The sequence below is a fragment of the Biomphalaria glabrata genome, chromosome 3, assembly GCF_947242115.1.
Source record: "Biomphalaria glabrata chromosome 3, xgBioGlab47.1, whole genome shotgun sequence".
In the NCBI taxonomy this organism is placed as follows: Eukaryota; Metazoa; Mollusca; class Gastropoda; family Planorbidae; genus Biomphalaria; species Biomphalaria glabrata.
Window position 1 is genome coordinate 41857145 of NC_074713.1, and position 221663 is coordinate 42078807.

At 34.0% G+C, this 221663-nt stretch overlaps 9 protein-coding genes, 2 long non-coding RNA genes and 2 other non-coding genes across 24 annotated transcripts; 9 read left to right on the plus strand and 4 right to left on the minus strand.

Moving 5' to 3' along the window:
• The first annotated feature begins 13461 nt into the window (after positions 1–13461).
• LOC106055399 (DNA polymerase alpha subunit B-like) lies at positions 13462–25956 on the plus strand. Its single transcript, XM_013211640.2, has 18 exons — positions 13462–13695; positions 17034–17155; positions 18173–18258; positions 18368–18422; positions 18782–18912; positions 19702–19889; positions 20743–20831; positions 21049–21204; positions 21488–21550; positions 21782–21827; positions 22256–22374; positions 22473–22511; positions 22608–22681; positions 22766–22877; positions 23969–24105; positions 24678–24740; positions 24867–24993; positions 25464–25956. The coding sequence occupies exons 1-18, from the start codon at positions 13614–13616 to the stop codon at positions 25611–25613; spliced, it is 1839 nt and encodes a 612-aa protein (XP_013067094.2). The 5' UTR covers positions 13462–13613; the 3' UTR covers positions 25614–25956.
• A 1531-nt stretch (positions 25957–27487) lies between these two features.
• LOC106055398 (signal recognition particle subunit SRP54) lies at positions 27488–38353 on the plus strand. 2 transcript variants are annotated; one of them, XM_013211639.2, is made up of 16 exons: positions 27488–27592; positions 30335–30447; positions 30820–30911; positions 32030–32114; positions 32399–32503; positions 32745–32869; positions 33000–33150; positions 33260–33319; positions 33724–33812; positions 34137–34237; positions 34357–34443; positions 35568–35641; positions 35859–35967; positions 36789–36959; positions 37165–37260; positions 37700–38353. In XM_013211639.2, the coding sequence occupies exons 2-16, from the start codon at positions 30370–30372 to the stop codon at positions 37789–37791; spliced, it is 1515 nt and encodes a 504-aa protein (XP_013067093.1). In that variant the 5' UTR covers positions 27488–27592; positions 30335–30369; the 3' UTR covers positions 37792–38353. The 2 variants fall into 2 exon arrangements, with proteins under 2 accessions (XP_013067093.1, XP_055881128.1); XM_056025153.1 differs by having other exon boundaries at positions 27491–27509.
• A 175-nt stretch (positions 38354–38528) lies between these two features.
• LOC106055397 (BTB/POZ domain-containing protein KCTD3-like) lies at positions 38529–56911 on the minus strand. 4 transcript variants are annotated; one of them, XM_013211636.2, is made up of 22 exons: positions 56625–56911; positions 51447–51492; positions 50340–50489; positions 50028–50081; positions 49848–49893; positions 49102–49175; positions 48195–48253; positions 47958–48038; positions 47553–47640; positions 47125–47243; positions 46483–46573; positions 46113–46306; positions 44959–45074; positions 44470–44557; positions 44092–44208; positions 43614–43784; positions 43331–43486; positions 43060–43156; positions 42832–42964; positions 41823–41871; positions 39534–39751; positions 38529–38855 (listed from the first exon to the last, which is right to left on the minus strand). In XM_013211636.2, the coding sequence occupies exons 3-22, from the start codon at positions 50378–50380 to the stop codon at positions 38772–38774; spliced, it is 2076 nt and encodes a 691-aa protein (XP_013067090.2). In that variant the 5' UTR covers positions 50381–50489; positions 51447–51492; positions 56625–56911; the 3' UTR covers positions 38529–38771. The 4 variants fall into 4 exon arrangements, with proteins under 4 accessions (XP_013067090.2, XP_013067089.2, XP_013067091.2 ...); XM_013211635.2 differs by lacking the exon at positions 51447–51492; XM_013211637.2 differs by lacking the exon at positions 51447–51492 and having other exon boundaries at positions 56499–56911.
• Positions 56912–57179: 268 nt separating this feature from the next.
• Positions 57180–70199, plus strand: LOC106055396 (uncharacterized). Of its 5 annotated transcripts, none has more exons than XM_056025149.1 (13): positions 57180–57262; positions 60992–61201; positions 62567–62616; positions 62945–63202; positions 64004–65049; positions 65286–65379; positions 65545–65671; positions 66248–66290; positions 66483–66638; positions 66746–66820; positions 67194–67288; positions 67880–68077; positions 68477–70199. In XM_056025149.1, the coding sequence occupies exons 1-13, from the start codon at positions 57258–57260 to the stop codon at positions 68547–68549; spliced, it is 2430 nt and encodes an 809-aa protein (XP_055881124.1). In that variant the 5' UTR covers positions 57180–57257; the 3' UTR covers positions 68550–70199. The 5 variants fall into 5 exon arrangements, with proteins under 5 accessions (XP_055881124.1, XP_013067085.2, XP_013067086.2 ...); XM_013211631.2 differs by having other exon boundaries at positions 57197–57420; XM_013211632.2 differs by having other exon boundaries at positions 57197–57420; positions 62951–63202.
• A 2702-nt stretch (positions 70200–72901) lies between these two features.
• LOC106055371 (zinc finger FYVE domain-containing protein 26-like) lies at positions 72902–122349 on the minus strand. The gene is made up of 47 exons (XM_056025148.1): positions 121976–122349; positions 119766–119850; positions 119419–119505; positions 118911–119112; positions 117651–117919; positions 117170–117334; positions 116655–116822; positions 114718–114806; positions 114049–114215; positions 112129–113415; positions 111396–111553; positions 109928–110783; positions 108854–109007; positions 108290–108387; positions 107766–107856; positions 106960–107066; positions 105981–106115; positions 104990–105213; positions 104434–104540; positions 104207–104292; positions 103433–103533; positions 103124–103216; positions 101990–102158; positions 100991–101553; positions 100398–100607; positions 99227–99433; positions 97805–98032; positions 92744–92995; positions 92560–92655; positions 91047–91197; positions 89152–89241; positions 88664–88851; positions 84855–84979; positions 84408–84657; positions 83066–83226; positions 82792–82968; positions 82510–82675; positions 82025–82123; positions 81729–81788; positions 81185–81331; positions 80183–80380; positions 79809–79925; positions 78165–78307; positions 76043–76193; positions 75887–75946; positions 74408–74644; positions 72902–73586 (listed from the first exon to the last, which is right to left on the minus strand). The coding sequence occupies exons 1-47, from the start codon at positions 122200–122202 to the stop codon at positions 73422–73424; spliced, it is 9366 nt and encodes a 3121-aa protein (XP_055881123.1). The 5' UTR covers positions 122203–122349; the 3' UTR covers positions 72902–73421.
• Positions 119636–136663, plus strand: LOC106055394 (serine/threonine-protein kinase Nek2-like). Of its 3 annotated transcripts, none has more exons than XM_056025155.1 (9): positions 119636–119684; positions 126466–126568; positions 127238–127455; positions 127628–127865; positions 128690–128899; positions 129375–129576; positions 130621–130675; positions 134624–134706; positions 135649–136663. In XM_056025155.1, exons 1-9 carry the CDS (start codon positions 119659–119661, stop codon positions 135858–135860), a joined length of 1347 nt encoding a protein of 448 aa, XP_055881130.1. In that variant the 5' UTR covers positions 119636–119658; the 3' UTR covers positions 135861–136663. The 3 variants fall into 3 exon arrangements, with proteins under 3 accessions (XP_055881130.1, XP_013067084.2, XP_013067083.2); XM_013211630.2 differs by lacking the exon at positions 119636–119684 and adding an exon at positions 125650–125674; XM_013211629.2 differs by lacking the exon at positions 119636–119684 and adding an exon at positions 125690–126043.
• On the minus strand, positions 136541–144802 carry LOC106055395 (uncharacterized). Its single transcript, XR_008777148.1, has 3 exons — positions 144648–144802; positions 140587–140737; positions 136541–136845 (listed from the first exon to the last, which is right to left on the minus strand). It is a non-coding gene; the product is annotated as an uncharacterized LOC106055395 (long non-coding RNA).
• A 9881-nt stretch (positions 144803–154683) lies between these two features.
• Positions 154684–169115, plus strand: LOC106059256 (neo-calmodulin-like). Its single transcript, XM_056025156.1, has 6 exons — positions 154684–158115; positions 160493–160523; positions 161798–161941; positions 166762–166855; positions 167588–167736; positions 168937–169115. The coding sequence occupies exons 1-6, from the start codon at positions 158113–158115 to the stop codon at positions 168984–168986; spliced, it is 471 nt and encodes a 156-aa protein (XP_055881131.1). The 5' UTR covers positions 154684–158112; the 3' UTR covers positions 168987–169115.
• A 7117-nt stretch (positions 169116–176232) lies between these two features.
• On the plus strand, positions 176233–176305 carry Trnaa-agc (transfer RNA alanine (anticodon AGC)). Its single transcript has one exon. It is a non-coding gene; the product is annotated as a tRNA-Ala (tRNA).
• Positions 176306–179870: 3565 nt separating this feature from the next.
• On the plus strand, positions 179871–194094 carry LOC106052902 (transcriptional adapter 2-beta-like). Of its 2 annotated transcripts, XM_013208363.2 has the most exons (15): positions 179871–180130; positions 180333–180392; positions 181792–181892; positions 182064–182155; positions 182308–182364; positions 184907–185019; positions 185116–185188; positions 185340–185502; positions 185619–185698; positions 185890–185961; positions 186531–186595; positions 188084–188133; positions 188803–188947; positions 192033–192095; positions 192375–194094. In XM_013208363.2, exons 1-15 carry the CDS (start codon positions 180038–180040, stop codon positions 192498–192500), a joined length of 1353 nt encoding a protein of 450 aa, XP_013063817.1. In that variant the 5' UTR covers positions 179871–180037; the 3' UTR covers positions 192501–194094. The 2 variants fall into 2 exon arrangements, 1 of the variants encoding a protein (XP_013063817.1); XR_008777149.1 differs by lacking the exon at positions 192375–194094 and having other exon boundaries at positions 186531–186638.
• A 1506-nt stretch (positions 194095–195600) lies between these two features.
• LOC106052904 (uncharacterized) lies at positions 195601–197727 on the minus strand. Its single transcript, XR_008777150.1, has 3 exons — positions 196946–197727; positions 196215–196272; positions 195601–195734 (listed from the first exon to the last, which is right to left on the minus strand). It is a non-coding gene; the product is annotated as an uncharacterized LOC106052904 (long non-coding RNA).
• Positions 197728–197845: 118 nt separating this feature from the next.
• Positions 197846–207180, plus strand: LOC106052903 (dihydrofolate reductase-like). The gene is made up of 2 exons (XM_013208365.2): positions 197846–198194; positions 206170–207180. The coding sequence occupies exons 1-2, from the start codon at positions 198087–198089 to the stop codon at positions 206605–206607; spliced, it is 546 nt and encodes a 181-aa protein (XP_013063819.2). The 5' UTR covers positions 197846–198086; the 3' UTR covers positions 206608–207180.
• Positions 207181–214437: 7257 nt separating this feature from the next.
• On the plus strand, positions 214438–214519 carry Trnas-uga (transfer RNA serine (anticodon UGA)). The gene has a single exon. It is a non-coding gene; the product is annotated as a tRNA-Ser (tRNA).
• The last annotated feature ends 7144 nt before the right edge of the window (positions 214520–221663 follow it).

Consider the following 221663-nt stretch of genomic DNA (forward strand, 5'->3'; position numbering starts at 1 on the left):
CGGTTAATCCCAATTTAAAATGGCAGCAACACATATATTTTAAAATCTCTATGTATAATAAAGCCTAAATGTTTAATCGTGATTTAATACAGGGGTGGGCAACCTTTTTCTTTCGAGGGCCGCATTAATAAAGTTTTGGGAATGGATGGCCTGTTGCTGAGGGACGTTTGCGTGTTGAAAGTTGCCTACGAAGGTTGGACAATACAGACGTTTGCCCCGATGCCAAAGACGAGCGAGAGAAGCCCTGGTGATGATCATAAACAACCAACGAAACATGAAGCAGTTGAAAGACATGTGCAAGTTGAGGGATACCAGCAAGGTCTGAAGCAAACAGACGATTGGTCCGCTGCTGATACTAGAGAAGGAAGTCCTGATGGTGGTCAGAAGAGTCCAACAGAGCTTGACGCAGAAGATGAAGTGGAGTGTTACCAACCTGCCCCACAAGCATGCCCTCCAGACAAGGCTGATGATGTTGACGTGTCCCACAATTTCCCCTCCTGTGGAACTGAAACTCAATCTCAAAGTACTTCTCCACAAAGCCTTACGAAGAAACCTGTTAGACCGACCATCTTGGTAACCCCGTCCCTGAAACCCTATACCTCTCCTTGCGATAAGTGGCTGTCCTCAGTACTGAATGACTAGAGAGCAAGGACACCACAACGTCAATGCAACAAGATGAAGATCAACTGGAGAAAAAGAAGAAGGCGGCGTTTGTAGAGTCCAACGTGCATGGCGGTAAAACCACGACATCAATGCAACCAGATGAAGACCAACTGGAGAAGACGAAGAAAACGACAATTGCTGAGTGCAATGTGGATGGCTTGCGAGCTCAAGAGGCAAGCCCACTGCAACCGATCGACCCCCACCAGCAGTGATGAGACTTTACAGCCAACGTTATGACGTGGATTCTGTCCGGGACGGACAGATCTAAAGAGGTGGCAGTGTAATAAAACTGGTGGTGACACAGATGGGGGTAGTGGTGTGTGTAGACAGCCGACGTAAATTGCCCAAGGCCAGCACTAGACGAGCGGTCAACCGTGACGAGTTACGAGGGTCAGCCAAGACAGTTCGGGAAGGATCTGTTGTGTGAATAGTGCTCAGGAGCGTCACGATGGATGTCGTCATGTGATTACCAGAAGGGTCAAGCGATGTTCCGCCCGACGGTTCGGTGCGGAGTACTGTCATGGACAGTCAAGACGAACGGCGTCTTGATCTTGGTCTGCAATCGAGTCGGACACAACGAGCCCAGTGCGTGAAGTCAGTCCTGAACAGATGAACCCAATGCAAGCCCGGAACGAGACGGAGAGGCCAGTGCAACAGTTGATATGTCGGTACGGTTGTCCACGAAGAAATATTTGTGCAGACTGTGTTACGTGTTGGTGTTACGTACAGTATTGCCTGTGATTTATTGGACATTAAACCTTTACGTTACTTCGGAGCCCTGAGTTGTCAAGTTCTTTACGTTGGTGGTGTGTGGTGCAGTTTGCAGAGAGCATGGATAGTGAGATTCGTTACAATATGTTTAATATTCAATGCAGTTTAGAGTTTATGATTTAGATATTGTTCTTTAATTTAATTTATTGTTCTCAGTCAAAGCACGGACTCCATCAGTTGTTACACTTGCCGTTTTGTTCCATGCCAACTTAACACTTTCAACACAGTTCTTCATAGTATTGAATAAATACTTTCTTGAATTTGTGTCTTTGAATGAATGTTTTGAAATAAGAATAATCTTCGTTTACTTTAAACTTTTTAGAATGACTTGTAGCGAAAATGTTTCTTTAGCCTCTTCATCATAAATGATAAGAGTCAGAAGTCTCAATAATTTATATAGATATTTATAATTACTTACAGGACCGCCGCTACATATTGTGCAATGTGTGCATTGCACGCAGGCGGCCGAATTTAGGGGGCGGCCAAATCATTATTCCAAGTTATCTTTATTTTTTAAATTTTTAGTTTAATTTTAAAAAATTACTTAAATATTTTAATGTTTTATATAAATCCTAATTATTCCATTATCCTTTAAAAACAAAAACAAAAAAAAGATATTCGTACATGGAAGTTATTTTGGAAACTTGAGCGGCGCGCGAAAGATTACCACGGGTTTTTCTATAGGCGCCTACCCCTTTCTGACATTGAATTTTCGCGGATTGTTTGTAATATTTGTTTTGAATGACGCTTACAGAAGCAGATAAGTCAACACATTTGTTTCTTTTTTTCTTATTAGTATCTATTTACTACATATGAATATTATTGTTTAGTAGAATATCCCACCTTGCAAGCAGATCTAGTCATTATAAAGTCAGTTCACTTGTATGTTAAGAAATAGCCGTTAGTTAAGCGTAGAAAAGTTTTGGGTGATTATAGATGTAGATCTACATTGAGTTGTAAGCTACAAGCCAACGGTCGACCACCAGCTAGGGGGGAGAGGGGGACGACAAAAAAGGCTTTATTTTCATTGTAGTTTTTAATATTTTAGTAATATTAGTAAAATGACATTATTACCAATATTTAAAAATTAAAGTATCTTAAGTAAGAAACGTCGTTCATCTTCTAATAAGACTTTGTCAAATGTAGAGTGTTTTCGCGAGAGGCGTATGCAACAATATGGGTAAACACTTTTAAAAGAGAACCTGTCTAAACGTCTCCGCTAGTCTGATTCTTCTGGGTTTTCTTATCTCAGAATGGTCGAATTTCTTCCGACTATTACACTTCATTATAGTGACGATTTTTGTGTGAAATAAAGGTCCGCGACAGAGACGTCTTACTTTCCACGAAGATGATCATAAAAAAACCCACGCCCATTACAGACGTCCGTAATTTGCCCACCCCTGGTTTAATAGAACAAAATGATACTTCCTTCCTTTTTAAAACAGTGTTTCGTAACTTGCATAAAAAAAACAATATGATATTTATTTTTCCCCGAAATAGCTTCATTAATGTCTGTGTATGTGTTAACAAAGTTATTAAACGAAATCCTGTAGGACTATTTAATTGTTGCTGGTGGAGGTAAAGGATACCGGTACTAGAATGAACGGGCAAGAAGTATATGTAGCCTACATGAGCGTTAAGGTGCCTCGGATGGGTGCCGGCTTATCAAATAGATCTACTGCCTACTTCGACGTTTAGGATATTAGAATTCACGGCCTAAATTGTGGGGAAATCATCGGAAGTGCACAAGTAAACAAAGTGTGGTTCAGGGCACTAGCGGATCCAGAACTTTGGAGTGGGGGTGGGCGATTTTTTTTCAAACCCTAACCCTAACGCCCAGTAAACCCTAACCCTACGCATAAACGTGCATACAGCGCGCGCGCACACACACATATATATATGTATATATATATATATATATATATATATATATATATATATATATATATATATATATATATATATATATATATATATATATATATATATATATATATATATATATATATGAGAATAAAAAAAGCAGCATTTCTCAACCTTCGGCGAAAAACAAAACAACTGGGGCAGCGCTATAAGGTTCCCTGGTGAAGTTTGGGGCGAAGCCCCGACGCCATAAGCGTTTTCTTGCTTTTTTCACTGCAGAAACGCATTCTCCTGACAAGTACAGCTCATTATTCATCAATGGAGTTCGGGGCGAAGCCCCGACGCCAAAAGCGTTTTCTTGCATTCTTCACTGCAGAAACGCATTCTCCTGACCTGAAGCTCATAATTCATACTATTAAAAAACGACCTTTCGAATAATGTCGTACTTGAAAAATATTCTAATTTGAATTTATAGACCCATAATACATTGCAAATAAAACCAATTTGTTCCTTGAAAAGATAGGATACCCCACGTATTTAGATTTTTGCTTTGAGGATCGCCGCCGAAAAAAAACTTATTCGATAAATAGTATTCAAGAAAACTCTAGCATAAATTGTGAGTTATAGTCCCAAATTTATTTAGCTAGAAAAATATCAGATTGAGTAAAGGTTGGGAAAAGGCGACTATGAAAACGTTATTTGAGTTTAGAACTCATCTCAATCATGACTCTTATACTGAAAAATTTGTTTGAATTCTAACTTTTCCAATGCAAAGTCTTTCTTAAAATACTGTTACGAATCTCACTATCCAGGCTCTCTGCAAACTGCACCATACACCACCAACTTAAAGAACTTGACAAGTCAGGGCTCCAAAATAACGTAAAGGTTTAATGTCCATAAATAACAGCCAATACTGTACAATTGGCAGCACGTAGAACAGTACAAATAGCTCTGCGATAACAAATATCTCTCCGATAACACCGTTCCGCCGTATCAAGTCTTGCACTGGCCTCTCCGTCTCGTTCCGGGCTTGCACTGGATTCAACAGTTCAGGACTGACTTCACACACTTGGGTTCGTTGTGTCGGACTCGATCACAGACCAAGATCAAGACGCCAGCCGTCTCAACTGTACTTGACAGTACTCCGCACCGAACCGTCGTAATGCTCCGTACAGAACCACACCGCTGAACTGTGCTGTAGTCGACCGGACTGTAGTGGACCTTCTGTCGTAAACCTCCTTTCTGAACCTTCTGTCGTGAACCTTGCTGTATTGAGCCCCTTTTCTCAACCGTCTTGACTGCGTCGCCTCCGCTCTTATATAGGGTCCCTACTGGCCTTCTCGAACCGGACAGAACGCCGCTCGACGTTTCTAGGTGGTCAGATGACTACAACTCTCGTGACGCTCCTGAGCTCTGTTCACGACGTCGATCCTTCCCGGACCGCCGTCGATCCTTCCCGAACCGCCGTGTTGACACTCGTCTCGGCTGACAGTCGTAACTCGTCACGGTTGACCGCTCGTCTAGCGCTGGCCTGGGGCGATTTGCGTAGGCTGACTACACACACACCACTACCCCTATCTGTGCCACCACCAGGTTTATAACACTGCCCCCTCCTTAGATCTGTCCGTCCCGGACAGAATCAACATCATGGCATTGGCTGTGAAGTTTCATCGCTGTAGGTGGGGGTCGATCGGTGGCGGTTGGCTTGCCTCTTGAGCTTGACGGAGTCATCCATGTTGCAGTCAGCAATGGTCGCTTCCTTCTTCTTCGCCAGTTTGCCTTGACCTGGTTGCCCCGCCGTCGTGCTTTCATTGCCATCCACGTGGAATTCAGAAGACGTTTTCTTCTCCTCCAGTTAGCCTTCATCTGGGTGTATCGACGTCGTGATCGCATCGTCATCCATACTGCACTCAGCAAAAGTCGCCTTCTTCTTCTTCTTCTCCGCCAGTTGGTTTTCATGTGGCTGCAGTGATGTCGTGGTTGCATCGTCATCCATGTTGCATTCAATAAAAGTAGCCTTTTTCTTCTCCGCCAGTTGGTCTTCATGTGGCTGCAGTGATGTCGTGGTCGCATTGCTCTCTTGTCCTTCGGTACTGAGGGCAGCCGCTTGGCACATCGAGAGGTATAGGATGTAAGGGCTGGGGATACCAAGATCGATGGCCAAAGAGGTGACTTCATAGGGCTTTGCGAAGAAGGACTAGGATGGGCTCCAAATCCACAGGGCAGGGGATTGTGGGACAGGTCATCATCTTCAGCCTTGTCTAGAGGGCATGCTCGTGGGGCAGGTTGGCAACACTCCTCGTGCAAAGGTCCCTCGACATCGGCTTCAGGCTCCATTCGGCTTTCTTCACCACCATCAGGACTTTCCTCTCCAGTCTTGGCAGCTGGACCAACGTCTGTTAGGTTCGGACCTGACTGGTATCTCTCGAATCGTATATGTCTCTCAACTGTTTCATCAGGTTTCAATGGGTTCTCATGATCACCACCACGGCTCCTCTCACTGGTCTGAGAATCTTGATAAACGTCAGTAGGGTCCAACCTTTGTAGGTGACTTTCGATTTGCAAAAGTCCGTCAGCAGCAGGCATGGACGTGGGCACAACGTTCACTTGATCTGTCTTGCTGTTTGAGGTGCTCATATCAGGTACAGCTGCACCACAAGCTTCTGTTGGACTATGGGCAGCTTCCATTGTCTCTTCATCTGTCTCTTTCGGCTCCACAGGTCTGTACTCCCTGTTTTCAGATTGACAGGCAGCACCACATTCATCAGCATTGCCGTTGTCACTGCATATTTCTTCAAAGCTTTGGGTGGCTAGTAGTTCATTGTTTAACGATGGCGCAGCTCCTTTATCTTTCAAGTCTCTTTGGTCGTGCAGGGTTTCTTCCAACACGTCCATCGTTTTCACCACGGGGCTCGTCACTTTTTTCACTGAGGTATACATCTTTTCAAGCTTGGTACAGGTCTCTTCGTTGGACTTCTTCCATGTCGTATTCATAGCCCGCAACTCTTCCGTCCAGTCATCTAGCTGTTGGTGCAAGAACTCTCTTAAATTTGGTGCGACTTCAAACAGATACGTGTCTGGATCTTCCTCTTCTTCAACTATACATTCTCGGAGGCGTGCTTGTAAGGTTTCTTTATTTCCGCTCGTTTTCAGATCTCGATCACGGAGTTCTTCCTTCAGTTCTCTAAATTCAAGTTCGTACAGCAGTTTCAGACGAGCCATAGTAGATCCGATTCAATCCGTTCCGATCCGATCCCACTTCTGACACCAGTGTTACGAATCTCACTATCCAGGCTCTCTGCAAACTGCACCATACACCACCAACTTAAAGAACTTGACAAGTCAGGGCTCCAAAATAACGTAAAGGTTTAATGTCCATAAATAACAGCCAATACTGTACAATTGGCAGCACGTAGAACAGTACAAATAGCTCTGCGATAACAAATATCTCTCCGATAACACCGTTCCGCCGTATCAAGTCTTGCACTGGCCTCTCCGTCTCGTTCCGGGCTTGCACTGGATTCAACAGTTCAGGACTGACTTCACACACTTGGGTTCGTTGTGTCGGACTCGATCACAGACCAAGATCAAGACGCCAGCCGTCTCAACTGTACTTGACAGTACTCCGCACCGAACCGTCGTAATGCTCCGTACAGAACCACACCGCTGAACTGTGCTGTAGTCGACCGGACTGTAGTGGACCTTCTGTCGTAAACCTCCTTTCTGAACCTTCTGTCGTGAACCTTGCTGTATTGAGCCCCTTTTCTCAACCGTCTTGACTGCGTCGCCTCCGCTCTTATATAGGGTCCCTACTGGCCTTCTCGAACCGGACAGAACGCCGCTCGACGTTTCTAGGTGGTCAGATGACTACAACTCTCGTGACGCTCCTGAGCTCTGTTCACGACGTCGATCCTTCCCGGACCGCCGTCGATCCTTCCCGAACCGCCGTGTTGACACTCGTCTCGGCTGACAGTCGTAACTCGTCACGGTTGACCGCTCGTCTAGCGCTGGCCTGGGGCGATTTGCGTAGGCTGACTACACACACACCACTACCCCTATCTGTGCCACCACCAGGTTTATAACAATACTTATGATAACTTCATGTGAAATTACAAAAACTCTGTCTGGAAATGGGAATGGCGGTAGAGTGAAAACGATTAATCCTCGCTCCTTTACTAATTTCTGCTAAAGATTGCATTTGGCATTAAAGAATAGGTATGGGGCGACTTGATATAAGAATTTAATTTATAGTATATATAAATTATATTAGTGACAGATTTGTTTAATTTTGTAATTTCTTAACTATAATACAAAAAGAAAAAGTATTGATTTGTCCGATGGGGGAAATGCGATTGCATGTATCGCCCCTCCCACCTGGTACAACCCTTTTTCATTTAAATTTACTAATGATACAATTTGAGATTAGAGTGTGGTACGACATATTTACAATGGGTCACATATAGTTTATATTATATAGATATTCAACTAATTTTATTCACAAACTATGATTCTCCACAAAAATAGGACCGCCCCCCTCCAGCACTCAGAGGGCTAGAGTGGGGAGGGCAGTACATGCAATCGCCACCCCCCTCACACCACCGAATCGGCCAAAATACCAGAAAGGGAGCGACATAATATAAAATTTATATATTAATTCAACTAATTTTGTTCACAAACTATGATTTCTCAATAAAAACGGACCGCCCCCCCCCCACTCAAAGGGTTTAGGTGGGAAGGGCAGAAGAGGTTTTCGTCCCCTCCCCCCACCAATCGGCAAACAGGGAACGACATAATATAAAGATCGGTTAAAATATCAATAACAAGTTACAAGGATATAGATATTTAATTGATTTTGTTAGCAGGCTGTGATTTCTACCAATAAATTGGACCGCCCCCCCACTCGAAAGTTAAGGGGGGGGGGGCGGGATTGATACCATCGCCACCTCCCGACCCCAACAAATCGGCCAACATACTAGAGGGGGAAGGCGAAATAATCTAAAAAAAGGTTGAAATATAAATAATTAGTATATATTTTTAACATAAGTAATAAATTCGTATACAAATTGTGTGAATCCTATACTAAAGTTCGTCCGCCCCCCCCCTGGGGGGGGGTCGGCGGAGTGGGGGGGGGCGATCGCCCCTACCGCCCCCCCCCCTGGATCCGCCAGTGGTTCAGGGCCACAAACATTATAAATATATAGGCCTAGCCCATCTTTTGCCAGGGCTGGAGAAAGATTGGATGATGTTTGGATATTAAAATAATTGTTTTTTTTTTAGAATATATTGATTTTTTTTTAAAGCGTGTAGTGTAAAAGTGGTCATCTATAAAGCTAGTAGGCCTATTCGTAAAATTAAAAATTTTGTGGTCTCAAGACCGCTTGGAAATATTTTTTATTCGTTTTTCCTAAATAATTATTTATAGGCTGTAAAGCTGTCTAATTCTTAAATTGGGGAAAAAAAAACAAAGATATATTATGTAAGCGAACAAATAGTAGGCCTTTGTTTACAAATCAAACAAGAATATAAAACTTTGTAACCTTGGTTAAACCAATATTGGAATAGGCTTTCTCTATTTGGAATTCCTTAACTCAAGAAAATATAAAGAAACTAGAACAGGCACAACATAGAGCCCTGAGATTTATAACAAATGAATATTCACACTTTAATAGAGTAGCTGAAGAAGCTACCACAAATGGAAGAGCTGGAATACTCAACAAATGGCATAATACAAATAAATTGAAAAATCCATTGCAACCGGAGAGCTCTCTGACAGCCACAGAGCAGAAGGGGGAGCACTAGAACTAAAGCTATCATGCTAGTAAATAACACAAGTACGCCAACCTTGATGTCTCCTATGTGAAACCACTTAGGACAGCCCTTGTAAAGCTCAACAACAACAGCAAGAAAACTTTTCTCCGATGTATACCAGTACATATTTTAAAAGAATAAAATGTGAAGGCGGACACATTAACGCTTAGTTACGCGTAGGACGTAATTTATCTTCTCTTTTGAAGGGACGTCTGTAATTTATTGACATTTCTAAGATAAAATTATATTTCATTCATCAGTTCTACAAAAAGTTTGATACTATTTAGGTCTACAAGCCCGGGCATGCTACCTTGCCTCATAGTGGCTCCCGGGTGGAGACGATCGTAGGAGGAAACGATTAGGCTAAAGGGTAGCAAAACAAGACTCCCGTGGGGGTGCCTAACGGGGTGCGAGAGCATCCTCATTACACTGCGCGGAGTTGTAAAAAAGCTCCCACAACCTTGTTACAATCCAGGCGCTGTTCCTCAAGGGGCCGTTATATAAATGGCGTGTCCCGCATGGTTAGCCTGGTATAGAAAAGGAAAATGGCGGGGGTCTTAGTGTACGCGGTCTCTTGCCGCGAGTCTGACCCACCCAACAGACAGAACAGTGTACACTGTTCTCATTCAGGCCGGTGAGAGAGAGCTCTTGTTCATTTTTGCTGGCCTAGAGTTCCAAGAGCCGAAGGCTCAACTCTACTTGACAGTTTCAAGAAGAAGAAGAGGTCTACTCCATAACTTAGAATCTTAGATGATTCGAAGAGATAGAAAAAAAAAACACAATAATTTCTTAGAGAAAATAAAAAAGATTAGAATTATTTACTAACTAATTAATACTACGGATGGCTGCCTGGTAGTGTGGTATGCGCTCTGGATTGTCATCTCAATGGTTTAGGGTACGAACCCTGCCCACTGCCATTCCCCGTCGTCCTGCGGGAGGTTTGGGCTAGTATGTAGGCCTAACACTCTTTAACTCTGAAGGAACATCTGAAACATGTGAAACAAAACAAAACATTTTTTTACAGAAAAGAAATATTAGGATTATTATGCAAATATGAGACTTCATACTTAAGTAATTACATTCCAAAACGCAAACTATAAGTAGGCTACTAAGTAGCGACTAGCGCTAACTAAAAAAAAGTGACAAGATAGATAATCCATGCATGACTATCGTTTGGATTTATCGATGGTCCCGGGTTCAAACCCTGCCCGCTCCCAAACCCTGCCCGCTCCCATCCCCGTCGTCCTTCGGGAGGTTTGGACTAGGAAGTAAACTATCTTCAACTCTGAAGGAAAATCCGAAACATGTAAAACATTTTACAAACATGTATAATGCATAGGCATAATGTTTTCTTTGACATTCTTTGAAATATTTCCCTTTGTTTGCTATTTTTTTAAAAATATAAATTAATAATTAATACTAATTTTTGTGATATCTTATCTTATAAAATACAGACGTTACTTCAAAAAAAAAAAAAAAAAAGAAGATTACGTTCTACGGGTCATGCATCTATATGCATGTTAACCAATGACCATAATTCTGCCATATACCATCGTTTGGGCAATTCAGGGAGAACTTCAACATACGATGCCGCCATTGCACAGAGAACGAAGAAACAATAGATCACATTTTATCAGTATGTCGCGTCTTGCACGTTACGAGCTAAGGAGTTGAGAGAGGAAGAGATGGTCCATGTTTGGGTACGAGGACGGGTAGACCTTAAAACACACTTCCCAATTTCTTTCGGGTACTCTAAGGGAATGCATCTCAGCACGTTAGGCCTACTCGTCACAAAAGGGGTTTTGGATATGAAATAGGTCCTCTTTTAGGAATGGTATGGCGTTTTTTCATGCTCGTTAAGTGCTTGGTTCTAACTTCCATATAGAAACCACCAGGAGTCAATGTGTAATTTTTGCTGTTCCTCTGTTAGCATATACGTTTCCATCCGGTCGCCACTAGTGATGGGCAAAGTTAACTAAAAAGTTAAAAACTTTTAGTTTAACTAAAAAAAAAATTAGTTAAGGCCATTGTTTAACTAGAAAAAAAAAGTTTAGTTAAAATCGTAGCTAAATTATTATTTTTTAGTTACTAACTAAAAAGTTTATTTAAAATTTGTACAACTTTCCAACATGTGGTAAGGGTTGAAACAAACATCCCTGTTTTCAGGTCATGTGATATCAATAACTTTGATTATCAAAAAGAAAATGATGCAGTTAACAACTATTTAGTCAGTCTGCATTTGAAGAGGGTAAAGTAAGATGCTGGTAGAAGTCATGTGATTAAATATTTGCAACTGAAAGTAGCAGTATAATAAAATGTTGTTAAACATTTGTTTCTAAAAGTTTCTTTGCAATATTTTTAATGGGATTGTTCAGAATTTTTGTTTTTGTGAGCCACGTGGTGGTGTTTAAATTCTGTTTCTAGTGGTAATCTGATTAGTGCGTTAGGTCAATATTTAGTGGTTTTGATCACTTCATTTGCGGCAAACAATAATTTATGAACTGCAGGAACATCAAGTACACTCTTTTTATAGTCTTAAGGCTTATTATTGAGATCTAAGAATCGACAGTTAGGCCTATATAGATCTTAAAGCATTAGGATAACCAACTCTATAAAAAAAATTCTTAATCCACACCCTCTCTTGACCATAAAGTAAATAGACTGTGTCCAACTGATTTTAACGTCTGGTCAGCTAGACATACACACGTAGGCCTATTATATAGTGTACTGTACGTGTGTAATTGATGATACTACAAGACTAACTTACATTTTTTTTCATTACGCGTTATGCAATAGTGTTTTTGCTTAATGTGTAGTGGTCAGACGAGGCATGGCTAGTCAAGCATGATCTTTACACTAAAATAGTTATACACACCCTCCCAGCCCAGAAAGTAAATAGACTGTACGGTGTGCCCAACTGATTTTAACAACCTGGCCAGATAGACGTACACATGTAGGCCTATATAGTGTACTGAGTGTGCAGTTCATAATGACAAGACCACCTTTTTTTTCCCTTGCGCGGTTAACGGTTATGCAATAGTGTTAGTTGTATTTTTAGTGGTCAGACAAAAAATAGCACATCGGTATATGGTTAGTCAAGCATGTATTTTACACTATGAAATAGTTATACGGTCAAATGTTTCTTAAAACTCCAACAATTTCGTTTCTATTTCATTGGTTATTAGATCTAACTTTTAAACTCTAATTGCATGTTATCTAATGAGATTTTAAACTTTACCGGTATAAGTAGCCTAATTAAAATTTTCCGTTATATAATAAGTTAATATAATTTAAAAAAAAGAGTACCATTCTTTTCTAAAGGTTTTAATTGAAGGCAAAAATACAAGCACACATATATATATTTATTTAGACATCTTTTTTAAAAAAATTATTGTGCATTAACGTTTATGTAAGAAACATATTACTTATTACTGATTTTATTATGGATAAATATTTCTAGGTCAACCCCGCCCCCACCCCCCCCCCAAAAAAAGTGTTACAGTTTAATTATTTTTTTTTAGTTTAGTTTAACTATATTTTGAAATTCGTGATAAACTAATAGTTTAACTACTTTATTTTAGTTGATAACTAGTTTTTAACTTTTGAAAGTTAGTTTAGTTCCCATCACTAGTCGCCACGACGAGAATGAGAAAGGTGTCAAAGTAATTTAAATCCCCAACAGCTGAGTTTTAGTTGACGGATAGGGGATCGAAAATGTGTGGGACGATTCTAAGCAATAAGCACAGGCCGGTCTGATAATTCTGATTAGCTTTCAAATTGCTTTATTTTTAATGCGACTTTTATTTTATAATCTTATCTTATAATTTACAAACGTTAGTTCAAAAGAAAAGATAATTACGTCATACGCGTATCTTTATGTCAATCTAGTCATTCAGTTAATCTGCCAAGGCGTTGGTTTTCCTGGTTGATTCCGTCAACCCATTCATGTTCTAATAACACTAGGAAGCACTTATAATTTAACGAATAAAGCCAATATGAAAAATTGTTATTATTAGATTTTTAAAAAAGAGTACATTATTATGTCCATGGAAGTGTTCTAATAACTCTGAAAGACACAAAGATAAAGGCACATTCCTCGTCCCATATGCTAGGACAAATTTGTACAAATACTCCTTCTTCCCTAGTGCTATTAGAGCATGGAATGGGTTGCCTGAGCTAGCCAGGAAAACCAGTGACTTGGCAGAATTTAAGTCATTGGTTAATATGCATGACTAAATGCATGACGCGTAGGACGTAATCATCTTCTTTTTTGAAGTAACGTCTGTATTATATAAGATAAGAAGATAAGAATAAAAAATTATACTTACACCGTTTCATGACCCGGAAACGACATCTAATTTTGCGCGAAAACAATTACAAAGTTTCCTAGATAAACAATAGAATCTTCAGATCTAAGAATATTTATTATATTGTGTGGTCAGCATTCAGAGTTTATAACATTACATTTAGAATCTAGAATAATCTAGATCTAGTCTAAATCAGTAAAAATGGCAGGTGTTACTTGCGAGGAAATTTCGGATGCCTTTGATATTTTCGGAGAGGATGTGGACAATGATCAGCTGTCGAAATGTTCGTAATTATCTGTTAATCTGTGTATTACTGTATTTGTATAGTGTATAATTAATAATACTTTAATAGTGTATAGACTCTAGTGTCTCTAGTTGTATAGTCTATAAACTCTATAAAGTCTATACTCTATAGATCTAGATTCTAGATCTATATAATTGTAACTGTTTAATTTTTTTTACATAGATTTCATAGATCAATTATAATCAATAGAGTTATACTCTGGTATAGAGATCTACGTGGGCGTCTAAACTAATAATAATAACTTAATAAGTCTAAATAAGTAAATAACTCACTGATGAATCCACCAGACTCTAAATTTAAAATTTATCTACTAATCTTTTTTAAATCTAGATCTAGATCATAGAAAACTAAGAAATAGAATGATAGATCTAGATTATTCTAGATCTAGATTTATATAAATTCTAGATCTATATATAGTAATATTATATAGATCTAGATCTAAATTCTAAATCTACCCCAGTTGAGTAACAATAGTAATACCAATATTAGATCTATATAGAATTACATCTTATATTATACTTATAGACTTAGATCTATATAATTAATACAGACGTTACTTCAAAAAAGAAGATGATTACGTCCTACGCGTCATGCATTTACTATTTAGTCATGCATTTGAATTATCATTTATGTCTACACTCTACACTACTATTTAATAATACTAATAGAGTTGTAAATTGTAACTATAAGTATAAGTATTATAGAATAGATAGTCTAGTGACCTAGTCTCTATTATTTATAGACTATAACTATAAGTATAGTATAGATCTAGAAATCTAGAGTCTAGATTTAATAGATCTAGATATATTACTTAAAATTAAATCTATGGAAATGGGAATCTAAATGAATGGACCTCATTCACCAATCGTCGATACACACATTTAGCTACATCAGAATATTGATAAAATAATGAAAAATATGTATCACGTGACAGCCACTATGGATTACATAATTTGTATAGAAGATATATAGAATCACTTGGCTAAATGTTGTTTGTGTACGATTGGTGAATGAGGTCCATTGGAGCACAAGCCATGAAAAAGCCTAAAAGTAGTAAAAGGGCTTTAGACTTTAGTATCTAGGTACTTTGATAAAAAAATTCAACTTTAATGAAGCCAAATGAAACTAGTATAGTTAAATAGATCTTTTTGAATGGAGTTCATTGATACCTCATTTATGCTTCTAGTCCGACTCAACCATAAAGGCTAAAGACAGAGTCCTGTTTAACCATCATTGCATTTAACATTTACATTTAAATAAACCAAGTCCAATAACAGAATTCAGAACATTAGTACAACAGGTTTAACCATCACAGTCACTTAGTCGGCTCTAAGTCTAAGAGATGCTGCTGACTACGGCCCGCGGGCCACGTGTGGCCCGCTGAAGTGTTTTATGCGGCCAGCCGACACCTATAGAAATTAGGTGTGCCCACAGTATATACATATGAAAATGCAAATATTAAAAATAATATTTGTATAAATTATTGAAACTGTCTCTTTATAAAAGTTTTAAGTAAACAAAGATTATGCTTATTGGCTATACATCAATACACTCAATTCAAGACACAATCTCTGAGTGTTGGGTTGGCTTGGAACAAGATGGCAAGTGTAACAACTAATGTAGCTCGATCTTTGACTGAGAAAAAAAAAATTTAATAAAAAATATCCCAACCATAAACTCTAAACAGGAAAGTTTGCACAAAGCTGCATACAAATTTCGACATTATATCTACAAAACCATCGTAGTAATCAAACTTAGTAAAGCTAGGGGGTGTTAACCACAGGCAGTTCCGATTTATGAACAAAATAATGCAATGTATCCGCTATCCTAGCACGGGCAAGGCGAATAAGAAGAATATAAAATCTCAAGGAAGAAATTGTTATGTTACTTGAAGGACATTGACTGTGGCTTTGTTACCAGTATTTCTAATGAAGAGTGGAAGACAGATTTCATGTTTCTTATTAATACTATTGCGATTGGTTGTTTACATTTGAAATATAAATGCATGTTAAATCTTTTCAAACAAGGCTTTCCCATTTCTACAGGCAAGCAAAAGAAAATAGTTTTTGTCATTTTCCTTTGCTAAAAGGTGAAACTATTAGTGAAATAATTAAAAGTACAAAACTTATTAAGATTCCTTAATTGAACAATTTATAAAAGCAAATTTTAAGACGTCAAGAACCAGCTTTCAAAACCATCAGCTCACCATTTAGCGCAGAAGCTGATTCAGCTTCAGAGGACATAACTGCAAGCAAAGAGAAGTTCCAGTCAGTACTTCGTTCTGTGGAAGTCGTATGGGTGGCAGAAGCTGTATTTCCACACTTAAAAAAACTTTGCTGCTGTTCACACTATTTAGGTACACATACATCAGTTCTTCTTCTTCATCGTTCTCATTTTACATGTTGGAGGGTTCAGATCAGTAATTCTACATCTGAGATGAACTGCGCAGTGGTTTCCGGATCAGGTAGTTCTCCGAATAGTCTTTGGAGAGTCTTTTTCGGGTCTCTTGATTTAGTATGCACCATTGAAGTACATGGTCAGCATTCTCTGGTGATGCTCCAAAAGGGCAGGTTTCGCTCGTCCAGACATTCAACTTCCAGAACATATATTATTGTCTCATTCAGTGAGCAAACATTTGTTTGTGGAAACTAAACAAGTATAATCACTGGTCAATTTTAACTGACTGTAATTTGACAGCATTCACAGGGGTAACCACTAGTAAGCTTGCTTCACAGCTCCAGAACATTATGCATGAGTGTAAAAAGTAAAATACTGCACAATAAGTACAACTGTATATTTGTGGGGATATTGTGATATAAAAAGAAAACAGCAATTTTAAAAAATCGTAAAATTGTTTTAAAAAATTGCTAACTGTTGTAATTTTTTAACGCGTGGAGTGTGAAAAAAAGAAAAAGACATTCTACACATTTAGCTAGTGTATCTTTCTAAGATATATATATATATATATATACATATATGTGGCCTGCCATTCCCAAACTTTTTTAAGATGCGGCCCTCGATATAAAAAGGTTGCTCACCCCTGCTATAGACCATTAGATCTCTATAATATAGAATTATATAGATTTAGATGTAGATATCTAGATCTATATTCAGATTTAAGCTGCCTGTGTGAAATCATCAGCTAATATAGAATCTAATAGATAATGACTTGGATAAGCTGAAGAGAAATTATAGGAGATTGGTGACTGGTGACTACTTGATATGTTAGAGGTTAAAGTAAGTAAACATTTTGTAAGACTAAAAATACTCTTCTATACTAATTAACTAATTTTTTGAGTGATGTTTTTTTTTTTCAGTAAGAGAACTATGCCTGTCTTATGATATTGATGCTAATGGATTAGTAAATAATTGGATGGCTTTTTCTTCAACTCGTAAAGTAGATCTAACTATTGAAAATATTCTTATTTTTGATAGAGAGGTAAATAAAGAATTCTGTTTACATTTACAGTTACTCTCAAAAGATACATTAATTTTTTTAAATAAATTATTTTGCACGAAACAAATTGACAAAATTCTATAATCTAAGTTTGTAGGATTATGTGTGATGGGCATATGATGTAAGAAATATTTTTCCATGTAATAAAATAATCGCAATGCATTATTAAATTTTGATACTCATCTTGATGCTTAAAAATTACATATATATATATTTTTTTAACAAACAGAAGCATTTATACAGCACAATAGCAGTATAATATGGGCAATAACTGCAGCCCAATCCAGATCAGTTTTCTCAACCATGATCTGCTACAGGGTCCCAACAACACTCTAATGAGGCAACAGTCACAAGACTCATAATATATTTCACTCATTGGCTTAAATGTTAAACTCTGGTCCTTCATAGCCCTCATTCATTTAGGCCATATATATGGAACTTTATTTGTTATTAAAATACTAAATATCTGATGGATTTCTTTGTTGTTGACCAAATATTTTTTTAATTCCATGACTGATCCAAACTAATTGATACAATTACACTTCCTATAAGCTTTTTTTTTTTTGTATTTCTTGTTAAAAAAATTTGTTTGTAGGTTATGCTTATACTTTTATAAATACATTTTACTTGTGTCTAATCAATCTCAATTTACTTTTTTAATACTGTTGATCTTGGTTCTTCAGAATAGTTCATTTGCTTTGTTTAGATGAGCTGGGCCAAAACTTAGGTTGTTGAAATATTTAAATTCAGCCATGAGCCCTGAGTATATTAAAAGGGCTTGTGAAGTCTTGTCCGGTTAAATATTTATATACAGATTAGTTGTTTCTATTAGCTCTAACTTTCTCCTGGTGACAATGTCTACTACATAAATAATTTCTCAGCTAGTAACAACTTTCAATATTCATTTAGTCTTTTTTTTAAACTTCATCTCTATTATATAAAAAGTTTAAGTTTTTAGAAGATTATACATTTTTAATAAATTTTCTTCCTTTTTTTCAGTGGCTACAGAAAAAATTATCAGGACTTCATAAAAAAAATCAAAAGCCTAAAAATAATGTATCACTGAATAATGGTTCTGTAGACAGGTTGGTATGCTTAATTATGAAATAAAAATAGATAACCTCATAGCAAATTAATAGTACTTAAGTTACTTTAAATTTTATCTAGTTCTATTTATCCTTTTTTTTTTAACAGTATTTCAGATGACCAAATAGAAATCATTGGAACTTATGCCACACCAGAGCAAAAAGTAAGAAGAAAATTTTAATAGCAGGGTAATTTTTTTGCACATGGTAACTTCAGATGATATAATTTATGTAAATTTTTCAAGTTGTTCAGCCAGTGACTATCACTATGTTAATAAACAGATATTAACCTTGGACTAATAATGTCATATTAGCTAGTAATTTTTATTAGTTAATTTTCCATATTGGCATTGGTAAAATTTCTTTAAAATATATGCCTTGGTAATACCTAGAATTTTAAAAGGTATTTATTTAAAATGGTATACATTATACATTTTATTAAGAAAGGTATGAAAAGATACATATGTTTGCTAATAACATGTTTCAGCTATGTTAAATTTATAATTCTATCTCTTTGTTGTAGAAACATCTACTTCAGGTCAAAAGGCAACTTACACCAGAGGATGTGACTAATTCCAACAAGAGATTTGTGGGGCTGAACAGAAGCCCCACAGTTACTGCAGCATATTCACCTAAAGTTATGACTCCTGCTGGGTAAATAATAATTTTTTTTTTACAACTTTGTGTCTCTCAATTTTTTATCCATGCTTAACCCAATAGCTCCTATTTCCGGTTAAGAAAAACCCTGCCCAGGCCCTAAGCAAAGAGGGATAACTCCGAATTAAAAAAATCCTAAACAATATTTTTTTTTTAAACATAATCAAATTTAAGATCTAATACATATAAACAAACAACTTTAAAAAATAAAACAATATGACTAGTTTAATAAAATATATACTTTTAATACTATTAGAATATTTAAAAAGCTTCAAAAATACCCATTTTCCCACGTGGGGCCTTATACACTGGAGCTATGGGGGCCTGTTCGTTTGAAAAATTACATAAACAATAAAATAAACAATAAAAATCTTCCAGATTTTATTAAAAATAGAATCAGTAATCTCCAAAATGATTTGTAATCACGCTTGCAACGAGACAAGAAGAAATCTTCTTTTTAAAGAGTTTAAAGCAAGTGTATTGAATAGGGGATTTAAGAAACGTTCCACAACGTTGAGGACAAAAATGGGAAAACGTTTCCAACTGCAGAAGGAGCTAATGGGTTAAACATTTCTAAGTTCAAAATATAAATATTTTCTGGCCCAAAATTTAATATGAATAATTTTCTTTTTCATTGGTGATGATATTAGGATTTTTAAATTTATATATTTTACCTTTAATTAAAAAAAAAACAGTTATAAAAAGATTTATCAATAGAGTCATTTCATTTTTATTTGTATTTCAATTTATTGCTAACAGAAAATCTTTTACAAAACATTTTTTTAGGTCGACCCCATCTTCCAAGTTTTCCTCCAGGTCTAACTCTGGTGATGTTGTTCAGACTTTTGGCTCCATGAATGATTTCTCCTGGCAAGGAGAAGTTCAGATGGTAAAGATAACACCATTTTCATCCGAAGTTACATTGGACTCTAATACAAAGTATATGTTTCAAAAGATGCATGAAAAAGCCAGTGGTAAGATGAAATATATGTAGACTATATTATTATTACTACAGTGTCTTTCATGCTACTAAAGCATGTTTAGGGTGCTTAGAAGCTCTTTTTTGAAGTTGGGGGTATCAGGAAGTTTTCTGTGGTGACATGTGACATGAATGAGGTGCTCATTAAACACAATTCATAGTCACATTGGGTTCAAACTCAAGTCTTCTTGATAATCAAGAGGTTTATGCCACTCGGCCATATATATATTTTTTATTTATTCATACACATATATATATATATATATATATATATATATATATATATATATATATATATATATATATATATATATATATATATTTATATATCATGCAGCTAATTGAAGCATTTAGATCATAACTACATCTTCATCCCTGTTTTTCCTCAAATTCGATTCTTTATTTGTTTAAATGGTTATTAACACATATCAGTAAGTTATTTAAAAGTAGAATTAAAAATGAAATGTTGAAAAATTCTGTGAAATAATAAAAATAGGGAGAAGTGATATTTGCATCCCAAGTCCTTTTGAAATAAAATGCTTAATAATTCCAAGTTAATAGTAAGGAAACCATTAGCTAAGTTTCATATTATTGATATAGTAAGTGGAAAGATGATGGGTTAATGAGAATAATTATAAAGCTGTTGGTGTCATGTAGCTTTTGTGTTCTGTAGAGACAGTGCTTTGGAATCACCATATTGTTTGAAGAGTACTAAGGCAAACTTAGCTTTATTAATGCAATTTTGTATATGGTCATCAGTTTCACCATCTTTGCTAACCCTACTGCCCAAATAAGTGAAGTGGTCTAGGGTGTTCTCCTTGTAAGTTGTTTCTTGGCTTTTTTTTTAGTTTTAAATGACATCATTCAAGATATGTCTACATTACTACAAAATGCTCATGGAATTGAAGAATTGAGCCATGTTGCTCTTCCTTCTCAGGTAAAGCTTTTGTTTGTGTGTGTGTGTGTTATGTAATGCATTGCCAACTTTTTTTTTTTTTTTTTTTATACAAACCTGATGAAATGTTAGATAAGTTGGAATACAATTAAGCTACTTCATTTCAGAATTATTTTCACAACTTCAATCTATTTATTTGGTTCATATTAACATATATATTAGATAATAATGTAAATTTATGTCTGAATTCCTTCTACAGGAGAGTGTTACAGTTGCTGGTAGAATTTGTTGTGACAGTATCGGCCGTCTAAATAATCAATCTGTTTTACTGGAAGGTTCTCATGAAACGTCATCAGGGAAGTGTATTAGTCTAGATCTTTCAGAAGTGACAAATTATAGTCTTTTCCCAGGTCAGGTAAGATAACTGTTTTAATGTATCAGCAAACATCTTATAAATTTATAAGATTTTTATTTTCTTTCTAAATATTACAAATAATAAAAAAAAAACATGTGAACTAAATATAGAATCTTTATTGTCTAATTAGTTTGTTTTTGTTTTATTTTGTGTAAATTGAGATAGAAATTTACTTGAACAATGTTTTAATAATAATGAGTAGTTTTAGTATCCCGAAGGAACTATGTGCATTATCCAGATCAATTTCACCATTGTAAAAGTCACCCATTGACATTTTTTTCAGATTCTGACTTGTGAAGGTGTTAATAATACTGGTAAAAAACTTGTGGTACAAAAAATATATCCAGTAAGTATCTTTTTTTTAATTCAGTGGAATAATATTTTGTAATTAGGGATATAGCTTTGACTTAGATCACTTGGAAACCCCATTGGCCAGTGTAATTATATTATAACCTTTTGTTATTTATTAAAATATACAGTAACAATTTGTTGACTTTTTCATTTTCAGACTAGTTCTATGCTCATCATTGAATTGAACAATGTGCCTCTCACTTTTAATTTGTTTATTTATTTCCAGACTGTGCCGTTACCTTTCTCAGAATTTACAAACAAACATTGCTCTGGTTAGTAAATAAATATGTTATAAATATTATAAGGATAATTGGAATTTTTTTTTTTTACTTGTTTAGAAACATATTTTAGTCCTGAATAAGATAGGAAATTACATTTCATCTGGTGCTTTAGGGTTCCTAAATCTCTACCTCTTTTTTGTTCCTTTCTGGCACAACTCTACCTTCACATCACATACTACTAAATTTAAAGGGTCTTTCAGAACAATGTGGGATAAATTAATAAAATGAGTTTAAACCAACTTTCAATAAGGTAGAATAATATGGGCCTACTGTTTTATTTTGGCTATAATATGGGCCTACTGTTTTATTTTGGCTATAATATGGGCCTACTGTTTTATTTTGGCTATGTCTGATGAATTTTAAAATGTTCTTTATCTTGTCATTTTTGTGAAAGTGTTTTTACCATCCATCACTTACAGGTAAACTTAGGATATACATAGCTGTTGGTCCTTACACACCAAGTGATGTCTTAGATTACTCTCCCCTGTCTGAATTAATGAAAAAGATTGTCCAAGACAAACCAGACTTGTGTATTCTGGTAAATTTTATTTCATGTTATTTTTGCAATTTAAAATGTATGCTTTGTTAGTTATTATAAAAGTTGAATTTAATATTAATTTTGTTTTTTATTTCCAGATGGGTCCTTTTGTTGATATCAAGCATGTATTAATTAATGTAAGTATTAAAAAACTGCTAACATTTCTGAAAACCTTATAAGAAATATTTTTAACCCTTAGTCAACAAACAAATGTTGTTTTTAAATTTTCTCAGAGTGGAGAGTTATTAGACACATTTCAAGAGCTTTTCATCAAACAAATGGAAGAAATAGGAAGAGCTACTCAGGGGTAAAACACATAAAATAGGGAATTTTATTTTTTTGGATAGTCTCAGTTTTATATCAACTGATTTTTGTTTCTTTTCTGTTCCAGTTTGGGCACTAAGATTGTGATAGTGCCTTCATGTCGTGATGCACATCATTTTTTTAGTGTATATCCTCAACCTGGTTTCAGTATCCCTGAATATAATGCAAACGGTTCAAAGGTAAATTCAAACTTGTACTTGTTAAATGTTTAAATATTGTAGTTGTCTGATGGCTCACATCTACTTATAAGTGTTTCAGAAATGTTAAAAGAAAGATTGGGAGGGATATTTCATTTTGAAAGGTGGTATAGGGTTAAAAGCTTATAGAAATGAAGTCTAAAAGAGATTGAGGCTTAGATAGATGACATGATTAAAAATCCTTTGACAACTTGGAATGGAGACAAAAGAAAAATGTACAGGTCTAAATGGATGGAAGTGAGGGTCAAATCCTTCTTTAGACTTTAAAGTCACATGGATGGTTGTTGCCACTGCTATTGCTTTATAAAAAAATCTTTTTCAGAAATTTTTCAAGGAAGGACCATTTGAAATCATTATAATTACCCGACTAAATTTCCTTTTTGTGCATCTTTCTTTTTGTGCTTTACATTTACCTTGGCTGACATAGAAGAGAGCGGCTGCGGGATACACATTTGAGACCAAAAGAAAATCTGCTGCTCAGGACAAACGCAGATGGCGAAAAGAAAATCTAAATCGACCACCTGCGGACAATGGTTATACTTGCCCTGGATGTGGCAAAATATGCAGGTCACAGCTGGGGCTGCGTAGCCACAGGAAATACAGCATTTCTCACTAATCTTCGGACTTGAAGACAAGCCTTATTATTATTATTTGCACAGCCATTAAGTCACAAGACTTCTTAGCCTTTTTTTTTAAAGACGTATAAAAAAATTATTTTTATTTATTTGTAAGTACCATTTAGCATCTTATTGCTGTTTGTTTCTTTTGCACAAATTTTGTCTTAACATAATTCTTGGAAAATGTGCTGTTACATCAATTGAAAAAAATAAATTTTCATTTCAAAGTATTTGGGACTGGAGGAACAGGTTGTTAGTTATGCATCTATTTGAAAATCTTACATGTAGCTCAAGATTGTTCAACAGTAGTGATGTAGTCAAAACGGATTCTAATATTGATAAGCATTCTCTATTTCCTTCGATCTGTGAACTGTTTTCTTTTTTTTTTTTTTTTTGCCTATTTATTTGCATTGTTGTTTTGTTTTCTTAATTGGTTATTATTTTTATTGTCCGCAGAGAAGTCATGCGGAGTTAGAGCTAACAAAACATTTGAACTTTGTCTCAGACCCGTGTACACTGTCGGTCAACAACATTGTCATAGGATTGACCTCGACTGATATTCTCATGCATCTTACCAAGTCAGAAATATCACTGTGAGTCTACGAAATTTTTTATGGTCACTAAAGACACTTTTTTTGAGTACCAAAAGTAGTGGCTCTCTGTAATTTATCATGTATTGATGTATTAATTGTACAACACACCTTGGCAAATATTGAATCTTGACTTTTTGGGGCAACTTTTAAAGAAAAAAAAACAACTAATTTTCAATACAAATTTCAAATGCCAAAATATTAGTAGTGGTAGTAGTTACGGTTGACGGAACATTCATTTTAAATTGGACATTGACTATTTGTTTTTACACTTTTAACTTAGCTTAACCCTTAAAGTAAGGCACACATATCTTATACATTCTTTTTCTTTGAAAAGAGAACTTTCACAGTAATGTGCATGTCATGATGGAGACACTAACTCACAGCCCTTAAAATACGGCGCATGTATCTTATATACATTCCTTTTCTTCTTATACTCAGCTCTTTTCAGAATATTAAGAAAGAATGTTTTAATGTCACCAGCTTAGTGGCATTGTTTCATAGTGATAACTCTGAAAAAGCATATAGAATCTACTGATTTTTATCATGATTGTTGCAAAAACTTTCTTCTCCAGTGGGCAAATGGGAAAAATGGACAGAATTGGCCGCTTAACTCAACATGTACTTCATCAGCACAGGTGATCAAAGTTCTATTTATAAATAGGTCAACTTTTACCTTGGTCAAAGTTAGGTCTTTATATATATAAAAAAAGCAGCATTTAGTTTTAGTATTTTATGGCTAATATTTTCACTTCTAATCTCAGTTATTATCCACTGTATCCCCCATTGGAAGATGTCAATCTGGATTATGAATTATATGATGCCCATGGAAAGCTTCCAATAACTCCTCATCTATTGATATTGCCTTCAGATCTTAAGGCATTTATAAAGGTTTGGCTGCATTTACTTATTGTTTTGGTTTTGTTTTTACATTCAATAAATAAATGATGTTTACCAATATTTTTTTTAAAGTGTATTTTTAGTATGCATAGTTATGTTATTTTGAATGTTAAAAAAATATGGCTTTAAAGCAGAGCCATTTATTGTCCTGAGAGCAAATTTTTTAAGCAACATTTTAAAAAAGTGGTAGGGACAGAAAATAATTGTAGTCCATATAAAAGGTGAATTAGATTTTAATCTGTTTTGTCTTTTTACCATTGGTCAATTGTCTTTACTTTTACCGAATCATCCATCAGAGCTGAGAGGGCTGCTCAAAACCTAGCCTCTGCTGCTATTCAAATTTTAGACCATCAATCATAGTTTATAGCCACACTGCCCCTTAATGTTTGCTTTTTAATATAACTTTTATCCCCACATTAATAATATAGTAATCTTTTGTCTTTTTTTTTTGTTTTCACCAGAATATAGATGGATGTTGCTGCGTTAATCCTGGCAGGCTGACAACAGGAACTGTTGGTGGGACATTTGCACAGATTTGCATCAATACTGATATGTTGCCAGATAAGATCCAACCAGCTGAGGCTTGTTCTGGGCAAATTGTTCGTGTCTAAAATATTGCACTAAACCTGTTATTTGTTCCAATCAGCCTAAAAATCATTTAACTGCCATAATCATTTTTTTGTTTTTCAATTTCTTATCTGAATAACTTGAAAAATATAGTAGCATACCATCATTTTTTTTCTTTCTTAAGACAACAAAAGTATGTCAACTCGGGCAGCCAAAAAATAGATGTTCTTTTAATTCTTGTTATCTTTGTGCAATACCCATTCCTTCAGTTCAGTAAAATCTGGTATGAATCAGAAAAATTGTATATATATATAAATATATATATTGAATTGTTCATGTTGAATTTTTAAAATATATCTTAATAAATATACTAATAAATATACTTCACGGCTATGAGTTATGTACATTGTTTTGTTATTACAATGAATGACTTATTTGTTCCAAACCCTAACCATAATAAAATTAATATTATTTGGACAGAAGAACCTTTATGTTGGAACACTGCTTAACTCACAAATTCCTGTCCCCCTTAATATTGAGTAATGTTTATCCATCCATTCCAAGTGGCGCTACATACAGCCCATGGAGGGCCTCAGCACATCCCCTCTATTGAGATCTCTCCTGAGCCTTTTGTCTCAAATCCCCAAGATGTTGTAGGTGTCTGATCATCAATCCATCGTATTCGTGGTCTACCTTTGGGCTTTTGCCAGTTTACAATTTTTACTCCTGGTAATGTGTATGCTTCTGTTTATTTTCTTTAATAAAGGCATATAGCTTCAGAGCTGATAATTTATTTATCACTTGTAAACATTAGGTAACAATTAAAAGTTATCCTTGGAACAGCAGTGTCAACTTTTTAAGAATAATGCTGCATCCTGCAATTTGAAATAAATGATGATGCCAAAGAAATAATTTATTACCCCACAACCCAATCAGATTGACATGTATTAACTAATCAAGGCTCTACACAGCCACATCATTCCAATAGTTTTCAGTGCTTCCTCTTTTGGGTTATTTACACTACAACTGGAGCCTTTTAAGATCTGCCTGCCGTTATGAAGAATCGCTAGAAATAGGTGCCTGTACACAAATACGGCTTTGACGCTCTATGTTACATATTTCTATTCATTTTTTTTTCTACATTATCTACACGGATGCATGTCTGTAGAAAGAAGGGGAAAGTTAAAGACATTTCAGTCTGCAACTGCGCAACTTAAAAAACAAAGTACAAAAAAACAAATTCATCTCTTTTTTTGGTTTAGCGCTATTTCATGCTTTTAGCTTTCTCAAAACTCTATGATCCTATCATTTGTCTAGACCAGTTGGAAAGGAGTAGAGGTGAGAAAGAATGGGTTATCTTAAAACCTTTCTTTCTACAAACAACAAAGGGGACTAATTCAGCTTATACTACCACTTCAGTGAAGTTTGAGATACCAAACAATATAAGTAATTTCCTAGTTAAGTAACTAAAATTGATTCTTGTGTTGTCAGGTAAAAGAAATAATTGTGCAAAATTTCAGCTTAATCCAAGATAGGGTGTGGGAGAAAGAATGTGTACACACTTTAAACCAGAGTTGATATAAGTTTTATAAAAAAGGGGAGGATCAAGCCAATATAAACAATTTATGCTATAGCATTGGAACACTGCAACAGACGTAGCCGGTGTGTAATGTTAGTATTTTGACGGCAAAGTACGAAAAAAATACTGGAAAATGGAAAAAAAAAGGGGGGGGGCTAATTAAGTTACTAGTGTTAGTTAAGAACAAGAATATATATATATATATACATATTATGACATATATATATAGAAAGAGAAGAGACATCTAGCAGCCTAATTAGAAAGATATCTAGACCTCTCTCTCTATATATAATATATAGATCTAGATCTATGTATTTTTATTAGCAACACCGGCTACGTGTTGCAGAAAGTGGGACAGGAAGTAAGTTTGTTTATAATCAGATGGGCAACTTGAACTTGTAACATATTTTACAGTTTGATAAATTGAAACAATTTTATTTTAAGGTTATTATTCTAGACTAGAATAAGAATTACTATTAGATCTAATCTATATATAGATTCTAGTACTATTAGAATTAAAGAATTAGAAGTTTAGATTACTCTAGTCAGTCTCTAGACTCTAATTATAAGAAAATTTATTAAGAATACTAAGACCTAAGGCTAAGACTAAGATTTAAGATACTAGATTAGTAGATAGTCAAGTGAGGGAGTATCATACTAATCGTAGTATTCATAGTAATCATAGTCATAGAATAGATCTAGTTCTAGATCTAGAACTATAGATTCTAGACTAGATAGAATCTAGATCTAGATAGATCTAGGTTATTAATACTATAGAAACTGTCTAGAATCTACTATCTAGATCTAGGTAGGTATGTAGAGCTTGCTGAGAGGTTTACAATGATCATTTTCAATGATACCATATTTATCTTTCTATTCTAATTCTATGTTATAATTTTACTTAGATCTAGATCTATATTTTAAAATATTTAGATCTATATTAATATATAGACACTAGGAGCAAAGTTATGCCGTTTTAGGCGTTTTATGTGTAGAAAAATTGATTATATATTACTATATAGAAAGTATAGGATCTATATAGAAAATCATCAAAATGTCCAAAAAACTGTGATCGAAAAAAATTAATTTTCATCTTTATCTCATCAGAACTTTATAGCCATATAGATAGAAGCTTGAAATTTGGAACACAGCTACCCCATTGTATGATTTTTAATTTGATTGTTTCATCTCACAGGCAACTAACATTCATTCACAGCTAATCCAATTGTCTGTAAATTGACTTTGATCCTTTTTCTAGAATGCCGTTTGGTAGAAACTTCCTCAGCTTTATAATATTTATAAATATAATGTAAAATAACACCTTGATAGCATTCTCTCCGCTAGGTTGATCAAAGATAAGCCATTAAACAATGCATAAATCATTTGTACTTCATATTATCAACGAGAATTGCTAATGTCTGGCGCCACATGTCGCTACATCATGGAGTGACTTCATTTAACATCATCAAAATGGGCCCAAACTTGCCTTAATAAGCTGATTTCCTCCTAGAATCTAGGTCTCGAATAGTTTAGATTAGATAAAAAAAATTAGGTATGGGTAGATCTATGAGTAGTATAAGTATGATTATACTCTTCTCTAGATCTAGATCTGAATTGAATAAGACTCAAGACTTGAAAACTAATCTGAAATAAGTCTACTAAAGTCTTATGTTATTCATTTACGACTTAATTAAAAGCAATAAAAGTTAGTTTTAGAAAGATTCTCTGTTAGTTGTGTTTGACTTTAATTTTTTATTAGAATATCAATTATATATATCTATCATGATTATAAAATATCTTATGTCTGAATCTCTGATAATTTAATTTCTATGCACATGTCTCATTCAGACATATTGATGGACTAGAATTAGCCTCTAGATCTAGAGTAATTTATTTATTCTGGACATTACATGAATCCGAACAACTCTCTGTTTTTGTGGTCATTACATCTTTATTTTGATATTTAATATGAAACTAGCGCGCTGTATAATGTCTTGTCCATTTTCCAATGATTGTGACCTAATTTCCTTCCGTTTAGCTGTCTTTTTATGTAAGAAAAAAGAATGTCAAATTTGTAAGTCAGGTTTTTTTTTTCCCTATGTTACCAGGATGACTTTACCTCTTCCTAGGGTTCAGACTATATTTTTTGGTAGGCTACGTTTATACTAATGGGCCTGCCAACATTTATTCTGTTTTTGGAGCTGATTTATTTGATTCATAAGCCAAGTTGTTTGATTTCCTAAAAAAAAAATTAATAGGGTGTTTGTATTAAATTAAGATTTTCTTACCAAAATGTATTCTGAACAACCAGTGCTAATGATACATTTAACACACATCTTATCATGCAAACATAAAAAAAAGTCTAAAAGTCAGTGTAGAAGTCACTATCCCTGTGACCTAAGTTTGGTAGAATAAGTGTGTTAAAATTTTTATTTTTTTTGAGTTCGTATTTATGCATAATTTGAAAACACCTTTTATGATTTCATGTGAGGGGCTATGCCTGGGGATCTTAAACCTTCTCCTTGCAACTTAGGTCATACAAAGGCTCTCCCACCACTAGTTTTACTTGTATACTACTACTAGCATAGTCTACAGTACAGAGCCTCTCAAGCCCTCACTCCAATTTAGTTTGATGATGATGACAGTACTAGTCATTCAATATTTGGTGGACTCATCCTCCTTTGGACTAAATAATTCTCCTCTTCCTCTCTTGTAATGCATCCCTATTCATAACTAAAATTAAATCTGATTTTATGGAGGGATGGGGTAGGTATGCTATTATGCTATAAGTTGTGATGTGTACATTTTAGAGAATTCAGTTTTAGTTCACTTTATTAAACAATTAAACAATTTGTAAATCTTTTACAATACTTTTACTTTCCTTCTTTTGAGCTCCGATATTTTCTTTTTACACAAGCTTAAAATACTCAAGTTTTTATCACCCTGCAACATAGTTCCCATGTAAATGCATCCTTTTGTGTTCAATAGCTAGGAAATTATTTACAACATAAAGTTGAAAGTAAAACCTAAATCTACATTTAAAAACTGTTGTTCTTTTTTTATAGTCTATTCCACTTATAATTCTACTAACATTTCAATTTCTGACTTCAAATTAAATATTCTGCATTGACTAATTAATACCTCCAAAATTTTTTTATTTTATTATCAACTCTGTCCTATCAACAGATAATTTATAAAGATTACCAGATCTTTCTACAAAAATGGTATTAGCAGACTTGGGCAGAAAGATTACATCTGCTCTGAAATCTCTTAGCAATGCAACAATCATAAATGAAGAGGTAAATATAGATATTGCCATTATAAAATTTTATTATTTTGTAGTCAATGTGTAGGTAAAATATGTTTTCCAGAGCTAGCAGCCCAAGTGACAGATAGTCATCATTTTTTGTGGCCTCGTTGTTAACCAAGGTGTTACAAAACCAGAAAAACAAAATGCCTTATTTTCTTAAAACAAATTTCAGGCACCCATTAAACCTGGGTGGGCCTACATTTATTTATTATCTAAGCTTTCATTGGAGTTAAAACAGTTTGGAAACAGATTATTTTTCTTTGTTTACTTGTATCATTATACTATGCTTAAATCTTAGAATATCAGGAATATTTTGTGTGTATACATATTTGACAATATATTTATTATTTCTAATGAATAGGTTCTCAATGGTATGCTCAAAGAGATCTGTGCAGCATTGCTGGAAGCTGATGTCAATATACGTTTAGTCAAACAACTAAGAGAGAATGTGAGGTAATAGCACAGACATTGAGCAAGAATAAAATTGTCTCTAGTCAGTTAAATGCTATAAACTATTTCTATTATTATTGGTACAGGAAAATACACAGATTTAAACACCTTACTTCTACTGCAGTCAAGCCTTATTGACAAGTTTACTATCTTATTAACCTAAAGTTTAATTAATAATTATGATGTTTTACTAAAGAGTTGCATGAAAAAAAAAAGAACAAATGTTAAAATGTTTTAGCTATCTAAACGTTCAGCATAGTCTTGTGATATTAAAACAAATGTATCACAATTAAATAGTTTTTAGATTAGTTTAAATTGCAAGAAATATAATGAAAAATTGCTTTTTAATATTAACATCACTTTCATAGCTCTATGATTGTCAATGTAACTAATAGTAATAATCTGATTATTTTTTTATCATAATAATCACATATGCAGAGTTGAACCAAACCTGAACTACTGACCCGAATAGCACAGTCCACAGCAGCCCTTGAAAAACTCAAAACAAAATGGATAGACAAAGGCATATCCCTTGACACTAAAATCAGACTGATGCGCTCATTGGTCATGGCTACATTCTTATATGCTTGCGAGTCTTGGACACTTACTGCAGAACTAGAGAGGAGGATTCTAGCAATGGAATTGAGATGCTACAGAAAGATCCTAGTTATCACATTTAAAGATTGCATCACAAACAAAGAGATTGGTGACAGGATTATTACAGTCATTGGACCCCACAATGACTTGCTAACTACTGTAAAAAAGGAAAACTAAAAACTCTATAGCCGTATTACAAGGTCTTCTTGGCTTGCAAAGAACTTCCTTCAGGGAAAAGTTCCAGGAAAAAGAAGAAGAGGCAGACAGAGAAAGCGATGGGAAGATAACATAAAAGAATGGATAGGTCTGCCCTTGAAAGAGGTTCTTCCTACGGCAAAGGACAGAGAGGAATGGAGAAAGATGTTTGACAAATCTTGTGTGGTGCCCCAATCGTCTAACAGACTAAGGGATAGGTGAAGGTGAAGGGTTGAATATAGCTGTGATTGTTTTTAAACCATGGTTACATTAGTCTTTTATATACAATATTATTTTATTGAAATTCATTGTTTCATGTCATTGAACAGATCTGTGATAGACTTTGATGAGATGGCTGGAGGTCTAAACAAGAGAAGAATGATTCAGTCAGCAGTTTTCAAAGAGCTTGTCAAGGTTAGCATCTAATCAGAAATAGTTTGAATAGTTTCATTCAGTTTGTATTTTGACCATTTCTGTGTGCTTTTTTTATTGAATGATCATTTCACGTTTGCTTTTGTAAGTTGTTGTAAGTTGGAACAGTTTATCAATAAAAAAAAACTTATTTTTGTTCATATATTTTCATTTTTTTTAATTACTCAAATATTTATAAACTTATTTTTAAAAACAATATTGAAAAAAATCTATATTTCCTCCTGCAATTTCGTTATATTTTTGCTTGACTAATTCTTTCTTACTAGCTTATTGATCCAGGAGTGAAAGCATGGCAGCCTAGTAAAGGAAGAAACAATGTCATTATGTTTGTTGGTCTCCAAGGCAGTGGCAAAACCACAACATGTACCAAAGTAGGTTAACGTTGTTCTAATTCTTATAAAGCTTGGGTACAATTATTATCTTTTCAACTAATTGTAATGATATTTCTCATTTCATATTTTGTCATAAAACGTAGGAGATGATGATAGTGTTGAAAGTTTACATTGCACCATCAAGAAACTCCATTCACAGCCAAAATAATGTATTAGCCAAATGTTCTGTGAGCTGACTTTTGACTACAAGTTAATGATAATTTGTCTTATCCACTTTTAGCTAGCTTATTACTATCAACGCAAAGGATGGAAGACATGTTTGATCTGTGCTGATACTTTTCGTGCAGGAGCCTTTGACCAGTTAAAACAAAATGCCACAAAAGCTCGTATACCTTTTTATGGCAGGTACATTGGATTATAAGCCAATTCATAGCATACTTTATTTATTTGATGTTTCTTTCAATTTTACTTTAGAAATTGTGTGTGTGTCTAAATTGTTTTGTTTATTTATAAAAGTTTTCTTTTGAACATTCAGCTACACAGAAATAGACCCTGTGGTCATTGCTCAGGAAGGTGTTGAGAAGTTTAAAGCCGAAAACTTTGAAATCATCATTGTTGATACCAGTGGTCGACACAAACAGCAAGATTCATTGTTTGAAGAAATGTTGCAAGTGGAGCAAGCTATTGTAAGTCTGTTCGTTTAACATTTTTATTACCAATAATATTAATAAGCTTTTCTTTAACTTGTAGTTATAGCTCCAGCTAACAGCTGTGATAACTATTTTATCCTTTCAGAAACCTGATAATATTATTTTTGTTATGGATGCCACAATTGGTCAAGCTTGCGAATCTCAGGTACAATTTCTTAATATAAATATATACGTTTGATGTAATCCTGTACAAAGAAAAAATTTAAACAAAAAATAAAAAAAATAATGGTACCAAAAAATAAAATCTAATGTAAACAAAGCCTTATAATAACGTTGGCCTTGTGCATTAATTTTCAACACTTTAATTAAAAAAATAATAGAGTAACTAAACAAAAATCGCTATAGACATTTCATTACTTCTAAAAAGTTTATTCACAGAGAGCTCTTATACAAAAATAAACAAAAACTCTTGTTAATACCTAGCAAATTATACTGCATTAGAAGTTAACAGAAAAATACCACAATCGCAATAGAAATCTATTTGTTAATATGCTAACATGGCTTTTGATTTTTTTATCATGATTGTAAACTATTCCATTTTATTTTAAGGCCAAAGCATTCAAAGATAAAGTAGATGTTGCCTCTGTAATCATTACCAAGTTAGATGGCCATGCTAAGGGTGGTGGAGCACTTAGTGCGTAAGTACCAACATGATGTGAAAGTAAAATATTTGTCAAAAAAACATTTTAAAAGTCCTTGAATGCACATCGTGTAAGTGTCACCTTTATCTCTGGCCCTTGGTTGGATGAAAGTGTCTTACAGCCAAACAAATGACCTACATTCTCTAACTAGGGTCAGTTGGCTGTATTAGGTATTGACTGAAAATGCATGCCAAGATTTAAACTATGACTCCTTGCCCACTACACTTGGTGTTTGAAATTATTCTACAAAACAGTTAAATGCTAAAATGTCCTAATAGAAGAGTTCTAGTTTTACTGTTGCACTATATTTTATTCTTCTAGTGTTGCTGCAACAAAAAGTCCAGTCATATTCATTGGTACAGGAGAACACACAGATGACTTTGAACCTTTCAAAGTACAGCCTTTTGTCAGCAAATTGTTAGGTAAATGCATTTAAATTGCTGCAGTAATGGTAATATTGTCTGATGAAATAGACTAGTGATAGAAAGAAGTTGTTATTGCTAGATATGAAGATATATTTCTATTCTAAATATATTTCTAGGAATGGGAGATATAGAAGGTCTCATAGACAAGGTGAATGAGTTGAAATTGGATGATAATGAAGAGTTGATGAAGAAACTCAAACATGGTGAGCCTCCCACAAATAAATAGATTTAATGTGTTAATGTTTTTTTTTTATAAAAACACCCCTCTGTCCAACAAGGACCAAAAATAAAAAAGAAACATAAAAAATCTTTTTCAAAAACAAAAAGGTAAGAAAACTTAAAACTATATCTACCAATAATGTGCAAGCTCTCCCTTATTCAATATCAAACAAAATAATTAATTGAATAATTATATTTATTGATGTTTTCTTTGGTACAATAAATAATTGTTTACAGTATCAACTTGGTCGGAGATTGGGAGATTGCATGAAGGAGAAATAGCCTTAACAATTATTTAAAACCCAACAAATTTAGCCATATATGTAAATACTGAAGTTTAAATTGGTAATTTTAAAAAAAATTGATTCATGTCTTGTCTATGAATAATTGTGCGAAGTGAGAATAATTTTTGAGAAATAAGGTGTACATACAGAAAGAATAAGTTGAAATAAGCTTTGTATAAATTTGACAAAAAGAGAACTTCTTTGCTAAGCCCCATTGAGTGAGAGCCATGAAGGCACCACCTACATGACTGTAGCTTTGACTATAGACAGCCTACACCACCAGCTCGGTCCTAGGGACCTCCCAGCTTTGGCTAGTGGCCTTATGTAGGGCTAGTGACTCCATTACTGGATTGGTATCTCTACCTCTGGTCTGGGGACTTTTCCATGGGCAGTTGAAGAACAAGTCTTCAGTTTGTGGCCCCTAGAGTAGGTTCCTGAAGTTCTCGGACGGTTGCTAAACCTTATCCCCGGCACTATATAGGGTGGGCATTTTAAAATGTACTATCAATGGTTTTGATTAATTTGTTTTATTTCAAGTAAAACAGTTATTGAATATTTGTATATTGTATTTAAATCAGTATAGCCCTTGACTACTTCTGTTCAGGTGCAAGTTTATTAATTTATTATTTAATCCTATGATAACTTATTTAAAAAACAGAACTTGTTAGCACAATGATGAATTGTGTAGAACCTATGTTGCCTCCCCTTAATTTACATTTTGCTATTATGTGATTACTTCCCTTAACATAATTAATTTCAATTTAAGTCTGCTTCCTATTTTATGTTGTTCACTTCTAAATAGAATATTTGTGCTACATTGGCAGGTCAGTTTACACTTAGAGACATGTATGAACAGTTTCAAAATATTATGAAAATGGGTCCATTTAGCCAGATAATGGTATGTGTATTAATATGTGTATTAAAACTATTATAGTTATTAGTTCATTATTGTCTCCTTAATGTCAGTCACTTGACTTGACAAGAACTACTGTGAAACAGTGCAACTACAAACATAAAACTGGCATGCTTTACATTAATGTTCATATCAGCTGTAAGTTTACATTGAGATGTTTAATATACAATAGAATCTTTTAAAATGTTGTTTTGTGTGCTAGGGAATGATTCCAGGTTTTAGTTCTGACTTTATGACAAAAGGAAGTGAACAAGAATCAATGGCCAGACTCAAAAAGCTGATGACTATTATGGATAGCATGAATGATCAAGGTTGGAATAAATTTAAAGATTAACATTCTCTAGTGTCATAAATCTTTGGGTTTTTAAATTATTGTAAAGGAAAAACACAGAAAACACTTGGTACACTTTGTATTGGTAATCTGGCCTGTTAAGCTAATTTGGTTGTACCAAAAATTTAGCTTGAATATATGTACATCCATACAAATCTCATAAATAAACAAGGCTTTGTTCCTTATAACTTGGAGTGTCATCTAGGTCTAAAATTTCGGTGTTGTTATGATCAACATTTATGCCATCATTTTGGGAAAGGGGATAAATAGAATTGAGAGAATCTTATTAGATGAATTTCACTTTGGGAAATGAGAAGATGTCTTGCACAATTAAAATTTATTAAAGTGAGGACAATTTGGGATGCATCAGCCTCACTCTCTCACCCCTCCCCTGCCAGCTAATTTAGATTGATCTAATACTAGTGTAAATATTCTTACAACTTGAACTTGAAAGGAGGAATTGTCTAGTGGGTGACATCGATTTAAGAAAAGCAAAAAACTTTTATTTTCAGACTTACTGATAGTACAAAGTAATGGTTTGGTAAATGTGACAAAAGTCCTTTCTTTTTTCTTTACTAAATATTGTATTTTTGTTCAAATTTTATTTTAACTACAGAAATTACCTGTATTTGATTAAAGTGACCTGTATTTGATTAAAGTGACCTGTATTTGATTAAAACACATAAGTGAACTTAATTCTATAATCAAAATAAATTTTCAACCTATGAACTAATTTTTGCTCAATGTTTTTCTTTATCTTTAAATATTTTGATTTCCCTTTACTGTGTATACTGTGTTTAGAATTAGACAGCCTTGAAGGAGAGAAACTTTTCTCTCGGTGTCCTGGTAGAGCGACCCGAGTTGCTAGAGGTGCTGGTGTCTCCATCAGAGAGGTCAATGAACTATTGACACAGTATAAGAAGTTTGCTCAAATGGTCAAGAAAATGGGTGGCATTAAAGGACTGTTTAAAGGTAGGAATATCTTTATGTTTATATTAATTAAATAACTTTAAATCTGTCAACATCTATGATATTTCACAATTTAAAAAAAAAATATTTTTTTTTAAATTTTCTTTATAGTTAGAAATGTAAAAAAAAAAATTTACTTTATATATTAAGTATTTATTGTATACATTGTTTGAGCTCATATAACTTGTTTTTTTTTTCTCATCTGTAGGTGGTGACATGAACAGAAATGTAAATCAGGGGCAGATCACTAAACTCAACCAACAGATGGCTAAAATGATGGATCCAAGAGTTTTACAACAAATGGGTGGGTAGACATTTTTAATTTGACCATTTCTTATGAACAAGAAAGATGACAGAACTGAGACTTGTAGGCTTTTGGCTTACATTATATAATTTGATATTATCCTTTGTAGCTTGTACACTTCAATATTAATAGACCAATTTAATAAAAGACTAAAATCTCATTTGAATAGTCTTATCAAAAACTACCTGACAGAGATATAATTCCAATAACATGCAGTAGGGAATGTATTGTAAAATTATGTTTAATATATATATGTATCATCATTTAAAAAAATCAGCATTGATTTTGGGTATAGATTTGTACTATGTTGAGGAAAATCAGAGTATTCAGGTTTTAAATGTTAAAAATAGGAATACTTGGCAAACCCCAAAAAAAATAAAAAAATTTTAAAGTATATTTGGCCTCGTGATATTCTATTTATATCGTTGTATTTCTTTAGGTGGCATGCAAGGATTACAAAGTATGATGCGACAGTTCCAACAAGGTGCTACAGGCAAGTTTGGAAACATGTTTAATTTTACAGACAGATAGTTGAAAATATTGTTTCACACTTGGTTTCTATTTATGGAAGTAAACTTCTGCAATCAATTATTTCTTGTTTTATTCATTTGGTTTGGGAGTACCTATTTTGAAAGACCTGATAGCTTTAAGTTCAGAATATCTTTTTTTTTTTTATATAAACATTATATTGGAGAAGAAACAATGAACTAGGTAAATATGAAGATTTGCAATATTTAACATAATGTAGCTAATGTAAAATGTGGTCTAGCGCTACCTTCTACATAGTGGAGCTTATGTTCTGATATATATAGAGTTCTTGAACTTGTCAGCAACTGTTTAAGTGTGACCAACTATTGAGTTCTTACAATTTGTAATAGTGTTTATTGTGAATGTGGCAAAAATTATTATTATTTTCAAATTGTAATATTATGTACAGTTGAAATAGTTCTAATTTTCCAATTCTAAAGAATTCAAATGGCTGTGTTTATAGTTACCAGTAATGGGGTGTAACATTTGAAAGATTAGTTGTTAAAACACAAATTTCAAAGCATCCAAAATATTCAACACATTGCAATAAAAAAATCTAAACTTTTTTTTGACTTGATTTTTTTAAACATTTCTATTAAGAGTTGTCCTCCTACTAACAGTCACTGTCCATAATTAAATATCTTCATATGTGCTTTGTATTTATTCTAATAATATATATACGCATCTTCTTGCTTAACTAGGGAATCAAAAAAAAAAAAAAAAAAGCAGCAGTCCAACAATGTATTCAAAATAAAATTTATTCTATAAAATCATCAAATAAATAAAAATCTGCTAAACTTGAAGTAACACAAATGCCAAAATGTGGACATGGCATGTAGCAAATCTAATAATAGAGTCAAGGTCTAGTCCTGAACAAAGATCAATCTATAAAGGTGATCTAGGACTAGTAAACAAAGATCAGTGTAAATACCAATAGCATTTGTACAGATAAATAAATCAGTGTCAGTGACCATGTATAGAAATTAACTGGCTTTATTAGTGGCTGCAGTGGCTATGTCCCGCTGGTCACCTGAGGATGACATTGCCTGTACACATTCATCTGACATCTGCCAGGAAAGAAAACATGATTTGCTATTAGAATATATTAATTTGTTACACACAAAAATACACAATGAAGCAATAAAATGCAACTTTTTACATGGCAAAGCCATAGCATGGTTATGTGATCTTGACGATTGCTAGATTCTTTCATTTCTATTGAGTGCCTCAGTGACCAACCTGACTATATGACATTGCAAAATTCTTTCAGTTTCAGTGACCAACCTGACTGACATTGCAAAATTTTTTCCATTCTAGTTAGTGCCCCAGTGACCAACCTGACTATATGACATTGCAAAATTCTTTCAGTTCTAGTTAGTGCCCCAGTGACCAACCTGACTATATGACATTGCAAAATTCTTTCAGTTCTAGTTAGTGCCCCAGTGACCAACCTGACTATATGACATAGTAAATTTCTTTCAGTTCTAGTTAGTGCCCCAGTGACGTACCTGAAGACTATATGAAAGTAATGATTTAAATAAAAGAAAAAAAAAGAGTAATCTAACAAGTCAACATGGTATCAGTTATAACTTTGGTAGTTCACTAATGACCTTGTGAAATGGTGATCTCTAAAATGAGTTTACTTTCTGACCTTTATGGACTTTGTGTGTACATTACTGGCCTCTAATGGGTCTTGTGGATACATCTAAAAAGCTCACTTGCTTCCAAGTTCATACTAACAATACCTTGTTGGTAGTATGCTCAGCATCAGCCTGTCCAACATATGACACCACAGGTGACAATCTACTGGATGGAGCTGTCAGCTTGGCACCAAGGGGTAAGTTATTGGGACCAATGAGAAGTGATGGAGATGGACTGACACAGGGACTGGAGCAGCGCGAGGAGCTTAGGTCAACTTGTTCCAGCAATTTCACAAGCTCTGTAGCTGATGGTCCAGACTCATCTGAAGTGGAAGCAAATTCTTAACTTATGAGCAACTTCTATAAACAAAACTAATTCTGTACATATTTTATATACAAGACAGGTTTGTTTTAGTTTTGGGATAGAAAAATTAATGCAGCATAAAGTAAAATATGTTTTATATTAAACCACTTATTTTACCAGTAGCTTATATTATATCTGTTGTAATAGACCACATACATTCTTCAATAATTGCATCACTTCATTATGATACAGTTTCCCCAGTTAATGCCAGTGAGACACATGCCCAGGCACACAAACACTGATGCTGACTCTGGAATATGCTGACTCTGGAATATCCAGACTGTACAACTGGGACAAGAAACATATCTCCCTCATCAGCTACATTTACTTTTAGAATACATTGTTGCATAATTTCTGTAGAAGCTGTTCGAACCCTAGTCAGCATTGAGTATGCTTAGTGTCAATGTGGGATAAGCCAAATACAGATTCAATTTAGAAACCAGCCTAAGAGCTAACTAGACAATGATCATAAACTGATCAACATTTTCAACTTATATTAGCCATGGTGCTGTATTGTTGAAAAAAGATCTGGATTAAATAACACTACCAATTACAAAATTTCAGGAATTTATTTCTATTGGTCTATAAAAAAAAGGTATTTTGACAATCATTAGAACAGCAGTTCTCAACCTTTCATGCTCGTCGACCCCTTTTTACAATCCCCCACTCTGCTGCGACCACCCCCCCCTGCCCTCCACACACAGCAATAGAAGAATAGACAATAACAATCCATATTTTCGATGGTCTTAGGCGACCCCTGGCAAATCGTCAATCGCAAATGGGGTCGTGACCCACAGGTTGAGAACCCCTGCATTAGAAGCTCAAAACTATAGGTCTAATACGCAAGAGTATCACAATCCTCAAATAGAATCTCAGTCCTCAAAGAGTATCACAGTCCACTATGAGTATCCCAATCCTTAAAGAGTTTCACAGTCCTCAAAGAGTATCCCAATCCTCAAAGAGTAGCACAGTCCACTATGAGTATCCCAATCCTTAAAGAGTATCACAGTCCTCAGAGAGTATCCCAATCCTCAAAGAGTAGCACAGTCCACTATGAGTATCCCAATCCTTAAAGAGTATTACAGTCCTCAAAGAGTATCACAATCCTCAAAGAGTATTGCAATCCTCAAAGAGTATCAGTCCTCAAAGAGTATTGCAGTCCTCAAAGAGTATCACAATCCACTATGAGTATCCCAATCCTCAAAGAGTATTGCTGTCCTCAAAGAGTATTGCTGTCCTCAAAGAGTATCACAATCCTCAAAGAGTATCACAATCCTCAAAGAGTATCCCAGTCCTCATAAAGTCTATGGCATAATCAATAGTCATTGCGATGAAAACATTACCTTTCTGAGACAAGAGATGTGACAGAAAGAGAGTGCACATCTCAATGCCTGACTACTAGTTTTTGAGTGTATGGGAAACAGGAAAGTGATTTTTGTTTTATTACATATTTCATTTTATTTTCGATTGCGAAGAGCAAACTTCTTTTTCATTCTCACTTTTCATGTTGGAGGGTTCAGATCAGCAATCCTCTAACTGAAATGAACCGCGCAGTTCTCCTTATAGTTTTAAGAGCAAAGAAGTTTTAAGAAAAATTGATTGTCCCACTTTTGCTATATTTTGTAGACATGTTATGAGTTTCATTGTCTGTTACTGGCAAATATTTTAAACACATATTATTTGTGTAACTCTACTCTAACAAATGTTAGTTACTTCAAGTAATTTGTAACAAACCTGAATGATACAATAGAGGCTTGCTGACATACAAATTATTGTTTAATTAATTATTATTTCATTATTAATGTAAGACAATGCTTTATAGTTGACCCATACATACACAATGTCCCACTCCTTTCAACAAAACTTTAACAAAATAAATATGCATTTAACACTTTTTTTTCTAATTCTATTGAAAACTGAATAAATCAATAAAATGTAGCATTTTGTTAAGAAGCTGATCTCAAATATAATAAAGAAGTAAAACAAGATTTGAGTTTTTGAAACACATTCACTTTAAAAAAACATTTTACCTTTATTGCCTTGTTTGTACAAATCTAAAGCTGTGGTCAGATCCCACATCTTTAAGATAGAATACAAAAAGAAAGCTTGTTGTTTATAAATATATATATATTATAATAATAATAATTATAGCTTTTATATAGCGCTACTTTCATGCTTATAGCATGCTCAGAGCGCTATGGTCCAATCTCATTTGTGGACCAGTGGGAGGGGGTATCTGGGTGAAGGTTTTCCCTGCTGCCTGTAGGCACTCAGTAAACAACTCTGCTCGAGTCGAGTGTCGAACCTCGAGCCCCTTCATAGGTACCCAAGACAAGCCAAGTTCAAGCATACTTAGCCTCTCGATTACGCTTCCCAATCATGCCTATAAATGTTGAGTAGATATAACAAAACAATGGTTTTACATCCTTTACTTTGTATACCTCAAGACTAGTGTACAGTTTCATTCAATAGGTTCAAACCCTGCATGTTTCCACTCATACAATTAAGGTTATTAAAACTAATATTTCTATGTATTTTCATTCTAGCACTGGCTAACAATGTATACAACTGTGCTATAAACATCTGTCATTTAAATACATCCCTCTAGACTGCCCAATACACATATAGAGATAGAAAATCTAAAATGGTTTAACTATCAATCTCTTTAAACTGTACTTAGCAAATCTGGTAGTAGTAAAGAGCAGTGAGAATGATTCATGACAAGCTGATTACTAAACATGTGCCAAGACAATTACAATTAACAACCCAGCTAAGGCTGAGGAACCCACTAGACTATACTTGTGTTGTATTAGCAAGAAGCAGGAGTTTCGAAATAGAAGTGGGTGCTTAGATTATGCCTTCTTATAAATTTAGGATTTTTGGATCTTTCCATCAGCTAATAAAAGTAAGATATGTTAGTACATTTGTTTGTTTTTGGTTAAAATGAGAAATAAATTTCATTCAAACAAATTGTAACTTCCTTTTACTAGACTACTTGCCATAAATGAACATCTTGCTTCAGTCCTATATTTTGTTTACCTGCACACTGCCATTATTATGTCCTGTAAACAGATAACGTCGTGGGCACGAACCCATTCTGTTGGAGCCCTCACATTCATGGACGCAAAAGGAACTGATGGTACTGCCATCTACAGCCTTTATCAAGCAGATCCTGTTCAAAATTGAAATTCCAATATTTTAATTCTAACATTCCAAGTATAAAAGGCTTAATAAACTGCAACCCAGATATGTCTCTGATTGACCAACCTTTTGCCAGTGGCACTCTGTCTGATAAACAACTGGTCTGTATTGGAAACAACTTTCTGTACAAACAACTGCTGGTCATCTTGTTCACCAAATGGACCTTTGAAGTTTGGAAAAATGAAATACCAAAGTGTTAGAAACCAAAAACTGATTTTTCCTCAAATGTTAACATGCAATGTAAAAAAAAAAATATCATATGATTAAAACAAATATGCAGAAATAAAGTATAGGAAACTTTTATCATTTACTATATACCACACAAAAAAAAACTTACCAAAATCATTTCCAGCAGAATAACTAACCAAGGAATCCAAATCATCGAGAGAAACAATTTTAAAAGATGCTAGCGGCGTAGACCCTGGTTGTGTAGAGATCATTCCACGGAATCTTGTGACATTCCAAGTCCTGACATGATTGTATTCTGAACACACTGGTTAAAGAGAAACATTAATAAACATTGAATCACTTAGATCTATGTTGACCAGGAAGAAATTCATACAATTGTTAGTGCCTCCATACTTTTTACACAAAGACTTCAACAAAAAAAAAAAACTTACCTGAAACTAAATGTTTCTCAGACAACATTACTTTAGTGACAGGACTGCGGTGCACTGTGAAAGTCTGGAACAGCTGAGGTCCATGTCCCACTGTCTCTGGATGTTGGACTATAACTCTTACTGTCCCAGAACTTGTGCCATATGCTATTTCTATCCAGTTTCCGCTTAAACCTAGAAAATATTTTTTATTACTGAACACTAAACCAAAATAGGAATCAAAGCAGTCTTAAGCACAATTTTTTTTATAACAGGAGCAAAAACTAAAATGTCCATTTTTGAAATTCTGAAACTCTCCACTTAAAAAGTATTCTATGCATTCCTGTTTTAGTATTTCACAAAATCATGCACAGAGAAAATGGATTCAATGATATAAAGTAATGAATAATGGAAAAGTTAAGATAATTTTACTAATAGTTACTATACAAAAACAAGATTTATGCCTAATGAAGAAACTACTGTACATTTTATTGTCACTTACTAGTCTTGGGAGTCAGATAAACACTGAGAGCCGTCACCATGTCACAGGCTGGATCACTGTATAACTGGGTCACTAACAAATCATTATCTTTCATCCTCAAAGGAAATTTTTGCATATCTAAGTAAAAAAGCATGTTTTGTGTGTGTTACAAATGACCTCATGATATAATTTTTTTGTTAGAAGTTTATCCAAAATCCCTAAATAAATCATGCTGCTGCAATATGAGAATAATCAAATGCAAATAGTTATAAAATCAAATAGGCAGACATTGAGAAGGCTTTAAAAAAATAAAAAAGCTTCTAAAAGATGTAGCTCTTCTTTTTAAGAAAAAATAATTAATTTAAAAGTCATTTTGATCTAAAAAATTGAACTACTTGCCTATATAATAAATAGAGCCATCCTCACAGCCAAGTAAAAGAAAAGACCCTGCAGTGTCATAACTTGTTATGGGCACAACATCTTGAATCTGTAACAAGAAATATTAAACAGTTTATACATATATACAAACAAGTATATTCCGGTACATAGAAAAAAAGCCAGTAATAATAACCCACAAAACTAATTGCACTTTGTCATCTCATTAAAAGAACCTTTCTAATTGTAAAGTAAACTGTGGCTATTTAACAGCTAATACTAGTGCATTTACACTGTACTGGCATCATAAAAATAGCTCTTAATAAAACGTTGTGAATGTATTAAGATGCTGAATACAAAATGTATACTTTTGAAATAGTTTAAAATAATTTAAATCTATAAACTATATTATATATAATAATATTTGAGAGTTGTTAATATTTTTTAAAATTTAATTGTTATTTTCATTTGAACCAAATAATTAGATCTATTATATAAAGTGACAAATAATACCTGCCAATGTTGAGTCATGGAGTGCCAGACACCAACTTTGCCAGTTCTACTCAGGGCAACCAACTGACTTCCAATAAAGAACAAGTTATCAACTGACACATGGAGGTCAAATATACCTGATGATAAAATAGGTTGAATAATAAAGAATTCGTCTATGATATTCATCAGTATCACAGTCTCAGTTGACATTGCTTGTTATATCTTCACCTCGGGTCATGAGGGTGAAAGACATGTGAATCATCAGACATAGAAAGAGGAAGTAAGAATGACTAAATTGACTTTTATTCAGTAGTATCTTTTTGGGCAGTCGAACAGAGAAGTCACTTGGAGATGGTAGTAACTTGAGTAAAGTTGAAAGTAGTAACTTAAAGTCCATAGAGACAGTTCATGTATTTCTTACAGCTATTTTTCTGTACTTAGAGCTGGATACACATTAATGAAATTTATTGTTACCCGCTGTGATGGGGATGTATTTTAGTAGTGAAGTTTTATTCTAAGGAACTTGTATATTTGATACCGTTATTATGCGGATGTAATTATGTTTCATATTGGATATCTTGATGTAATGACCAAGAAGTTGCAGTACATTATTATTGAATATTAAACGTCACATTTGTCTGCTGAAGATTGACTTGTCTTTGAATACTATTCATGTCTGTCATGTGTTAAGTGGACACACGAACAAGCACTCTACAGCATTCGTGACACATTGATAGTAATACACGTTTCTACACCTTAGTGACCAGTCCTATGTGTAATATTAATACACATCAAACATAACTTTCACATTTGGTAACCTTTACAATCAGTCAACTGAATAGAGGAAGAGTTCATTCAGATACTACCTCAGCTTCTACTGAGATAGAGAAATGTGAAATAACTGATATGATATCTGAAAGGGGCAAGATTACTGAGGCCTTCAGAGAACATACCTGTGGACAATGGTTTTATCTAATGCCAGGTCTTTATTACCCCATAAAAAAATATTCTTCATCATCTTCCAGAATACAAAAATGGACATCACAACATACCATAATAAATAAATACTTTCAAAGAGGAAAAATTCGGACATTCAATTTTTTTTCTTTTAACTAAAAAATTCAATTCTTAGACACATTTTGTTCTCAGTTCTTACATACCAAATAGTGACTAACCTATTTGTCTGCTATCACCATCATCCCAGACTGCCCACAACCAAACAGTGGACCCAGAGGATGCTGCAATCATTTTACTATTGGAATTTTCCTGACTAGAACTGATGACTTTGGCATTGAGAGCAACCCTTTCAACTTGGTACTCCATATGCTGGCTCATCCACAACAAGTGCCAGCCAGTTGAGTCTTTCATTCTAAAACAGTCAAGACAAATATCATTTAAACAAATTTAAAGACATTATGCATTGTATCATTATTAAGCCTCATTTTATTTTCTAAGGAGAGATTATTGCAATTTCTACAACTAATTCATGAAACTGAGTTCAAATATTTCAGATCCAGAAACCAAGAAGTAAGTTATGGAACTTACTTGTAGCAGCAAACAAAGTGAGGGTAGGCTGCACATATCCAGTTCTGGTGACCTCGTAACATGGTGACTCTCATGGGATCAACATACCCTCCTGCGCATTGGACAAACCACAAGACTTAATGATTAAAAGTGATTCCCACAAAGAAGTGATCATAAAAAAATCTCTCACCACTCAATGCTTTAGTTTTTGTAGTTTCACTTTTCCAGTGGTTCTTATAAGAAAAAATTAATGGAAAAATAATTTGAGGATCTACTTTTTTTTTTTCACTAATTTTCTGCCTAATTCCATTGGTGTGAAAAAAAATAATTTTATGAAGTTTTACATGAAAAACTCCTAAATGTTTAAAAAATATATAAAAATAAAACAAACAGGTGCCTCAAGAAGTCCAGTAAGGTCTCCATTCATCATTATTATCAGCAACTGCCATCTTCATCATGTGCATAATGTAAATATTCATAATCTTCGATCTACAATGCTCATGTGCAAAGGTAAAATCATAAGAGTAAACCACTCCAGAGGTTCCAGGTTCATATCTTGCCAAAGACATGGATAATTAGAGGACTTAATTAAAACCACCCAAGGAAGATGTTGAAAGAAAGTAGTTTGCTTCACTAAAGGTCTAAAAAAAAAAACAACTTTACCATGAGCACTGACTGTCTCAACTGACTTTCGACTATTGTGTCCAATATCATTTTTCAAGTGTCCTGCTGTGACTGCCCCTGCTCTTCCAGCAATACTTTGCCTTTCTCTGGATGTACTTCTAGCATGATGACAAACATTTGTTTTTCATGAATAAATAAATATAATAAAATAGAATATTTCATGAATAAATAATTCTATAATAAAATAAAATTTTTCATTAATTAATAATTCTAGAATAAAATAGAACTAACATATGAGAGAAAATAAAATGTTTATTTTGTTGATTGGCTAAAAAAAAAAAAAGGAGGTAATTTTTAGCAAGAATACAAAAGTTTAGAATAATTTTTAAGTATGGACAAATTACTACATAAAAATGAAATATCATTTTGAAATAAACAAGTTTCTTAAATAGATGAGCTTTAGTTACCTCGGCAATGAGCTGCCTCTGTTGCTGTCACCACTATCAACACTCACAACAGACTGCCTCAAGTTGGACACACTTCTAAGGGGAGGGGCTTGAGAGGAAATAAAAGTAATATAAATTTTTTTAATCTATTATGTAGCACAATTAAAAATAAATCCCATTTGCATTAAGTGTTTTAAATATATAAATACGAAATGATAATAATTTCAAATTTGATTTCAAATGCTAATTTCCTATGACAGTTTTAATGACCTTTGGTAGTTTATTACCCAACAGTAATTAAAAATGCTAATCAAGTGTACCTCCAAAGTTTATTCTTAAAGAAATATTTTATACTATCAAAAAAAAAGAGAAATAAATAATTCTAATTCTTAAGTATATATATCAACTCTTATCTATCATACTTACTAGGAGGCTGAAAGTATCCATGAAATAAAACATCCCCACAAGAAGAATGTTCCAGATCTTCACACAGTGCCAGCCTCCCGACTTCATAATATGACAACAATTATTATAGGCTTAAAGTTACTTAACATGAGCATGATTTCAATAAACAAATTATGTGACAATAAAAAGGTAAACTTTTATATATTTAAATAATTAGAATTCATATTTTACACAATTAAAAACAAGAAAACTATTTACCTAGGGCATTAATACCATAAAACTCTGCTTCATGGCGCAAAGCAGACAAATCAACCTTTCTGCAATTAAAATTGTAAACATTTTTGGTTCCAACAGTTCTTTCCATAATACAAAGGTTTGCAACAAGTTCAAACAAATAAATTAAGTATTAATTAATCATTCAAATAAAATTCATGAATATTATCTCAATAATTTGTTACTAGTTTTGTCATGCTGTCTATTCTTAATTGATTGGCTCAATAAGTTCTGCAATAACATGAAGTTCAATATTTCACATCACAAACTGTATTAAAGTAATTTTATATGAAATGGAATTGTGTCTACTAGTTTGGATCAGTCATGTTATTAAATTTGAAATAGATCTAGACTAATAACAATAAATCTGTGCAATTAATAATATTTTTACCTTTTACCAATTGTTTTTGCTTAGCGCTATTTCATGCGTGGATTTTATCTTAATTGGTTTTTTAAAGCATTAAAAAAAAAAGGTACGGCCTAAATTAGAACTCGTGGCACATGCCTCCTTGGGCCGATATGCTGAGGTGCTAACCACTCTGGTAGTGAGGTACTTATGACTAGAGAATATTGTATAGTTATATATTTTTTGTTTCAATTCAGAGTGGCAACTTAAAAGGGCACTAATTCAGCATATACCACCAAGTACAATTTCTTTTCCTTGTTCGAGATCCCAATAGTTAATTAGCTAATTGGTTAATCATTTTTCCTTGATTCTTGTGTTGTCAGGTAGAAGGAATAATTATGCGAATTTCAACTTGATCTGAGATTGGGTGTCAGAGAAATAATGTGTATAAACTTTTTACCAGACAGACATAAAGACAGAGTGAGTTGATATAAACTTTGTAAAAAGTATTTTTATTAGCATACATGAACTAACACTTTTATTTACCTTAATTGTATTTCTTTTGTGCGGAGATAATTTAAAATCACAGAAAAAAGTTTTGGATCTCTGTCAATAAATATCTGATGAATAAACAAACATTTCTTTTCAAAATTAACACATAATGCAAGTGCTAGAGGCATAGACAAGATTGGCAGGGCACATAATCATGACTCATTCAATGTTTACACTCATGGAATACATGGTAATTGGTAAATAAAGAAATTATGTGTTTTTTTTTCATCTCTTGTATTTTTTTTATAACTTATGATGTAGAAAACTGTTTGAATTACTTTCTTTTTAAACTTTTATCAAAATGGTTGTTTAAGTCAAATACAGGTAACATGTAAATGTTACATCTAGCAATACTGAATTGCACTGTAGCTTTTTATAAGTACAATATAGCATGCATCTTGAAATTTGAGATGGCTTTCTATATGTACAATATAACGAGTGTCCTGAAATTTCATCACTATATATAAATACAATATAGCATATTTCCTGAGGTTTCATGACTTTCAATAAGTACAATATAGCGTGTATCTTGAGATTTCATGTCTTTCAGTAAGTATAATGTATCTCGAGTCATTGAGAAGTTCATGGTGGCTTTCTAAAAGTACAATATAGCATGTATTCCTATATAAACCAGCATTGAAGATTTAAAAAAAAAACAACAACATTTTATTTTATATAAAGGATAGTATGCAAACTCTGTTAAATATGAGTGTGTGATAATATAAAAACACTGTACTTACAGCACCAGTTTCATCTTTATCAGAAGAGATTCTGCCACTCAGTAAACTACAATGAATCAATAAGTAGTACAATAGGAATTAAAATAATGAATGTTGTTGATTAATTAAGATCTTTTCTTTTTTTTTAATGTATGTCTAATTATACTTGAATTTTTTTTTTTAAAATCTGGTTTGTATTACCTTGTAAAGAAAGTCTCTGGGTTCCAAGTCAATGTCTGACGTGATGTGGAAAACCTGTGTAAGTGTTATTGTAAAGAGAATACAAGTAACTGAACATATATATGATTTATTTCAATAACATGAGATCAACAGGAAAATGATATTCATTTGATATATATTGATATATATATATATCAAAAACCATAAGGCTCTATTTATCTAAATGCCATGCAATGACTGCAAAAAAAAAATTTAAAAAATTGACTGTTAAAAATATAAAAAATTGAATGTAACACAATTTTTCTACTGTTTCATTCTTTGACTTTAAATTACCTAGTTCCTCCCACGTTCAGGTGAACTATTTCACTAGACATTATTGTAGAATAATATCTTTGAATTTTGAGTTTTGGTCTTTAAGTCTTAGTATGTAGATGACTACAAGGATGACAAAGATGATAGTAGATCTGTTAACTCAATCCCAGCCTATAGTAGAAAAAAGAAATAGTTACTATTTCAGTATTATTCAATATTGAAGTACTGTTTTGAGTTATTACTAACATACTAACAGTTTTAATTTTAATCATTATTAATTTATCAAAAGTATATCCACTGTACTGTTTTTTAAAGATAAATAAGTAACCTTATCATTTATAATTTGAATTTTATCATTAACTAAGATAAAAATGAATTAAAAAGATCTAGCTATTTGATACATCTAATAGTATTTTATCCAATAGTCTACATTTTCAGATGTAAATCATGACTGAAGTTGAATATTAATCTTAAAATATAAATATATATATATAATTCCATATGATAGAATATAATAGCAATAGTTTAATTTAATCAGTATGTCATGACAATGTAATCTAATTATCTTGATCTATGTGAACTAGGCATAGAGCAAATAACCAGTATTGAACATAAGCATAAAATTTTGTATTATCTTTTAGCAACAATTTAACTTTGGGTCAAGATGACAGGTACGAAAATGTCCTTTTTACATCCCCTAGAAGAAGAAGAGTATGCCAGGTTTTAGTGCATATAGAAAGGGAAATGTGTATTTCATCACATATGCAGTCTAATGAGTTTCAATGGCATTTAGAAATGTTTTTTATTCCTTTGTGTTAGTTATCAAATACCATTTCTTTTTTTGTTGTATATCTATATGGAAATGTAAAGTTCATAAGAGACAATCGTTATAGAAGGCCTAAACACTGACTTGTGATGTTGCCTCCTGTTTAGACCAATAGCTTGCTGCCATGATTCATGAGACTGGTCTGATGTTAGGACCTGTAGCATGGTTGTGATGTTGCAGGCCTGTGTTCAGGCCTTCATTAATAACTGGTCTTGTATGAACCATACATTACATTTCCATTGATAAGATATACAACATTCAACAACAACAAAAAAAAAAAGAAATGGTATTTGATAACTTACACAAACTGACAAGTGTTAATACTGTTACCCTGATCTGTCACTGTGCCTGTGAATAATTATAATCTATTTATTTATACTAGAATTCTACTTCTAGGCTAGATCTACTTACTAGACTCAGACTCAGAGTCAATGTGAATGTCACTCAAGACTAGGGGTGCACCGGATAGTCCCTCCGGCTCCGGCTTCTGCCGAATATCCGGCATTTTTTACTATCCGGTGCTATTCGGCTCCGGTCGGATATCACTACCGGATAGTAAACCGGATAGTAAAAATACACCTATTTAATATGCATAAAGTGGACCTCGTTCCATTAATGCCTGTTGTAGAATGTATTAATGCTTATATGAAAACAAAATAATGTGCTTAAAAATAGAGCCATTATGAATATGCACCAAACTTCGTTTATTATAAAGACAAGGCGTGTTAATAACTTAATATAAATAGAGATGAAACTTTACATCATAAATGCGCTTTACATACAGAGCAGCAATGGCTGGCACTTTTTTCAATTTGTCTTGACCTTTGAGTAAGTTAGTTAACATGTTAAAATGCTACATTCCTTGACTACGTCATGCTGACCAGATGTCTGTCTAGCTGTGCGGGTATATCTCCAGAGGTAGAGATGAACAACTCCCACCCCCTTTTATTTGTTTAGTCCATCACATTGAGTTTTTTATGGGTGTGTAACCACAAGTTAAATACGATGGACGTAGGTTTAATGTCAGCGTATTGACACTCTCTAGTGGTCACACCTTTCGAGGGAACTGAGTTTGTTTACTTAGTAGTTAATCTTTATTAGGGGGAGGGGCTGGACTACAAGAGCCACACATCTAATGTAACCAGATATATTTCTAGATGAACAACTTCCTTCCCCTTTTATTTGTTTAGCCCATCACATTGAGTTCATTGATTGACAGGTGACCCCAAGTCAGATACGATGGACGTAAGCACTCTCTAGAGGTCACACGAGGGAACTAGGTTTGTTATTGGGGGGGGGGGGGTGGACTAGACTTTACATTATAAATTCGTATTACATACGTAGCAGCGATGGCACATTTTAAAAGCTTGTCTTGACCTTTGAGTGGTCTTGTAAACACGTAATATTCCTTAACTACGTCACGCTGATAATCTGTCTAGATGTGCGAGTATATCTCCAGAGGTAGAGATGAGCACCCCCACCTCCTTTTGTTTGTTTAGTCCATAACATTGAGTTCACAGATAGGCAGCTGACCACATTAAGCCAGATGTCAACGTGTTGACACTTTCTAGAGGTCACATCTTATGAGGGAACTGAGTTTGTTTACTTGGAGTAGAATTTTATTTAGGGGCGGGACTACAAGCCAAATCTCTATAAGGTTAATCTGGTATGAGTTTGTTTATTATGAGATAGGTTTTCAATCAAGGGTCTGGTCCACAAACCAAATTGTTAAGACATATTGACACTGTCTAGAGGTCACTAGATGATGACACTAAGTTTGTTTACTTGAAGAGAAATGTAAATTAGAGCGCTGAACTACAGGACACACCCCTACAAGTATTTTGTTAGACAAGCCACGGGTATAAAAGTGGCTTGCAAGGGCATTTAGTAAATTAAATAGTAATAATAATGGCTGATAAAAAGTCATCACTTATATGGCCTTACTTTAATGTCAAAACAATGGACAACTCTAAAGCAGTTTGCAATGCTTGTAAAATAGTAATGTCACGTGGTAAACCAGGCAAACCTAAAGACTTCTCAACCACCACTATGATTAGTCATCTACGCTCGAAACACCCAGACTTATTCAACGAAATGACTGCATTGAAATCAGCATCAAGTAATATCACTGCCTGTGCCAGTACGTCTACGAGCTCCAGTGATTCGTCAAGCCTCACACACAAGCAGCAACCAGGGATTAAAGAGGTCTTAGACTAAGCTAAATTGTGGGATATTAATAGTGATAATGCTAAACGCATTCACTTGGCCATAGCAAAGATGATTGCAACTGACATGGAACCTTACCAAGTAGTTGAGAAGCCTGGATTTATTGGACTTTTAAAAGTACTGGAGAAAAGATACACTGTGCCTAGTCGCAAATATTTTACAGAACGTGTTATTCCAGATATCTACGACAATATTTCCTCAAAGCTTCGTGAAATGCTATCCGATGCTAAAAGCATCGTTTTCTCAACGGTCACTTCATCATCATCATTCCTTTGAGTTCCTCATGGAACATAGGGCCTCGACATAAACACGCCACTCTCCACGGTCTCTTGCTAGCTTTTTGATGGTGTCCCAGCTCTTCCCGGTCTTCTCTGCTTCTTCAAGTACACTGCGTCGCCATGTTCTTTTTGGTCTTCCTCTGCGTCTTGTTCCCTGGGGGTTCCACTCTATGGCCTGCCTAGCTCTGTTGCTGGTATCTTTTCTAAGGGTGTGACCAATCCATCTCCACTTCCTCTCTAAGATCTGCACTTCTATATTTTTCTGTCCACTCATCTCCCACAGTTTGGTGTTTTCTACTTTGTCATACCAGTGTATTTTTAGGATATTTCTCAGGCATCTGTTGATGAAGGTCTGTATTTTTTTTGTTGTGGCTTCAGTTGTTCTCCATGTTTCAGAACCATACAGTAGGACAGCCTTGACATTAGAATTAAAGATTCTTAGTTTAGTCTTGTTTGAGATGTAAGGAGATTTCCAGGTTGGTTTTAGCTGTGTAAATGTCTGACGTGCTAGATTTATACGGCGTTTAATGTCTTCATCTGTTCCACCTGATATACTGACTACACTCCCAAGGTATATAAAATTTTCTACTTGGTCTATTGTCTGAGAATCCAATACTATGTCTCCACTTTGTTTATTGTTTACTTTAAGTCCTTTAGTTTTTTGGTGGTTTATTTTGAGGCCTACTCTTTTTCCTACTTCGCTTAAAGCTGTGACCTTTTCTTGCATATCCTGTAGTCTGTGTGATAATAGGGCTATGTCATCAGCGAATTCCAGATCTTCCAGCTTTTGTGTGAGAGTCCATTGGATTCCTTTCCCTGCGTTAGAGTAGGCTTCTTTTGTGACCCAATCCAGTACTAGAAGGAACAGGAGTGGTGAAAGAAGACATCCCTGTTTGACTCCTGTTGTGACTGGAAATTCCTCTGACAGCTTGCCACAGTGGGTTACTTGGCAGGTGAAACCATCATAAAGGTTCTTGATTATGGTTATTATTTTATTGGGGATCCCATAATGTCTCATTACTGTCCAGATAGATTCTCTGTCGACACTATCAAAAGCTTTTTCAAAGTCAACAAAAGTTGCATAGAGAGGAGATTGCCATTCGACACATTGTTCTACAATTATCCTGAGTGTAGCTATTTGGTCAGCACAAGATCTCCCTTTTCTGAATCCGGCCTGTTCTTCCCTTAGGTGTTCATCACATGCTCCCTTTATTCTGTTTAGTAGGATTCTGCTAAAAATCTTGCTTGGTACTGACAGCAAAGTGATGCCTCGCCATTTCTCACATTGAGATAGATCTCCACTCTTTGGTATTTTAATTAGCAAGCCCTTTTTCCACTCACCCGGAGGTGTTTCTGTTAACCAAATTTTGTTGAATAGTTTGTGCATTTGGTCAACTATTTCACTTCCTCCTTCTTTTAGGACTTCGGGTGGTATGTTGTCAATTCCAGCTGCTTTACCGTCTTCATTTGTTTGAGTGCATTCCTTATTTCTTCTTTTGTTATTTCTTCCATGTTTATGTCTAGTGTTGGTCCTGCATTTAGATCTGGTGGATTTCGTGATTTAGGTCTATTGAGCACTTCTTGAAAATATTCTTTCCATCTTTCAAGTTGTTCATTTATTGAAGAAAGTAGTTTTCCGTATTTGTTTCGGACTGGAACATTGCAATTAGCCTTTTTGGTACTGAGAAGTTTGGTGATTTTGTATAGTTGTTTTATATCTCCTTTACCTGCTGCTTCTTCTGCCTGTTCTGCCAGATTATTGTAAAATGATCGTTTGTCTTGTCTAAGCATTTTGGTGACTTTCTGTGAAACTGCTTGGTAGTCTTGTTTTGATTGTTGCTTGTGGTTTCTTGTTTTTGCTAGGTTAACTGCCTGTTTAGCGCATTTCCTTTCTTCGATTAATTAATTAATTAATACATGAACACAAACATCTACCCACTATACAACTTAGATTGTACTTAAGAAAGATTTACGCTATAAAACCAAGAGTGAACTTTACCTTTGAAAGATTTACATTAGTTACATATATGTTTATATATTCTGCATGAGTTATCCCACATTCTACTTTACAATACATACGCACACACCATCTCATGTTACAAAGATTAGTTTATGATAAGCATATCTGTAAAAAAAAATGCTGTTCATTTTAATTTATCAATCAGTGATAGAGTTTAAAGAAAGAAAGTAAATAACAAAATAATATGAATATAGGTATGTTATATAGAAGATTTGCGAAAACTTCAGTAAAACGAGCTGTTTGAGTCATGTAGGTATCCGCTCCGGCTCCGGCCGAATATCTAATTGGACTATCCGGTTATATCCGGCCGGATATCAAAAAGTACTATCCGGTGCACCCCTACTCAAGACTCTTTCAGATTTAGTGCTAACTCTGGACTCTAGACAGTGACACTATCAGGATGGGGGGGGGGGGGGGGGGGAAACTAACCAATCTAATCTAAATTGAGACTAAATAAATACAAATAAGACACATATGATCTAGACCTAGATCTAACTCTAATTCTAACTCAAGTGTCAATATTACTTTAATAAAATAGTGTCAAGAAACTCTAACTCCAGAGTCGTCTAAGTTAGTACTGAGTGTAACTGTAAGTCAAGTTTTTGTTTGGTGTAATGCACAAATTGTAAGACAAATTTCCTTACGGATAATAAAGATTATTATTATTATTAAGTAAGTGTCTTTAGACTTTAGTTTAAAAGCACAGTTAACATTAATAATAATATTACACTCTAATTAACAGTAGACATGTAGATCTATCATATCTTTGTCATGAGTACTTTATTAAAGTCTCTTTAACTTAGACGACTTAGTCTTACTCTTAGTCATACTCATGAGTCATAGTGGTAGTCTGACTTGGTTGACTTAGTCACTTTTTTTTAGTGTAAGTTGAGTCAGTAGAATGATGAGTAGTAGAATCTAGATCTAGATGTATATAAATTTTAAAATATGGGCACCTCTGGCTCTACTGCTCCAGAAATAGATACTAAGTTAACTAATAACTAAGACAGATGATGGGTCTTCTAGATCAGATAATAATTATAACTAAACTTCTAAGTCTTCTAGAGACTCTTGATGTCTAGATTAAATAAAGTACTCTAGATCTAGACCTAATACTTGAGTAATACTAGATAGATCTAGTAGATAGAATATATCTATAGAATCTAGATAGAATCTAGACCTAGATCTAGTAGAGTAGAGAATCTAGACTAGAATAATTTATTGATATCTAACGAATTTCAGAACATCTGTAAATTGTAGTTCGTGGAAGTATAAAATAAAAAGTATAGATTGTCTAAGTACCTAAAGTAAGCTAATTTATTTATTTTTTTAAAATCCTTTTCAAGAATTCTTTTTAAGCTTTGAAATATAGAGTCTATATAGATCTAAATATATAGATTATGTTTTTTTATAATGCTAACATTTTTCTGTTTAAGCGGCTGATAACATAGATCAAGTATGATAGCAATGTGCGATACAATCTACATTCTTGTTACTTTACATTTTCAGAATATTTTTTCTACACTGGGTTTTGACTATTGGAGGAACCCAAATTACTAAGAAAAAAATGGACGACGTAAACAGTGACTATGATGTAAACAAATTTACCTATAAGAGAAGATTAGACCGAGCTCCTGACAAACAGTTCAAGAAGTTACAAATTAATGATAAAGTAGCTGTTGGTTCGTTAAGAAAAGCATTGGAAGAAGCCAAATTTCGTATTATAAAATTGAGAGACGAAAACGATGAAAAGTAAAAAAAAATGAATTTGATGAATTACTACTAGTAGTCTGAGTACTAGTAACTAGAATCTATTATTACTAGAATTAGTACTTAGTAATAGTAGAATTTACTAGAAAATTATAATCTATATTAATTATTATACTCAGACGTCTCAGTCTATAATAGTCTATATAATTATATAATAATTAATATAATTATTTTATAAATATAATATATTAAATAATAATATATATTATATATAAAAAACTAGACATATGTTACCCGCGACCCGCAGGTCTTTATTTGCGCATTACTGTTGATATAGTCACTGAGAGTGTTTTGTAAACAATGGACCTCATTCACCAATCGTAAACAAACAACATTTAGCCACGTGGTGCTCTATCTCTTCTATATAATTTACGATCTCATGTTTAATTCATGATGGTTGTCACGTGACAGTTTTTTCATCTTTTTATCAATAAGATCACGTGACTAAATGTTGTTTGTTTACGATTGGTGAATGAGGTCCATTAAACGAAATAATAATGTAATAAGTAAAGCGAATGTGTCAATATAAAAATAGCGTGAATGAAGCTATCAAATCAAAATAGCTAATAGGCTTAAATCCATTTTTTTTCAAATTAAAACATTTGCTTGTATGCCTACATATATTTGATTAAAATTTGAGATGAATAGACTTCATTTTGTATGTTCATGTGTTAAAGTATAAAGTAGATCTTGAGGTAGACATAGATATAAATCTACACTAATCTAGAGTTAAAAATTGGCTTTTATAGAGTTCATTCTGTGCTGCGCATGCGTGACCTTTTTTCATGAATGAATATAGGCCTATCTCAACACGGCTACACAACTTTAGCGAACAGGGAATGAATGTATTAAAAATGCTTTAGAAAAACAAATTTGAATGTTAAATTGATTAAAATATCGAATGAATGGACAATAATTAGTATGTTTATGTGTTAAAGCATAAAACTATCTGTGCGAAAAGAAGTTTTATCATCTTAGAGCTCAATAAGAGTTTTAGACCTAGGCCTAGGAATAGACTCAGTAGAGAGATGTGTTAATGTGTAACCATTTGGTAATGTCTAATGAAAGAATGTTCGCCAGGAAATCTGTAGTCACAGATATCAGGAACTAATTTATGTAAAAAATGCTTTTGAAACACAAAATTGAAGGTTAATTTTATTATATAATGAAATCAATGAATCTTCTTTTGTATTTTCATGTGTCAAAGTAAAAAACTATCTGCGCAAAGTGTATTTCTTAAAATTAGATCTAGGTCTAAATCCTTCGATCTTTTCTCATGTCAACATTGTTAACCATGGCCTAGATCCATAAATACTATAGCTTTAATAGAGTCGGACAACTTTATTTTTTTTGAGGGTCTTAAGTTTGTTTTAGGGCTACAATACATACACTACGGTCTAAGTTAGTACCCAAGGAACAGTCCTGCCTAGTTTTATCAAGATTGGTCAAGTGGTTTTGATGTCTATAAGTAACATACATACATACACCACACATTCTACTTTATAATATAGATATATATGAAATAATGAATAATGGATGGAATAATCATATAAATAATGAATTAGATCTAGATCTAGAATCTAGTTATTACTAGATCTATTGTATTAGTTATAATAGTTATAGTTATAATATTATATTATTATATTTAGAGTTTAGAGTAGACATATTATTATTATATGATTTAAATACTATACTGTGAGTTATACTTTGTCATTATACTGAACTTATTTTATAGTTATACTATTAGTATTAAGTATTACTTATACTGAGTTAATAATAATAATAATAATAATAATCTTTATTATCCGTAAGGAAATTTGTCTTACAATTTGTGCATTACACCAAACAAAAAACATTATAACTATAAGAAACCAAAGTGTACATTCACACCAGACGCACTCATAATTTACATGTGACAAAGTTTATACCAGATTGTTCTTATTTAATGATTTGATTGCCAGGGGAACAAAAGAGTGTTTGTGTCTGTTTGTCTTTGCTATCGGTGTCTTGTATCTCTTTTGTGATGGTAAAATCACAAAATCCTGACACAAAGGGTGATTCTTTATTTCGAGGATCTTGTTAGCTTTTTTATAGATGTTAGTCTCAAACAACTGCCCGAATGGGGTTTGTTTTTTGCCAATGATTTTGCCAGCAGCATTTAGGATTCTATTAAGTTTATTTTTATTTTTAATGCTCAGATTGCCATACCAGGCAGTGATATTGAAACTTAAAATATTGCAGATGTGAGCGTGATAAAACATAGCCAAGGCCTTTTCGCTAACATTAAACGAGGACAGTTTTCTTAGTAGTCGTAATCTTTGCTGCCCTTTTTTGCTGATATAATCAGTATTTGCAGTAAAATTTAGTTTATTGTCTAGGATAGTACCAAGGTATTTAAAGGTTTGCACAATTTCAATAGTCTCTCCAGCTACAGAAACAATATCATTTCCCTTCTTGTCCCTACGAAAATCGATTATCATTTCTTTGGTTTTTTTTACATTTAATAATAAAAAATTATCTTTACAGTATTCCTCAATGTGTTCTAGTTCTTTGAAATACTCATTTACGTCTGAGCTCTCTGAGAGCAGGGCAAGAAGAGCCGCATCATCAGCGAATTTTGTGAAGGAGCAACAATAACTATCGGATTGAAAATCATTGGTGTACAAAATGAACCACAATGGCGATGTTACAGCCCCCTGGGGCGCCCCTGTGTTAACTATGCGTTCATTAGATATAACATTGTTTACCCTAACCCTCTGAGCTCTCTGGGTCAAAAACTCATTAGCCCATAGTATTATGTATGGACTAATCTGAAATACTGCCTTCCTCATTAATCTTCTGACTCAAAGACAAGCCTTATTATTATTATTATAGATATTTATGTAACATATTCTTAACTATAAACTTATTATTAATAATCTTATTTTATATGATATATATATTATACTTATTATAACTTAATACATTACACTTATAATAAGTTACACTTATGACTTACACTTACAGAACAGAACAACAGATGTTCCTTCAAAGAAGATTTAATTCGATCCAAATGGCTAAATACATATCCATGATGATGACCCCTTTGATTGACTAACTCTATAATAATCATAATGTCATTAATGATTAATTTTTTAACAAATTCATTAAATGTCTAATTTTAAGTGACTGTAAAGTGTGTTTGTGAGTCAGATAAATTCAACATTAATATTACTTTTTATCTTCCCTTTTATATTTTAAAAATCAAGCATCAAATTGGAAGGGTTGGCTAATGACAGTACTGGGTGAAGAAAAATTGAGCATGCGATTACCAGCTAGGGATAGCAACATCTTGACTAAGCCAATGTCTCAGGATTTCCCAGTCTATCCCAATCTAACAGAAAATCTGCTTCTAGGGGTGCAGGTCGACCAAAATTAACTTATTACTGCTTTTTATTTTATTTTATTTGCCATTATATTTGCAACTAACAAGATAGTAAAAAGTGAAAAAAAAGCAAATGAACTATTGTTTTTAATTAAATACCGGTACAAAAAAAGTTTTTTAAATCTTCAGAGAGTGTATAATTGATGAAGAAAAAATGCTTAGGAAAGCTGCGGAAGAAAAATTGCAAACAATTCTTGTAGATCTGTACAACAATCCAGAAGTGAACTTAGAACTGCAAAATCGTCTACCAAAAGCTAAAAAGCATATGAATCATGAATTTCAGAATCCTAGTTTGATCATAGCTAGTAATGAGAACATTCAAGTGAAGGATGCATCAAGGTATAAATTTAAACATTTTTTTTCTTTTTTAATGTTTTTTAAATGTTAGAAAGTAGTAATAAACTAATATGAATGTACTATGTAGCTATATATATATATCTTATATTTCTTAGTGTCATAATAGCTAGTCAGCATTTCTCTTTACTAACATATAGTTCTCCTGTATCATTCAGCACATTTTATTTATTTTTGAGGATTTGTGTGTGAGCTCACACTTAATAATCCTATTTAATCAACATACTAACTTTGCTAACAATCTACCTTCCCACCTTGACCTTATTAGTAATTTCAATAGACCACTTCATAGACCACACAAGCATCTGAGAGCCTAGGGAACCTGGATGCATAGGCAGCCAGGTTGTGTGGTATGTGCTTTGGACTGTTCTCAAAATGGTCCTTAGTTCAAACCCTGACAATTGCATTCCTTGCCATCCTGCAGGAGCTCTGGGCTATAATGTAATAATCTTAATTTCAGAAGTAACATCCAAGTCATATAAAATAAATCAAAAACTTATTGATAGTTGTTCAGAACATGGCCATTCATTGTCTTATTTTAACCTTATGAACTCCCCAATCACAGCAGACTCTAAACTGCATTCTTTTTATCAAATAAACATTATTATTTATTCTTGCCTCATTTTTGTACATTCATGTCAAGAACAATAACTCAGAAAATGAAATACTTACATGCTTTGTCTATATGAGAAAACAAACCAGTGGAAGTCTTGGCTAAAATAGAAACTATTATATTGATGATTTTCATCTAAGGCAGATAACTCTAAATAGCTAGCTTTTGGTGTATCTGGTGTACTGACCATGGAGTGCTGATTAGCTTTGTAATTTAGATGGAATGTACATTTATCTACCTTTTAGAAATGTAAAATCAAATTTCGTTGCTCTTTTGCTTGAGACACAAACTAATTTTTATTATGTAGTTGGCAATAGTGATCTTTTAACATTGCTAGAAGAAAAAAAAATATCCTCCCCAAATATATTATGAAAAAAACAATATCCTGAAAATCCCCAATATATTATGAAAAAAAACACAATATCTTTAGTTTTAGATGAAAACGAAAAATGTCAATCTGTAGCGTAAATTTAATTAAAAAAAGGAAATATTTATTTCTTTATGATTTTATAGAAGTTTCATTAACAAAAAAAAACTATAGTCAACATTTAGTTTAAATGATTTATTGCTAAAACTGTGCTTTTAAAAAAGTAAAAAAATTGCTTTAAACCTACAGCTACTAATAAAAAACAATTGTCTCTTTGTACTTAGCATGTTAAAGTAGATTCTATTTCCATATTTGTTCTGTGCCCTCTTTGCTTGTATGAAACATGTCAATCTAACCTGCTGCTTTCCAGACCTAAAGTCAGTGCTGCTTTCTCTGATCCTAACATTCACTCTTCTGGTGGTAAGTTACTAACTGACTATATTGCTGATGTATTAGTGTATACTGCCCTTTGTAGTCACCTTTTTTTAAAAAAAAAATATTTCTCTCATTGTTAAACTTATTTTTTTGTTTATAAACATTAATTTATTTTTACAAATTTATGTTGTGCTAAATATTTATGTATTAAACATTATAATTATTATAGCATTAATTAGTTGTTTATGAAATAAATTATAGCTATGTATGGAATTTTATATGGATAGTAGTATTTTTAGATATTTCTTTTACAACCTGGCCCAGGTAAACCAAAATAAATTTGTTTATAAAATTTTAATTATCATTTTTGAAGTTGCAGAATTTAGTGATGATTTCAAGAAGCCTGTTGAGATATACAGAGAGGAGTTCTCTCCCTCACATGGCAATTTGATAGTTCATTCCAGAGAAATGTCTAATGATAGCTCACACCAATTACAGTCAAGTTCTGAGAGCTTGGTGTCACCTCAGATGACACCTGGCATGCCACTAACTCATAGCTACGGCAGTATTTTGTCAACCAGTCTTAGCAGTATGGAATCTTCATCTTATCAAGCACTTCCTTCATATGGGGGTAATCATTTAATTATTACATAAGTGTAACTAAGTCAAACATAATTATATTGTCCTTTTCTTTGTATATCTTTTCTAAAACTTTTACGTCAAGATACATAAGGACTCTTACAATAAGTGTCTATCTACAACATATATTTACCAAGCTTAAGATGAGTCACATTTCCCATTATTAGGGTGATGCTAGCGAACCATTGACATGGTGTCAATTTCCATATCTTTCGAGTCATTATGGGTCATTACCAAGAAGACTAAAGAATTCAAAAGGAAATATGTTTTGTTGTACTGCAAATTGTGGAAGGTTTGCTCAGACTGGGTGTTTCTTGAATTAAACATATAAGAATATTCAAAAAAAAGAAGAATTTTGATTCCACTTCAGTCCAGTTCAGTCTAGTAGTTCAGTAGTTAATCCGTTATTGACTTCACTGTCTTAATTTCATTGAGAAGTTTAATATTTCAATTCATTGATACTTTATGTCTATTTCAATTCTGTGATTCAAATATTAAGTTATACAAATATATCACATGGACTACTGTTGTTAGATTTCTTCAAAGAACCCCCAGCAGTTACTTGGATATTCTGTCATTGGGTTTAAAACCTAGAAGTACAAGTTTGTATTAACCATGCTTTTCCAGCATCCCACCATTTCATTTTCTACCTTACACTCTTCTGAAGTATCTCTTCTCCATACTTATAAGTATTTCACACAAAAAATTCATTTCAAAATAAAGTGGTAATAATATTGTAGTCAAAACTAGTTTCTATAGTACTGATAAAGTTTGTTTCATTCATATGTTTTAGGTGTTGTATCTGAAAGAAACTCAAGGGACACAAATCCATACTTAAATATACCACTAGCGACATCAAGAGATACATATACATATCCATCAATGATGTCTAAAGATACAAAGGCTAACCAACCAGGAAATGAAAACAGAATTCATCCTAACTCAGTTCAGAGCCAGACATCTGTACATTCCCCATTGAATCCAGACATGCAACACAACAGTCAGCCCTATGTCCATTCTAATGTCACAGATGGGCAAACAATTAGGGTCCAAAGTCTTTTATCCCCAGCTCACGCTGGTCAGTCTTACAATCCTGTTACACCAAATCCCACTGGTCATTCTCTCAATCAAGTAATGCCCACTATTGTTCAGCCATCTTATCAAGCAGCTTCAGCTGCGGTAGAACAGTATTCCACTGTTCCATCTGTCCCTAATTATCTTGGTCATTCCCAGACATACAATTATAATGAACCAGCTTTGCAAAACATCAGCCAGTCATCTTATAAACCAACTTCTTTATCTGGTGTAGAACAGTACTCAGCAGTTCATCCATCAGTGTTTCCCATCTCCTCATCATTGGCCAGCAATACAGGTCCATATTCTGTGAACCAAACTTTCTTTTCAAGTCACATTGCTCCAGGTACTAACAACCCCCTCTCTGTTTACAAGTCTAATCCTGCTAACTCCTTGCCTCCTCACAATACTACTGCTAAGGACTGTACTCCACCTTTTTTCCCTGTTTCTAATTCCTTTTTAACTTCCTCTGCCATCCCTGTCCATAACACCTTTTTAACTTCCTCTGCCATCCCTGTCCATAACACCTTTTTAACTTCCTCTGCCATCCCTGTCCATAACACCTTTTTAACTGGTCAGAATTTGAAAGGTCAAAATGACTACAGTACTGCTTTCATACCTGTCACTAGTTCATTACTATCATCCATTCCTGCCCACCCTACTGCCTCCGCATCTCAGAATTTAAGAACTTGGGAAGCTGTTCAAGTGAGCAACATGACAAGACTTCTGGCAGAACTGAGCACTTTGAAAAAAGAAAATAATGAGGTGAGTGAAATACAAATATGTAACAGACGTTTAACATGAGTGTATTGAAATACAAATATGTAACAGACTTTTAACATGAGTGTATTGAAATACAAATATGTAACAGACTTTTAACATGAGTGTATTGAAATACAAATATGTAACTGACTTTTAACATTTACATTGCTTTACAAATATACTGTGTAAGTTTGTTCTTTCAAAATGTGCATTTCTTTCCAAATCATTGATCTGATTAGCTGAGAGAGGAGTTAAAGAAAGTCAAACAAGAAAATGAATTGTTGACTAAAGGACCAAAAACTGACAAAATAGACAGCTTTGAAACTGTAGGGGGTAAGTTTCTACTTTAGCAACTTTATACTTAATACAAAACAAAAACTTTCTTCTTTTTAGAAGTAGGAAATTTATAGTTCATAACATCTATTTACAAAAGTTATTTTACAGCATATTTAATAACATTTAGTTTTAATTAGTTTTCATGAATTTTTTTTTCTGAAGCCTTAATAGAAGATGTGCGTGCAGCAGAAAAGAAGCACAGTGATGCAGCCAAGTTGTTAGTCCAAGCAGCTGATGATGACAAGTTGGCAGCATTGAAAGAGCTGGAAATAATAAAATCTGCTAAAAAGTTAATACAGTTCAAATTTTTAAGTAAAATATGGTGAAGAATTGTTTCCCTTTTTGTATGCTGCCACAAAAGAAATTTGTTATATCATCACTTGGATAGAAATGCCCACAATGGAGATGTATATCTAAAGATTTTCTTTCTTAACAATAATTCATAGGAATGTATATTATGTCTGTTCTGAACAGAAAATTATATTTCACAAATTATATAATTATTGAGATCTTTAAATTTTATGCCTGTAATTGGACAAGAAAATTTTAATTTGATGTAGGTCTACTTAGAATGAACAGTGCATTATTTTTTTTTATGTAGAAATATTTATGTACTTAAATTCAATGCCATTTATAGACATTCTCATAAAATAATCAATATTGGACTTTCTTTCCTTTTTGTAAAAGAATTGTGTAGACAACTGGGTCATTTCTAGTAACATTTGGTGAAGTAAAACATTTTAAGCTTTTTTGTTTGATGCACCAATGGAGACAAATTCTCTTAAAACACATACATAATAAAACCCTTAGTGTTACTTTAATGTAGCATCTTTTAGATGTTCTGATTACAAATTGTATCTCACAGTTTGAGGAGAACTTTGTCAGAAAGTGATATCTCTGAAGCTGATGTAAGTAGAAACATAGAAACTGGAATCTTTTAGAATTTCTTTCCTTTCCCTCTTTCTCTTTCTCCCTTTTTTTTTTTTTTTTTTTTTTTGGTTTTGTTTTGTTAAATGCTGTTCTTAGTTTTGGTTTTTAAAATTGATTTTGAATAAATTGTATGAGAACAGTTACATTCAGATTTGTATGTCAACCCATAGAGCTATACAACAATGAGGAGTGAATCCAAGGGAAGACAATCTAAGAGCTCTGCTTCATCACAAGTGCCTATAGAACATTTGATCCGAAGACAAAGGGAGATAATGAAAGAAGAAATGCAAAGAGTTATAGACCAAAGAAATGAAGCCAGACAAAAGGTAACATGATATTACAAAAAATTAAAGAGCATTCAAATCATACTATAGTCCTTACATGTTATGAATGACAATGTTGAATATTCACTATTATAGTTATATTATTACAGGTTCTGAAACTGGAAAAGAAATTATGTAGTCTAGAGATGGTTAAATCTTCAGAGAACAACAATGATATGCTGATGGTAGGTAGTCAGTTTTACATTGCCCAACTACAGAAAGTCATTATAGTTGCCTATCAGAATTGTCTAACTTTGTTATAATTCTTGATTTTTACCAAGTGCTAGGAGGTTTGATTCTAGGTCATGATTCTACCCATCTTTTGGTTTTGGTTTCAATTGGGAAAATTGAAGATGGTATTTCATTGTGTTAGACACACATTGCTGACACAGTCACTTTATTTCAAATACCTAACAGCTCTCAAAATCTTCAGCATTGTCTCTCCAATGTTTTTGAATTTAAAATAAAATTAAGCCACCCACATCCCCAACATACTGTATGAAAATGTGTGGTGGGGACCCAAAGAGAAACTGAATTGATTTGACATTGTACCCACAGGCCAAGTTGAAGGTGATAGAAGAAGAAAGAGATCTTCTGTTGGCCAAGTTTCAGTTCTTGATGCAAGACATTGGTGAGACCAAGTTGGTATACAAGTAAGTACAAACAATGCAGGGTCACTTTGAGAGATTTACACTGAGTTGATAATTATAGGAATTTCTGGGCTATCAAGAAGTCAGGATCAAAATTTCTAGTGTAGTTCATAGAAGTTAGTATGCAAAACATTGAAATATGCTTAACATCATATTGATTTGTAACTTTATTTGGTTATCATTAATTTTTCTTTCATCAAAACTCAAAATAAACTTCCCATTTAGAGATCTAAAATCCCTACAGCTAGGGCTAGCAACATGACAATCAAACTAAGGTCAGGTATTCTTTTGAAGTTTGATCAATTCCAATTCTCCAGATGCCTAATCCTTTATAACAATAAATCTCTCTTAGACTGAAGTTTGAATTAGAATATGTTGGTTTAGTGACTAACCAAACCCTCTCATTTGTATTTGAAATGTCTTGCTTAATGATTCTGTGAGACATGTGAATGAAATGACTCATACTAGTTTCAGTTACTTAATGAAAGAAAATTGCTATTTTTAATAGAGCTAGACGCCACAGCCAAACTTTAATTGTATTATTCACATTGGTACACCAATAAATAACTGAATAATGTATGGCACCTTCAACAGTCTCCACAAAGCACTGGTGTCTGATGAAGCAGCCAATGACATCAATACTTACCAGTCTTACAAGGAAGCAGATACCAATGTTGTTAACAATAAAGTGAAAGCTCAGCTGGCCAAGGAATCAGAAGGTAAAAACTATCTCGAGACCAAATTAACCAGTATGCAGAAAGAAAATTTGGCCCAAGCTGAATGCATTGAAAAGTAAGAGATTTTTAGATAAAAAATTATTAAAAAAAAAATGAATAATAATAATGTGGTTGATTTTGAGAGTTAGTTTTGACATAGAATAAGTAAATATGACATAAGATTTGAGATATTTTTTTAATTTATCCATAGAATTTAATCCTCTTTACAGAGTATGCTTTCTTGAGTTTAAAATTATGGCATGTATTAGAGTTAATAGAATTATAAATAATACTTGAATAAATAGGTCTCATATTAGTTTATTCTGTCCCTACATCTCTTGTGAAGAAACCAAAACTTTGCCCACGTCATGATTTCTAAAACTGAAGAGTTATTTAAATGGTTCAAATACAGTTATTTAATTTGTAAAATTTCTTGAACCCAAAAGTCTTTAAAAAAACCTGCTATTATTTTCAGGTTGCAGCAGGTCATTCAACGTCAACGTCACAAGCTAAACACTCTCTGTGCTGGACCAATGTTAATCGAGTAACAAATCCAAATAATATTAACGGAGTATTAAAGGGATAATGTATCCAAATGATATCACAAACCGTACATTAAGTGACGTTTCTACTTTTAGTTCTCAATAGATTGACTTGCAGCATAGTTGCCTGAGATTGATTTACAGCATTTTTGCCTGTTTAAATCAGATCATTTTGATTTGCTGATTTTGGTAATGAGAAGTTGTAAAAAAATTTTGTTATGTTTTGCCTTTTAATTGTTTTTTTCACCAGAGGTTGTCAGTGAATTTTGTTTTTTTAATTTAAATTTCAAACTTTCAAACACTTTTTTTTTGGGTTCTGTAATTTGTTGTAGATTTATTTTGTTTAAATATTTATTAACAAATAACATGATAACACTAAGTAGTGCTTGTAATGAAAGTGATATAGAAGATGCAAAATTATTATGTGGCAAGATTTAATGAAGAGATTTCTTTAGTTATGTAAGGAATATGCAATTGATGTAAGGTGTATTCAACTGAATCTTTAAAGTAATCATATATTTCATCTTAGTCCAAACCTCCAGGACTACAAAAGTGTTGTTGTTTTTTCTGATGTTATGCAACTTTTTAATTTTGATAAATTGTATAATAAAAAAAAAAAGAAATATTTATTACCATTAGTTAAGAGTAAACTTCCTTTTGTAAGATTAGAGATAGCTTTTATCTGTGATGAATTTATGAATTCATTTACTATTGTGCAATATCTTCCCCTGTTTTCTTTCTGTCACATGAACTATATTTTTTTTTTCAATGAGGTGTTCACTTGATTTATATTTTAAATGTTCATATCTACACACATTGTGATAAAAATGTGACATTGATTTTTACCACCTGCTGAACATGTCCAACATTCCACATCTCTCTCTATTTTTTATATACTTTGTATCTTTATAAACCTTAATATTACCTGCCACACTTAAGTTCAGCTTTATTTATTATTTAAATAATCATAAGTTTAAGTTAAAATACATCAGTTGGCCTTGTAATATTTGCTTAATTATTTTATTATATAAATACAGATCTATGATCAGACTCCACGGCCTTACTTTTGTTAGGAAATGAGATTTTTTTTAAGATGTCATAAAAATTCTGTGATCACATTTTATTATTTAAATTATTTGGTGGTGACCAGATGACTTACTGTGATTTGATGGTTTCCTAAGAATGTTTTCTGCTTGTACAGTGTGTCTGTGATTTGTAGAAACTTGTGTATTAATTCAAGGTTTGACTTTTGTTGTCATGAAAATGTTAAAACTTGAAAAAGTCCTACTTCCCTTACATTTTCTTAAATATGTTTGACTTGACAAAGAGTGTAAAAAAAATAGTCAATTGGTTTAGTCCAGGGGTGGGCAAATTATGGCCTGCGGGCCACATATGGCCCACCAGAGTGTTTCTGTGGCCTGCAGACACCTACAGAAATAAGGTGTGCCCACAGTATATACACATAAAAATGCGAATATATTAAAAATGATTATAAATAAATGATTATAAATTATTGAAACTGTCTCATTATAAAAAGTTGTCAAGTAAAGGAAGATTAAGCTAATTGGCTATACTTCAATATTCTCACTTTAAGACACAATCTCAGGCCAGTATTTATTCAATGCTATGAAGAACTGTGTTGAGTGTTGGGTATGCTTAGTATAAGATGGCTAGTGTAACAGCTAATGGAGCTCGATCTTTGACTGAGAAAAACTGTTTGTATGTTTGTTGTTGTTTTAAAGAATATCCCAACCATTAACTCTAAACAGGAAAGTCTGCATAAAGCTGCATAAAATAACATATTATTGACCCGTATATGAATGTGACCACAGTTATCAGAGCTTAGAGTCTAAACCATAGGAAATTCCAACAAGTAGGCTACTTGAAGATTTAGAAACAAAATATTCTGATGCATCCGTTGGCTAAGCATGAGCAAGGTAATGAGAAGAATATAAAATCTCAAGGAAGAAATTTTGATGTTCCTTGAAGGACATTGATTGTGACTTTGTTACTAATATTTCTAATGAAGAGTGGAATACAGTGTTGATGTTTTTCATGGTGGCTTTTGCAATGAGTTGCTTGCACATGCAATGTAAGTGCATGTTAAATCCTTTCAAACAAGGCTTTCCAATTTCTCCAGGCAAGAAAGTGAAAACAGGTTTTGTCATTTTCCTTTGCTGAAAGGTGAAAGTATTTCTAGTGAAATGGTTAAAAGTACAAACTTATTTAGATTCCTTAATTATGGAATTTATTAAAGCAAATTTTAAGACGCCAAGAACCAGTTTTCAATACCATCCGCCATATTGGAGATACTGATTCAGTTCCAAAGAACATAACTCCATACAAATTATGACCTGAAAGAGAAGTTCCTGTCAGTTCTTCCACGGAAGTTTAATGGGTGCCAGAAGCTGCATTTCCACACTTTAAAAAATTTGCTTCTAAACTTTCACATTATTTGGGTAAACATAATTTGTGAACAAACATTTTTTTGTGGAAACTAAACAAGTGTAATCAAAGGTTGATGTTGACTGACTGTAATTTGACAGCAGTCACATGGATAACAACTAGTAAACTAGTTCCACAGCTCTGGAACATTACAAACGAGTATAAACAGTCATATACTTCACATTAAGAACAACTGTACATTTGGGGTTAAAGGTTGTGATGTAAAATGACAATAGCAATTTTTTTTTACAAAATCGTTAAATTGGTTTCAGAAATTGCTAACTCTTATTGTAATTCCTTAATTAGGAGTGTGAAAAAAAGAATGTATAATGCAGTATAAATATGAATTAAATGATTTTATACACATATAGCAAACATATTTTTCAGTTCTTTTTAATGCGGCCCTCAATACAAAAAAGTTGTTCACCCCTGGTTTAGTCTGTTCTAAAACAGTAACATCCTGCAATATTTTTGTAAAAAAAATTAAGTCTTCATTTTATGTATCAAACTCCTTTTGAATGAAGATTTGGGAGACTAAAATACTCCCTTTTAGAAGTTCTGGATTACAGTTGTATTAAAAAAAAAGTTCCCCTTTCAGACCTTCTGATCTGTAGGGCAGATGATGTAAAGGTTATCTGTATCTATGGATGACAGTTAACTAGGGTGAAGGGTTAAAAGCTAAAACTTGAAATTCCCATTGCTATTATACATATCTGAAATAGTTAAATTTAGCTTTTGCTAATTGCAATTTATCAAAGAATGTGTTTGAAGTTACACACTAGAGAAATAGACTTGGTGTATATTCAATTTTTTTTTAAAGGTTAAGTTTGTGAAACATATCATGTTCAAAACTAGTAAAAGCTATTAGAATAATTAATTAAATCGCATGCCAACCATCCTCTTTACCTATCTCTACTTAGTGCAATATAAAGTAAAAAAAGTAAGTTACCCCTTAACATTGCAGTCAATGGGGCAGTTGATGTAAAGTTTATCTGATTTTGATGGCTTACGGTTATCAAAGAATGTTTGCCCAGCACAATGATCACTGCCTTACTTTCCCAAACAAATGTCAGATACCTATTATAGTTGGATCTCAGGGACAGGAATCGAAATGCATAAAGCCAAGTGCTTTACCATACAGCTACCACACCCCTTCTAGTGCAATATGAGTGTTTAATTGATTGATCTGGATTCTCTATTAGTTGTAATTACATTTTAGGCATTTAGATTGATATGAATTGCTTTTACCTACTCTGAAATAATTTGTTTAATTCTACAAATTTGTTTGGTATTTCTTGTACATAATTTTTACATTTAAATTTCAGAAAAAGTTTTTTATTTGTATATGAATCTGGTGCCCAAAATTATTAATAAGTTATGTTCTTATGCATTTCATTTTGTGTACACTTTTTAGCACTGCATAAACAAAGGCATCCACTAGCACAAAGTTGTTTTTTTTTTAACATTTCATTAGCAAGGTAGACCCTTTACGACATCATCCATGACATTATTTTGCCTTTTTAGTTTACAATCTGTCCCAACTTCCTTTTCTTTATATTATGTTAAACAATGGTTGAAGCCACTAGAATGTTGAGTGAAAGCCCATGCTAATCACTACAGTTCTCCATATCATGGTCTATTCTACTCTGTATATTATTACTAAATAAAATGCCTTTTGAATGGGTACCAGATCTTCAAACTCAAATGTAAACAAAGAGAAAATTACTGTAATTTAACTTGACTTTAGAAAATCTCCTAAAGAGATAAATAATAAATGGCATTAAAACAATATACTCATTACAGTGGTATGCAAGGCAGTAGACTATGTCACATGATCTAGTTCTTATATTCTAGTTCTTCTATTAAAACTAAAACTTCCTTAGCATGTTCAATAAAAAGAAAACAATTTTATGTTCAAGTACACAATATATTTTGTTGTTCATCTGTTTTACAATATTACTTTATGTTACAGGATTAGGGCCAATGTTTATTAAAAATCAAATACACAGTGAAAGTATCACAAGTTGAGACATATGTTTGGTTTTACATACAAATAATGAATTATCAAGCTCACCATTCTACAAAAAATTATTAACAAGATTATAATTGAAACAGAAAATGTCAGAGCTCTGACAAACACAACCGCTAAGAAATTCTGTTTTTTTTTTTTTAAAGCTGGTTCCTAATGTAACAATGAAAAAAAAAAAGGCATACCGGTAATATACATTATGATATACAACACTATTTTCTTGTAATACTCCACAATAAATAGAAAGAGCTCAGTTGAGGTTTCTTTGAAAATATTGACTAGATCATAATATTTGTCATTCAACTATGAAATAAATAAAGTTTTTCCTATGAAAAATGTCCTTGCTATAATTGCAAATGAATGTTGATCACAGTGGAATGTTGGTTCAAAGGTTTAGCTGGAGATCACTTCTGATGCTGTTCCAGCCACTTCATGCAAATGTTTTTCACAGCAGACTGTCCAAGTCTTTGAGCTGCTCCAGCTATCCTCTGCACATCCTCCACACTCTCTCTCTTCACAGCCAGCAAGTAAGCTGACCTGAGTTTCCCACACAAAATGAGAGCATTGATCTAGATGGAAATAAGAGTTTCATTTTAAACTGAAGGGCATCAAATCTTATTATAGTAAATTATTTATGGCCTAACTGCCTATAACCTAGCTTAGGGACTGATAGCTCCTCATGACATTAAGTGTTGGTGAGAGAAATGAAAAAAAAACAACTATCCATGAAACTCTAAGCAAATGAAGACTAGACAACTTTCACATGCCCTGAATTACATGGTGCCTTCTTGATCATAGAATGAGATGTTTCTTTTTTACCTCAAAGGAAAGGCTTGATTGAGGCAGATAGTCATAACCAGATTAACCAGACTGGCATCAAGTTAAATGGAATGATGACTAATCCAAAAATGTTTTAAATATTATCTTTGACTTTTTAAGGTGGAGGAAAAGTTATATTTTTTAAGATTTCCTGAATAACCATAAAAATAATTTGCAATTTGATTTAGGAACTCTCTTAAATTTAATTGAAAACATTCAAGCTAAGTTAAACATAAAAATCTGGCAATAGAAACACAATTGATGCTAATAAAAAAATAATCTTCAAATGCAGAATGAATTTTTAAAGTTCAAAGTTAAAATGAAACAATATATGAAACTTATATAAAAAAATGGAACAGTATTGAATAAAACACATACGTAAGTTACATATAGGATAAATATTCAGAAATTAAAACATATATAGTAAAGGTAATTAGATTAGAAAAATTCTAAAGGCAAGTGACAATATGACCTATTTAATTTCCTAATTCCCTCAACACTCAGATGACAACATTTAGCCTGCAACATTTAGTTTCTTCTAAGTGGAGAAAGTCTACTTGCGCAGCCTTACCTTATTACTGTCACTCCTTAACATCTGAATTAAAGCCTCACTTTGGTCTCTGTCCTCTGCATGGCTGTCAGCAAGGACTAAAAGTGAGGCTCCAATGATTTCATCAATGCCCTCATCATCCACCATGCCCTCATGCACAAGAGCCTGTGTTAAGTTTGTGATTTCACTAAAGCGGCTTTGTTTGGCCAGCTCCCTTGAGCATTGTGTGAACAAAAGGGTGGGGTTCAGTCGGCACTCCTGGAAGAACAGTAAAAGAAAGATAAGTTGATTCTGTGTACTCTACATCTCTTGCATATAACAATGCCCATGGCAACTTTTCCAATTCCTTTGCTGCATACTGATATTGCTGAGCCAATCAAAAACCCGAAGCTACAACTTTCTGCTTTAATAAGGTAACTTAAAGAAACAAGGCATGATAACAAATAGACAAAATACTTCACATTATTTTGAGTCCAAATGAAGACTGGAATTTGTATACTTTATATTGTTATCTTTGTTTTTCATGTTGGGATTCAATTTTTCTCTTTTTTTTTTTTTTAATTTGGTGTTTAATTTTGTTTGATGCTAAATTAGTATTATCCTTTAATAACTCAATATCCTCTTGATATTTAGCTTCTATACAATGATGGTGGAGGTGCAGTGGCTAAGAGGTAAAGCGCGTGACTTTCGAACCAGGGGTCTTGGGTTCAAATCCTGGTGAAGACTCGAATTTAATTTCAGGATCTTTGGGTGCCTCTGAGTCCACCCAGCTCTACTGGGTACCTGACATTAGTTGGGGAAAAGTAAAGGCAGTTGGTCATTGTGCTGGCCACATGACACCCTCGATAACCGTGGGCCACAGAAACAGACAACTTTACATCATCTGCCCCATAGATTGCAAGGTCTGAAAGGGATATTTACTTTTTATTTACTATACAATGATAGAGACTATTTTTAAGTTAATTTAAAACAACAACTGTCTCGCAAAGGCAACTGTGCTTTTGGTCACCTCAGACTGAGAGTATGGTGGAATAGATCTCTTCACCTGACAACAAAAATCAATGTTTATTAAGCAGTGGTTCTCACCACTTTTTTGTATGGCTCTGAGACCTGGGTGCTCTATCAAATGCATTTAAGACTCCTCGAACGCTTCCATAAAAGACTGCAGGACAAACATTTGAGACTCAAAGAAAAGCCATTATTGAAGACAGGTGCAGAAGACGGAAAGAAAACTTAAATAGACCGCCAGCAGACAATGGCTTTGTCTGCATGACATGCGGGAAAATATGCATGCAATCTTAATCTTCGGAATCGAAGACATTGCCATTATTAAAGAAATTTAAAACAGCTTTATTTACTATTTACTTCCTGAATACACAAAGGATTTTATAACAGTCTCTCATGTGATTTCATAATATTAATGACCAAAAGACTATTAAACAAATGAAAATAAATTAATTGAAAAAAATGTTGAAATAGCTGACAAATTTAAAAACATACCCTCACTATTTTAACTGCCAAGTTAAATCTCACTCTGAAGTCCATGCCACTAAGAATTATCTGTGAACAGAATAAAGTTTGTTGGAGGGAAAGCACTGATGTCATTGACTTCCAAATAAAATGCATATTTGAGTCTTCTAAACCAGTTCTACTTACCAAGCTAACTAGATCTGTCCTAGCAGAACTCTGACCAAACAAAGTGGGCACCTGGGATTTGGCAGAAAATACAGCAGCAGATGTACCTAGTGTCAGGCTTTGCTCAAGAAATTTTGTAACTTCAATTTGTAGATTTATTGTACGGATGTGTCTAAATAAAAAAAAAATAGGTATTAGTTATTTGAAAATAAATTAGAATTAACTGTGTGTTAACATCCAGAGATTAATATCACATATACTAATCCAGGTCGCACGAGAAGTGTAAACAGAAAGTTTATTTATACATTGGCTTCTAGTAGTTTCCAGTTTCTACACAGAAGAGTAAATATATAAAGGTACATAATGAGAAATGTAAAGTTTTTATCTTAATTTTTGCCATGAAAACTTTTGATTGGAAAAAAACTATAAACAGAAAAGAAGAGCTTATATCAGGATCCAAAAATTAATCCGTTCAATCTATACATTTCTAGCTTGATGATTATAATGTGTATCATTGCTTGCTCTATAGTGTGTGCTCAATGTTCTCATCTTGTCTACATGATGGATTCAATTGTTTGATTTTTTAAAGAGGAAATCTACAACTAAACCAAGATCTCTGGCAGATACTTGAACATAATGTCACCAGATTGAACTTTGAAAACTATCAAGATATAGTCATCAAGCCATTTCATTGTAATAATTAACAAGTGATAAAATTTTTTTTTGTAAAAATAGAGCTTATCTAAGGGAAAGAATTACTATTTACTGGCATTTATCTGACAATTACAGGGTTTAGCTCCTTTTCTCCTATATAAAACACAAATAATTAATTAGTACTAAATGATTTTAAAAATATAAAGTTCCCCTTTCAGACCTTGTGATCTATAGGGCAGATGATGTAAAGCTCATCTGTTTCTGTGGCCAGCACAACAGCCAACTGCCATTACTTTTTCCCAACTAATGTCAGGTACCTCTTTTAGAGCTGGGTGGACTCAGAGGCGCCCAAGGATCCCAAAATTAAAAATCCCAGACTTCACCGGGATTCAAACCCAGGACCCCCAGTTCAGAAGCTAAGCACTTTACCGCTCAGCCACCATGCCTATCTAAACGATTAACTAATTGGTTAATTTATTTTTGGATTGATTTGTATATTGACATCGATTTTGAATAATTATTCAAAAATTCAACTTGATCGGAGAATTGGAGGTAGGAGAAAAAACATGTCAAAATGTAACAAGGGGATTAAATCAATATATACATCCACATCTCACATTAATAAGCATTTATTCCCCTTATTTCGATATCAAACAAATATTTAATCATCAACAATTAATTAGCTAATTGATTAATTTTCGTTATTGATTCATGTTTTGTCAGGTTCAATGAATAATAGTGCAAAGTTTTAACTTGATCCGAGAATGTGAAATAGGAGAAAAAACATGTTCAAGCTTTTTACCAGACAGACAGATAGACAGACACAGTGAGTTGATATGTGCTTTGTAAAAAGAAACAAGCCTAAGAAAACTTTTCTAAAGTATAAGCAAATCAAGATTAAAGTTATTATTTTTGTTTGTTAAGCTAAGTTAATAAAAATTAAAACAAAAAAAAAAATTAAAATTCTATACAAAAAATAGCATTAACACTTAGAAGTAAATTTTCTTTGTAATAAAAATATTTGTTTTATTTTATTTTTTTAAATAAAAAGAGCTATAGCATACAACATGGGGATATTTTTACATTAAGATGTGATGCATAGATATTCTAATATTGTTTCATGTTCTTCAACTTTAAAGAACTTGTAGAAAGTTCACTTTAAAACTGAGCAGTCCATCAAGGAGTGAAGACAAGCTCACAAGATTCTGTGGCCATTATCTAAACCTGCAATCTTAACCATTCCCAGTGAAGCCATGAAATTCTGAAGGCATGAAATTCTGTGGCATTTTACGTCTGGAAAGATAATTCTAAGACTTTAGTCAAGTGCTTACTCTCATTCTCTCCTAACATGCTAGTTTTCCCCCTTTAAAAATCTTGGTAGAAGTTTGATAAAATGTATAATATATAAAGCAGCAAAAAAAAAAGTAAAATTTCAGTAAATATATATTGTATGTTAAGTTTACTTCCTTTACTGAATTGTAATTTGTACCTGTTTACTTGATCAGGTGTCAAAGTCATTCTGGCAGCAGACTCTGGGTTAAACTTATCCCAGCTTGGACTCTGAACTTTGGAAGGAGTTCTTGGGGCTAGTGGGTGAGGTACACTTCCCCACTGACTTGGATCTAAGTAGGCCTTTAGAATAAAACAGTGTATAGGCAACAAGTTATATTTCTATAAAGTGATGACAAGATCATGCTAACAATGTTTGACTAATTGGTGCCCAATGCTCATCGAGAAGAGTTATCTCAATAAAATAAAACATTTAGTTGTAGGTCAAACTACCAATATATTAGCCAGTGGTGGACAGAGGTGCGAAGAGGTAGGTCATGCTCATTGTAGAGTAAGTAGTCAAACTGTATACATTATAATATGGTGTTGAAGTGTTTATAATTAGTGACTCATACAGAGGTAAAAAGAAACCATACATTTTTTGTGTTCTTTTATCTGAAAAAAAAACAACCTAGTTTCATGAACAAGAACACCTGCTTTAAGTTAATTGCTAAATTCTTTAAAAATTTAAAAGTTTATTTTTTACTGTGATACTCTAAGAGACAGCTACTTTCAAAGCACTACTAGCCATGAAGACAGCTACTTTCAAAGCACTACTAGCCATGAAGACAGCTACTTTCAAAGCACTACTGGCCATGAAGACAGCTACTTTCAAAGCACTACTGGACAAAATATTAGTTTAAAATATATATATATAGGTTAACTCAGAGAGTAAGTTCTAATTTCTTTCAATGGCTTCATAAAAGAAGATATATATATATTACAATAGCTGCATTTCTAATACCAATTGAAACTTTATGTGCTCAATTATAGAACTCTTGCCTAAACAAAGCTGAATGAAATGTTATTGTCATAATTTTATTTGAGAATGGTGTTGTTTACACAATCAATTAGATTTGAGTCTCTCAAAGTAAGGTAACATCAGCAGGTTTGAAAGTGCCTATATGGTAACACACTGAAGAAACACTTTAGAAATTGATCCCATTAGAGTTTACTAGCTTCAAAATACTCCAATGATGAAAAAAAATCTAAATCAAACATAAATCACTTTTATAAATCATATAAGCATTAAGGTAGCTTGACTGACAAAAAAGCTATATGTAGTAAATAAACCACAATGAACAATGACTGATAAATATTGTTTAACTACTATTCAGTGACTACTTATTAAATTTATGACCTCAATATTTTTCTTTTACAGTCTCCTAAAAAAAACACTTTTCCTAGCTCTACACATTACAGCTGTCCAGCTCTACACATTACAGCTGTCCAGCTCTACACATTAAAGCTGTCCAGCTCTACACATTACAGCTGTCCTACCAGAGGAGAGAAACAAAAAATGAGAGGAGAGACAAAAAAAAATGATCTTCAGAATATAAAAGCCTGGATATGTCAGTTCATTGTTAAAAACCTGTGCCCCCCCCCCCTCCCACATTCAAGAGTCTCTGTACAACATGACACATGTTTAGTTTATCAAATCAATGATTTAAATGCTTCGTTCTTTTATTAAATTGTCAGGAAGTTAGCCAAACAGGAGTTTAGTAATGAATTGCTAGATTAAAAGAGCTTTAAAGAACTTTTATGATTAAACATTATACAAAAATAAATATAACACAAGACCTACCTGTAAATGCTGCTGTGCTGTGTACAAAAACTGCATACGTCCAAACAAGTCTAAGTAACTAGTGGCTGATTTCTGATAGAAATGACTGACACATGTCATGGATGCACGAATGTAATCCTGCAAAAAAAACATTTTTTATTATGATCATAAAATTCTTCTTCAAAAACATATTTTTTTATGGTCATATACTAAAAATCTTTAAAAAAAATTCTCAAAATCCCCTAACACTTCTATTAGGTTTTAAGCCCAAGAACTTTTGCTTAAAGTATACAATTTCTTCTACAATGTAAGTAGGTTTTAATTATAAAATGTGCTAGACCTTTAAAATAAATACTGGATATTATAATATGATAACAAAACATCCAACTACTAACCTTCATAAAAAGTTGAATGTGATACAGAGTAGAGAAATATTTTTGTTTTAACAAATATTTACAAGTTGCAGTCAGGTAGCCTGTCCACTTGTCTAAGGTGGGGTCCAGCATCAACATTTGTTCCAAAAGTCTTCCCATTTCTCCAGAGTTCATGGCTGGAATCATTAAACCATTCACAAACACATCTGGTGCACATTGCTGAGGAAAGGAAAAACCAGAATAAATGATATAATGAAACTGATAAAATCAATTGGCAAATCAATTCAAGTTTCAATAAAACATAATAAACAACCCAAAACAAATTTTAAAATTTTATCAACAAAGGTCAAAAGTAATTATTTAAGTAATCATTTAATGAAATAAATGGGCTCTTATTAAGCAAACTATATACATGTTTCTCAATGTACTAAAACTTCAATTAAACTTTTTTTTAAACAGTAAATTGTAACATTTCTGAAAAACAAAATGTTGAAGCATCTTATAATTTCTGGAGCTCATCAAACTAGGACTACACTACAGTACAAAATGTTGAAGCACCTTCTAATTTCTGGAGCTCATAAAAAATTAGGACTACACTATAGTACAAAATGTTGAAGCATCTTATAATTTCTGGAGCTCATCAAAAACTAGGACTACACTACAGTACAAAATGTTGAAGCATCTTATAATTTCTGGAGCTCATCAAACTAGGACTACACTACAATACAAAATGTTGAAGCATCTTATAATTTCTGGAGGTCATAAAAAACTAGGACTACACTACAGTACAAAATTTGAAGCATCTTCTAATTTCTGGAGCTCATCAAACTAGGACTACACTACAGTACAAAATGTACATTTTCTTTATTCACCACCAGCTCAGTTAACAAAGGATTTCCCAAAGCACTAACAAACCTTTGTAAAAATAGTGCCAAGCAATTAATGTAAAACAAAAATAATAGATGTATGAATTTGTGACCTATCAGACCATCAGTAACAAACAGATCTAAGGCAACAATTTACATGATCAACAGCAAACTGTACAGCTTTCATCCAGTAACTGTGTTGTCGAAGAAAAGTGATGTGATCCATATAGCTTCCATAAGTTCTCAAGTAGTACAGACATTCTTTGTATGGAACTGACTCCACGCGATTCTCTTCACCTTTACTCTAAAAGAAAAAAAATGAAGATACATTTTTAAAATAAATGTTTTAAACTAATCTTTTCATTTGCCTGTAGAATTATAAAACCATGAACTGAATAATCAAACCTAAGTAAAAAATTAAAAAAAAAGATAAATGTTACAACCAAATAATGTATAATGGTTCAAACCTTTAAAATTAATATTCTGAGTCAGATACAAAATTTGATAGCATAAATATTTAAATGAAACTTGACTTACATAAGTTAAAGAAATAGTGGTAAGTTTGTGATTTGAAATATTAACACAATTTTTATCCACTATTTTATAATAAAAAACATTAAAAAATTGGTATATAAATTGCTAGCTGCATGTAATATAGAGAGTTTAAGTACATCAAAAGTGTGACCAAATACTTCACTTACTGGCACTAATAATGTTTGGATGTTACATATACTGGAGGGAGAGCTTAATAATCTCTGTAACTGAAAAAGTAAAAAAAAATAAATGAATTTAAACATAGCTTAATCAACACTTTTTGAAAACCATACATTACAATGTTTGTTCTTAGTTAATCTGATTTGTAGTTTATATATTGGTAAATACACTAGAGAAAACAATCTTCTTTTAGACTGAACATTTTTGTTTGAGTTTAAAATAAGTCTCATAATGAGCTACAAAATAATTATTTTGTCTTGAGATTTAAATAGGTTAGTTTTACCTCAGTGACTCCAGAACTTGGTATGGTATCTAGGAAATCAAGTATTTCTCCTAAGAGTCTGCTTTGACTTGGAGAACCTTGATTTTTATCTGGTATTGGCTGTTTGAAATAAAAGTATAATTTCATGCCTGTAACTTTTATCCTATTGTGTGTGTGTGTGCTGGCTGCTTTCAGTCATGTTTTTAAATGTTTTACTTATTTCGGATGTTCCTTCAGAGTTGAAGATAATTACTTCCTAGTCCAAACCTCCCGCAGGACGACAGGGGATGGGAGCGGGCAGGGTTTGAACCCAGGACCATCGATAAGTCCGAATGACAGTCCAGCGCGCAAACTGCACGACTAGGCAGCCATCCATATAACAACTATGGTTTCATTTCATTGATCAACTTTATCATAGAGATTCATTATACAATAAAACCAAAAATTATGACTTAACATAACTGAAACAATCTAATCTGCAAGCAAGTTTCTTTCTCTTGTTTTACCTTTAAGCAGTGACTAAACTTGTCTCTTGCCCCTTGAAAATCTCCTAAATGAAAACAAGCAAAGCCCATTGCAGCCCACACCCCTGCAGGATCAATGCCACATTTCATAGAAACTTCCATAGCAAGATTCAGTCTTTCATCTGTGATCAGCTTGTCCCTAAGACGTCTGAATGCAAATCAAATAAACAAATTAATATTGTTTATATCATGGATAATTTTCTTTGTCTAAAGCAAATCCATTATAAGAATGATAATTTTACCAAAAATTCTAAAAGCTATTACCTAACAGAGTCTTGTTTTGTTAACTCTCTGATTGTGGGTAAGTCTTGGTAATTAGCCTCTACCATGACTTGAAGTAGGTCAATGCGTGCCATGTAAAGATCTGATTGGTCCATCAAGTCTGCATCATGACTTTCAACAAAATCCAGTTTGGCATGGAAAACAAGTTGCTTCATCACACTGGAGATAAAACAAAACTTGTAAGATGTACGCAGGAAGTGGAACTGGTTCATTTAAAAATTATTCTCAAAATATTCTGCTGTGAAACATCACTGACCTGATGATCAAACTGTAATCTATCTCTGGATTGGGAACACCAGGAGACGCTGGAACTAAGTACGTTGACAGATGGTCACAAATCTGTAGAATGAGTTTCCCAGCCTCTTGTTTGGAGCTATATTGCTTCAACAGAGAGACACACAGGGCAACACTGGGGGCCTGCAGACAAAAGAAAATAAAAAGTAAGCCCTTTACATTTTAAATAAAGTCAATGAATTTTTAGGTTATAGCCAAGGTTATGAGTAAAGAGAAATTCTCATGCATCTCAGATAGGCTCAGACAACCAAGTTCAGCACCTGGTTAGCTCCTGTGGTTTGAATATTGAGACCAGCTAAACTTCTTGAAAAGGTAAAAGCAGATACCTGCCACTCCAAAAGCCAGGAGCTTCAGGCAGATGGATCTCATCAGTCTAGCAGGGTAATTCATATAGGAGAAGGATACTCAAATCTCTGCAACTCAATAAAAAATCTGAAGTGAAGCCTCTTAGGCATTGGGACTATCAACTATGATATTCCACTCTGCTAATGAGTTAATGTCAAACATAATGAATAGCATTCCTTTAGTTCACATCAGCAAGGTTGAGAGATGGACCATAATTCATGGCAATTGATCATCCCTCTATCTTCTTATCTTATAAAATATAGACGTTACTTCAAAAAAAAAAAAAATGATTATGTCCTATGCATGTCACTAGGTCAATCTAGTCATGCATGTTAAGCAATAACTTAAACTCTGCCAACTCGTTGGTTTTCCTGGCTGATACAGGCAACCCATTCTATGCTCTAATAGCACTAGGAAAGAAAGAGCATTTGTACAAATTTGACCTACCATGTGAAACAAGAAATGTGCCTTTATCTTTGAGTCTTTTTGAGTATTTGTATTTCAAGATTATTGTTCAGTGTTTTATTGCTACTTTACTTTTAAGTCTTCTATCCTAAAGGGTTTCTTAATCTTATGATTTTACTAAAGGTGTTTTTCTAATCAAGTAAGAATATTTATTTGTTATGAGTCTCACTGCTCACTTTTGTCTGTTCTAGTTTCTTATGGGTGCATTCATTGTCTCTTGAGACACATGGTGCAATATGTGTATTATATTATATTTTATTTTAATAATCCCTTAATTTTATTCTGGTAAGTGGAATGAACAAAATATAATAAAATATTATAGAAGGGAGGCCCTCTCATATGGAAACAAATAATGGATAAATTTAAATGTGTATATTATGAGCTGTGATCTTCAAATACTTTTACAACATGAGCCACTAACACACAATGAAGTAAAAGAAGAAAATAGTTTTTGGTTCTAAATCAGGAAGGTCTTAACTGCAGCTAGCTCTTACTTGTTCATAGTAGAACTCTGATCTAACCAACTGACTGTAGGTCAGATCAGGTCTTAGTTTCCAGGCATGGTCCACATGATGTATGGCAGACAACAGACTTTGCTTCAACTTATCAGAAGTTTGCAGAGTATTGATGAGTGAAGATGCTGCTGGGCTGGACACCATACTGCTTGGACTACTGCTGACTCCAGATATTCTGTCTTTTATTCTATGACTGTAGATCTCCTGTTCATCGTAGCTTCTGTGATCACTGAAAGATATTTTTGGACAGACATTATAGCGAACAGTGAGTGGTACATTTTTAATATTAAAATAGTGAACAAATTGTTTTCCATATTGCTAAAGATTAAGTAGTAAAAGAAAATGTCCTTATAGGAAAAAAATTATAAAGATAAAGCTAGGTCAAGAGGTTTCTTTCTGCATAAGACTTAATTTAAAAATCAGAACCTATTTATCTGATGCCAGCAGTCATCACAAGTTCTGGCCATCACACCAAATACCAAAGTCTGTTTAGTTGAACAAGTGGCACACACAACTCTACCGCACCTGCGACAATGGTGGCGTCTGTTAAACTGTTATCAGAGAGAACACAAATTAACCAAAGTTAGAGTAATTCTTTTATCCTAAAACAAAATGGATATTTTCAGAGAGGTAGACTCTTGTGTAACCTTCGTACAGTATGCTTAGTACACATCACTTTACATATTGTTCTACAGGTTCACTGTATGAGGTCTATTCAGTTCTGGATATATTCTACCTATGTTTTTACCCGGCATTGCTAGTTATTTTTTAAAATCTATTTTAGCATTGTTATATAATAAAAGGTATCTATGTAGTTTTACTACAGTCAAGATGCCTAAATCTAGTAAACTCTCTATTTGTAGGTTAACTTTACATATTCTAAGATCACAACAATTATCTAAGGATAAGTTTCATCAAGATTGGTCAAAAAATTTTGATTTCTATGCAGGACATATACACACCTTACATTCTACTTTATATATTAGATTATAAGAAGACAATATTGATTTGGTTAGTGGATACAAAATATCTATCAGGCCATGAAACTGTAATTAAATGTAACATTAAAGTACAACTTTAGAATTGTTAATATTGACTGATGTCATTGGTGGAGATGTGCTTAATTAAATTTTATAAATTAATTAATTAATTTTATAATCATCAACAGCATGCAATCTGTAATGTTGCACCTCAAAACAGACAAATCAAAGTCAACTCCAAAATATATTCTTTATCATCATTTCCTCCTACATAGGTCAGAGATTAAAAAAAAAATTGATTTCTGGGGAGATGAATCCATCCATCCCAGTGGCGCTACAGCCCATGGAGGGCTCTGGCCTGCTTTAACACATCCTTCCATTCAGATCTCTCCTGGGCCTTTCGTCTCCACGCCCTAACCCCAAGCTGCTTCAGATCTGCTTCCACGTCATCTATCCATCACATTCGGGGTCTGCCTTTGGGTCGCCTGCCTTTTGGTTTTTGCTTGTATACGATTTTCGCCCCTCTGTTGTCTGACATTCTTTCAAGGTGACCTGCCCAACGTAGTCTGTTCTTTTTTATTTCGTTCACTATTGGTGGGTCTTCATATAATTGATATAACTCATGGTTAGTGCATGTCCTCCACCCTGTTTCATCCTGTATGGCACCATAGATTTTCCTAAGGATTTTTCTTTCCCAAGTGTTAAGTAAATTTTCAGATGTCTTTGTCAGTGTCCAGGTCTCACTTCCATACATTGCTGCTGGTCTTATTATAGTTTTGTATATTATTTTCTTGGTTTTACTTGAAATCATTTTGCTCTTAAGTAGATGGTGGGTGCTATAAAATGCCCTGTTGCCTGCTGCTATTCTTTCCTTTATTTCTGTTAGTAGGTCATTTTTGAAATTAATAGTACTTCCTAGATATTTGAAAGTTTGGACGTTTTCAAATTCGTGGTCTTTGATTTTGATATTTTGTCCCTCTGTTTGATTGTCTCTTGTCATTGTGATGTACTTGGTTTTACTGTCATTGACCTCAAGTCCTGCTGGTCGAGATGCTTCTTCTAGTTGTATGAAGGCTCTAGCGATGTCAGAGGTTTCTTTACCCAATAAGGCAATGTCATCGGCATAAGCAAGGTATTGTAGAGGTTGGCTGTATATCGTCCCTGTTGGTTGTGGACCCATGTTTTCTCTCCTGAAGTAGTTAGTAATAGTTCCCCTTGTGTTTATGTGTATATTTCTTATAACTCTCTCCAGTGTTAAATTGAAAAGCATGCAATCCTCGTTTAATCCTAAATTCCCGTGAGTGTTCTCCTTGTATTATGACTTTGCTTTTTGAGTTGTTTAATGTCATATGTATAAGTCTTGTCAGCTTATTGGGTATTCCAAAATCCTGTAGTGTGTCATATAGGTATTTCCTTCTGATACTGTCATAAGCCATTTTATAGTCTATAAAGAGTTGGTGGATTGGTATGTTGTATTCATGGCATTTTTCTAGTATACATCTTAGTGTGAAGATGTGGTCGGTTGTGGATTTGTTGGGTCTGAAACCACATTGGTAGTCACCTAAGATTTCTTCTGAATATTTTCCAAGTCTCTTAGTTATAAGTGGCCCTTCTTCTTGCTTCATTGTATTGCTGTTTAGTGTTCCTGGTTTCTCTCTGTAGCATTATCATTCGGGCATTGTTCTTCTCTTCTATAGTTTGTCTGCATTCATCATCATACCACCCTATTTTCTTGTTCTTTTGTTTAAATCCAACTACCTCTTTTGCTGTTCTTTTGATAGCATGCTTTATTATTTCCCAATGCTCATTTATGTTATTTTCGCAGTCCTTTTCTAATGTTGTCAGTTGTGTTTGGAGTGCCATTCTATAAGTTTCTGCAACAAGTGGATCCTTTGTGAGTTTTTGACTATCATATTGCTGTGCTCTCTTTCTTTGGTAATTGTGTATGGTACTTATTCTTTGTCTAAATTTAGCTTTTACTAGTAGGTGGTCTGAGTCAGCATTAGCTCCTCTGAAACTTCTTACATCTAGTATGTCTGATCCATGTCTCTTATCTATGAGTATATGATCTATTTGATTCTGGGTGTTGCCATCAGGTGAGATCCAGGTTACCTTGTGAATATTCTTATGTTGGAATTTTGTGCTGCTGATAGACATTCCTTTTCCTGATGCAAAATCCACTAATCTTATGCCATTATTGTTGGTCTCTTCATGTAAACTTTCTTTGCCAATTATTGGTCTGAATGCTGGTTCCTTTCCAATTTTTGCATTGAAATCTCCTAGGACTATTTTGATGTCATGCTTTGGCGCTTCATCATAAATTCTTTCCAGTCTATCATAGAATGCTTCTTTTGTGTTATCATCTGCATCTTCAGTAGGGGCATGAACATTGATAAATGATATGTTGAAGAATTTTCCTTTCAAACGTAGTGAGCAGAGTCTATCACTTACAGGTTTAAATCCAATGACATTACCTACCATTTCCTTTTTAACAGCAAAACCTGTACCTAAGTTGTTAGTGCTTCCACCACTATAAAATATAGTATACTCCTTGGTTCTGAGAATGTCAGAGTCTTTCCACCTGATTTCCTGTAGGGCTGCAAGGGGTATCCTATATTTCTTTAACACTTCAGTAAGTTGGGCTAGCGCACCTGCTCTATAAAGGCTTAGCACGTTCCATGTCGCAAAACAAAAATCATGTCCTTTTCCAGGCCTAGGTCGTTTTCCGTTGAGATCTGTCCGGGTTTTCTTGTGTGTATTAGCTTTCGTAACAGTATTTTTTATATGACAGAGTTGTTAGCCCTGTGCATAACCATCTGGGGGGCTGCCCCTTTCAGCTCTCTGGATAGCTGCCTTTATTTTCGGGTAAGGTGCCCTAGCCTTTGTGGATCCCTCCACTTCCTACAAGGCAGCAGGTTTGATTTTGGTCCACCCCGGGTATTTTATTTCCCCGGTACCCACCATATCTGGAGGGCATTCCCCTATCCGCCACCTGGGGAGGCGCTCGATGGGAGATCAAAAACTCCACACGAGGGGGAGATGAAGACTAATAAAAACAAATGTGTGATTAGTAATAAAGTTCATTAGTTATGTAACAGACTTTACACATACAAATTTCTATCTGTATAAACAAGCACCCAACAATGCCATCTGATTAGGAAAGAAATTAGTCAAGTATTTCAATCAAGCATTCTAAGTCTCAAATACTATCCAATGAGTTCCATAAAAAATGAAACTTCAAAGCCCTATACTTACCATACTAAACCTCTCCACCATACAGACAGTACATACAGATGCAGCACTATCTGGCATCCACTGATCCTGAGTTGGAGGTTGTGATGGCATGACAAATGTTTGCTTGTCTCTGGCCAGCAGGACAGACTGTCTTCTGGAAACTTTGCTGACCACTTCCTGTCTGTTCATGAAGCTTCCAGTTGGTGATACTTCAAGAGTTAGGTCAAAGTAATGTCAGACAGTGGAAGGCAACAGAAATATAGCCAAGGTAAACAATATATTTTGAAATAACAAATGATCTTTTAATCCAAGATAAACTTAATAAAACCTATCTTTACAAAAATGTAATCAATTTAAAAAAAAACTTTTTAAAGAAAAACAAATACTTCTTCAAATACCAAAAAATTATTTGATTTCTAATTAATTCTATAAACTGATTAAATAAATAAAATTTAAAAAAGAGAAAAACATTTACAAGTGTTACAAGTGATAGAATAAACTCGAACTACCATTTTCTGCAATGTAACGTTGTGTGATATTCAAGTCATCTGGGCCTGCTGAACTGCTTGAGTTTGAACTCTGACTGCGGGCTGACTCGGCTAAATTTCAAAAGTAAACAAAAACACATTTTTTTAAAGAAATAGTTTCATGAATGATCAAATAATAAATGAAAAAGGCATACACACTAGCTTCACAACAACATTCTATTCATTTAGTACAGTGTTGTCTTTTTAAAATAAGTTATTTAGTACAGTGTTGTCTTTTTAAAATAAGTTATTTAGTACTGTGTTGTCTTTTTAAAATAAGTTATTTAGTACAGTGTTGTCTTTTTAAAATAAGTTATTTAGTACAGTGTTGTCTTTTTTTAAAATAAAGATTAGTAAATGTCTCAGAGAAAAGTGGGTACATTTCCTTGCAGTAAAAATCAATGAATATTAAGAGCTTAACAAAATATTTTTAAGCAATTAATAATAATTTGTTTTTCAAAATCTCAATATGATTTATATTTGCATTAAAAAAATCCTTTTCTAAAATTTTAGAAATCTTAATGTAAAATTTAATAAAATTTTATAGCAGAGCAGTAGCAAACGAATGAGTTAGTTTCACAGCACTGTGCATTCAATTATACAAATCTATTCAAAGAGATAATATAAAAACAGATTTTTTTTTAAAGATTTTTTTTTATTCTCCCTTCATTACACTAGGATAAAACAAATAGGAAAAAAAAAACATTTGTTTGAGTCTTTTGTTTTGAACTGCTAACTAGTATCAATCAGGGTAGAGTATCCATGGACTGGCTTAATATATTAAGTTTGTTCAATACTAGAAAAGGCAACCTTTTAAAATTTCTTAACTAAAACAATATGAGATTTAAAATAAAATTCATTGACCTTTATAACAAGTACTAATTACACTAATAAATACTAATAAAAGCAACATCATTGGTATCTCTAGATTTAAGAGACAAATCCGAGTACAAATGGTGACAGTAGTGTTGAGTTCAAATAATAAAAACACAAAGGAGTAAACCCTGTCTTCCAATGTGAAAACACAACTTAATAGAATACCAATAAATACATTTTTAAAAAATCTGTTTTTCATTAGTTGGGCACTCACACACACACAAAAACTCTTTAAAATAAACATATTGGCATAACACATGACCACTCGGGAAACTAATGATTACTTGCAGGATTAAAATTTGTAACTGTTTATTGGATAAATAAGGAAGGAAACAAATCTTTTTTAAAGAGTTTGTCTCCAGCCAGTGTAGCTATGAACAAAACTGATTAGTTTTATCAATTTTAAATGTTTTAGAAACACAAACTTTATACAACCAAGTTTACTTTTGTACTATCACATCCTAACTACCACTACACATAAATACACATAACTAACATAGTTTTCAAAGCATAATTTTTTTTATATAATGTAACAAGAGCTTTTGTGCCAAATAAAAAACAGACTCAAATGCATTACGAAATGGAAAGCAAATAAATTAGCTGCATGTCTTTCAAACCAGAAAATGTAAACTTTAACTTACTGACGAGAATGCGTCCTATGATTTCATCAAAAATATTCTATAATAAACTGGACGAGTGTCTAAGCAATGCATGTGTTCTATGTTAAGTACTTTTGTTGGTGAAATGTTTTGTATTGATGATAAAAAGAAATAAAGGGCATCAAACAGAGGCATAGTGAGGAAGGGCGCCACCTTTGTAGATATTTCAGTTAGGTAATACATTTTACATTTTTTTTTATTATATTAACATTAAATAATTTTTATTTATAAGTCCTATATTTCTGTGTGATATTCATTGAAAATTGTAATAAATCCCCAAGTCTCTAGAAGTTATAAAACACTCTTTCAGAGAAAGACAAAAAAATATAAAAGTTTCCTTACTTGTGACCTGGACCACATTGACTTGTATGGCCTTATTGGCATAAGTGACCAGGAGACCATTAAACTCTTCTTGCGTGACCCTCAGTTTTAGTTCTTTGATCTCATTGAAATCTGACTTGATCTCTTCAAATATCTGTCCTGCTAGCTCCACCTACAAAATAATAGCTACAATTTCTACTTGCTTGTCTAATTAACTAGGCCGGCCATGAAATACACAAAAATTAAACTTTGTCTCTGACACAAGGATGGAACATTGTTTTCAAATATACATACACACACAAATCCAAGAACTATTTGCACAATTAATAGTTTGGATTGAACAGAAATGTCACTTTCATACTTGCTCCTGAATTACCAGCTTGACCACTTGACCTTGCTTTGTGTTATGTGAACTGTATATATTTCTATGTTTGTCACTGGTCATCTGTCTTGGGATACTCAGGAGATCTTTGGGCTAAGGATATCTTTAATCATTACTATATTTTATATATTTTGATTAATTAGTAGATATAGCCTCAAATGATTTGAAAGCAGTATATTTTAACCCTGATGATTTTTATCCTGGGTATTCCCAAATGTGATATATTTTTCTAGCCTTATGTCTCTGATGGATTTACATTTTGTTTTGAATCATCAGAAAGCCTTACCAGAACGGATGACTATAAGTTTCCCTGAAGCTTATAGCTTATCAAGACCTTATTTCGGCTGAAAGTGGTTGTGATGGCCTGCAGCCTGTGACCTTAGAAGTTGTTGTTTTTCTGACCCTGATGTGTATTGTACAGTGGATTAGAAAGTTTTACCCGAATGCCTTGGGGCATATGATTATGTATTTATTTGTAGTCTATGACTTGTGTGGTGTGTCATACTTTTTTGGAGTGTGTTTTTTTAGAGTGTTTATTTTTTTTTAGAAGGCCTGTGAGCATAAGCCAGTTATTTATCCAGTTATTTGACTTTAATTGTAAATAAAATATTTGTATATATGTTTACCTGGGACTTTGTTAAGTCTTATGATTTGCACACATCAGTGTAATTACATACCTAAAGGTTATACCTAGGAAATAAAAGTAGGAACTAATATACCACTGGACGAACACCTTAAACACTGATTGGTTGATCTTAATAACCTAATTCTAGCTTTAAGTCTCAAGGGAAATTATTAGCAATAAAGTCACACATTTACTGTTATTGACTATACATCTCATAGCTATACCCACTACCAGATAACATTAATAGATCACATTTGTTCATAACATGGGTGCTATTTAGAAGAAGCCCCATCCTTATGTAACAGTAATAGTAAAAGTAAAGTACTGGTACACCTTTCAAATATTGCAATCTTTAGGATAGATAACATAAAGATCATCTATTTCTATGACCCATGGTAATATAGATTATTTCTAGTGTATTGTCTTAAAGCATAAAGTTGTGTCCATATTCTATAGACTATCTGTTCTTGGGAATATAAAAGATGTACAAATTCAAAAAAAAGTAAATAAAATCTGATCTAACAGACCTTCATATTCATTAAAAGTTGTTCCAATATCAGTCTTGGGCATGAGATAAGATGATTGTATTCAGCTTGCAGTCTAGAAGGCAAGCACATCAAGGCCTGTAAAAAAAATACAACAGTTTGATGTAGAACACAATCACTCCTTGGTTTTAATGACAATCTGAAATCAAATCTTCCTATGCTATACCTTAGCCCCAATACGCCTGAGCATCAAATCTTCAAGGTCGACAGAAGGCAAGAGGTTGGACAAATACTTCAGCATGAAGCTCAGCACAAACTTGATCTCTCTTGGCTGCACAAGGGATCCAATCAAAGTCTGACAAACTGACAGGCACTCAGCGGGTGATGTGTTGAGCAGTGTGTCTAGCAGCTGGAATGCTGTCAAGGTGTCTGGACTCTCCAGAGTCAGAAGATAATGAACATGGCTCTGCTTGATACTCTGTACAAACACACGCACATGGATAAAGTGGTAACCATGAATGTAACAAACAAACACACACATGGTAAAAATGGTAACTGTGAATGTTACAAACGCAAAGACACATATGGTTAAAGTGGTAACTGAATGTAACACACACACACACACAATAAAGTGTTAACTGAATGTAACACACACACAGACATGGTAAAAATGGTAACTGTGAATGTTCCAGACACACAAACAAACATGGTTTAAGTGGTAACTGTGAATGTTCCAGACACACACACAAACATGGTTTAAGTGGTAACTGTGAATGTTACAGACACACAAACATGGTTTAAGTGGTAACTGTGAATGTTACAGACACACACACACACACACACACAATAAAGTGGTAACTGAATGTAACACACACACAGACATGGTAAAAATGGTAACTGTGAATGTTCCAGACACACAAACAAACATGGTGTTAGTGGTAACTGTGAATGTTCCAGACAGACACACAAACATGGTTTAAGTGGTAACTGTGAATGTTCCAGACACACACACAAACATGGTTTAAGTGGTAACTGTAAATGTTACAAACACACAAACAAACGTGGTTTAAGTGGTAACTGTGAATGTTACAGACACACACACACACACACAATAAAGTGGTAACTGAATGTAACACACACACAGACATGGTAAAAATGGTAACTGTGAATGTTCCAGACACACAAACAAACATGGTGTTAGTGGTAACTGTGAATGTTCCAGACAGACACACAAACATGGTTTAACTGGTAACTGTGAATGTTACAGACACACACACACAATAAAGTGGTAACTGAATGTAACACACACAAAGACATGGTAAAAATGGTAACTGTGAATGTTCCAGACAAACAAACAAACATGGTTTAAGTGGTAACTGTGAATGTTACAGACACACAAACATGGTTTAAGTGGTAACTGTGAATGTTACAGACACACAAACAAACATGGTTTAAGTGGTAACTGTGAATGTTACAGACACACACACACAAATTAAAGTGATAACTGAATGTAACACACAGACATGGTAAAATGGTAACTGTGAATGTTCCAGACACACAAACAAACATGGTTTAAGTGGTAACTGTGAATGTTACAGACACACACACACAATAAAGTGGTAACTGAATGTAACACACACAGAGACATGGTAAAAATGGTAACTGTGAATGTTCCAGACACACAAGCAAACATGGTTTAAGTGGTAACTGTGAATGTTCCAGACAGACACACAAACATGGTTTAAGTGGTAACTGTGAATGTTCCAGACACACACACAAACATGGTTTAAGTGGTAACTGTAAATGTTACAAACACACAAACAAACGTGGTTTAAGTGGTAACTGTGAATGTTACAGACACACACACACACACAATAAAGTGGTAACTGAATGTAACACACACACAGACATGGTAAAAATGGTAACTGTGAATGTTCCAGACACACAAACAAACATGGTGTTAGTGGTAACTGTGAATGTTCCAGACAGACACACAAACATGGTTTAACTGGTAACTGTGAATGTTACAGACACACACACACAATAAAGTGGTAACTGAATGTAACACACACAAAGACATGGTAAAAATGGTAACTGTGAATGTTCCAGACAAACAAACAAACATGGTTTAAGTGGTAACTGTGAATTTTACAGACACACAAACATGGTTTAAGTGGTAACTGTGAATGTTACAGACACACAAACAAACATGGTTTAAGTGGTAACTGTGAATGTTACAGACACACACACACAAATTAAAGTGATAACTGAATGTAACACACAGACATGGTAAAATGGTAACTGTGAATGTTCCAGACACACAAACAAACATGGTTTAAGTGGTAACTGTGAATGTTACAGACACACACACACAATAAAGTGGTAACTGAATGTAACACACACAGAGACATGGTAAAAATGGTAACTGTGAATGTTCCAGACACACAAGCAAACATGGTTTAAGTGGTAACTGTGAATGTTCCAGACAGACACACAAACATGGTTTAAGTGGTAACTGTGAATGTTCCAGACACACACACAAACATGGTTTAAGTGGTAACTGTGAATGTTCCAGACACACAAACAAACATGGTTTAAGTGGTAACTGTGAATGTTACAGACACACACACACACACAATAAAGTGGTAACTGAATGTAACACACACAGAGACATGGTAAAAATGGTAACTGTGAATGTTCCAGACACACACACAAACATGGTTTAAGTGGTAACTGTGAATGTTACAGACACACACACACACACACACACAATAAAGTGGTAACTGTGAATGTTCCAGACACACACACAAACATGGTTTAAGTGGTAACTGTGAATGTTACAGACACACACACAAACATGGTTTAAGTGGTAACTGTGAATGTTACAGACACACAAACAAACATGGTTTAAGTTGTAACTGTGAATGTTCCAGACAGACACACAAACATGGTTTAAGTGGTAACTGTGAATGTTACAGACACACACACACACACAATAAAGTGGTAACTGAATGTAACACACACACAGACATGGTAAAAATGGTAACTGTGAATGTTCCAGACACACAAACAAACATGGTGTTAGTGGTAACTGTGAATGTTCCAGACAGACACACAAACATGGTTTAAGTGGTAACTGTGAATGTTACAGACACACACACACACAATAAAGTGATAACTGAATGTAGCACACACACAGACATGGTAAAAATGGTAACTGTGAATGTTCCAGACAAACACACAAACATGGTGTTAGTGGTAACTGTGAATGTTCCAGACACACACACAAACATGGTTTAAGTGGTAACTGTAAATGTTACAAACACACAAACAAACGTGGTTTAAGTGGTAACTGTGAATGTTCCAGACAGACACACAAACATGGTTTAACTGGTAACTGTGAATGTTACAGACACACACACACAATAAAGTGGTAACTGAATGTAACACACACAAAGACATGGTAAAAATGGTAACTGTGAATGTTCCAGACAAACAAACAAACATGGTTTAAGTGGTAACTGTGAATGTTACAGACACACAAACATGGTTTAAGTGGTAACTGTGAATGTTACAGACACACAAACAAACATGGTTTAAGTGGTAACTGTGAATGTTACAGACACACACACACAAATTAAAGTGATAACTGAATGTAACACACAGACATGGTAAAATGGTAACTGTGAATGTTCCAGACACACAAACATGGTTTAAGTGGTAACTGTGAATGTTACAGACACACAAACAAACATGGTTTAAGTGGTAACTGTGAATGTTCCAGACACACACACAAATAAAGTTTAAGTGGTAACTGTGAATGTTACAGACACACACACAAACATGGTTTAAGTGGTAACTGTGAATGTTACAGACACACAAACAAACATGGTGTTAGTGGTAACTGTGAATGTTCCAGACAGACACACAAACATGGTTTAAGTGGTAACTGTGAATGTTCCAGACAGACACACAAACATGGTTTAAGTGGTAACTGTGAATGTTCCAGACACACACACAAACATGGTTTAAGTGGTAACTGTGAATGTTACAGACACACAAACAAACATGGTTTAAGTGGTAACTGTGAATGTTCCAGACACACACACAAACATGGTTTAAGTGGTAACTGTGAATGTTACAGACACACACACACACACACAATAAAGTGGTAACTGAATGTAACACACACACAGACATGATAAAAATGTTAACTGTGAATGTTACAGACACACACACACATGGTTTAAGTGGTAACTGTGAATGTTACAGACAGACAGACAGACACACACACACACACACAAACATGGTTTATAGTCCAGTGATTAAGGAAGGTGTGTCTAATAAGATTCAACAGTTAATAGTCCAGTGATTAAGGAAGGTTTGTCTAATGAGATTCAACAGTTTATAGTCCAGTGATTAAGGAAGGTCTGTCTAATGAGATTTAACAGTTTATAGTCCAGTGATTAAGGAATTTTCTACTCCTATGGACCCAACAACAGCTTATAGAGAGAGCACCTATCTTAGCAAAGGCATTCCCACCATAGTTAATGCACAGGCTTTCATCTTATCCAAACAACAGTTGGTTAGGACTGCAAGATGCTAACATCTTAAGGGAGAACTGCGCTGTTCATTAACCTTACTCTCTTGTCCTGACAAAGCATGTTCCAGTGACATTACTAAATAAGGGAAGGTTGTGATATGCATAGTTGTATTGGATGACCACTACTTCTTAGTGTAGTTCAGTAGCCTACAGTGTACACCAAATCATATGACTGCCTTTTCCACATATACTGACATGTCCTGTATATACATTTCAAAAATTCCTCACTCAAAATTGAAGTCAAACAGATTTTTTTTAATGCACTTAAAGCTTTCAAACACTATATAATACACTTCCTATACCATGTCCATGAGTTGTAGGACTTGTAGTGATATTTTTAGATCACTGTCTATGAGTCCCTCAAAACACAATACTTCTTTTGATGCCAAGCATAGACATTTTTAAACAGTCATGAACTGCATACATGAACTTACTCTTACAATCTCTAGATCTAAGCTCTGAAGTTCAGCCCAGACCTCCAGTTTTAAACAGTCATGAACTGCATACATGAACTTACTCTTACAATCTCTAGATCTAAGCTCTGAAGTTCAGCCCAGACCTCCAGTTTTAAACAGTCATGAACTGCATACATGAACTTACTCTTACAATCTCTAGATCTAAGCTCTGAAGTTCAGCCCAGACCTCCAGTTTTAAACTGCCATGTACTACATATAATGAACTTACTCTTACAATCTCTAGATCTAAACTCTGAAGTTCAGCCCAGGCTGTAGCAGACACAAAGTCACCAGCTTTTTCTAAGACCTTCAAAATGTCCACAGGGTTATCACAGCAGTATGTGGAGATCTGAGGACTGGCAGTCAATGCATCTAGAGTTTTACTCAGCTGTTGGTCTGAGCAGTTGAGTGTCGAGTCTGTTGCCTCTGGAAGTAGTCTCTGTGCACAATCATAAATCTGCAAATGTCACAAGAACAATAATTTTCTTTTTAAATTAAAAAAAATATATTTATATTAAATAAAAGTAATAAGATTGACCCTTTAAACCCAAGAACTTGAATTTAAGTTGGTGTCATATGAAAAAAATGATGCCCTAAGATATACAAATTTCAGTTTCTTCGATCAAATTTTTAATCCACATAACTGGCTAGATAAGACTGTATATAAAATATCAAGAAAAAATTAAACTATATAGTGCCATAGGAGCATAGCACCACAAACAAACTTGGTGTTAATCAATTTAATTAAGTTGGAATAGACACATATAGAAACCTTATTAGTAAGAGATTAAGGAAATCAGGTTTAAGAGTTTGGTAGCCCAGGGTTCAAGAGCTACATCTTTAACAAAACAAAATGTATAAGAAACATATGATTATCATAGACATACTGGTGATGTATTTGTTTTGATAGCAGTTTAATAGAATAACACAACTTCCAGTGATCACAAAATGTAAAGTTCCCCTTTCAGACCTTGTGATCTATGGGGCAGATGATGTAACAAAGCTATCATGTGGCCAGCACAATATCCAACTGCCTTTACTTTCCCCCAACTAATGTCAGGTACCCATTACAGTTAGGGAGACTCAGAGGCATCCTAAAAATCCCCCAAATTCAAAACCAGTCTTCACCGAGATTCCAACCCAAGACTCCTTGGTTTGGAAGCCAAGTGCTTTACCACTCAGCCACCAAGAGATCATAAGGTAATACAAATGCATTTTGAAACAATATTTCAATATTATATTACAAGATTTAAAACAATGTCTAATTATTCAGTATAACAAAGTTTGAAGGTAATATTAAAGGTGAAGTTCTAAATAAAAATCGACCAAGTTTTCATTCTAATGAAAAAACAAATCCAAAACTAGTCGTAGGTCATAGTGGTAGATAGTAAAATAAGTCAGTAACTTGGTGTCCTAATCACAAACATTTCAATGTGAAGGTGAACACAATTCTCTCCTTACTACCTCAACATCATGTCACAAGTCTAGGTCAATGATGTTTTCAAAATATTCTTTCTAATCATTGACAAGTAAAGCACATTAAAAGTGTTCATTCTTGTAAATCACTGAAACAGTAAATCACATTGAAAATGTTTAAATACTTGCTCTATGACACATAAATGATTAAAAACAACAATATTATGCCACCTACTTTGCAGTACAAACTGTACAGTTGAAACTTGTTGTACACTGCCAACCACAGGCCTGACTTTTGGTCCAGTTGATTCAAACACAAGTCTAGCAAGTCCTTGCTGACAGCTATAGGAAGTAGATCACATATAGTCAACAGTGTTCTGGCCTGAATAAATGGGTTGTAAAACTTTTTAAGTCCATCTGCTACCTTCACGAGCTGACTAGTCTGAAGAAGAGAGAAAAATAATCTGGTTTTAAAAAAATGTAATACCGGTAATGGCAATGTCTTTGATTCAAAACATTAAGGATGAGTGCAGTGTTTCAATTGACTATGTGACCTGCTATTTTATGCATCTTATACAGACAAAAACCGTTGTTCACCTAAAGTCTATTTAACTTTTCTTTTCATCTCCTGCACCTGTCTTCAATAAGGGATTTTCTTGGGGTCTCAAATGTGTGTCCCGCAGCCTTTGTGCGAGCTCTCCAACTGTCTCTCTCAGAGGCCATCTGCTGCCAGCTACCTTCCTCTACGCCAGTGAGGGAGAATTGACTCATCCTCCTTTAAGCTCGCCAAAGAAGATCGCTGCTGTTGTCTCCCATGCAGGATAAGTGTCGGACCCAGCACAACTGTCGAATGGTAATGAGTGCTATCTGTCTAGCACGGGCCTCCATCAGAGCATAGTTATTGGTAATGTAGTCTTGCCAGCGCATGTCCATTATGGAGCGAAGACGCCTTTGATGGAAGCATTTGAAGAGCCTTAAATGCCTTCGATAGAGCACCCAGGTCTCAAAGCAATGTATATTAAAAAATGTAGAAGTGTTATAAAATAAGAACACTATTTAATTTATGCCATCAGTAGGGTGATTGATGCGATACCAGTCAACAGATGTATAGCCTAACAAAGAATAAAATGGTGGCCTAGCAAAAGGTAGTTGGACAAGAAAGCATTGTTATAAGAAGGTCTTACACTTGCAATAGAACTCACACTTAACATAAGATCATCTGCTACATTATACTACAACAGCTCCTAATAAACATGGAAGGATAAGGTTAAAAGGTTAAAGTTCATTGAGATTGTTGATAAAAGGATAAGAGGAATAGTGAGGATATTGTTTAACAAGTCTATGTTACAATGTGAGAGGTTAAAAGAATCATTAGGATGCATTTTGTCTAAATAGTTACAACCAACCGTTTTGCACTGAGCTATTGCCCAGCAACTCAGGACAAAGTCGTGGAGTATCTGCAAGTGGATGTGGTCACTGACCACACTAGATGGCAGGCTCCTCAAGATATTTAAAGTCTCTGTCCACTTTTGATCTTCCAGCAGCTGGTTGGCCATGTCCTGAATAACACACTGAAACTGGACACTGTTGGGTAAGCTGAACATACACAGTTTGACCTGAAGACACAAATACAGATACAAATGTGTATATATAAAGACAGAGATAATGATTTATTTAGCCGACCAAGAAAATAGCAGCATAAAGTAGAAAAACCATTTTTCTATTGCTCCAAATAATAACAAAGCCCTAAAAAATAAGGGAAACTGGAATTTTTATTTTAGATTGAAGTTTTAGTTCCTCCCCCTCTGATGGGAACCTGATGCAAAAAAAAAACCAAATTTGTGAAAATGAAGCTTAAAACCCAAAACCTAAGTCTCAAAGAAAACTATGGTCTAGCTTAATGCAGAGAACTTTATATTTTATAATCAATTTTATTTATTTATTTATCAATGGTTAGGGTAAAGTTCATGAAATTAAAAACTGTACTTGAAATTTTTACCTGATCACCAATATCATTGGTAACAAATTTTAAAATGGGTTCTCGACTTTCCAACAGTTCAGAGTTTTCAGCCCCTGCTAAGGGAAGAATATAGTGAAGCAGGTGGCGCTGAAGGATGGGGTAGTCATCAGTGAGGCGCTGGTAGCGGTAACTTCTAATGTCAACAAGGCTAATGTCAGATGAGGACCTGTGCATCCTGATCAGGTGTTCATTGTAGTGCCCAGATGTCTCTGGCTGATTGAAGTGGTCATCTGTGAACTGCTGCTCAATGTTGTCCAGGTTATCAGCACACACCAAGCTAACCATGGTGGCCACCAGTAGAGAGTCCTGTTTGACATACTCCAGTGTAACAGGAGTCAGGTTGTACACTGGGAGCTGCAAGCTCCAGCCTTGACCTGATTTCTCATAAGAGTTGGTGAAGGGATAGAGGGACATTTTACGTTTCTTGGGAAGGATGGGCTCGATCTGGCCAGTTTTAACATGATGAATGTCAAAAGTAAAAGAAAAAGAATTATCAAAGTAATCTACTTCCCACTGGAATGGTAATTCTTTGGTATCTGTATCTGAAATAGATATTTATTAGATATTTTCAAAAATCAAGCTTTTATATTAAAAGAAATATTTTGCATTGTACTCTTTGGTCAAAAAATCTTTTCAAAACTTGAGAATAAACTCCTAAGGCACAACTACAATCCCACTCTATGCTTTAAGCACTTACAAATATGTATAAAAACATAACTAAGCCTATACTTTCTATCCTCCTAGCACATCAGATATCTATGACTTTCAAATATAAAAAAAAGGACACACTCTGAAACTGGAGCTTTCAGCTAAGAACTGAAGTTCTCTGTGAAGTCATCACAACAGTTACTTTAACTAAACTAGAAATGAAGAACCAATCTTTGAAGGGTAAATAAAACAATAAATAAATATAGAAATTAAATACTAATATTTTTTTCTTAGGAAATAATAAAAATACAAAATGTATTATTTAGTTACCAATAGGTTCACTTTGGGAACTCTCTAGTTTTAAAAGTTGCTGTAACTGTGTTTGTTTTTCAGCACTGATGTACTCCAGCAACCAGGTCAACAAACTTATAGAGTTCCCTTTCCTTGACTTGTCAATAAATTGTTTTTCCGACCAGAGTAACAGTTCTGGTACACAAACCTAATAAGAGGTTAAAAAAAATTATTACAAATCGCATAAGCTGTAAATGTTCCCATGTTCATAGGAAAGTCAGCCAACACTCAAGATGTGACGATTTTACAATGTATAGATGACACAAGTCCACTCAATAGCTATAACTTAAAAGAGCAGATGAAATGGAGTCTCTGTGGCCAATGATAGAATAAGAAGAACAGCCAATCTCTTTCACTCTTCCAAACAAGTTTTATATATCCAATATCTTCTACATTGACCTTTTATATCATAGTGTGACTCAAAAAGAGGGCAAGTAACTGCTCTACCATTTAAGGGACACATCTCTAGCTCTGAACTTAAACAGAACAGATGTTGACACTTCTTTGGATAACTTGGGCCAATAAAAAAAAAACTGAACAGAAAATTTCCACCAGCATTGTTACATGACAGCAAATCAACAAGACTCTATTCTTGACATGATTAAAAACTGGGCACCAATACCCAAACTGTAAAATTAAAACATGACAGTTATCAGAAAAAGAAATAAAGAATAAATCTGGAAAGCATGGGAATATAGTCAATTGCATACAAAATGACAGCATGTCCAACTTCATCAGAATCTGCATATCTGGGTTACCATAACAGAGTTGCAAAGCTAATTCATCAGAATATGCAAATCTGGATTACCATAACCAAGTTGCAAAGCTAATTCATCAGCATCTTTCCTAAATACATGATCTGATAAAGACAATAGTCGAGAGATATGAGTGTCAATTACCTCCTCTTTTGGGCTAGGTTGATATAAACAGACAACACAGTAGATATCAATACATTGGATCTACTCATTATTGAGAAACAAAAAATAGACAAGACATTAAACTTGTATTTAAGATAATAACAATAATATAAAGCTTTATTGTCCCTAAAGGAATCTGTTCTACAATTGTATTAAACATGTTTAAGTCTACAAATGTTAATGGATTCAAACTTACTTTTTCTTTCTCTGCTGAGACCATGACTGTGTGAGACAGATATTCTTTCATGGCCAATTCTATCTGGGACATGACTGTGCTGGGTTTGAGAACCTTGAGAAGAGGACAACATCAATGTTAAGTTTATTTCACACAGTGAATATATCAATGTTGAGTTTATTTCACACTGAATATATCAATGTTAAGTTTATTTCACACAGTAAATATATCAATGTTAAGTTAATTTCATTCACAAAATAATAAAGTATAACTTTCAAGTTTTTAAATGTAAGATATTTTTTAATTTAAAATAATTTGTCACTGTTGTACCCTTAGGGGTGGAGAAGAAATACATCCAGTATTGATGGCAAATAGTTTTCTTGGTTCAGGCAGAGGGGCAAACTTCTTCCAAGGATCATCAGAACTTAGAACTGAGAATCAAAATGAAATAAAAAATATTGAAAGAAATTTATATGAAAAGAAAATGTTTATGTCCTAGTAGAAATTTAGAAGCTTATCTCTAATACTGATAGCATGTTCATGAAGTTTATAAGTTTTAATAGTAATCTGTAAGTTCACAAAGAGACAGTGTTACTACAGCGATTAGACCCACAATGACCTGCTAACTGTAAAAAATTGCAAACTAAAACTCTATGTCCATATTACAAGGTCTTCAGGTAAAGACCTTCCTTCAGGGAACAGTACCAGGAAAAAGAAGAAGAGGCAGACAGAGAAAGTAATGGGAAGATAACATAAAAGAATGGTTCTATCCAAGGCAAAAGAGGAATAAAGAAAGACAGTCAACAAATCTTGTGTGGTGCCCGACCCAACAGACTAACGGATAGGTGATGATGGTCACAACTTATTTACAATTGTAAGTTAACTGTAACATGTGTAGACTGATTGTAATCTGTCAAATGAATATTGGAGTATTGTATTGCAAGCTATTAGGTTCAGTCTTACAATAAACATTGTCTTTGAAGTCAGACCTCAGACATTTTTTTGTCAAATATTTTATATATTAAAATTCATTAATCAAATCTAATACAAAAACTAAGATAATAATAAGTTTTAAACCAAGATAACAATAAGTTTTAGACTAACCAAAGTTTCTTGAAGCCAATAAATTTTTCCATTGGGCTGAAGGCTGCAACTCATCATGACCAATAATAGTAAGTAAGTCAAAGACACTGAGAAACAAACGTTTTTGTAATCAAGTGTTTTGTTTCTAATTTCTTTTTTTTTTTTTTTGACAGCTAATGAAATAATGTATTTATTTTAAAAATTAACTCATCAAATAGAGCAAAATGATCTATAATTCTACAAAGTACCTGACAACTCCCAACTGGCCTATTTGGTATGAGAACCTACTGAGGTATATTAAATAGTCTGCTGCAGCCAAAGGAAACAAATCAAGGGACTCTTCTTCAGATGGACACTTAAACAAACATGTTTAAATTTATACACAAAATAATGAGGAATAAAGCAATAAATAAAAAAAAAGAAATGTTAAACTCTACTGAAGCCAAGAAAATCCATACAAGTGGAAAAGACAAAACAACTGACACAGACAAAAACTATTTTAAAACAACACAATTGACAATACATTTAAAATGTCAATTTTGTAATTGTCAGGTGGAGTGGTTCCTAACGGCTCAGAAATATATGTAAAAGTAGACAGTGTGAGACCTTTTAGTTAAATATTTTTCCCAGTGACTTCTTTTTAACAGATATATATATATATACTGTTTTGTTTATCCTATAACAGTTTAATAATATTAAATAATTTCAAAGATATATTATTTGAATTTAATCTCAGATCACTATCTCAAGATTACAAATTCTAAACAAAAAAAAAACACATTTTTAACAGATGTTGCATATTACCTCATATCTGGCCTTGACATTGAAAAGATGACAGTGGATGAGCATCAGGTTGGTCAGGTTAATAAAAAAACACAACTTTTCTTCATTGCATCTCAGGAGAGTCAGGTCACAATGTTGAAGGCACTGAACTGCTTCAGTCAGTTGAGTGAATGTTGTCTGCTGCACAAGATATCTAGCACAAGATATGTCAAACACACTGTTAGCACTTTGCTGCCTTGAAATATCTGAAATAGAAGTTTCAAATAATGGGATTTTAAAAAAATGAAATACAAAAAAAACTTGGTTCAATGAAACTTGAATGAGCAATATCTATCTACTTGTTTATTTAGCATAATCAAAAATCAAGAACTTAAACCTAATGTTAAAATAATTAAGTACCCTTTTTAAACCTTAGGGGATCTCAGACAGACAAGGAAGGGTTGATTTCTTTCTATAGTCAATACTTTATGAGGATGTTTAGTACCCATAAGAAGAAAAAAATAACTAATTACTTTGATCCACAGCTATTTGGTGCAGAATTAAGAAGGATGAATTCATGACTCTCTTAAAAAGTTCAGAATAAAAATGTCAGTTTCTGCTACAAATAAACCCAGACAAAGATAAATAAATAAAGACAAATTTTTTAAATATTATAAAGAGTACCGGTACTGTAAAACTGAGTCTGACACTGCGTAGTGGTAATTTAAGAACACAAAAAAACCTGTGTGGTATAGTGGCAAAAATAGCTTGGACACCTATCGAGGGACTCAGGTTTGAATCCAAACTCAAGCAGAAGTGTGTTTGTTGAAGGCCTTAAGGCAGGATAGAAATGTAATATTCTCCCAGAGACCCCTTCCCAAACTGGTCCACAAATAGATTAGACCATAGTACATAAGCATAAAGGTTAGGTTAAACAAAAACAATTAAAATAACTAAAAAAATAAAATGAATTTTAAAAAGACATTCTACTAATGAAATTAAAAAAAAAACTGCAGATAAAAATGAATCTTACCTTCCATCACTGAGATAAAATCAGACAAAAGTTTCTGGACAAGTTCCTCTGGATTGCTGACATCATCCTTGGTCAATGTAGCATCCTGCTGGGATACATTGTAAACTCTTGAAGAGTTTATCTGAACCGAACTGTCTGCAAAAACATGTTCTTAATAAAAAGTGTTTGTTTATAATTAAAATAAGAAAAAATATCAAAAAGAAAAAAAAATGTTTATTGTATTGCTTTAAAAATAATTATTATAAACTGAATACATTGGAACATTCTTTTTTTTTATTATTATATAAGTAGACAAAAAAATAGTTTATGATAAACAAAAAGAAAGACACACAAAAAGATGAAATAGAAATAGAGAAAAAAGTATCACTCTGTTGGATATGTACACTAATCTAGGTCAGATAGCAATCATCTAATTCAGATACCAATAAGCTATCCCAGATATTAATAATTTAGATCAGATATGGATAATCTAGGTCAGATACCAATAATGTATCCCAGATATTAATAATCTAGGTCAGATATCACTAATCTAGGTCAGATATCACTAATCTAGGTCAGATATCACTAATATATCCCAGATATTAATAATCTAGATCAGATGATAATCTAGGTCAGAAACCATTAATCTAGGTGAGATATCACTAACCTAGGTCAGATATCAATAATCTAGGTTAGATATCAATAATCTAGGTCATTGCTTTGATTTACTTCAGTGTGTAACTGTAACTATTATACACATTTGTATCTGTTCAACAGAGAGATTGTAATAATATATACATTTACTCCCAACAAGATTTCCACAGCATTGAAAAATGTTCAGAATAAAAAACTAAATCTATCATCAACAGGTATTAAACCCAGGACCATCAGCTCAGCAGTCACAAGTTCTTCCACCATACCAATTAACTTCAACAAGTTCAATAAAAACAAACATAACTGTACAGAATGAGGTCAGAACTGACATAGGGACTTAACTAACCTGTGACTGCTTTCAAAGGTGGATGTTTACTTGGAATCTTGGGACAGCAGCTGTAGACAATTGTGTGAGTTAACTTGAGGCTCAGTTTTCCAGCCACTGCTTCCAATCTGTCCAAACCATTGCAATTTTGTAAGTAAACTCTCTATCTTAAAGAGATTTTTTCACATAAATGCATATAAATATTTATAAAAAGTCTGAATTGTCAATAGAAACTTCTATGAGAAACTTTGAATGAAGGTTGTCACAAATTTAGTATACCCACTAAAATAAATAAAAAGTCTGAATTGTCAATAGAACCTTCAATAAGAAACTTTGAATAAGGGTTGTCACAAATTTAGTATTCCCACTAAAACAATTTGTAAAGTATTTCACATAGTAATTCTTCTTCTTCTTCCCTGTTCTTCTTATTAAGTCTGAGCGTTCAATTGACTAGACCAATATATGAGATGAACTGCATAGTGGTTTCCAAATCAGGGAGCTCTCCATATAGTTTTCTTTCTATGGGGGTGTGTTCGGGCCTCTTGATAAAAGAATGCAGTTTTGAAGGACATGGTCAGCATTCTCTGGTGACACTCCATATGTGCACATAGTAATAAAATGTGCATATTATTTTATGCTACAAATAATTTTAGCTGATTCCAAGACAATCCTTCAGACTTCTTATAATAACTCTTAGCAGTCAAAAGAAATCATTTGCTCATTTAATTGATTAAGTTTACATTTTAGTGCTGAAGTTATTTTCAGATGCACTTAAAAATAATTATTTCTGAAATAATATCACTAACAAAACACACAAAATGTATTACCGGGCTGGTGCCATTTTTTTAACAAACATGAGACGTCCAAGAATGGATATAGGTCCTTCTTCCAGTACCTTAAAATAATTCTTTTGTACATCTGGTTGAAGAAAAAATTGAGATTAGATTTACAATAAAAAAACCTCAAATCATTATTATGTTGGTGTAATTATTTACAACAAAAAGTCAGATTTAGATTTTTTGTTTAAAACCTTTAGGTTTTGGGGTTCTTTTAGCTTTTAGATAATGAAACTCATGGTATTTTAAGTTTATTTTATACAGAACCAAAACCTTTCTACAAAAAAAATTTAATAACTCAAAATTTTGATAGACAAACAAAGAAAAAAGAAGAAAAAAAACCTGAGGAAATAAACAAAATGAAAACCATCAATGTAAATTGTATCGTTCCACAGCAGGAATGAAGCAAAGCCATATAGTTCTAAAAATTTATTTAACATATTACAGACTTATGGCACTGATTTGAAATATTAAAAAGATAAAAAAAACAACTATTTTATTAATGGGATAGATACCTTTCACTCCATCTTGAGTCTCAGCTACAAGGTGGGACATTTCTTTAACATGTTTGTACAGACTCAGCAAATAGTTCTTAAACTCAGAAGAGTTCTTACTGCAAAAATTAACAAGACATTACAACACATACCAAAAGATAAAAAAGCAGATTTGTGCAACTTAAAGTGTGATGAAAACTGCTTAAGACCATTCATCAAGAGGAGGACTTGTGGATTTTTTCTTTGTTCAATCCATTCTTTTCTAATGAAAACATAAACAATAGTCTATATCTAATGGTCATTTTAAATTCAGTGAACTGAAAAGCAAAGCAAATTTTGCTTATTAACAGAAACATTATAAGAGAATGAGACTAAACTAGATAATGAATAAGACCATCATGATAAAATTGCCCTTTAAGGACCAGACATATTAGAGAATGATTCATGAAGGACAAGCCTGTAAAAGTAATTCCTCATGGCTAACAGTCTCACATAATAACTGTCCTCGTGGCTAACAGTCTCACATAATAACTGTATCAAATAATGACAGTATCACATAATGGCTAAAGTAAAACTGTGACCTACTTGTGTAACAGCTGTGTAAAGCCTGCCCCAGGAGCATGTTTCTCCATTATATACATGAGATATTTGAAGGAGACATGAAGAGAGTTTTCTTCTTTCTGATGTTTTGTGGTCACTTTGGTCACAGATGTGTTGCTCTCTGTGGTACTGCCAGACACTGAAACCAATGTACACACAGAAAAACACTCTAAGATATGCCTTGGGCTAGTTTTTATTTAATACTTAATCACTCTTTAAACCTTATTGAAGACTAGAAGATGTACTGAGGAACAAATGATGTTGTTACAAAAAAAAATTGAAAGCACACAGTATAGCTGTAGATCTGTACTCTACCGTTTATTTTATATCACTCTTGTAGAATAAATAATAGCTTTTATACAAATCTTTATACAAATTTTATAAAATTGTAAGTTGCTAATAAATAAGAAAAAAAAACTAATGACAAAATACCAGCTAAAGAAATAAAAATGTCTAATGATGTAGATTGAAATCACTAAATTTGTCTTAACCACTCTTCAAGCAATCTGGCACTCTAAAGCACTGTCTTTACAGAACAAGATTCAAACCTTTCACACAAACATTAAGTCTGTCCTTCTATATGCTAGGAAACAGTCATCAAAACAAAATTAAAAAACAGACCTTCGCCGACTGTTGCCTATTCCAGATATTGGGAATCAGTTGGCCAAAAAAGATGGATACTGTCAAATTGTGGGAGAGAACCAAGCAAAAACCCAGAGCTCATTATATTAGAAAGCAAAAATGAAGCTGGAGAGGACACACCATGTAAAAGCCAAATACCAATGTTGCAAGGCAGGCTTCACAAGGAAAATGGGCAGGCCCCAAATAAACCTGGAAGAGTTCAGTCATCAGTGAAGCTGAGAATACTGGAAGGACATGGGAGCAGATGAAGAAAACTGATCAGAACCAAGCTTGGTGGAGAGGTGTGGTTGCAGCCCTATGCTCCCTTGGGGGTACACAGGATAAAGTCAAGAAATCAATGATGTATATACATTTTTAGACCAAAAAACATGATAACTTTGTCAAATAAGTCATATTACTATCAAGTTAATTCCTTACCACTGGACATACTTCCCCTGGATGACAAAGATGGTGAAGAGCCTTGATCTTCTACTGCAATGTCCATCTGCTGACCTTGTATTGTCCCAGTCAGAGTTTGCTGAACATGGTCAACAGCTCGCCGTATCTCAAAGACTGAGATGTTCAAGCTACGCATTTTCCTAACTTCAAAAGAAGAATATGCTGAATGGAAATGGTGTTGAAGGCTTTGGGTCACCAAATGATGACCACGAGAAGCCTGGTGGTCTCCCATGTGTATCAAGTCATAGAGATTCCATATAAACTGATGGCAATTCCTAACCCCAAGGGTCAACTGCTTACTGCCAGGTACAGTGACAATTTTACCAGACTTGGGAGAGGATGATGATGAAGAAGATTCAGCTAGATCAGAACTTGGTTCTGGAGAATCTGAAAGGTCATGAACTGAAGAAGGCGGCTGTGAGGGGTTGTGCTCAAGAAACTTGCTTCTGGTTTTAATTATATCCAGCATGTTACTGCAGGACTCCCAGCTATGACAGGAGGTGCACAGCAAGTCAAACAACACAGCAGAACAGGAATCCACATTAAAAATCTGGCTAAAGGTTTCTCTACAGCCTGGAGACTTGGGTTTTGGTGTGGGTGGCAAGCAAGGTTTGGACAGCAGCTCTTCTACAATGTTAGAGAGGCTGGCTGTGGCAACTCCAACAGAAGCAGCTTTGGACAAGGCCTTGACACTTCGCTTGCCTAATTTTGGAGGATGCTGTTTTACATCCCTGCTTTCAGTTTCTAAGTTCCATATTTTGCTGGAACTGCTGTGATATAAGTCAGAAAATGTCACCTCACAACATTCAGATGTTTTATCTGACAACTGAAAAAGCTGAAAAAAAAAATGATGTCTAGATGAAGCTCAAGATGCTTGATAATTCAATATGTCATGTTTAAAGTAAAACCCAAGAAACCAAAAGATTTATAGGCCAAACCATTAATAGAGGCTAATAAAATGCTTTTTTTTTTTCTTGTCAGGTTTAGATTTTAAAATACTAAAAAAAAAAAAAAAAAACTAAAATGCCTGAAAATAGAGCAGGTAAAGTACAGTTTAACAGTTTTGGTATTCATATTTAACAGACAGAGATCGCACTATATTGCTAAGATTAATTTAGTAAGATACTTATATCTTAAACTTATATCCTACATTGTATTTAGAGTTATACCTCTTTACAAAGAACTATTGAACTAAAATGAATTCTTTTATTATGGTGATGCATTGAGTTTGTTTATTCCAAACACTATTGTTGTGTATTAGTTCCCAGTGTATTTATATTGGATAAGCAATCTAACCCAAAACAAAACACATTCATTGTACCCAACCTTTTTCATGGATGTTAACTGGAAAGAAAAAAAATGTTAATTACTTGCCAACATGTATGCAACTTGTAAATAACATCTCATTTACTTATTCAATAGATTAGGGGCTAAAAAGCTTTTTTACCTTGATGACCTCTGCAGCTTGTGAAGGATTCCCTTTGATAAGACTATGAACCAAAAGACTTTCAGGGGAAGCCATCATCTGAGAGATGATGTTAGACTGAGAGACCATAGTGTAAGTACTCATGGACCTTCCTCTACTTTCCTCAGTACTTGATACTTCTGGCATTTCATAAAAGTAGAGCATAGAATTAATAAAATGTTTCATAATAATCAGTGCTTTTTTTTGTAAAAAAAAAATAGGTGCAGATACTCAGTGATATGGTGCCGGTACTCAGTGATTAATTGCCTAACTTTTAACTACTAATATATTAATAATAAATGTTAAAATACAAAAAAAGTAATAATTTTTTCCCCACATTGAAAAAGGTGCTGGTACGTACCGTTACAAAAAGAAAGCCCTGATAATAATAGCTAAAAGCATTATTAAGAGACACAAATGTGTGTTTAAAAAAACAAGTAAATCTGAAAATGTTTCTAGTTTAATGAGTGAGAAACATCTTATAAAAAGGGCTATAATGAAGCTAAACATTCCTAAAGTGGATGTCACAGATATGACCAATGCAAAGGGGTTTATTTACTTAAAATAGTTTCTGCCATTTGGAGAATGTTATGGCTGAAGAAATTAGTCAATCAATATATGCAAATTAATGTCTTGAATAAATTATGCTTAATTATTTATTAATTGTTTGTACATTAAATAAAAATTATGAGCATTATAAATCTGAATAACTTGCCTTTATCTGTTGCAAAAACCTGGCCATCACAAGCTGGCAGGAAGTGTATATCACTGTCTGTAACTATAACTCTCTCTGGCAAAATGTGTCCAGCTTCTCTGGGGATGGCATCATGGGCCACTAACTGAAACCTCCACCAAGCTTCATGGATGGCCTGGGTGAGTTTTGTTGTCCTTTGCACTAGTTGCTCTGGCTGGATGGAGGTCTTGAGGCTTCCCTGCAAAGCTGCTTCCAATGCTGGATCTACAAGTCTCTGTTTGCTGTGCCTGTTCAACTCTTTTGAGCTCACAGTAGAGAGCTTGCTTTGGATGGAGAATTTTGCAGCATTCATGTCAGCAAGAGCAGTTTTAAGCAAATGTAGAAGGTCACGTACCAAATATTCATTGGCTAGAAATCCCAGCAGCAAGTTAGGAGAAGATTCAGAGTTTGACCTTCTACGCTTCCTTTTTTTCTTGCTCAGAATTGTGTTTTCTGGGGATATTTTTTGATTGTATTGCTCAGCCTTCTTGAGGTGTTCAAATTCTAGAGTGAAGTAAGAAGATTCCGGAAGTGTATCATATGCAGGCTGACTGTTGGAATCTACAAATGGAATGTCATAATCAAGACTGGAGGAAGTCTTTGGCAAAGGAAAAGGCTTCACTGTTTCTTCCACGCTTTTAGAAATTTTCGGTGGAGACACTTTTGGGGCAGGCTCTTCGTCTGAGAAGAGAGAAATATTTAGACTGTCAAGGTTTTCAAAACTACTTTTTTTAATGTCATCATTCTCATCATCTGTCTCGAGGTCAAGGACATCTTGCAGGTCTTCATGGGTGACAAAAAGGAGAGAGAATATATTCTCTAACACTTCTAGCCTATAAGTCAGAGGTTGAAGCTGTGCCAAATGATTTCTGGTTTCTCTGAGCTTCTTTGTCACAGTTTCATGGTATAATTGGATAAAAGTTTCAGAAGTTTCACTGCTAAGTTTAGTTCCATCACCTTCAATAGGCTGCTTTAAAAGTCTCAAAAAAGGACTTGAGGAGTCCTCGCCTTCACTTGAGCTGACCTGATGATCACTCAGGAAGTGCTGGTCCAGACGTTTGGTCTTCACTACACGCTTGATGTGCACTGGGTTCATCAGCTTGTGTTCAAAGTTGGAGAAGCAGAAGACTAAAGCATCCATGACATTCTTAATGGCACAGAAACTTCTGTATACTGCCAGGTCTTTCTGTTGCTCAATATTGATTGGTTCTGAGAGAGAAAACTTTGATTCATCTTGAAATGTTACAGTTTTACGCTTCATCTCTTTGCCTGTAATGAAGAAACATTTAGATATTTACAGCTATTTATTACCAGTATCTTGAGGAAGGAAATTGAAGTTTAAGCTTTTAAAATTACCTGAAAATCTATTACATTTTGGCCACTTTTGGTTTTTATTTCATCATAATAAAATAACTTCTTTTAAATACATACTTGTTCTGTGAAAAAACATCACTCCAGCTATATTTGCTTCTTCTATTTTGTCTTTTTGAAATAAATTTTTATATGTGTTGTAAAATATTTCTATCCTGATCAATGTTTCTTTTAAGCATTTGATCAAAACCAAATTAACAAATGATTTACATTCATTTAAATTTTATTTTAAAATTTGTTTTACTGATAAAATAGAAAATAATGTTGAATCTTCTTCGTGTAATTTTCATATTAAAATGTTTTAACTCTTCATCATTTGGCATTTAAAAAAAATAACAATAGTTTATCAATAGACACATTTTACTTATTATTTCCCTTGGTGATATCCTTTAAGCTGGCAGTAGATTTAAAAAAAAAATAATAATAACAATTATAAAAAGTAAATTAAAAATCTGTGCAAATTTAAGTAAAATTTTAAGATAATTTTTTTTTTGAGGAGTAGCATGTGAAAAAATAGGATCACAAACTTACTTTTGTCAGTGGTGACATGGCTCAATAGCTCCAAGACTTCTGCATGGTCAAGGGAGGCAAAACTGGTGTAGTGATGTAGCATGTACAGAACAGAGTAGGTCTCAAGCCCCTGAAACAGCAATGAGGCTTGGTGCGAGTGGCTCAGTTCAGGGTTAGACAGGAGTGGCCTGAAATTATTATCAAGTAATTGAAGCCTAGGTAATACCGAGTAATAATTTTAAAAAAGTATATTATAGAAACAACAGCCATCTTCAAAAACATAAAAACTTCCTCTATCAGTGCAAAGACAAACAATATTGCATACACTAAGTAAAATTACCAAAATACAAAAACAAATTATACTGAATATTTTACATACACAGTAAAATCTACTAAGTATTAAAAAAAGCAACACAACTTTATACATACACAGACATTATGAATCATACACTACCATTACCAATGTAAAAAAAAACAATGCAGACATGATTTCATTGAAAGTTATTTATCTGTAAAACCTCAAGGTTCCAGTAGCCCAATTTTTTGTTAAACATCTCATAAAGATCAATATAATATTTTACAGTACTTATTTACATGTAAAAATTGATATAAAACAAACTATGATTTTTAAAGAAGTTATAATACACAATGTATTTCATAATGTCTAGTAAACGATCAATGAATCCTTACTTAGCTCGGTCAATACACCACTGTATCAAGTCTAAGTTGTACGCTAATTTTCGGCAGCTGGCAGATAGCACTGGACATTGATTATCATCCTGAAAATGTAAAGTAGTTTTGTAAAGAAGTATGTGCAAGAAGCAAGAAATAACCTGGTTGAGACTCATGTACATTACCAGCTTCCCTGCAGGTCCAGGTGTTGAACAACTAGTTGATATTTCCAAGGGTATTTTTACTAGCTATGCTTTATAGTGCACTAGCCTGACATTACCCGCGGCCTGCGGGTCTAAGTTTGTCTTTACTAATCTAGTGGATTGGATTTAGATGTATGTTAAACTTGGCTAATGATCCTTTCAAGTTTTTTCTCTTTCGCTACGAAAATAAAATTAGTTTTGCGAAAATGGGTTTACCCAAAGCCAATACATTCATATCTATTAAAAACGAAAAGAGCGATAGCTTTGTTAAATGAATGGGATTATAAAGTGAACAATTAAACGAAATAATTTTTAGTACGCGATTCATGAATGAATATAGATCTAGGCATATCTCAACTCGGCTTCGCAGCTTTCGTAAACGAATGTAGTCTCTTAAAAAATGCTTTAGAAAACCAAATTTGAATGTTTATTTGATCAAAATATGAAATGAATGGACTATAATTAGTATGTTCATGTGTTAAAGTATAAAACTATCTGTGCGAAGAGTTGAATTAGAGTTTTAGATCTAGGGATGGGATTATAAAGTAAACAATTAAACGAATTAATTTTTAGTACGCGATTCATTACGGTATTGTCTAATGAAAGAATGTTCGTCAGGAAATCTGTAGTCACAGATATAAGGAACTAATTTATGTAAAAAATGCTTTTGAAACACAAAATTGAAGGTTAATTTTATTATATAATGAAATAAAAGGATCTTCTTTTGTATTTTCATGTGTCAAAGTAAAAAACTATCTGCGCAAAGTGTATTTCTTAAAATTAGATCTAGGTCTAAATCCTTTCGATCTTTACTCATGTCAACATTGTAGACATGGCCTAGATCCATAAAATACTATAGTTGTAATAGAGTTGGACAACTTTATTTTTTTTTAGGGTCTTAAGTTTGTTTTGGGGCTACAATACATACACTAAGGTCTAAGTTGGTACCCAAGAAACATTCCTGCCAAGTTTTATCAAAATTGGTCAAGCGGTTTTGATGTCTATAAGTAACATACATACACCTCACATTCTACTTTATAGTATAGATATATTTGGACAGCAAGTCTTCCTATGTATTTCTCAATTTTTTATTTACTCTTTCAATTTTTAACATGCTCAGAGCCAGTCCAGATCTTATTCATGAATATTTGTGAAGAGCTGTTTGTTCGTGCACTCAATAAATCAGAATTTTAAGTCTAGAATCTCAGATTGGCAGCAAGAGTTTTAAGCCACTTGATCAACCCAGTTAGTTTAAAGGCTGCCTTAATTATATGTGGAGTTGCTGTGGCTGAGTGGTCAAGCACTTAGTTTCTGAACCAGGGGGTCCTGAGTTCAAATCTTGGTGAAGGCTGGGATTTTTTCATTTTGGGATCTTTAGGGCGCCTCTGTGTCCACCCAGGTCTAATGGGTAACTGACATTAGTTAGGGAAAAGTAAAGGCAGTAGGTTGTTGTGTTAGTCACCCTCGTTAACAGTGGAGCCATAGAAACAGATGACCCTTACATCATCTGCTTACTTACTTAATTATATGTGCCACTTGCTTAAGACAAGATCAAGAAACCATATATTTTTAACAAAAATTTTAAATTTTTTATAGTGGCAAATTTCAAATTTATTTAAGTCATAAAGAATAAAAATAATAACAAAACAGAGAGTTCATATACATGATGGACATCTTATATGAACTTAAGCAATGGTCTAATACTGACATGGATGTTAGTTTCAATCAAGCTACAAAATATAAAAAACCTACTGAACCATCCCAAAGGCTATCCAAAAGAGTTCTGGCATCTGTGGAATGAAGACAATGTGACCAGCCCATCAAAAGAGCTGCAGGTTTCATTGGTTGGAGCTCAGGAAAGCTCAACATGTCCCGAAGTTCCATAAACTGTCCAGCTTTGATAAGTGATAAACTTAGGTCCTGAAATAAAAAGGCATTTTGTTGTAGAAGAAACAAAAACATTAAGATGTTTCTCTTATCAGTTTAGCTTTAATAATGAAGCTAAATAATTATGTTTGGAAAGTTTTACAAATTACTAAAGCTAGTGGCATAAAAAAAAAAGATTCATGCAAAGAGAGATAACAAAATTTTACTTATTTTCGTATACTAATAAGACTTTTCTTCGAATGATTGATTTAGGTTCTCTTTTTTGCAGTTTACATCTGCATATATTTTTTTGATATACACAGATAATAATTGTGCTTTTTTTTTGTTTGTTTCTAGTATAGCTTATCAAGAATAGAACTTCTTTTTTCTTAATATTTTACCAAGACTTCTGCTAAGAAATGAACACGTTTCTTGTTGCACAGGATAGAAAATTCTCTCCAACAGACATCTCTGTCAAGATTGGTCAGTATCTGCAAACTTATTCTTTGGCTGTCATTCAGTGAACTAGCTTTCTCTAATGGTAATCTAATATTTGTAAATGATGTCTGAAATTCAAACATCAGATGATGAATTCAATACAATGAATACAATAGCATGCTTAAATAAAAAATATTTTTAAAAAAAAGGAGACACAAGGTTTAAAATTTTCATACAAAAAATCTTAATTTAATTTAATTTAATTAGCAAATGCAAAATTTTAACAATTTTAAATTAACTTTAAAACAATGTGACATTCATTTAACTTAATAAATGAACTTTGACTCATTAATTAATATTTCAATATATAATTTTTAACAATAGCAAAGCATATTGCCTTAAATATTTTTTAAAAAGCAGAAAATAAATGTAAAATTTCTTAACCTCATGAAATATTTGACAAAACTCGCCCAACAAATATGGTGAAGTTCTGCCAATAAGAACTGACACTATCCTCTCTGACGCAATGTGATATTCCCTAGCCATTGAAAGCAAACGTGAAAATAGTTGGCGAAGCTGAAGGTAATTCCAATATGGAACAGGATCGTAAAATGATAAAATTTCAAACAGTTTTTCCCACAGACTTTCTCTGAGTGAGATGTCAGCATCTTTTATCTTATCTAGCAAATAGTTCATGCATTCGATGTAGAGACCTACATGAAAAAAAAAAGTGAAAATACATCTTAAGAATAATTAGGCAATAACAGTTCTGCACTGCAGTGAACAACTAATAAGAACTTTTACACTGACACAGATATTCATATGCGCTAAAAGAGAGGGGTGCAAGCATACATTTTAAGGAAGATAGATAGTAATGCTGCCAGATAGTTAATGGACTACACTTAGAAAATGTAAAAAGTGAATAGTTTGTTTTTTAAGTTGTCAGATAACAGAGGAGCAAAAATTGTATACAGGCAAAAACCAAAAAGCAGGCAACCCAAAGGTAGACCCCAAATGCTATGGATTGATGATGTGGAAGCAGATCTGCAACAGCTTGGGGTTAGGGGGTGGAGATGAAATGCCCAGGAGAGATCTGAATGGAAGGATGTGTTGAAGCAGTCCAGAGCCCTCTATGAGCTGTAGCACCACTGGGATGGATTGTTTTTTAAGTTTTGGACGTTCCTTCAGAAATGAAGATTATTAAATCCTAGATCGAACCTCCAGCAGGATTGCAAGGGATGACAGATGTTCAGGGTTTCAACTCCTGACCATTATAATGACAGTCCAATTCACATACTACCAGGCAGCAGTCTTACACTCCAAAAGGCAGGTGACCCAAAGGCAGACCCCGAATGCAATGGATTGATGATGTGGAAGTAGATTTACAACAGATTGGGGTTAAGGTGTGGAGAAGAAAGGCCCAGGAGAGATCTGAATGGAGGGATGTGTTGAAGCAGGCCATGGGCTGTAGTGCTACTGGGATAGGATAGGATAGATAGCAGTCTTAAACTGACCTAATTAAAAATGTCCAATTTAAAAAGTTTTTTTACTTTTACTGAGGACAAAAAAAAACAACAGAAGTAAGTGAAAGTAAACTGTTTGACAAAAAAAAAGAAAATGTGTATAAGTAATAATGAGTAATGTTTGTAAAGTTAACCTTATTCTTAAATGTAATATCAAAAAGCAAATCATATATTTTTTTACCTTGTAATATTTCATTAATTTTCTTTTCTGAACTTTCTTTTATTCCCATCAAGGACCTGACGATGGAGTCACCCAGACTAGGGGATGTGACTAAGATCTTTTTCATTGCATTTAAGGTATTGGCAGATAGACTGACATTTGGAGTTTCCCCATGTGTGGTAGAAATTTTCAGTACAGTTCTTTGGAAAAATCTGTACAGCTCCTTCATACAAACAAAATACATTTTTAATCAAAATATAATTTTGTTTAAAAAATAGTTAAACTATAACTTTTTGTTTCTTTGTCAGAAATTTCATATTAAAAATTATTTAATAATCTAAAAACTAAAAAAGGAAAAAAAACATTTAAAAAACTATATACTTGTTTTTTTCATAGGCCTGCATTTGCATAGTAGAAAATAGTAGAAATTGTACATTTTTTTAATTATAAAATCTACAGAACAAAAGAAAAACTGCTAATTTTATAATACCCCCTCCCCCTTGTTTTAACAGTCACTTATGGTCACTACCTGAATTATATCATCCTCTACATCCTTCCAATAAAATAATGTCAGGCGAAAATCCACATCTTTAGTCAAATGATCAATCCAATGTTTCTATGGAAGAAAAAAAAATTACTTCCTGTCTCAGTAATAAACAAAGTACACTAACAATGAACTCTGACCTTTCTCCTTAGTGAGTTCAACTCATGAGTAGCATCTACATAATATATATAGATTCTATTTCAATAAATTCCCAATAAATGAGGAATGAATTATGTCCAATTTCAAGTAAGGTAAATTAAATATTTCTAGTTGGGCCGCAATATTAGTATTTTATAGTTGTTTTTATAAACAATAGAAGATCAAATGTTTACCTCTGACTCTGGTAACAAATCTCTAAGTTCTTGTAAACACAGCCATGATAAGTGATGAGCTGATGGCACAGTCAGAGAGCCCAGGCTGCAAGCACATTAAAACAAACTTTAGATACAAACAAATTTCAAGTATGTCTTACTTAATCAACATATTCCAAACCCTAATCTATAGTCCCCTCAAATCCATAGTGCATTAAAAGAACCCCTCTTGCACATTTTTCCAAATCTTAAATGCGATTTTCCTTCAGTTCTAAGAAAAAGTGTTAAAGAATTAAAAGCATACTTGATAAAAAATTTATTCTAATTACATTAATTAGTATGTGAATACAAGTGATGCAATCTGAAAAGTATTTCAGTACAGTGTACTAATATGGACATATGTATGTACATCAACCCTTCTGACACTGAAAAACAATTTATAGCATCAAAGAAAAACTTTTTAAGTGAATTTATTAGTTTTACATTTCATTATCAAAAATGTAGGAAATGTGACCATCATTTTATACAAAATTCTTTTTAAAACAACATTTTAATCAGTATTTCATTCAATGAGCTAGTCACTAAATGGAAAATATATTTTATAATACATTGATACTTTTTCCATTGTTACCTTAGACGCAATTTTTTTGTACCAATGCACGAATCTATGAATGAAGCTTGATTTATTAATGAAGAAGTCTGTGACCTTTTTAAAAGACTTACCTCCCCTGAAGTTTTACGAAGGGGTATCTGGGATAAAAGTCCTTCTACTTGTTCTACAAGCTTGGAAAAATATTTGAATACAGGCCTTTACATGCTGCACCCCCACCCTTCGGTTTTGTTTAAGCTTACTATAAGAACTATCTAAATGAAAGTTTGATACTAACATAAAAATGCCTTACTATTATAGTATGTGTTATAACCGCATGTTATTATAGAAGCTGTATCACAAAAATTTAAACACTACAAAACAAACTTACATTGTTAAAAAAAACCTCTTTCAGAGATTCAGAATTACATCACATTTATCCTTGTGGTAATAAGTTTATATGACATTATTGTTTGTTGTGGATGTTTTGTGAAAACTACTAGTCAGAATGCAATGAAATAAAATGAGAGCTTTAATGTCTACTCTTACGAAAGATGAAGTCTTCATCAATTCCTTGTTATGTCTATCAGTCTCTATATTATAATATATTTAATTTATTTCTCTGTAGAAACAGAACAATCCCTGATCTAGATATAGCAGGGAAGATACATTTAAAGCCAAAAAAAATAATATAAAACAAAAAATGCAAAAAAATCTGTGAAGTCAGCCAAGTGTGCTAGAAGAAATTGGGTGACAAAGTTGCTCTTCCTCCAAATGTTATAAGATCTAGAAAATGTTGCTGAAAAACTTCGAAAATGAGAAACTGTTGCAACATATTATCTGTTGTAATGATTAAGAATTCCCACTCCTGCCTGAAACCATGAGCGGCTCAGAGGGTGGGGGGGTCACCTTTGGTAGAAAAGGTATTCAGGAATGCAAAAATATCAGCTGCTTTATTGGAGTTGAGTTATATGCAGTGGGCCCCCAGCAATGCAGCGTGAGGGTCAATGATGTGGCTGGTGCCAAAGTACGACAAGGAGCACTAAAGGCCTTGCTCATTTTGTGGCCCCAAGTATGTTTCAATAGGTTTTGACAACTATAACAAGAGTGAGTTCATGAAAAGTGGTTGAAATCCTGAGATGCATCCAATAAAGTCAGAGGAGTCTAGCAGCAAATGCACTGCCCCAACTGAGACGACCTGTGATGAAAGCTGAAAAGGTCAGAACAAACAATCATAGCACAGTGGAAAATGGGACACTGTCCCAAAGGTGCATATTTTGCCCAGTTCTGACCCAGTTATGATGCCTATTTTTGCCACTGTGGTGCATGTTTTGCAAAAGTGTCAGCAGCTCCAAGAGTTGCAGGGAAATGTATAGCTAGTTAAGCTAGAGACTATAGATCTAGATCATCTACTTACTTAATAATAATGAATGATTAGGGAGAACATAATGATAAATAAATGATGATGATGGTTAGCTGGTCTTAGGATGAAAAGCAATAACATTATCATTATGATTATGATTATTAACAATGATTTTAAATATTTTAATTATCTTAATTCTTATCATTATCCTGTCATCTACTAGACTCTCTAGACAGTCTAGTACTAGTAGACTAGATTCTAGATATATATATTATATACCTTTGAGAAAAAGGACATTCTGCTAAATTTTTCAATATATTAATAAAATGTGTACTGCCGTCGTCTCCTCTAGATGTACATAGAGACGAAATAGCAGTTCTTGCAAGCTCCCATTGTCCCAAATAGACGTGATTGCAAAAAAATGTAAATAAATCCACTATTTTACTCTGGTATTCTGAATCTGTTAATTGTTTCACTATTCCATGAAAAGTATTTTCTGGCGTCATCGTGTTAGCTAGATACCTAGACTAGATCCAGACTATAAATGAAGATGGAATTAATAAGAAATATTGTCATTAAAAGATTTCGTTCTTATGTTATTGTTTAACAATAAATAAACAAAGGGTGTCGCCATTTTATATATCACGTGCCTCACTCCTCTTCCTATGGAAGAACCAATAGAAATTTTAGTTAAATGTGTGAGTTTTCTAAAAATAATTTCAAGCTCTAACCTCCACTCCTTGTTTCATTTAGATCTAGAATTTCAGATCTACTGGCTTTACCCACCGACTTTACCCGTTGATTGTTCCCAGTTTATATATTGTTTATTTTGCCAAGGACACCATCCATTTTTTTAAATTATTTAAAACAATATAATGATACCAAATTCAACGTTCCCCAATACATTCCTTTGACAAGCTAGTATCTAGATCTAGATATCTATTGCGTAAATTCGAGTATCACATCTCTCAAACCCCCCCCCCTTTCCACAAACTCTTTTTCGTAACAAATAAGGGCCTAGTTTTATTTACAATATATGACTTCTTATGCTTTTCAGTTCTTATTCGAAATTTTTGACATAGACTGATATTTTTGGCCTAAGCCCTTTCTACAAAGCTTATATCAAATCGGCATCAGATTTTCTTTTGGTCTCAAATGTGTATCCCGAGGCCTTCGTGAGTGACATCCAGCAGTCTCGTTCCGACGCCGCATGCAGCCAGGTGCGCTCTTCTATGTCAGCCAAGGAAAGTTGACGCCTAAGCTGGTCTTTGAAGCGTTTCTGTGGGGCGCCTCTGTTACGTCGACCACCTTTTAGCTCACCAAAAAGGACTGCTTTTGGCATACGTTCGTCTCCCATACGGGATACGTATTTTTATTTAACTAGAAAAATATCAGATTGAATAAAGGTTCGAAAAAGGCGACTAGGAAAGCATTGCCTGGGCTTAGAACTCATCTCAATCGTGACTCTTATACTGAAAATTTTCGTGTGAATTCTAACTTTTCCAAAGCAAAGTCTTTCTTAAAATAATTATATGATAAATTCATGTGAAATTACATAAATTCTGTCTAGAAAGGGAAGGGGCGATAGAGTGAAAACGATTAATCCTCGCTCCTTTTTATAATTTCTTCTAATGATTGCATTTGGCATTAAAGAATAGGGGGTGGGGCGACTCGATATAAGAATTTTATTTATAGCATATATAAATTATATTAGTGACAGATTTTTTTATTTTGTAATTTCTTAACTATAATACGAAAATAAAAAGTATTGCTTTGTCTGATTGGGGGGGGGAGGCGATTACATGTATCGCCCCTCCCACCTGGTACAACCCTTTTTCATTGTATATTTAGCTTAATAATCATAAAATTTGAGAAGAAGAGCGACAATATAAAATGTATATATTGTTATGACTTTTCCATGCGCACCACCATCCAGGCTAGTAGGCCGACAGAGATGCGCACCTCTAGTAACCAGACTAGAACAGGATGTTGACATGAAGAGACTATCGATTTCCGCCCAAGTCTATATATAGAGCCAATATGGAGAGATTGTGCCTAAGATAGATGATGTTTTATGAACGTGTGATGTCTTGTAAATAAAGATATATGTGCCTCGTTGAGTTGCCTCACTCAGTTATTACAATATTAATTCAACTAATTTTGTTCACAAACTATGATTTCTCCATAAAAGTACCGCCCCCCCCCCACTCAAAGGGTTTAGGTGGGAAGGGTAGAAGAGGTATTCGCCCTCCCCCCACTCAATCGGTCAAAAGGGGAACAACATAATATAAAGATCGGTTAGAATATCAATAACAAGTTTTAATCATATAGATATTGAATTGGTTCTGTTAGCAAGCTGTGATTTCTACAAATAAATTGGACCGCCCCCCACTCGAAAGTTTATTTGGGGGCGGGGGGGCGGGATTGATGCCATAATATCGCCCCCTCCCGACCCCACCAAATCGTCCAACATGCTAGAAAAGGGGGGGGGGCGAAATAATCTAAAAGTAGGTTGAAATATAAATAATTTATATTATTAATATAAGCAATAAATTCATATACAAATTGTGTGAATTCTATAGGCCTACTAAAATTCAACCACCACTATTTGTTTCACAACTTTCTTTAAGTGGAAGGTGAAGACAACCTCGATATTGTAGCCTAATGTCAAAAGCGTAGACCCGAAGGCACACCTAGAACCCCCGCCATTTTCTTATCTTATCTTCTTATCTTATATAATACAGACGTTACTTCAAAAAAGAAGATTACGTCCTACGCGTCATGCATTTAGTCATGCATATTAACCAATGACTTAAATTCTGCCAAGTCACTGGTTTTCCTGGCTAGCTCAGGCAACCCATTCCATGCTCTAATAGCACTAGGGAAGAAGGAGTATTTGTACAAATTTGTCCTAGCATATGGGACGAGGAATGTGCCTTTATCTTTGTGTCTTTCAGAGTATTTTATTAAATTTTGTTTTTGTATTTGAAGATTATGGTTCAGTGTTTTATGTATGATTGCTACTTTACTTTTGAGCCTTCTGTCCTGAAGGCTTTCTAAATTTAGTGATTTTACTAAAGGTGTTACTCTAGTCAAATGTGAATATTCGTTTGTTATGAATCTCGCTGCTCTATTTTGTGTCTGTTCCAGTTTCTTAATGTTTTCCTGAGTTGAGAAACGGAGGATGCATATTCTATTATTGGCCTAACCAAGGTTAAATAACATTTTAGTTTTATGTTCTTATTTGATTTATAGAAATTGCTTTTAATAAATCCTAATGCTTTGTTTGATTTTTTTGTAGTTTCATCAATATGTGGATTCCATGATAGTTTTTCATTTATTATAACACCTAGGTATTTTGCGTTTTTAGTCTGTGTTACTGGTTTGCCATGAATAAGATAAGTGGAATTAATTAGTTTTAGTTTTTTTGTTTTCCTATGTTGTACCACAGCTAACCGTGCAGGACTCGCCATTAGTGTAGCGGCGCATGGATTATCGACAGAGATGTGGAAGCTCTCTTTCAACTCCGCACCGTGCAATGGGAAAGCTCTTGCATTCCCTTGGACACTCCCACAGGAGTTTTGTTTTGCTATTCATTTAGCCTAATCACTTCCTCGAGTGATCGTTTCCACCCGGGTGCCACGTTGAGGCAGAATAGCATACCCGGGCGATATTGTAACCTACTTTACCGATGATGCATTGTTTTCTCTCTCCGGAATAGTAAACAGACCTCTGGAAAATGGACAACAGAATCTAGGAAATGCCTTAATTTGTTTGATGAAAAGGGTAGTGGAGTGTGTGATAACTCGAACACGTGGATTCATTTTCTTCCATGAGAAAATCAATGCAGAACGTTATAAAAGTCACATTTTGGAACCCTTCGTAACCCAGTTAAATGAGCGTTTAAATCCTACTTTTTAAATTGTAACTACAGACGCTAAATAAATCAAAATACCGGAACTAAAGTTTAGTTACTCAGTACTGTAGTGTAGATATTGATTAAAACTATCCATAATCATGATAATCCTGTTATTGGATCTACATACTAAGATAGACTAGATTTAATCAAGATTAGATCTAAATGCACAATTATCGAAACAGAAATTTATTATTTATATCTAATTATTTTTGTTTTTATCAATACCCGGTGCTCACTGTCACAGGACAGTGAGTTGCTCGGAGAAGAATCTTCAATCTAGTCTTAGTACTCTTAGTCTAGAGTCTAGATCTAGTATCTAGATTAGATCAACCAGATCTCTAGATCAGTAGATGATTGCTCTACATTCTACTGTATATATATATAGATCTATACTATATCCTAATATAGCCCAAAATTGAATACAACTGGTAACTCTATAAATATTAAATGATTTATCTCTAAAAAAAAAAGTTATTTTTTTTTAATAAAGTTTATAGATCTATCAACTCAATCAGGGTGGAATCTTGTACACATTATTTCTACCACTTCCCATTCTCAGATCAAGTTGAAACTTTGTAGGCCTATAATAATTAATTGTTGATGACAACACATATGAATCAATCTTTACTATGCTAAGTAGTTAAAAAAAAAAAGGATAAGACTAACTATACTTGATCTCTAAATGGATCTAAATAGTTTTTAATTTTTATGTCATCCCATGAATGTTGTCATCTTATGCTCTTCATGCCTTCCTTGAATACAGGCTTGCTTGATGGTTTTAGTTTTTATTACCTAAATTTTTATGCATGGTGTTCAAAAACTTTTTATTTTGTTGCTTAACTTGGTTTAGAAAAAGAATGCCTGCAAGTCTTGATGACTTTCAAGTCATTTCTACTATAGGAACAGGATCATATGGAACATGCAAGAAAATATGCAGAAAAAAGGATGGAAAGGTTATAATATTTGTCATTTTATTTATGTGTTCTTACACAATTTACATCATTTTTGTTTCTTACAAATGTCTGGCATCCATTAAAGATGGCCATGGGTGAATTTAAAGTAGCTTTGAATTATCTAAAACAAGAGTTTAAACAAGGAAAACAACTGAATGATAAGGATATCTTTCAAAATTACTTCCCTTATTATCTCAAGTGTGAGGCTGTTTTGAATTGTATTAATAAGATTTCTATTTTCTCTTTAAACATGGACTTGAGAATACTTAATGATGCTATTGAGAAGACTTAATGATGCTATTTTGTTTACAACTTAGAAAATAGGAATATAGCAAATGATTATAGTCATCACAATGCAGTACATATTGTCAGATGGGCATAACTAACTTAAATAGTTTTTCTTTCAATGAAGGAAAAGGAGAAAACAAAAAACAATTAAGTCAATTTGAATCAGTCAAAAGTTTGATTCATCAAATTTGAATAATCTGGAATTCATTGTTTTGATACAAGTAGTTCTTGCTTTTGTTTAACTATGTAATTTTATAAAGGAAAAATTTTGAAAATCATATTTTCTTAATGGTAGTTGAAATTTTCTATTACTAGTTTTTTAAATATTTATGTAATGTACAAATAAAATTTAACATAGTTTCTTTGTATCTGTATATTTAGATATTAGTTTGGAAGGAAATGGAGTATGGATCAATGACAGAAGCAGAAAAGCAAATGTTAGTTTCAGAAGTAAATCTTCTTAGAGAGCTCCATCATCAACATATAGTTAAGTATTATGACCGCATCATTGATAGAACAAAAGCCATGATTTACATCATTATGGAATACTGTGAAGGAGGAGATTTGGCTACTCTTATAGCTGCTAACAAAAAAAATGGGTATGTCACTACCTCTTTAAGTTTTGGTATGTTACCATAACCTTTTTATTTTCAGTCAATATATATACTGTTTTTTTGTGTGTGTGTGTAAAGATCTCATTTCCAATCTTTTTTTTTTGTAAAGATCTCTTTTCCAATGTATCTATGACCAGTACTATCATTTGAATCTTAGAGAATCCATTACAGAAGACTTTGCATGGAAAATTCTTATTCAGACTACACTTGCTTTGAAGGAATGTCATCGTAGAAAAAATGGTCAAGCTGTTTTACACAGGGATCTTAAGCCTGCAAATGTTTTTCTAGATAAAGATTCAAACGTAAAGCTTGGAGACTTTGGTCTAGCACGAGTGCTGCACAGTGAAAGCAGTTTTGCTCAGACTTATGTTGGAACACCTTATTATATGTCACCTGTAAGATTTATCTTTCTTTATTTTTATTATCAGTTCTTTAATGAAGAGAAATTACATTGGACTTAGTTAAAACTGAATCAAGAAAAATAATAAAAGCACAAAATTTCCTCTTTTATTATAATTAAACAACCATTTATATATTCAGTGCTTTTTTTTTTTTGTAAAAAAAAAAAAGGTACCGGTTTTCAGCAGTTATGGATCGCCTAACTTTTAACTACTAATAAATTAATAATAAACGTTAAAATATAGGAAAAGTAATAATTTTTTCCCCACATTGAAAAAGGTGCTGTTACGCAGTGCTGGTGCGTACCGTCACAAAAAAGCACTGTATATATAAGAAATTCTGTTAACATGAATACCCAAATATGTAGGCCTAAGCTTTGTATACATTTTTTTTTCTTGAATGTAATATCTTCTTAAAGTAACTATCAAGTCAAGTTTGTTATCCTGAAATCCTTTTTTCAACATTATTAGAGATTCTGGTTTCTTCACAAACAATTTTTTTTTCTCACATCTCTACCATAGTGTGAGCCGAGTGGGTTTACTTCTTTCAGTTCATATTTGCTGTATCCTCAACTTAGTAAGCAATCAAAGCTGCTGCTGTAAATGCCCAAGTGCTTGGAGAGATTTATTATGCATTTTTTAAACCCACCACTTGTTAACTTTGCATTTAAAATTTGTTTTCTATTTATCAATATCCATTGCAGCTCAGCTATTTGCCAAGCCACTGGAGTCTAGACCTTATTAATTCTTTATGTTTTATGCTTACTGTGCACTAATTATTTAATGATAAGCATTTCTTTTTAAAAATCTTTTCCCCCCAGGAACTAGTGAATAATCTTTCCTACAATGAGAAATCTGATATCTGGGCTCTAGGTTGCATGATGTATGAGCTCTGTGCATTATCTCCTCCTTTCACTGCATCTAACCAAAGCGAGCTAAACAGAAAAATTAGATTAGGAGACTTTCCTCGTCTACCGTTAAAGTATTCCATTGAATTGGACATGATAATAAGAAAAATGATTCAAGTGGAGGTAAGTGGTCCAAGTGTTGCTATTGATTGCTATTAGTTCTTATAGCTCTGATTCTTATGAAATTATTCAATAAACTGTTTAGATTTTCAGATTCATTGAATATAAATCATTATGACTTTACAATTTAATATAAGTATTATTATTTAGTAGATAGCTAGCACTAGTAAAATTGTAAATAAAGCAATGAAATATATATTCTTTTTTTTAAAAATATCCCAGGTACTTTTAAAGATTTTTAATAAGTCAGTCTAAAAAGTACAAGTACTTTGTATTAATCGTTATAATATTAGGCTTCTTATTCCTTTAACATCTTATTAACATATGATCCCTTATCATAAATTACAATGTAACCTGTAGTATAAATGTAAAATACCGGTTTTTATTTTAAAAAATTTTTGGAACAAGTTTCAAAGAAAAATATTAGCCTGTGGATTTAAAAAGTTCGACTTGCAATGTTTATATTTTAATGCTGCAGGTAGCTCAGCGTCCAAGTATTGGCTCTATATTGGCAGATCCATTAGTACAAAAGAGGAGGGAGGCTTTGGAATGCAACGTTGTGTCAACTAGAACTAACTCCAGTGACAATGAAAAACATGACCTTGACAATATTGAGAAGTTGAGAAATAATTTAATTGCCAAGATGAGACAACTGGAGCTAAAGGAAAAAGAGTTGGAAAGTAAGTATTGCTTTGACCCTTTCTGTCAAAATGTAAGTGCCGGTATTGATGTGATATTTTCTTTCAAAATCACAACTTTTCATAGGTCATGGTCTTGATTGACAGTGTGATCCAAATGAACATTTGACACCAACTTAGTTGATGCTGAATGAGGGAATAATCATGGTTGATTGTCGAAAACCTGTAAAGGCTAGACTTCTGATTTTTTCTCAGTTTTCATTCATGAATCTTTATCACCACTAGGCACCAGGAATTTGAAACCAGAGTTCCTTACCTAGAGGAACTGCTTAACAAAGATGGCTAGCTTCATCCATCTGAAACTCCTGTATTAAAAGATCACCTTTCAGTAGTAGTTACACTGGACTTAGTGTCTAACCCACATAAGCAGGCCAGAGGCTTTTTAAGATGCATGCTGTTAAAAGTGTTTTATATACAATGGGAGCTTAGTGCTATTGATAGTACTGGTAACAACTATATTGAAACAAATCTCAAACCATCAAATAATTAATTGTTCTTACACAAAGACAAGCACCAATGGTCTTGTTAAAAAAAAAACACAGACATACTCTTAATGAAAAAACAAAAAGAACTTACCTAAATCCATAGAAAAATTGGGCATTGCAGTGTTAGGCACTTCCACTACGCTGTGCATTATGCAGCTAAGTCAAACAGAGGTAACACTCAAATAACGAAATCCAATAACACAGCCGAAAGGCCAACAAGAGAAGTTAGTTGATGCTGGTAGTGAATGTCAAATAAATGTCCCCTACTTACAAAACAAATTCCTAATCGTGCCATAACAGTAGACATGCATGCTTCACTTTCAATAAGGCTTGTGACTAACAATTTAAAAGCACATTGGAAATCAAAAGAAAATTTAGCATACTTAAAACATGTTGATCCATTTATTTTTTTTAAATCATTACCCTGAGTGTCGATACATGAATCTCAGAATAAATAGGCTATACCAAAATTATCATTTGTATATATAATGTAAAAAAGACATGTATTATTGAAAGTAATTGTTCACTTTAACTTTTGTAGGTAGAGAGAAGAGTGTTGCCTTGAGGGAACAAATAGCAGAGGAGAAATTGAAGAGGTAAATGAGACTTAAATTGTAGAGTCAAGGGATTAAAGGTTTGAATCCTGTTAGATATTTACAATTGTATGTATTTCTAGAAAAATGCAAAGGCTGCTTTTATCCACCTGTTAGTATTTTAAATGTACTGAAAAGTAATCAGTAATCACAGTAAGGTTAATCTTTTTGTTGCAACACCATTTCCATTAAATTTTAGTGTAATTTAACAGTTTAAAAGTACAAACTTGGTTTTTGTTACCAACAGACCTATGTCCCTGTAATTGTTAAACTGGATCAAATCACTCAAACCTTTCTTAAATTACAGACAGTATTAAGTTGCTCATACCATTAACTTCATCTATCCCTTAGTCTGTTGGACTGTTGGGGCACCTCACAAGATTTGTCAACCATCTTTCTCCATTCCTCTGTCTTTTGCCTTAGATAGAACCTATTTCAGTGCAGACCCATCCATTCTTTTATTTTGTCTTTCTATCTGTCTGCCTCTTTTTACTGGTTCTGTTCTCTGAAGGAAGGTCTTTGTGACCTCCGAAGACCTAGTAATATGGCCATACAGTTTTAGTTTGTGTTATTTTACAACAGTTAGCAAGTCATCGTGGGTCCAATATAGATCATTTGTCTCCAAAGAACTGTTACTTTTACATTCTTAACAATAACTGGTGTATTTATATTATTGTTATAAACCTGGTGGTGGCACAGATGGGGGTAGTGGTGTGAGTGTAGTCAGCCGACGCAAATCGCCCCAGGTCAGCGCTAGACGAGCGATCAACCGTGACGAGTTACGAAGATCGGGCGAAACGAGTGTCAACAAGAGGGTTCGGGAAGAATCGCCGTCGTGAACAGAGCTCATTAGCGTCACGAGAGTTGTAGTCATCTGACCACCAAGAAACGTCGAGCGGCGTTCTGTCTGGTTCTAGAAGGCCAGTAGGGACCCTATATAAAGAGCGGAGGTGTCGCAGTCAAGACGGTTCAGAAAGCGGGTTCACGACAGGAGTTCAGAACACGGTCGACTACAGCACATTTCAACGGTGTGGTTCTGTACGGAGCATTACAACGGTTCAGTGCGGAGTACTGTCAAGTACAGTTGAGACGAACGGCGTCTTGATCTTGGTCTGTGATCGAGTCCGACACAATGAGCCCAAGTGTGTGAAGTCAGTCCCGAACTGTTGAACCCAGTGCAAGCCCGGAACGAGACGGAGAGGCCAGTGCAAGACTTGATACGGCGGAATGGTGTTATCGGAGAGATATTTGTTATCGCAGAGCTATTTGTACTGTTCTACGTGCTGCCAATTGTACAGTATTGGCTGTTATTTATGGACATTAAACCTTTACGTTATTTTGGAGCCCTGACTTGTCAAGTTCTTTAAGTTGGTGGTGTATGGTGCAGTTTGCAGAGAGCCTGGATAGTGAGATTCGTAACACTGGTGTCAGAAGTGGGATCGGATCGGAACGGATAGGAACGGATCTACTATGGCTCGTCTGAAACTGCTATACGAACTCGAATTGAAAGAACTGAAGCGAGAGCTACGTGATTGAGGGCTGAAGACAAGTGGAAACAAAGAAACCTTACAAGCACGCCTCCGGGAAGACATAATGGAAGAAGAGGAAGATCCAGACACGTATCTTTTTCAAGTAGAACCAGATATGGAGGAACTCTTGAGCTCAATGCTAGGAAACATCAATTCCAAGATAGATGCCATGGACACCAAGGTAGATGCCAAGATAGATGTCATTGTCTCAGGAATCAAAACCGAGTTAGTGGCTTTGAACCAACGCATACCTGCTGTGGAGGAGAGAATCACCAATACTGATGTTTGTCCAGATGATAAAACCAGTGAGAAAAGCCTTGGTGGTGATCATGAGAACCCATTGAAACCTGACGAAGCTGTTGAGAGACATATGGAAGTCGAGAGATACCAGCCAGGTCCGGACCTAACAGACGTTGGTCCAGCTGCCAAGACTGGAGATGAAAGTCCTGATGGTGGTGAAGAGAATCCAAGGAAGCTTGACGTTGAAGTTGATGGACATTCGCACAATGAAAGTCATCGACCAGGTCTGAAACCAACAGGCGATTGGCCCGATACTGAGACGATAGAGAGAGGTCCTGATGGTGGAGAAGAAAGCTGAATGGAGCCTGACGCCGAAGACGAGGGACCTTTGCACGAGGAGTGTTACCAACCTGCCCCACGAGCATGCCCTCCAGACAAGGCTGAAGATGATGACCTGTACCACAATTCCCCGCCCTGTGGATTTGAAGCACATCCCAGTCCTTCTTCGCAAAGCCCTATGAAGCCACCTCTTTTGCCAACGATCTTGGTATCCCCAGCCCTTACATCCTATACCTCTCCATGTGTCAAGTGGCTGTCTTCGGTACCGACCGACAAGAGAGCGATGCAACTACAACGTCACTGCAACAAGAGGACGATCAACTGGAGGAAAAGAAGAAGGCGGCGTTTGCGTAGTCCAACGTGCATGGTGATTCTACCAAGAAATAACTGCAGCCACATGATGACCAACTGGCGGAGAAGAAGAAGGCTACTTTTGTTGAGTGCAACATGGATGACGATGCGACAACGACATCGATGCAACCAAATGAAGGCTAACTGGAGGAGAAGAAGAAAACGTTTTCTGAATTCAACGTGGATGGCGATGCACGCAAGACGTCCATGCAACCAGGTGAAGGCCAATTGGAGGAGAAGAAGAAAGCGACCATTGCTGACTGCAACATGGATGGCTCCATCAAGCTCAAGAGGCAAGCCAACTGCCACTGATCGACCCCCGCCTGCAGCGATGAAACTTTACAATGTCATGATGTTGATTCTGTCCGGGACGGACAGATCTAAGGAGGGGGCAGTGTTATAAACCTGGTGGTGGCACAGATGGTGGTAGTGGTGTGAGTGTAGTCAGCCGACGCAAATCGCCCCAGGTCAGCGCTAGACGAGCGGTCAACCGTGACGAGTTACGAAGATCGGCCGAAACGAGTGTCAACAAGAGGGTTCGGGAAGAATCGCCGTCGTGAACAGAGCTCATTAGCGTCACAAGAGTTGTAGTCATCTGACCACCAAGAAACGTCGAGCGGCGTTCTGTCCGGTTCTAGAAGGCCAGTAGGGACCCTATATAAAGAGCGGAGGTGTCGCAGTCAAGACGGTTCAGAAAGCGGGTTCACGACAGGAGTTCAGAACACGGTAGACTACAGCACAGTTCAACGGTGTGGTTCAGTGCGGAGTACTGTCAAGTACAGTTGAGACGAACGGCGTCTTGATCTTGGTCTGTGATCGAGTCCGACACAACGAGCCCAAGTGTGTGAAGTCAGTCCCGAACTGTTGAACCCAGTGCAAGCCCGGAACGAGACGGAGAGGCCAGTGCAAGACTTGATACGGCGGAACGGTGTTATCGGAGAGATATTTGTTATCGCAGAGCTATTTGTACTGTTCTAAGTGCTGCCAATTGTACAGTATTGGCTGTTATTTATGGACATTAAACCTTTACGTTATTTTGGAGCCCTGACTTGTCAAGTTCTTTAAGTTGGTGGTGTATGGTGCAGTTTGCAGAGAGCCTGGATAGTGAGATTCGTAACATTATAAAGAATTTCTACTATGTTTTATAAATAGTTTTAGAATTTTGGTGATTTATTAAGAAGTCTCACTTAGGTTTTGAAACCCAACACTGAAGTCATTAGCAAAGAACATCAAAACTTAAAACAAAAACTTTTTTTCCCAATAAAAATAAGAAAGAAAAAAAACATTTTAAAAAATAAAACAATCAATATTTTAAATAATAGCATGGACTCCTAGCTAGCTTTTATATACAATGTTCTATGGGCTAATAAAATAAAATTCTGCCTACATAAAATGGATGTAAAAAGCAGTCTTGTTTATTTTTATTTAACATTCTGTGTTTTTTTAATCAATTTTTCTAGTATCTCACTTAAATTCTCTTTTAACATATTAGAGCAATGTCACTGCTAGATCAAGTGCGGCACAGGGATGATTATTCAACAACTTCCCAGACATCAGTAAAAGTAACTTTACCAGGTAAACAAGTACAGTCAATCCTCAACCCCCAAGTTAACAAAAGACCATTTCCTCAAGATGAAGTATGTCCTGTACCTGTAAAAACCTCCAAACTTGAAAATTTTAAGACATTTAAAGTATGAATACTTTGCCTAGCTGGCCATTGGTATTTTAAAAATGAACCAACTATTATTGGTGTATTCATTACTTTAATAATACAGGTAGTTGAAATGTTTATTATAAACATTATGTGTAGCTTGTGTCAAAACATGCTGTCAAACTAAATGTGGAAGTCCTAGCTTACGTTTCATAGATTTCTATGAATGAAAGATTAAAATGTATTCCATCTCATTTGTATTTATTGAAGGCTGAACATGTATATGAATAAATATAGTTATACAAGTATTAATTCTAATTATTTTTATAATATTTTAGGATAAAACAAGTTACATTATATGTACATAAACATTCTTTATTTCTTAAATTAATTTTTTCTTCAAACTTTTGTTTTCTCTTTTCCATAACATTTGTAAGGAGTCCTCACGAAAATAAAATATAACAAATCAATGAATTGTAAATTATTAACCTATTCATAAAACAATGTTTTCAGACAGATATTCCTAAATACCCTGGTATACTTGAAGTTGAAATTTTTAAATATTTTTTTTTACTTAAGTATTATTACATTAGTAATTTCATGATGTGTATTTGCCTTTCTGTTTGTTGTTATTGAAATTTGTGCAATAAACTTCAAAACAAAATAAATCTATTTGCATTTTCTTTGCCAAATAAGTACCAACTGACATGCTAAACCCTTCGTTAAAAATGTAAACGTATTCACCAATGGAAATCCAGACTGTGAATACATTTGATATTGCACAATTGGAAAAGGGGAGGGAAGGAAGACATTGTAAATCAGAGTGTGTGTGTGTGTTATTTAATCTATTTATCATATTATTTCAGACAATCTGTCAGATGCTTCTTTGAAAAGACAGGTGACTTTCCACCCTCAGTTATTTGACAAGGAAAATTTACGACAAAAAATTCCTCATACAGGCCTGGTGAATCCTTTACAGACTAAATCTGCTCTACCATATAATAACACGTCTCTTGAAAACCAGTTAGGTTTCGCTGGTAATAAAATTACCCATAATAATCTTTTACATGTAAGATGATTCTTAGACCAGTTGAGTTTGTAATCATGTCTTAAAAATTAGTTTTCAGCAAACCACTAAATTCTATTTTATAGCTAATGGCTCTTGTAATCAGGAATAAACCCTGTAAATGTATTCATACTAAAATGTTCCTGTAAAAATTATTAGTTTCAGATTTTAATATTATGGAAAAGAAATATTCCACCTAAAACATAAGCTTAAAGCCATTTGGATCAGCTGGTAGATCCTTAACTATTTGTTTTTTAGTCAATTAACCTATAGTTGGGCTCAATAGTAGTAGATATTGATAGACCTGGTCTCTTACAATGAAATATGTCTTCCATTACTGGTTGAAAAAGAAAGTACAGCATTACAAGCTTTTAGATGTTTTGTATATACAACTATATAGTCATATACAATAATAAAAAATATGTACCGTACATAATGAAATAGTTATATTGCATCTATATTATGCACTTTTTTTCCTTAAAGAAATGAAATTTAAGTAGCTAATTTAACACTACTGTATATTAGTTTATATTCTATTTACCATGCTGAGAATCAAGGAAATGGTAATTCAACTGTATCAATAACTTTTTTTATATAATAAATAGTACTCATTTTTTTGTAAATTTACTGTAAATGAAAATCATTTTGTTATAAAAAAAAAGTTTGTCAATACAAAAATGTAAAACAAATAATTGTATTATTAGTTTTTTATTCATTTTGAACTAAAATAAAATATGTTGTGAATGCAACAACATCAAAAGTGTGTCCTAATTTTATCTGTACATACAGTCTTAATGTTTTAACTACAATTAGTACCAAGCTTCTTTCCCATCTTCTAACTTCCGGCCACCAAACAGCTTGCTTTTGTTGCGATACAGTGTGCTTTGTCTATCCCACAGAAACTGTTGGTAACCACCAAATAACATGGCAGACAGTGGAAATGCTATCCAGGCCAACTCCTTCAAATGTTCACTTCTAAGTCTTCGCAGAGACATTTCTGAAAAGATACAATTAAGATATTAAATTTTATCAATTTTATTTTAATGTGAAAATCAGAAAAAAATTATCAACCCGAGAACATTTTCTACAAACATAAATGTGTTTAGTTTTTTTTTTTCTTGATATAAATTACTTTTAACTTTGTGCAACAGGATGCATCAATTCAATAACTTATTAACCACATTTTTATTCACTAATAAACGTTTCATAGCCCTGCCATAAATGCAAATGACCAGACCATTAGTGGTTGTATCTCCATCAAGAAAGATTAAACAATACCTATTACCCATACATTTTGAATGTCCAAAATTGAATTTGGATTTCTGTAGGAAAAAAATGGCATACATTGCATAGGATATCACTCTGACACTAATAATACCTTTTAAAGAACTATTTCATAAATGAAATGTTCAGAAATCTAAAGAAATGATAAAAGATTTTAGGAAACATAAAGGTCATCTCGCAGAAATTCAGATAATCAACCAAACCATAGAACAAGTGCAAGAATATAAATACCTAGGTACAACCATCAACAACAAACTGAAATGGAGTGAACACTGTCAAAACCTTTACACCAAAATTCGCCAACGTCTCTTCTATCTTAGAAATCTAAGGAAATTTAACACAGACAAAACAATAATTAAACTTTTTATACAGCAACCATCAGCAGTCTAATTAACTTTGCCATCACCTGCTGGTATGGTAATACTTCACTGGCACAAAGACTTAGACTAAATAAACTAATTAAAAAAGCATCTTATATTACTGGAAAACAGTTACCATCTCTTGAAGAGCTTTTTCATGAAAGATGCCTTTCCAAAACACTCGCGATTCTTAAAGATAACCTGCACCCATTAAACCACTGTTACATAAGAACTGAAGGAAGTGGTCGTCTCCTTTCCATTAGGACTAAAACAGAAAGATTTTAAAACTCCTTCATCCCACTTTCGGTCAGAGTGTTACAAGATCATTTGTCGTCATCGAGAAGTACATAGAAATCTAATTTATAAAGCGCTGGTTATGAGTGTGTATGTGTTTTCATTTGTGAATGTTGTTTGTATTTGCATCTATATTGTTAATGTACAGTAGTTACACTGAGGTTGTCAATTGTAGTCAAACTGAATTTTTTATTTCATTGGATCAATAAAAATTATCTTATCTTATACAACTTTCTGTATCCCAAAGGAAAATGTTATTGTCATCCATTACTTCACAGTTATATCACTGTCACAGTCTTAGTTGACATTGCATGATCTAAAGTTCACGTCATGTTAAGAGTTTAAAAGACACGTGGAATTCCTGATGTAGAAAACAGGAAATAGAATGAATAAAGTTGACTTTGAGTTCAGTCAAGTCATGTCAGTAAGGTCTTGCTTCCGGTACAGGAAGGTTGGACGTTTCTTCCTGGACTGGTGTATATATATGCATATAGCATGAAAGTCGAGGGACTAGTGATTGTTGCTTAATAATATTTGAGAGTTGATTTCATTATGTGCTTATTGAATATTAAGGTATTATTCGTATTTCAATGGATATCTATAGTTGAAGCTCCAGTGTCACTAGTAGTAATTGTTCTTATTGTTACCCGCTGAGATGCGGACGTGATTGATACTTTTGATACCGCTGTTATGCGGATAGGATTATTATTTCTTGACTTGTAGCACTAACAAGGAGTGCAGTATATTATTATTATTTTAGTAAAATAAACTTCATGTCGTCTGCTGAACGGACTTGAGTCAGTCGTATAGTGTTTGTCTTGTCACGTGTCTAGAGTACTTCAGGAAGCAAGAACCCAGTATTACACCATTCAATCAGTCTCTAATATTCAACGTTCATTGACAATCACATCTGCATGAAATTGTTAGTCCCCTTCTACCAAGGCTAGAACACAGTGATCTGAACATTTTCTTCCAAGGCTAGAACACAGTGATCTGAACATTTTCTTCCAAGGCTAGAACACAGTGATCTGAACATTTTCTTCCAAGGCTAGAACACAGTGATCTGAACATTTTCTACCAAGGCTACAACACAGTGATCTGAACATTTTCTTCCAAGGCTACAACACAGTGATCTGAACATTTTCTTCCAAGGCTAGAACACAGTGATCTGAACATTTTCTTCCAAGGCTACAACACAGTGATCTGAACATTTTCTTCCAAGGCTAGAACACAGTGATCTGAACATTTTCTTCCAAGGCTAGAACACAGTGATCTGAACATTTTCTTCCAAGGCTAGAACACAGTGATCTGAACATTTTCTACCAAGGCTACAACACAGTGATCTGAACATTTTCTTCCAAGGCTACAACACAGTGATCTGAACATTTTCTTCCAAGGCTACAACACAGTGATCTGAACATTTTCTTCCAAGGCTAGAACACAGTGATCTGAACATTTTCTTCCAAGGCTAGAACACAGTGATCTGAACATTTTCTTCCAAGGCTAGAATACAGTGATCTGAACATTTTATTCCAAGACTAGAATACAGTGATCTGAATATTTTCCTAGAACACAGTGATCTGAACATTTTCTTCCACTGTAATAGGGTATTTTAAGAGATTATTTGATTGCTTCAAAGCTATGGAAATTCTGCTACAATTGTCCACCTGAGCACTACTACTACAACACTAAAATAGATGCAAACAACTAATACACAACAGACAAAAAAAAATTAAGTGCACACACACACACAACACCATTTCTTGATGAATTGGGATTTATGTACTTCTTGGTGAAGATGAATGACCTTCAAACACCCGGATTGACAGTGGAATAAAGGATTTTTAAAATCTCTCTGTTCTAGCCTAAATGGAGAGGAGTGAGCCACTTCATCTAGCTCTTTCTCTCCTAATCGATGATATCATTGGTGATATGAATCCATTCTTTCAGCCAAATGGATGATATTATCATTGATGCTTAAAAAGTCAAAATTTAATTTTGGTTTACAAACATTAATTTGCGTTATTTAAAAATGGTGCATTACCCTTTTATTCTTAACCAAATAAAACATTTTCTGATAAAAAAAAAATTATTGATGTTAAATCATAACAGGGTAGTGAAATACAATGGAGCTAAATGGATAATTTTGTCGGAATGTGAAGAATAATTATGGATAAAGAGATCTGATGTAATTGTGGTGTAATGGGTGCAAATATTTTGTGGAAAATTATCTTCCGTAAAATAGTTCTTCAAGAGTTCCAACAGTTAAGTTTTTCAAATGCTGTAAATTCATGAGATGTTATGCTAGCTGATTAAATTAAGATGAAAACTAAGAAAGAAAGAAATTAACTAATATTGATGAATAGAAACCAATATTTTACTAAAATAATTTGTATAATGCTAACATTTAAAATGGATAGATTTAAAATAGCTATTTGGCTTTTGACTGTTATCAGTGTGAACATAAATAACTTTAACCCACTTGAAATAGTGTTTTAAAGTCATCTCAGGACAGGCACAGCAAAATAAAAAATATATCAATAGAAAATATGCATGTTCCTAACAATAAACCTGTTACTTGTTGCCTTTATCTTTCATGAAATTTATTCATCAAATGAATAACATAGTGGAAGAAAGTCTGAGTTTGATTCCCAAAGTTAGGCAAGACTGACAGTCTTACTTATAAGCTACAGGAAATAAAAAATGTTTTAGTCTGCTGCATGACATAGAAAGAGTTCTTTTTTTTTAGATAATACACTTAGTATATCAAGCTATTACTCATTAAATTAATGAACATTTACCTCAAGCTTTTTGTTGCTTATATCTCTGAGTTCTTCTATAGTCAAGAACAATGGTAGTTATTACAAATGAAGGGAGAGCAATAGAAATGAAATTACGCCTCCAAAATCTCTTGGTCCTCGACAACAATGATAATGTTTCTGCCATACAGGTCTGCAAAAATTAAATGAAAACATGCTTTTTCATATTTACATTTTTCAATATTTATTTTTTTAATGAAAATTGACAATGCATGTTTTGGGAAAACAAATGTTTAAAAGCCAATTAGAAAACTATTGATGCATTTTTATAATGAGCATTTTTTTTTAAATCTATGGTACTAAAATTTATAAGCCAATTAGAAAACTATTGATGCATTTTTATATGAGCATTTTTTTTAAATCTATGGTACTAAAATTTATAAGCCAATTAGAAAACTATTGCTACATTTTTATATGAGCATTTTTTTATTTTTTTAATGCTTTTAAATTAATTTTTTTACAACAAGCAAAATATTGGAAAAGAGCATTTTATAAGCACTTAAGTTTTGTAATGTTAGAACAATTTTAATTAAATTTCTTACACATTCAGGTTACAGAAAGTTCTGGGGGAACACTGTCACTAACAGTTAAGTGGAAATTTATAAAAGAAACATAAATGAATAATTAGATTATATTTACCGCTAGACAGCTTTCTATTTTAATTTTGTTTTCTGTCCAGTATTTTTGATCAGCTACAGTTGTCTTAGTGGAATTAAAAGACTTATTGAATAGAAAGTACAATTAATTTGAACACATCTTATTGGTGTGTAGCACAGAATACTGACTTAGACTTACAGGGATTGGGGTTCTACTTCAATCTTTGTTTTATTGTTTAAAATGCAAAGTAATTTTACTTCAAGTCAGTTCTGAGCTGCACAAGGAGTTGGACTGCTTGTCAGAGGCTCTTTGAGAGGTATGCTATTGAAAGCATTATATAAATTTATATTGTTGCACTTAAAACCATTACTACTTCCGATGATAACAATCCAGCCCTAGAGTGCACTATGCCGAGAGAGATGGTGACCAAGAAAGTATGGACAATGAAACAGCATTGGCCTTAGCTCTGGATGAAAAGTATTATAAACGAAAAATGGCTGGCTCCTCTGCCACCAAAGTGAATGCCACCTTAACTCTTTCAGTGCAGCGTTACTCTCAGCGAGTAACTTTGCTAGCGCTGGTGAGTGCGGCGTTACACTCACCGAGTAACTTGGTTTATAATATTTATTTCACTATCTTTTTTATGTTAAACTTTTTATTTCTCTCTTTTTTTTTAAATTTCCCGGATGTGGGAGAGATTGCTCTTTGTTATGATTGTAAATTCGATGCAGTTTGAACATGTTTTTTTTAGAAAAGACAACATTATGTGGTTCCTCTTTTTTAGTTTATTTCCCAGGACCCGAAAAATATAAATAATACAATTACTTAGAGCATATTATCAACTTTTATGAAATTCCAAGTGATTAAATGTGTTTGGTTTTCTGATTTTTTTATATTTATGGATTAAATGTTTACTTAAAAGGTTAAATCTTTCAGTATATCAATGTTTTAATGAATTTTTTAAATATTTTCTTTTTCCGTACTCAATTTAAAATAAATGAAAACATTTTGTTGAAATAATTTATTTGATTTACTTTACTTTTTAGCCCATTCATTTTTCTTTAAAATAAAATCAAATACCGGTATGTTAGATTATTTAATAAAATAAAAAAGTTAAAGTTGTTTTAGTAACTCTACCCCTCTTGAAAATTCTATTTTTTTTCGATCAAAATACTTCTCACTAAAAAAGTTAACCTGCGATATATGTGGAAAGGAATGTTTCAAGAATAGAGCTCCACACTCCACAGTAACATGAAAAAGTGTAAATACTAGCTGAACTATTAGATCTAGATAGTTCTAGATTCTAGAGCTAGATCTAGTCGTTCTACAACTGACCAACAATTAACTTGGTTACTAAGGCCACTAAGTTAAGAGGAGTGACTGTGATTGAGTGACTCTAAATTCTAAATAAAGTAAAACTAAATTTATAAGACTAATTCAGTAATTAATAAGCTAAGTTATAAATGAGTTTAAATAACTTAATATTACTTATTTAATTTAATCAACTTAATGACTTTATAAGTAATAAGAATGGTCACAATCCGCCATTAATTTGGTTGTAATTTCTGGTGGAGTTTAAGTTTGAGTTTTGGCACATCTGCACAATTTAGGCCATGTCGTGCCCGTAATCCTTTAAGGATCACTCTCCCTCTACATAACAAGGGCCAAATTCTATACAGTTAAATCATTAAAAACAAGGTCTATTCACAGTTAAAATAGTAAAGGTAGTAAAAATTTAATAATTTGGTAAAAATCTTATGTAAATATTATAGTAGTTTATTTAATTTGGACATTACATGAATTTGGACATTCGCTGTTTTTGTGGTCATTAAATAATTTTTTAAACATTTATTATAAAACTAGTGCGCTGTATAATGTGCTTGTCCATTTTCCAATGATTCTGACCCAATTTCCTTTCATTTAGCTGTTCAAATGTTAGTCAGGTTGTTGCTTTTTCCTATGTTACCCGGATGACTTTACCTCTTCCAAGGGTTAAGACTATATTTTTTGATAGGCTAAGTCTATACTAATGAGACCGGCAGTATTAATTCTGTTTTTGGAGCTGATTTATTTGATTCGTAAGCCAAGTTGTTTGATTCCATACACAAAAAAAAATTAATAGGGTGTCCGAATTAAATTACGATTTTCTTACCAAAATTTATTTCGGACATCCAGTTTTGGACATCAATAATAATGATCTTATATTATATTTTTTCGTTTGTTGTTGTTTTTTTAATACAGAATAAATGGGCAAATGTTTGGAGTGAGGTTGGTACATTGAATGAAGTTAAATGCTTAGATCTAGACCTACTAGATCTAGATTTATATAGAAAGAATATAGAGGATTCAGTTAGGCAAGAACGGCTATCCTAACCTGTACTATACTACAAAAGATCAACTGCATTAGAAATTTATTAAATTATTAATTAATTAATTAATAAACAAAAATTACAAACATTCAACACACATCTAATCATGCAAACATAAAATAAGTCTAAAAGTCGGTATAGAAGTCAGTATCCCAGTGACCTAATTTTGGTAGAAATAATTTTTATTTTTTGTGTTCGTATTTATGCATAATTTCAATACATCTTAATTAATTATTTAATGTGACGGGCTATGCCTGGGGATCTTAAAATTTAGTTAATGTTAATATAGAATTAAAATCTGAGTTTATTTATGCCTAAATATAGAGACTGTTCGAAATAAATTATGGTGTTCCGAATCAAATAATGTGGGTCAAATTTGTCCAAATTAAATGAAAACACACGGCCTCTTTGACCTTAAATATAATAACAAATATAAGTTAGGGATACAAATAGATCTATAAGTAGTCATCCTTATTCTCCTTGCCTTAAACTAAAGATGATTTTGATACTTCATTTTCTTTTCTATGTCGAACCATTGTCAAATAATGCGCTGTTAAAGTCAAACGTTCAAATTTGGGCCTAGTATACTATAGCTATAGGCAAAGTAGGATAGGTAGTGTCCGAATACTCAGCATAAATGATAAACTAGTCTAATAATAATCTCTGTCTCTATGAAGTCTATGAATTATGAATATGATACTCTATACTAGTATTAGTATAGTCATATAATAGTCTAAAAAAGTATAGACTATATTCAAAATTCAAGTACATCTATATTAAATCTATATTGACTATAATACTATTATATTATAAATTGTCTATATTGACTATATTAATCATAATCAATCATTCAATGATTTTATGATATATTTATAATATTTATATTTATATGATTACTAATAATACTATATGTTCACAATTAAATAATCAGATCTTCGTAGACAACCCCACCTCCCGGACAAATACAGAATCTAGATAGTAGATATTAAGATATCAAGATAAAGATCGATATTTTAATGTAGGCTAACATTTGAACTGTTATTATAAAACAATATTTTAGTCCACCATTAGCATTACCTTACACTCTAGTTGAATTTCTAAGGTCAGGCCGATTGTTCCGTTTAGTAACAGCAAGGGTAATTACTCACACATTTTGAAAAAAAAAGATCTAGAGTACAGAGCCTATGATCATTTAGATATTCTTGGAATTTTTAAATATACATCTATATTCTTGGGAATCTGGAAAAACATTCGGTGATTCGCGACCTTATCATTGCATATTTTTTTATTCATTCGTTGATTTCAAATAAACTCGAAGAGTGTAGGTGTAGACTCTAATACCGCCTAATCTATCATCAAGTCATATCATCTAGTCTGTATAGACTTAGACGAGCTACAATCTAGTAATTCGATATAGAATCTAGAAGTAGTACTAGATCTAGTAGCCTAAGTCAAGTTAACTACACTTTCTTAGACTTATATTTACTAATTTAGTGAACTGTGAACTTAGTCAAGTTAGTCTCTACTACGTCATTCACTACGTCATTGTCATTAGATTTAGACTAGTGACTAGACTAATTAGAGTAGACTGATTAGACATTCACATTAGAATTTATATTTTATTAGACTATTTAGACTCTAGCCCTAGCTAGATTATAATCATTATATATACCCTCACCTGCTGAAAAAATACTGAAATCTATGATTTTAAAATTATAAGAATTATTAAAACTTTTACTTAGTAATTAGATTCTAGATCAGTCTAAGTCTAACTAACTTAGAGAGGCAATAGAGGCTTGCTTTTACTTTAGCAAGTTAGATGTAATCTACTCATCAGCTAGATTTAGATATCTAGTTCTAGTAAGACATGAGATGAAAGCCTGGGCATTGTTTATGGTCGGAACAATGTGGCCCACACAGCGATTTCCCCCTCTCTGCGCAGCTGATGTGACCAAAGGGATGGAATATCCAATACAGTTTGGGATCAGTAGCGCCAGAGGATCTGCTAGGCTGTAGCACAGTCTGCCTAAGGGTCACCAGCTCCTGATTTTTCCTCGGGGTTGTCTCCTAAAGCCTTTCTCGTGTTTGGGTATAGCCGTAGGGAGCAGAGGTTTGGATTCAGAGTTTTCCTTCTCCTAGATGGGTAGCCAACCAAGACTAACGAGCCCCTCCTGCCCGAAGCTTACTGGTTTAGGTGCCAGTTGCTCGCCTTGCCCCTTCTCCTGTCTGTGGTAACGGTTCCGCCAGGCTCAGTAAGTTGAGTAACTGAACCTCACGTGACGGCCAGGAGTTGGACTGGTTGTCAGAGGCTATTTGAGACACATGCCATTGGAAGCACTTTATAGGTAATGATTGGCTTAAGACATGACACTTATCTAATAATCTAGATCTACATAGATTTAGATAATAAAATTTCTGTTTAAACTAATAATAATAATAAGGCTTGTCTTCGTGTCCGAAGATTGAGGAGTTCTGTATTTCCCATGGCTACAGAGCCCCAGCTGTGACCTACATATTTTGCCACAGTGGCAAGTATAACCATTGTCCGCTGGTAGTCAAGATTTTCTTTTCGCCGTCTATGTCTGTCCTTGGCAGCAGATTTTCTTTTGGTCTCAAATGTGTATCATGCTGCCTTTGTGAGTGACCTTCAGTTTTCTTGTTCTGGGGCTGCATTCAACCAGGTGCTCTCTTCTATGTCAGTTAAGGCAAGTTGACGCCTAAGCTGGTCTTAAAAGTGTTTCCGTGGGGCACCTCTGTTACTCAATGTTACATCAACCACTCTTAGCTCACAAAAAAAAAAAGACTGCTTTTGGCATATGTTTGTCCCCATACAGGATACATGCTCTGCCCAGCCTAACTGTTGGACCATAAGAAGTCCCTCTATAACTGTCCATACCAGTGTTCACAAGGCTGTCTAACAAACACATTAAGCCCTGTCGCTGCAATTGTTATGTTTGAACTTTATAACTTTATAGTTCCGTAAAAGTTAGTCCTAGGAAAAACTGCAAACATCTATAAAGTGATCATCTATTTATCAATAAAAATATATTGTTATTTTGTTATGCTACTCATATTTACAATAAAATATGTATTTCAGAGAGGGTCAGGTCATTGAGGTCTGGCACTAACATTAACAAACACCATTGAAACTAATAGAACACTCTGTGTTCTTATGAATACGTTTATAGTTATTGTATTATAATAATGTTATATTTTTTTATTTTTATTTTTTTGTTGTATCAATTTCTATTTACATTAAAAAACCTAAGACAGGCAGGTCAGTGTTACTTTTCCCACTCTCAGTTGCTTCCTTCTCTGTTTATAACGGATGCCACAACTAGGCCATTAGACAAGTTTTACCTTTACTGTAGCCTCTCAAGGTCTAGTTGACCAAAACAAAAAACGTGACCCCGCTTGTCTAGCCACTCTGCTCAGTGACTGTGACCTAATTTGGTACTTGATCGATCAATAATTGTCCCTCTTGCTACGTTTTTTTTTTTTTCTGATACTGTGCTGATGATACCATGCTTAGTACCTCTCTGGTTGATCAATGATTAGGGCATCAAGGAGAGACAGAATGAGAGGAGGAGAACAAGGTTGTGCCTATCACTGTGTTTGTTAGTTGTTTTAGGATATGTTTTGCTTTTGTCTTGTAGCCTATCACTTTAGATTGCTTTTGTCTTTTTTACATTTGTAGAGCACTAGTGATGTGTGACAAAATAGTAATAAAATGTAAACAAAAATATAGATCTAGCGCCACTTCACAAATCTATAATAGATCAATGTTCATTAAAATAGTGTAAGTTAATGTTATTGATAAATGAATATTAGTGAACACCCCCTATTTACACAAAGGCTGTGACATGTATGTGTTTTAGGGCCTATTTAGAAGAATTTTAGATATAGGTCATGTTTAGCTGATACCTACATTTTCTAAAATAAATCTCCTTAACCCTGAACCTACCCTTGTTCTGTCCTCATTAGTATTTTCTTTTCTTTTGCAAATAGTTCACCTCTTGCTTGACTAGAAAATACCTGAATTGAAAGAATTAGATGATAAAACATTTTTTAAATGCATATTGTCTGATATGGTTTACAAGGTTTACAAGGCATTCGATATCGTAGTCAGGAAAAAAAAATGTCTGATGAAGTTTACATTTTATCATACCTACCCACCCCTCTTTATTTTAACTATGCATGTTGAAACTTGACAACAGATCTCATTCTTATAGACCAATGGATGACGAGTTCATAGGTGTTTTCTTTTTTTTTTTCTAGCGAATACGGATCTACAACAATTCAAATGCGGAAAATTGCAGCAGTTTTGGCTTAACTTGTTCAATATGGCCGCTTTACTCTATATACTCATCTACTGATCTAGTTATTATTTATAAAGTAATTTATTAATACACTAATTTAGTCAGTACAAAAGCAGCAATCTTAAAAGAAACATATAATGTCAATAATGCCACACTAGGCTATTCTCATTCTCACCTATCATTGACATCCTGTATGAGCTCTGTGAAATTACTGTATTTTAATAAGCATTGGCATTGGTGTCACATAAATTTATATCACACATAACCACAATTATTAAATCATTGAGAACTCATAGGAAATGTTGCATCCATATGTACTCATTAAGAAAAGATTGATGTCTGATATAGCTAAATTAATTATATATAAAGATAGATCTCTATGTTTTTGTTTTTAATACTAACTAGATCTAGTTCAGTAGGTTTAGTTTTATTTTTCATTCAATTAATATAATATATTTTTTTGTTTGAAAAAAACATATATATATTGTTTGTTCTAATATATTACATGACATATATTTAACAAAATTATTTTCTGCTGGTTGTTAGCCTACCATTGTGATGGCACATCATTTTTTAATTTAAAAAATCTTCATTTTTTTTTTTATAAACAACTTGCCTCATTTACCACCAGGGGCATGGTTTAGCATGTTCACCATTTCTAAAAATAGGCATCTCAGCCCAACCCACTAAAAATAAAAACATTCTAAAAGAATTTAATAAGGAAAGAATTCTGTTGGTTATAATTTTAGAAGATATTTTAAAATTTCTCTAATTCCAAATTATATTGTATCTTCGACAATGTGCTAATAATTATATTTTATAATTTCTCTTATTCCAAATCATATTGTAACTTCTACAATGTGTCATAGAGCACTGTTTTTTTTTTAAGTTTGTGTACTATTTGTTTTCAGATGAATGCGTCTAAGGAAAGTATTTGTGGAATGGCCTATTTGTGTAACTTCAACAGTTCAGAAAAATTCATAGGAAGACTCTTCACAAAAGATGGGCGTCAGTACAGCATCCAGGGCCATTCACATACATGTAATGATCATGAGCAGGAGGACAGTTCAGAAGATGACCACCACGCTTGTTGCTTAGATGAAACATGCAGAATGATGTCACTGGAAGTAGCAAATGTTAGTGACAAATCTGATGGATTTACCTTACTTCATGTTGTAAGGTCAGGGGGTGATAACTTTTCCTTATCATCCAAATTAGTGGACTATTCAACAGATGAGCTCTTAGTTGGAAAAAAAGCAAACTCTTTTATTTCAAATTTCTTTTCAACAGAGCTTGTGGGAAATGAACATACTGTCTGCATAGGGCAAATGACAATATATTACCCACCTGAACAAATGGCTGTGTCATAAATAATTTGTTAAATTAAACTAAAACTAAGTTGAACTTAAAATAAACTTTTATTTTATATCACCAATGATTAAAAATAGTTACACTTTGACAAACTTGATTTTTTAAAGGCAAAACCTGCAAAATATAAATCACAACCAATGTTTATATCAAACTGTGCTAAATATTTTTTATGTAATAATTCATGAAGACAAATGAAAATTGTATAATGCTTTGCACATGGAAAGGAAAAAAAAGATTTAAATGTTAGTTAATGCAATGTCATTGTGAGATCTGTAGCTAGGTGGTAAAAATAGCAATTGATCAAGCATTTCATCAGCCTTTCTGCATCTGGTGAGTACTTGCACTGAACATTCTTTCAACTGCTGCTGAGCTTGGCAATGTTGATTTTCTCTTTTTGAAAGCCCCAGTGACTGTTGGATAAGCTAATAGGCTGCTGACTGAATCTGACTTGCCTGCTAAGGAACCTTCCACCTGCAATGTTCACATAAATCAATGAATTTATTTTAAAACATTTATCATGGCAAGTATTATGTTTAGTGTTACATATTTTCTCTCTTAGCCCTATATATAAACTTTTATATTTAGTTATCCTGTTAAAACAATACCTCATCTACTATTGTTGAATCTGCCTCTGTGTGACTTAAGAAACTGTACAGATACTCCTGGTAGCATGATCTGTTTTGTTTGCAATGAAGTCTGTGGCTTATTTGCACTTCCAATTTCTCTTTCATTCTTTTTGTACATATTAGACATATGATATTTAAGCATTTCTTTCTATCTATATTTTCTCTTCAATTAGAAGAAATGTCATTTTGAACTTCAGGTGCAGCATCAATGCAATTTTGTATTGGCAGCTTTTCATCATGTACAAATATCAATTTTAAGCCAACAATTTTGCAAGGCAATAACAAGAGTCTTCATAAAGTGATGAGTGTTATTGTTTAGTTTTCTTTGAACACCTATAATGGTTGGTATTAAGAATTAAGGGGACATACGAGTTGGAAAGAAGGGGGGGGGGAGTTATCCATTTAGTCTAAATATTTTATATTATTATTAATTAAACATTAAGAAAAATATAGTTTTTGACTTTATAACTTAGCTAATTGTCATGGAAACATTTCAAGATGGCCACCAAACAACCTATAATTAAAAGCTTATATCTCAAAAAATACTTTTAAGATAAATAAATAATTTTAACATGTGGTGGGTTTGACACAGAATTTAACAAATGACCAGACAATGTGTAGGCCAATTTCAAGCTTTTATTAGTAATAAAAAACCTAACAAAGGCCTATGGCCCACTGTCCTTGACTTGCTTGTGTTTGGTTAAGAGGCTGGCTCTGCTCGTTTGCTTGTTGGGTGTACTGCAAAGCCTCCAATAACTCACCCAACTTGTTCAGTTGAGAGTTCACATGCTCACTGGTTCGGAAGTATATTGATCCCTGAGCCTTGCCTCATTGAAACACTCCACACCTTCTCGCTTCTGTTGCTTTATGGCCATTGAGTACTCTTCGAATAGCTGGTGTGAGTAGTCTCGAAGTCTCTGCTGCCGTGATCCAAGGAAGACCATCTCAGCTTCACGAACTGGCATGGTCTGTTGGAATACGAAGAGAAGTGTCTCAATCGATGCTTCTTTGTTACCTTTAGTTTCGGAAGTCTGTAGATCTACCTCCCTTCTGGCAGGGCTGCTGATGTTGTTCATGATGGTCACTACTTTTTCTTTTGAAGAGTAAGGCCTGAGTTCCCAGGACTCCCTAATATCTCGTACAAACTCTTCGGTTGTTGGCTCATCAGCAGTACCCCTAATGCTCAACTTTCTTGTCCTGTATTTCAAGTACAAAAATTTAGTCAGAAAATCGCCGAATAGCAGATGTGTAATTTATACTTCAGTATAGCAACTATTAAAAATAGCTATACCGTGAAACGGAGTGACTTTGCACACTTTTCAACTTCAAACTTAATTTTCACATATTTAAAGTACACTTAAACTGCTGTGAACTTGTTTTCCTACAGAGTGGATGCCTGTACTATAATGAAACCATTAAATAAAGTCTGTAGGGGGTATATTATTTGGAAAATACTTTTTTTTAAGGCTTGAATCACATTTTTTCAAAAAATTGAAAAATAGGTTGACTTTGCCTTCCAATTTTATTTTCTTAATAAATGTATTTTAGAAAGTCAATAGATAACAATTTATATAGAAAAAACATTTTATACGATTATGATAACAATTTAAATATAAAAAAGTACAGAAATTTTAATGTTTTAATACCAAAATTTATTTTTAACATGAAAAATCAACTTCGAAAATATTTTTCAAACACTTTTTTTTTTGCCTGGGAGGTAGCCACTCATCATCTGAATCAGTAATGATTTCTTCACTACTGGCATGTGATGAATAAATACCAGTACTGGTACTTTGAATTTCATCTACCGGTACTACTTCTTGTGTTACTGGTTCAACTGATGGTGTAGATTGTTGCCTACTGGTATCTGAACTTCCATTAAGTTCTTCTACATTGATAGATTTGCCTGGTGGAACATGTATCTTTTTTTCTTGTGTTACTTCTCCCATTGCCAGCTCTCTAGGAATTAGGAGAAAATTTACAGTTTTGTAAGTAGTTAAGAATTTTTTCTGAAACACTTTGTTCAGTCTGGTTTTCTGCGGCAGGGATTTTTGTTGAATGCCACAGGCTCTGAATCCAGAAATTAAGTTTTGTGCACACCTCATCCCCATTCCATCTATTGGAGAGCCAAGCATTGCAGGAAACATTTTCTTGTCAAGTGAAGTGGATGAAGGATGTTTCACTTTATGACATTCCAGCAATCTTCGCCATGCTCTTTTCAGAGGAGCGAAAAATGATACATCCAGGGGCTGGCATTTGCCAGTCAAATTAGGGGTAAGCAATATGAAACCAATATTGTGTTCTTTACATTTCTTCAAGACTAAGTAACTGATATGTGAGCTGAGGTTATCCCCTTCTATAACTATTTATATAGTATATCTCATCCGATTACAATATAAAATAATATATATATATATACCCAGTATAAGGTTTTGTAACCTGTTTGAAAAGAAAGTAGGAGTAGGATGTACCGGCATCTTAATAAAAAGTCCCAAACAGTTTGAAACAAAAAATATTAAATAAAAGAGCTTACTTAAATTAAATAACAGTATCAAAAAAAAGAAGAAAAGTGCTAAATGCAAAATCTGAAACTTGTGTTGACTGTTATGTAGTTCTATTATCTACCATTCATCTAAGGAGTTCTTAAGATGGCAAATAATTGTCAGTTTAGATAAAACTTGCTAACATTTTGTGATATTTCTCTTGAGTTAACGTATCAGAATGTATTTGAAATTTTTTGTCGATTTAAATCATTTACATAAACATTAACAGATTGTGCGTTTAAATTTTGCAACAAATTAGTTATTAAATTTTCATTTTAACTCTTTCAGTGCGGCGTTACTCTCAGTGAGTAACTTGGTTTATAATATTTATTTCACTATCTTTTTTATGTTAAACTTTTTTATTTCACTTTTTTTTTTTCATTTTCCAGATGTGGGAGTGATAGTACTTTGTTTTGGTAGTAAATTCGATGCAGTACCAACACGTTTTTAAAAAAAATATATAACATTGTGTTATTGGTTCTTCCTTTTTTAGTTTCCCGGGGCCCGAAAAATGTAAATAATACAATTTCTTAGTGCATTTGTTCATCTTTTATAAAATTTGAAGTTATTAAATGTGTTTAGTATTGTGATTTTTCAATATTTATGGATTAAATATTTAATTAAAAGGTAACATTTTTCAGTATATCGATTTTTTAATGAATTTGTAAACTATTTTCTTTTTTCGTGATCAGTTTAAAATTAATGGAAAAAAACAACTTTTCTTGAATAATTATTTTTATTTATTTTAATTTTGTAGCCCATTCATTTTCCTTTAAAATAAAATCAAATATGTTAGATTATATAATAATCTAAAAAAGTGATGTTAGTTTTAGTAACTCTACCCCCATTGAAAATTTGTGTTCATCCCGGAAAACTACATTTTTTCAATCAAAATAATTTGCGCCGAAAGAGTTAAAAGCAAGCAGCTCAACTGTCGATATGCTCTAGCAATAATGAAGAAAACTAAAATTAAAAAATATGTACATACAAAAAAATATTGACCAGCACCATAGACATCCCCATCTTTGGCCAATTCAACTCTTTTTTACTTTTTAAACCAAATTTAAGTAACTGCCTTTGTTCCTTTTCTTCTTCTTCCTCTTGGCTAGTGGTCTCTGACTGAATAATTCTTTTATCATTGACCTTTTTTTAATTATTCAATGTTACATAAGAAACATCAATATGCATCTTATTTATTACGTTAATTAATTCATTGGCGCCAGCATGAAATATGACACAGCTCTAGCAACACTGCCTTTCATTCTGCCAAGTCCCATGAAACTTGTTTTAGGACATATCGCCCAAATCATATCATTAAGGCTTAGGCTTTCATTGTTTTGAGTACCACTATGAGCCATTCCTTGAAGCAAGGACTCATCTGACATTCTTCGATAAATTGGAATCAGCTTGTGAGCCACCTCTAGAGATAAATATGTTGATGACTTATGATGGAATGGCTGTCAGGGTCTTGTTCCAACAAAAGGGGTACCAGCACCAACTATTTTCTCCTGGTGGACATTGTTGATAATGGTGTTCAGTATCTGTGGACATGGAGTGGTATAGTGCTGCCCAAACAGCATTCCTCATTTGGAAACATCTGGAACATTGTCTATTATAGCACCAGGATAAAAATTTTGTAGACTGTCACATTTTTTTTTACTGTTAACCTGCCAACTCTTCTGACACCAAGATGGCTTTCTTTGGCAAGTTTTCGAAGGGCTGTCCCCATATGTTCATGGGCATGATTGATGCTGTCAAGTTTAGTAACCACTTTATCACCATTTGGCTTAGACTCAACCACAGCTTTAAAAGCAGAAGAATATGCTTCTTTCAGCATCTCCATATATCTAAAAGAAAAATTTGCCACAGAACAATTCCACAGAATTATGGCGCTGTCCTGTTCCATAGACTTGCTGAATTTATGGTGATTAGTATAGCAATCATGCTGTTTTATTCAGACTGCGAGGTCTGTTGCATTCATGCTGTCAGCTTTTTTTTTATGCAGCATGCATGGCAGTACTTAGATCTAATATCAAAGTCTACAATTATACAAGTACAAATATCTTGTACATTAAACATAAGCAAATATGAAATGTAATAGAATTTGATAATATCATTATGTTATTAATATGGTGTGACAATTATTTAGTCAAAATAGTTTATAGTATTGATTGTAATAACAAAGTATGATCAATTTGAAATTAAACACATGTATATGTAATATATCTGAGACAGGTAAAATAAAACAAAGTACAGGTAACAGTTGTTTATATACATCTTGATAGAGTGTCTGCCAAAACATTCATTTTCCCTGGAATTGTCTTCACTTTAAATTAATAATTCATCAACTGTTAACTCTGAATCAATTGTCTTTTAGCCATCTTCCTTGCATTTAAAAAAGCTAATGGTGAATAGTCAATGAGTAAAGTGAAGTGAGCTCCTAGCAGATATTTAGTAAATTTTTGAGATAGACATTCTTTCTCTATTGTGGAGGATCTGGTTTCCAGCTAATGAAAAAATACAGGATGTAAAGTTTCTTGATATTCTTGCATGAGACATGCTACTTTGGCTGTAGAAGAAGTGTCTGTAGCAAGATGAAATGGTCTGTTTCTGTTAGAAGTTAAGAATATTGTCCTTCCAAAATGCGTATTTGATCTCCCGATCGTCTCTTCTAATTCCCTAGACGATGTTATTTTCTTAAATTGTCCTTTCTTGGTGAGGTTGGTTAGTACTGAAGGAAGTGCTGTATAGTTTGGTAGGAAACATCTATAGAAATTACTAAGTCCCAAAATGCTTCTGACTTGCTTTTTGGTTGTGGGCACTTGAATGTCTAGGATACGCTTGATAATATTGTCCTGTGGTATCTAACTCTTATGTCCTGAAAAAATCACTTCTGCCATGGCTAATTTAAATTTACTGGGTTTGACTGTAAAGCCATGTTGCTGGAGTATGTTAAAGACTTCTTTTAGTCCTTTCAGATGCTCTTTCCAATTTTTATGGCAATCAAATATCATCAATGTAGGAAACTGTCCTTTCTCTATCCAAATAATTGATGAATAGCCCTGTTAAATGTGCTACTTGCATTGACTAGTCCAAATGGCATATAACTATACTTAAATAACTTAAAAGTCCAAATGCTGTAGTGAAGACAGTGTAAGGTTTGGATTATTCTTTCATGGGTACTTGATAGTATTCTCTGGATAAATCCATGAAAGAGCTCGTTGCTATGGAGATAGTTGCAGAAAACTAAAAATAAACTTAGCTTCATAATGCTGCATGACAGTATATATATATATAGAGAGAGAAAATCAGTATGTAAAGGTTCATGTGAAAACTTATTGCTAATCATACAATGTTAGTAGCCTAAATACAAGTTTTCATAGTAAATATTTCTAATAAAAAAACATTGCATTATAAGTTCTTACCAAATAAAACAACTTATTATTTACTATTTTAATTCAAAACCAATTATGTATTTAAAACAAGATCAAGGGGGTAAACTGATGTTCAATTGAAATCATAGCTAGCGCTGATAGTCTTTTTTGTAACACCGCTGATCTTAGGTAATTTTTAATTACCATAGTGTTAATTTTGAAAATGGCCATTTGTAGCTACTTACTGACACAGAGTTATAAGAATTTGCAGTACAGTTACTAAATTTAACCAAGTTAAGGATAAATTATCTCAACAAATATATTCTAGTACTTCAATGTGACCCATTTCATGTTTTCAATCAATTTCAGTTGCTCTTTATTCATAAAGTTCCTTTCCATTTATACCTGATTGATTTTCAGTTAGATCATTTAGTTTTGACTGTAAATTGGAACAATGTTTCTAAAAGTCTTGGTTGCTTAAATTTTTGACACTAGTTACTTATTTTATAGAAAATATAATAAATGTTTGTTATTTCAATATCTCAAATCTGTCATTAAAATATTGTATAAACCATTCCGGTACATTAAAATGCATTGGCTTATTGCACAGCCCTTCTTGAACCTCTGCCCTGTGTGGTTGCTCAATTGTTGTTTTTTTCCCTTTTATATATTGATAAAGTTTGTTTTTTTGTTTCACTGAAATATGTTTTAGTTGTTGTCTTAGTGTCCTCATTTTTTAAATTAAATATTTAAAAAAACTCATTTTGTGCCAACTAGACAGTTACTGAACACCAAAACAGATTATCATTCACATCAAGTGAAGTACTGTTTAAGCAATAGATCATCAATCCTAATGACTTTTACTGAATTTGGAAATATTAAATTTAAGGACTGAAATTCCTCAAAGGGTGCTATCCCATTTTCCAAATATTCAATGCACCTTTGGTAGGCATATTTCATGAGTGTCCATCACTTCTTGCATTCTTCTTGGTGGACTTCTCAACAGTTACTACAAAAGTTTTTTCAGTGAATTTACTTTGTAAGATGCTGCAAACCTCCAATGCTGATGTTTCTTCCCTTTCAGTGGCTGCAATTTTCAACTGAAATGACTTCAGCAAAGTAAAAAAAACAAACTTCTGAAATCTGTTTTTGTTCTCAAATAATTTTTTGTTCAGCATTGATGTTGGATCTAAGTTTATGAAGCATGCTTTCAGTGCTGCGCATGACTGAAATATCTTATTGATAGCTGGAAGTAAGCTGAGCCAACTAGTTTTGCTGTGGTATTTTAACTGCGCATACAATTTTCTAAATAATTTCTGAGCCTGCATTTAAGTAGCAGTCCATTGACTTGTATGATATATGATGAGCGACTTTAGAAGTTAAAGCATATGTTTCAGTATGTTCTAAATCAGTGCTACTTTTTTTGCATCTGACATATAGATCTAAAGCTAAATCATTTTTTTTTTTGTTAATCCTGTTAACAATAACTAACATGGATCCTTTTCTTTTGTCATGAGAATTTCTATTTAAAAAAAAATGAGTGAATGATGTCTCTTCTGTGCAATAAAGTTACATCTGTTACAGTTGCTATATTGAAACTAATGCCTTTTTGTCATTATAGCAGCCATAAATAATAATATTTTAAAAAATTATTATTATTTTTACTAGCAAAATTGTGTTAGAATTGAATACAACTGTCAGATTTATCTGGGAAACAAATATACATGTTCAAAGAACTCACTAGTTTTAATGTGTAAAAACATGTCCTAATTGAACTCTTTTTTATATTGTTCATTAACAGTTTTTGTATTTGTTATTTGCTTGTTATTTTGCATCTTTAGATTCTATTTTATGACATTTGCACTGTGTTGTCCTATTGAAAATTATTGCCTGTTATGTTACTGCTATTTAAAAGCTACTTTTTAGTTACTATTAAATACATTCTTCCTAATACTGATGTAAACAATTAGGTTGTTTTTTCCCATTCATCACCAGTTTAAACACTGGAAACTGCAAAAGAAGCCTTTTGGTTCCTATCAGTGATTCAGTTGAGTCAGGTTATCTTGTCCTCTGGCTTTACACTATCATGTGCTGTACAGATTACAAAGCTGTGCTAGATAAAAAAAAAAAAACTACTAAAGGCATGTGCTGACACATTAGCAATATAGACAGTTTTGATAAAAAACATTGATAACTAGATCTAGGTGTCAAATAACTTTTCACTGTGATCTGCCTGTAGCACTGCAGATTTACAATACATTTTTTGTTTGTTGGTTACTTTTGAAAAGACTTAGTGGATTTATAAAATCATGGTAAGAATATCAATTAGACTAGTCTTAAGCAGTTGTACTTGATAGTTCAAAATAGCCTTTTTAATTGGAAGTAATTGCTCATTAATGTTTTGTTCACCTCTAATTGATCGAAGAGGAAATTGAATCTTATTTACTGATTATTATATTATTTATTTATTATTGGTATGTATATTATTTTTGGTTAATAGCATTACACAATGTGATGTTAATGTTCATTATCTTGTATGTTAAATAAAGATATTCTTTGGTCCAACTTCTGAAAACTAGCTCTGAGTTTGTTGTCCTGTTTTTGTTTTGATCTCATCACTTGTGTTTTAACTGCTGCATAATGATGCGAACTATAGCCCATAGTACCATAGCCCATACCGTTACTGGAAAAAAAAAAGACACATATAGATTCTTTTAGTTTAATAATTTTCGTTACCAAAAAATAAATGTTTATTGTGGTATACAAATCAATTTATTAAAAACTATAATTTTTAAATTGATTTGTTTACATGGTGGCTAATCTATCAATAGCAAACTTTTTGTTGTATTCGATGGATAAGTGAAGTATTTTAATTACTTTTTTTTTTCTTAACTTTTCAGCCCTATAGAATCAAATTTCTAAGCTGTAGTTGTATTTTAGAAAACTCTAAATGCTGTAGATCCAATCAATAGAGCTCTACAAAAGTCTCTAATCGAATCTCAATTACCCGGTAGGCCTACTGTTTAGAAACAAACTAATCATGATCGCTTCTCTTGATTGGCTCAATGTCCACTAAGTGGGATGACTGCCGATATTCTCTTCTAATCATCGACCTAGTGGTGGGAGTTTGATATCTGTTCTTTTCACTGTCAAATCTATTGTATCTATACAGTCGTTCATTAACGGAGATAGGAGGGTGAGAGGTCAAAGGGAAAGATAGCACATTTAATTAAGACAATGATAGTCAAGAGTCACGGAAGGCTATAGCGCATGCGATAATACACAAAACAAAAAAATATGCTCGTAAAAAAATAAACTGCAGAAAACATTTCTGGAAATGTATCTCACTAGCTACCATGATGTTATGTTTTAATAGCCTGCTAAGGGCCCCAAACTCAGAACAGGGATAGTGCTTGAGATCTTCACAATTTTAATAATTGGATTTGTATTCAAAGAGCTATATATAAATTTACATTGAGAGATACTGCAATGATAATAAAGATCGGTTTGTTCTGCCATAGTATACTCAAATTGAATTAACTTATATATTATTTGGTTGAATGTTGTTGTCTTATGTGTTTGTCATCCCCAAGAACAAAAATAATTAAACTGCATGCTGTGATGTAAATAGAAAAGAAAAACCACTACATGAACGCTTTCCAAAGGAAAAGTCGGTCCAGTTAACAGAAGAAGTTAGATGAAAACAAAACGCAAAGTAAACAATTATATAAGGTTCAGTGGGGTTTGTACTCGGCTTCAGAACAAAAGCCGCGGGATACACATTTGAGACCAAAAGAAAACCCGCTGCCGATGACAGACGTAGACGGCGAAAAGCAAATCTTAATCGACCACAGGCGGACAATGGTTATGCCTGTCTTGGATGTGGCAAAACGTAGGTTACAGCTGGGGCAACGTATCCACGGGAAATACTGCATTCCTCATTAATCTCCGGACTTGAAGACAAGTCTTATTATTATTATTATTCAGAAAAAATCAATTAAAATTATCAATGCTAATTCAGAAATGTCCATAAAGTAAGTAAAATTTAATTTTTTGTTTGTTACATTTGCCCACATGTTTATAATTTTGATAGAAACAATATGTCCAAAATTACATCACTTCAAATGTATAACAGGGAGGGTAGGTGGACAAGTTTGTGTGGCGCATCTGCATAAGAAGTGAAAACAAATTGGTGCAGGGAAACAAAAGATTTGATCACCCCTGCTCGACCAGACGTGGCCGGCTTTACAAATAGCAGGGCCCAATTTAATGGATGCTTGCGAGGTCCCCTCTTCAATTATTTTTTTGAAATAACAACTATTAATATTTATTAAATCATTATATCAACATTTATTATAGGCCTACTACATGTGTAGTAAGCATCTCAAATGCAATAAGCGCCAGGGGGTTAATTAAAGTTAATTTAAAAGTCTGTGACAAGCCATAACTGATAGTGATATGCTAAATGTAAATTGCAGTTCCAATGCCAGGACAATTTGGAGCAATCAGTCTAGGCCGGCTTTGCTAAAAGATGTAATATGAATTTTTTTTTTTATTTTTTATTTTATTTCTTCCTTTCTTCCTTGAAAATGGTGAAAAAAATAAATAAAGACTTATTATATTTATCATATCACTGTGGTAGGCGACATCCTTCAAAAATCTATCTTTTGTTTGCTTCTCTTTCATCAGGCTGAAGGGCTCGGCGAAGATCAAGTCAAAGGTAATACCTAAGCATAATTTAATAGGTCCCAACTTAATTTCCTTATTTTAAAGACAATAGCAAGCTGTATTGCCACTACAAATAGTAGTTGCTTCCCTTAGAGTTTTGTTACAAAACCACTTGGTAGGTTAATGAGTTAAAATTTTCCACTAAAATAAGTGTGTTATTTGAACGTTGGATTACCAGTAGTGTAACCTACCGGTAGGCCATAGTCATTGTCACGAATTCAATTCGTCAAATAAGGCCTAAATTATTGTCTTGAATTAATATTTCCATTTGATTTATCTATCTTACTTTGCTAAGGGACAAAATGACAATAATAATTAGCTCTTTGTGTAGTTAAGTTATATGGGAGTAAATTGAAGACCTCTTCCTCATTTCACTCAGTGTGAGATTGACCATAGTTCTGAATATACAGTGCTTAAAGAACCTGTGCATTCTGATGTTTTAGAAGAATGGCGTGTTAATTTGATGAGGAAAATAAGAATGGGGTTTATTTTTCTTTTTTTAAAAATATGTTTTACAACTATTAGTTTCAACTTTCACTCATAGACTATATATAGTCTATGGTTTCACTGGCCAATTTTGACATTATTCAACAAAGTGTATCATCGCACAATAATAATAATAATAATAATAATACACTTAAATTTAATATACAACAAAATAAGTGAATGCTAGAGGGCATATTAGAAATATGAACAAAGAGCAGTGTTGATTCAATTTAATCTCTACGTTTATCATTCATACATTCATATTTACTTAATTTAGGAAATTTAGAAGAAGAAACCCCCATTTCTGTTTCAATCAATTGCCGGTGGATCAGAGACAGCCTTAGCAGTGCGCGGGCCCTGGGCGAGTGTCATATCAGAGACAGCCTTAGCAGTGCGCGGCCCTGGGCGAGGGTCATATCAGAGACGTGATTATTTGTACGATGGGCTGGTGGTTTACAAAAGGTTCTATTTATCACGGGGTCCCCCTAAGAATCGGGACCCGAGGAGGTTGCCCCACTCGCTACCCCCAAAAAGCCGTCTCTGCGAGGATAAATTGTTGGAGCACCACTGATGACTTTTCACAACCTCATTCAATATGTATTGCTCTTCTTCTGTTCTTATAGTGTATCGAACAAGGAAGATCGTTTCCAACTTTTACACCGACTTAGTCTTGGTACTGTGCCTTGTTTTACTCATTTTGAATGGTCATGTGTCTGGCAATGTTTGTTTGTTTGTTTGTTTTTTTGGTACATAAATTATGCTAGAAACTGTCTGCTACAGAACTGAAAGAAGCCTTCAACCTATTTGATAAAGATGGTGACGGATTCATCACTACCAGTGAGTTAGGAACAGTTATGAGGTCATTAAATCAGAACCCTTCAGAATCAGAACTGGAAGACATGATCAATGAAGTAGATGCCGATGGTGAGTAGGCAATATTCATCCAAGCAACTTTATTGATAATGATAGTATCAATTCAACATATAAATAAACCACTAGCCTATAGCTAATCTTCTTGCTAGTAGTCATACATGCAATAAAATAAAGTACTAGCCTATAGGCTAATCTTCTTGCTAATAGTCATACATGCAATACAATAAACCACTCGCCTATAGGCTAATCTTCTTGCTAGTAGTCATACATGCAATACAATAAAGGCTTCCATAAATGGTTCATTATCAGTGGTGTAGCATGCATCGCGCGAAGGGGTTCAATGAACCCGGGCCCACGACCAATAGGGGGCCACAGCTGTGGCGTAGCAACCATGGCGCGAAGGAGATCATTACGCTTGGGCCCATGACCAGTTGGGGCTCACATTAGAACTTAGGAAGAACATTTATTTGTTCATTTGAAACACTTTTAAGTTGTTTAACTCTGTTAAGAAGCATTGACTTTTAAGACATTAGTACTTATATGCAGTCCTAACTGAATCAAACGTTATGACATAATTATATTTTTAAAAAAATGTAGGCCTACGATCTCTACATGGGAATGTCTTTACATTTAGATTACTCTTTTGTCTCACACTAAATTTGTCTTATTGGCTGGAGGGGGGGGGGGGCACGGGTACCTTGCTACTAGTGTGATACCGATATTTAGGCCTACTTGTGTAGCAGGCAGTGGTTACGCCGTATAGATCTACCGTCTCTTACCGTCACCTAAATTAAAATTTAACGTAACACAAATAGTCCAATATTTAAACTACATGCTTACAAATTACTTCCTAATGTGTCTTAAAACGAATAGAAATTAATTAATAATATCGTTTTATCCTGTGCTTTTAAGAATGTCATATATAATAGGCCTACTTTTGTAACTCTGCCCTGCACCAGTGCTTGTGGTGCGCACGAGCGCACTATTGAACCAGAACAGGAAGGTGCTAGGATAGAGGAAAGAACAGGATATCAAGCGATTGTGAAGAGTCAGAATTGGTGGAAGCTAAGGAGCCGTCTTTTGTGTTTCCTGAAGGCTGTAGTAGGGACCTGGAGCGAAGCCGGGAAGGCTGTCGTTGGTCCGCATTCAGATTGCTGGTGAAAGGACTGGTAGAATTAGTAACAAGACTCTTGGAATGCAGAAGCCTGTTATGTGTTTGTCCTAGTAAATAAACACATTTATTTACTGTAGAACCTCGATGAGTTGCCTGCCTTAGAGTTACAACAATACTGTCTCTAATTCAGTCACAAGAAGCACTGGCACTTGATTTCAAACATCACTTTGGTCCAACACCAAGCCGTGTTTATGCCATCTCCCATTTAGCTCGAGCCTGTCTTTATGGTCCCTTAAGCTATGTCTAATTCATTTTCCTAATTATTGTGCTATCACCCAGACTGCTTTCACATTTGATAAATTGTTATGCTCCAATCAAGTGTTATAACACACATGCTAGTCCGCACAGCTTTTCAGAGGCCCTTGAAAGATTTGGATATCGCTTTAGTAAACCGTTAAAACGTTTATTTACAGGGAAAATGGCCGTCGAGTCTTCTACTCAAAGCGTCTCTATTCTGCCTTTCCTTAAATCCGGCCCTGCTGCCGTTTACAATCAAAGCAAAGATCCTGCCTGCTAACCCTTGTCTGAATAGATCCGACGTGAACATTATATGATTTTATAGTTTTAGACTTAAAACAAAGAGACAGCAACATTATGTGTTTCTTTTCACGCTCATACCAAGGATGGACATACAAAGATAGACTTGAATAATAAATAGCACTGCCTAGAATTAATCTTGTTTTAAGAAGCACACATAACTGAAATAAGGTTACATGCCAAAATTTCGTACGACAAAGTAGCGCTGACAAAATGGTAACTTTAACATGTCGGTAAAAAATCATATTTATCTGGAGGCAGCAGACCAGAATTCTGAGTTTTCCTTCTCCCTCGGGCAGGGGGAACTCGTTAGCTTTTAGGTGGCAACCAAACTGTTGTCCTACACGCTAAGCTCCTAAATATTATCACCGACAGCACCTCGGGGGTGGGGTGGGCCTGGGGGCGCGTGACAGTGGGTAGATTGGTCATGAGGCCATAAGGTGAAAATCTGCAAAATCACTACTGGATAACTCAGATTTGACGATATGTTTCAGAAGAGAAAAGAAATAAATAGATTCTAGAAACAACATTTTAGACACATGCAGATCTAGGTATTATAAAAGACTATAGACTGAATCATTTATTTCTAAATAAAATGTTGCACATAGTTTAATGACTTGTTGTTGAGCGTCTCGCTAATGACACACTAGTCCTAGGTTCGATCCTTATACTAAACAATTTTTGTCAAGGATAAATAAAATATATATTGTTATGACTCTACATTGCGCACTGTCATTAGGTGCGAGACTGTGCACCATGAGACACAGGACAGAGACACGCTAAAAGATAGAGGAAGTCAAAGATGGCCGATAATGAGATCTAGGATGTAAACAAGAAAGAAGTGCTGCTATTATTGGTTACTCTAGTGGTATATTTGTTATCGCATTACTATTGTTCTATTATTAAACTTGTATTTTGATATATCCCTTTCGTTGAGGTTCGTCTGGCTCGCTGCTGGCTGAGCTACAGCAATATATTAAATGTTTTCTTGGAGGTTCAGAGTGTGCCGATTTAAATTATTCCGATAGCTGATTCCAGCGGTGTTTGATTTTGAAACCAGTACGATGCCAATGCCCACTCATTCTCATCGTATGACCTCAAAACCATTCATTCGAAGTTTGTTTTTTTTTGTTATCGGTTTGAAAGCCTTACCTACAAGAGTATAAAAGAGAGTTTGTGTTTTCTGTCAAGAACTTGATACCAGCTCTTGACGGTTAGAGTGGTTATCACTACTTCGACTAATATAATGTTTAAAGCTAATATCAGAGATGACGATAAAGTAAAGAAACGCAATAAATAATAATAATAATTATCTCACACTCCGGACACAAATTTGTATTTGAAATTGATATATTGATTTACAACTAGGCGTTAACCACAAACATTGAAAATAATTTAAAAGAAGTTGTTGTTTATTAATATATCAAGTTAGCAAATGTTTCGAACGACAGTAGGGACTATAATATGTAAGAAAAAAATTAGTAATAATAATATTATAAAGTGTTTTCTTTAACCTATGTGATTCCATAACTAGAATATAGTAAATCCTGAGACATTAATACTTGGCTGCGATGGACTTTCTCTGTCTTTCCCTGTCTCTCTCTCTCTCTCCTGCACGGATCCTGGAGACCAACGTCACAGTCTGCGCAGTAGCCTACTAGTCAGTGGCGTAGAATCCATGGCGCGAAGGGGTTTAATGAACCCGGGCCCACGACCAATAGGAGCCCACAGCTATGGCGTAGCAACCATGGCGCGAAGAAATTCATTACGCTTGGGCCCATGACTCATGGCCAGTTGGAGCCCACAACTTAGGTAGAACATTTGTTTGTTCATTTGAAACATTTTGAAGTCGTTTAACTCTGTTAAGAAGTTGTAAAAACATTGACTTTTAAGACACTATTACTTATATGCAGTCATAACTAAATCAAACGTTATGACATAATTAGGCTACTTATTTAAAAAAAAAAAAAGAAAAAGGTATGATCTTTACATTGGAATGTTTTTAAATTTAGATTACTCATTTTTTGTCACACACTAAGTTTGTCTTATTGGTTGGAGGGGTGGGGGGCACCAAGATGTTCTTGAACCCGGACCCACGGGTACCTTGCTACGCCACTGTTCATTATTGTTTAGTGGTCTAAATAGAAAGTATTTTTCAAACTTTAAGTATGTTTGCTAAATATGAGGGAGCAATGTACACTCACCCGGGGGGGGGGGGGGGGAACGGGACCAAGGCGTCAATTAGTAATTCTCCTGGTGTCTGTCAATAAGGCACTACTTCTTCTAAGAGAAGTGTAGGTCGATTAGGTAAGCAGTATGAAGTATGAGAGACATACGAGGCTGTGCAACATTTGTGTTTGAAATGGGCTTCATAGTTGCAAGCTGATCCTCACGCAAAAGGCATTAACAGAACCATGGTAGGCCTACGTTACGACATCGGAAGAAAATGAAAGTTCTGACATAAGAAAGACTGGAGAATCGCATTGGCGAAGACGTAGGTCTAGTGCTTTTAAAAAGCTTTTTAAATTTCTTGTTGCAGACGCTTCTTACGAAAACAGTATTAACTGTCCTGTCAGAGGTTCTTTTCTTAGCTTGTCTTTGTCTTGGCTCCTTAGGGGTATGAATACTCAATTACAATTCATTAATAGGCCTACTTGCTACACAAATAAGAACACTTAATATACTTCAACTCTAACTCCAGCTTTCAATGAATAATGATTATACTTTAATACTTAATAAAGCACACAATTATATTAACTGTCAGTAAATAATACATAAACACCAGTCCAGGAAGCGACTGTTAAACCTTCCTGGACCGGGAACAAGACCTCACTAACTTAACACACACTCTCTCTTACATTCAACGAAGACTTAACCGTTCAGTTCACAACATATGCAAGACTGTTCACATTTACAAACTGGGAATACATATACAAGGGGATATCACTATGATACCAAAATATCAAACTAACATTCATTCTCGCCATACCTCCCCCTGACATGTCCTACTTAGAGGATGAAAGATACGTCACTTAATTTAATAATTTAATTTAATTTAATAATAAGTATTTTTAATAGGCCTAATTAATCAATGCTCACGGATGGATTTATAATTTTGTTTCAATTATTTCTCTCTTGTTGTTAACATTTATTTGAGAAGGAAGCGGAACAATTGATTTCAACGAGTTTCATCGCATGATGGCCAGAAAGTTAAAAGAAACAGATACAGAGGAAGAACTCAAGCAGGCATTTAGGTAGGGTACCGCAATAAGCCTATAAAATAATAGCCTACTATGGAAATGTGTCTTACAGTTTACGCATTACACCAAGAAGTGATTTTTTTCAGGAACTCATGGCAGAAACTGGAACAGAATTGATTTTTTCAGGAACTCAGAAACTGGGGAGCTTGTACACTATTTGTAGGCCTTATATTCTCAAGCTTCCGTCACAGAAGGTTCAGACGTTTCCCCAAAATCAAATAAATAACAAATAAATAAATAACAATATAATAACAAATAAATAAAAAGATCTTGCCAACCAGATATAGAGATAAATACATCATCATTAGGCAATTAGATATGGAGTGACATGAAGAACAATGAGCCAGCAAACGTAATGAAATTATGTGTTAATGAATTGGCGACTTTTAATAGGCCTAAGCTTAGGAGTAGGAAATAAAGCTTGAAAATATTATAGGCGTGCTATAATTTAAGTCCTTAACTTGCTTCGCTAACATGTACGACTGAGTTAATACATTGACATGCGTAGAGCGTAATGATCTGCTTTTTTAAAGTTTTTTTTTTAAATAAACACTTATAAGTACTAAAGTAGCCTATCTTTGTGTAGGCCTATGTCTATTAGAAACTGACTGTATTTAATAGGTCGTGTCCATTACCGCTCTGTTATTACGTCCTTGACTGCCCTTTGACTTCCCATGTCCAAGCTGTTACTGTTCTTTATTTGACGTGAGCTGGGTATGTCTCCAGGGTATTTGACCGAGATCAAAACGGGTACATCTCTTCATCGGAGCTGCGTCAAGTCATGACAAGTCTAGGAGAGAACTTGACGGATGACGAAGTGAATGAAATGATCAGAGAGGCAGATGTAGACGGCGATGGACAAGTGAACTATGAAGGTATAATTAATTAAACTCATGCAGAGAAGGATAGATTAATTAAAAGAGAGCAAATACTGTTTTTAATGTCATTTTTAATAATAATGAAATAAATCAAGATTGTAATGTACCGTAAATTGTTGAAATGTTTGTTTCTGGTGAATGTTTGTGTATTTGTTTCGGATATTCCTTCAGAGTTGCAGATAATCTCCTCCCTAGTCCAGTGCCGTAGTAAGTTACCCGTTGACCCGGGTTCCAAAATATGTTGTTGGGCCACTCCCCCCTCCCCTTCCATAAAATAAATCTAGTTTATGACAAAAAGATCGAGTACGGTATTCCGTAAATTGACCAAACAACATTCCAGAGCTAGTAGTTTTAAATCGGCTTTTACAAAAGTGCAAAGTGTCATCCCCAAAGGATCACGTAAGCTTCAATTGGGCACTTAAATTCTCTGTGAACTGAATGCTTTGTCTGTCACTTCTAATAATAAGGCTTATCTTCAAGTCCGAAGATTAATGAGGCATGCAGTATTTCTCGTGGCTACGCAGTCCCAGCTGCGACCTACATACTTTGCTAGATCCAACGCAGACATAACCATTGTCCGCCTGTGGTCGATTTAGATTTTCTTTTCGACGTCTACATGTCCGCAGCAGTGGATTTTCCTTTGGCTTCAAATGTGTATCATCGCATCGTTTGTATTGCGGTCTTGCCACCGTATGTCTATGATGGATCCCAAGCATCTTTGGTGAAAGCGTTCAAGAAGTCTTAGTTTCTTTCTGTATAGTACCCATGTCTCAGATCGAGAGAACCACTGCTTGGAAGACGCTGATTTTTTGTAGGCAGGCGGAGCGATTTATTCCGCTGAATTCTCGCCTGGAGGCGACAGTAATATATCTTTTTGTTAGGCCCAAACTCGTCTCTTGGGACATTGATAGATCTAGAATCTATTTAATAGATATTCTAGTTTTTCGTAATGATGAAGAAAGTGGGAGATCAAGTAAAAAGATTGTCGATTTAAAAAAAACAAACAACAGAAAACGGACGTATCGTCCAGCCAAATTATTTTCTTTTACTACCAATTTTTAAAAAAGTGTTTTATACTCATTTTTTTGTGAACGCCCCCTTGCTCACCACCTTTTAAAAATACTCAAACACTTCCATTGTACTAGTTATTATTTTGTTCTGTTATTATTATTACTATTTCAATTATTTTTGTTTCAGAATTTGTCAGATTAATGACTACAAAACAAATGGGAGATTCGAGAAATTAAAAATCAACGGTCTATCTTTGTTAGAAATATGTTCAAACTTGTTATACAAATGTAAAAATCTGGTCAATTGTGGCACTAAAAATAAATATTGCAATGATCTATTATCAATAAATACGTTTTTTCCGCCAACTTCTTTTTTTTTTATGCATTATGTGTAAGTTTTATGCACTAAATAAATATTTCTGATTTTCTTATGAGTAAAATCAATTGACTGGATAAAGACAGACTGATTCCATTTGTATTTTTAGTGCATTATGTGTAAATTTAACGCACTAAATTAATATGTGTAATTTTCTTATGAGTAAAAATGAATTGACTGGATATGGACAGACAGTAGGCTACCTTTTTTATTTGAATTTAATGAGCATAGCGAGACGGGACTGTGAGTTTGTGTTTTTCCAAGCCCAAAGCCACGTCTCGATAATAAGCTAAACACTAAAATAGCACACGCCTTTTTAAACGCTTATATTTGTTCCTTCATAAAAAAGAGTGTTCGAAATTTTTTTTACATTAAATATTAAATATTACGCAAAATCCAGGTGCCCCCAAAGAGGTCAAACCCCCCGGGACATCCAATGATGGCAAATTTCTAGCTACGCTACTTCAGTTAAGAGAACATATTATATGGCCCCTATCACTGATCACCCTGTTCAAGAAAAGCAACTCTGCCATAATTATATTGCTATCAGTCTCCTAAACCACCCCAGCTAAGTCCTTGTACTTTGACTAACTAAGCCACTTTATAAAGTGCAAGCAGACACAATTAGACATCAGTATAATGGAACAAATCCTCACCATCAGGATAATTTGCAAGAAATACCTTCAATCTCTTTCATGTCTTTGTTGATTTCAAGAAGGCACTAAGGGCAACAAGGGAAAAGTCAAATATACATTTTAAAAAATCCAAAACTTTTAAATCAGGGCAGTGTACTTCAACAATAACATTGGAGATTAAAACCATAGTTGGAATGACAAAATGAGACAAGGCTGCTTCTCTCACTGACACTTTTCAAGATCTTCCTTGAAAGGAAAACGAAGGACGCACTTGGAGGTCACGAGGGTACTGTAAGCATAGGCGGCAGAAAAAATTATTAACTAACTCGTCAAATTAAGTGTGGTGCCCCAACAGACTGAGTGATGTATGAAAGTGGTGAAGGTGAAATAATAAACAGATAATGACAAATAGATGAAGTAGGTAACGGCTGCTCTTTTTATTTTATTTTCTAAATAATAGTAGGTTTCAGTAACAAAGTCATCAATGGAAATCAGAAAGCGAACAACAAATATATAGCTCCTCCTTCGGGATCAAAGATGAGCACATATTTCTCATATCTCGAAGATGACTGTAAAGTCCAATCCTCGCTTTAAAAAGCCGGCGGCAAACGTGGCATGGTTATGTTTGGTCAGATGCAGATAGGCCTGCTTTTTCTCTCAGTTTTTTGTTGGTTCGGCGCTCTTTCCCTCTTCTTGCTTCAAATTTGAGACTCCGAGACTCGAAGCTTCACGCCATGAGGAGCGATCGACAACAACAAATATACTTGTATCTGTCAATGTTTTCTATGCCATATAGGCTATGAGATCTAGATAAAAATAAATTGCTTGAAATTTGACTCGGTTTGTTTCTGTGGGTACTATGTACAAATTATCGATGCAGCTGTGTGTCGGTCTGTGACAAGGCAAGAGCATCGCCCTCCTACCAAACTTGGTTAACCTGTGTATGTGGAATTCTTCGATCATCTTGCCTTCTAACTAGACATGGGAATCGAACCCAACTTTTAAAATTCCGGTTCGGTCAGATTTAAGTTCGGTTCTGTTCGATGACGAGTATAGTTTGGGTTCGGTTCGGTCTAAAGTTCGAGTTCTGCCTCGGTTCGATGTTATGAAATTAGTTAATAGATAAAACAGCGATGTGGGCCATTTTAATTTCCATCACAAAAAAAAACAAGATTACAAAGAGAGTTTGTGTTACACAAACTCAGAGGCGGCCCCCGTCGAAGTCGGATCCCTGTCGGATCTGCATATTCGCAAATAATATTCAAGAGGTGATTTAATTTTGATGTAAAATGTTTTACACGTTTCGGATGTTCCTTCAGAGTTGAAGATAATTACTTCCTAGTCCAAACCTCCCGCAGGACGACGGGGGATGGGAGCGGGCAGGGTTTGAACCCTGGGCCATCCATAAATCTGAACGACAGTCCAGCGCGCAAACCGCACGACCAGGCAGCCATCCGATGGTCAAAAGTAATAATGTTTCAAAGATTCATTTGCCGTAAATTTAAATTTAATAAAAAAAATAGTAGATTAGTTTTAGTATATTAAAACATTACAATATTGATCAAAACGTTTGGAAATGAAAATCTACACTTTTTTTTTACACTTTAAGTTTAGAAATTGAAATTCTACATCTTAATCTAGTCTATTTTAGTCTAAACTAGATCTAGAAATTCTAGATCTAGACTCTAAAATAATTTTAATAAGAATATAAATCCAGATCTAGATATACTGTAATAAAAATCTAGATCTAGTTTAAAAAATCTAGATTAGATCTAAATCAAGATATCATTCCTTTTTTAAACGCTAGTCACATAACGAGGCTTAATAAACATTACTATACCGAGTTCTTTTTTCATTTCATTTGAAGAATTAATTCCATATGACGTCAAAGGAAAAAAAAACACTACGTCACACGGCCTAGCTAGAATAAAAATCGCCTTCATCATTACGAGCCTTTTATCGAGTGTTCATAGACATTGGTGCACCGAGTGCGTTCTTTTAGCCTTTCATTTAAAGAATTCATTCCATATGACGTCAAAGGAAAAAAAAACACTACGTCACAAGGCCTAGCTAGACTAAAAATCACCTTTATCAACACGAGCCATTTCTCGAGTGTTCATAGACATTGGTGCACCGAGTGCGTTCTTTTAGCATTTCATTTAAAGAATTCATTCCATGTGACGTCAAAGGAAAAAAAAAACACTACGTCACACGGCTTAGTTAGACTAAAATATGTTTTTATTAATACAAGCAATTTTTTCGAGGGTTAATAGACATTGGTGCACCGAGTGCGTTCTTTTAACTTACATTAAAGAGTCCATTCATATGACGTCAAAGAAAAAAAATTTCATTACCTCACAATAGGCTATTACCGGTACCATAAAAAAAATGTCTTTATTTACACGAGATATTTAACGAGGGTTCATCGACATTGGTGCACTGAGTTCTAATAGATATTATTTAAAAAGGATCAAAGCCACATTGTTTTTGCGTTTTGTCTGTCAGTCGGTCTGTCCGTTATCTTGATATAAAAAAAACAACTAAAAGTTATTAAAAATTGATTAACCTTTATTTTACGTTTCAAAACATCGCAATAATTTTTAGGTATGAACACAATTGAAAAGTTTATATAATAGATTGTTCCGGATGTTTGTATAAATAGTAAAAGAAAAAGAGAATTTCAGATAAATGTAATACCGTTAATTAAATTTTTTGGATGGTCTCGTATGAAAATTAGATGTACTACAGCCACGTGGAGAGATTTTCATACCTTACTTTGGTGTTTGGATTCTGTTTTCCTTAAAAATCGGAACATAATATTAACGATAATTTTTAATGTTTTAGGTAGAAAGTTAAATGTACTGTAAGAGAGTAGTGAGTTAAAATATTTTTCATAAAAATCCGTAAAAACATTATTTCGTAAATGAGAAGATTATTTGTTTATTAATTAGAAGAGGGAGTTCAAACAATTATTTGGCGTTAGTAGATTTTTAAATAAATTCGGAAATTTCTGGCGACGATTTATAAGAAACAAAATCCGGAACTTTCTTTATCGATTACAAAACTTCTATGTTATGTTTTACAAGAAAATTAAATGTCTAAAAAGTAATTTTCAGTAATCAATTCTAGTAAATTACTTTTTTTAAAAGCCTTATGCGATTTCAAATAATCATTAGGCATAATTCATGTTTTATAAAACAATATCCGGAACATTTTTACACTTAATGAAATATAAGTCAGTATAGAGATTATGATTTAGCATTAATATGCTATTTACATAAAAAACGGAACAACATATTATTGATAATGTGTTTTTGCAACGTTTAAGCATGGAAATTGAATGTAATATAAGTTAGAAGAGCAAACAAACATTTGTTGGCGTTGATTAGTTTTGCACAAAAAAATCCGGAACAATCAATTTTAGATACTTAAAACTATTGACATGTTATGGGAGGAACATTAAAGGGTAAATCAGATTTTCAATAGCTTTTAGAGTTCTAGTTTTTTAAATCTAATCGTGACGGACAGACCGACCAACAGACAAAACGCACAAAAATAAGCTTCTTTTATTCGGATGGGGGCACTAAACAAAAAATAAATAAAATCTAATTTTTAAAAAAAGTTAAAGGAATTGGTTTAGCACCTGATCATGTTGCGACGTTACGCTACTGCACGAAAATCGCTGCATAAAAAGTCCATTTAAAAAAATGTGCATGATATTTACATACAAAGTGCATTATTAGCCTTTATAAACAAACAGAAATGTTTTCTTTTAATTTTAGCAGCTAGTTGACCAGAAAAAAACGTCTTTAACTATTATTTGTATTTGTTGTAAACATTTCCTGTACATTTTAAAAATATATTTGACTTAGTGATACTGAAAATACACAAAAATTATCCATCTTTGTTAGCATATTGTAACATTGCCTCCCTTACATTTACGTAATTGTTTTAGAATTGGTGTGTTTTTATGAAAAAATCGCTTGCATAATTAATTTTATAAATTAAACGGTTTGCTTTTAGAAAACCAAAAGTAGCCGTTGCACCTAAACTTTTCAAGCCGGATTTAATGATGAAATAATATTTTTCATATCTCTTCTAGTTTTCGAGATCTGAGTGTGACAGACGGACAGACGGACAGACGGACATTTTGCACAAACCTAATAGCGGCTTTTTCCCCTTACGGGGGCCGCTAAAAATTACAGAAAAAATAAAGCACTTTTATTAGAAACTGATATAATTTTAAAAATTTCCCTTTCAGACCTTACGATCTATGGGGCAGATGATGTAAATGTCATCTATTTCTGTGGTCCATGGTTAACGAGGGTGTCATGTAACCATCACAACGATCAAACGCCTTTTCTTTTCCCCAACTAACGTCAGGTCCCCATTAGAGCTTGGTGGACTCAGAGGCGACTTTAAGATCCCGAAATTACAAATCTCAGTCTTCTCCAGGACTCTAACCTGGGACCCCTCGGGTCGCAAGCCAAGCGCTTAACCACTCAGCCACCGCGCCTCCCACGTGAATAAATATTTACACTAATTCATGGGATATATGAAGTTTATCTAAAACCAACTTCTGAAGATCCCACTGCATTGATGAGACACCAAGTTGAAGCATTTGAACATTTTTAAAACAAACTGAATCTAGGTGCTCATCTGTTAGGCGATTACACCACAATGGTTTCGCCCCTTTCCGCCTACTAAAAGAAGAGTTGCAATTTCGTTAAGAAGGCAAGTATGTCAACCTGATTCAGCTTCTTGACACACAGTTTCCGTTGGACTTGACGATATTTTTAATTTATTACTCTTATTACTCGCTATGTCATCCAGCCATACTTCTGATGGTAATAGTAGTCACTCCCAATAATTTCTCCTAAAGGAAGGAAGCCTCCTCCTCAGTGATGTCTGAAACTTCTTTGAACAGATCTTTGCCAGTGGTGGTCCCAATGCATGTTCCTCATAGCAGATATATATTCTATGATTTAAAAATTGCTTTTCGTACAGTGAACAAGTAGCAAGAATTGAACGCTATCAGATATTTCCAGCTCTTCTACTATATCTCTTAGTTATTAATTGAGATTTCTAATTGTCATGCGAAAAAAAGAGTGGAGGTTTCAACTGCATTCTTATAGAATTTCTTCCATTACAGATTTACACACTGATAGTGACCCCATCTAAAGCATTCCCCGCATGTCACGACTTCAAATGTGAGCCACTCTGTACCATGCCCTTACCGCCGGACTCATTTCCTTGTCACTTCTTGGGAAATATTCTCCTCTTATCCCTAGGCGTTTCTTAGCATTTTTTTCTTGGGTGGCTCAAACTAAGAATGCCACAATATTTGTTTATGTTTTTGATTTCATAATGCTGTTTACGTTACGTTTTGTAAAAAACAGCCACAAACGTCTCTATACCAATACAAAATAGTGGCATGTTTTCTTGCTCTTCTTATCTTATCTTATATAATACAGACGTTACTTAAAAAAAGAAGATGATTACGTCCTACGCGTCATGCATTCAGTCATGCATATTAACCAATGACATAAATTCTGCCAAGTCACTGGTTTTCCTGGCTAGCTCAGGCAACCCATTCCATGCTCTAATAGCACTAGGGAAGAAGGAGTATTTGTACAAATTTGTCCTAGCATCTGGGATGAGGAATGTTCTCATTGCTCTATAAAAAGGCAAAGATCTGTCCAACTTTACCTGGTAGTTCTACATTCAGTCTACTTTTCGTTTCTTTGACTCTCCCATGCCATTAACGCACAAATATTAAATGTTACGGTACCATTCGCGGGGAATCAAAAGAAGATCATCCAGCTGAGTTTTCTAAAAATTAAAAATAACTGTCAAATCATCTGACTGAAACTAAGTCTTTATTTTTTCTTACTAAAAAAATATTGCAAAATCTTTGATTCAATTCGGTCAAAGTAAGGGTCGACAGTTCGTTCGGTTCATACCGATCAGTTTTAAAGTTCGTGTTCGGTCGTAAGTGAGGTTCGAGTTCGGTTCGTTTGGTTCGGGTTCGGTTTGTTTCCCATCTCTACTTCTAATTTCTATGTTATATGTTCAAAGTACATTCAAACAATTTGGTGAATTTATGCTAGGGATATCATTCGCAGATGTTTGACACACGTCATTCTACTCTACAAACAGTGTGATAAAAGATTTACATCATCATATATTTTCCATCGCTATTTTACGCACATGATGAATAATACTAATAGTAAGTAATAGCGAAGTGTCCGATCCAATTGGGTTAGGGGCTTTTTTTTTTTCCTTTTTCATGTTACTGCTTGGTTAACTAAGATTGGATACCGGTACTGACTATTATAGTATAAGCATAGCCTAGGCTTCGACTGGCTTAGAGGCTTACAACTACTACTATTTTTGACATCACAACCAAATTGGACAATACATTCATATTCAAATTTAAATTGGTCTCTGTTAAACTTCTATGTAGATATGTGGGGCTGTAGCTCAAGTGGTAGAGCGCTCGCTTAGCATGTGAGAGGTACAGGGATCGATACCCTGCTGCTCCATTTTTTTTTCCACAATTTTTTTCTTTTAAAGTCGTTTTTATTATTTTCTCGTTGGCGGAAGAAATCAACTTTTGCAGTGATCACCCGATCATATTCAGGTAAAGAGTAGTAGGAACCTGATTAACATAGGTTTGCAATAGAAAAATAGAACTGATTTTCTTAGCAGTTCAGCTTTTTCACGAGGGAAACCTTGAATATAATCTAGATATTTATTGCATGGACCGGTAGGGCAATCTAAAGGGTCTCATGGGTGTCATTATGACACGTATTAAATTAAGGTTTTTTAATATTCTCTTATAAATTGACTTTTGAGAGTCGTATTCCAAAAAAAAATATTTTATTGAGTAATACTAATTTAATCTAACACATTTTTTTCCGAAATAATGAAATAGCCTTCGTCCGTAAACAAGAGGTGTGGTGGATTCGAACCCGGGACCTTTTGGCAGAGGATTCCAGCATTTTTAAAAATGTGTATCTCTCTTTTTTTCTTTACCTTTTCCTTTCGATTTATATTTGGTCACATGTTTAACTGCTAATTTAATAATTGTGATTTGTCAATGATTTCGTAACTGAGCGAAATCCTGGGATCTTAAATTGCGACGAACAGACCAACCCAATTATATAACGTACATAACATTAAACAGGACAATCCATCTATGAGTAGGTGTATCGCAGCCGTCTGCTGTAAACATAACTATCCAATGTTCATCACATCAAGAAATACTTAACCGACACATTTTTAAGTTCACGGTCCCGTTTCAGATTCACACGAGTAGGCCTATGTTCACATCACGGGCGTAGCCAGGGGGGGGGGGATTTTGGGGTCAACCCCCCCCCCCCAGGGGGAGATCGGAATTTAGTGACTGATTTTTTGCTTTGATATTGTTTATTTTAGGTAAGATTTTAATACTAAACCATCACTTGCCCTAGCACAGAGCCAAGGGGGTTTTGAGTTTAAAATCCCTTCCAGGGGATTTTGAGTTTAAAACCCCCTACCAGAGTTTTTTTTTTTTTTTTGCAGTTAAATCTCCCTCTTCTATAAAACAAAACAAAAAAAAAAATGCAAACGACAATATCCAAATTCCAAGAGCACAGTTAATGTAGATTTTGATTTAAAACCCCCTCCAAAATTTACGGTTAACCCCCTCTTCAATATAAAAAAAAGCAAATTACACACTTAAAATTCTAAGAGTGTAGCCCAAGGGTTTTGAGTTTAACCCCCCCCCCTATCTTCAGTAGGGTTTGAAGCTAAAAAATACCTCTTCAATAAAAAAAAAAAAAGGAAATTACGCACTCAACAGTTTTTGGGCGTAGCTAAACAAGTTTTGACTCAGTTTTGAGTTTAAACCCCCCCCCCCCCCTTTTCAGTGGGGTTTGAAGCTAAAAATACCTCTTCAATATGAAAAAAAAAGCAAATTATGCACTCAAAATGCTATGAGCGTTGCCAAAAGGGTTTTGAGTTTAACCCCCCCCCCCTAAAAATACCTCTTCAATATTAAAAAAAAGCAAATTACACACTAAAATTATTTGAGCGTAGCCAAGCCAAATGGGGGTTTTGAGTTTAAACCCCTCTCCTACAGATGGCTTTTTTTTAAAGTTTAAAACCCCTCCAGATGGTTTTAGTTTAAAATCCCCCTACAGAGTGTTTTGAGGTGGAAAACCTCTATCTTCAATATTATTCTAAAGCAAACTAGTTACCAAGTTCTATGACAGTAGCTAAATGGGGTTTTGAATTAAAAAAAAAACTACTCAAGAGATTTTTTAGTTTAAAACCCCCAACAGATGATTTTGGCGATAAAACTTCCCTTTTCAATATAAAATCTAAAGTAAACTACAGTCACCTAATTCCAAGAGCGTATTCAAGAGAGGTTACACATTTCGACCAGTGGCGGGGCTCCATTAATAAAGTGCAGTGAATAGTCATCTGCCGAAATTGAAAAACACTAAATGTGGCTCAACAAAGATGGCTAAGACGGATTTTAGGAGTCAGTTATAGAGATCGGGTCTAAATCAAGGAAATCCTATGCCGAACTAGGAGTTGACACTTAGTAAGATTGTGAAAGAGCGTCGCATGAGGTTTGCGGGACATGTTCTCGTACAAAATGAGTTACGCATAATAAGATTTGCGATGACATCCTAGTACAACTTGGCGCCACACATTCATGGAGGTCCTCAGAGCAGGTGGGAAGATGCTTCAGACATAACCAGTGACAGATTTTTGTGGAAACAGCTTGACGGCAAAAGCGCCGAAAGGCGCGGGAGGGTCTAAGACAGTAAGAATAGCAAATTAGTTTTTTGAAATAAAACTTTTTAATAGCAGGAAAATGCACAGTAGATACCTCAGAATATGCATTTTGTTGGCTTTCAATACCAGAATTAGTGATTGGCGGCGGGGCTCCGCCCCGCGCTGGGGGAGCTGCTAGCGCTCCCCCAGACACCCTTGCTAACAATGGCGGGAGTCTACAATTTTCCTACTAACTCCAGGAAGAACCTTTTCTAGGGCACAATAAACGTCTTCCGAAAGAATGAAGGGCCAGAATGTAATAAAGATCATGTACACACACACATACATAGGCCTACATATAAAAGAAAATTTCGCGGGGGGTGGGGGAGGAAAAAATCTCCCCAACCCCCCCCCCCCGAAAAACAATCCTGGCTACGCCCATGGTTCACATACATTCGTTCGACCCCTACAGGTCTAGACATCTCTCAGTGTGTAAAGATAAATGAAGCTGACAGAACTAAGGCTTACGGGGATAAGCGAATCAATTATTTCGGAATGCGTGACTATTAGATCTTATATAAAAGGTAAGGCGAGGCCAATCAACGTTAATGGGGCCTACGAACATTTAATGTGACCAGTTCGGCAGCCCCCACTAACTTATAAAGATTAATTAGGTACACTCACAAATGTGTATATATATATATATATATATATATATATATATATATATATATATATATATATATATATATATATATATATATATATATATATATATATGTATAATATAATTGGGTCCCCTCCCCCCGAACCCCCCCCCCCACACACACACACACATATCTACGCCTACGCCCATGTAGGCCTACTGATCTAGCTTATTAAGTTGTTTTTTTTTTTTAATAAAGAAGCTCCAGAACATATGGATCTAGTATCTTAATTCTAAAGTTCTCTACGTTATAACTTTAATGTTGAAATAATTAAATTAATAATTGTGGCAATGTAGCTCCATTTACTAATATTTAGAGATTGGGTTGAGTTTAAATTACTGATATTAATATAAATAATATTATATATAGGCCTACTGTCTTAACAGTCTTTAATTTATAACAAAATATAGATCTATCAAGACTCGAAATGAATTGACATTCATGGCCTACTGCCTACTACACACTGAAGATAGATCTACTTGTTCTAACAGGTTTAGACATATTAGTGTTAAAAAAAAATAATAAAAAAAAACAACAGCACTAGTCTACAAGACTAGGTGACTTGTAGATCTACATTGAGCGATTGGAGAAACTTGCAGCCCAGCGTTATGTTCACCGGATAGACCTAGTTTATTGCAATGCATTATGGGAATGACGTCAAGTACGAGCGTAGAAGAAGACCATTACTGAAGAAACGCCGTCGTGCTGTCTGCATTATAAAACGTTCAAATGTTTATATTTATTTATGCTTCTAGTTTTGGCTTAATGTATGAGCAATAATGAAAGATTATGTATTGAGTAATGGCAAGGATTAGATGCAATTATTGTCAAAATGAGATATTCGGACACCGCTTACGATGCACTGAATGTGCCGACTTTGACCTTTGTTTACAGGCAAGTGTGACGTCATCAGCATGTATAGGCCATTTTGGACTTAAATATAGATTATTATAGATCTAGGTCAATCTTCACCTACTATAGATTAAGTCTAGATCTACATGTCACTATTATGTTACATAATCGGATTTTAATTATAATGTCCTTTAACTTATCGATTGTATTTTTGGATAACGATTGATCTACAAAATCTTTGCAGTGCTTTTCATTAGGTGCAGAAATAGCCACCCATAGACGTGAACATTCTTTTGCTATCAAGGTAAATAATCACTTATGAATGTCTTGTCTTTTCTGAATCTTTGGTCTATTTCTATTTTCTATGTCATGTGCTGATGCTAATTTTAGCGCCGGCAGACATAAACAAATCAGTTCAGTAGCATACCTTATAATTATAAATAATGATTATTAGATTTTAAACATTTTATTAATTTAATATTAGATTTTATTTCTCTAATTTAGTAATTACTCTAATTCTCTATATTGTATATTGAGTCTAAACTTAATATATTAGTATATTGACTATATAATATATTTATTATAATCTATATTCTATATAATTTATACTTATACTAGTAGTAAAATAATTATAGTTATACTAAGTTATATAGTGTTATAATAGTAGCCTACTAGAATTAACTAGATCTAAATACTTGGACCTACTAGATTGTAACTAGATCTATAAATAAAATCTAAATCTAGAATAAGATTTAATTAGATTTTAAAATGTAAAACATAGATCTCTTTTTTTTTTTTTTTTAGATTTAGATTTAGAATCTATGAGTTTTAAATCTAACTTTATTTACTTTATCTAGGTAGGTTATAATTTTATATGATAAATACTATTAATAGCAGCCACTTTTATTTGTGTAGTCTTTAGACTTTAGTTTACAAGGACTCATTTTATCTATTAATTAGATATCCCATATCCTATTGTTATAGATCTGTCATTCAATAAGTTCTTTTAATAATTTTTTTTTTAATTTATAAAAAAATATTTTTAAACTTTGTCACACCTAAATCTACAATACTACTTTGCCACTTGACCATTTATAAGATAGATAAGATCTATAAGATAAGATATATAAAGTTGTAGTCTACTTCATCTACTGCAACACTTAAAGACCTGTGGTATTGTTTTGTTTATTATAGAATAGATCCACATGGCCATGCATTGTAAGTTTATAAAGCATATGTGCAAGAAATTAGTTTGTAGCCAAACTATGTCTAGAACTAAATATATTATGGTGTTAGAATTTAGGATATATATATACATATATAATATACATTTAAGTTTCTAAGCATAGCAAGATATTTATTTTTATTGTAAATACCAAATTCTAAAACACTACTGCATAATATTATATTGATTCATCAGTATTGGCATTGGCTATAAATAAGCCATTGTATGCTAACTTTTACAAAATTTTATGTTATCTTTCATATTTGTATTAGATGGAGTTAGTTGTTGCTAAGGCTGTTGTAATTAATAGACAGAAGTCCCAAAACTTTTGAAAAGCCTTTTCCTTTTTTTTATACGTTAGTTGAAATTGTTTTCTTCATTTTTAAATAATTTTTTTTACAGTTGTTTAATGTTGCAGCAGTAAAGATTATTATTTCGTAGACTTGATTGAAATAAGTATTTTAAAACTAAATTTCAGAATGATCAAGGTCCTTGCATTTTTGAAGATTCAGAAAGATGGTCACTTGCTGAAGAGAATATGCTACTTGATGCTGTTGAGCAATACGGCTTTGGGAATTGGTAAGGCTCATCTTTTAAAATTTCTGGGTCATTTAAAGCTATTCATATTATGTATGCTTCATCAAGTATTCTAGAAATACAATAATTTTCCAAGACTAACATTAATTGATTGTGGTTGCAGATAATTTGTAGTTTATCATTATTTTCTTAATTGATAATTTTATTTTTAAGGAATGGAGCTGCTGCTCATTTAGAAAGTAGAACCACTTCAGAATGTGAAGATCATTATAGACGTTTCTATATCAATGGTGTGGTTGGAGATGGTAAGTTTTAACAGAGTATACAATCTTCGTTTAGTGATCTTTTTTTCATATTTCAAAATGAACTGACACTTTTTATTCTGTAAATGGACTACATGTTGTGGGGTTAGGTGTGGTTATAGATTTAATTTTCAAGAATATATTTTAAATTTCAGCTACTCTTGAGGAAGTTCCCAGACCCAGCATTACTGATCATACCAGTGCTACTGGAGGTATTTTTTTTTCTTCTATCATTGTATTGTTTTTTGTTGTTTTTTTTTTCATTTCTAAAAAAGTTTGTTTTTTTTTTTTTTTTTGTTTGTTGTTGTTGAATATCTATTAACTTTCATGCTGTCTCATCTTGTTGTAATTCAAAAAAAAAAAAAATCATGCATACTATTAGACTTTGGTTGGTTTTGAGTTGATTTCCTTTCATTATACTGAATGCCTATGGAAGCTGACCGTATTTTACCAGTGGAACCAAAATAGTCTTAATTGTAATAGATTAGTAGTGTGTGTGTGTGTGTGGATGCAATAAATATATTGTGAGTAAATTGTTCTCTTGTTGGTGTGGTGTATAGCACCTTAAGTCTGTAAGAATATTAATTTTAACATTGGTGAACAAGGGCGGTTGAGTTATTTTAAAAATATTAGCAAAACCAAGATTATGATTTATTAATTAGCCTAAAGGAACATCTGAAACATGTAATACAAAACATTTTACATACAAACATTTATATGTCATGTGCTGTTATATTTCAACTTGTAATAAGCTATTAGAATATTTGAGAGTCAACTAAGACAATTACACCATTTTTAGCATGTTTCTAATAGAAAGGCTTTACATAATCCCTCATCACCCTCATTTGAAAATGATTAAAAAGAGACATGACTAAAACAAATTCCTTATTAAAATGAATCAGTACTTAGTAACAATGCTTAAGTCAGCTTTAAGGAATATCGGAAACGTAAAACATTTTACAAACATTTACATGTCATATTGCTACTTGTAATAAGCTATCAGAATTGGAGAGTCAATCAATTTTAGCATGTTTTCAATTTAACTGGAATTACTCTGTAAGACTTGTGATGGAGCGGGTCTAAGGGACTATTCTCAGTCAGAAGCCTATAATGTGCCTTCACTAAGTAATTTTGATGAACAAAAAAAAAAGAGAAAAATATTGTAATAAATATAATCTTGTAACAATTCAATTGTTATTATTGAAAAGCATTTCTAGTTTACTGTTTTACAATAAATGTCATATGTATTTAAAGAGATCCCTGCAGTGGCGTAGCAAGGTACCTGTGGGCCCGGGTTCAAGAATTCTATGATTGTTGTCCCCCTCTCCTATATTGAGTAAAGCAAAAACAAATCCATCCATCAGTGATGCATTGGTGCATTAAAAAAAACAACATTCTTTTGTCGATACTACTTTCTAAAAGTAATGGACTCATTACATTTAATACACTTCTTAGACGCTTACTTAGACTTAGATCCTCCAGCGCCGCTCGACACAGAAATTGTTCTCAAGCAGAAATAAATTTCAATAGTTATCATTGCATTTACATTCATTTGTTACGTCCTTTTTTTTTTTTTTTTTTTCTATATTTGTGTTAGAAATATAATAACACAAAGAAAATTATACAAGGATTTGATACCTTTAAATTCTTACAGTCAATAATAATTTTTTTTTAAGTACCTTTGTGGTCCCCTATTCGTCATGGGCCTTGGTTCATTGAAACCTTTCACACCATGGATGTTACACCACTGGATGCCTGTATTTAAATGATTCATATAGTTCTTAAATTTTTTAGGTCAATAGCCTAATTCAGACCTGCCTACCGTTACGCAAAATGCGTATTCGTTACGCAAAATCTCCCAAAAATGACAGTCAGTATGCAAATACGCATTTAACCCGTCGCGTTACGCATTTCGTATCCTTTTTTCCCCCCTCTCTTGACTAGCTTACGAGCGGTCACGGAGGTCACGCTAAGCCGTCCTGTTGGGGGGGGGGGACAGAAAAGGTGGGGGAACACATTGTGTCCAGATCTATACGTTGATTGGTTCTTAAAAGCAATTAGATTTAGTCTAGAAATGAAGAACGCAAGAGTGAGGGAGTGGCGGGTTGGTACCGTCAGTTAGCTGATACAAACGGTGACCAACGTGACTTTTTTTTTTTTTTTTTTTTTTTTTTTTTTTTTTTTTTTTTTTTGTAAGTTCATTAGTAGAAATTAATTATGTTGAATCCCTGATTCCCGTATTCATTTGTATAGAAAAAAATATCGAAGTGCTATCGATTCAAAACACATTGAGTGACATTGTAGATATCAAGTCTAGATCTAGATCTGGATTCTAGATCTAGAATCTAGATAACTTGTTATACAGGAATAGATCCACGGCATCGGTAACACTTGAGCCCAGATCTAAAGTAGATTAGTAGATTATATTCATTATAAATTATATAGACATATGTCCAGATCTAGTCTAGATATCATCTCTATTGTATTGTCGTATTGATCTAGATTTAGATTGTAGATCTAATCATGACATCGAAATCTAATATTATTAATATTATATATATATATATATATGACAAAATAGTGGATCGCGTAAGTGTTACGCATTCTGGTGCCAAAATACGCATTTTGACCATCAGCGTTACGCATTTGGACTTTTTTTGGTAGGCATGTCTGGCCTAATTCTTATGAATGAAAACTTCTTAGTAGATTATCATTCGATAATATTTGATGACAAATCTTTCCTTTCATTTACAGCCCTAGCAGGTCCACTGTCCCCCAGTTTAACCATTCCTATTACTCCTCTAGATGTAGGAGTGCAGCAACAACAGGAATTAGGTTACATGCCATTTAGAGATGATTTTGAAAGGGTGAGCTCTACAGTTTATTGTTAGGAATAGGATTTAGAGTTGTTTTTTTCTCAATTGTATTTGGCATTATTAATTACTTTCAATTTGTATTGCTAGGAATATGACAATGATGCTGAAACACTAGTCAGCAGTCTTTCAATTAATCATGATGATGATGAAACAGACATAGGTAATTTCTGCACTCCTCATATTTCTTCATGTTGTAAAAATTAAACAAATTATTATATACAGCTACTTTTTTTTATTAGTGATAAATCTATTTTCACCAATAACCTGTCTCTTAGAATTCAGTGCATTGCGTATCATTTGGTTATTGACAGCAATTAAGCTAGCTCAGATCTGCAAGTATAGACTACGCCTCCAGGAGCGAGAGCGACGTAAAAGATTAGCAGGTGAATATGGGTTGATAGCAGCTGGTGTTCCTGCAATTTCAAAATCTGCCAAAACTCCCCACTCCAAAAAGAAATTTGGAAAAACTGGAAGGTTGGTTGAATGCTGTACACAATTTCTCACTATACATATATCATACAAATGCTTTTTTGTTTACTAATACTAGTTGTTACAATAGTTAACAGTTATGCTTTCCCTTTAATTTTCAGAGAACTACAAGAGAGGTTGAAACCTTTCTCTCAGTTCCATACTCGAGCTGAACATCAAATGCTCTTTAGTAACATCAAAAGTAATTTTTTTAAATCTATAAACAATTTACCAAAAACAAAAATGTCTCATTTTTCTTTAGGCTAAATTTATTTTAGCAATAAAATACCTTGTTTTTTTTAACATACTTTTTATTATAAATTTCCTGAATTAAACAACTTTCGACCACATTTTAATATCAATTACTTTAATTTAATTTGGTTTTAATTTCAGGAGAAAAAGAAATTAAAGCAAGAATCAAAGAGTTGATACGTTTGAGGAAAAATGGTTTAACAAAACTTGATGGTGCATATTTTTTTAAAATATTTATTTTTAATAATTTAGCATTAGTTTAGTTGAAGTAAGTCTAGACTCTATTTAAAAAGATATAATTCTGAAAATCAATGTTTCACATTTGTTAGCTCACTAACATTGTTAGTATTCTTGTTCATCTTTGGTATGGTATTTAGAGTATGAAATTGCTTTTCATTGAAAAGACAATTGATTAATAATAATTAAAATGAAGATGTTCAAAGTCTTGATAAAATTTCTAATTAGATAAATTTTTTAACAACTTTTTTTTCCCCTTTATTATCTGATATGGTGAAACCATCAAAAATGCTATTTCTTTCAGGCCTTATAAAACAAGTTCAATTTGGAATAATTCATTTAAGCTGTGTAACATAGTATCACATGAATTTTTCTGTTCACTTAAAACAAAAATGTTTGACATATTCATGTATTCACCTTGTTACCAATGTCTGAAAATCTCATTGGGTATTTTCTGCAACAGTTCAAAATAGATTATTTGCATCGTGTACATAGTTTTCTTTGGATAATCATTAGTGAATAATCACTTTTTTTTTAATCAACAGAGGAAGATGTTTTTGAAGAAGAAAAATTTAAGAGAGAAAAAAGAAAAGAGACTAAGAAAAAGATGGTGAGTGCAATCTTCGCAGCTCAGTTGCTAAGACCGAGAAATCGTAAGTTAAAAATTTTTATTGCAATCTGTCTGGAGCCCCAATACTCACTTGATTTTGACTTCTATAAAGGAATAAGCATTAATAATTGTAGGTACTTTTTCAAAAACAACCAATGACACAATTACCAAACAAAGACATATTTCAAATGCATTGGGAAAAGTGTGTATGAACCATGTCTCCTCTATCAGTTCTTTTGTATGTGCTTAGCTTCATCTTAGTGCCAAATGATCTTAATAATTTTACTAGATGTTTCTAGAGTCTATGCTGTTGAATGAGGATGTTGTCAACTAAAACAAAATTTAATTAAAGCTAACATTAACTTAAGTCCTTTTTGTATGCATGATTAAATGATTGTTTTTTCCAAAGAAGATAAAAAAAATTATACATGTTAACAATTACTTGTACATGCTAATGACAATGACTAATGATTGTCTTAACCTGCATGTAAGCATTGTAATACTGATCATATATTTACTTGGTAGACATCTGTAAACATGTAACTGTTGTAATCAATAGGAAGTTTCCATTTAGTAGAATATTAATCACATTTTAGTTTTTAAAGATCATCCTGAGCTTAGTTTTTTATGGCATGTAGTTAGATTTCATGCTTAATTGTAGGCAAACTTATTTTTTTGTTAGTTTTATTTTCACAAATAAAAAGTCACTATTAACTGAATATTACAAGTAGAATTGAAAAGAATTTCAATATTTCATCCCATGATGTATTCATAATTTTTTAAATTTTTTTTTCAAATTTAGTTGAGCAAAAATAGTCTTGAAATGTTTTATTTAAATTAAAACAAAATGTTCATTTGGTAATCAGTCGTTAGAGTTCAAAGAATGTACACAATGACTTAGTTGATGTTGTTCACAAAGCATTTATCAATGATGTCTTAAATTATTGGAACTGCCTCCATTAGTTGATAAGCTATTATAATGTTTATTAACATCATTTAATATGTGGCATAAAGTGTTGAATTGGGGCTCTGAGGGACAGAATTGTCTTATTCAAAATTGTTTTTCTTTCTATTTTCTTTACGTAAGCAGCTGTTGTTTTTTTTTTGTTTTTTTTTAACATACACATCTGAAATGGAAGGGATTCATTATCAACATTAAAGCTTTTTTTTTCTTTTTGATGATTTTTTTTATTTTATTATTTTGCTGTTTTATGTTCTGTCTAAAATTTTTATAATTTTATTTTTCCATTGCGAGCTTTATAATTTTAGTTTTTTTGACCTTGAAGGCATTAATGCTTGTTTCTTTCTTGCTTTATTTTCGCATGCCATTTTCAAAGGATAAGAAATATAATTATAAATTGAGAGCACTTTTTGTTGAAAACATTTTGAGACTGGTGACATGGTTCATACATGTTGTAGAGTTTCATTTAGTAACATATGTACCCGTTGTGTTTGTGTATCAAGCTGTTGCTTTGTTTATTCATTTAGGTGACCTCTTCAACGCCAAAGAGGAACTCACAAGTCTCAAAAAAAGCAGAGTAAGTTTCTTTAGTCAGTTTTATAATTTTAAAACACAGTGTATGAAATAGTAAATAGCTAAACTTATTATTTGATCTAGTCCCTGAATGCAAAATATATATCCAAGCCATTTTAAAAGCAAGCAATAAATCAAACTAAATGTTACAATTCAATTTCTAGTTGTCACAGAATCTAAGTGATATTTAGGTACTTGTTCTAAACTGGGTAGGCTACAAATCATTTCTAAGTTAGCAGTAGGATATTTTTGATGACTGATACCCACAGAACGCTTGCTCCAGTTAGGACGATAACTCTTCCTTTATTTTAGTTGCATCATTAACATGAATTAAAACTATAATCAATATATGGTTCTATTGATGCATGAAGTTTCTTTAAAATGCTATTTTGCAAATTGTGAAAGGAGGAGTGACATTGCTACAATTATTTGGAACTGGCAATGCAGTGCTCATTTACCTTTTACTTCATTATACACTACCTTTCATGCTCCAATTAGCAATCACTCTTCAAAGTCACGCATTCTGATTGTTTATACAAAATAATGTTGACTTATTATTTTTTATTGGCTTGTTGTTTTTTTTTTATTAACAGATTACATAATTTAATTCATATTTCTTTACTTTGATATCCAGTATTTCATAAAAGTTCAAACTTTGGATTTTATTTTTTAGAGGAAAATTAGAAAAAATGGATACATCTTCAGAAGAAAACGCAGAAAAAGCTCCAGGAAAAGGTGATGAAGGCACAGTAGAAGCTCGCAAAGAAGTAAACAACAGCATGCCAGGGTTTGAACTAATATCTGAGAATGAAAAAAAGGTAATTGTTATAATTTCAATAAAACCTTAGCGTTTTTATAACTACTAACTTTAGTCTAAAATATAATTTATTAGCAATATATATCCGTAGTAAGAATATTTTGTTATGGACCTTAAAAACATTTTTATTAATGCATGGCATGAAACTTTGTGCCATTAAAACGTCATGTCAATTTAGACAGTCATATAATAAACAGATAGCTAATTTTTGTGGATTTAATCTAATTCAATTAAATGTAATAGAAAACAACTTGCTGCACAAGTTTAAAACATTTTTCTTTTTAAACCATCTACTTGTCACACTGGTAAAAATTTTTTTTTCAATTTAGGTCAGTAAATTTGTTTTCCAATGTACGCCCAAGAAAAAAGAGCTAGCAAAAAAATAAATTTCTTTTTTTTTAAAACTTACCAGGGGGTGTTGGTATCATTCTGGTCATCTCAAGACATTAACATAAATCCAAGATTAGTAACTCTGTCTAAATGGTATATGTTGAAATTTGAAGAAAAATATTGATTCTAAATTTTGAGCACTTGAAATGACAAAAAATAGTTGCACCTCTTTCACTTGTGTATACAATCTAGTAAAATGGTAGTCTTTGAAGAGAGATCCATTTGGTTTGAATATTTGTTAACATGTCATTTGATTGCATCATGATTTTATAGAGCTGTCCATGATAAAAGTTATGACCTTAATTACCAAAAGGCTTTAAGTCAATATGTCTAATGAAATAGTGTGCATCTGACATTGGCCACTTAGCCCAATAGCTACTAATGCGACCAAATTCACCCGCCACAGCACACACACCGCATGGCTTGCGTAGCTCTTGTTTTCCTGCGCGAGGCATGGTGTTATTTTGAGCTGCCTGGGTTTTTTAAAAAGTAGAAATATAGATCGTTTCGTTAAAAAAAATGGATGTTTTTATGTCTTTCGCTTCCATTTCTATGGGCCTTCATAGTTCTGTGATTTTTTAATTTATTTTCCTTAGCTGCGCAGGCAGCCATTTTCTCAATGACCTTTCAATTTTTAGACCGATTATCGCAAATAATACATTAAAGACGGCTAATAACAGACCTGCCTACCGTTACGCAAAATGCATATTCGTTACGCAAAATCTCCCAAAAATGACCGCCAGTACGCATATACGCATTTAACCTGTCGTGTTACGCATTTCGTATGCTTTTTTTTTTCTCCTCTCTAGACTAGCTTACAAGCGGTCACGGAGGTCACGCTAAGCCCACCTGTGGGGAGAGGGGCGAAACAGAAAAGGTGGGGTGAACACAATGTGCCCAGATGTATACGTTGATTGGTACTTAATAGCAATTAGATGTCTAGAAACGAAGAACGCGTGAGTGAGGGAGTGGCGGGCTGGTACCAGGTTGGTACCATCAGTTAGCAGATACACCAACATGACTTTTTTTTTGTAAGTTCATGAGTAGAAATTAATTATGTTGGTGCATTCCTGATTCTCGTATTCATTTGTATAGAATAAAAAATTGAAGAGCTATCGATTCAAAACACATTGAGTGACATTGTAGATATCTAGTCTAGATCTAGATCTGGATTCTATATCTAGAATCCAGATAACTTGTTATACAGGAATAGATCTAGCTAATCTAGCTCGAGTCTAGCTAGTCATTACGTTATGATTCTCTACATTACCCTACAAACTAGTTATAGATCTAGATCTAGTATGATTTAGAATTTAGATTGACTAGATCTAGATCGATAACATCTACTACCATCTAGTCTAGATCAAGACTAGATTCTTAGTCTTAGTATAGAATAGATCAAGTATGAAGGTAGGCCTACGAAAGTTTGGATCTGCCCAGATCTAGAGTAGATTATATTCATTATATAGACATAGATCCAGATCTAGTCTAGATATCATCTCTATTGATCTAGATTTAGATTGTAGATCTAATCATGACATCTAATATTATATATATATATATATATATATATATATATATATGACAAAATAGAGGATCACGTAAGTGTTACGCATTCTGGTGCCAAAATACGCATTTTGACCGTAAGTGTTACGCATTTGGACTTTTTTTGGTAGGCAGGTCTGTAATAATAAACTTGAAATTGATAAAGACATTGATCATGAGAATTTAGCGCTACATTTAGACTTAGATCTAGATCTAGTCCGATTCTGAGAGAGAGTGAAGTAAACATTAGATCTAGTCTAGATCTAGACTATTCTCTGCTGGACTTAGCATCAATGAATCTTCAACTTCAGCTGATATATATATTTTGACCAGTTTTTTTTTTTTGACCACATGAAAACTTTTGATGAAATAGATCTAGTTGGGGGTGTGCACAACGTTGGTTTGGACAATTGTTAGATTACTTTTACTTTTTCATGCTAGAAGTAATGAAATCTGAGACACATGCAGCGACTATCACATCATCATGATGCCATGTTCAGGCAACAAGGGCCTCACTGGCACCCAGTGAAAGTCAGTAAATACTCAAGACATCTACAGATTTGATCTATAAGCCTAATGTTTATATTGTCTAGGCCTACACTAAATTCCTACTTATAAACATTACTGGTCTTTGGGTTGTTTTTGTTGTTTTTATTGTTTTAATCTTGTTAAACCTATTCAAATTATACATCATTTTAAAGGCCATCCATTTCTCTTTTTTTAGAAGTAATTTTGGTTATTATTAGATGTTGTTTGATGTTTTTTAAAATATATTTTGTAAAGTCAATCTATTTCTATTTTGGAGTTACCTTTCTTTGCTTAGTATTTTGAGAGATGCTGCTTAGGTATGGGCTTAGTATTCTATTGAGTTAAAACCTAAAATAATTTATGAAGAACAGCAGAAACAAGTGATTAGAAAAGCAAGGACAAGACTTTTCAAGTTAAACTAGAGAAGAATGTACTATTCTTTCTAATTTTGTCAGTCCTGTGAAATTATTTCAATAGCAGTTGGTATTTTCTAATTTGTTCAGATGATAATAACTTTTCAAGGTTAAGTTGTTTTTTTTTTTTTAAAGTGTATTAATTCAACATGACATAATCTTTATTAATATATCAACATTGAATGAAATGTCTCTTCTTTAATGTTTCAGCTATGCAACTCAATGGGCATGTCACCAGCTAATTACATTACCATAAAGACTTGTATAATTAAAGTAAGTTCATCTGTAGTTTAGATTTTGTCAGTGAAGAATATTTAGCTTTAATTTTAATTTCAAAGTTATTGACATGCTTCCTCTGCTTTTATTTCATTGGGGAGTTTTAATATATTTGTATTAATGTATTTTTAAAATTGCTTATTACATAATAAATGAAATAACTACTTTTTAAACTTATTATTGTCAGATTAAAGCTTTAAATTTATTAATGTTACATTCTGGTTATAACTAGAAATAAATAAATAATTTTTTTTTGGTTTTTATTTTCTTAATCAGGATTACCTGCAAAGGTGCAATGGCAAAGACATTGGCAAATTTCGCTATCCTGGGGGAATGGATAAAACACATAGACGGAAAATTATAGGTTTTCTGCAAGAAAATTTATGGATTGGTGCATCATGATTCTCAGGGGTCTTTGTATGAGTGATTTGTTGAATGATATGTTGTTGTTTTTTTATTTAAGGCCACAAATAAATGTAAAAAGTGGCTTTTTTTTTTTTTTTTTTTTTTTTATTAATGAGTCTTTGACACTTAAGACAAATCGTCCTGTATGAGATGCTTTAACTTAGTGATTTATCAAGACTCATTTCTTATAGAAATAAAATTCCTCCCCCTCTCCATCTCCAAAATGCATTTGTCTTAATTTAAATGTATATTTCTTAATTTAGAGCATTACGTTGCGATAAAGGTATGCTGATATGATGGTTGTGAAGCAGTCTGTTTTAAGACTTGCTATTACCCATTGTTAGGTCATTGATCTATTCATCAAACATTACATCTGTAATATTCATTATTCATCATGTTAGTCTTTTCAATTATTGTCAATGACATCATCTTTATAAAGCTTGGACATAGCATAAATTAGCCATTTTTGTTTGAGATAACTGAACATACATTTTTTATCTTTGTAGGAGAAATATGGATGGCTCTTTTAGCTTTGTCTAGTCTCTATAAGGATCTTGTTTTTGGTTTGTAAATTATGTGAATATTAAAAGTAGCTTTGTCATTGAACAAATTTTTTAAAAATTGCAAGTTTGTTTGAGAAAATGTTTGTGCTGTATGTCTGCAGAATGTGGGACTGAATTCTTCCTCTATTATGCCATGTCGATTGCATTTGATAAAAACACTCATTCTCATTGTATTTGTGGGCAAGATTTTACTTTATTGCGAGTTTCCATTGGTGACAAATTGCTAAGTGAATGAAGTAAAACGTTGATGGATGTTCACCTGCCTTTTATAAATCTTTGTTATATACATAATGTGAATATGACATAAATTATTTATCATCATACCTTCCAGTTTAAACATTTATGGGCTATATGGTGGTGTTTTTTTTTTCTTCCAAGATGTTTGTTAAAACTAAAAATATTAATTTTGCCTGTAAATATTTTTTTGTGTGTATTTTTGTTAAAACAAAACAATTATTAAATGCAATAGGAAAGAAATGTAGTTTTTTTGTGTGTGTTTATTATGCAAAAATGTAACATTGAATAACTTTAATATATATTAGTTATAGTCTTTTACAGAAATGTATGATTATAATTCCTAGTCCTACTAGAACTTAATTGTGGAGAGACCATTATCTTTTTAAATTGAAACTTAACTCCTCTTATTTTCCATTTAAGAAACAGACTATCTGGGTGTACAAAAGCAGTGTACATAACACCACCAACCCATTGTTTTTACTTGTCATAACACTCATTTCATTTGTGATTATTCCAGTCATTGTCAACTGTTCCCGTGTACAATGACTATCTGACATGAGGAAGTCATTTTGTTTTATTTATATATATATATACCTTGTTTAATGTACCATTTCTAATCATGAATTAGTGATATACAGGATAGTCCTTTGAAGACTACAGATACTTTATTTATTTTGTGTTTATTTTTTTTTATATTTCCTGATGCTATTTAAATGATGCCAATGTTTGTGTTATCAGCTTGAGAAATGTGAACTGTAATAAATGTCAAAATAAAAGAAATGGTTCATGAACTAATATTTTCTGACTTAAGTATGGTGTCAAGTTAGTCTTTATGGTCTGAAGTGGTGTCAAGTATTGCTTTAACTGTATACTAACACCTACTTTGGTATTATAAATACAAGACCTTTAGGAAAACTTCAATGTATTCAGAATGCTAAAAGTAAATGTATTGTTGCTGAATCAGCTAATATTAAAGAAAAATGCTTCTGTAGACTATTTCACTCAAATATAATGCACAATTTAGTCTTTGGTTTAAAGAGTTAGATCAGAAAATCTTCAAAGCTTTTTGGATACCATCAGTCAACAAAATGTTCCTCATAGATAAGCCTACATTTTTAGGCAGTGCAGATTATTAAACTATAAACATAATGTTTACAATGCATGGTATATGCAGTTTGAATTTTAAGAGATATAAAAATGAAAGTAAGAATTACTATTTCAGTCATTATCTTGAATCTACAAAATTGAAAAAAAAAAGTGCAGTATTTCATGTGCTTCACTGATCCAGAGCCATTGTCTGTAGAAATCACTTTTTAACAAGAATAAAATAAAAAATACCTATTATGAAATTAAATTTGTAATATATCTAGACTAACAATTAAAAAAATAATAATTTTAAAAAAAAAGGGGGTGGGGGGAGACCTGAATTCAAACTCATGGCTTAAGCTGACACTGTAACCACTCTTCTAGTGAAGTTCTTATAACACAGAAAATTATATATAGTAATTTATTTTTTCTATAGTCTCGTATTTCACAATGTTCACTAAGACTCGGACAATGACTAATAACAGGGGACTAATTCAGCAAATATCACTACTTCAGTTAAGTATTTCTTCTTTTCCTTGTTCAAGATCTCAAACAAAATAATTACCATTAGCTAATTGTTTAATTTTTTTATTATTGATTTTTTGTGTTGTCAGGTAAAAAATAATTGCGCACATTTTCAGCTTGATCACAGATTGGGTGTCATAGAAATAACCTACAAACTTTTTACCAAACAGGTTGTAAAAGGTTATTTTTTTAATCCAATCACTTATCAAAGTTGTTAGTCTCTATATAACCATCTACCCCTACTAATGCCCTATATCTTAACACCTAAACTTTGAAATAGAGTTACAGATACAACAGTTTTCTGTAAGTAATTATAATAGTACTTTAGATAACATGTTTTCATTTTTTTTTTTTTTTTAAACTTGGCAACTTTCAACAAAATTTAACATTGAACAACAGTGACATATTTATTTTTTTTAAAATGTATACAATTTTATTTTTGTTCAGACATTTATCAGAATCAAATCAGCAGTAAAACAATAATACTAATACACAGTTAACATTTTAAAAAAATGCTGTCTTAATGACTAAATCTTTCTTTTTATGCCAATTAAAAAATCAAATAAATTTGTATTATGAAATTGTCCTTTTTTGTCCAAAAGAAAAAAAAAATATTTGTCTTTTATCTGAAGTGGAATGTATGGACCAGCTCCAGTTCTTGCTTCCAAGCAGTTAATATGTAGGATGGGTTTAATGAAGGTATTTTCCTTTCCAAATGGGCTAAATGTTGTTATCTTCACCTCTTGTCCACCTTTAAGTAACCATAAACTTTTGATGGCTCTTCGTGGGTAGCTTAATGAGATGAAAAGAATAGCACATCCTGTCGAAAGAACAATAATTGTTAATATTTTTATAGGAACATATAATGTGAAATGAGTACACAGTCTAAGAATTTAAACAGCTAGCATATTTTAATCAAAATGTATTTATTATTACTAGTACAAATTAATAAGTTAGGTACACAATAATTTTAAAACAAGAGAGTTAGGAATTGAATTCTGTAAACTATGTTCTTACATTCAACATTTGTTTCACATATATTCATATTGACTACTATGATGCACATACATTATCATTTTCAAAACAAGAAAAATATAATTTTTTTTTTATCCAAAAGCCTATGATATACCGGTACTTATGTTAAATACTATCTAAAATTCAAAGTCAGTGAAGTCAGCACCTTGTTTGAAGTAATAAAAATTTTGTTTCAAAGTCTTTTTATAATTCCAGTTCTATAAAAGTCTAAAAGGATTCTTTTTTTTTTTTGATATAATAAATATAATGCATATATTTTAAGTACCATTTTTTAAAAGAGACTTGAAAATCTTTACAGGTACTTTGTCAATGTCGACAATGTTCTATGGTGGAATAAAAAATGCTTTTCTGAGAGCATGTGTGCTTGTTTTGTATGCATCTATAGTATATGCACATATGATGTATTACACAAAAACACATACATGATGTATAAACAAAGAATTATAAGGCAGCTCATGTTATTTAAAAGTTGTATGAAGTCTAAATTATATGAACAACTGTGTAAATAGTATGTAATTTGTTGAGTGTAACATAATTGGTAGTCTAAGTAGTAACAATTGACATATTTTATGTACCATTCCATTTTTTAAACAAGACTTGAAAGTCTTTGAGTGTATACTACAGTCACTACAGGTGTAGTACTATAGACTTAGAGTTCATAGGTATAAATGGTCTTCTAAGACTATGCATACATGTGCCTTAGTTTTGTATGCATAGTGCATGCACATCTGATACGTATCCATATATACTTGATGTATAAACTAAAAAAAAACAGCTTTTAAATGTTATCCATATATAAGCTGTATGGGGTCTAAATTATAATTATAGGAGCGACTCAGGGCAACTGTGTTTGCAATTTGGTGAGTGTAACATACTTGGTAGTCTGATACAATTATAATTGACCTCCCTTTTTTTGTCCTTTCTTTTAAAACACAAAATCTCTTTATTATCTGGTTTCTAAATTTAATTTTAGTTCAAATGTAGAAATCTATTTACCAACTGCTAGGCTCAAAACACTAATTGCATTTTTGTATTGTCCTTCCTTATAAAGCAGTCTTTTCCATAAAGGTAAATTACTGGTATCTTTCAAAGGTGCAACTCTGAGATCCTGAACAGCAAAGAAAGAAAGATATCCCCAAAGAATCATTTGAAATACACCAGCGTAGGACAAAATCTTAAAAAACGATTCATTTTTGTTTGAATATATTATTACGTCATGAACCACATTTTTTACATTTAAATCTAAAAGGTTTTCTGTGCAAAAATGCCTTTTCAGAAATTGGCCAAAATTAGCAAAACAAAATGATTTACTCCAGCCCCAACTGGATCTACTTGGACATTTATTTTGAGAACTACGAAACGTTTGACTTTGAAAAAAACATTTTTGACTTATTTTCAAGTGTAGGTCTGTTTTATTCTTTGAAATGGAACTCAAAACTCCTTTTATAGTGTAGAAATGCTTATGATTATGCTTTCCTATCAAAACACTTTTATCTAGTTGAAGTAGTTGTCTCTGAAAATTTGAAACAAAAAATAAGGCTGTCATTTTTTTAAATAAATTTAGATCTGTTAGATCTAGATATAAATCAAATTTTAGATTCTGATAGATCTAGATATCTACTAATCTAGAATCCAATTAAATGAGCCTAGCCATGGTCACAGATGTAGACGTAGTCTAAATCTAAATGTACCAGTGTTGGTTATTTAGATTAAATCTGGTCTAGAATCTAATAAAACAAGTTAGGTCATTTTTTTAGAGGATAGTTAGAACAACCCAGAATGAATATATAAAAATACTCAATAAAAACAACACTGAGTATAGATCTACTAGGCTTAAAAAAAAACGTTTCTTATTATATAATTGTAATATCTTGTATCTACAGGGGATCTAAATTATTAACTATTTTAGAATGGACCTCATTCACCAATCGTAAACAAACACTATAAATAAATAACGTAATATCTTAGCTCAAGATTAGAAGATAAGCTAATCTAACTAATGATTAGACACTGGGTGTGTATATATATATATATATAGGTCCGTGAACTTTATTAACGCGGGAAAATACTACAGACTTTTTCAGTTACATTGTCTTATTCATAGACTTAAAAATCTAATAATTTATTTCTGTTTGTTATGGCCAGAAAATTAAACTTAATCGTTGCTGCCTGTAATAATATGGGAATAGGTATTGACGGGCGTCTTCCGTGGCGCTTTAAGCAAGATATGGCGTTCTTTAAAAAGGTTAGTAGATACATAGACATACATAGCCTACATAGTTACATATGCCATGATATGGTTTTAGCACTTTTATATTTAGATATCGAATATAATCTAGATCTAATAGATCTATTACTAGTATTAGCTTAGACTTAGGCAGGTTTTAACCTTATGACCTTCACCTTGCCTTATACTATAGCCTTATAGATAGACAGCGCTACCACTTGCGTATCATTCTTCGATGTGTTTATTTTTTTATTATTCTGTGAACGGTTAATTCTCTCCATACGAATATAGATTCTAGACCACATCATACAATTCATAACTATGATTTAATATAGTGTAGAAAAGGGAAAAGAGACAGGCATGTTCTTAAAAATAGAATATATATATTTTTTTTAATTTATGAAATTCTGTTACATTGACATTGGATGAATTTTTTTTTTTAATGTAGATTTGTAGATAATGTTTCATTTGCATAGATCTAACAAATATCGTATAGCTAGATTGTTGTGCTGAAGAATGTTCTTCAAATGTCTTAACAATAAGTAATACGATTCTCAAAAAAAATCAATTTCTACTTAATGTTGAAATAAAATCGGATCGATGAAAAAAAATTGTACCAGCATTACTATTAGCGCAACGCTTTACCAACTTCACTGCCAGTTTCGGGAATTTCCAGACGTCCAACTTTTTCCTTGCATCTACGCATCCACAATTGAGGAGAGTGTAATTTAATAGTAGAAAACATTGTCCGCCCCATAGACTTATATATACTAAATATATCTAGACTGGACATGGAGACTTTTTAACACTACAAAAAATGTCGTGAATTTTTTTTAGAAAGTTGGATCAAGGTGTTGTTTTGTAAAGTAGTTAAAAGAAGTAAAGGACATTTTTTTTCAACCATAACCTATGTAACATATAATTTAATTTTTAGATCCTAGATCTAGTTATTGAACATAAAAAATAAGAGTACTGTCGTCTCATAATTATTATTTTGCAATTTTTAGATACATAATCTAGAAAGATCTAGGTAATCAATCTATTTAAATGTACATAAGATAATTAAAATCAATAGACATGAATTATTTCGATCCAGGATTTTTGAAACTAGGTAATCAATCTATTTAAACGTACATAAGATGATTAAAATCAATAGACATGAATTATTTCGATCTAGGATTTTCGAAACTTTATCTCAATGGAAATTAACAGAAAGTGGCTTTGTTTCGTGTATTTTCATGAATATATAATTCTGTGATTAATATCCCATTCTAAAAAAAATCAGAGAAATGAGTTTTCATTAATTCTAAACTTTGAAAACTAAAGATCATTATTTTTTTAAGACAGAAAAGATTGATTTTCCTAGATTAGGGGCGACTTCCTTTACAGCTTGAAAAAGAGTTACGTACCGTACATAAAAATCTATATATAGGTCTGTGAATCGATAAGAATTTGTTTCCGATTTCCAGTCTAGATGATTTACAACCACAGATATATATATATATATATATATATATATATTCATTCATTGGCCTCCTTCAGTCGTAGAACGACTATGGTTCTTCTCAGAGCATATTGTTACGAATGAACAGTGACAGTTAGAGGCCACTACGTGTGACCTCGGCGAGATGACACTGCAGCAGGCATACTCTGGAATCGACATGTATAAACAACAACAGGATGTAATGTTTCCTCCCATGTTGTTCCAGAGGGTACTAGCAGTGTTTTTGCAACAATAGACAAGCGATTAGGGACTCTTTATAAACCAGAGATGTTCATGTGAAAAGAGTCAGTACAGTCGTCGATACTGTTCTCTACTGTGCGAGACAGTAGAAGAGAGTGGACTTGAGCCGTTACAGTCGATACAGTCGATGTAAGACGTATACGCTACATGTTACAGTGACGAATTGTTATAGTTATAATTCAATAAAGTTATTTAAAGCTGAAAGTTGAGTCGTCAAGTTCTTTGCAGTGTTTCTTTTATTTGTGTGCCTAGTACATTTAGCCAGAAAATCAGAAATACGTAACAATTGGTGTCAGAAGTGGGATGTTTTCTGGCTGAAATGTCTTCGAGGAAACTACTTAACCAGCTGTTGGTCAAAGAATTAAGGCAAGAACTTCGTGAGAGAGGTCTGCAGCTCAACGGTAACAACGAAACACTAACAGAACGCCTAAGACAGGCCCTTATTGAGGAAGATCAAGATCCAGATGAATACATATTTGAATTAAACCCAGATATGACAGAGGTCCTGAGTAACATGCAGGGCCAGATGGACTTAATGAAGGAGAGCCTCAAGAAAATAAACGCCATGAATGAAAACGTAAATGAACTGATGAGCTCTATGAACGAGAAGATTGACCAGAGAGTCAACACTGTGGAAAAAGAAATGGAAGAGATAAGGACTCATGTCCAAGAACAACTGAGTAAGGAACGGGGTACTAGAACAAAAACATTAGTGCCCGAAATCTCTGGGAAGATAAAGCCGCCTGTGTTTGATGGATCCATCTCATGGACTGTTTACAAAAGACAGTTTGAGGCAGCGGCCAAGGTTAATAACTGGAACACTGAAGAAGAGAAAGCGACTGCTCTGGTGTTAGCTTTAAGAGGGAAGGCAGCAGAACTGCTTCAGTCAATAACAAATCAACAAGATTACGCTGCCATTGTTAAGGCTATGGAGCTCCGTTACGGAGACGAACATTTACAAGAAGTTTATAGAGTTCAGTTGAAAACCCGACAACAACGCTCCGGTGAAACCTTGCAAGAGCTAGAGGCGGACATAGAACGTCTTGCTCATTTGGCATATCCAACAGCAGCACAAGACTTTCTGGACGTCATTATCACTGATGCATTCATTGATGCTATTCGAGATCCAGAACTGAAGAAGGCAATAAGAATCAGTGGTAAGCGCAAATCCAGCGAAGCTCTGGTCTACGCCCTCTCCTATGAAGCCGCCAAAGACGCCTCTAAGAATATCCATCATGGGCGTATGCTGGAAGTCCAAGAAGAAGATCTTACACAACTTCTCAGAAGGGTAACTGAAGTGCTAGAAGAACGCAGACCAAATAAGAAGCAAGAAGGACAGAATAGAACCAGTGTACGTTGTTGGAATTGTGGAGAACCTGGCCATCTACAAAGGAACTGCACGAGAAGATTTCCCCGACAAACAGAGTATCAGCACAGACCGGAGACAGATGCAAGGTCAGGTGCTCATGTCTACCAGGGAAACTAACTTTCGCCGGTTTTATGGGGCAAAAATCGGCGATCAAGAACATGACAGCCCCTGCAACTATAATTCCAGTCGCTGTGTTAGGGAAGAATAAAAGTCTGTACATCAATGGTAGAATTGGATCTCGAAATTACCGTTTTCTTCTAGATACTGGTGCCTCACGTTCAGTCATTCGTCCAGACATTGTCAAAAAGAACGAAATCAAGAGAGTGAACTCTTACTCCTTGAAGACGGCCAGTGGAGAGATGATGCCTATACATGGACTGACAAATATAAACTTTGAGCTCGGGCATCAGTCATTTATACATGAATTTCTGATCGCTAACATTACGGATGACTGTATTATTGGGCTCGATTTTATGCAGAAATGTGAATTCTCTCTGAACATCGGAGGTGGTACTTTGAAATGTGGTGATGTTGAGATTCCCTTGCTCGGGGATGAAGATGAAGAGAATGGTCAAATAAGAAGAATCCTTTTAACAGAAGATACAAGTTTGCCAGCTCAGTCTGAAGCAATTATCTGGGGAAAGTTAGAGCATGGTCAAACTGCAACGATGACGGCGATAGTGGAAGGCATTGAAAATGACAACAGCGGAATGGCAGTAGGAAAAACATTGGTCCTTGTCGGAAAAGATCAAAAGGTGCCCGTCAGAATCATGAACCTCGGCCTACAGGATAGACATCTAGAGAAAGACAGCCCCATCGCAATATGTAATACTCTTGACCTGATAAGAAACTGTAATAATGATATCACGATCGTTAATTCCACCAAACCTTTCAATCCACAAATTACCAAGCTCCTGGCAGAAATGAAAGTGAATTTATCAGATGAGCAGTTCAGCAAAGCGGAACAGTTGATCATTGAGTTTGAAGATATTCTGCCATCTGATGAAACAGACTGCGGACGGACAAACATGGTACAACATCGAATAGACACTGGAAACACCAGACCGATTCGACAGCCACCACGTCGCTTGCCGCTAGCAAAGCAACAAGAAGCTATGGACATGATAGAGGGCATGACGCAGCAAGGAATCATTGAGCCCTCAAATAGTCCTTGGTGTTCGCCTATTGTCTTAGTAAAGAAGAAGGATGGATCTATGCGATTTTGTGTAGATTACAGAGCTCTGAATGAAGTCACACATAAAGATAGTTATCCACTTCCTAGAATCGACGATACTTTGGACACGCTTGCAGGGTCCCAGGTATTTTCTACTCTCGACCTAAAGAGTGGGTATTGGCAAGTTGAAATGCATCCCAATGATAGAGAGAAAACCGCCTTCTCTGCTGGCAATGGCCTCTGGCAATTTACTGTGATGCCATTCGGTCTCTGCAACGCACCAGCCACCTTTGAACGATTGATGGAGAGGGTTTTACGAGGACTTCATTGGACTACATGCCTTGTTTACCTTGATGACATTATTGTCATTGGCAAAACGTTTGAAGATCACCTTGCAAATCTGAAGGAAGTATTTCAACGGATAAGAAGTGCGGGAATGAGACTCAGCCCAAAGAAGTGTTCCTTATTCAGGAAAAACGTTAAGTACCTTGGTCACATTGTGTCAAATGACGGAGTCAGCACTGACCCTGACAAAGTTGAGGCAGTGAAACGATGGCCTACGCCAAGTAATATCCATGAGCTGAGAAGTTTCTTGGGACTCTGTACATACTACCGACGTTTCGTGCCAAATTTCTCAAACATCTGTAAGGTCCTTCATCAACTGACAGAGCAAAAGAGGCCATTTATTTGGACATCTGAATGTCAAGAAGCTTTCGAGAGGCTGAAAAACACACTATCCTCATCACCAGTATTGGCCTACCCCATTCCAGGGAAGACATTCATACTCGACACAGATGCAAGCAACACTGGAATAGGCGCAGTCTTGTCCCAAAAGGTGGATGAAACTGAACGAGTCATCGCATACTTCAGTCGAAGCCTATCGAGAGCTGAAAGGAACTACTGTGTGACGAGACGTGAATTGCTGGCTGCTGTGGATGCAATAAAACATTTCCACAAGTACCTATACGGGAAGAAATTTATCTTAAGGTCAGATCACGCAGCTCTGCAATGGTTGCTTTCGTTTAAGAGCCCTGAAGGTCAGGTGGCAAGGTGGATCGAACGTCTTCAAACCTATGAATTTGAAACTAAGCACCGAAAAGGGCAAATTCACCAAAATGCTGATGCACTGTCTCGACGACCCTGCAAAGCAGAATGCAAGCACTGCAAGAGGGCTGAAGAAAAGGAGGTAGCTGTCAATTGTCTTCGGCTCGGAGTAGATGTTTCCGGACCCTGGTGTGATAAAAGGATTCGAGAGGACCAAATGCAAGATGAAGATCTGGCTCCCATTCTTCTATGGAAAGAAGATGGACAACGGCCAGATTGGAAAGACATCTCTGAGAAGGGGGTAGCCACCAAGGCGTACTGGGCTCAGTGGGACTCGCTGACGTTAGTCAATGGTGTCATCAAAAGAGTTTGGGAATCTGCTGATGGAACATCCAATCGCCTTCAGCTGATGTTACCGAAGGTGAGAGTTGCTGAAGTACTGAAAGAGATGCATAATGGCGCTAGCGGATCTCATCTTGGTGTCAATAAGACTCTGGAAAAGGTTCGTCAGCGGTTCTACTGGTTCAGATATAGAGAGGATGTAGAGGAATGGTGTCGAAGGTGCGACATATGTGCGGCAGCAAAAGGCCCTCGACGCAAAACTAGGGGTCTTTTGCAACAGTATAATGTTGGTGTTCCATTCGAGAGGATCGCAATAGATGTAGCAGGCCCATTTCCTGAAACCAAGAAAGGAAACAAATACATCTTGGTAGTCATGGACTATTTCAGCAAATGGCCAGAAGCTTATGCCATACCAAATCAAGAAGCTATCACAGTGGCCGAAACACTCGTGGATAACTGGATCAGTCGCTTTGGTGTACCTAATGAGTTGCACTCTGACCAGGGCAGGAACTTCGAGTCCAAAGTTTTCCAGGAGATGTGCAAGACACTTGGCATCGAAAAGACTCACACGACAGCTCTCCATCCGCAATCTGATGGGATGGTGGAGCGATTCAACAGAACCCTAGAACAACATCTGTCTAAGGTTACTGATGACCGACAAGACGACTGGGACAGCCATATCCCCATGTTCCTCATGTCATACAGAGGATCCGTTCATAGCACCACAGGATATACCCCAGCGAAGATGTTATTTGGTCGTGAGCTTCGTCTACCATGTGACCTGTTATTTGGGATTCCGAGAGATACGCCAGTGTCTTCAACTGAATATGTCACCAATCTCCGAAGACGATTGGAGAATGCTCATGTATTGGCCCGCAGAAACATCAAGACCAACAGTGACCTGATGAAAACGAGGTATGACAAACGGGCCAATACGTCGGGGTTCCATGAGAATGATCTAGTGTGGCTCTATAACCCACAGAGACGAAAAGGCAGATCCCCGAAACTCCAAAGAGACTGGGAAGGTCCATACCGTGTCGTAAAAAGAATAAACGACGTGGTCTACCGGATACAGAAAAGTCCACGGTCCAAGCTGAAGGTTGTCCACGTTGACCGACTCCATCAGTACCGTGGTGAAATAGAATCTGTTCGGGACGAACAGATCTAAGAAGGGGGCAGTGTTACGAATGAACAGTGACAGTTAGAGGCCACTACGTGTGACCTCGGCGAGATGACACTGCAGCAGGCATACTCTGGAATCGACATGTATAAACAACAACAGGATGTAATGTTTCCTCCCATGTTGTTCCAGAGGGTACTAGCAGTGTTTTTGCAACAATAGACAAGCGATTAGGGACTCTTTATAAACCAGAGATGTTCATGTGAAAAGAGTCAGTACAGTCGTCGATACTGTTCTCTACTGTGCGAGACAGTAGAAGAGAGTGGACTTGAGCCGTTACAGTCGATACAGTCGATGTAAGACGTATACGCTACATGTTACAGTGACGAATTGTTATAGTTATAATTCAATAAAGTTATTTAAAGCTGAAAGTTGAGTCGTCAAGTTCTTTGCAGTGTTTCTTTTATTTGTGTGCCTAGTACATTTAGCCAGAAAATCAGAAATACGTAACAATATATATATATATATATATATATATATATTGTAATAACTTAAGTGAGGCAACTCAACGAGGCATATATATATATATATATATATATATATATATATATATATATATATATATATATATATATATATATATATATATATATTTACACGACATCACAGGTACACAAAACAGCATCTTTCTCAGTACGGTACAGTCTTTTCACTTCGGCTCTCAAGTTGGGCGGAAATCGTTCTCTCTTCTCATGTCAACATACGACTAAGTCTTTTAGTCTTGTCACTAACAGTGCGAACCTTTTTTCTGCACTAGCCTGGATTGCGGTGCGCATGGCAGTGTTATATATATATATAGGTCTGTGTTTACATTATAATGGGTCTATTTGATTTCTTCAAATAAATCTAATTAATAGACTTAATGAAGTATACGTATGGAGTAAAAAAATCTTAATTTTTTAACTCAATCACCCCGTTACTAAATAATACATATTTCTAGCGCCTAAATTGATGTTATCATAGTTCAGATACGGTACTGATATGAGAATCTGGCAGTGATTTGGCTTCTCCTGAAACAGTTGTAGCTTTTCTTGCACACCTTTATTTCTGACGCCTATTTTAAATTGCACTTCATTTGAATATTAAGAAGATAAATTATGTAATGCATTACAATAGTTATGTTTCATTCCAATGTTGCAGATAACAACAACCACAGAAGATAATTCTAAAAAAAACATGGTAGTAATGGGTAAAAGAACTTGGTTCTCCATTCCACCAAAGTTTCGTCCTCTGCCTGACAGAATCAATGTCGTCCTAAGTACGCAGTTGCAAGAGGCACCTGATGGAGCCCACCTGGCCAGTTCATTGAGCCAAGCAGTGTCTTTGGCAGAAACTCTCAATGCAGACCAAATATTTATCATCGGAGGGGCATCTGTTTATAAGGAGGCCATGGAATCGGATTTTCCTTGTAGAATCTATCTTACTCGCATTTTTCATGATTATCAGTGTGACACTTTTCTGCCCGAGATAGATTTACAGCGGTTTACGAAGATTTCTGACCGATTGAATGTCCCAGTTGAAGAGTACGAAGAAAATGGAATTAAATTTTGTATTGAAGTATTTGATAAAAATGTGTAAGTTTAACGGATAGTCCCACTATTAGGAGTGATGTAAGCCTAAAGAGCTGTACACTCATTTGTGTCACAATGTACTTTTTTTTGTCTGAACTAAAACAGAACATTGGTCTTAAGTTGGCACAGTTTCTATATAGTGGAAAGTATTATGGGATTCAAGACTTGATCATGCCTTTATATTAAAAACTGGTTGGTTTGCAATTTCTGGAGCCATTTCTTTGCGTATGCAGTGCTTGCTATGATTTTTATATTCCAATCTTGAATTTTGCCTTGCACTTTTAAATATTTGTATTACAACCAATTATAATTTTTAATGAACGTTTTTATAGCATTTTTTGCTAGTTAAATATTAAATTATAAAAATAACAGTTACCGGTATAGCTTTATTTATCCCACATCTTTTTTTTTTAATTGGATCGTGTGGGTTTTTTTAAACTGACATAATTACACTGTAGAAAAATTCAGATGCCTACAGTCTGAAATTTAAAACTATAGGGCTATAGATTTTTGTCTCCTAGTACAAAGTCCATTTGTTGTTGAGTAATTCGCCAAAGTAAATGCACTTTTTTAAAACCTTTTTTTTTTTTGTTGTTGTTGTTTCTAATTATTGTTATGTCTCTAGCATTTGTCTAATGTTAAACTGAACTCCTGGTATACCCCAGCTACCAGTGGGTCCACTTATGTTTTATGTGTGTGTTGGTTTTACGCGTTTTGGATGTTCCTTCCGATTTATTTTTTTTTATGAAAAGAAGTAAATCTCTAACTTGTGGATTTTCACAGTAGTCTGCTGTGTTAACAATTTGATTTTCAAGATCTCTTTTATGCTTTAGGATGACTGCGGTTTGCGCGCTGGACTGTTGTTCAGATTTATCGATGGTCCCGGGTTCAAATCCTAGTCTCAATATTTACAACAGATTTTTATTAAATTTATTAATTTTTACTGTCTTAACTGTGAATAGACCTGGCTTGTAATGACCTAACTCAGTGATGCCCAAACTACGGCCCGCGGGCCACATCCGGCCCGCGACGTGGTTTGGACCGGCCCGCCAAAACATCGGCACAAAATGTAGGGGGAAAAAAAGGTAGAAAAATGTATTTTTTTTCTTTGATACGACTCTAGCTTTTTCTTTGATGGATTTCATTCTAATCTATTTTCTTGTAGTATTCATGTTTATTTTCTTGTTTTTTTTCGGCGACAAGAATTGACAGTTGTTTTAGAGTCTTAGACACTACCGCGGCTGTCTAGAGCTAGCCGTGTTCATGACATCTCATGTGTGTAGCACAGCACATCTTTTCTGCATCATTTTGGTTCGTGTACTTCTGACGTCAACATGATTGGTGCCGCGTCCTGTCACATTTGCACGTTAATGAAATGGGAGAGCTGAAGAAACGAAAATTGGATGTTTAGCGAGAAATGAAGCATAACAGAGTGCTTGCTAGCAGTGATGGAATTAAATCGGCGTGAAAAAAAATGAAGCTGTGCCGCCTTTCTGGCATGACAATAGCAAAACGAGTCGAGCAGACGATGTTGGTGAAAATCTCCATTCAAAACTAAATGACAGAGCAGCAGATTTCGAAATAATGACTGTTGCCGCTGGAACTGATTGACTTACAAATCCAGATTTCGAACAATGAGGACAATAGATGTCTATGCCAGGTTGTCTACATAAGCCTTGCACATTTGCGAAAAAAATTAATGGTATGATCACAATGTTTACAAGCACTTATTTTAGTAGAAAACTTTTTCAGGTATAAGACATCTGAAACCCTTGTTACATAATTGAATTATGGAGCCACAAAATTGTAATGTAACTATTTAAAATGGTTTATTCTCTATTTCATTTTTTAAAATCTTTTTTGTTAATGTGGCCCGCGACACGAGTTTTAGAAATTAAAATGGCCCGCAGGCCGTATAAGGTTGAGCATCACTGACCTAACTGTATAAAATTTAGCTCTTGTGATATGAAGGGAGAGTAACCCTTGAAGGATTACGGGCACGACATGGCCTAAATTGTGCCGATGAGCTAAAAACTCAAACAATAAGAGAAAAAAAGCAATATGAAGAAATGTGTGGGTGATATAATGGAACAAAAACGTAATAAAATTGGGGAGAATAAAAACTGTTGGGAATAGTTTGAAATAAAAAAAACTTGGTTTACATTGATGACGCGTAGGACGTAATATTTTTTTTTTTTTATTAAAGTCTCCATTTCGTAAGGTATTGAAAAAAATGCTTTGTGCTACAAGCGAAAGATCTTTAAAATTTGGATCTGTAAAGCTAAAAAAAAAAAGCTATTCTCTATTATCAACCCAAACAGCTATCTGGGTGGATGTATCATATTTGGTGTTGACTGATGTACTTGACGTGCATTTTTCGAAACATTAGTGTACAAATGTTTAATTTGTAAAAACTTGTAATGCCGCCGCGTAAAATGTATGACGCTAACCCACTTGAAATTTGCACCCACATTTGGAGAAAGATGTATGCGTTATGGCATGACTAATGCATAGAGCGTAAGGGATGTGATAGAGATAGAGGGGAAGCTGCCTTATCCAATAGATGTTTGACTGAAACATTGACTTTCAAGAACAGTGGCAAAGCTTCAGTGCTATAGATCAATGTAAATTTTCAAATATAGACATTAATTGAATATGGGGGCATACATTAACAAGCAGTAAATCTAAAACAGAAAAAAAATACAATTATAGTGGCAACCCTCCTGCTCATAATGCCCTGTTAATGACTTGTACTTTACAACAAGCAAACTATAGTGGCAGCCCTCCTGCTCATAATGCTCTGTTAATGACTTATACTTTACAACAAACAAACTATAGTGGCAGCCCTCCTGCTCATAATGCTCTGTTGATGACTTTTACTTTACAACAAATTATAGTGGCAGCCCTCCTGCTCATAATGCTCTGCTAATGACTTGTACTTTACAACAAACAAACTATAGTGGCAGCCCTCCTGCTCATAATGCCCTGCTAATGACTTGTACTTTACAACAAACAAACTATAGTGGCAGCCCTCCTGCTCATAATGCCCTGTTAATGACTTGTACTTTACAACAAACAAACTATAATGGCAGCCCTCCTGCTCATGATGCTCTGTTAATGACTTTTACTTTACAACAAACAAACTATTGTGGCAGCCCTCCTGCTCATAATGCCCTGTTAATGACTTTTACTTTACAACAAGCTATAGTGGCAGCCCTCCTGCTCATAATGCCCTGTTAATGACTTGTACTTTACAACAAACAAACTATAGTGGCAGCCCTCCTGCTCATAATGCCCTGTTAATGACTTGTACTTTACAACAAACAAACTATAATGGCAGCCCTCCTGCTCATAATGCCCTGTTAATGACTTTTACTTTACAACAAACAAACTATAGTGGCAGCCCTCCTGCTCATAATGCCCTGTTAATGACTTTTACTTTACAACAAGCTATAGTGGCAGCCCTCCTGCTCATAATGCCCTGTTAATGACTTGTACTTTACAACAAACTATAGTGGCAGCCTTCCTGCTCATAATGCTCTGTTAATGACTTTTACTTTACAACAAACAAACTATAGTGGCAGCCCTCCTGCTCATAATGCCCTGTTAATGACTTTTACTTTACAACAAGCTATAGTGGCAGCCCTCCCGCTCATGATGCCCTGTTAATGACTTTTACTTTACAACAAACTATAGTGGCAGCCCTCCTGCTCATAATGCCCTGTTAATGACTTTTACTTTACAACAAGCTATAGTGGCAGCCCTCCTGCTCATAATGCCCTGTTAATGACTTGTACTTTACAACAAACTATAGTGGCAGCCCTCCTGCTCATAATGCCCTGTTAATGACTTGTACTTTACAACAAGCTATAGTGGCAGCCCTCCTGCTCATAATGCTCTGTTAATGACTTTTACTTTACAACAAGCTATAGTGGCAGCCCTCCTGCTCATAATGCTCTGTTAATGACTTGTACTTTACAACAAACTATAGTGGCAGCCCTCCTGCTCATAATGCCCTGTTAATGACTTTTACTTTACAACAAACAAACTATAATGGCAGCCCTCCTGCTCATAATGCCCTGTTAATGACTTGTACTTTACAACAAACAAACTATAATGGCAGCCCTCCTCCTCATAATGCCCTGTTAATGACTTTTACTTTACAACAAAATAACTATAATGGCAGCCCTCCTGCTCATAATGCCCTGTTAATGACCTGTACTTTACAACAAACTATAGTGGCAGCCCTCCTGCTCATAATGCTCTATTAATGACTTCTTGTACTTTACAAAAAAAAAACAGTAATCTCATCACGATGTTGTTATGATTATTTCTTTAAAAAAAAAGACTTATCAGTCAACTTATGACTTAGCACAATATAACCAAGAATGTGTCTAGTTTTTTTGGACATTACCTTCATTTTAAACGTTTCAATGACTTATCACGCACTTATCGCATTTGTTGTTTTAACGAAATGCTATCAGAGAATTCTTAGAAACTAATAGATAGCCGTAGTAATAAAATGTTTAGGTTCAGCTGAAATTGAAGCGCGAGTAGGCATCTAAACCTATTATTAGAGCGATTTATAAAAACGAGATTAACATGTCTTCTTTTGGATTTGGTAATGTTATTTAGATTTACAAAATACTTTTTTTATTGACATAATTAAGAGAAAAATACTTCCTAAACATGACATTATTACAGGGGAGCTGAAAGAAGAAAGAATAGCCAAGTCCGTTGCAACCAGCGAACGTTTGCAGAAAGGGAAGTGCAAGAACTAGCATCTGGCACGCTATTAAACCACTCAAGTAAGCTGAACATTCAGAATGTCTTCCTGGCCGGAACCAAAACAGTCCCTCGAAGCATGGAAAACTCTGATGCATCTCATAGGGAAAAAAATTAGGACAGCTCTTGTAAACTTCAACAACAATAAGAAGAAAACTATTGAGAAAGAGGGAGAAAAAAATACCCCCGGTAAATAAAAAATTAAAAAAGGGGAGAAAATATGGGAGAATACCCCCGGTAAATAAAAAATCGAAAATTCTTCTCAAACAGGAATAATAATAGAAAGTAGAACTAACTAAAAATGGACCAGTTCTTGTCTTCAGAGCTACATACTTTGTCGAGAGACCCAAACAAGACATCCCCCCCCCCCCTAACACCACTTTAGAAGAAAAACTGTCTTATCTAGAAACCAATATCTAGGACTGTGGGATATATTTTATTTTCAAGGAGCAAATCAATTGTATTTTTTTTTTTTATTTTAAAGGTAAAAAACATTACTCAGAAAGTTCGTAAAAATTATACATTTTGCGCTCGTCAAAATGGTCGAATATCCAAGGAGCTTTTAACCATTGTTCTGTTAAGAGTTATTCTGACCAAAACAAGCCAACTACATTTTAAGAGATCTCGCTTAACACGAAGATAATATTACGACAAATACGCCCTAATAAAGATAAACGTAGGCTTCTTGTGCCTCCATTGTCAGTCACATTTCAGTGTCGGCCCTTGCCCCCATGTTACTCTATTTGATTCATCTGAACTGCCTTTTTTAAGAGGATGAATAATGAGCTGTAAATTTCAGGAGAATGAGGTTCTGCATCATGCAAGAAAACGCTTATCTCATCTTATGAAATACAGACGTTACTTGAACAAAAGGTCAATCTAGTCATGCACGTTAATTAAATTCTGCCAATTCATTGGTTTTCTTGGCTGACTCAGTCAACCCTTTCCTTGCTCTAATAGCACTAGGAAAGAAGGAGCATTTGTACACATTGTTCCTAGCATATGGAGCTAGGAATATGCCTTTATCTTTAAGAAGAATATGCTCTAATTGTAATATTTACTAATATAGACCACTTTTTGTTTTACTATGAAAATATATTATACACACATACACAAATATATATATATGTGTGTGTGTGTGCGTGTGTGTGTTAGGGTTTACCTGGCGTTAGGGTCAGGGTTTGGATAACAATCGCCCCCACCCCCTCAAAAGTTCTGGATACGCTAGTGAGTCTAAACTTAAAGGCAAAGTAGCAATTAAACACAAAACACTGAACCATAATCTTCAAATACAAAAACAAAATCTAATAAAATACTCAGAAAGACACAAAGATAAATGCACATTGCTCGTTCCATATGCTAGGACAAATGCTCCTTAATTAAGAATTATTACTCGGCGTGGGCTACTATATATAGTAAATATAGGGCCTACTCAGATGGCTCGTGGAACACTTATTCACGCTTAAAATTTTGGAAACACTGACTTACAGGCCTCTTCTGTTGCTTGTGTATCAATTTAAGAGATAATGTAACTATTATATCTACCTTTTGGTTACGCCTTATGCTATCAACAAGTCACTGTGCTAAGTGGGAAGTTTACACAGTTACAACGCTGTGTGCAAGGGCGTATAGAGAAATTGTAGGTGAAAATAAAGAGGGGGGGGCAGTTTGATTGACAGGGATAAATGTTAGAAATGTATGACTAAGTGACTTTAGCCATGCACAGACACACTAACACACACACACACATATATATATATATATATATACAGGACCGGTACTACAGGTTGCGGGGCCCCATGCGAAACGGATTGCGCGGGGCCTAATTTGGGTTGTGATAAGGATAATAAGTGAAAATTAAGATTTTGTATTAGAAAATAAATTTGTCTTTGCATTTTATTCATACTTTACTAAGTGCAAAATCATTGTCAAATTACATTTACGAGCCATCTACAGTAGATAGTAGTTTTACAACAAAAAACCCTATAAACATTCAGATTTGCCTTTTAGATTTATTATCGACTCGCAAAATATCGCTTTTGTTGTTGTTTTTTTTTTATATAAGAGGTCGAGATTTAGACCTGTATTTGTATGCCAGTGACTATTGAAGTAAATTAAGTACCGATATTTGAAGTTTTTGTTTTGGTTAAAATTCGGCTTATTATCACATTTTTATTAAATGAAAGCTGACAGTGCCTTTTTTTTTAATAGCGAGTATGATTGTCGTTTTCCAAATTGAATGACACATCGAAATTACAATTCTGTCTGTTTTAAGATTTGCATCAGTTTTCAGAAGATTTTAATAATTTCATGACATTTTCATGACTTTTTCTTATATTTTATAATTTCTGGAGAATTCCAGGAACCCTTTAATAATAAGTTAAAATGGTTTAATTTAATTATTTCAACCTCGAATTCGCATCGCGCGGGCCCTATTAAAGCTCGGGGTCCATTGCGGCCGCATAGGTTGATAGGTTACAGTGGCCTAAGACCGGCCCTGTATACATAGGCCTATATACGGTATCTTAAGTTCCGAATGTCAGTGCATTTTTACCTTATATAAAAAAGCAAATATTTTGATTAAGTGACTTTGATATAATCCAATAGAAACACAAATATTAGCCTAAAATTTACAATTTATACTATAATTGCTGACATGCACTCTATCGCACTCATAGAATATATATATATATATATATATATATATATATATATATATATATATATATATATATTTAATGAAAAATAACGTTACAAATGGATGGTCCATTACAACAGGTACCTGGTAATATACCTAGGTCTAGTGGGAAAAACCCAACTTTTTATCGTTATCGGATGTATTCCGTATTTTTTTTTTACTATTATTTTTGCTTCAGAGTTCCGGTACATGACATTTTGAAAACACCGAGCAAACATTTAAGCGAAACATCTCGTAATGTATATAAATAATAACATAAGGCTTGTATACACTAACATGCATCAATTATATAAATTAAAACGTTCTCCGCCAGTCCGCAGTATTAATATTCTTAAAGATTCTCATCATATTGTAGCTGTGATGGCCGAGTGGTTAAGGCGTTGGACTTGAAATCCAATGGGATCTTCCCGCGCAGGTTCGAACCCTGCTCGCAGCGAAAGAAATTTTTTTTTTTAATTCTTGAACAACTCTTATTATTTTACTAATTGCTTGTACAAAAAAATTAAAAATACATAAGTACATCGATATATTATCGATCTATTACTACATCTAGTATTAACCATAATAGACTTAAAAACTTGAACTATTGATTAGCATAACAAAGGATCATGCCTATATTGTAAGTATTATCAGATTCATAAGCCTACTTAGAATTTAACCCCAAGAAATGTACGTAGTTGTGTATTGTTTTGAATCAACTACCAACTATCTACTACCTATTAAATGTATTAACTAAATGCTAACAGCTTTAATATTGAACTTCTGTTATCTTACTCGAATGACTGATGATCTGATCCTTTCATAAATTTCGCACTGTTTTAATTAGCAAACTGGAATAATAATAATATGATCTAGATGTGAGTTTGTTTTTTTTTCAAAAATCTTTTTTTCAAATCCATCCGTCTGTCTGTCTGTCTGGTACATATTTTCACACGTTATTTCTCCCACTTTCTATTATTGGATGAAATTGAAATTGTGCACACTTATTCATTGTCACATTGGCCAATTAAAGAATAAGTAGTAATTAATTAAGTGTTTCATAAAGAAAATGGGAAATTAATTCTTGCATATAAGCTTTGTTGTTGCTGTTTTGTTGTTTGTTTGTTTTTTTACATTTTTTAACATTTTTATATCGTGTTTTTTTTTTTTTTTTGTTATCCCAAAATGTAAACATGCTTTATTGTATATGGGTCATATAGGATATAACTCTGACAGAGCGTGACTTGCGTGTGCCGTGACTGATTGAAGAGTTTTTAAACAACTCAGTAACAGCGCCCATTATAGCAGTGATTATAAGGTCAACTCAGAAGAACAGCAGTCTTTTAATTCTTTGGTACAGACTGCAACAAAACCTGGCTAGAAAATGAATGTGGGTCATAATCACTGGCGGATCCGTGGGAGAGTGGAATTGGTGCTAACGCCCCCTTCCCCAACGTCCCCACACCCGCAATTAGTGTATAAATCTTTTACTTATCTTAATATACTAATTATTTAAAATTTAACCATATTTTAAAAATATTTCGCCCCCCCCTCCCTAATTTCTGGAAGGTTAGCTGATTCTGGGAAAAGGCTTTGCATCTACCGCCCCGCCCACTGACTCTAATACTTTGGATGGGGGTGCGGTTAAAATTTTCTGCAGAAATCACAGATCGAGGACAAAATAAGTCGAATTTTTATATTATATTAAAATTATCTATGCCACCGGACTACCCGAACTATTGCTATTTTAACCCATTTGTATATTTGGCCAATGTCGATCCGCACTCTAATCTCAAATGCAATCATTTGTAAATATAAAAGGAAAAAGAGTTGTCATACCAGGTTGGACCGTGGGAGGGGCGGTAGATGCAATCGCCCTTTCCCCCGACATGTCTTTTCATTTGGGGTGGGGGATTGGGCGGGAGTATTTTAGTGTTGATTCGGAAGTCATAAGAAATTTTAAATGTCACTAAGTTATATTTACTATATAGGCTATAATTTCTTATATCAAGTCATCCCCACCCTCTCGCCAATGGCAAATGCAATAATTTAATTAGAAATAAATATAAAATGGAGAGAGAACCCGTACCTGATCAATCTTTTTCATTCTCACGTCACCTCCCCTTTTACGCCGAAAGCAAGACTATTAAAACAGGATAGTCAAATATGGCGACAGTTTTTTTTTTTTTAAATCCCCAGACCTTAGGTTCTAATTTTTTTCCCCTGGAAGGAATTTGTCGCAGTTGTCTAAAGAAAAAATTTGTTTTGGAAAATTTAACTCAATTTTTTTTTAAATATAAGTAGAACAAATAAGATTTGTCTCAACCTTATCTCAATGTTTTGTATAAATATCTTTGGACATATAACTCAAACTTGACTCACTTATGTTTAAACTGCTGCTTAAAATACACAGAACTAAGAGTAATAATGCCTAATTCATTTTCTTTTATTTCATTTTTTTGTTGTTGTTGTTGTTGTAGAGCTTTGCAAGACAAATAATAGTTCTTTTAAAAATCAACAACGAAGTTTTGTGCATTCGTTATGTAAGAAATTAATTACTTAAGTCTTAGTAAATACATGGTGGTTTTTTTTTTTTTTATTTATTTTTGAGGACAATTTTGTTTTCAGGGGCATACCCTTAAATTACCCTAATTCAGCTAATCTCAAGCTGTGAGGCGCATTTTGCTGACGGGGGTTGAATGTGCCTTTTTTCTTCCTGTATTTGCAATGTAGTTAGGGCCTATACATTCCTATTTCAATGCTTATATGCTTATCATGTAGAAACATGATTCAAAAGGTTCTTATAAATTAGACATTTTAACAGGTAACCTCCAAACATATACTACCCGTTGAGCGTTAAAAGCATCGAATTGGCCCAGAGCGTTGAACGATCGTTCAGTTGAGGTCTTGAAATTCTGCTGATCAAAAAAGACAGGCCTACAAGAGATATTATATATCTCTAAACATGAATATAGAAACTGACGATAAATATGCTTACGCTTCATCTGCCTAAATAGTCAGTCATATTTCAATATCGGTTAGTTCTCCCACCTTATACTTTCTTTCACTTAATTTGACCTACCTTTTTTTTTAAATAGGATGGAAAGTGAAGTGCATCGAAGAATGTAAGAAAATACTTAAAATACTGGGCTCTTCCCCTGAACCCCGCATGGGACGCTTACAGTGCTCTCCCTGAACTCTTAGCTGTCAAAGACAAGCAACACCAACGTAATTTTTTTTCTGCTCCAAGTTCATATAGATCAGTGGTTCCCAAACTTTTTTGTCCTGTAGACCCCTTGCCATGTTTTCTGGTTTTCGGTAGACCCCCTGCTCAACTTGCACATTTTTGCAAATTCATTAACATTTTTTTTAAACAAATTTCTAACTGTAGTGAGTTGAAGAGTGAAAAAGTAATTTAAAACTACAACTACGGATGTTATGTGTCACATACGAATTTGTCGTTCTATGAAGTAGTCTTTCCTAACATTAAATATTAATTAATTTATTTATTTATATGCCTTAAGTATCATTGTAAAAGGTTTCGCAAAGAGCAGTTGTTCGTGTATTTCTTGATCTTTCGCGTGTGGCTCAAATATTGAATCTGCGGAACTGTTTTCATTAACAGGAGAAGGGTCGAAGGAGAGTAACTGGAGCCTAAACCAGTAAACTTCGAGCAGGAAGGGCTCATTAACCTTTGCTTGCTACCCACCGAGCAGAAGGAAAACTGAATTCAAACCTCTGCTGCCTTGCTACTATACCCAAACATGGGAAAGGTCTCGTGGGTCAACCCTAAGGAAATATAAGGAGACGGTGACCATTATTCCTGGGCCGTCCCCTCTTTCTCTTTCCTTGGGGGTTTCAGGTTAGGGCTTGCCTTGTTATGTTGGATGCAGGCTTGCGAAGGGTGTGACCTATCCATCTCCAGCGTCTCTGAAAGATATCTACTTCAATGGGCTGCTGCTTTGTTATTTGCCACAGTTCCTCATTCGAGATTTTCTCTGGCCAACGGATTATAAGAATCTTCTTCAGGCAGGTATTGATGAATACCTGGATTTTTTTTCATGGTGGTGATTATGGTTCTCCAGGTCTCCGCGATTTGGAAGCAGATGGGCAAGACGTGGGGAGAGTTGGAGAGATTCGCCCAGAACCGAGATGCCTGGAGGAAGCTGGTTGGTGGCCTATGCCCAGAAGGGACCACAGGCATAGATGAGATAAGATGGTGACCATTAGACAGTTTGTAGCACACAGCGCTACACCTTGTCAGACCAAACTGTATTTATGTCTTTTGCAATGATTTACATAAGAAGCTTTTAATTTTATAACTCATGCCACCGAAGCGACCTTGAACTGTATTGTCGCTTAAAGAAATTCTTTTAATATAACAGATGTAGGTTTATGTAAAACGTCTGGTAAAATCAATGTTGGACCTTTGCTGTTTTCCGTATCTTGCTTTAAGTAATGAAATCTTGTAAGACTCTCACAAACCATCATCTTCTCTTTATGATGTCGAACAGAGATTTTGTGGGTCTATTTCTAACTTTGAGTGTTCAAAAGTTTTTCAAATCTTAATTTTTGTCAGTTTGGCATTGTCTCAAATGATCCTCCAGCTTAACTGGTTCATATCGTCATAAAAAAGTCACTTAGGCAACTGCTTGTTTGACAAGAAAGGAAGGAATCCCAATTTTAAATAATTAATGCTGTACTGTCTACATTTCTTTTCTTTTTTTCTAAATATTAGTTACATGTAGACAAAATTAAGCTATTTAAATAAGTATTGAAATTGATTACAACAATTTTTCGTTTGAATAGCAGGATAAATATTTAAAGGATTAATGAAGGTACAAATCATATATTAGTGTATGAAATAATTACATTAATGGAATGTGAAAATTAAGTAACTCGACCTGCTTAAATGAAATCTATTATCGTAGACCCCCGTGGACATCTCATAGACCCCAATTTATTTATTTTTTTACTGTCGTAGACCCCTTGGAGGTCTTCGTAGACCCCTGGGGGTCTATATAGACCACTTTGGGAATCACTGATATAATCCATTGTTTTTTTTAATCAAACATTTTAGTTATTAAGAAAAAAATCGCTCTATAAATTGTATAAAGGAGTTATTGTCTTTAAAAACAAACAATTTTTGATGTTTTCGATAACAACAATGAGAATATTTAGCGATTACATACAGTAGAAACTAGAAACATTTCGTAAATAGAACACTAGACTAATCCCTTCTAGTGTGTAGCCCAGAGCCGCCCAGAGGCCATAGGGTTTTCCAAGCGTAGAAAATGGGCGCCATTTTTTTATGTGGGGGACTTTCGGCAGAAATATTGATCTTTTCAAAATATTAATATTCAGGAAGCGCATCTAATAGATTATAGGCTACGATGTAGGTACATTAACCATGCATTAACTAAAAACCGGGTTATACTGTAGAAATATAGGTCAGTAGACACTCTTTAGATTTTGTTTTAATCAGATTAATCTGTAAGTAAACCTTTAGCGATAAATTATACCCCAAAAGGGCCTCACAAAGAAATATAGGTCGCATTAGGTCTCACCCAATGGTTCTATTCTAAGGCCTCACAGACCAGAAATACATGTCATGACAATCTTTTATTGACCGAAACATTCTCATGCAAAGTTGGGCGGTACAGTAGATCTCAAACGATATGCCTTACGTAGAGAAATAGATTTGTCAAAATCATGTTTTTGTTTTAGCAGTTATAATTATTAAAGATCTAGATCTATATATCCTTTTTAATTGAATATTATATATGGGCGTAGCCAGGATTTTTTTTCGGAATCCCCCCCCCCCCCGGGGCCAAAAAAAAATATACATAGATATGTGTGTGTGTGTGTGTATTTAATTAATCTTTATTAAATTCTGGCCCTTTATTCTTTCCTTTCAGAAGACGTTTATTGTGCCCCAGAAAAGGTTCTTCCTGGAGTAAGTGGAAAAATTGTCGATTCCCCGTCCTTGCCAGCGCGGGGCGCGGTATTGAAAGCCAACAAAATGCATATATTCTGAGGTATCTACAGTGCATTATCCTGGTATTTAAAGTTGTATTTCAACAACCTAATGTGCTATTCTTACCGACTTAGATCCTCCCGCGCCGTTCGGCGCATTAGGCGGCAAGCTGTTTCCACAAAAATCTGTCACTGACAATGCCTGAAGCCTCTTCCCACCAGCTCTGAGGACCTCCATGAAGGTGTGGCGCCATGTTGTACTAGGATGTCATCGCAACTCTTATTATGCGCAATTCATTTTGTCGGAGAACATGTATCGCAAACCTCATGCGACGCTCTGTCACAACCTTAAGGGTCGACTCCCAGTTAGGTTTAGGATTTCCTTGATTGAGACCAGATCTCTATAACTGACTCCTAAAATCTGTCTTATCCATCTTTGTTGAGCCACATTTTCAATTTCGATACATGACTATTCACTGCACTGCCACTGGTAGAAATGTGTAACCTCTCTTGACTACGCTCTTGGAATTAGGTGACTGTAGTTATAGCTTTAGATTTTATATCGAAAAGGGAAGTTTTGTCATCAAAATCACCTGTTGGGGGGTTTTAAACTAAATTCAAAAACCCATTTAGCTACGCTCATAGAATTTGGTGACTGTAGTTTGCTTTAAAATAATATTGAAGAGAGAGGTTTTCAACCTCAAAACTCTCTGTAGGGAGACTTTAAACTCAAAACCATCTTGTGGGACTTTAAACTTTTTTTTAAAAGTCATCTGGAGGAGGGAGGTTTAAACTCAAAATCCCCCTTTGGCTACGCTCATAGCATTTTGAGTGTGTAATTTGCTTTTTTTTTATATTGAAAAGGTATTTTTTAGCTTCAAACATCGCTGGGGGGGGGGGGGGTTAAACTCAAAACCCCTTTAGCTACACTTAGATTTTAGAGAGTGTAATTTGCTTTTTTTTTTTACAATGAAGAGGTATTTTTTAGCTTCAAACCCCACTGGAAGGGGATTTAAAGTCAAAACCCCTTTGGCTATACTCATAGAATTTTGAGTGTATAATTTGCTTTTTTTATATTGAAGAGGGGGTTCATCGTAAATTTCGGAGGGGGTTTTAAAATCTAAATCTTCCTTAGCTGCGCTCTTGGAATTTGGGGATTGTCGTTTGCATTTTTTTGTTTTGTTTTTATAGAAGAGGGGGATTTAACTGCAAACCCTTAGGGTTTTTTTTTAACTCAAAACCCCCTTGGCTGTGCTTTGGTAAGTATTAAAATATCACCTAAAATAAAGAAAATCAAAGCAAAAAATCAGTCGCTAAATTTCGACCCCCTCCCCCTGCAGGGGGGGGGGGTGAATTTCGGAGAGGGGGTGTTTGAACCCTAACCCCCCTGGCTACTCGAAAATGGAAACATTTCCCCAAATTAATATCTGTTTCAATGTTTCTAGTGTGGAAATACCCGTCATTGTTGGTTACAGCAGGCACATTTAAGATCTATCTCAACTTTCCGGGTCACTTGAGATTTTATATTTATACAGTTCTGGCTAGGCAGGCTAGCTCGCATGAGATCCCATCTTTTGAAATGACTTGTTCTCCTCGTTAGGCCTTTCCATCAATGTAACAATTTA

What these genes read in the sequence shown, in the direction of transcription:
- LOC106055399 (XM_013211640.2), top strand. Translation starts at nt 13,614, where the DNA reads ATGGCAGGTGTTACTTGCGAGGAAATTTCGGATGCCTTTGATATTTTC. An exon ending in TGGTACAAAAAATATATCCA is followed by an intron (nt 21,551 to 21,781) that starts GTAAGTATCTTT and finishes ATTTATTTCCAG; the next exon opens with ACTGTGCCGTTACCTTTCTC. An exon ending in ACCAAGTCAGAAATATCACT is followed by an intron (nt 24,106 to 24,677) that starts GTGAGTCTACGA and finishes TTTCTTCTCCAG; the next exon opens with TGGGCAAATGGGAAAAATGG.
- LOC106055398 (XM_013211639.2), top strand. Translation starts at nt 30,370, where the DNA reads ATGGTATTAGCAGACTTGGGCAGAAAGATTACATCTGCTCTGAAATCT. An exon ending in GTCCATTTAGCCAGATAATG is followed by an intron (nt 35,642 to 35,858) that starts GTATGTGTATTA and finishes TTTGTGTGCTAG; the next exon opens with GGAATGATTCCAGGTTTTAG. An exon ending in CATTAAAGGACTGTTTAAAG is followed by an intron (nt 36,960 to 37,164) that starts GTAGGAATATCT and finishes TCTCATCTGTAG; the next exon opens with GTGGTGACATGAACAGAAAT.
- LOC106055397 (XM_013211635.2), bottom strand. Translation starts at nt 50,380, where the DNA reads ATGTCTAGTGAAATAGTTCACCTGAACGTGGGAGGAACTAG. An exon ending in TGAGAAACATTTAGTTTCAG is followed by an intron (nt 43,487 to 43,613) that starts GTAAGTTTTTTT and finishes CTCTTTAACCAG; the next exon opens with TGTGTTCAGAATACAATCAT. An exon ending in GTACAAACAAGGCAATAAAG is followed by an intron (nt 39,752 to 41,822) that starts GTAAAATGTTTT and finishes CTTCCACTTCAG; the next exon opens with ATGAGTCTGGACCATCAGCT.
- LOC106055396 (XM_013211631.2), top strand. Translation starts at nt 57,236, where the DNA reads ATGGACGACGTAAACAGTGACTATGATGTAAACAAATTTACCTATAAG. An exon ending in CAGCTTTGAAACTGTAGGGG is followed by an intron (nt 65,380 to 65,544) that starts GTAAGTTTCTAC and finishes TTTTTTCTGAAG; the next exon opens with CCTTAATAGAAGATGTGCGT. An exon ending in ATAATAAAATCTGCTAAAAA is followed by an intron (nt 65,672 to 66,247) that starts GTTAATACAGTT and finishes TGTATCTCACAG; the next exon opens with TTTGAGGAGAACTTTGTCAG.
- LOC106055394 (XM_056025155.1), top strand. Translation starts at nt 119,659, where the DNA reads ATGAATTATGTCCAATTTCAAGTAAG. An exon ending in CACCTTATTATATGTCACCT is followed by an intron (nt 127,866 to 128,689) that starts GTAAGATTTATC and finishes TTTTCCCCCCAG; the next exon opens with GAACTAGTGAATAATCTTTC. An exon ending in AGTAAAAGTAACTTTACCAG is followed by an intron (nt 134,707 to 135,648) that starts GTAAACAAGTAC and finishes ATATTATTTCAG; the next exon opens with ACAATCTGTCAGATGCTTCT.
- LOC106055371 (XM_056025148.1), bottom strand. Translation starts at nt 122,202, where the DNA reads ATGACGCCAGAAAATACTTTTCATGGAATAGTGAAACAATTAACAGAT. An exon ending in GACTCAAGATGGAGTGAAAG is followed by an intron (nt 107,857 to 108,289) that starts GTATCTATCCCA and finishes TTCTTCAACCAG; the next exon opens with ATGTACAAAAGAATTATTTT. An exon ending in ACATTCAACTTTTTATGAAG is followed by an intron (nt 79,926 to 80,182) that starts GTTAGTAGTTGG and finishes TTTTTTTTGCAG; the next exon opens with GATTACATTCGTGCATCCAT.
- LOC106059256 (XM_056025156.1), top strand. An exon ending in CGGCGAAGATCAAGTCAAAG is followed by an intron (nt 160,524 to 161,797) that starts GTAATACCTAAG and finishes TGTCTGCTACAG; the next exon opens with AACTGAAAGAAGCCTTCAAC. An exon ending in TGGACAAGTGAACTATGAAG is followed by an intron (nt 167,737 to 168,936) that starts GTATAATTAATT and finishes TTTTTGTTTCAG; the next exon opens with AATTTGTCAGATTAATGACT.
- LOC106052902 (XM_013208363.2), top strand. Translation starts at nt 180,038, where the DNA reads ATGGCAAGGATTAGATGCAATTATTGTCAAAATGAGATATTCGGACAC. An exon ending in TTAGAGATGATTTTGAAAGG is followed by an intron (nt 185,020 to 185,115) that starts GTGAGCTCTACA and finishes TTGTATTGCTAG; the next exon opens with GAATATGACAATGATGCTGA. An exon ending in TGGTTTAACAAAACTTGATG is followed by an intron (nt 185,962 to 186,530) that starts GTGCATATTTTT and finishes TTTAATCAACAG; the next exon opens with AGGAAGATGTTTTTGAAGAA.
- LOC106052903 (XM_013208365.2), top strand. Translation starts at nt 198,087, where the DNA reads ATGGCCAGAAAATTAAACTTAATCGTTGCTGCCTGTAATAATATGGGA. An exon ending in ATATGGCGTTCTTTAAAAAG is followed by an intron (nt 198,195 to 206,169) that starts GTTAGTAGATAC and finishes CCAATGTTGCAG; the next exon opens with ATAACAACAACCACAGAAGA.